Source organism: Heterocephalus glaber, unplaced genomic scaffold (genome assembly GCF_053883595.1).
Source record: "Heterocephalus glaber isolate CG9 unplaced genomic scaffold, H.glaber_assembly_v1.0 deba00000621, whole genome shotgun sequence".
Taxonomy (NCBI): Eukaryota; Metazoa; Chordata; class Mammalia; order Rodentia; family Bathyergidae; genus Heterocephalus; species Heterocephalus glaber.
Genome location: NW_028258153.1, coordinates 27,300,845 through 27,589,202, shown reverse-complemented (window position 1 = coordinate 27,589,202; position 288,358 = coordinate 27,300,845). Strand labels below are relative to the sequence as shown.

The 288,358-nt window shown below is 41.1% G+C and overlaps 4 protein-coding genes and 1 pseudogene across 23 annotated transcripts; 3 read left to right on the top strand and 2 right to left on the bottom strand.

Moving 5' to 3' along the window:
- Positions 1-13,773: 13,773 nt before the first annotated feature.
- On the bottom strand, positions 13,774-19,203 carry Tmem213 (transmembrane protein 213). Of its 2 annotated transcripts, none has more exons than XM_004851247.4 (3): positions 18,630-19,203; positions 15,309-15,377; positions 13,774-14,360 (listed from the first exon to the last, which is right to left on the bottom strand). In XM_004851247.4, the coding sequence occupies exons 1-3, from the start codon at positions 18,715-18,717 to the stop codon at positions 14,191-14,193; spliced, it is 327 nt and encodes a 108-aa protein (XP_004851304.1). In that variant the 5' UTR covers positions 18,718-19,203; the 3' UTR covers positions 13,774-14,190. The 2 variants fall into 2 exon arrangements, with proteins under 2 accessions (XP_004851304.1, XP_004851303.1); XM_004851246.4 differs by having other exon boundaries at positions 15,309-15,380; positions 18,630-19,155.
- On the top strand, positions 17,506-87,435 carry Atp6v0a4 (ATPase H+ transporting V0 subunit a4). Of its 3 annotated transcripts, none has more exons than XM_004851249.4 (21): positions 17,506-17,637; positions 42,607-42,740; positions 44,064-44,142; positions 44,377-44,471; positions 48,696-48,821; positions 49,243-49,337; positions 50,726-50,852; positions 52,818-52,900; positions 53,723-53,816; positions 57,516-57,728; positions 61,766-61,916; positions 62,719-62,858; positions 64,479-64,636; positions 68,719-68,812; positions 72,884-73,002; positions 74,952-75,168; positions 79,318-79,419; positions 82,480-82,590; positions 84,653-84,770; positions 85,823-85,994; positions 87,107-87,435. In XM_004851249.4, the coding sequence occupies exons 2-21, from the start codon at positions 42,624-42,626 to the stop codon at positions 87,198-87,200; spliced, it is 2,505 nt and encodes an 834-aa protein (XP_004851306.1). In that variant the 5' UTR covers positions 17,506-17,637; positions 42,607-42,623; the 3' UTR covers positions 87,201-87,435. The 3 variants fall into 3 exon arrangements, with proteins under 3 accessions (XP_004851306.1, XP_004851305.1, XP_087062033.1); XM_004851248.4 differs by lacking the exon at positions 17,506-17,637 and adding an exon at positions 40,330-40,535; XM_087205907.1 differs by lacking the exons at positions 17,506-17,637; positions 44,064-44,142 and adding an exon at positions 40,331-40,535.
- A 6,491-nt stretch (positions 87,436-93,926) lies between these two features.
- Positions 93,927-151,800, top strand: Svopl (SVOP like). 15 transcript variants are annotated; one of them, XM_021263654.2, is made up of 16 exons: positions 93,935-94,216; positions 94,323-94,414; positions 96,688-96,786; positions 100,551-100,622; positions 102,977-103,101; positions 104,496-104,559; positions 106,633-106,758; positions 107,994-108,122; positions 114,751-114,912; positions 115,376-115,449; positions 117,690-117,895; positions 118,757-118,868; positions 119,847-119,928; positions 130,782-130,871; positions 149,835-149,948; positions 151,660-151,800. In XM_021263654.2, the coding sequence occupies exons 1-16, from the start codon at positions 94,132-94,134 to the stop codon at positions 151,669-151,671; spliced, it is 1,644 nt and encodes a 547-aa protein (XP_021119313.1). In that variant the 5' UTR covers positions 93,935-94,131; the 3' UTR covers positions 151,672-151,800. The 15 variants fall into 15 exon arrangements, with proteins under 15 accessions (XP_021119315.1, XP_021119314.1, XP_021119317.1 ...); XM_021263656.2 differs by lacking the exons at positions 149,835-149,948; positions 151,660-151,800 and adding an exon at positions 131,387-131,935 and having other exon boundaries at positions 93,927-94,216; XM_021263655.2 differs by lacking the exons at positions 149,835-149,948; positions 151,660-151,800 and adding an exon at positions 131,372-131,935 and having other exon boundaries at positions 93,927-94,216.
- Positions 151,801-157,667: 5,867 nt separating this feature from the next.
- Positions 157,668-266,726, bottom strand: Trim24 (tripartite motif containing 24). Of its 3 annotated transcripts, none has more exons than XM_087205904.1 (19): positions 266,231-266,726; positions 231,111-231,229; positions 223,603-223,750; positions 222,230-222,362; positions 211,882-211,998; positions 200,835-200,949; positions 197,752-197,898; positions 184,768-184,885; positions 180,662-180,930; positions 174,684-174,857; positions 171,602-171,775; positions 169,299-169,434; positions 167,423-167,495; positions 165,554-165,722; positions 163,150-163,478; positions 162,018-162,150; positions 161,110-161,184; positions 159,099-159,248; positions 157,668-158,421 (listed from the first exon to the last, which is right to left on the bottom strand). In XM_087205904.1, exons 1-19 carry the CDS (start codon positions 266,595-266,597, stop codon positions 158,212-158,214), a joined length of 3,156 nt encoding a protein of 1,051 aa, XP_087062030.1. In that variant the 5' UTR covers positions 266,598-266,726; the 3' UTR covers positions 157,668-158,211. The 3 variants fall into 3 exon arrangements, with proteins under 3 accessions (XP_087062030.1, XP_087062031.1, XP_087062032.1); XM_087205905.1 differs by having other exon boundaries at positions 180,764-180,930; XM_087205906.1 differs by lacking the exon at positions 266,231-266,726 and adding an exon at positions 229,129-229,248.
- Positions 243,836-244,702, top strand: LOC101699509 (non-histone chromosomal protein HMG-14 pseudogene; annotated as a pseudogene).
- Positions 266,727-288,358: the final 21,632 nt, after the last annotated feature.

Genomic DNA, 288,358 nt, shown 5'->3' with positions numbered 1-288,358 from the left:
GCAGGTGGCGAAACCACTGAGCTAAATGCCTGGCCCAAGCCCCTTTATCATTACATAATGCCCCCCTTCATCCTGATAAATTTCCTTATCCTGCAGTGTGCTTTGTCTGAAACTAGTTTAACTAATTTATACTAATTATTTAAACTATTCCAGCTTTCTTTTGATGAGTGTTAGCATCATTGTCTTAGTTACTTTTCTCACTGCTGTGACAAAATATCTGACACCCAAAGTTAAAGGAGGAAAGGTTTATTTCATCTCACAGTTTATACAGATTTCGGTCCATAGTCAGCTGGCTTCAAGGCAGAGGGGAATTGCAGAGAGAAACAGTCCATGGGAAAGCAGGGCAGGCAGAAGGCAGCAAAGCAGCAAAGTAACAAAGCAGCTGCTTTTTCTGCCCTTTATACAGGCTACCTGCCTTTTGAGTGGTGCCACCCAGACCCGGGATAGGACGCCCTTAAGCCCAGCGTCACGCTCTTAATTGCAGCATCACACATCCTACTCCAGCCACCTTTGGAACTCCCCACCTATGGCCCTATGGCCTCATGAGGCTCTGGGGGACATTTAGACACAAGCCATAACAGTCATGCATCTTTCGCCTTTTAACTTCTCTCTCTCTCTCTCTCTCTCTCTCTCTCTCTCTCTCTCTCTCTCTCTCTCTCTCTCTCTATATATATTTTGGTACCGGGGATTGAACTTGGGTCCTTGCACTTGCGAGGCAGGCGGTGGAGCCACTGAGCTAAATCCCCAGCCCTGTGTCTTTATATTTTAAAGTGGGGTTCCTGAAGACAACATTTTGGGGTCTCCCCCCCACGCCTTCTGACAGTCTCTGATTTTTAATTTATGTAATTAGACTATTCACATTTAAAGTAATCATTTACTTGGTTGGATAAATGTCTATATATTGTTACTGTTTTCCATTTCTTTCTTGTACCAGGGATTGAACTCAGGACCTTGCACCTGCAAGGCAGGCACAGTTCCATTTCTTATCTTTGTTCTTTTTTTGTAGTACTCTATTTTTCTGCCTTCTCTGGTTTATGAGCATTCTGTATCATTCCATTTTGTCCCCTCTTAGAAAATTGATTATACTTCTTTATTTTTTAACAGTTGCCCTAGAATTTAAAGTATATATTTATGACTAATCCAAGTTTACTTGCAAATAACATTGTACTGCTTCACAGGTAGGGTGAGTCTCAGAAGATACAATGGTATTGAATTCACAGTCACATTCCTCCCCATCATTTGTGTTTCCTACAATACTGACTCAAAATAGGTTGTGTAACCTAGATGCTTTGTTACTGAAAATACCGACCTCTGCAGGCCAAAGCTCAAGAGTCAATTAAAAACAAAAACTTGTGGAGTAATAAAATTGAGCTTTGCTAGAATGCTTTAAGAAAAATTGTTAGCCATGTGGGGTGGTGGCACATGCCTGTAATCCCAGCACTCTGGGAAGCGGAGGCAGAAGGATCACAAGTTCAATCCCAGCCTGGATAACTGAGGAACTTACCAAGACCCTGTCTCGAAATTAAAAAAAAAAAAAAAATTAGGGCCGGGTATTTAGCTCAGTGGGTTCACCACCTGCTGCGCAAGCACAAGGACCAGAGCTCAATCCCGGGTACAAAAAAAAAAAAAAAAAATTAAAAAGTCTGGGAATGTATCTCAAAATGCAAAGGCCCTGGGTTTAATCCCCAATAACACACACACACACACACACTCACACACACACTCACACACAAATAATTATTAAAATGTATTGTGATATGGTGCATCCTAATAGTAGTAGAAATGGGTTATATAGCAAAGGTTTAAGATAGTGTACTTGAGTGGTCCCTACAGCTGAGTGTGCACTCACCTCTGATTAAAAACAAAATCTTGAGAAATATAATTGAGTGGGTAACTTGGTTAGAATGATTTTTAAATAGTTGTTAAAATCTATTACAAGTTACATCCTATCTTAGTCACTTTCTGTCTTAATTTTCTCGTTGCTGAGACAAAATACCCAACACCAACAAGTTAAGGGAGGAAAGGTTTATTTACTCATAGTTTGTAGAGGTTTCAGTCCATAATCAGCTGGCTCCAAGGCAGGGTGAATGGCAGACAGGCATTGCAGAAGAGAAGCAGTTCATGGTGGGCAGAAGATAACAAAGCAGGCGAGGGACAACCACAGCTCTTTCTATCCCTGTATCTTACCCAGGTTACTTCACGCGGGTAGCACTCACACTCTTAATCCTAGTGTCCGTGATCCTAGTATTTCACCATGAATCAATCCTAGCATCACACACTCTAGATCCAGCCACCTCTGAAAAAGCCCCACCTATGATATAATCACATGAGGCATTGGGGGGACATCTAGACACAAACCACAACACTTTCCTTGTCACTGAGACACAATACCCAATACTCACAACTCAAAGGAAGAAAGGTTTATTTGAGGTCATGGCTACAGTCCTCTTCTGGCTGGTTTCCAGGCAGGAACAGCATAGCAGACAGGCACAGCAGAGGAAGAGCTGCTCACAGCATGGCAGCCAGGGAGCAGAGAAGGGAGGGCCCGGGAGGGGAGAGACGCCCTTCCAGGTCAGGCCCCTAGGGAGCCCCCTCTAAGCGGGCTCCATCTCCTAACAGCAAATCACTATCACTCCCCCATAATTCCATCACCTTCCAAAAGTTTCGCCTGTGAGTACAGGAGGACACTGGGGGGCAGTCTCAATCCAAACCCTAATAATCATAGTAAAGGTGATAATTGTAAAGTACACAGTAGAAGAACCAGGCATTACATTTGCAGTCACAGCACCTCAGCTTGGATCCACTTTGCTTCTTACTGTGGATATAACCTTGGATAAATTATTTTGACTTCCTCAACTTCCATTGCCATCACGGAGGTTGGTTCTTAGGAGGAAGGCTGAAGAACTTTCCAAAAAGGATTGTGTCTCAGAATGAGATGATTTACTTCCTGAGGTCACAGAGTGTCCCAACAGGTCATTCTCCCTATACGTACATACCTGCGTATACATATACATTTTTTTCTTTTTTGAGGGATGTGTTCGCAGTATGTTGTGCAGGCTGGCCTTGAAGTCTGGGTTTAAGTGATCCCTCCCACCTCAGCCTCTTGAGTAGCTGGGATTATATTTATGCACCATCATACACAGGTTTATTGTGAAGCCATGATTTTTTTTTTTTTTAGACATTTGGAAAGTTAAATTCAAATACAGAAAAAATAATCCCTAAATTGACCATTGAGACAGACCTTAACATTTTGGTGAAATTCCAACCAGGCTTTTTCCTGTGCATTTTATTTTCCCTAGATGGAGGACATAGTACATATATATATATTATATTTTTTTTTTTTTACTGCACTTTCTTTAGCATTGTCATAAGCAATTTTTCATGTCATTAAGGGCACATTTATTTTTAAATTTTTTTTATTTTTGGTACTGGGGATTGAATTTGGGTCCTTTCGCTTGCGAGGCAGGCAGCGGAACCACTGAACTAAATCCCTGGCTCAAGGGCACATTTATATTCCACATTTTATGTGTACATAGATACAGATACAGAAATAGATCTCTATAATAAATATATAGAGATGTATGTAAATATATATATATATATATATATACATATATATGTAGATTTGTAGATATATAGGTCTGTATAACATTCCTCTCTATGGATCTGTCACAATTTAATCATTCCCCTGATGTTAAACACTTGGTTGTTTCTAATTTTTGCTATTATGAAGAATGAGTGCTGAATATCTCTATAACATTTTTTTCAGGTTATTCCTTTAGAATAAATTTCTATGGGTGAAATTACTAAGGCAAATGGTCTGAATAGATTTAAAGGATCTTATTCCATGTTATCAATTATTTTTCAGAAATCCTGGGCAAATAAATACCAATATTGTGTGAGGATATATCTCATTGTCTGTTACAAGCATTTGGACTATATTTATATTTTTAAATGTTTTGTAATTTGATAAAAAGTTTCCATATAGTTTTCATAGCCATCTTGTACAGCTATATAATATTTTTAGTAATATTATTTTTCCATTACCTTGTTTGAAATTTGGATTTCTTTTCCTAGATAATGTTGCATTATCTAGACTAGCAAATTATTAGAAACAGCTATTATTTTTCCAGAAGATCTTCCTGGTTTTTTTTTTTCCTTTGAATTGTTTTTCTTTTGGGAAAATTATCAGAAATTGGTCATAAAATATGGATGTTTTCAAAGTGTACAGATTTTAGGAGGCTCCCTCATAGTGTGCCATTTACTGGGCACTGGACAGCGATAGGTTATCTTTGTTAGGGTGTGCTTAAGTGTGTGTGTGTGTGTGTGTGTGTGTGTGCATGCGTGTGTGTGAGAGAGAGAGGGAGGGAGAGAGAGGGAGAGAGAGAAGAAATGATCCCTTTCAACTCATCTCACTCACTATATTGTCCCAGTATCCAAGGCAGCCTTGCCAATGAGGATTTAGAGAATTCCACACCTAGAAAGGATTGGCTTTTTTCTTTTCTTCTCTGCTTAATCCAAATTGATCAGATGTGACATTAGCCAACACACATTATCTCCTTGCATTTTATGGAAACACACAGATCTGAGTAAAAATAGTTTATGTACATTACGTTAAATATTCAGCTCTGGGCAAAAAAATTTTTTTTAATGTTATCATTCTTAGACCATGACTAAATTCTAATTCACTTTACACGAAAATTCCTCCCATCACACAGATAGTGTCCATGGTGACCACTCTGCCTCCTCCTGCCTTCTCCCCTGGGTTGTCTCAAGGGGATGGCCAGCCTCAGGAAGTTGGGAGGTGAGTGCTTTCTTTGCCCCTATTGGCCCAGGGGCCTTCTTCCAGTGTCTATCTGAGATACATTGGAAAGCTGCCATTTCTGAGTAGAAACTGGAGGTGCAGACAGGAGATTTTGTTTGTCTCACAGGGAATTTAGCTCTTGCAATGGTATATCAAGTTTGAGGAAAGTATTTTAAAATGTTAAAAATAATTTTAAAATTATTTTTTTGAAAACCCCTGCCTACCTAGCATGTACTTTCCAGTGTCTTACAGGGTAAGAATGATCCAAAATATCCTGTTTCTAGACACCAGTTTGGCATGTCACTTGGTGTCACCCAGCCTTGTAACCTGGTCCTATTGTTTATTGCCACTGCTAGGGTGGACTTTCAGAAACAAATGATAGCATTTACTTTTAGGTTCATTCCTGGGAAGAATACCCAGTGGTCTCACGCACAGTTGCAAAAAAGTCAATTGAAGAGTTGTCCTTTTGAGTGCATTTCCTTCCTTTATCTCTCCTCAATTTTGGCAGGGCCCTGGCATATCTGAAGGTGAACAATCTACCTATAGCTATGAATATAGCAACAGGGGGTACATTTTATTTTTTAATTCAACTAAAATGCATGCTCTTGAGGATTTTATTTATGGCCATCTTAAAAGAAATCACGTTAAAAGAAAATGCTAACTCTGATGCACATCAAAAGCAATGCTTTCTCAGATTCAAAGTGAAACTGAATGCAGTAAATCTATCCAGTACCTACTAATGGCCAAGCTGTGCATATCGTTCTTGGCTGAGACATGGACATGACTGGTGTCTGCCCTGAAATGGGGAGCTGGAAGGAAACAAAGAGAAGTCGATTTCAATTGCAGTGGGAAAACTGAGTGAAACCTGTGTGTGTCAGTTTGAAAGGCCGGGTATCCCAGAGGACATTGTGTAAATAATGATTTCTCCTGGACCCCAGCTATACTGCATCTGGTGTTATTTCCCAGGGGAATTCACTCACAGCCCCATGAAGGGGGCATGTAGGATCTTCTTCCCAGCACAGTGTGGAAATGGGGTTGGAGACAATTGTGGGAGTCTGGCTCCCAGAAGATGAAGAAGCGAACCCTGTGATGGAACCTGGTGTGGCAGCTGGGACCTCTGGGTGCTGCACACACAGCAGCCTCTGTAGATCTCAAAAACATTACCACTGGGCGGGGGATAATTGTCAGTGTGAGATGTAAGTTATGTAAACATAAGTATCTGGGCTTATGATAGCTCACATTTTACATGAGCACCTACAGGGACTCATGATTGCCTAGGCAATGGCGGCAGGAGAACCAGGGGACTGAGGACAATAGAGTGAAATGAGGAGACTTTGCAGAGACCAGTGGTGACCAAGGGACATAACTGAGAGTTATGATGAACTATACCCTACAGGGGTCCAGAAAACTGGGGTCGAGCACAGGGTATTAAAAACTTCACGGGGAGAAGGGCTGGGCTGACATTGACAGTATGTTGTACATTTTCCCAAAATAAAAGAGTAAAGTTCTCTTAAAGTGTAAATGAGTGACTTATAATTATCCTAGTAACTGATCTTAATAAGTGATCCTGAGAACAAACTTGATGCACTAATTTAGGCCTTAAAAGTTGGTGTTAGTACATAAGACACACAAGTTATCCTTCTATTAGTATTCTTTCATTGGAGAGTTTAAATTCAAGGGTATTTAGCTTGATGCATAAAATACCACCCTTATCCTGGGTGATAAGAAGACTTTCAGATGTTTTAATTTTTTAGAGCAGCTTTGGGTTCACAGCAAGTTTGGTGAAGCCCAGATAATTCCATACATGCCCTGCCTACCTATGCAGTCTCCTCCCTAATCCTCTTCCCCGCCTGAGTGGGACATTCGTTGCACCAGTGTGGATATGTGACTATCACCTCAAGTCCCTAGTTTACATTAGGGTTCATTCTTCTTGTATCTTCTGTAGGTTTGGACAAGTTTATAATGACGTGTATCCACAGACGATACAGAGTTGTTTCCCTGCCTAAAAATCCTCTCTGCTCTGCCTATTCATCCTTGGAAATCCCTGATCTTTCTACTTTTCCCCACAGATTTGACTTTTCCATAATACCACATACTGGAAAATAAGCCCTGGTTGTTACCTGGCAGCCAGTCCTGCAGAAGATTATGGCTCACTATTCTCTTTCTCAGTGGCTACTCTGTAAGGCAGGTAATGCACGGTGGCTGGGGTCAGGATTTTTGATCTCTAGTTTTCAAGGCTGATTACTTTCTGGTTAGGTCTAATTTTCAGAGAAATGGGGAATTCATTCTCAGTACTTCATATATTGCTTATAACAATACAAAATATGGGAAAGAAGCCACTTGCTTAACCAACGAGAACAGAGATTTTGCTTGTCTTTATAGAATGATTCAGGCTCTTATTCTTTCTCCATAGAAATGGCCATGTCTGTAATAGGAGTATGAGAATTGCACTTTTGGTCTGGTCAGCTCTAGTGGGGAGGAGAAATGGGCTTCCACACACACAGAGGAATCGCCTAGCTCCACATTTGTAGTGTGTGAGGGCAATTGTTACCTGCACTATGGGTCCCTTATTGGTTGTGTATTGGTCTAGCCGTGATCAATTATTGGTTGTAATCAGTTTTGTTGTTGTTGTTTGCTTGTTTAAATGTAGGCTTTATTTTCAGTAGTTTAACAACTATTTACACACAGCTATAATGCAAGTGTGCTTTGGGGAAGACAGGCCTGCAATTGAAAGCATTATATCGTGTGTAGTTTCATTTTTCTTTAGGTTTGCACAGCCCTTTGGACACTGCTATGCTACATGTGCCCAAACACCACGGGTTGCCTAGAAAAGATTCCCAGGTCCCAGGAGGCAGCGCCTTGGCCACTAGGTGTGGTGGCATTTTCCACCCATCTCTGCCACCAGCAGTGACTCCTATACATTCCACATTGCTCTTCCCTCTGCCGTCCATTGGACAGAACTAGAATTGGCCTTCTAGTGGGGCAGTGTCAGGCTGAAGGGAATGAGTATGGGAAGAAATCGAGCTCAGGTACCCCTTGGACAAAGTACTGGTGTGTGTGTGTGTGTGTGTGTGTGTGTGTGCGCGCGCGCGCGCGCGCAGTATAGGCCCAGTAGAGGGAGGGTATTGGAAGAGTTTCCTGCTGCCCCAGTGAAGCAGGAGATTAGAGCATAGCAAGGTGGCTGAGCAAATTGGCCTGTCAATAACGGCGACCCAGGACACATGCACAGAACAGCTTCCAAGCCCTGGTGCCAATCAGAGAAATGCTGTCTTAGTTTTTCTTGCACAAGGTCAAGCAGGTTTTTGATAGGACGGCCTAGATCTGACATGAGCCTGAGGGGATAAAGGATGGCGGTCCTTGGCCTCCTGGCCACTGCTTTTTTTCTCTCTCCACCGGCTCTGTGCTCTAGAGAGCATATTTCTTTTCCAGCTTTAATTGGCCTGCACTTGCTCTGTGGCACAGACTTCTTTCCCCTTCTTTTCTTACCTATACTACAGGTATAACCTGGCTACTTCATTTCCTGTCCAGTTTTCTGTTGAGGACAAGAGCCTGGAAGGGATCCCTGGAAAGAGCACAGCACTTCAGAGGCCCTCTAACCCCAGGGCTTGGATGAGAGGCCCAGATTCCCTGCCCTGCTGCCCCAGCTCTCTCATTGTTTGATGCGTCTGGATGGGCATGGCTCCTTGGTGTGGTGTCCGTGATATTCCCAGCCAGAGGTGGTGTCCTTCAGCCCTAGCTACATTTCTCATCTCTCCTCTTCACCCTTGGCATGCAGCCTTGAGCTCTTAGAGATTGTGTGGTTTTTTCCAAATCTTCTAATGTGAGGGGAGGAACGTGGATGGAATCATTTGTACTGAGAGTCTGTAGTTGCCATAGGCCAAGCTGAAGGCCAGGTCAGGAAGAGTTTGGTTAAGGAGGGAATCTTTGTCACAGTTCTGATGTAGAGGTAAGCACCAGCCACTGGGGAAAGTGTGTGTGTGTGTCTACATCTACCCATGCAGGAAGGAATAGACAGCTTGATTTGGAAGACCAATCCCTGTAAACCAGTGCCAGTCAGGAGTGGTGGGCTGGGGAGGAGGAGAAGCAATGCAGGTTGATGGGCCTAAAATGCAAATAATTAGAGGGCCCTCTTTAAAAAAAAAAATACAGAATCAGGAATATATTACCCACTAGAGGATCTCAAATGGGACCAGGGAGGGGACCCGACATTTGAGCTACTCTTGTTCACAACAGATCTGCTTTGCAGGAGGGGAATGTTTTAGCCATAGCAATAGTAGGAACAGAAGCAGGCAGGCAGGATGGAAAGGGTCTGGCTTGATCAGGAACTGAGATCATTAAGAACTGGGTTTGTGTGGAGAATGTGCCGGAAGAAAAGCAAGAGAAGTGTCCGGGGTCTGATTACAGAGCTGTCAGTCATTCAGTGTATGGATTTCTGATGTGAGGACCATCTGGCAGCAACATCTGTCACTCCATTGATTGCCAGGGTTGATTGGCTGATCTGGCTGGCTGGGCGGGTGTCCCCTCCCTGCCTCACTGGTCCATGTGCGTCCCTCCCGAAGCTGCGTGCTCCGTGGAAGGCAACGACCACCCCCGATAGAGGAGGACCGTTTCCTTGATCAACGGTATAGGACTAGCTGTGCTCACCTGCTAGAACTTGCCAGCAAGCTCTCAATATGGATTTTACTCTTAGCTTGAGGAGCCACAGAAGGATTTTAGGCCCAGAGCAACTTGATCACTGACCTGTGTATTAGAAGAACCCCTCTAAGGGGTTGGGCTGGAGCTAGGGAGGGCGGAAGTGAACCCTGAGTGAAGGAGATCTCTGACATCCTCCTACCACAGGTTGACAAAGACCGTTGGGTTCATACCATATGGATATGTCTGACTTCAAAACAGATGCCAAGAGTCAGAGCAGTTTCTTCAAAAACATCTAGATTATTATTTTTCTAAATTTAAAATTATACTTTCACATATTTTTGTAGAACGAGGCCTTCTATAAACTAAATGTTTGCCCCCCCCCCCCCCCGCGCGCGCACACACACACACACACACACACACACACACTTCACGTTAAATCCTAACACCTGTGATGGTATTTGGTGGCGGGTTCTCCAGGAGGTCATAAGGTCATGAGGGTGGAGCCACCATGAGTGGAATTAGTGCCCTTCTTAAAGAGCCTGGGCAATTCCTTTGTCCTTCCCTCCATGAGAGGACAAGGTGAGAAGCTGTCCGGGAAGAGGACCCTAACTGGAACCTGGCCATGCTGGCACTGTGATCTTAGACTTCCAGTCTTCGCAAGTGTAAGAAATAAGTTTCTGATGTTTATAAGCCTCTGATGTTTATAAGCCTCTCAATCTAGAAGACATAGCTATGGCAATCTCAACTAAGATGAGGCCCAAGCTATCCTAAGACTTGCTTATGATTAATCTTGCCTGGCATATAATATTCTATTTTAACAGAAAAATATACATATGTCTTATTTGTCCTTGGGCTTTATGCATATAAAAAGGAATAGTTTAAAAATGATGATTTTTAAAAGTCAAGTAGGGGCTAGGAATACAGCTCATTTGTGGATCACTTGTCTAGCATGTGCAAGGTCCTGGGTTCAATCCCCAGCACTATAATCAACCAATCAATGCCTGGTAATTGTGCCACACCTTTAAGTCAAATAATTTTTCTATATGTGACATTTTTGTGTGGAAATGCCCTGTAGTGTGTAGATTTTCTGTGTGTGTGTGAGAATATATAGCTGTGCAGAGGAGAGCACTGATGACTTCAGGTAAAAATTTAAAATGAAAATTCCATCCACTGTGAGGTGTGCCCTGGTGCTTTATACCTAGATGCTTTCAGATCCTGTCATATGTTAAGCCACCCTCCTTCACAGTCTTAAAGCAGGGAGCAGTTGTTTGTATCTGGGCTACCCTTCCTCTTGTACAGAGGAAAGAGAAGCAGCTCACAGGATGCCTACCTTTAAAAAGTAAACTATTCTTTATTATTATTTAAATGAGGTCTTGCTCTGCTGCCCAGGCTGGCCTCAAACTCCAAAGCTCCGATAATCCTCCTGCCTCAGCCTCCTGATCAAAGATAATACAACTTTTTTTGGTGGGTTTTTTTGGGCACTACTGAGGGTCAAACTCAGGGCTTTGTACATGTTAGGCAAGTTCTCTACCACTGAGCTACATCTTTAGCCCTTCTTAATCATTATTTTAATTGTATATATCCATGATAATTCAATACTTGTATACAATGTATAATGGTCAAATAGGGCCAGTTAGCACTTCCATTTCCTTAAACTTAAAAAAAAAGGTGAGGTATGGGGATGGTTCAAAAAAAGTTGACTGAAATGTATACTATTGATTACTACAGACTGGGAAGGGTCGAGAGAGGAGGGAAGTTGGATAACAGGCACTTGAACACCACGGAAGGAATAAGTTTTTGCATCTCACAGCATGGTGAGGGGCTTGTAGTTCATGACAACCTATAACAATTTTGTAGAGAACTAGAAGAGAGGAGCTCAACGGCTCGAAACACGAAGTATTGATAAGGGGATAGAAGTGTGAATTACCCTGATTTGGTGAGCACACAGTGTGTAATGTGCTCGAGTGTCACACTGTACCCCATAACTGCTTGCCTTTTGATGTGACATGGCAGGAATTGCACCGACGACACTGCTCAGAGTCAGCATGTTGCTCTAGGCTGAAGGGGACCTCGTAGGGCTCCGGCCCCACCTGCTAAAGCAGCAAGAGGTCTGATCCATTGGAGCCAGGCTGCTCTGTTGGAAGGGCAAGGGCTTCAGTCGACTATGCCCCGCATGCTGTGGTTGACATTTCTCTGGGAGCTTTTCCAACCGACCCTGAAACTGCTGATGTGGCCCGTCTCCTACATTTTCCACTTAGAAAACTGATGCCCAGCAAGGTAAAGTAATATATTTTTTGTTCACATTGCTCCTGATGAATCTTTTCATCTCTGGGAAAATAAACCACTATACATTGTGGAAACTTTCTTTGAATTTCTGAAAAAGTAGACCATGCACTTCTGTGTCCCCAAGAGTTCACTGGGCAGTATGCACATCTTTTACACACAGATCATTCAACACTCAGGACCAATAAATCCACTATTACACTGATTGAACATCTGAGCTTCAGAAGTCATCAGGTTTTTTTGCAGAGTGAATGATGAGTCAGGCAATCCCTTCAGATCCTGTTGTCAGGGAAGTTTACTTAGAGTTTCTGAAAGACAATGGAGCACCTTTAAGTTACTGGCTACTTCCTAGAAAATGTTTCTTCCTATATCAGAGGTCTCTAATTTTTCTTTTCTGTTTCGTGATCTAATATTTCTCTATCTAAATGTTTTCTCTCAGAAGTCTGAGATTGTTTGATGAGGAATCATTTTGTCCCCTCCTGATAAAACCATGATCCCTTCCCTCTCAACCGCACTGGGAGAGTTCTCAGTGATGTGCAAGGGCTGCTCTCCCTGCTAAGTGATGAGACTGCCACTCCCTGAGAGAGCAGTGACCAAACCACCGGATTCTTTAAAGGTTGGCTGTTCCATCTATCTGAGGAAAATGAAGCTTCTGAATGCAGGCTAAGATCATAAATTGTCCAGGACAAGAGCTCATTCATGCATCTGTCCACCTATCTGTCCATGCATCCATCCATCCATTCATCCATCCATCCATTGAGCAAACATGAAGAGCTTACTCTGTCCCAGGAGTGCAGGAGGTGTAGACTGATGGTGAAGAGGCCCATCTACACAGCTGCACCGTAGCAGGCCAGAAGTGTCCATGAGCACCAGCTCCAGGTGACCAGAGGCTGACCATGGAAGGCTCCAGGCTGACCAAGCCTTGGAGATGGACACTGGGGAGTGGTCTTCACTCTTGAGGTGCAGTTGGAAGGTGGCCATCCCCACAAAAGATATGGTAGCAAAGAAGCTGCAGGCATGAGGATGAGCAATGGCCAGGCAATGCCTTCCAGGTGTGCAGGAAGGATGGTTGCACTCAGAGAACTGGGTGCCAGGCTGGGAAGTCATAGTCATCAGGAGCTCCTGGCATAGGCAGTGGGCCAGTGGCAGCACCTGTTCTGCTTGCTGCCCATGAAGGAGGTGGACTGAATAGGAAGATGCCACAGGCAGGGAAAACAGAATGAAATATTCCTGAAAGAGTCCAGGGATATGTTGTAAAGGCCAGAACAAGGGTGCCAGTGGGGAGAAAGGGTGCGGCCAGCCAGCCGTGGGGGACAGGAAGAAAAAGGATGGAGAGCAGGAGAAGGTGGAAGAGGTGTTTCAGGGGCACCTCATGTCTTGAGATGATAGTTACGTCCTTGACTAAGGTCAAAGACAGGAGCCAATGACTTATTTTAAAAATATATTGACCAAACACTAAGTCTTAGGTTTCTCAGCATCTCCCTGGGCACCTAGAAGAAAGCCCTAGGGAAAAAGAGGAGCTGTCCCCTGGGCAATCTCTAGACAATGGAGGTCATGGGGGGTGGGGTGGGCAGAAGCCCTTTGGAGTCAGGTGTGAAGGCAGTGCCTCATTTGGAATCCCTTTTCTTCTTCCATCCCACATTTTTTTGTGGGACTGGGGATTGAAGCCAGGGACTTCAAACTAAGCTACATCTTCAGCACCCCCTGCGTACACACTCTAAAGTCCTTATTTTGAGAAAAGACCTAAATTGCCTAGGCTGTTTTCTGTTTTTGTTTTTGCACTGGGGATCGAACTTGGGACCTTGTGCTTGCAAGGCAGGTGGCAATACCACTGAGCTAAATCCCCCAGCCCTTGCAGTCCTCCTGCCTCAGCCTCCCAAAGTTCTGGGGTTATAAAAGTGTGCCACCATACCTGGCCTGTTCCTACAAGAAACCAGCCTTCTAGGAATGCCTGACTGGAGGGTGTGAATGGAGATTAAAGACAAGACACAGATAATTTTGAAAGAGGGGACAGGGGGCTTTTGCCTCTAGTGGACAAAGAGGCCTAGATGTCTGGCTCATCTTGCTTTTATTCAACTTAGGCAAGGGAGCAAGCAATTAGGTTGATGGAGAATTCATCTGTTTCTCATTATTTGCAAAGTATACCCAAATAAGTCTTTCTCTAAACTAGATCTCAGCTGTTGTTAGCTTCTTCTCTGAAACTTGCTGTTCAGCTTTCTGTTCCCTCCTTTGTGCCCACAGGGAATCCCAGCTGGGCCTCAGTCCAGGGGTTGTAGCTGAGTGGCAGAGCACACGCTTAGCATGTGCAAGGCCCTGGGTTTGATCTCCAGCAGTAAAAAAATGAAGGAGTGAAGGAGTGAGCTGAAGCTTTAGGGGGAAAATGACTTAAACAACAGATGCACTCCTCCTCTGTCCACTATCTGCACAGGGGTGGTGATGGCCATCCTTGGGGCTGCGACTCTTAAGTCTCATGCTCGCAGGTCCTTGGGCTCCTCTGGGGTCAGCTTCATCATCTTGTCCACACAGAGCAAGATGAGGGTGAGAAACCAGAGGCTCCAACCAACAGCGGCTGCAATCCAGCCGTATTCGTCCACACCTGCACGGCAACACCGGGCTGCTTGTGGGCAGAAGTCGACGTCTAGTGGGGAAGGGACAACAAGAAAAGGATTCGTCACACCAGCTCACCAGCTCTGCTTCAGGAAGCAGCAGGAACAAGAACAATGAACAATGAACAATGAACAACGTGAGAGCTGACATTGGAAAACACCTGCTGCGGACCACACACTGCTAAGTGCTTGGCTTATCTCACTGGACATATTTCTCACAAGATGATACGTCTAATTATTATTTGTTTGGTGCTTGGGATTGAAACCAGGTCCTTGAGCATGCCTGGATTTACCACTGAGCTACACTGCCAAGCTCTGATTGGTACAATTATTATTCTTGTTTTATGAGAAGAAACTGAGAATGTAACTTGCCCAAGGTTGCAAGATGGCAGAAGTAGAGCTCACACCCAGGTCTGTGGGAGTCCAGTGGCCTATCCTTAACTAACACATACTATTGCCTATTACACTTCTTTTCTGGCGTCCAGAAGTAAACATATTTGGTCATTCTGTGGGGGCAGGTTAAGGAGGCCCCACTTTAAGCAGAACTTTCTATCGATTAGACGTGTGTGACAGTGGTTGCTTTGTGAATTACTGAGCTCCCTCCCTGAAGATAATTAACTAAAGGATGAACAGAAACGTGCAAAGGATACCAAAACCAAGCTCTTGCCTTGGGCAGTTGGGCTAGTGATTGTTGCCGACGTCCTACTTCTAAATTTCTGCAAGTATTTGAACCTAGGATGCTGACAAGAGGACAGTCATTATAGTCACCAGTGCCAGCGCTCATGAGCCTAGGCTGGGATCAAAGCCAAAAGAGCTTTTTGACCTCATCAAACAGTGCTGGGATGAGCTATCCGGGGCTCAGGAGGCCAAGGCAGGCGGCCTCAGCCATCTGACACTGGTCACCTGACAGCAAGGGCTCTCATGTCCCCTGCCAGCTCCTACACCAGCCCTGGGGCAGAGCAGAGGGCAGGGAAACTTACTGGGGCAGTGCTCCAGGGTCCCTGGGTCTACATGGTGGGTCGTCAAGGTTGAGTTTCTGCTGCTGCTGGCTTCTGAAAGAAAAGACAGGAGACAGTCTCAGGCCGAAGGAAGAGTCCTTTCCAGGCATAGGGTTTGAAATCTTGTTTATAAATTGGTAGTGAGCATTATATAAGTGTTATAGAAGTTCTAATATAGGTATAATGGACTCTTATTCAACAAAGAAAGCTTACTTACTATTAGAAACTAAATGTGTCCCCTCCAAATTCCTATGCTGAAGTTGTAACGCCCTGTAGGTACAGAGATGGCCTATGAAGAGGTGGGTGAGGTTAAAAGGTCATATTGGGGTGTCCCTTATGCAGGACCAATGTCCTCTGAAGAAGCAGACATGAGACAGGGGTGGTGGTGGTGTTATGGGCACAGAGAACAGGCCCAGCGAGGACACTGAGGTCAGCAGAGCCCAAAGAGGAAGCCACAGGAGAAATCAAACCTGTTGACACCTTAATCTTAGACTTCTAGATTCCAAAGCTTTGAGCAAATAGCTTTCCATTGTTAAGGCCCCTAGTCTACGGTGTCTGTTTTGGCCCCTGAACCAGTGAATATGCTCCTCTTTACTTACTGCTATATTCTCATTTGGACACGCTTTATCTTTATTTTTCATTGCTCTTCGGTGACCAAAGGCTTGCTTTGTAGAGCTTTCCAAACACTGTATTTTAGATGCTGCCTGTGCAGATAGATATAGCTAGAAATGACTTTTCTAGCTGGGCGTGGTAGCACACACCTGTAATCTCAGCTCTCAAGAGGCTGAAGTGGAAGATTGTTGCAAGTTTGAGGCCAGCCTGAGCTACATAGTGAATTCAAGACCAGTGTAAAACTACATAATGAGATCCTGTTGCAAAAAAACAAAACAACAAAAAACAGGGTCTTTCTAGTATAAATTGAAACAATCGTTGAAATATCTGGAATGTCTTCTCTTACTATCTTCAATTCCTTTCAAAAAGCTTGAACAAATATTCATAAAACATGACCTTGATTCTTTGTTTCTGATGGTTATAATGTTGTTACCCAGAAGAATAGTTATCAACAAAAATTGAATGCTTATGAGCAAGTCCAGAGATAGCCAGAATATGCAGCACTGAGAATTGTCCCTTGATTCATAAGCGAGGAGGGTGATAAAAAGGAACCTTAGCAAGAATCCAAAAAGTCCGTCAGTTTGGGGAGAGAGGTTGGGTGATGGAGATGACCCTAAGTACCAGAGGAAGAAAAGCCATGTTCCCTCCCATCACTGACAATGAGGTGGATGACCCACAGTGTCTGATATCAATCCCTAGCCATTTGTGCCTATTTAAATTTATTAAAATTAACTTATTTTAAAATTTCTTATTAATACCTATTTGTGACATATAATGATTACATTTATTGTGAGGAGTTGGTACATGTACATAACATATCTTAATTCTTTTTACATCCTCTTAAATTAAAATTCAGTTTCTTAGTCACATTAGCTGCATTTCAAGTGTTCATGGCTGCATGTGGCCAATGGCTGCCATGTTGGAAACATAGCACAGATGTGGAACATTCCTGCCATCAAAGAAAAGTTCTCTTAGCACTAATGCTGGTCCACATAGATCAAAACCAAGAGACTGATTTTTAAGAACATTTCTGGAAATTATACTGCTGCTCATTTTGGTTCCTTGGGAATAAAGAAGGAGGAAGAAGAGGAAGAGGAAGAGGAGTACAACTACTGTGACCATGAAGAAGAGAGAGAATTCTCAGTGCCCCATGGGCTGGCATCAGGATGTGCTTCCTGGAGTGCTTGTGGTCACAGTGGAGGACAAATTGGGAAGAAAGCTATCATTTAGCCAAAGCCAGGAAACTGCTGCCCAGACTAATTTTATGCCACCCAATTTCCAAGCCGCTCTGCTGTCCGGCTTGAGGTATGGTAATTGCCTTGATGCAATCTGGTTGTTACTGTAAATTATTTACAATTAAAGGGCTTAGGGTTTGGTCTTTGTTTTGGAGAAGTTGATATCAACATCTAAATTTTCCTCCTACACCAAATAACTTCTGTGGCCTGACTTTCATCTCCCCTCTACAGCTAGAGTGGCAATGTTTCCCCATCCAGAGCAAGTGAATGGAAAACACCTAGTTAATCAATGCTAGTATTAGGTTAACCCATATGAAATTACCATTTTTATAGGTCAAAAATCATTCCATATGAGCAGTTTTATATGGTTCAAGTGGAACAGCCAGGTGAAAATTCCAGACATCACCTTCCTCCCTGATAAGCAGAGCCAGCTGGGGACTCAGCCCCTGGGGAAGATCCCACAGGTCAGTGTGGTTACTTTTGGCAAAAAATTTATTGAGCCATTTTTACAAGCGAGGTGTTGTAAGGGTAAGCAGAAAAAAATTAAAGTCCCTTGTTTGGGAGGAGGTGAGGCTAGGAAATAAACCAACTTGCTAAAATAATTGCTAACATTCATAGTGTGTTTACTACATACTGTTTTATTGTTCTTTCCAATCAGTCATCTCATTTCCTCTTTGCAAACAAGCCTAGAAGTCACCACTGTTTCTCCTTGGGTTGCAAATGAGGAAACTGGGCACAGAGAGGTGAAGTAATTTGCTCAGGGTTACATAGCAGGTAGTTATGAGAGCCGGGGTGGACTTGGGGGTTGGTGGTTTCGAGGTCCACATCTGCACACTGAGTTCCTTGGCAGCAGCTGTGGGACAGGGTCTGGGATGAGAGTCAGGCAGACTCTGAGGGGGCCTTGGGAGGGGAGGGTGTGTTTGGGCCCCAGGCGGGAGGTGAGAAGATCAAAGCCAGAAGCTGAGGAGGTGCCCTGCTGGGAGGTGCAGGGCCAGCGGGGAGGGCCAGAAGGTGGGGTGAGGTCCTGAGGAGGCTGGAAAGGTGCCGGCAGTGATGGCAGTATTTAGACTTTTTGGCTTAGCAGAGGCAGCCCAGGGGCAGCAGGGACAACGAGCCAGAGTCAGGAGAGGATTGTTGCAGGAGCGTGGGGAAGCCCCGGATCAAATCTATCACTTGACACCAATTTGTAATCTGTAATCTGAACTCTCTCTCTCTCTCTTTCTCCTCTCCCCCCCCCCCCCCAGTCTCGTCCGAGTTGAGTGGAGCATTTGATCCCAGTCTGGGCAAACCTGACACCCCCACCGCTGTTCCCACCCGACTCCCTGCCTAAGCCTTCCCAGAAGAAGGCTCGGTTTCCTCTTCTCTCTGTGCAGGACCAACCCTGCGCGAGGATTCCTCGTCCTCCCCCTGCTACCCTCCCCTTCCCACATGGCCAAGAATAAAGCTCAGGATCTACCTGCGCAGCCTGCCGGGTGGCAGGAGGCGAGGACCAGGGTGAGGAGCAGGGCGGCCTGCGTGGCAGAGGTGAGGAGCCAGGAGCCCATGCCGCGGAGGGAGGCACCAGTCTGGGCCGGCCGTGCAGGTGTGCCGAGCACCTGGTGTCGGGTGTCCGCGGTGCTGTTGAGATGACTCCTATCTTGCAGGAGCTGGAAAACTGCTCTGTGTTGGGGAGAAAAGAGGGGGTGGAGCCAAGGAGAGCTCTCCAGTCACAGCCGCTTGCACCTGGCTAGCAGGGAAAGCCCACCATGCTGGTAGGGAGGAAGGAGGGCGAGTCCTTTCCTTCCGGAGGCAAAATGTGTCCTTGGGGACGAGTTTGCTGCCTCTTCCATGTGCAGGGAGAGCCGATTTTCTGCTCCACTCAGTCCAGTATCCACTGAGAACCTGCTTGTGAGCTGCACTATGTAAAGTCCACCAAACCCTGCCCTTGAAATGCTCTAGCTGCAGGTGCATGGGAGGACCCAGAACAGCATTTTGGGAAGACTTGGGGAGGACAAAGTGCCTTGGGGCGCTTCAGCAGGTGGCTATGCCTGCTGTGAGATGTTTCATGAAGAAAATAGCATTTGAGTTTGGTCAGGGTGGATGAATAGGATTTTGACAGGTGGAGAGAAGAGGGCATTGTGGGTAGCAGGAGGGGGTGGCCAGAAGCCCAGAGGCAAGGTAGTGCTCAGAGGTCCACTGTGATCCCAGTACAAAGAAGCGTAGGTGAGCCCAGGACAGGGAGATGGAGACAGGAATGCAGAATTGGAGAGAGCAGGAGGCTGTGCCAGGCTGGGGAATCTGAGGCAGCCAGGTGCAACAGGGGAGGCTTCGGGAAGATTTTGAGCTGAGCAGTAATTGTATTAGAACTCTGCTTCTGGTCTACAACATCTACTGTGCTGTCCCCTTATCTATGGGGGTATCTTCCAAGCGCCCCGTTGATGCCTGAAACTCTGGGTAGCACTGAATCCTAAAAATACTAGGTTTCCCCCCATGACTACGCATTCTTATAACAAGGCTCGATTTCTAAATTAGTTACAGTGAGAGGTTCACAACATAACTAACAATAAAACAGCAATTATGAGAATAGGCTGTAATAAGCATTATTTAAAACTTTTGGGTTGTTTCTTTCTGGAATTTTCCATTGAATATTTTGGACTGGAGTTGACAACAGGTAACTGAAGGTACAGGAAGTACAACAGTGGGTAAGGGGACCACAGCAGTGTATTGAAGTCTCCACGTGTCCAGAAAGCATCAGCCTAGGCATGTGAGGCTTGCAGTTGCCTGAGATGTGGTCTCTGCCCTTTATGAGAGCATAGTACCGCAGGGGGACTGAGCAGGGGAGAAGGAATTTTGATGCACTATGGCAAGACTGGAGTATGGGTGTCTCCCACAGTTACAGGAATGTAGAAGAGGGAATGATGAGATCTGCCAAGAGGTGCAGGGAAGGAGGCCCAGGGGAAGGGACTTTGGGTTGGGTATTGAAGTCTGTATGTGCAGATGGGAGTTGTTGGGCTTGTCAAGTAGAAAGAGTAGAGCACACAAAGGTGAGAGGGTTGTCTCAACTGGATTGCCTTGGGAGCTGTACAGGGGAGTAGTAAAGCACACCTCTGGGTGGGTCACAGAGGTACAACCCTGGGTGTTCTTTCAGTCCTTGGTCCCTTCCTCTCTGCTACTGTTCCCCTGCTTTGCTTCTGGGGTGCTATGAACTAAGCATCTTTGCTCTGTCACTCCCTTCCACCATGATGTTTTTACTTTGGAGCCAACCAGCCATGGACTAAATTCCCTGAAACCATGAACCAAATTAGACCTCTCCTTCTTTAAGTTGTGGGTGTTGGACATTGTGTCCCAGTTATGGGAAAGCTGACTAATACAAGCCTGGTAAGAGAGTGAGGGATGGATTCCAGCTCATTCAAAGCTATCTGGAAGGACATGCTGGCCACAGGCAAGCCCAGAATAAGGAGGTCCTATGGTAGTATGGCAATAGGCAGAAACATTTTCTTCTGATTTCTCCAAAGGCACAAATTTGGGGTGGCTCTCTGTTCCACGACTTGGGGATGGAGCAGAGGTGCTTTAGGAAGGAGTTTCAGGCAATGCACAAAAGTCCAGTGCAAAGCCTGCCACTAGTTGGACATTCATCACTGGCCAACGAGTTCTGACCAGAATGTTCTCAGCGTTTCCCAGCAAACCCCACAGTGAATTTTGTAGGCCAGACTGATTTATCCACTGCTGTTCCCTCTGGTGCCACCTGGATACCTATAAGACTTTCAAAAGGTCTCTGGAATGTCTGAGACCTGAAAGACATGTTCTTAAATCCAAAATGTGAAGTAGAACAGAAATAGCAAACAGCTGGGCAGCATAAATAGTTATTACACAAGCAAAGATAATTTGTTTCAAATGTTTAAATGCAAACAATACAGGATGGGGTACACTTTAATGTTTGATGTGAGCAGAGCACGTCCCTCTGAAATGATGCCAGCCAGAGAGACATCCCCAGATTCTCAGTGCCTCACCTGGGGCTTCAGTGGAGCCTTGAACAGTGGCCCCAGTGTAAACTGATGGCAGCCTGCCCTGTCCTACCAGGGCAGACTTCTTGGCTAAGGAGTGGCCCTGGAGGGGAAGGATGGGGTCCTGTCCCCTACCCCTTTCTTTCACCATTGTTGTTTGATTTGAGAGTCTGAGATTAGCTGTTAGTGGGACAATTAAGAGATTAAGAGACAAACACTCGATTATCAACAGATGAAAGTACTTCTGTCATCCTAAAGTGGCGTGGGCTTGACTGATACTAATGACTCTTAGCCCTGAAAGAAAGGGCTGCAAAGCCATGGTCTTAGAAAAATGCCAGCATTAGCTGTTTGTAGCAGGTCTACAGTTAAGAGGCCACGGAGCTGGTCCGCTCACCCTGTAACCCTCTCAGAGAGCTGGCACCAAGTTTACTTTGGAGGGTATACCAGGAAGTTGAATCTCTCAAAGCTAAATATTCTGCAGAGACTTTCTCAATTTTTTTTTCTTTTAAGGCTTGAGATAGGTATTTGGCTATACGTAAAAGTTGTTGGGTATGGTTGCAGAGGCCTATAAGCCAGCGCTCTGGGAGGCTGAGGCAGGCAGATCACAGGTTTGAGTCCAGCCTGGACCATCTAGGAGCTTAATGAGATCTGGTCTCCAAAAATAAAAGGGGGTGGGGTGGGTAGAGAATGTTCCTCAGTATAAAGGCCCTGAGTTCAATCCCCAGTACCAGGGAAAAAGAAAAAGTCTAGGCCAATTATGTCTATGGCCAGGCTTCACGGTGGTAGTTGGAGTGGGATGTCCAAGAAGGTGGCATTCTAGGACCCTCCATGAGTCCAGTTTCCTCTGTGTCCCTGATAAAATTTCATCTCAAGAAAAGATGAAGGCAGTGTGCTTCCTGTGCTGAAAGATTAAAACCCAGCATTCTGTGGCTTGGAGTGGCCAGCATCTTTTAGGTTGAAGATGTTTCTTTCTCCTTTGATTCTGATAGGTCCCTCTCTTACCTGTCTATCTCTGGACTTGAACTTGGGGCTTTCATTTCCAGTTAATTCAAAATCCATTCAAAAGAGAACTGTGGCCCAAGTATGACTATGCCTGCTAGCCCCTGGCTTCTATCAGAGATGGGCTTGCTGCTTCTTGCCTTGTGTGGCTTTGTCAGAATATAGTTCCACAAAATCCTGCCAGGCTCTGGTGCTCATGGGCTGGAATGTTAGACCCGGGCCTGGGCAGTGTTTAGCATGTGGAGGAGTTGAGCCTCAGTCACTGCCCTCAGGGAAGGAGCTACAGTTTGGACAGAATGTGCTTATAAGAAATTGGACAACTGCAGATCCAACCTTGATTAGGCCTCAGAGTTGACAACAAAGCCAGCAAGGCCTGGAGCCCACCCTTTGGACTCATGTTTGAACTGTTCCCAGGGTAACTCTTTTGGCTTGTTTAATTCATAATTGCAGTGGAGGGTGTTGGTACTGAGAGAGGGATTAACAAGACTGGAGTCTCCTGGTAGCTAAGGCCATCCTCTGGGGCCCTAGTCCCCGCTCATCTCCTCTGAAGTCTATTTATCATTTCCAAACATGGAGGCTTTCTAGTTGTGTGTGTGTGTGTGTGTGTGTGTGTGTGTGTGTGTGGTGCTGGGCATCACTGCTGACACCCTCAGCCTCTAGTTATCTTTTTGTTTGTTTTGAGCTTAACTGTATTGCCTGCTGTAAACACATTTTGATGATTTCTATTTTTTGCGTTTGTTAAGAACAATCATATGGCCAATATTTATAAATGTTTGGGAGAGCCTGAAAAGAATGTGACATGCGGTTGTGGGTTCGCTGTTCTACATGTGTCCATTAGATCAACAGTGCTAATTGTGTGGCTCAGAATGTCTGTCTCTTTCCTGTTTCATAAATATTTGGCCAGCTCATCTTATTGAATACTGAGACAGATAATTGTGGGTTTCTCTCTTCCCTATAGTTTTGTCAATTTTTGCATTAAATATTTTGAGTGGGCAGTGAGATGTGTACAAATATAGAATTGACACCTTTCTGGTGAATTGAAACTTCCATGAAAAAACGCTTTATAATAGCCCTCCTGACCTCTAGCAATGATTTTTGTTATAAAGTTGCCTTTGTCTGTTACTGCTGTAGCTCTGTCTCCTTTCTTTGCTTTGTTTTTTGTGTTAAATTACCATCATTTTACTTTCAACTTTTCTAAATCATATTATGCTTCAGATGTGTATCTTATTCTTTTTTTTTTTTTGGTACCAGGGATCAAACTCGGGACCTTGCACTTGGGAGGCAGGTGGCAGAACCACTGAGCTAAATCCCCAGCCCCAGATGTGTATCTTATAAAAATATAGTGATGGATTTTTAGAAAGCACAGTCTTATCATCTTTGTCTTTAATTTGAATGGTTTACATTGAATGTTTTACTTACATGTTTATGTTTAAATCTATCATCTTACCAAGTTTTCTCTAGCATTTTCATCTGTCCTATGTTCCCTTTTTCTTGTTACTTTTGGCCTGAGTTTTTGTTATTGCATTTTTTAGACACTATAACATACATGTTGTTTTTTTAAGACAGTTTCACTATGTAGCCCAGGCTGGCCTTGAACTTGTGATCCTCCTGCCTCAACCACCTGAGTGCTGGGATTACAAGTATCTGCCACCCATGCCTAGTTACAACATGCATTCTTGACAAATGAAAATCTAATATTAATTGATATTTTTACCATTTTCACAGAGAATGTAAATATTTCAGAACTTCCGTTGTTTATCCTGATTTTTATACCATTGTCACCATGTATATTAGCTAAACAGCTGTTCCTCTACTTATGAATGGGTTACATTCAATTAAACCCACTGTAAGTTGAAAATATTGTAACTTGAAAATGTATTTAAAGGGGCCAGGGATTTAGCTTAGTGGTGCTACCGCCTGTTTCACAAGCGCAAGGTCCCAAGTTCCATCCCCTGGTACCAAAAAAAAAAAATGTATTTAATACAATTTAACCTACAGAACTTCATAGCATAGTGATGCACTACACTGCAGAGTGTTGGTTTTTTTCTTCTTATGATTGTATGGCTCCCTGCCACTACCCAGTATCTCAAGAGTATTGTATGGCATTGCTACTCCAGGAAAATGTTGAAATTCAAAATCTGAAGAATGGTTTCTATTCATGGCATATTGCTCATAAAGAAAAAGAAAAAACTTAAATCAAACCATTGTAGGTCAGATGTTGATATGCATACTTTTAAGCTCAGTCATTATTATGGTTATTTTCTAAATGAAATTTATTTAAATTTAACCACATATTTACCAGGATATTGCCTCAATTCTTTCTGAATGTCTGGTCTTCCAACTGTGACCATTTCCCTTCTCTGTAAAGAATACCTTCTAGTATTCCCTCAGTCAAGTAATTAGTGTTCTCAGTCTCAATCTAGGTATGATTGTATTCTTCCCTCATGCTTGAAAATCATTTTCATTGACTAAAGAATTTGAGGTTGGAGATATTTTTTCTCTAGTGCTTTGAAAACATCATTCTATTTGATTCCCATTGTTTCTTTTGACAGCAACCTATCTAATTGGTGTTGCCCTATAGATAACTTGTTTCTTTTGCGCTGTTTGTTTTTAAGATTTCTGCCCTGTCTTTGGTTTTCATGCATTTTACTTCTTATCTGTACTCAGATGTGGATTTCTTTTTATTTCTCCTGCTTTGGGTTTTAGGAAATTGAATATGGAGTTGTATGTCTTTCGTAAGTTTTGAAAAGTTCTCAGCCATCAAACACTATCCTTTTCCCATTCTCTTCTTGACTTCTATGATTCCAATTATAGATTTTAGATCTTTCCACCATATCTTCTAATTCTTTATTCTCTATTTTTTTAATTCCTTGTGCTTTATTCTGTATATTTTTTTCCTGGACTATCTTTTTTTGTTTTGTTTTGTTGGTACCAGGGATTGAACTCAGGTCCTTGTGCTTGTGAGGCAGGTGGCGGAACCACTGGGCTAAATCCCCGGTCCTGTCTCACTATCTTTCACTAAATCTCTTAACATCTATGTCTACTCCATGTTGTAACTATTCATCGGGTTCTTAACTTCTGTTAGATAATTTCCATTTAATTCTTTTTAAATACATTTTTGTTCTCTGCCAAATAAATATTCAGTCTCTATTTTTATCTTCATAAACAGAGTGAACATAATTATTTTAAAATCTGTGTCTAATAACTTCGATGTTTGCTACCCTTTCCCTTATCAGTCTGTTTCTATTGTCTGTTATTTGCTAGTTTTCATTCATGCGGTCTTGTTTACTATGTACCTGGTTACTTTTTATTGTGTGAAAAATTGTAATTACACATAATTATTTTTAGAAACAACTTGAGATCTGAGATGATGTTATCTTCCTGTAGACATGATTTTTGTTTTGTTTTGTTTTGTTTGGTTTGGTTCTTTAATCAGGTTCTTCAAATAAAAAAAAAAAATCTTCCACCATATCAGGTACATTTTTTAAAAAGAGTTTTCCACAGGAAAGCAATACACCACAGCTGAGCAGATAGACCACATTTTTCATTTCATTTTCAATTGTTGGGAAAATTTTCAATGTTGGGGAAACTTCTTTTTCACTGAAAAAAAAAATCATGAAGTTTCAAGTTGTATATGGTACATAGACTGCTTGCTGACCTTCTCTGTCCTTGGGTGTGAAGGCCTGTGACAGAGTGTTCAGACCCACACAGGAATGCTCAGGATGAAAGGCCTAGAAACAAAACAGAATAAAAATGCCACAGAATTTCAGTCAGAACCTCAAGATCAGAAAGGGACCTAAGAGGCCATCCAGCTCAATCCTTACCCTGGTTAAGAGTGCTCTTCTAGGAAGAAAGTGGTGAGCCATAGAGTTTGGGATTTTTTGCCAATCCTGTGTTTCCCCAGACTGTTACTTTGCTTCAGCTCAAATGGCCCCAATGACTTGTTTCTCACTGATTTTAAGGCAACCAGTTTCTCTGTGGCATAGCTGTGTTAGCAAAGTTAGCGAGTTACTAGCATCAAACAGGCAAGGACATTTTAAGGTGAAGTTAATGGACAATTAGAGGGGAGGGTGTTTTCAGCTCCATAGCTCCATGACTTGTGATCTAGGCTCCCCACAATTTTCAGTCTTAGAGTTTATGCCACCAGCTCTTTCTGTTGGCACAACAGCATTTGAGGTCAGATTAACTTTTTGTTTAGCAAACAGAGATGTGTGTTCCCAAAGAGTAACTTTAAGCTAAGGTTTTGGGGAAGTAAGGTATATGTTTGTGATCAACACTCAGCCAGTTTTTCTTTCCAGTTTTGTCTGTGTGAAACTGAAAGCGAGCAGATATTGAGTCAAGGATCGTTGGCCCTGACTTCTCAGCATCCAACTTCTCTCCTGTGTAACCTTCTGGCTTCTGTCATTCTCTGCCTCTGCCTCCCTCATCTTCTCTTGTTCAGGTTGTCCACAGTCCCCAGGGGAACATAACCAAACTGTGTTAGGACTTGTTTCCACATGGCTGCTTCTTGTGTGACCTTGGAGAAGTCAGTAACCTTGCAGTGATGTGAGCCAAGCAATATGGTGGGGTTCTCTAGGAGAGTGACCCAAAAGGGAAAATCCAGGGGTGTGTTGCTTCTATCTTTTATAGGAAGACTTTTGTCTGCTGTCCTCAGAATTCACTGATTCCCAGGGCTGGGATTTAGCTCAGTGGTTCCACCGCCTGCCTAGAAAGCTCAAGGTCCCAAATTTGATCCCCGGTACAAAAAAAAAAAAAGAATTCACTGATCCCAGAAGGGTTGTGCCATGTATTTCAGCTAACACAAGGGGTGATACATTCTGTGAGAACCTCCTAGAAAACTACACGCATGAAGCTAGAAGACTCTGAGAGTGTTGAGTTTTGTGTTCTGCTTCCTGATCTGCTACCGATTAACTGCAAGACCTGAGGCAGAGCACGTTACTGTGCTGGGCTTCTGTTTCTCATCTCCAAAGTGAGGGAATTCTAAGTCTTCTTTCAGTGGTACAATTCTATGACTCTGCACTCAATGTGGAAATTAAATAGAGAAAAAAGAGAAATAAGCAGTTCAATTTAATTTTTTAAAATGAGAGTGGAGGTCGAAATTGTGAAAAGGAGCTAGTGTGGTCTGGGGGAGATATTCCTAAGGGAAAGTTGAGAGTCTCCATGCCAAACTCTGGCATGCTTGTCTCTCTGTGATGAGAAGTCATTTTCCTGCTTCTTATTTCAGTTAGTCTGTGATGAGGCAAGCAAAGGAGGAATGAAAGGGGTGTGAGGCAGCTCTGCTGTGGAGAGAAGAGGGGCAGAGAGCAGCCTGTGTGTCAAGGAGGGCTCTGTGAAGATCTGCTAAGGAATGAGGTGGTCATGCATGAGGGGTGGAGGTGGGACGAGGTGGATTGTGGAAGGGAGAGAGGTGTCCATAAGACCCACTGGGATTGTGGTTCGCTTCAGGTCCTGATCTAGAAAAGTAAATAACTGTGAGGGCCAAACTGACATTGGATGGCACCAGTGCATACCCAGTCACATCATGGGGATGTCCCTGGCTAGGAGGAAGTGGGAATTCCATGGCAATGATGGGCCTGGGTCTGGAACGTATCAATTTTAAAAAATGTTTATTAGTACATTTTTGCAGTCTATAATGATTGCATTCACCACTAGAAGTTGGTACATATACTGAATGCATCTGAGTTCTTTTTATGTCCTCTTCCTCACCCTTCCTCCCCAATCCCTCGATCTCTTGATTCCCTTTCCATTTGCAAAAATCTCTCCCCTTGTTTCCAATTATCTGTCTTTTATTTTGCTCTTTAATTTATATACTTTGGGTTTCTCATACAGGAGAAACCATGTGATATTTAAACTTGTGTGTTTGATTTATTTCACTTTTAACGTTGTGGTCTCAAGGCAACATACATCAGTTTGTCCTCTGTGTGCTGATACTTGAACTCAGTGATAATACTAATATCAGTGAATGGTAGTGTGTGTGTGTGCACGTGCGTGCACGCATGTGTAGGGGACAAAGTTGAATGTCATTCTCTCTCTTTTTAGCAACCTGAAAACACTCTTCTGTCTTGAGCTCTTTCTCTCCTTGTGTATGTTGTAAAGGATCACAGATGGTGGGGTCAGTACCTGGCTTAAGTGCATGATAAAATCAAATATTTGAATGAAGATGATCTGGCTGGAATTCAGTTCAGAAAAATTAGATCCTGTTATGGAACAGTTGGATTGCTACTTTCCCAGCTAGATTATTATTTCGGGATCGGATTCCTTGTGAGCCTGTTAGCTTGCTCTCTACTTATCCTTTCTTCATTTTCTAAATTATGATCATCTCCTGTAAATTGATCTTGGTTGTTGTGCAAGATATCTATCTTCTTGATCCTGGCTGGGTACAAGCATCTGAGGGCACACGAGGCCCTCTGTGTACGGGGCTGTGAGTAGAGGGCTCATCTCTTCAGCCGCTCAGCATCCAGTTTATAGAAAGTCCTCAAGGCACATAAATGCCTCACCAGGGACCTCCAAGAGCAAATGTGAAGTGGTTACAGCTGGAAGTGTCCTCTAGTGTTGTCTAGAGAAGAAGAACAATGGTATTAAACACGAAATCTCAAAAACAATGGTTTGGTTTTTCTGAAGATTGACTCAGCTCTATGAAAGTTGTTTCTCTTAAGACCTATGGTACATCTAACTGAAATTTTCTTTCAAAGTACTTATTCAGTTAGGGGTTTTGAGAGTACATGAAAATATACATATATATTTAATTACTAACTGGAGAACTATTTGCTCTTTTAAAATGTCAGTGAAATCAGGCACGGTGGCACAAGCCTGTAATCCCAGCACTCTGGGAGGCTGAGGCAGGAGGACTGCAAATGGGAGCTCAGCCTGATCAACTTAGTGACTTAGCAAGACCCTGTCTCAAAATTTAAAACAAAACAAAACAAACAAACAGTGTGTGTGTAAAAGGATAGGGATGTAACTCAGTGAGAAGGCCCTGGGTTCAATCCCTAGTATGGGAAAAAAATCAATGAGACAAAAAAATAAGAGTGTACTATCTGGCTTTGGGAAAGTCATTTAGCTTCACCATGTCTCATTTTTTTTTTTTTTTTGCAAAAGAGTAAATTGGACTAAATCTTTGTTTCCCACTGGAAACCCTTTTGGGAGCCAAGGCTGTGTCTTGTTTCTTTTCTCCCTTTTCCTCTCTTCTTTCACTCTTGAGATTAGGCTATTTACTTTGTTTTTGGATAAACTAGATTGTGGTTGCTAACATTTTACCTGTCCTAACTTTGCACAAGTCAACAGTGCTGGGAAATGTTGCGTATACAAAACTGACCTCAGTCAGGAGGCTCCAGAGATATTGAAGCTTTGTGTGGTTCATAGGGATTGCCCCAAATGTCCATAACAGATAAGGAAAGCAGAAGTTGTCATTCTCTGGTGTGCTGTGCAACTGGCATTCACTGAATTTTGGGGGTGATGTAGTGTCTCTTCCTATAAAAATAAAGCAAATCCTTCATTTTTCTCTTCACTTCATTTGCTCTTCAGCCACTGTCCTGTTCCATCCTTTCTCTTCACGGCTTGTGGTTTTGAAAGAGTCGTCCACTACTTTTTGTATAGCGAATCCCATCCTTGTCCATATGGCCCATCAGGACAAGTTTTCTTTCACCCAGCAAGGCCAGCAATACCCCTTCATGGTCCTAACTCAGGGATATTTCAACCTGTCAGCCCTAGGTCCCAACTTAAGTACGTAACGATCTCCATCCCTTACCCTTTCACAAGATATCAACCTGGTCCGTTGCACTGATGACATTATGCTACTTGGACCTAGTGTGTAAGAAGTACCCACTACTGCAGACTTATTGATAAGGATCTTTGTATCTGAGAGTGAGAAATAAATCAGACTAAAATTTATGGGCTTCTACCTTAGTGAAATTTCTAGCAGTCTATCAGTATGAGATGTGTTGAGCTATCCCTTCTGATGTAAAGGAAAAGTTTTCAAGTGTTCATATCTGATCCTTCTACAACCAGGAAAGAGGCACAATGCTTAGTGGGCCTTTTTGAATTTGAAAGCAGTGTTCCTCATTTGGAAGTGTTACTCCAGTCTATTACCAAGTGATCCCAAAAGCTGCTGGTTCTGAGTGGGGTCCACACAGGGGAAGATTCTGCAACTGGTCCAGGCTGCTGTCCAGGCTGCTCTGCTGCTTGGTCCATGTGATCCAGCATATCCAGTGGTGGTTGGAGTGCTAGTGACAGACAGGAATGCTGTCTGGAGCCTTTGGCAGGTCCCCATAGGTGAACTGCAGTATAGGCCTTGGCATTATCCACAAGAAAACGGCTTTTCTTTTGAGAAACAGCTCTTGGCCTATTGGCTTTAGTGGAGGCAAAAGCTTAACCATGGTCCATCAAGCTACCATGCGATCAGAGCTGCCCATTGTAAGTTGGGTGTTATGTGACTCACTGACCCAGGAAGTTGGGCCCGTGCAGCAGTTCTCCATCCTCAGATGGAAGTGGTGTATATATGACTGGCCTGAACTCACCCTGAAGGCACAAGTAAGTTCTGTGAGGAAGGGAATCAAATGCCTGCGCTGCTGCCTGCCCTTTCTCAGCCCACACCTGTGGCCTCTTGGGAAGCTCCCTATAATCAGTTGACTTTGACCTGAAAGTGGACAGGTGCTGTGTTACAGCCCCACTCTGGGACATTGAAGGACAATAGTGAAGAAAAATCTCAGCAGGCAGAACCTTGGACAGTGTATCTGGTTAGCGCTTTGCTTGGAAGGAAAAATTGGCCAGATGTGTGTGACTGACTGTGTGCTTTGGCTGGATGGTCCAAAAGTTGGAAGGGATGTGATTTAAAAAATGGTGATGCAGTCATTTGGGGAAGATGTGTATGGATAGACCTCTCTAAATGGGCAAAAAGTGTGATGATATTTCTATCCCATGTGAAGCTCACCAAAGGCTGACCTCAGCACAGGAGGATTTTGATAATCAAATGAGTAGGATGATGTATCTGTGGATACTCGTTAGCCTCTTTCCTTAGTCAGCCCTGTCATTGCTCAACGGGCTTATGAACAAAGTGTCCATGGTGGCAAGGTTGGACATTATGCGTGGGCTCAGCAACACTGACTGCCCTTGCACTTCGGTCAACCTGGGTGTGGGGCTGTTGCTCTGAGCCCAGTCTGCCCACAGCTGAGAGCAACACTGAGCTCCTGATTTGAGATCACTTCCCAGGATTGTCAGCCAGCAACCTGGTGGCAGGCTGATTACACTGGACCACTTCCCTCTTGGAAGGAGCAGCATTTTATCCTTATCAGCATAGATACTTATTCTGGATATGGGTTCACCTTCCCTGCATGCAGTGCTTCTACCAAAACTACAACCCGTGGATTCACAGAATGCCTTATCCACTGTCAGGGTATTCTGTACAGCATTGCTTTGGCTGCTTCTTGCTGTTGTTGTTCCTCTTCCTTTAAAATTTTATTTATTTATTTATTTATGGTGCTGGGGATGAAACCCAGGGCTTCACACATGCTAGGCGAAACACTTTACCATTGAGCCACCTGCCTGGCCCAGTATCACTTCTGATCATGGTGCTCACTTCACAGCAGACAGAGCACTGCAGTGGGCTCATGCCAGCGGAATTCACTGGCCTGATAAAAAGGCAGAGAGGCCTTTTGAAGACTCAGCTCCAGTTCCGGCCAGGTGCCTTGAAGGGCTGAAGCAAGCCCTCCAGTTTTCCCTCCATGGTGCTGTTCCTGCCATAGCCAGGACTTACAGGTTCAGGAGCCAGAGAGGAGGATGGGATTGGTGCTGCTCCTTCTGACTTCTAGTGGTCCCTGACCAAAATTCTTCTCCTTGGTTTTGTGACTTTATGCTCTGGTGGCCTAGAGGTTTTAGTTCCAGAGAGATGAAGGCTTTCTCCTGGAGATACCACAATAATTCCATTGAACTGGAACTTAAGACTGCCACCCTGGTACTTTGGGCTCCTCATGCCTGAGTTAGTAGGTCAAGAAAGGAGTTACAGGAGTGGCTGGGATGGTTGGCCTGAACCACTGAGGGGAAGTTGGACTGCTCTTCCACAGTGGAGGTGTGGAAGGGTCTCTGGAATGCCAGGAATTCATTAGGGCATCCTTGAGTCCTGCCCTGCCCTGTAAGATCTATGGAAAACTGCAACAGCCCAATCTAGGTGGAACTGTGGTGTTCCTTTCTGCCCTCAGGAATGAAGACTGGTTCTTTAACTGCCCCATACAGAACACGACCAGCTGAAGTGCTTGATGAAAGCAAAAGGAGTACAGAGTGGGTAGTAGAAGAGGGCAGTTAGAAATACCAGCTGTGACTGGCGACAGACGCAAACACTGGAATTGTTATGAATATTCTCCTTGTTTTGTTATTTTGTTATCAGTGCATTTGTGTGTATACATACACGTCTACATATATTAAGCAAATATATTTATTTTCTTTCTTATTCCTTTGTCATGTAACATAAGATATCGCCTTGACATAAGTATTGATTTTACATCCTAGTGTTTAAGTTGTGGGCTATGAGGAGAAAGGCAAACACCACTCAAGGAGTTTGCTTCCTAATTTAGGGGAGAATCAGTGCATTTGTAGTTGTATCGCACTGGGCAGAACAATGACCCTGTTGGTGTCATCCCCCACCACACACACACCAGCACTGGGGATTGAACCAGAGTCTCAGACATGCTAAATGTGTGCTCTACCCCTGAGCTGGAGCCGACTGCCTGTTATTATCTTATTTGGAGATTAAGCCTGATTTAATGAGATGTGTATGGGAGTCAAGCCAACTTGGCATGATTAATTTTATCCATCAACTTGACTAGGCTAAAGGATGCCCAGGTAGCTGGTAAAATTCTTCTGGATATGTCTGTAAGGGTATTTCTGGAAGAGATTAACATTTGAGTAGAATGAGTGAAAATAGATGGCCCTTGTCAGGCATGATGGCGCATGCCTGTAATCCCAGCACTTGGGGAGGCTGAGGCAGGAGAATCATGAGTTAAAATCCAGCCTGGGCTTTATTTAAATTATTTATTTATTTATTTAGTGACTTAGTGACTTTAGTGACTTAGCTTTATTTATTAATTTAGTGACTTAGTGAGACCGTCTCAAAACTTGAAAATAAAAATAAGAAGAAGGGTTGGGGATGTAGCTCAGTGCAAAGACCCTGTGTTCAATGTCTAGTGCTACAAAAGAAAGGAGGGAGAGATGGAGGAAGGAGGTAGTGGTGGTCCTCGCCAGTGCTGGAGGGTGTCATCAAATCTGTTGGAGGCCCAAATAGAACAAAAAAGTAGAGGTAGAGGAATCTGCTTCCTATTTAAACTGAGATGTTTCCTTTTCCTGTCCTTGGATGGTAGACAGCTCTCCTGGCTCTGCAGTTTGCAGACAGCTAATCTGGAACTTCTTGTGTGAGCCAGCACCTGTGTGCTCTGTGTGTGTGTGTGTGTGTGTGTGTGTGTGTGTGTGTGTGTCCATACATCCTGTTGGTTTTTTCTCTAGAGAACTCTAATAGATCTGCCAACTATGTATCCTGTTGAATAAAATGTCTCTGTGTCTTGGCGCATTTTCTAATTAAATTGTTTTGAATTACTGATGAAGTTCAAGGACTCTATAAATTCTAGCGATAAGTCCTTTATCGGATATGTGGCTTGCAAATGGTTTTTTCCCCCCAGTCTTCAACTTGTCTTCACATCCTTTTTTGTGTGTGGATGGATGTGTGGTACTGGGGATTGAACTTAGGGCTTTTGCACCGAGCTACATGGTCTTTCACAGCAAACAGGTTTTTTTTTTTTAAATACTAGGGATTGAACCCAGGGGCTCCTGCATGCTAAGCTGGTGCTCTACCACTGAGTTACATCCCTCACACTTTTTGTTTTGAAACAGCATCTCACTAAATTGTCTTGCCTGGCCGTGAACTTGCGATCCTCCAGCCTCAGCCTCCTAAGTAGTTGGAATTACATGTGTGTACCATTGTGCCTGGCTAAAATAATTTTGGGGATGATTGGTGATTGAACCCAGGGCCTCATGCCTGGTAACCAAGTGCTCTTGCACTCAGTTAAATCCCAAGCCCAAAAAGGTTTCTTATCACATATTTTTCTAATTTTTGTGGTGCTTTGGACTGAACCCAGGGCCCCACACTTGCTAGGCAAGCGCCCTTGCACTGAGCTATACTCCAGTGCTCGCTTCAGCAGCACATATACACGGAGCTGTACTCCAACTATAAATTCACTTTTTCTTTTGTGGGTTGTGCTTTATGTGTCACACCTAAGAACCCTTTACCAGGCCCTCTGGTCTGAAATGTTCTACTGTATTTCTTCTAAAAGTTCTATAGTGTTACATTCAAAATGGACCTGTGGGGCCAGGGATTTAGCTCAGTGGTGCCGCTGCCTGCCTCGCAAGCCCAAGGTCCTGAGTTCGATCCCTGGTACCAAAAAAACATAAATAAATAAAATGGACCTGTGATCCACTTAATATTTATTTATTTATGCAGAGTTGGGGATTAAACCCAAAGCCTCCTGCAGGTGAGGCAAGTGCTCTACCACTGACTTACACCCTCAAGCCCTTGAATTAATTTTTGTGTACAATGTGAGGTTTAGATCATGGTTCAAGTTTTGGCCCATAGATGTCCAACTGCTCCATCACCAGCTTCTGGGAAGACTCTCCTTCCTCCCCTTCTGTTATCAAAAACCCGTTGGCTGGACTTGGGTGGAAGCCTCCTCGGTTCTCTGTTCTCTCCCACGCATCTGTGTGTCTGCCTCTCCCTACTCCCACTGTCCTGCTTATGGCTAGTCTTGAAGTTGAGGTGCGTGGCTTCTCCCTTCGCCCTCAGCTGGGGCACTGGCTGAGAGGGGCCGAGAGGTCTCGCTACTGCTCTCTGCAGGACTTTACCCTGCCCTGACGAGGTTGCCTCATGACGGAGGGCCGGGGTGAAAGCTGTCATCAGCCCTCTTCTGAGACCCCCAACAAAGGGGAGGAGGGGCCCTCATCACCAGACAGTGTGTGGGGGTTTGTGCAGGCTCTCTGTCATTTGTGTCATTTGTCATGGTTGGGTGAGGGTGGACGTCAGGACTCCCCGTGGGCTTTATTGGCATGGGATAGGGGCACGGGGCCATCTGTGATGTTTGGCTGTTTTAGAGCAATAATTTCTGGATGTTTTCTTTTTTGCTAGGCTGTCCCTTTCCTGACTCTTGACTAGAGAGGGCAGCTTTCTTTGGGGCTTTTTGGTCAACACACATACTGGCTTCTGCAGGTCTGATCTGGAATATATGAGGCACACAGAGGAGTCTTGAGGACTCCCCCGAGCCATTCCTTGGATCCCTAGAAAGTCTGTCTTCTTCTATCTTCCAGTCTTCTTAGGTTTGCTATCTATATAATACCCTGTTTTGGTTTTGTTTTTGTTTTGTGGTACTAGGGGTCAAACCCAGGGCTGCTCCACCACTGAGCTACACCCCCAGCCCTTTTTATTTCTTTCAACAAAACCTTGCTAAGTTGCCCAGGCTGGCCATGCGTTTGTGATACTCCTGCCTCAGCCTCCTGAGTGGCTGAAATAGTAGGCATGTGCCACCATGCCCAGCTGTCCAGGCTTTAAAATTTTACTTGTTAGGAGGAAAAAGTAATTCTATTCCATCTTTCCAAAAGCAGGAACTAGAGTAATAGGTTTTTAAAATGTGAACTGGGTATTAAAAACGCTTAATTTCCAAGGGCTCCCTAATGCTGTTAGAGTAAAACCTAAATTTCTTAATGGGAAATCAGACCTCACATGGCTTGGCCACTGCCTGCCACTGGACACACCCCACGCACACTCTACCCAGCCCTCTCCACACTGCAGCCACACCAGCCACCTTGCTGCTTCTTGAATGTCCTAGGCCTTGCTGAGTGTCATGGCCTAGATCTACAGTGGCTCTGGAAGCCCCTTGTTGGAAGGTGACTGGATTATGGGGTGTTATAAGTGACTTGCTGTTCAGTGGGGCCTGGTGGGAAGAGTCGGTCACTGGGGTTATGACCTGAAAGCCTGTGTCTCCCTTCCTGGCTCCTCCCTTGGCTCCCTCTCTGCTTCCGAGCCACCATGAAGTGAGCAGCTGTCCTCCGCCGGGCCCCTGTGCCATGCCATCCCATCCTGCTTGGGAACCAACTGACCGGGGATTAAAACTGTGAGCCAAAGTAAACCTCTCCTCCTTTGAGTTGTGAGTGTCGGGGATTATGTCCCAGTGACAAGGAAAGTGATGGAGACCCCAGGTAGAGACAAGATTATGGGACAGTTGTGAGCAAGGACTCTGGTGTCAAAGGACCTGTTGTAAGTGACTGAGGGACTGAGTGCCTCCGCCTCCTCATCTGCTGCAGAAGGCCGAGAGCACTGCCCGTCTCTGCTCACATAGCGTTTGAGAAGGTGAGGAGGATTAACACTTGGAACCTACTTAACTGTGTCACAATATCTCTGAGAGCAATGCGTGCACAGAGCGAGCACTTATAGATAGATTAGCTCTGTGATGGGCTCGTGTCGTGCTCTCTGTCCCTGCTCCTGGAGTGACCTGTCCTCACCTTCTTTCTCCGAGCTGGCTCCTGGTACTCCCAAATGCCCACCTAAGCGCCAGCTGCCGGGGAAGCTTACCCCACACCCTCACCCCACTAGCCGGAGTCATTTCTCTGATGCCTGTCATTCTGCTAGTGCCCCGGTCAGAATCTGCCGGGCTCTGCTGATTGATGGCTGGTTCATTGGATGTCTCCTTCCACCTGGACCTTGGCTTCATGAGGAGCAGAGCCACGTCTCTCATTTGCTGCCCTAGCCTGGGCGTCCAGAGCAGAACTTACGCACAGTAGCTCTCTGTGGTGGCCAAGGGAACCAATGAAAGATGTAAGTCATGTTGCCATTACATGCTTATTACAGTAGCTGTCACTCTGGTTAAATTTTGGCTTTCATCTTTAAACTTTTTCCTTTCTTTCCTCTCCTTCCCTCTCCCTTTATCCGCCCCCCCCCCTCGCCTTTTCTCTCTCTGACAGGGTTTCCTTAAGCTGCTAAGTTGCGGGCCAGGGATTTAGCTCAGTGGTTCCACTGCCTGCCCTGCAAGTGCAAGGACCAGTTCGATCCCCGGTACCAAAAAAAACACAAAAAACCAAAACAACAACAACAAAAAAGCTACTAAGTTGCCCAGACTGGCCTGCCTCAGCTCCCCAGAATGGCAATGTGTCTTTTACTGCAAAAATTTTTTAAAAATGTAAACATTCACAGTATATTTTGATCACACCTAGTCCATAGATAAGTCAGTAATCCTTAAAAAGAAAGGGGGACTGTCACATTAGCCTTGTGTTTCTCTCCAAACACGGTGCCACAGGTGCGCACCACTGTGCCGAGCCTTTTTTTACTTTTGGGGCCAAAGGATAAGCACCTTGCCTTCCAGACAGGTTGTACTAGTTTGTAGTCCTGCCAGACTGACTGTGGTGGTCTTCTGCACTTTTGACTTGAGGCTTTAGGAGGAATAAAGGCCCAAACAAATTTTTCTTGCTGTAACTTTTTTTTAGTTTTTTAATTAGTGTATGTTTGTGACATATGATAATTACATTCATCTTGAGGAACTGGTACATATACATATTGTATCTTAAAATACCCTTTCTCCCTTCTTTGTTGTTTTTTTGGTACCGGGGATTGAACTCAGGTCCTTGTGCTTGTGGGGCAGGCGGCAGCACCACTGAGCTAAATCCCTGGCCCTCCCTCCTGCCTTTGACTAAGTGAGTATCAGTTATCCTATGGTACCTGCCATCGCTCTCCCATGGCCTGCACAGTAAGTGGCAGTTTTGGTTCTGGCTGTGGCTCTTAACTGACCACGAAGAAAGCCTTTTGCCTCTGTCCCTCCTCTGGTCCTGGGCAAGGAGACATTCGGAGATCCTGCTGCACCCAGTGAGGGAGCGGCAGAGAGGTGGGTGGGGACAGGGTAGCACAAGCTGGCCTGGGGCAGGGGGTGGCAGGTGGCATCATCTAATGACCCCTCCTCAGTTTTCAGCTCTCCTCCTGCTCTCCACTGCGTATCCTGAGTTCAGCTCTGGGACTTTGTCCCGATGAGTCCCACTTGGGCAGATCTGCCCTGGTGGGGCAGGTGGGGATAACCCAGCCAGGCCTTTCCCAGGGCCCCTTAGAATAGGCCACCTGTGCAATCAGCGCCCCACCCCCCTCCAGCTGGACTCTGCATCTCAGCTGACCTTTCCCAGACCGCGTGGGTGCCCCTGTTGCCTCCCAAAGTAAAGTTCTGGTTTTCACAGCCTTCGCAGAATGAGCAGTGCCAAGTTGATCATGCACTAGAACCACCCAGGGGACTCATTAAGAAGGCCAATCTCAGACAACATAGAAAACTGGAAACCTGATGAGCTATTTAACATTGAGGAACTATTGCTGAATTTTAAAGGGGTTTATGATTGTGTGAGTGAGTGTATGTGTTGTGTCTAGGAAAGGATCCTTATCTTGTAGAGATCTATGCTGATCTATTTTGATAGAAATAACAATGTATATGTGATTTGCTTCAAAGTAATCAGAGGAGGCTGAAGAGGGAGGGGACCCATGATAAAAAGCTGAACAGCTGTTGAAGTTGAGTGGTGGGATGCTTGTCCTGTTTTCTGTATTCAGGCAGATGCTTAAATTTTTCCATACCAGCTGGGCGGGCATGGTGGGGCACGTATGTAATGCCAGCACTCAAGAGGCTGAAGCAGGGGGATCACTATGAGTTGAAGGCCAGCCTGGGCTACCAAGTGAGTTCGAGGCCAGCCTGAACTATATAGCAAGACCCTGTCTCAAAAAAATTTTTGTTTCTATAACAAAAAGTGAAAAAGCAAAAACACTCCCTAGTCTTCAGGTACGTTTTTCAGGATCCTCAGGCATATGCAAGTGGGGGATTGGCACCCTCGCCTGGAGAAACTGCTCTGGAAAGGTCACTGTGTCAATGCAGGTGGCTGCCGCTGTCACCCCTGAACCCAGAGACTGGGCATCCGATTGGCTTGCTCTCTGCCCTTCGAGGTCTCCACCAAATATGTGATCTGACCAAAAAATACAGCAAATACTTGAATGATTAAAAAAATTGATCACAGTAAAAGACATGTTGCCATTAATCCCCTTCGAACTACTTTCCCTTGCTTCAGTCACACTTATCCATTGTTCTTGCCACTGTTTGCGTCAGTCCTGCAAGTTCTTTTTCATGAGTCTTTAGTTGTGCTGTCGTGGCTGCCTTCATGTCCTGAATGGATTCAAAACATTTACTTTTCACGGTCATTTTAATTTGGGGAAGAGCCAGAAGTCACACAACACCAGATCTGGAGAATGAGGTAGATGAGGACACAGCATCACGTTTTCATGAACCTGTTTTGTATTGGAAGGCACTCAGCAGCAGCATTCACTGTATTTCTGTCTTGTAAAGACACTCACAAAAGAGGACTTCTAGAATTACTTCAGAAGGAGGCAAGGGTGGGATAAGTGTGTTTGAGGCAAGGGGGAGTATTTTGAGGGAGATAAATGACAATGTGTCTTTTACTGTGACAATTTTTTTTACACTTGATCTTAGGCAAAAGGCCGAGAAGCAATATAACAATTTTTTTAAAAATGTAAATATTCACAGTATTTTTGTTTGTTTGGTTTTTTTTTTCTTTTTGCAGTACTGGGGATTGAACTCAGGACCTTGTGCTTGTGAGGCAGGCACGGTGCCACTGAGCTAAATCCCCGGGCCCTATTCACAGTATATTTTGATCACACCTAGTAATCCTCAATAAGAAATGGGTGACCATCACATTTAGTCCTGTCTTTTTCTCCAGGCTACAGAGGAAGTTAAATTTTTGACACTGGGTATTTATAATAATCCATGTGTCTATTTGCCTTTGGAAGCACATTGGAAAATAGTTGTTAATAGGATGGTCAGCTCGATACTTTCTTTTCCCAAACTGCTGGGTAGTGTCATTTCATTCTTACAATTTGAAGGAGTATTTTGGGGTGCTCAGTAAATACATGACAGTGCTGCCTATGAGGGCCTTCTGAGGCTCCTAGAAACCTGTCCCCAGCCCTCAGCTCACCTAGGGGCAGGTCACCCTCACTAGAGAACAAGGCTGTGCTTCCCCCTGGGGACTCAAGGCCACCGAAGAGCAGAGGGTGCAGGTGGAGCTGGGGTTGAGCAGGGCGGGCCTGTGGGGCAAGTTCCTCACCCACGGCAGGCATGTTGATACAACAGAGCCGCCTGGAGAGAAGGAGCAGAGGAGCAGGGGCAGGGGCTGCAGGCTGCGGGAGGCACAGAGGTCTCCTTGTCACCCGGGCCCTGGGCACTCCCAGCTGCAGCCACCAGACTGAAAGCTGCTGCTGGGGGATCACGATCCCAGCAGTGGGCCAACATACACCCACCCAGAGCAGCGTGGAGCAAACTCGGGTAAGAAGTTTCTCTTTGTAGTGAGCTTTGTTTTACAGAAAGCTGTCTCTGCGCTGGGAGCACATGGGCTTACTTATCAGAGGACAGTGTGAAAACTTTGGACTCAGCAGAAATATCTAAGGGCAGAAGTGCAGGACCAGACTTTAATGGGTGCTAGTGGAGCAGAGTCCTAGCTCCAGTGTGGGGAACAGAGACGTTCGTTAGGCAAGAGTAGCGATGACTGATATTCTGGCAGTGGAGAGGTCCCTGACTGGGCAGGTGGCGGTTGGGGAAGGCTTAGCAGGGGAAGAGGGTCCTTACACCATGCTAGAGGGATGATGGTGTGGCTGGGGATGGGAATGGAGAGGAGGAGATTGAGGGTCCAAGCCTCCAAATGCAAGGAAAGCATAAGCAAAAGGCCTGAGGTAGGCACAGGCTCCTGGAGAGCAATGTGAAGAGAGATGGGGCTGGAGAAGACAGGCCAGATCCTCCCAGAAACTGGACCCATGAAAGCCAGGCCCCTGCCCCCACTGCACTGCTGCTCTCACATGGACTTCAGTTTGGTCGCTGAAAGGAGTCTTCCGCTCTGTCCCTAACCCCGGGAGGTGTCCTTCCCTGACATCCGCTCCAGAGGACACTAAAGACAGGCAGTCCCTTTGCCGCTGTCTTTGATGGTCTATTTGGGTGTGGGCAAATGTTTGGGAGTCACAAACCGCCACACAGAGCTCTGCTGCCCGCCCGCCATAGGTGCTGCGGATGATGGATGCTGAGAGAGCCAGGGGGTCAGCGGCTCTTCTCTCCGTGCCGCAGAGAGGCTGTGGCCAGGCATCTGTTAGAGCGGAGCGAGCTGGTGGCCTGTTACCCAGGTTGAGAATCCCTTACCTGCAAGGCTGGGAATGAGTGTCTTGGATTTCAGGTTTTGCAATGTGTGCATCTACCTGTTGAAACACCCTGGGTGCGGGACTCCAGTCTTAGCACGGAATTCACCTGTGTTTCACGCACACCTTCTGCACACGGCCTGAAGGGAATTGGGCTCACATTCCCAGAGCACCTGTGTCATGACTCTGACCTGTCATCCACTTCTGCCACACTTCTCCATGTGTGGCATTGTGTTGCTGCTCAAAAAGTTTCAGATTTTGGAAGTTTGGATTTTAGACTTTTGGGTAAAGGATGTCAGTGACCTCTCTCTGGAGTGTCTTTTTAAGTAATTTTTTAAAGATGGTGGTCAAGGACTTAGCTCAGTGGCACGGCACCTGCCTTGTAAGTGCAAGGTCCTGAGTTCAATCCCCAGTACCAAAAAATAAATAAATAAATAAATAAATAAAGTTGGTGGTCGACACACATGGATAACTAGATGTTGGAACTGTGACTTGCAGGTAGCTGAACAACCTCACAGTGCTTTTGAAAAACATCCTTCTTCCACATGCAGGACAGATTTATTCATCCCTGATCTTGAACAGGGATCTGTTGAATTCCAGTTTATTTAATCCAAGTGGTATAATTATTATTTTTAATCTATAAGAAACACTGGTGTAGGGCCGGGGATTTAGCTCAGTGGTTCTGCTGCCTGCCTTGAAAGCACAAGGTCCCCCCAATTCAATCCCCGGTACCAAAAAAAAAAAAGAAACATTGGTGTGGACCTGTTTTTCCATACATATCCAGGTTTGTCTAGATAAATAGCAGTGGAAATCTTGGGTCATGAATATGAATAATATAAAATTCAATAAATATTGACAAAGTGCTCTCTGAAAAGACTTTAAGGAATTTACACTTCAACTTATAGTGTGTGAATGGGCCTGCTTCCTCAGAGCCTCCACAACCTGAGTGTTTCAATCATATTTTGTTTTCTTTAGTACTGGGATGGAACCCAGGGCCTTTTGCACATCCTTGGCAAGTGCTCTACCACATGCCCAGCTGTTTAATCCTATTTTTAAATCTTCAGCCAAACTGATAGAAGATGGGAAATACTATCCTGTTCTTGTTTATATTCTTTAAATCAGGAGTGATGCTTGTTGGATTTTAATTTTTAACTAAAGACCCAAACAAACCCTAAGTTTATCACCCTAAGTATCCTTTCTTCTCTCTCTTGCAGGCCGAGGCTGGGCCAAGATGGTGTCTGTGTTTCGCAGTGAGGAGATGTGTTTGTCTCAACTCTTTCTCCAGGTGGAGGCCTCGTATTGCTGCGTAGCTGAGCTCGGAGAGCTTGGATTGGTTCAATTCAAAGATGTAGGTGCTACATTCTTTGGAGATAAGAGGAAGGTGGAGGTGGGAGTATTTCACTCTTTCACAACACTTCATTTTGGCAAATAAAACTCATTATGCAGGGAGAGGAGCCTGGAGCTGGAATAGATGGAATTCTGTGGTTCTGGTACTTCCTGCTAGGATTTAGGATGACACTGAGCACATTCATTCCTCAATGTGTTCTTCCTCCCTCCATGCCTGTCTCCTTTGAAGAAATATTTGAAAGCTCTAATGCCACCATTGCATGGGAAATGTCATTGTCCTTTTTCTCCTGTGTAGCATCTTCAAACCCTACATCTAACCAGTGGGCATGCAGATTGCCAAGCCTTTTAAGAAGGACAGACACCTATTTCCTCTGACTAGCCAGATTAGGACAGAACTCCATGGAGTCCACAATTGGCCATAATAGCCCATGCTGAGGTTAAGAGTGGTGTTCTAGGGGTAGACTGTCTTGAGCCTGATATGGTGGTATCAGGGGTACTTAATAGTCTCACCAAGCCCTTAGGGAGTGCAGTTTTAAAAATCAGTCTTTCTTTATCTCCTCGCCAAGGTCAGGATCAAAGCTGAGCTCCTGCAGGAAAGGATCCGTCTTGTTCATTGTGTCCCTAGTTGCTGGCGTGGGAACCAACATGAGGCAGGTCCTCAGTAATATTTATTGGGTTAAGCTGAGGGTCGGCCTTCTGAGGGCTGAATTTTTATTGGTGGCCACAATACTCCATAGAGCTGGGCAGTTTTCAAGGTCCACTCATATTCATGACCCCATGGGAGGATTTTAAGGCCCAATAGTAATTGCAGCTGAAAGTTAGGAAACCAAGCCAGATATGTATCTGAGGCAAGAGAATCACAAATTTGAGGCCAGTCTGGGCAACTTAGTAAGACCCTATCTCAAAGTGTAACAAGGGCCAGGGATGATTTAGTTCAGTGGTAGAATGCTTGCCGGCCACATGCAAGACCCTGGGTTCAATCGCCTGTAGAGAAAAAGAAGGAAGGAAGAAAGGAAGAGAGAAAGAGAGAGAGAGAGAGAGAGAGCGAGCGAGAGAGAGAAGAAAATCCTTAGATATGGGAGGACTTTGTTTCTTCTAGCAGCGGGAGGGCCAGGGCTGAGGCATTTCAGGGACTGAGTTTCCAAATGCCAATATACATTTGCTTGTAACTCACTGCTTGTGCATGGGACTATCTATCCTAAGACAATTCTAGCAGCGTTCTCTAGCGTTAGAAAGACCACGCGACAACCAAAAGAATATGCGGGGGCTGCTGCACCTGACGAGAGCTTTGTGTCCCGCCCCCACTCCCCGTCCGTCCCCCCAGTTAAACGCAAGCGTGAACAGCTTCCAGAGGAGATTCGTGAATGAAGTCCGGAGGTGCGAGTCGCTGGAGAGGATCCTCCGTAAGCCACTTGTCCCTCGCTGTCAGCGTGAACTGGCAAGGATGGAAAGTGTTTGGAGGGCTTCGTGAGCAGATGTGCCCGTTTCTAATGCCTTTCCGGTGGTCCTGGAGGCGGGTCCTGGTCCCCAAGGGCAGTGGAGTCAGGGGGCAGCTGAGAGGTGCCCGTCCTGCCGGACCCTCTGCTACTTAGGGGAACCCGTGGTCACCCTGTGCTCTCTGGGATTCCGTCCCTCAGGTTTTCTAGAAGACGAGATGCAGAATGAGATTACAGTCCAGCTGCCCGAGAAGTACCCACAGACCCCGCTGCCAAGGGACATGATCGCTCTGGAGGTGAGTTCTGCCACGCAAGGTTTCCTTCCCCAGCTCCGGGAGTCACAGAGCCTGGCTCCTTGGGGGCTCTGGGAGCCACTCCGGGATCCTTCACTTGGCTGCTACAGGTGACAAAGCAGGTTCATGTGGCTGTCACTTTTTAGGGTCACCAACCCCAGGAAAATTCCAATGGCAAATGTTAGGGCCACTCCCCGCTGAGCCAGAGGAGAGCTGTGTTCTTTCTCGGAATACCCCCAGGGAGGCTCACTGCACCTGAAGAGTGTTTTTTTGTGTTTTGGTTTTTTTGCTTTTTGGTGGATGTGAATAGGCCGCACGCAAGCAGAATGAGATGTCTTTTAATTATCTCTCTGGTGCAAAGTAGCTGAGGAACCAGCTCTTTTCTATCAACAATTTCTTGCTTTTTTTCATGTTTTGGCATGCTGGGGCTTAAACCTGGGGCCTCGAGCATGCAAAGCGCATGTTCTACCACTAAGTTCCACCCATTGTAACTGGATGTGGTGACACACGACTGTAATCCCAGCACTCGGGGAGGCTGAGGCAGGAGGACTGCAAGTTCAAGTCGGACCTGAGGAATTTAATGAGGCCCTGTCTCAAAATAAAAACTAAAAAGGGCTGGGACGTAGGTCAGTGCAGAGACCCTGGATTCCATCTCTAGTACTGCAAAAGAAAAAACTTGTTCCCTACCTTGGGCAAGGAACCTTAGAAAGAAACAAATGTGGCTGCTCCCCCAGCAGCTTGCCGAGCAGATGGCGGAAGGAAGGAGGAAGGGCCAGGCCATGGGAGGGGAACTCAAAGAGGTAGGCAGACCCTAACCACTGATGGCCCAGGGGTCTCGATAGAAGCTTGGATATTTATCTTCAGAGAAGGAGGAGCTCCCTGAGGGGTGGGGCAGGTAGAGGTGTGAAGCCATCACTTGTATAAATCTTAACACTCTAACCAGAGAGAGGAGAATGCCAACTCTCCCAGAAAATACGGGGAACTTGTCATATCAAAATGTGGATGTTGTGGGAGAGTGCTTATAACCAGCACAAATAGGATCCCCCAGGTCTCCTCCCTGGTCTTCTAATGCCAGTTCTGGAATTCAGCAGCCTCCCTACCCTCTTTGCTTCACTGACCTTAATCCCAGACCTATTCCTGTGGTCTGGGAGACGTCATCCTGGCCCATGTGTTTACTCTTGTTTCTGACGAAGGCACAAGTTTTCTGTGCTTCCCGGTGGCCTTAACCATTCTGATCTCTCTTCTGGCCTGGTGTGGCTTGGTCTTGTCACTCCCTGCCCAAGAATGTACCATGGCTGCCTTTTCATCTGTGTCTGACCCGGCCACTTCCAACTGTGCCAAGCTAATCTAGCTCCCAGTTACCTTTAATAACCACCACTGGTAATCCCAAAGAGCTTTCTTTATGTGGATTGTAGTTATCATATTTATTATATTGGGAACTAAAATGAGAAACAATGTATAACAGATTAATTTGTCTGAAAATAATGTTTCATTAGCATCTGTTGGGGTAGTGAGCCTGTGGCACGTTGCCACAGCAAGCTGTTTATATCATTGAAAGCTCTAAAAGGTTTGCCACCACTGCCTTGTTATCATGGTTAAAATAAAATTTTAAAAAATATCTTCTAAGACAAAAACCTCTATGGAGAAGAGTGATGGTACTTATAAATGTTTTAAATGCTTGGCTTTAATAGAAGAGAGCTGGTTCACATGCCTACTGTCACGTTGGATCTGTTGTGATATGTTATTTCCACTGATGTATATGAAGGTAGTTCAGTGTTACACAGATACACAGTTGGAAAGGGGAGAATATTTGAATAGCTATTCAAAATAACTGTATTCTTCTGTGATATGTTGAAACTTGACAAGCATGGAAATTTTCTTGATTTTGGTCAACAGTAATAAGTACATTTTCAAATTGAAATGGTTCTATTTCCAATAGTAGCTTGAAAAGGCAATTCATCCAGCTGTCTAGTATGAGCGAATTGGTTTAATTCTCTTTTCTGCAAAACCTTCTCCGACTATGCCATGATGCACAGATTCTAAGTTTCAGGATTCCAAATTTATATTATTAGATTTTGTCTGATATCAATAAGCTTTCCTAGGGGGAAGGAGAGCTAACATTTACATGGATATCCTTTTATTGTTTACTTTTTAATCTCTCCAATAAGGGTATCCCTTAGTTGGATTTTGAAAAATCTGGGGGTGATAATCTCTTTTTAAATAGGTGACCTTAATCTGTTTCCATTCATCATAAGTACGGAGTCCCTGGCTGTTTGATTGTCCATTCTCTTTGACTCCCCACCTCTCCTGCATATCTGTGGTTCCCACAAACCCTCCCTGACATCCTTGGCCTGAAAGCTGTAGAGTACAGTTCCATGTAACATTTTGAGACAGCCCTAGTAGATTTTTCTCATTAACATTTCAAGATACATACTTTGTAAATATTTTCTCATAAAATCTGCTCCTAGTTCAGTTGTCACATCTTTGCAGACTGATTTTGCTTTTGTTTTATGGTTTTATTATAAGATGTTTAAGTCCAGATTTGTTTGTAATTACTGTTTACTACAACTAATTCATTGAGTAGAATTCTTATAAAATATGTGCAAGGTATAAAGAATTGTGATCCAGCAAACATCAAGTGCCCATCGCCCTGTGTGAAGTGAAAGAAAACTGGAACAATGATGTTCAAGACCTCATGTGCCCTTTCTTACTTCATGCCCCTTTCGTTCCCCTTAGGATAATCGCAATTCTGAATTTTGGATTTTCCTTTTCCATACTCTTCATAGCTTTAGCAAATAGTCTTTAAAATAACATATGGTTTAGTATTACATGCTTAAAATTTGTGCTTAAGTGGAACCATATTATTTATTCTTCTGTGACTTGCTATTTTCTCTCATTATTTTATTTTTATAGACTCTGTATTACTTCATGTTTCTGAAATTAATTCATTTTAACTTCTGTAAAGTGTTTTTACTGAATGTCATGCACTGTGTCCATTGTATTGTTGATGGACTTTTGGATAAGTAGTCTTGCATTTTTTTTACATTATTTGCTAAATCTCAGTGTTGCACTCACAAGTATAGAGCTGATCTCATCTATTGGGTTTTGAATTTCAATAGCTGTGTTTTTTATTCTCAAGATTTCCAGCAGTTCTCCTTTTTTATCTACCTGTTATTTTAGTTTTTTCCAACTGAAATGGTTCTATTTCCAATAGTAGGACATTGTTAGGACATTGTTGTTTAACCATTTCTTATTTTCCTTTTTAGTGGAAGCAGTATTTCCATTTATCAATTTGTCCATTAACAAAACAAAACAAAACAGTGAAAGGTGTAGCTCAGTGGTAGAGAACTCACCTAACGTGTACAAAAGCATGGCTTTCATCTTCAGCACCATCGAAAGCAACTCCCCCAAAAAACCTTTAAAATTTTTTCAGATTGTTCTGTGAAAGTGATTTCATTGCTGCATGACTGTGTATTCTGATTGTGTCGGTGAGTTCTCATATCGTTAGCTTTCGTCACAAGCCTTACTGGTTTTGAATGTTCACTTTGGAGAGAAAACAATGTTTTGCACTTGTTTCTATCTTCTTGCTGTCTGTGACCTCCGTCCTCCTTTAGCCATGCAGCCTTTTGCTTTAATGCTTGTACTTGGTTATCCAGACCCCCACTAGAACAGATGGTGGGTTTTTTGTTTTTATATTTTTGTATATTTTGTCCATCAGTACAATATGTTTGAGGCAGAAAGAATTTTTAATGTCCAAATTCTTTCTCTGCCCCCACCCCCTAGTAATGAGCATTAAACCAAGGGCTTTCACACTGAGTTACATCCGCAGCCCTTCTTAAAAAAATTATTTTGAGGCAGGGTCTCAATAAGTTAAGTTACTCGGGCTGGGCTCACTCAAATTTGCAACCCTCCTGTTTCAGCCTCTCAGAGTCCTGTGATGACATGTATGTACCACAATTCTTGGCTTCAGTTTTAGGGTTTTTAGTGGGCAGAGAGGCTTTGGGTGTCCCCGTGAAGCTGCCTTCTGACTCCCCACGTAATGATGGAAATCTGGGTGGCGCGTGTCTGGCTTAGCTGGTGTTCTATGAGCGTGGGACTCAGCATCTAGCTATGTTCAGATGCACTGAATGCTCCTTTGGTGTCAGTTATGAATTGTGATTAGCATATCGTATGGTAGGAATGTCATAGCACTTTCTGTCTGGCTTACCTCCTTTTTCTCCTGCATAGACTACTCTAGAAAAACTGGAAGGAGAGTTACAAGAAGCCAACCAGAACCACCAAGCCTTAAAGAAAAGTTTCCTCGAGCTGACAGAACTCAAATACCTCCTGAAGAAAACCCAGGATTTCTTTGAGGTCTTTTGCAGGGAGGGATTTTTCATTAAAGGACCTTTTCTTTGGAATTTTGAAATCTGGCTGATTTGGAATATGAATAAAACATTTGGTTTCTGTGTCATTACCAGGCCATTAGCAGGGGTGAAATAACTGTGGTCCTCTTTGAAGGCAAAAATATTATGGTACTCATTAAAAAGTATGTGGTCAAAATGGCCCCAGCAGAAGGGGAAGTCAGAACAAAGGAGGGTGTTTAGTGTGAGCAGACTCAGGGTTTTGGCAGAGAGACTAGTGAAGCTTTCTGATTTGTAGAGGAGCACTCTGCTTGTGCAACTCTGTTAACTCTGGAAAATTAAAAGGTCATTAAAAACAGGCAAAACCTGGGGTGCGGGGTGCTTTAACTACCCATATGTTTAAATGACAGCAGCGGTGCTTTTGCTTTCAGACAGAAGCTGGTTTAGCTGAAGATTTCTTTATCGAAGACACTTCGGGTCTCCTGGAGTTAAGAGCTGTACCTGCATTCATGGCTGGAAAGCTGGGGTTAGTATAACTCCACGTCCTGGGGTTGTGTGTAGATGAGTCCCTGGGCCTTAGGTTTCTCTGAGTGTTTGGGTGAATGAGTGAATGCACAAACAGCCACTGGAATGGGGACTCTTTCCTATGACTGCAAGACCTCCACTCAGTAGCAGACCTGGTCTGACCTTATTGGGTGTTACAGCGGAGACAGTGAATGGTCCTTTGTGGCTAACGATGATCTCATATCCTTCAGTCTGGAGAGTGCATTGTATACGTTGTGCCCACTTGGGAAAGATGTGGAAGTCATTACTTGGATTTTCTGTCTCTTCCCTGGCTTTGGAATATGGCTGGGATTATATGCTTTTTCCTTGTCTTCAAAATGCTACTTTGATAAAATGCATTTGGAGTTTGAGTTTGTGGGTGGAATTAGAGATGATAGAGCTATCCAGTCGAGTCATCCCCACACAGCAGTGATATGATGTGATCCTCATGAAATTATACAGTGATTCACAATGGTGGGGTTTCATGTCTGAGTGAAACTGATGAATTTTAAAGGATTTCTGAACATGGTGGGCTTGAGATTTCTAATTTTTTGATCGATATTTGAGGGCCTGTTCTTTGAGACCCTAGGCATGGAAATTTGAAGTGTGAAGAAAAAATATTTATCGACAATATTTGATCCAAATAGTACAGTATCAATGTATATTGATAGTATAATATTAGTGGTACAATATCAAAGGTAGTACAGTATCAATGTATATTTAAAGTAACAAACCAATGAAAGTGCTGGGTGTGGTGGCATATGCCTATACTCCCAGCACTCAGGAGGCTGAGGCAGGAGGATCACCACAAGTTCGAGGCCAACCTGAGCTACATAGTGAGTTTAAGGCCAACCTGAACTGCATAGCAAGACCCTGTCTCTAAAAAAAAAAAAAAAAGTCACCATTTTGAAAGCCTTTGGACAAGTTTGGGGCAGCAGTTATCTACGTAACTGGATGATAGACAAATAGATGTGTATATAAATCAGTGTGTGTATTTCCTTCTTAATACATTAATGTTTTTTGGTAAAAAATACAGAGGCCCTTATTAAATATTTGTTCCCATTAGCTACAATGCTATAATGACTGATTGATCACATTGTAAATTGCAATAAATATTTATATATGGTATGAGGATGATTAAGAAAATCTCAAAATACCAAAGAAAACAGAGGGTCCAAAGGGGCTTGGGGGAATTGGGGCCCGGATGTGGGGTGACCTGTGACCCCTGACCCAGAGCGGTGTGCAGACACCTCCTGCTGGTGGAGTGAGGTGGTCCCTCTTCGTGTGGCTGTCCATCTTCTCATCCCAAGGGCCTTCTCCCTGGCCTCCAGGCCCTGGGCCTCAGTAATGGCTCCTCTTCTGAATGCTCAGGTTCATGGCTGGCGTGATAAACCGGGAACGGATGGCTTCCTTCGAGAGGCTGCTGTGGCGGGTTTGCCGAGGAAACATCTACTTGAAGTTCGGTGAAATGGACACCCCCCTGGAGGATCCCGTCACGGTGGGAGGCGCAGGCTGCAGAAAGCTGCTCTGAAATTCCTGGAGTTGCACTCTCTCCAAACATTGCATCACTAGTTTGATGAAGCTAGTATCTATTTTCTTTCTTTCTCCTTTTCTTTCTTTCCAAAATATTTTTGAAAAGTCCATTCAAGGACTGATTCTTGCTGACACCTCAGATTGCTTAATTCCTCCGAGATATGTAGTTGTTTTGTTTCTAGAAACTTAGTTATACTAGTGCCACAGGAGGTAGCAGCTGTGACGTAATCATTAAGCACCAAGAACAGCGTGAGTTAGGTCAGTTCCTCAGCCTCAATGTGCCTGTGGGTGTGGAACTCACCTGGGATCTTGTTTAAAAATGCAAGCTCTGACCTTGTGGGGCTGGGGCAAAACCAGACAGCCTGAGGTTCTTAGAGCCTCCCTGCTGATGCTGAGATGGTCCCACACCTTGAACGAGAAGGATTTTCTGGGTCTCACCTCTGGGATACACATTTGCTGTGGTTAGTTCCGTGGGATATTGCTGCTTCTGCTCTTCCAGTTAGGGTTTCAGTCCCTTTACTCTTTCATTCTAAGAAGCTGGGCTTGCTTCTGAAATGGTCCATACGCTTTTCTAGAGTAGAGGCTAAACAACAAATCTTAAATTTATTTGATTAAAAAACTTCATCAAGCAAATGAAATTTAACATAGGAAGAAAGAACAAAACACAAAAAGTAGTGCTCTGATATCTTTATTTTTAATTCTTTTCTTGTACTTTTTTCTGTAGTCTGGTGGCCATAGTGAAGTATAATTGAATATGGTTATTGTAGGCATGGAAATGATTTTTTCTTCCCTCTTCATTTTAGATAGTATAGGATTCTTCCCTCCATTGCTGTGTATGCTTTATAGAGATTATTTTAAAATTTGACCTTGAGTCATCATTTTTTATAGTCATGTTTTACATGTGGTAGTCATGGGGTAGAGTATTTATAAAGCCAATATCCTGAATAATGAGCAGGGACATTAATGGTCACCCTGTGGATTTCATGAGGTCAGAAGGAACCCTTGGTTCTGGTGGATCAGGAGACCAGATAACCTAAGAAATTAAAAAAAGGACCAGGGTAGTTTCCATGGTGAAGGAATCTTGAGAAATAATGTAAAGCAGGCAGCCCCCCAAGCCCTAAAACACCCCATCCTCCTTCCATGAGCAACTGCCAAAGAGATGACTTATTTTGATGTTATTTTAATGGATCCCTAATATTTCCATTGAGTCGATGGGATATGAACTTTAATTTTTGGACACTTAATTTCCAACTTTTCTCCAGAATATAGACACTATGATGAGTATTTTTATGGATGTAGATTTTTATTTTCTTTTCAGTTAGTTCCGTAATATGAATTCAAGGAAGATAAGATTGCTGGCTGAAAGGGTGTGGGCATTTTCGTGACACTTGATGTGTCCTGACAAACAGCTTTTCCCTAGAGTGGTACTTGACTCCAGTGCCCTGGGTGGAATGTAATGAGTTCATTGGTTTTTTTGTCACTTTTCCAACAGTGAAAAGTTTTAATTTTTCTTTTATCCTCTCAAACTGAGAAAGAGTGAGCAGACACATTGTTTCAGTTCACATTTCTTTGCTTACAGTAAGAGTTGAGCTTTTTCATATATGTTCGTGAAACCTATATTCTCCCTTGTGAATTGGACTTGAAAAATCCAATTTAAGCAGCGTTCTTAAGGGCACACAACAAACAACTCAGTGAGTCAAAAATTAGATACACTTTTATCTTTGTTACCTATCAAACACAAACTTGTCCTGAAACATACCTATCTGGGAGTTAATTCTGGTGAGCAGAGTCAGCTTTTACATTATATTTTCTTTTTTTGTATTTTTCTTTTCACGATCTCATGTCCTAGGTCTAGAGCTGAGAGGTGAATTTAAAGAAGGAGGAAGCTGTTCCTTTAAGGCTTTGTAAAAGATTTGTTCTGATTTTCCAGAAAGAAGAAATTAAAAAGAATATATTCATCATATTTTACCAAGGAGAGCAACTCAGGCAAAAAGTCAAGAAGATCTGTGATGGGTAAGAGAGACAATTAATGGCTCTTTCATCAGGGATTGGTGTGCAGACTGGGTAAAAAGACCTGGAGTGCAAAATATTCTCTTGGGGCCCCTTTTAGGCTATTATTAAGTTATTTTTAAATAACTTTCCCACACTTGATAAGATGTACTAACTCCACAGAGGAATGTAAACATTACGTATTGCAGACGTGTACAAAAAAGAAAAAAAAAAGAAAGTGGATCAAGAGATGGATGGAGGGAGGACAGAGGGAAGGGAAAGGAGATTTAGAAAAAGGAAAATTTTAAAAAGGCATTAAGATGTAGTATTGTGTACATGTACCGTTTCCCCAGAAGGAATGTGAACATTATATGCTACAAATATGTACTCAACAATTGCAACTGATTTTAATCATTGTGAGAATATGAACAGAAAGGACCTCAATAAACAAAATCTGAAGGTAACTAAGTAGACGTGTTAACCATTTCAGTTTATTCCTTAGTGTAGTCCTTATCCTCTGCTAATGAGCAGGCTGTGTGTGGTTAATTGTTTCTCATTTTGCAGAATTGCCTTACATGTAGCCCCTTAGAAGCAGAAATTGCTCCATACTGAGGAACACTAATACATAAATAGGGGGAAAGAGGCGAGTGAAGCCCAGCCTTCTATCCATAGGATCTTGTAGGTTTTAGGGTATGAATGAAGTAAGGGATGTGCTAAAAATCTTCAGGGCTGCTTGGAGGAAGGTATTGGAGGAAAGAGTGGCTGTCTGGCCCAAGTCTCACAGAGCAGGGACAGGACAGCAGGTGCTTTTCAGCAAAAGCCCACCTGTGTCCCCGTTAAACACAGGTTTCGAGCCACTGTCTACCCCTGCCCGGAGCCTGCGGCGGAGCGCAGAGAGATGTTGGCCAGCGTCAATGTGAGGCTGGAAGACCTAGCCACGGTGAGTGAGAGGGTCAGGCCTGTATCTGAGGGGAGTGCAGTTCTGTCCCCAGCCTGTCTGTATGGCTGGCTCGGATGTTCACTGCACTCTGGCTGCAGCTGCAGAAGATGGCACAATTAGAAAGCAGTGTTCAGTAGGGTAATGATTCTGCTTGTCAGTAATCCTTCTCCCAGGTTTAGAACTGACCATGGCCCTCCTCAGCCTGACCATGGCCCTCCTCAGCCTGGGGGCAGCCACCCCAATCAGATCAAGGAGTTCTTTATTGCCTCGGCCTAGACTGAATCTAGGGTCCCACTAAACAGTCAGCTAAGTTGAACAACCGGTTTGGCCTGTTGTGAATTGTTTAAGCTGGCCGAGGAATTCTGTAAAAACAGCAACTCTAGTTTCACCATGCGAACACTTGTACATCCCAAATTCATTTCCACGGTAAGCCCTGCCATTGTCTAGGGTGACACCAAGCACGTCGGTGACCAGAACGCTTGTCAGTCATTGCAGCTTTGTACGTGACCATTGAGGTCACCAGGGCCTCCATCCACCCCGTGATGCACTCTAGACCGCACTGTCCAGCAGAACTTCCGGGGTGGTGGAAGTCTCCCATCACCTGCACTGTGCAGTGCTGCTGCAGTGAGCCTCAGGTGACCACTGAGTGCTTGAAACATGGCTAATGCCACCAAGGAGCTGAATTTTTATTTTTTAAATTGTTTTTCCATTTAGTTTATTGGTATATTTTAGGTACATAATACAGTTACATTTCTCATTGGGATCATGTGCCTTTACGTGATGTATATTTGTTCTTATGTTTCCCCCTTCCCCTGCCTTCCCTTCACCCACTTCACCCCTCCCTATTTACAAAGACTGTTTCCATGTTTTTCCTTTTCTCATATTTTTTCTTTTCCCTTCTTTCCTTTCCCCTTCCCCTCCCATTTTACCTGTTTCTTTAGACATTTTCTTCCTATTTCACAATATCAATTATACATTTTGATTCTTATTTACACTTTTAGTTTTTCACACCAGAGAAACTATTTGGTATTTACAAATGTGTGTCCTATTTATTTCACTTAAGAGTATCACCTCAATGTGCATCCACTTAGCTATTAATGTCTCTAGTTTCTCATTCTTTATGGCTGAGTAGTACTCCATTTTATTTAAAAAAAAAAAAAACACATCTTCTTTATCCAATCTGCAGTTGATGGCCAATTGGGCTGTTTCCAAGTTTTAGCTATTACAAACTGTGCCACTATAAACATGGGTGCACATATATCACTGTGATAGGATTCTTTTAATTCTTTTGGGAAGATACCCAGCAGGGGAATAGCTGGGTCAAATGGGACTTCCAATCCTAGTTGTTTGAAGTATCTCCATACTGATTTCCACAGTGGTTGCACCAGTCTACACTCCCACCAACAATGAAGAAGGGTTCCTTTCTCCCCACAACCCCACCAGCATTTGCTATTGGTTGATTTCATGATAGCAGCCATTCTTTCTGGGGTGAGGTGGAATCTCAAGTGTTGTTTTCATCTGCATCTCTTGAATGACCAGTGATGTTGAACATTTTTTCATATGTTTATTTGCTACTTTTACCTTTTTGTCTGAGAATGTCTGTTCATTTCAGATGCCCATTTTTGAATTAGGTCTTTATATTTGGAGGGTCTGATTTTATTTAGTTCTTGATATATTCTAGATAGTAGTCCTTTGTCTGAGGAGCAGCTGGTAAAAATTTTTTCCCACATTGTAGGTTGTTTCTTAGCTCTGTTGGTGGTTTCTCTTGCAGTGCAGAAGCTTTTTAATAAGATGAGATCCCAATTGTTGATTCTTTGTGCTAGTTCCCATGCTACTGAGGATTTGTTCTATTTTTTGTTTATTTTTAATTAAATTTAAATTTTAGTAGCTGCATGTGGCTGCTACATGGGCTGGCACAATTTTAAGACCTCAATGAGTAGATTTGGAAGTGTGTGTGTGTGTGTGTGTGTGTGTGTATGTGTGTGTGTGTGTGTGTGTGAGAAAACCCTTCGAGGGGACCGGGGATTTAGCTCAGTGGTTCTGGTGCCTGCCTTGCAAGCACAAGGTCCTGAGTTCAATCCCTGGTACCAAAAAAAAAAAAAAAAAAGAAAAAAGAAAAAAGAAAACCCTTCGTAACAGACACTTTTTCCCTCCTAGACATCGTTTCATTTCTTTAATCCTCTCTGTTCCTTCTTTGTCACAGCCAGAACAACTGTGTTTCCCTCAAGCAATTTCCCTTGAAGTGCTTTTCCTCGTATACTCCCGATAGATTTCATGGGGGAAGTGGAAAAGAAATCATGCTATTCATGCTTACATTTAGTGGGAGTTGGGCTGCTGTCGCATCCAGGGATGTCTGGTGGTCCTAGCTCACCAGCTCCCCCAGCAGTGACTTCTCTCTTACTGTCCATCCACTGCCAAGGACGAATATCACAGACCTCTGGGGTCAGGCAATTGAGGGAGCAGCGAGCAGTCCAGGCCAGGCAGTTGTGGTAGATGACTGACTGACTCATACAGGGCCTCTGTCTGCAGATCATTCTCCAAGTTTGGGAAATTCTTGCCCTTTTTCACATTAGTATTCAGTCCAGGGCTGGTAGCAGGTGTTTCTTACATGCAGGGAATGTCAGCTGTTCTTGTAAGGGTAAGCTTTATTTTAAGGTTCATGAAAGTTTTATCTGTGTCAAGCTGGTCTTGTCTTCTGGAAATCCTCAGATCATATTGCATCACATTGCTAAGTGACCCTTCGAGACACATAAGTGTGCCCTGTGTCTGTTATTAATCTTAGAGCCATCGTGTGTCTTTTATAGTATACTACAGTAGCCATGTGGAAAGGTTACTAAAAAACATTACCCTATTTGTTGTATCATCAATGCATGAAAACTAATCCCATGAAAGAAATTTTATGTGCACCAAATCATCCATTACTTCCTTCATTGATTCACTTATCATCCATTGGAAGAATTATATGTGTAAAGCATTTTAATTCATTTCTTAGGGCTGCTGTAACAAATTACCACAAGCCGGGTAGCTTAGAACAATAGAAATTGATTGCCACAGTTCTGGAGGGCAGAAATCCAGAAAGCAAAGCGTCTGCAGGGCCATGTGTCCTCTAAGGACACTGAGGACAGTGTCCCTTGGTTTATCCAGCTTCTGATGGATGTTGGCCCCTGGGTGCTCCTGGGCTTGGAGATGTGTTGCTCTAATCCGTCTCCGTTGTCACACGTTCTTCCCTGTTTGCCTGCATCTCTGAAGGTCATAAGACATCATCATTTGGGGTTAGGACCCACCCTTGTCCTCTGGGACCTCATCTTGGTAATATCCAAGTAGAGTGCAGTCACAAGAATCAGAGTTTAGGGCCAGGGATTTAGCTCAGTGGTGCCGCTGCCTGCCTCACAAGCGCAAGGTCCCAAGTTCGATCCCCAGTACCAAAAAAAAAAAAAAAAAGAATCAGAGTTTAGGACTCTAACAGAATCTTTTGGGGAGTGGGGCATAATTCAACTCATAGGACTAAGTGGAATTTAGAAGCAAAGGAAGATACAGTCCTGGCCAAAGGGTTTTCACCTACTCAGTCCACATGAGCACCTTTTATATCAGAGGAAGGAGCCCAGAAGGGGAAGCCACAATGGCTGATAAGCCTCCATTTTTGCCACCATGTCAAACACATCTGAGAATGTTCCTGTCTTTCTGTGTATTTTTGCCTAGGTCATAACACAAACAGAGTCTCACCGCCAGGGCCTATTGCAGGAAGCAGCTGCCAACTGGCACTCCTGGGTCACCAAAGTGCAGAAGATGAAAGCCATTTACCACATCCTGAACATGTGCAACATTGATGTCACCCAGCAATGTGTCATTGCTGAGATCTGGTTCCCAGTGGCGGACACTGCACGGATCAAGAAGGCCTTAGAGCAAGGGATGGTGAGTAGCAGATAGTGCTGTGGAGGGGGAAGGTGGGTGACACCTGACCTCATCCACGTCCTGTGAGACTCTTGGAAGCTGTCAATTTTCTGAGCTTTGCAGGTGACTTGGTGGTGGAACTGTCTTCTTCATCTTTAATTCTTTTTTGTTGTTGTTGTTACGGGGATTGAACTCGGGGCCTTGCGCTTTCGAGGTAGGTGGCGGAACCACTGAGCTAAATCCCTGCCCCTTCATCTTTAATTCTTAACCCAGTACTAGGGGACATAAAGGAAACTTGTTTGTTTTCAGTATTTGACAAATAGGTAACATTTCTTTGATCTTTGAGTATATATTGAGCACTAATGTGCCAGCCACCCTACTAGTTGTGACTGCAGTTACCATAGTATGGCTAGTAAGTTCCACCTGTTACCTTGTGGAGGTGACAGTGTAGCTGGGGAGGCAAATAACCAAGCACCTATGGTAGGAGCTAAAAGGTTCAGACGGCTCCCTGCATACCAGCAACAGTGCTCAGTGCTGTGCACTGTGATTCTCAGAGCTCTCTGTCTTCATTGTCATGGACGTTCACTGATCTAGGGCCACAGGGGCAGACCATTCCCTGACAGACTTTCTAGAAAGAGAGATGGACAACATGCAAGCCTGGGAGGATGAAGTTTTAGGCAGCAGTGAGCAGTGGTTGGGAAATCAAGGAGGGAATGAAAGGGGAAGAAAAGGTTTATTTTGGCTCACAGTTTCAGAGCTTTCGGTCAGCTGGTTCCTTTGCTGTGGTCTGAGGTAAGGCAGAACATCATGGCAGAAGGTGTGGTGGAGCAAAGGTGCTCCCCTCATTGTGGCTGGGAAGCAGAGCGAAGGGGCTGAATACTTTCTTCAGAGGTGTGCCCTGGTGACCTGCTTCCTCCAGTTAGGCCCCAGTTCCTGTCGCCTTCAACAGGACATTACATTCAAACCATTATTATCGAACCCCCTCTCTGGGCCTCGCCCCCCAACACTACTGCTTTGGGGTCAGGCCCTCAATGTGAGTTTTTGGGGGACACTGCATATTTAAATCATGACAGTCACATATACTTAGAGCCTGGGGAGGACAGCACGTGCCACACAAGGCCAGTGGGGTTACACGGTGGGCTGTCACTTGGGCGCAGAGTCAGTAGGCCTCTGGGAAGTAGGCTTTGCAGTTACAAGAGGGTGCCATGACCTTTGGTTCCTGCTGGAGGGTGTGGTTAGCTTGTTTGAGTGATTTCTTGGGGTTTCAGGGAGATCAACCCCATTAGATGAAGGACTGGGTGGGGTGCAACCCATCTGGCTGATAGGGCTGTTTGGGCGGACAGCCTTTCCTGCGTATGTTCTGAGAGCAGGGGAGTCATGGTGGCTGCTGCCAAAAGAGCCCGTCTGAGCAGGTGGTACCGGAGCAGACATCCCTAAATGCTCCAGAAGATGGGGACAGGTGGAGGAAGAGCTCTCAGGCTGAGTGGTCTGACAGTAAAGGGCTTGTGGTGGGTATGGATGAGGAGGCAGAAGCCATTTTTATTCCTTTTGTACAGGTGAGGAAACTAAAGCACAAAGAGTAAGAGTAACTCAACCAGTGCTGAAGCCAGGAAGCAGGATTTGAGTGTAGGAACTGTTTCTCTTAACCTCCATGCACTACTGTGTCCCTGCAATGTGGATCCTCAACTACTCAGATAGGGCTTTTTCCCGTGTTTTGCTTTTGTGGTACTGAGGTGTGCTGTATCCCTGAGCTACAACCCCAGCACTTTTAAACTTTTTATTTTGAGACAGGATCTTGTTAAGTTGCCCAGGCTGGCCTCAAACTTAAGATCCTTCTGCTCTGGCACCTCCCAGAGTGCTAGGATTACAAGCATGTACCCCTATACTGGCTCAGATGGGGCATTATACGCAGGCACCCCCACAAGCAGGAGGTGCTTCCAGAAAGGGAGAGGTCAGTGAACAGGCAGGTGTAGAGGTGGGGAGCAGGACCTCGCTCCTAGAGGCCAGTGCCTGAGGGAGGCTGAGTCAAGTTCAAAGAATAGAGCAAGCTCAGAAAGAGACTGTGGGGCTGACTCCAAAGGACCTGCTAGCTGTGTAAGGAGTCTGATTTTCATTCCCCACCGGGGAGACATGATCCAGTTTGCATTTTAGAAATACTTCACTACAGTATAAAGATTGCAAGGCCATTGGAAGGATGGGGTCCTAGTGCTGGGGCTAGAAATGAACACAGACCAATCACGAAGGGGTCAGACTTCCTATAGAGGTACTTAGGAGCCTTGGTTTTGTTGTGCTTTTGAGACAAGGTCTCACTATATTTCATAGGGAATATTCCTCAAACTCCTGGACTCAAAGGTGCCTCAGCCTCCTGAGAAGCGGAGACTGTAGGTACACACCACTGTGCCCAGTGTAAAGCTGGTTTTATAGATTCTTCAGTCCTCTGAAGTAACAAAAATGTTCTCCCAGACAGAAGGAAAAGACCCTGTGTGGGTAGGAGATGGGGGAGGAAAGGTGCAAAGGGAGAGCACGTGGCTGTGTAACGGTGTAATCTGGGTCTGTGTCTCACAAAATCAGAGAATGAAGTTGAGGACAAAGAAGGTAAACAGGAGGAAGGTTTATTGAGAGAAATAGCTCCCAATAGTCGGGAGGGGTCCTGAAAGTGGGTTGCCATGGGGGTCTCTATCTAGGAGTTTTTATACCAGAAATTGACCAGGGCTCAGACCACACCAAGTCAAACTAACGTCAACCTGTAGGACTAAAGCCAGCTTACTTGAACCAGAAATAGGCCAATGAAAAGTCTGGGGATGGAGCAAGCGTGTGTCTGCAGGTGTCTCTTGGTCTGTCTACTATCCAAGGTCTCCGTTAAAAGAACAAAGTGAGAAGGAGAAACATTTTCAAGCTAGGTAAGAGCAGAGTTGTCATCTTGCTGTTACGTCACTTGTTACACCCTGGACTTAACTGTCCACCTGGTTCTTGTTGACTGCTGACCACAGGCTCCTGCTCATCTGCTAAGGCCTGGTCGTCCTGGTCTAACTGGGCCCAGTGCCCCCCTGGCTGCCTGTGTCTTCTGCCTGACTTGCGTATCCATAATAGTTGGTGCTGTCATTATTGTCATCAACAATGGACAGTTGTTACTTATGGTAGGCATGATGTCAGCTGCCACAGGGTGTGTACAAAAGAAGAAAGAAAAGAACAAGGAAGCTACAGAAGGAAGTATTAACCACACAGTGATAAGACAATGCAGTAATACAACAGGAAACACCTCCACTTGTGTATGACCTTGAGGCAGTTACTTTACCTCTCTGTGTCTTGGTTGCCTCTGCTCTAAGATGATATTTTCCCAATATCTACCTCACTGTTGGGAGGACTGAAGCTGAGAACCATGGGCACTCATTCAGCTGGTGCTAAATCCTATCAAAATGCTGTTGGGGTTTTAGGTGGCTGGAAGGTTCTCAGGGTGGGGATTGTGGAGAATCATGTAGACCTGGGTAAGTGGAGAAGAGATTTGACTGATTTCTGTGGGGATCAGGATGGGGTGTCGACTGAGTCAGGAGGAGTGACAAGTGTGACAATTCCCAAGTTCCAGGAATCTGGAAGAATGGAAGATCTGTGCCAGGAGCAGAAGGAGAACGTGGCTTTGGGGCAAAGTGATGGATTCACTTTGAGGCTCCTGGATCTTGCGAGATTGGTTAGACATGGGAGTTTGCAAACCCAACTGGGCAACGAGAAAAGAGTTGAGACTTAAGGTCGAGTTAGTGCCATCTGGGAGATGGGATGAATTAGCAGAGTGGTTGAGCTCTTGAATGAGAAGGTGGAGAGAAAGGGGAAAGTGCAGAGTCTACGGGTGAGGTATAAGGCAGGCCAGAGAGGACAGGCTCTGTTCTCTTGAAGGCTCTCTTGAGAGATGAGTTAGGAACCTACTCGGGAAGCCATTGGCTTTTCACAGATGCAGGTCGCCATTCTCAGAGTCAAGAGATGCCCCAAGTTCACGCTCAGATCCAGGTGTTAGCACCATCTGGAGGCTCCCTCCCTTGCATACCTGACACCTGTTCTTTTTGCAGGAACTAAGTGGATCCTCTATGGCCCCCATCATGACCGAAGTGCAATCGAAAACAGCCCCTCCCACATTTAACAGGACCAATAAATTTACGGCTGGCTTCCAGAACATGGTTGATGCATATGGCGTTGGCAACTACCGGGAAATGAACCCAAGTAAGACGGGATGTGTAGTACAATGGGGCAGCTTGAAAGTGGCAGCTGGGGTAAGGTGTACCTCTCAGGGGACTTGTGAAGTGACTCTGTGAAAAATGTGACATTACTAAAATCTTATTTGGTTTTCTGACATCTTGAGTCATCTATATACACCTATTAGTAAAACATTTGTTCTTTGTCCCTACCTGTTCTGCATTAAGCTACAGCCTCACCAGACAGCTGAATTCTGTTTTTCCTTTAATAATACAATCACGGTCATTGCTGGGCATCTTTACGGGCCTGTAGTTATTGTGTGGGAAAGACAAAAGCACACTGGACTTTGGGTCAAAAGATTAGGTATCGAGTGTCCTGTGCTGTGTGATCTCAGTAGTCTGGTTAGTGAAATAGGTAGATCAGATGCCCTTCAGCCTAGCACTGCATGCAAGTCCCAGCTAACTTGTCACCCATGAAGCAAGGCCATGGGTTGAGAATCCTGGGAGTAACTGCTGGTGGAGTGTGCTACATATCAGTGGTGGAGACAGAGATGGTGATGGAAAAACACCGAAGACATTGAGAGATCAAAAACTGGTTTTCAATCCTGTCAAACTTTATGATCTCAGACAAAGAAACTGGGGACTCAGAATCCCTGTTCATGGATGAGCTCATGCGTATGGGAGCCAAACAAGGGTTGGGTGGGGACAGGGAACAATCAGAAAGAACAAAGAACTTGATGCAGAGGCCAATCCAGACGTCTTGGCTGGCTGGGTGGGTAGCACACAGCTTGTGCAGAGGCCTCAGGCTGACGTGGGTGTCACCTTCTCAGCCCCCTACACCATCATCACCTTCCCCTTCCTGTTCGCTGTGATGTTTGGGGACTGCGGTCACGGAGCGGTAATGTTGCTGGGAGCCCTCTGGATGATCCTGAATGAGGAACAATTTCTCTTGCAGAAGAGCAGCAACGAGGTGGGTGCCCAGCTGCCCTCTCACAGAGTTTCCTTAGGCACAGTATTGAAGTGTACGTTTTCCCCATAGGAGGAATGTATGTTTCTGAAAAATAGAGGGCTGGGGATTTAGCTCAGTGGTTCCACCGCCCGCCTCACAAGCGCAAGGACCCAATTTCGATCCCTGGTACCAAAAAAAAAAAAAAAAAAAAAAGAAAAAGAAAAATAGAGATGGAAAGCAAAAAAAGAGCCCAAATTGGTGCCATTTGATCAGTAGTTATTTTGTTGTTTTGTTCAGGCTTGACAAGGCATTGATGTTCCTTCCCTTTATTTTGTCCCTAACCTTTTTTTTCTTCTGATAAAAGCAATACATATTGATTATAAAAGTTTGGAAAACACAGCAACCTAACCATGTAGGTAAAGTCCCAATGTTTTGGATATCTTCCCAATTTTGTATGTGTGAGCTTCACGTAAAAACATAACTTAAAAATTTGCAAAAAAAAGCGCATCAAAGTAGTACATATTATTTCTAGCTTTCTTTTTCATTTTTTACTGAAAATATTATGAATATTTGTTCATGGCCCAGTCCTTTCCCATCGGCCTGGGACCAGGGTTCTTGGGAAACCTAGAGAAATCCCAAATACGATGTTCTCCTCTTGCACCTAGTTCTCATTTTCCACGTGGTGAAGACTGAATTCCCGAGTCTGCATTGGTTAAAGTTTATCAGTGAGTCAAAGTTAATCGTGCTGTGTTCATGGCAACACAGTTGACAAGTGGAAACATGCCTCTAGCCACGCTCTGAATGGTGGTTGCGCCTTTATCACAGGTGGAGTTAATTAGTGGGAGCTCCATGATACCGCAGTGGGCTAATCATAAGCAACATCCGTGGGCAGAATCAACCTGTGACCAATACAGTTTTCAACAAAAAGCCTAACGATGTCGTTTTCTATGGCAAACATTTAAAGTTGCACTGTGCCACTTCAGCAGTTCTTGAAACGAATGACACATTGTGTAGTATTCCAGGAAGGTGCTTTGCTCCTCTTAGCAGATGTAGATACCAGGGACATAGCTCTACAGTCACAAGACCCACAGACCAGAGGTCTGACTTGGTGTAGGTGTGTAGTCTGGAGGCACTTGAGACACAGCCAGCAATGTCCAGGCCTTTCGTTAGCAGGTAGGGCCTTTGGCTTGTGCTCCAGTTTATTCTCTAACAGGGGCTGAGAAAGAAACTGAGATATACATTTATATCTACCTCAGCCCAGGACTTTTATTTTATTTTATTTTTTGGTACTGGGCATCAAACTCAGGACCTTGTGCTTGCAAGATGCCACTGAGCTAAGTCCCCAGGTCAATATTTTTGTTTTTGAGACAACGTTTCACTGTATAGTTCAGGCTGTCCTTGAATTCATGGCAGTCCCCTGCCTCAGCCTCTGAGTGCTGGGGTAACAGGTGTATGCCAGTGTAAGACTTTTGTAATTCGACTCCATAAGCTCGGGGAATCACTGTGTGTGTACTATTCCTCTTTGGATTGTCAATGTCTGCCTTGGCCATGTGGTCCCTCCAAGGGTGCCCACCCCAGGGATACTAGAATTACCCCCTCCCCCCGGCTCTGACATTCCTGCTCTTGTCTCCGTGGGACCAGATCTGGAATACCTTCTTCAATGGGCGCTACCTGATCATGCTTATGGGAATTTTCTCCATCTACACGGGTCTGATCTACAATGACTGCTTCTCCAAGTCTTTCAACATCTTCGGCTCTTCTTGGAGCGTCCAGCCCATGTTCAGAAATGGCACATGGAAGTAAGTGTGCCACCCACCCAGGGGGCCTCTGACTGTGTGGTTAGGAGAGTTTCCACTTGACTCGGCTCAGAGCTGCACTGCAAATCCAGTTCAGTTTTATCTACTGAGCACAAGACTTGGCTCAATTCTCTCACTGTGCTGTACCTGTGATGCATGGAGCTAGTTTTTAAGATTTCAACTCAGTTAAATATATATGAAGTATGATAAAAAATACAGTGAGTTTAAAATTTTTTTTAATTGTTACAGTAAAAGACATATTGTCATTAACCCCCTCAAAATACTCCTTCTTGCTTCTAATACACGTATCTTGTTGGTTTTGTTGCCTTCTGAAGCAGTTCTGGAAATCTTCTTTCGTATCTTTAGTTGAGCTCTAGTGGCTGCCTTGATGTTCTGAATCAATTCAAAACATTTACTTTTCATGGTCATTTTGACTTTGGGGAAGAGCCAGAAGTTGTGTGGTTCCAGATCCAGTGAATGAGTTGGATGAGGACACACCATAATGTTTTTAAGAGCCCGCCTTTCCCTTGATGGCACTCAGCAGCATTCACTGTATTTTTTATCACATTGTGTAAAGATACTCATGAAAGAGGACATCCAGAACTGCTTCAGAAAGTGGCAAGAATGATGGGATAAGTGAGCTCAAACCCAGGGAGGAGTATCTTGAGGGGAATTAATGGCATTGTCTTTTACTGCAATACATTTTAAAAACTTTAAACATTCACCATTTATTTTCATCCCCTCTTGTGCTGTAGAGTGTGTACCATGTATCAGGGACTGTTGTGAAAACTGGTGGAGGAACAGGTGATCTGGGGCTCCTGGAAGCTGGATTCATGGTGAAGAAGGTGGCCTTTGAAACACTTATTTTAGCAGTTAATCAGACGAGCAGTCACAGACTGGAACACAATGCTTGAGGAATGCAGACTTTTATGGTGAGGGAGAAAGATTTTAGAGTTGGAGAGCAAGGTCAGTATGATGAATTGGGAGAGGAGAGGAGGGCCCTGCAGAGTAGGGGATTCTGAGGGCAACAATCGTTGATGACCTTGTAACTCTTCAGGGGTCCTATGCTGTATGTATCCCATGCCTGAGACACCCACAGTACTTTCAGGGCTGAATTGCAAAGCCCCATATCACAAGTGATGATTTCTAATATTTGTCTGCTCAGCCTCTTGGAATCACTATAAATTTCTTGTCTTGTTTTGGAACTTCTGGTTGAATAGATGAACTTCCGGTTGGGCAGATGGGAAGGGAGGGCTGGAGGAGAGAGAGAGAAAGAGGCATGAACACCCTTATATAGCCTCCCTTCCCTCCCTGCCTCTCCCAAGCACAGGGGGATTGTAAAATTTCTATTTGAGGAGATTCAAGGGTTTCACTGAATCTTTGCTCACTGGAATCTGTAGTAAACATAAATGGAGGGAGAGGATAAATAAGCAATCTCATCTAAGGATTTTTCAGTTAGAAAAGTTTCCATCCAGGCTTCCTTTGAACTAGTAGCCTTCTCAAGGACATTTTAGGGGCTGGATGATGGGAGGTCTGTGTAGACTCTGAGGGAAAGGAACAATATGTAGTGTGGGTTGTTAGTTTCTCTGGTAGGCCTAGGTTGCTATAGTAGAGGATGAGACTATTAAAATAATTCAAGAAAAATAAAGAATGAAGTTGAATACAGATGGTTTTATCTGCGTGCGTGCGTGCGTGCCTGCGTGTGTGTGTTTCCTTGAGACAAGGTCTCACTATATAGTCTAGGCTGGCCTTGAACTTGCTATGTAGGGTGGGTTCCAATTTGGTGATCTTCCTGGCTCAGCCTTCTGAGTGCTGGGATTATAGGTGTGCAATGCTATGCCTGGCTTTCTTTTCTCCCTCCCTTCCTTCCCTCCCTCTTTCCCTCTCCCTCCCTCCCTCCCTCTCTCTCTTTCTCTCTCTCTCTGGCTTTGCAATTAATACCCTGAAGAGATGCCTAAAAAGACTCATAAGCATAGAGATGAGCTTTGAAGTGGGTTCATTCTGCATAATTTCTCCAAACTACCAATATGAAATTTCATTTTTCATGGAGTGTGACTGTGAAAGACCAAGTGAACTGGCTTCTTGTCACTCTGCAGTGTGAGTGGCAATGTGGCTCTCTCGTGCATTTGCAAATGACCCCTTCCCTAATTCAAGACCCCTCGGGGAAGGTTGCTGCATCCCAGCCTGAGAGAGACTCAGCCACATGTCCAAGTGTCATCCGTAGTGAAAGCGGAGCCTCATTGTGAGTGAGGCAGAATAAACTTCAGTTCTCGTCACAGCTGAAGGACACAGTAAGGTGGTTTTGGTCACCAGACACAGCCTGGGTCATAGGCCCGTTTTCCTTGGCAATTGACAGTGTGCTTCAGCTGAAGACCAGGAGCCAGGAGCATGCTGTGGTTGCTCAAGTTGGGTTCATTGCCCAAAGCAGGGAAGCAAGGAAGCAGGAAGTGTCACATGGTTGGGGACCATGGAGACTCCAGTAAGAGGATATAAAAGAAACTTATAGAATTTGGCCTGGGTTAGGATGGGGGATGTTTGGTCATTTCTGTGGTTTGGACAATGTCTTTCTTTTGCCTGTGCTCAGGCATGACTGTGGACCTGTCTTGGTTTTTGTCAGGTAAAAGGCCGAAGACCAAGCCCAGACCAGGCCACAACAAGCCTTTATTAGGGGAATAGATCTGCCGGGCTGTCTCTGATCAAAGGAGAGACAAAGGCAATATGGCTGGGACAGGGAGAGTCTTATAGAGACTGGGGTGGGGTTTGTAGGGGCTGAGGTGGGGTTGAGTGAGGTAGTGACTAGGGAATGGAGGAGCCAGTGATGTCAATAGGTGGTAGGAGGTGAGCTAGTATTAGGTCACTCTCTAGGCGGGAACAGGGGCATACTGGGAAGAAGGGTTTGTTCTTTGGTGGGAGCAACCATCTTGGCATGATGTCACACAGGGGAGGGGGCAAGGCACGATAGGAAGAGGGCAGCTACCATACATAATAGCTGCTGAGGTGGTGGGAGACCTATCAGTTTTGTCTTACTCCATCATGGTCACAAGATGGCCTGGTGTGGTGTTGGTGTTTGGTGAACTTGGGGACTTAGGTTCCACAGGACTTGTGGCTTAGCTATGGGTGCCAGGCCAGTTCCCTCCTGTTGGAGATGCCTATTCCCTTTGGTGGACAAAGTATATCTCTGCTAACGGTCTGATGGCGGCAAAGCACTGGCCAGGGGTCTGTGTCCGGGATAGCCCACCAAGGCCAGCTGTCCCCATGTACGTTCAGGGTCTGGGCAGTACCATCTGGCTTCCTGACTCCTGCTGTTCTCCAAGACCCTGGCACCTGCTGCAGAAGGGCAGGTGTGTTTCCCTGATCAGCTGGTCAGGGGTGATCAGCCTTCTGGGCATTATTTCAAATGCTCATTCTTTGTCCCACAAAAGGGAAAGATCATCAACCCTTATAAGAGCGTTGACCCTTAATGTCTGTGTCCCCTTGAGGCTTGTGGAGACAGAGTGAGAAATTCCTTTTCATTGCCAGTCATTCTTCTGGGTGCAGATGGGATACAGATCTAAAAACATTAAAAATGTTTTTTAAGGTGACGATATCAGTGTACAACATCCATCCATCCTTCAGGACTGGAGACTTCCTAGACTATCCCATAAACTTCCGCGTACTTCTGTCACCGCAGGTTTTCTGATACGCTGCAGTTCTCGATCCTTATTCCCTCCCTCCCTTTCTCCCTCCTCCCCTTCCTTTCTTGGTGGTGCTGTGGATGGAACCCCAGGCCTCACACATGCTAGGCAAATGCTCTACCACTGAGCCACCTCCTCACTCCACTGATTTTCTTTACTACCCTCCAATCAGGCCAAGAACTCTTTGGAAACTTGGGTTGTGAAGTGGCTATGGGTCAGAGGGCAATTTCTATAGCCTTGGTGCCCAGGAAAATACTTGGCGTATGGCAGATTCTCGGTGCCTGTGCCTGGAGTCACTCCACTGCTGGGCTTTGACAGCCTGTGAGTTTGTGACCTATGGCACCACCTACTTCCTCACCTCTGGCTGACCATTTTTCTTTGGTTTTGTTTTTTCCCTTTCTCTCTCTGTAGTGCTGAAGTAATGGAAACAACTCCCTTTCTACAGCTGGACCCAGCCCTGCCAGGAGTGTATTCTGGAAATCCATACCCATTCGGGATTGACCCGGTAATGATGTATTCTTGGGTGAAATATTTATGGCATAAAAGGGATTGTTGAGAAGATCTGGGAATGCAGGATGAGGAAGTCCAGAACCTGTCAAGTCAACAACCCTATGTTGAGATAGAATAACTTGTAATGGGGGTTGTTTTGTTATATTTTGTTTTTATAGTGCTGGGGATGAAACCCAGGGCCTTGTATGTGCTAGGCCACATACCCAGCCCCCGTGCTGGAGCTTTTTGTGACACTCAAGAGCTGGAGCCAAGTAAATGCCCTAGTGTACCCTCTACTCAGCCCCTCGGGCATTTTCTGTTCAGCTCCCCAACATCTGCCTCTCTTTCCATCATTTATCCCACGAGTGGTTAATGATTGCTTTTCTTTAAAAAGCCCTTGGTTGTCTGGGAAGTATGCACATTAGCTAAATGGTTAGCATTCTCACCAAGTACCCTTCTTTGGCAATTTCTTGCAGTGGGTGACATTGCCTTCCTAGAGACGGGCAGATTTGCCTTATTTTACGGCATGTAATCAATTCACATTTTGAAGAAAGGTATATGCTTCCTTGTGCGTGTTGTTTGTTGTATCTAGCTCAGCCGACTAGATGGGAGCCAAATGAAAAGAAGATCCTTCCTCACACAGCCTAAAGGCATTAGGAGCTGAAACACAAATTCATTCATGTAAAACCACATGCAGTGCCACCAGGTGGCAGCCTTGTGCTCCGGATGAGTACAGCTGCCTAGACTTGAAGTTGGCAGCGGTAACATTTTTTCTCCGCCATCTGTGGTAGAGAACCTGATACCCGAGTTTTTTTTGTCAGCAGTTAAGAGTGAACAGTACTGCTCCCTAAAAGTGCTTCTCTGGTTTCTCACATCTTGTAGGTCATCAGGTCTTCAGTTTTCCAGAGTTCTCCCTCTGTCTCCCCACACTTATAAAACCAGAACTCACTGCCCAGGACTTGCTTCTACTTGCCACACAGGAGCACTTGCATTCTAAGTTTAATCAAAATTAGTAAAGTCCTTAAAAGTTGGTTTGTAAACTGCAAAGTGCCAGAAACAAAGTGAGCTGTCGTTTTTGGAGACCACAAGGCTTTTTCTTTGGTCAGAGGCAGCGGAAGAGCCTAGAGGAGGGTGTTAGGGGTTGGTGGTTTTTCTTTGCTTTCAATCTCATTGTTTCTGTTCTCCGCTCTTCCTTCACAGCCATAGCTACTTCCTCAACAATCCTGTGGCCCATGTCTGATGCCTCGAGAGAGCGGGGGCAGAATTTTATAAACTGGAGATTTTCGAGTTTCTATTCTGTGTGCAATTTTATCATCTGTTTACAATTTTAAAAAGGAAGAAAAAAATGTCAGGGCAAAAGAGATGTGGGGATGTTGAAAATAACAACTTTTTCCCCCAAGTAACATTTCAAATTTTGGAAATTTCTGCTCTTGGTTGGATTGGGGTATAGCTCGGCGGTGGAGCAATTGCCTAGTATGCATGAAGCCCTGGATTCTATCTCTAGGAAGGATGGAAAAAAAGAAAAAAAATTCTTGTCTCTATCATAAAATAGTATATACAGTAAGTTCCCGACTTATAAATGAGTTCCATTCCGGGAGAATGTTTATAAATTGGATTCTTTCATAAGTCCAACAAAGTCAATCTTACACACCTTTGACACAAATATACAACATGTATTGCTTTGCACTTCCTAGCAGTCCCCTCCACATCATAATTGCTTTTTCTCTTGCTTCCTAACATCCTGGGCTCTAAGCACTGCACTACTGCCCACTGTCACACTGTACAGTGAGCACACAGCAGCATAACTGTGTCAATGTCTGGCTGACACATGAGCTACTTCTATGATTTGTTTGCATCTACTGATGTTGTAATTTGAGGTCTTTCGTATCTGTGAAAGTTCACAGAGCAAATGTTTGTAAGTTGGGGATTTACTGTATATATATATTATTTTTTAAAAATCTATATGTGTGGAATATTATAAATAACAGCAGGCATTGCATGTCTTATGTCTCCTGCCATCCTGTTACTCAGAGATATCAGAATATTTCTGTGCCCATGTCAGGACTCAAGTCATAGATATTAATGAAGGATTTCTTCTTTACATAATATAAATTTCCACAGTGCATTTATTCTGTGTGCAGCATCTATTTATAAATCAAATCACAAAATATTTGGCTTTCATCACAGCTGAGAGGACTTAAAGTGCTTATAAATATTTTATTATAAATGAATATACAGTGAGCAAGAGCTCATGCTGCAGAATCAGACTGCCTGTATTTAAATCTTGGCTTACTTGTTTACCTGCTCTGTGATTTTGAAAAAAATTATCATCTTTGTGTCTGTTTCCTCACCTGTAAAATAGATATAAATAGCAGCCCTAACTCGTAGGATAATTCACCAATGAAATGTAAAACCTTTAGAATAGTCTGGCACATAAACCCAGTAAATGCTCTATCTATAGTAATTGCTTTTATATTATTTCTTTTTAAGTGACTTAATCTGCCTAAGATTGTAAGATGTCTTTATCTGTAGAATGGGAATATTTGCATCTGTTTAATAGAGTTTTATTAGAATTAAGTGAGGTAGATGCATCTAAAGAGTTTAGTTTGTGCTGGGTAACTTGACATTTTTAGTTTATCATCTTTGGCTGGGCCTGCAGTACACTGGTAACTGCCCTCACTGTGCTGAGTGATCTGCAGCAATGGGCCAACCAGGAAGAAAGGGAAGGCAGAGGGCAGAGCCTGGTGCAGCTCCAACAGCAGGACAGACGGTGAGAACAGAGAGGCACCTCTGGTGCTTGGGTACCTGGTCTGGAGTCCCTCCTCCTTCCATCCTAGCAGCCTCTTGCTGGTGTCTGAAGACTAAAAAATGGGTGAGATGTAGTTCCTGACTCTGTGTGTGTGTGTGTGTGTGTGTGTGTGTGTGTGTGCGTGCGCGTGCATACCTGTATGTGCACCTGTGAATGCACACAAGGTGGGTCAAGATGATCACACTGAGGCTGTGCATAGTTGGATGTTGGCCCCTAAAAAAAAAAAGTGACAAATCCTTGAGATGGATGTTGTTTTAGGAGAACGTGAGAAGGCTAATGTGGCTTTGTTATCTCCGAGATACAGCATATCAAACCCTGAGCACATGTCTGGCAGGCATTTGGGATGTGCTTAAAGTTCAAGTTGGGTCAAGAATAGGTGTAAGGACTTGCAGCCATTTACACAGGACTGAGGGAAGGGATCCCCAGAATGGGGAAAAGGAACATTAGTGACTGGGCCCATTAACCAGATTGAGACCTTGAATAGTTGTCCAACCACACTGTTTACAGTGAGTGGTACCCAGGTTCACGAACTTAATTCTTCCCACGATTCTGGTCACAGATCACATTGGTCAAGCACCAACCCCATAAGGTCAGCATTGAACCTAACCATTGAATTTGATTCTGTTCTCATCCAGTTCAGTTTGTGACCAGAATCGTGGAAAGAATTAAGTTCGTGAATTCAGGCACCCCTGTATTTGTTCCATGTGTCAGTTTTGTTTGGGCCGGGCAGTATGCATGTGTCCCCACCCCCAGGAGCCTAGACAGGGATTGTGTTTAAGGGAGGAGCTATATCTTATCCATAGTGCTCATAAAGATTGGCTATGGAATGGCTCCTTGAGAAGGGCCTTGCAAAGTACTTTAGAATGAGAAGCACTCTAGAAATTCAAAGGGAAATGAGGTGTTATTAAAAAGGGATTAGATATATTCTGGGACTAGTGATCTACAAGTCATTATCCAGAAATCTAAGGCAAGTTTGTGATCTCTCCAAAAAGTTTCAGATTATCTTTTCACTAGGGCAGTAGAATATCATGAGCATTCTTCTTGGTTTTCTTCCAGCAACTTCATGGTATTTATTAATCATGCTAGTGGTTGTGACATTTTGGTCATCACAGTTACATGGATAATGGATAATGGATTTGGTCTTATTCCTTTCCTAAGCCTAATACCTGTGCAGTTTCTCCAACAGCTTTCACGGGGAAAGTTGTGCTATAACCCTCGATTCCAGTAGAATTTTTAGACATTTTAAAATTTTTGTTTCTTGTCATGTTTTTTGTCCAGATTTGGAACCTGGCTTCAAACAAACTCACCTTTTTGAATTCCTATAAAATGAAGATGTCAGTTATCCTGGGAATTGTCCAGATGATTTTTGGTGTTGTTCTCAGCCTATTCAATTACATGTAAGTTTCCTGATTCACCCTCAGCTCATTGCTCTGACCACGCAGAAGAGGCAGAGAGGCAGAGAAGCGGACCCACCACTAGGCCTTGGGACGATGCAGGTCCCTTGCTATATGGACCCGACTTCCTATATGTCTTGGCTTGAACTGGGACAAGCTGGTTGGCCAGGTACAGCAGCACCTTTGTTTCTGTTGAGCAGAGTCTGTTCAACGTGAGTGCACCCTGTCTCCCTTCAGAAATATCTGGGGTTCAGCAAGAAGCTGGGAAGCCCACACATCCTGTGTGCCCCCAACCCAGCAGGCTTAGGTTGGGCTATGTCTGCTTTTAGCTCCCATCTGGTGGGCCAGGGGGAACGTGTGATTATGGCCAGGGTGCCTCAGACTCCACGTGGTATCCTTTTTCCTCGGCAGCAGCTCTCTCCCTGTGTCTTGCCTGCAGGCCTGTCTATTCCATTACAGGAAAGCTCCAGAATCTTTTGTGTGCTAAAAGTATAAATGTCTGAAAATAACTTCAGATGTGCCCATTCAGTGTGCCTTTTGCAGACACAGCCACTGACTTCCAGTGCCATTGAAATCACGCCTGCCAGATAGGTGAGGAGTCAGTGGGGGTGACACAGGGTTGGAATCAGAAGCTTAAGTCCTGGTTCCTCTTCCCAATGTGTGTGATCATAGACTCATTGCTTTATATCTCTGACAGTTTTTTGTAGAATAGGAGTGCACAGAACAGGTTAGGTTATTGGTTAATACACAACTCTTGCACCTCAGTGGTTTATGACAAAGACACACAGCCATCATGGGCCCACGGGGGCTCTCCTCCTGTCATCCTTACAAGGGGACCTAGGCTGATAGCCAGTCACTCCCTGGAGCCCTGTCGACTGCCATGGCAGGAGGGTAGCTAGTAATTCACTGACTCTTAAATCGCCCGCCTTGAAGTGCCACAAGTGCCACTTGCCATTTCTGTTCCTCTTTTGTCGGTGAGAGCTGGGCACATGGTGACCTTAACATGAGAGTCCATGGAAGCTCAGTTCTATTTGGAAAACCACAAACAGGAAACAAACAAGCACCTGGTTACCAGTACCTACTGGAAAGTGCTGTGAGTGTGAAATGAAAGGTCACTCTGGAAAGGTCACTGCCCCATGGTGAGTCTGGCTGCTTTCAACTGCAGTCCTGGCTGGTCACCCGCCAGATAACTCTTGCAATGAACAAAAGATACGAGGGCCCTTTCTGCCATCCTCTCTTGGGGCTCCCCTCAGACGTGTATGACCCTATCTTGTAGCAGGAACTGACAAACTTTCTTTGTGGAGAAAGTATGACTCTTTCAGTCTTGGTGGATCATCCAGTCTCAGATGCAACTGCTCTGTGCTGGGACTGTAGCTTGAGATCAGCCACAGATGACACATAAGGCACCATTGTGGCTGTGTTATGCTAGGCCTGTGCATACATCAGCGTTAGAATTTCTTATCATTTTCATGTGTCATGAAATATTCTTTTTCTGCTCCCCCAGCGTTAAAGAATGTAAAAATGACTCAACTTCCAGGCTGTACAGAAACAAGTGATGAGCTCGATTGACCCATGACCAGTCTGCTGGCCGCTATCCAGGGCAGTCTTAGAAGAAAAGCCTCTCAGTTCCTTTACTACAGCCTTTTGCCCTCAAATGTGTTCTTGGGAGTTAAGCTTGCAGGTGAAGCCAGACCACCGGCTCTGCCCATGGGCCTGGCTGTTGCTTCACTGTTAGCGTCTCCATCCTGGATCTCTCTGAGCCTCTTGTACAACCGCACTTCCTCACCTTTCCCTTTTCTTCCCTGTGCAGACTGATGGCTGCATGCTGGGGCAGGCCTGCTGCTTGCCAGCCGCGTTCAAAAAAGGAAGTGAACATTTTGTGCTTTGCGAGCACACTTAAGTACAAATGTTCCTTGGATGTTCTGTCTTGTATGTGCTTTTTCCACCCCCAGATACTTCAGAAAAACTCACAATATCATTCTGCAATTCATCCCTGAGATGATTTTCATCCTGTGCCTATTTGGATACCTGGTTTTCATGATCCTTTTCAAGTGGTGTCACTATGATGCCAGGGTGTCCCGGAGCGCCCCAAGCATTCTCATCCACTTCATCAACATGTTTCTGTTCGACTATGACGACCCTTCCAATGTGCCCCTGTACGAACACCAGGTACTTCCATTCTTCTTTTACCCACTTGACTACATGCTGTCTCGTACCGAGCATTGTGGAGGGTAAGTTTTTGCAAGATGGAGCCATCATAGCACCTGGGGAAGGTTAAGTTCTTTAGAGCTCCAAGGTTCTTATTAAACGAATGCCCAGGCCCTGAGAGCTACAGTGTGGCTTCAGCCCTTCATGTTGGGAATGTTGCTGGGGGGTTGAAAACCTGCTACGAAAAAAGAAAAAATAATTCTCCAAATGGATTGGCTTGAAACTGTAGGATGTTCTAAATAGCACCTTAATATTTAATGATTGTTTATTCTTTTTGTTTTATTTTTATTAGTCCGTTTGCAGTACATTATTATATTTATTTATCAGGAGGAATTGGTACATGTGCATAACACATCACAATTCTTTTTTTTTTCTTCATTCCCTACTCTTCCCCTTCTTCCCTGCTCCTTCCAACCCTTTTTTGGGGGTGGTTAAGACAGGGTCTCACTATGCAGTTCAGGCTGGACTTGAGCTCACTATGTAGCCCAGGCTGGCCTCAGACTCGAGGTGATCCTCTTGCCTCAGCCTCCTGAGTGCTGGGATTATAGGTGTGCACCACCATGCCCGGCTCCTTCCAACTGTTAAAGATCTTTTAGTCAAAAAGCAAACTCTAGCTAATATTCAGAAGAAAGAAAATTAAAATAGAATCAAGAAGAGAAATTCCTCTGTTCACAAAGACGGTGAATTTCTGAAAATCTACGAGTCCTATGGATGGTTTTATTTTTTGTTTTTGTCATTTTCTGCTCTTCTCCCATGCATGATGTACCTGAACATCTGGACTTTAGTACCACTCTTACTTCTCCCACTGTTTGCCACCTCTTTATCAGCTTGACGTAGTTGTCCCTGGGTATCCATGGGGTTGAGTTCTAAAACCTCCCAATCCTCTGTAAACACCAACTGACTGATACTACAACTTCATGACCTATGCACATCCTCCCTAGACTTTAAATCATCTCTAAGTCACTTCTGATGCCTGCTATAGTGGCCAGGCCATAGAAATAGTTGCTATGCTGTTTTGTTTAGGGAAAAAATAACAAAGGAAAATGTCTGTATGTGTTCAGTTAAGATGCAGTTTTCTTTTTTCAAATATTTTTGATCTGTAGATGGTTGAATCTGCAGATGTGGAACTTGTGGATATAGAAAGCCACGGGTTTTTGTTGTTGTTGTTTTGAACAAGTTTCAGTGTCCCATTGGAAAAGGATGTAAAAAGAACTCAGGGAGTAACTCTCTGAGAACACAGATTGGCCTTCTGCCTGACTCCCGGTGGTGAGCCTGATGATGCAACCTGAGAGCAGCTTTCGCTTTCTGCTCTGATTCCTCTGGATCTGCTCTGCGGCCAGCTGCACGATGCCAGGGGGCCCTCGGTGTGAGGTCACTGCCAGGGGTCGCTCCCGCCAGATGTGCTGGTTCACGTCCTGCTCTCCTCTGGCCACACATGTGCTCAGGGGTTTGAGTCCTAGCTGCCTTCTCTGTCCCTGCAGAAGCGTCGAGTAAGAAGTAGAAATGCCTTGTGGCGGGGCTTTTCATAAGGAATAATCTTAGCTAATAATTAGAGAAGAAATACATCCCTGAGAGCCCTTTGGTGGCATCACACCTGGTGATTAAACACAAATGGAGACTTTGAGCCACCCCGAGGCTGCTGGTACCACATGAGTGTGTTCAGAAGCAGCATTTACTCCGTGCCATGGTCTAAACCAAAGTTGATTTGGATTTGCCAAACGAGTCTCTTTTGTGCAGAGGACTCAGATTCACTGCATAGCTCACGTGTTAACTGCTTTCCTAGACACCAAAGCCCTCCTTTATCTGGAAAATGCACTGAGCACTCCACAGCAAGTGGCTTTTCCAATTCCAAAACATGAATGGGAGTTGGCTGACTTCCCCACACCCCAGGATGAAGATGAATGATCCTGGCACAGGTTGAAATTTCCGTAACCTCATTTTGGGGTCATGTGGTTGCAATAGATGATGTCAGTTAATAAAGTCCCTGCCCAACTTGTTTTTGCTGGCTTTGAATATGAAGCAAGGACACACACACACACACACACACGCATGCACGCGTGCACCCCTCGCTAGGTGCTTTGCACATAATCTTGTTATAGAAATGGACAAATGGCAATGATGAAGCTTTGTGGGCAGAGGATAGGAGGGGCAAGTTCAGCTCAGAGTCACATGATCCTCTTTCCCTCTTTTTGAGCATTTAAAATGGAACAAAGTAGAAGATTGAACAGATAAAATGTTCCTCCTATTATCAGGGCAAATCTTGTTACACTGGGGTTATAAATGGTCTCCGGGCATGAGCTGTGAGTGGGTCAGAACAGCTGAAGAGACTCAAAGGCTGGGGAGCCGCTTTTTCCTTTTCCTTCAAGGGCATTTTTAGTTCTTTCAACAGCCCTGACCCAGCCCCTGGGTTCTGCTGAGATGGCAGCTGGAGTCACCCTCAGAAGAGAGAACGGGGGTGTGTGAGAAGAGGTGGGGGTCTAAGCACAGGAAAGAAAGCAGTCAGCAGGGTGATGAGGGGAGCTCTGCCTGGGCCCCAGCAGAGGCCAGGGGCCCCTAGAGGCCGTGTTGCAAAGCCACCTGTGAGAACCCATGCTGAGGTCTAGATGGCTGTCTTGAGCCTATGGCATTAGATGACTGTCCCACACTAAGGAGGGAAGTCAGGTAGGCTTTGGTTTTCTCTCTTGAGAGGGAGAGAGCAAGAAAGCTTAGATAATTTTTTTTTTGGTACTGGGGATTGAACTGCGCTTTTGAGGCAGGCGGCAGAACCACTGAGCTAAATCCCCGGCCCTAGATAATTATTGAGTAGTGGAAATTAAAAGCTGTTGATTGAACAATGTGACTTAAAATGACCTGCGTACTTTTGGTTACTATAGAGTGGCTGACGCAGTCAGAGGATCTGCTATAGTTTTTATCCAGAAACAAGGGTAACTATGCCCATGGAACAAGGGAAGAGCAAAGCTGCATTTATAATGTACCCCATGAGTGCTTCTTGTTCTAATGGTACCAATATGTAATAAGGTCCAACATATAGACCTACACTGGATAGTGGGTATTACAGGGCTGATGTTTCTCTATCTACAATCGGAATATTCCAGATGTGAAGGTGAATGGATTCAGAATGCTTTCAATCTCTCAAAATGCTGCAGAAATGACCTATTTATCATTGTGATCATAGGAAGTGTGATTGAAAAATACGATGAATGTTTAAATAAAATAATTTATTACAGTAAAAGAGACATTGCCATTAACGCTCCCTCATTTTGAACATACTTATCCCATTACTCTTGCCACTTTCTGAAGCAGTTCTGGAAGTCTTCTTCTTTTTTTTTTTTAAAATTCTTTTATTGGTACATTTTAGGTATACAATACATTTACATTTATCATTGAGGTGCTTGTACCTGTACATGATGTATCTTGGTTCTTATTTTTTCTCCATTACCTGCGCGCCCTTCACCCCCTCCACCCTTCCCTATTTACATAGACTTCGTTTCCATTTTTTTCTTTTCTCATAATTTTTCCTTTCCCTTCTTTCCTTTCCCCTTCCCCTCTTGGAAGTCTTCTTTTATGAGTGTCTTTAGTTACACTGTCATGATTGCCTTGATGTCCTGAATTGATTCAACATGTTTAGCTTTCATAGTCATTTTGACTTTGAGGAAGAGTCAGAAGCTGCGTGGTACCAGGTCCCGTGAATAAGGTGGGTGGGGACACATTGCAACGTTTTTATGAGCCCACCTTTCTATTGGATGGAACTTGGCAGTAGCTTCACTCTTTTTTTTTTTTCTTTTTGTACTGGGGATCGAACTTGGGACCTCGAGTGTGTGAGGCAGGTAGTGGAACCACTGAGCTAAATCCTCGGCCCTCACTATATATATATTTTTTATCATACCTTGTCAAGACATGAACGAGGACTTCCAGAACTACTTCAGAGAGTGGCAAGAAGGATAGAATAAGTGTGTTTGAAATGAAAGGGAGCCTTTTGAGGGGGATTAATGGCAATGTCTCTTTTACTGTAATAATTTTTAAATTTAAACACACTATTTTTTTGATCAGCCTTTGTATAAAGTATGGTTTGTGGTTACCTTCAAATGATAGACTCTCTTGGTTTTGCAGCGAGAAGTCCAAACTTTCTTTGTTGTAATGGCCTTGGTTTCTGTGCCATGGATGCTTCTGATTAAGCCATTTATTCTCAGAGCCAAGCATCAGAAATCCCAGGTAAGATCTGGGTTTCAGTTCACCCACTGTGGGTCACAGTGTGGGTTCCTGGAAATGGAGCCTAGGGCTAAGAATAGTGTTGGTCTTCCATGGCCTAAAGGTTGTAGGGAGGTGTTGAGGAGTTGATGGTCAAAGTATGTGACAGTGGCAGTGTGAAGGATGAAAAGATTATTCAGACTTAGTCCAAACACCAAGAGGCTCAGAGGGACTGTCCCAAAGAGAGCACCCAGCCTAAGAGAGTCTCCAAGGAGCAGCCCCAAACCGAGAACTCTTTGGCTTTTATTTAGAATAGCAAAGCAAGAGGACGAAAAGAGAAGAAAAACAGCCTGGGAAGCAGTGTGTCTGGAAAGTGGAAGGACAATGACCAGACCCAAAATACTTCACTAATCTAAACTTTTTGTTGTTTTCCAACTGTGCTGTGCTTAGTACACTATGTGCGAACCCATGTGCTTTTGCTCCGCAGGTTCCTTTACAATTTAACCATTCACTCCTTGGCCGGGTCCCCCATGGTTGACCTGTCTCAAGTGTGACTCTTTCAGTAGAATTACTCCTAGGCCCTTTATTTCCAACATAGCAATATTCATGTTTCCAAACACACTGAATCTTAGGCCCAGAAAACTTTGCTCCGAGTGTATGTGTGTCATCCAGTGGTAGATAATGATATATAAGAGTTTGAACTTGGTTGTTTTATTCTTGAACATAGAAGTATTTTAATATAGCTTTACTTTTTAAATGAATATTAGAAGTTTTTTAGTCAGGCAATGTGGCTTGTGCAGCTAATCCCAGCTACACTGGGGACTGAAGCAGGAGGATCGTGAGTTCAAGGCCAGCCTGGGCAACTTAGTGAGATCCTGTCTCTAAAAAAAATTGGTTTTCTTCAATATTCTAAAGTTGTAAGATTCTATTACATTATGTTTCAGAATGTGTCAGGGAATTCAATAAAATGGTAAATGAATTCAAATAAGTCAGTTCTCATTTATTGGTGATTTTCCTCTTTTACCAGATACCAGTTTCAGCCACTTCCTCCCTTTGTCTAAACTGCTCCTGAGACACAAATGTATGCAGGGAGTGAAGAAGAGTTTAATATCAGCCTGAAGCAAAGAGGATTTAGGAAGATTAACCCCTCCCAGGAGACCCCAGAGTCTAGTTGTGACACACAAATGCTGTTTGAGATTTTTCTTTGCTTTCCCCAGTAGGGCAAAGGATTAAGTAGAGTGAACTGAGATCACATATGTTTTAAAGAGTTGGGAGTATTCTTAGATTAAATTCTACTTTTCTAAAGTCTGTGTTGGTTATTGACCTCAAGTACAGGTAAAGAGAATGATAAAGCAAAGAACGCTTGTTTATTTCCTTAACTGGGAAGAGACCAAGATGGTGAGAGGACACTGGTGCCACCTCCTGAGAGTTCGGAAGGCTGAGTGTAAAGCCTAAGTCCCGCGTGGGTCTTCTGAGTTCTTACGAGGAGCTATGTATTTATTTATCAAGCTAGGTGGCTGGAATGTATTTTGTTTAAGAGTGTCTTGGTTTGATTTATAACTTGTAACTATTTCAACATATGCACATGCATTTTCACTTTTACCCTTGCCCACAGCCCTCCAAAAATTAAGTGCAGATTTGCTAAAGAAACAAAGGTTTTTTAATGCCTAATTTATAATCCTCGTATGAGATCATTCTAGGAAAGACTGGATTCAGGGCATTAAACTTCACAGTGACTTGAAAGAAATACAAATTAAGCATCCCTAATCCAAAATACTCTAGAATCAAACCCTTTTTGAGGTGCTACATGGTATCGCAAGTAGTAAACCCCACACTTGACTTCGTGTGATGAATTGTAGCCAGAATGCAGGTGCAGGCAGCTGGGCGTGGGGGCACACGCCCGTAACTCCGGCACTGCGGGAGGGGGAGGCGCAAGTTCGACCCCAGCCCAGGCGATTCAGCAACTTAGCCAGACCCTGTCTCGAAATAAAAACTTTTTAAAAAGGTTTGGAGATGTAGTTCCACGTGAAGGCTCTCGGTTCAACCCCTAATACCACCCAAAAGAAACAACAACAACCCATTGGTATATTTTAGTGATAAAAATATCATTAAATTACCTGCAGGCTATGTGTGTAAGGTGTATATGGAACGCAAATGAATTTTGTGGTTAGGCTTGGGTTCCACGCACATGCAAATATGCCAAAGTTTGAAAAAACTAAAAATCTTAAGCATATCCAGTCTCAACCATTTCAGATAAGAGATACTCAATCTGTAGTGTACTCAGACTTTGGAGTAAAATCAGCCCAAATTGAATGATGATTGTTCCTACATTATTTTCTTTGAATTTTTTGTTTGTTTGTTGTTTGTTTGGAGACAGGGTCTCACTATGTAGTTCAGGCTGGCCTTGAGCTCACTGTGTAGCCCCAGCTGGCCTCCAACTTGAGGTGACCCTCCTGCCTCAGCCTCCCAAGTAGCTGAGATCACAGATATGGGCCACTATGTCCAGCTGATGTTTTTATTTTAGAAAGTGATTCGTATTAGAAAACTTAATGTCTCTTAGTTAATTTTGCCCATAGAAATCTGGCTGTTTAAGTCACACTGTTCTGTTGAAGGTACAGCTGACCATCTGGGAGAGGATGTGTTTCTTTTAAGCACAGAAAGACACTTTTGTGTATGCGTTGCTTTTCTGTGCATCATTTATCGTTTTCTGGGGTCCCCGATATTCTGGAATCAGGCCACCCGGATTGGTCTTGGACACATTTCTTGACCTTTCTGTGCTAGTTTACTTCTCTCTGTACAGTGATAATTATGCTTACATGGAGTGGTTATTTTGAAGGCTAAATGAGACAACACAGAATTTAGGCCAGTTTCAGATACATAGCTAACAGTTATTTAAAAATAGTGTCTCACTAAGTTGCCAGTGTTCAACTTGCAATTGTCCTGCCTCAGCCCCCGAGAGTCCTGGGATTATAGGCATGCAGCACCACATCCAGCAACAGCTAGCATTTAAGAGACTTTATTTTAGGCAGTATGGTTATAATAATAAGGATGAGTTCAGTGTTCTTTTGTTTGTTCCCTTGGCAGCTGCAGGCATTCACAGTCCAAGCAAATTCCGCAGAGGCTGTTGAAGGCGGCACGTCCGGCCCCTCTCGTTCTGCAGAGACCCACGGAGCTCAGGACGACCATAAAGAGGAGGTATCTGGGACCGGGGCACCCAGGAAGACTTCCCAGTTTGTGCAGATTGTGGAGGATCTGGTCTTCCCAGTCGTTAGGTGTGGGCACCAGCCTGTCCATGTGAACATAGGCACAGGGCTGGGAGGGCTTGGAGCCCCCGCTGGCCTCGGCCCTGGAGCGCCAGTGCTGTGGGAGGTAGGGAAGAGGAAATATCTGAGAGGATTTGGACAGCTCTTTCCCAACCATTCTGAAAGCATTTTTAATATTTTGGCCAAGCACTGCTGTACCTGGAAGAAGAGGTGAGTACCAGCTGCAGAGCTAGTGGTACGGGGGTCCTAGTGTTGCTGAGGCCTCTTGGCTTGAACTGCACCCTTACCAGATAGTTATGTTCAACCTGCTCTATCCCATCCCTGCCCTCAGTGACAGCAGGGCCCATATCTAGCCCGAGATACTGAAGCAAAATATGGATTATTGATTCCCAGCCATCTTCTCCCACATAGGCACACATGGCCACCATAGCTTCTCTGCCCCATGCCCAATAAGTGAATTGGTTCACTTATCTTTTACCCTTATCTGCCTCCCCTGAGAAACCGTAGCTTGTTTTTTCCTCTCCCTGGCCATCCCCTCACTTTCCCAGAGGAAGGCAGCCGGCAGTGTTTCTGTGGGGACTGAAGTCAGCACCAATCCTATGGGAGCTTTTTCCTGAGCTCTATTCCAGTTCCAGAGTAGGGACTGGGTTCCCATGAGGGCCAGAAATAATACATATGGATCCATTTTTGTAGTTATTTAAAGAATCTCAATACAGATTAATAGATGATCAACTAGAATTAGTGAAAAATCTGGACCATGGGAAATCTCCCCAAGATTCCAGGGACAGATTAACCCAAGCTATTGGCTATTGATATGAGCAACTCTGTCTGACTTGCTGGACCCACACAACCTCAGACTCAAGTCCCAGACTGTCCAGGCCAGGCTACCCTATCTGTTCTGCTCATGTCTTTGATATCTGTGCAGTCAGTTTCCACCCGTGCCTCTGTGATCTGGCTGCCCTGTCTAGGCAACCGCAGTCTCCTTCCTACCCCCTGCCAGGCATAGGCATGCAGGGGTCTCTTATCCCAAGGCAAACATAAGCTTGGCCCGGCTTCCTTCTCAAGTGTCTCCCCGACCTCCCTCCTCAGCAAGAGTTACCCAAGTTCAAGTTCAAGGCCACGGTCCTCCAGACTGCAGCCACATCTGCCCACGTACTGGCTGCAGCCACTGCCATTTCAGACCAGCTGGCTACCCATTGGCTGAACCTCTCCAACTCCTTGTGATTTGTAGAGTAACACATAACTCGGGAAATGGCTCTATAATTATACTTTTTGTTAGAATGAAAGGATACAATTCAGAACCAGCCAAAGGTGGAGGTACGCAGGACAGTACCCAGGAGTTGGAGAGTTCCATACCGGAGCTTCTGTGCCTCAAGGGTCCATTCCTGTCCCAGCACCAGTGTGTGACAGGGTGTACTCAGAGCGCCACCAGCCCAGGAGCTCGCCAGACACCAGTGCCCAGTGTTTCTGGGGCCTCATTCTGCAGACAGGACGGTCCATGTCCGTCACTTCTAGCTCCTCTCATCCTTTAAGAATTGCCTCAAGTCCCTCATCACATCTTAACAACAAAACCTGTATCTTATTCATCTTAATGTCATTTTAAAAATACGTTTTGTATGAAAGGAGGGATAAAGGGAAGGTGGAGAATGGGTAGGAAAACAATTGAAATGAATGAATCCTAGCGTTTCACACAGCACGGCAGGGTGACTATAGTTTACAGTAACCTATTATATGTATTTTTAAAGAACTAGAAAAGAAGAGATCAATAGCTCTAAATATAAAGAAATGATAAGGAGATGGAAATGCAAAAGGCCTGATTTCACCAGCACATAATATACACATGTGTTGAAATCTCATACTGTATCCCACAAATATGTACAATTATTACATGTTAATCGAAAATTTAAAAAGTAAAGAAATAGATTTTGATGTTCTCAATACAAAAATAGAAAAAGGAAGTACTTACTGAAACAAAATAAAATGTTTCCTTTCAGTTCAACTTCGGAGATGTCTTTGTCCACCAGGCCATCCACACCATCGAGTACTGCCTGGGCTGCATTTCCAACACGGCCTCCTACCTGCGGCTGTGGGCGCTCAGCCTGGCGCATGCCGGTGAGTGAGCATGGCACCCACTGGCCACAGGCAGGCGCGTCTCCTGGGAAGACAGCCACACTGGCCATGGGGCCCTTCATCAAACTCTAAGCCCTTCCCCCAGGGGCTTTGGTTAGAGGTTAGGGCTTTAATATATGAATCTGGGTCGGAACACACATACTCAGTCCCAGCAAATCATGTTGCTGCATTCTTTTATGTCTTGCTTTTTTGTGTGTGTACGTCATGGTACTTAGATTTAGTCATTGTGTGCCAATAGTTGTAGTTTGCTTACTTTCCCTGGTGAATAATATACTACCATGTGTGAGGTGTGGTAAAAAAAATGAGGAGAATCTTTAAATTTTAAGAATTTATTATAGTCAAAGACATACTGTCATGAACCACCCTCAAAATAATTCCCCTTACTTCAAGCACACTTATCCCATCATTCTTGCCGCTTTCTGAAGCAGGTCTGGAAGTCTTTTTTTAATGAGTGTCTTTAGTTGCACTGTCATGGCTGCTTCCATGTCCTGAATTGATTTAAAACATTTACTCTCATCATCATTTTGACTTTGGGAAAGTGCCAGAAATTGCACAGTGCCAGATCCTGTAAACAAGGTGGATAAAGATGTACTATAATGTTTTGATGAGCCTGCCTTTCTGTTGGATGGCTTTCAATGACAGCATTCACCATAGTTTTGATCACACATCATAAAGACACTCATGAAAGAGGACTTCCAGAACCGCTTCAGAAAGTGGCCAGAGCAATGGGATAAGTGTGTTTAAAGTGAAGGGGAGTAATGGCAATGTGTTTTTACTGTACTACATTTTAAAAAATTTAAGTATTCACCACATACAGTATTTTGATCACACCTCATATTTGTCTGTTTTCCTCTTGATGGATACTCCCCCATTGTGGACAAAGCTGCTGTAGCCATTCTCATGCTCATGCCCCAGGATGCTTGTGCCTGGGTTCTCCATCTCAGAGTAGAACTTCCAATCTAAGATGATGGTCTAAAACTAATCTGCATTTGCAAGCTAGACCCTGAGGTTGAGACTTTGCTTGCATCTTGCAGAGCTGTCTGAAGTCCTCTGGACCATGGTAATGAACATTGGCCTCCGTCTGCAAGGCTGGGGAGGACTCGTTGGGGTCTTCATCATTTTTGCCGTGTTTGCGGTTCTGACGGTGGCCATCCTTCTCATCATGGAGGGCCTGTCTGCCTTCCTCCATGCCCTGAGGCTGCACTGGTGAGCACAGTTGTCCCCAAAAGATGCTGAGTGGTATAGGGAGGGGGCCAGCTGCAGGGCTAGTTGACCAGGCACATAGCCTCACCTGCTGTGTGACATTAGCAATGGATGTGCCTTGCTGGAACCTCTGTTTAGTCCTCTGTTTGCATAATATTAAATGATGTAATAAACTACAATACCCTGGTTGCCCTCTAATAAATACTAGCTTTTGTTTATTCCTCTTTTAAAAATAAAGTTCATTTGCTGTAATAACAGGGTTTAAGTAAGTGGCACCTCCAAGCATAGATAAGGTGACAGATCTGAAACAGGCTCAGTGAAGGTGTGTTACACAAGGCAGGAGTCATATCTTAGAACAAGATACTGAATTCTAATGTGACACTCACAGATGTACCCAGAGACTAGCAGGGGACACTAGGTGGAGGGTGCTCCGCATGCCTGTAAGCCCCTCAGACTGTCCTCAGCTTGTAGTGGCGTTGTCTACCTCCCTTGTGGCCACCACTCAGAGGAAAAGCTGTTATATTAAGCACTGAGGGGAGAGGAGGGTAGCATCCCCCAGCCCCATGGTACCATCTCCCACCATGTCTTTAAGGACGGGAACTCTGTAATGTCATAAAACATGCACGATCAGACATGACATGCACGATCAGATCAGTCATGTTCAGTTATAAAGGTACAGGTCAAGGTAGTGATTGCTTTGCAATAGCCTAGGGTCACAGTTGAGACAGGGTGGCTGTGGAAAGCAGGATAACCATGGGAATGGCTGTCACACTGTGTGCGGGAAGTGTCACGTAATGCTGCACAGGGAGGGCACCTTCACTTGCGATGGAGGCTGGAGAGCTGTGACTTGGGGAGGGGTTGCTGCGTTGTGGCCCTTGAGGCCCAGGCCCAGAAAGAGAGGTGGGAGGGGAAGGGAGAAGGTAAGGTAAGAGGGAGACAGGAGGAGGGCTTGGGAAGTCATCGGGGTTCCCTTGGAAGCCGACAGCCTGGAGAGCATTTCCCAGCCGGCCTTCTGGGCCTTTAGCTTGCTTCCTATAAACCTGCGTCTTGTCTCCTCCTGCCAGCCTCTAACTCGTGTGTTTAATCTCCTTTCCTTGCATGGCTCCAAACACCAGGGTGGAGTTCCAGAACAAGTTCTATGTTGGGGCTGGGTACAAGTTCGCTCCATTCTCCTTCAAGGACATCCTAGAAGGGGCGGCCGAGGAGTAGCTCCAGTCCATGCCTCCGAGCCAGGGTCTGTGCCAGCAGGAGGCCTTGCGTCTTGTTCCCAGTGGAAAGCGCTCAGCGGATGACTGTCCTTGGCCATGCAAGGCAGGAAGCAATGTGGTATTTGGTTGTAAGCCTCAGGGCCTGATAACCATGTCAGAGAGGCACTGCTTTGGCAGTTCCTCTGGACTTCATGGGGGGGTCTTAATTACCAACTAATAAAACGATTGGGAAATGAGGGGGTGTACTAAGCAGAGTCTTCTTGTAATCAAAGTATTATAATCAAGAAAACAAACAAATCAGCCATTCTCTTTTTTCTGTAGGATGCCTTTATTCAAAACCGTCCCATAACATTTAATACTGATAATTATAGGTCAGCAGGGACCAATGGAGTTGCACAAACTAATCCCGGAGAGGGATCAGGGTTACTGTATCCCCTCATTTCCCTCTTCCTCACCTGTCTTGGGCTCAGCATTACCTGCTTGAGAACTTTCTCATGAATTTTTTCTCCAGGTGAGAAAGAACAGGTCAAGTTCTCCACAGGCAGGGAGAGCCACCCTGGCACGGCTCTGCTTAGTGCCCAGTGCTGTGAAATGAAGCATGACAGCCCGATGTGGGTCACATGCACCATGTGCTGAGTAACTGGAGAAGGGGACAGCAAAGGGTGGGCAGGTCTGGGAATGGCCAGCAGGAAGGACGCCACGCAGCCTGGCCCGTGGCCCAGACGGACTTTCTCAGGGAACTTGGCCTGGCCAACTCCCAAGAGCTTGATAAGATTCATGCCGTGGGGGGTTTTGTCTGAATGGCCTTAATCCAGGTGAATAATCATCTCTATGCTAACCATCTCTTAATCCAGGTGAATAATCATCTCTTTGGCAAATAACATTTTTGTAGTGCTTAACAATTGAAGAAGTCCTTTCACGCAGTATTTAGTTCTAGAATTTCATGACCAGTAAATGAAGTTCAAAAAGAACTGATCAGATGGAGTTTACCTTTCTGGTGGGACTGCACTTTTTTTTTTTTTGGTACCGGGGATCGAACTTGGGTCCTTGCGCTTGCACTGCAGGCGGCAAAACCACTGAGCTAAATCGCCGGCCCCGGGACTGTACTTTTTGCCCCCACTTGCCATCCATATGTGGGACTTATAGGCATCTGTGCCAGTGGCATCGCTCATCTCTAAAAGGAAGCTTCTGTGTCACCTGCTGGTCACATCCTGCCTTGGGCTCAGTGGAAGGAACACATCAGGTGCCCAGTATGTGTTCATTCAGGGAAGGGGCACAGAAGAGTGATAGCTGGAGTCTGAAAATGTATGCTTGGGCAACGCTGACACTTTGTCACGTGGACTTGGGCAAGAAATGGAGCCATCTGTCCATTGTCCGCTGGGGATCGTGCTCTCCACCTCGCCGGTTGTAGAGGGGTGCCGTTAGACATTGTTAGGTGTTTCCAGGTGACTCCAGCCACCTGCCCTCTAATTCTAAGCAGCCATGGCTGTAAGGAAGGGTCGCCAGGGCGAGCCTCTCTCTGCCCCTTGCTAGACCTGACCTTTCAGATCCCCTTCCCCCCAACAGCACGTTATTTCCTTCAAGCTGGGCAGCTGAGTCTGCCTCAGGAAGGGATTCATTTCCCTCTTAAAAGGGCTCCGGGGAGGGCTGCTGGGCAGGGGGTGTGCCCTGGTGTCAACCCTGCCCCGGGATGGAAGGCTGTTCCTGAGGCAAGGAGTGAGACCAGGAGCCAGGGTCTCCCTAGGCTGTCCCGGAGCCCGAGAGGCCATCAGTGCTCCAACTTCCACCTGCTACTGGCTGTGGCGAGCTTCCTGTGAACTAAGCACAGGTAGGAAACCCTGTACCATGGTAGAGCTGCGCCTGCCGCTCCTGCTGCGGGTGGGTGGAACGGGACTTGATATTTAGCAGGTGGCTGAAGATAAACGCTGTGTGAACATTTCCTTCTTTTTATTGATGTTGTAAAACACCACACACACACACACACACACACACACACACGCACGCATATTCTTCAGCTTTTAAATGATCTACAGGGGCCCAATTATTTCTAGCTAAAAAATTCAGTACATCAAAATACAGTAAAATAAAATGTCAAACAATGCTTTATAATTTGTATTAATGAAGCTTGAGCTCCATTGGAGCCTTTGAGTTTCAGAGGAATTTCCCCAACCTCCCCATTTCTTCCAGGCTGAGTTTCTCTCCCACTGTAATTTGTAGGAGTTGATAAGGAATGTGAAGAATCTTCTCTCCTGTTATTCACTGTCTCCCTTCTTTCTTTCCTTCCTTCCTGTCTTTCAATCTTCTTTCCTCCAAGGAATTTAGACTGATTTAAGGAATCAAAGAATGGAAGAGATCTCAGCCTTCCTAGTGTTCTGTTTTGTAGGGACAGTGGAGGCCCTTATAGGATTAGCCTTAAAGAGGGCCCCTTTCAAGAGAGAAAGGAGCCGAGCTGGCACCCCGCGGTTGGAAACTTCCTTTTATAAACCTTTGGTGGTTTTCCATTAGGAGCACTTAACATAACAATAACCAATAAAGTAAAGATCTTCCAAAAAGAAAAGTGGAAAAAGAGAAGTGGGATGAGACCACTATCCCATGAAAGCCAACTGTTAGCCACCCTTAATGGTGTCTTAGCTCAGAGCCCCGCTCCATCAGTGGCTGTACCACCTTCTCTCACAACACTTGTGATAAATCACTCGCTTTGCTTTGGTCTTCTCTGACTCCTCTTCCTCTTCCTGCATCCGAGAAAGAGACAAGCCCAGCGACGGTGAATCTGGGGACCTCTAGGCCCCAGACCCACCAGATGGGACAATTTCAGAGTTAAGATTTCAATTTCTCTTTCTCTCTTTCCCTTTGTCTCTGTGTCTCTCTCTGTCTCTCTGTCTCTCTCTCTCTCTGTGTGTCTCTCTCTCACACTCCTCACATCCACCTCTGAAATATTCTATCCTCGTCTCTCTTTATGAAACTTTTGGCTGAAACCTGAGAAGATTTGATGAAAATGCTTTCCGGATAATCTTAACCAACCGTAGATAGAGGGCCCTCTTAGCCGCTTGGAGCACAGGCTCCCTTTACAATCTTCACACGTGCACAGTCAGCCCCGACACCCTACCCACACGCATCCCAATGTGGAGGCCTGAGGAAGACCAGTGTCACCGCGGTAGACACCAGACACGGCTCTGGTGGCGGGGCAAGGGCCACCCTGCTCCTTTGAGTGGAGTTTGAGCAAGTTACAACTCACTTTTCCCCACCCCCGCACCAACGAAGCCTTTGGGAAACTAAAGTCTGAAAGCCCTTCCTTCCTCTAAAGTAGAGTGGTTTTTGCAGAGTAAAGGAATGTGGAACAGCAGTAGCATATTTAGTGGGAAGGACCCATTTTCTCCTGCCCTGCTTGATAAGATGAAATGACTGGTTGAGTGAAGGGCTAGACACCTGCTGGAGAAGTCTTGAGGTCTTCTTCCGAGGGGGAGTGTAGCACAAGGGAAGACGGTTTCCCAACAACTTTAGTTGACACTTGAAATACAGTTGGCCTCTTTTAGAAAACAAGTAACTTTTCCCCACTTTTGGGTAGTTTTTCATTTGTTAGTGGAATATTAGCAGTAAAGACCTTGAGGAGATACATTTCCTTATTTTTGATGCTAGAGATGGGATCCACGACTTCACATGTCCTAGGCAAGTGCTCCAGTGCTGACCCATAGCCCCAGCCCCCTTTCTTCTTTTTCCTCCTTCCCTTGCTTCCTCTCTTCCTCTCTTTTCTTTCCTCTCCGTCTCCACTTGGAGAGACCTGCATTTGCTACTCTGTAGTAATGAACACACTTATTTTGGGTAAGCGATAAATGACTACGGGAAGCCACAGCAATTTCCTTAATTCCTTTGTCCAGGAATGAGAATCAATACTATCATGCACACTTATGATGGGCCCAGTGACATGTTTGAAAAACATCGAGTCATTTAGTCCTCATAACATACATAAGAGAAAGTTTATCAGTTAAAAATTGCTCAAAACTGCCAAGTATCAGAGACCACAAGTAACAGTGGCTTAATCCAGAATGAAGTTTATTTTTGCGCGAGAGACAAACAAGAGACAGAGACAGAGAGATAGAGGCAGAGACTAAGCTGGCTTCCTCCATCTTTCAGACTTTTATTCCATCTGGGCCCCCACCCTATTGGATGGTGCTGGAAATGGGAGCGGGACTCCCCACTCAGTTTGCTGTTCCACATGCCAATCATCTCTGGAAACGCCCTCACGGCCACGCCCGACACACCCAGAAGCTGCCTTCCTAATTTCCTAGCCCTCTCTCAGTTCGATCAGGTTGAAATCAAAGTAAAGCATTGTACCTCCGGGGCTCAGGGCTCCCTGGAGAAGTACTGTCTGTGTCACAGAGCACCCTCCACCTAACCCCACAGCAGCAACACCACCACACCTGCCGACCTGCCTTTCTTCCCAGGAGACTGCAAGTTCCTTCGGGACAGGCACTCTTCATCATGTTTTATTGTCTAATACTTAGAAGTGCTCAACAAGTGCTTGTCAAAAGACCAGTTATCATTTTAGACACTCAACATTTCATCCTGTCTTGAAATCTCTCCATATTTAAAGACATATTTAAATAAAATTTTATACATTGGGATCATTATTTGGATACATATTAGGAGACACTTTTCCATACTCATTTGTCTTTCACTTAAGGGCTTTTAAGTGATGTTCTCTTACAGGAGTAATGCCAGCATGGTGGCTCACACCTGTAATCCTAGTACTTGGGAGGCTAAGGCAGAAGGATCCCTGAGAGTTCAGAGCCAGCCTGGACTACTGTAGTGAATTCAAGACCAGGTGAAACATGTAGCTACATGAAACAAGAGCTACATGTTTGTTTGTTTGTGTCTCAACAAACAAACCAAAACAAAAAGAAACATTGTACCAGTTTACACCTATTCTTGGTTTAATCAGTCTTTAAAATTTTTGCAGATATGATAGAGGAAAATGGTAACACATGAATTTGAAGTCATAGCTGCAGATTAGGTGGAACTTGATTTCATAGGTGTACCAGCCATACATTTATTCTTCTGCATTGGTTTTTCAGGGCTTTACCTCCATAGTTTTCTTCTGACATACAAGAACTTTTACTACACATATATGTTTCCTATTCTGTTTACCTTTCTTTAAATTAAAAAATTATTGAAGTAATAAGCACACGTGGTAATTTCAAACAAATGAATTTATGACAAAAAAGAATCTTCTGCTTTAACTTTCCCAATCCCTAGAGAATTTTTCTTTTAGTTTTCTCAATGATTACCTGTATAATCAAGACAATATAATTATCTTTTATTTCCTGGTTTATCAACTTAAGATAGTATCAAGCCATTACTCACTAAGAAAAGTGCTGATTTCTCCCTTTTGCTCAATATTTTGTAGGCATTCCACTTTTCTTTTATTAAATTTTGTTTGTATGTTTATTTGTTTATTGAACCCAGAGGAGCTCTGCCCCTGAGCTACAACCCAAGGGCTTTGAATTTTATTTTGAGATGGGGCCTCACTAAGTTGCCCAAGCTGGCCTTGAACTTGAGACACTCCTGCCCCAGCCTCCTGAATAGCTTGGGATACAAGTGTGCACCATCATTATGCCTGGCTGGATTCTTGGTTATCTTTGTAATTACTAATAGCACACTTAGACCTCTAGTTCGGAAAGTGTAGTCTCAGTACATCACCCTGTTTTTCTCTTTCATTTGTCTTTTATTTATTCAAGAAATGAAGCTATTTATTCTGTAGAACTTCCCACATTCTAGATTTTCCTTACTGTAACTACATGGGGTAGTTTAACATGTTTCTTCACTCCCTGTGTAAACCAGTGGGTAGTAGCTTGATTGGATTCAGGTTCGATTCTGTTTTCTGAAAACACTTCATAGGGGATGCGTATACTTCCTGTCCATTATGGCTCCTCAAGGGCCACAACCGTCGCCCCCCACCCCACCCTGAGTCTCTCCCCAGTGGCACTGCCTCCGCCACGGGGCAGTAGAGTCCCCATCAGCCATTGCTGATCGTCCTCTAGATCTGTTATCAGGAGCTGGAGAATAGTGACAGTTTAATTTCCTCTGAAATTCAAGAAAACTTTAAGGTAATGGCTTGGTTATTGGTTACCTTGGTGTACAGAGTACACAAGAAAGCCAAAGTGCTTACTACTTATGTTCTCCAAAGGTGACCAGCAAGCCGTTATTTCAGCATAAATATGAACAATCACATTTTAACTTCTGTGACGCATTTGAGCTCTTTGCTGTAATGACAGCAAATATGATGGCATCAAATACATTCTTAATGAGCAGCAATGATGACAGCAATGGCAGGTGCCACCTGCTCACACAAATTGCACATTTCAGCACATGCCAGGTATAGGTGAAGCACTTTCTCTGAACCAACTGAGTCCTTGCAACAACCTAGAAGTTAGATGAAATTACTGTATTGTCTCCATTTTGGAGAGGAGGAAACTGAGGAATACAAAGCACAAACTCAAAGCTACACCTAGTAAGTAGAAGGGAAAGAATTTAAATTTTATTTTATTTTGAGACTGGGTCTCACTATGTAGCCCAGGCTGGCCTCAAACTCATGGCGATCCTCCCGCCTCAGCCTCCTGAGTGCTGGAGTTACAGGTGTGTGCCACCACGCCCGGCTCAATTTTAGTTTGATCAGTACGTGTTGGCAGCATCTTGGGGAATTGCTACGTGTGCGTAACACATCTTCATTTTCTTTTTACTTCCTTCCCCTCCCTCCCTGCATCTCTTGGTCTGGGAAGGAAAGAACTGAAACACTGAAGCCTGGCTCCAGAGAAAATCTGGAGCAAAGTGCCCAGCTCAGAAGGGTTTGTGAGGCTCAGTGATTTAGCAGTAGCTCGCGCTCGGTCACGCGATGTCTGTCCTTCTGTCCTGGCAGCGTGGGGCCCCGGAGTCGCATGGCGTCCAAGCCCACTGAGCCGGTCACCGTCCTCAGCCTGCGCAGGCTGAGCCCCGCGGGCCTGGAGCCGCAGCAGCAGAAAGGTAAGGGCCGGCTCGCCGGTCCTGCTACACCGAGCAGGTGCCCGGGAGGGCTGGGGTCCCCGCATCGCCTTCCACATAGCGGCGCCCCTGTGCCCTCCCTCGTCAGAGCCCAAGACCTTCACGGTGGAGGACGCGGTGGAGACTATCGGCTTCGGGCGCTTCCACATCGCCCTGTTCCTGATCATGGGCAGCACGGGGGTGAGTGCTTCTTGGGGTCCCTGCGTCTCCCCAGCTGGCCTCCTTGCTGAGCACACAGGCACTGGCTTCTGGGGTGTGGAAGGGAGCAGGTGCTGGGTTAGGATCACATGGATGCTGTGTCTCTACACTCTGGAAACTCAAAGCTCACAGTTAAAACGCTGAGGCAGGGGAGGAAGGGGGAACCCCTGGTATTGTTCTGTGTAGGGTCAGACCCAAGGCTTCCCAATTTTGTTTTTTTTGGGGTTTTTTTGAGACAGTCTTGTTACGTAGTTCAGGCTGGCCTTGATCTTGCAGCAATCCTCCTGCCTCAGCTGCCTGAGTCTGGGATTACAGGTGCTCAACACCATGCCTGGCTCTCCAAATATTTCTGCATCCCAGTAACCCAGGACACCTGCTGTCATTTCGGATTCCCGACTCTTACAGGGCACAGGTGGAGGATTGCTGTTTACTGCCACGGGTTGAGTGGGTCCCTCCCAACTGCAGCTGTTGCCAATGTGCTAGTGTGAAGAGGTGGGGCGAGTAGGAAGTGACTGGGTCACGGGGAAGGTGGTGTGGGTTCACTCACTACGCTCCTCCGCTGTAAGTGCACGGCATCCTTTCCCTCCCAGAGGATATAGCCCTTGGCAAGCAGCGAAACCTGCTGGGGCCTCAGTGTAGGACTCGCCAGCTCCAGAACTGTGAGACGTACGTTTCTGGGGTTTTTTAAAAAATGGGGACAAAGCTGCCCCCTAAGCTGGTCTCTTATTCCTGGGCTGAGGTGAGCCTCTTGCCTCAGCCTCTCAAGTAACTGGGACTGCAGGAATGGTTTTCTACTCGTTATAATTTATGGGATGTTAAGTATTTTGTCAGGCAGCACAGTGGACTAAGACATTTCCCATATGCTGTTCACCCCTGCCCAGCTTTGATAACAGCTGTGAAGCTTGTGAAACTACAAACCTTTGATTTCCTCCTCTAGTAGAAGGACTGAGAATGTGTCACAAACCCCAAACTAAGCTGAGCTGAGGGGGTATGCCTGTAGTCCCAGCACTCAGGAAGCTGAGGCAGGAGGATCCCAAGTTTGAGGCCAGCCTAGGGAATTTAGCAATACCGTGTCACAGAACTGTAAAAAGGGCCAGGGGTATAGCCCAGTGGAAAAGTATTTGCCTAGTGTATGTGAGGCCCTGGGTTTGAGCCCCAGAACTGGAAAAACAAACAGGTGCACAGGGATAATGCTTGAAAGGGAGAGGAAACTGTGGGGCAACACAACAGGGGCTTCGGGAGGGAAAGGGGTAAAGATTTCTAACAGGGAAATCAGCAAGTTAACACAGGGGAGCTCTGAGCTCCTGTAAGAGGCACATGGCATGGAGGTGTCTGGGGAGCGCTGGAGTCACAGGAGACAAGAGAGAGGCGGGGCGTGGTGCACACCTATAATCCCAGCACTCCAGAGGCTGAGGCAGGAGGATCACTGTGAGTTCAAGGCCAGCCTGAGCTACGCAGCGAGATTCTGTCTCAAAAAAAGATAAAAAAATAAAAGGGACAGGCGAGAAATGTCATGTGTTTTAGTCCAACTTTTATGATAACCAACAGTACAACTTAGAACGCTTCCCTGCCTATGAATCAAGGTTTCCGGAAGCGCCACAGTTTTAAGGTTCTATATTCAAGGGACAAGGAGGTGTGGCAGGGTAGGGGCTGACTCGGCTCTCTTCCACCTCCAGAAAGTCTCCACAGGAGTGAAATGGTGTGGGCTCTTTGCTCTGCTTTTCTTCAACTCAGGGCCTTCGTGCTGAGCTACATCCCTCACCTTTTAAATTTTTTATTTAATTTTGAGCCAGGGTCTTGCTAAGTTACAATGCCTAAGCCTCTCAGACTGCTGAGATGATTGTTGTGCAGCACCAGGCCTGGCTTGGCTTTCTGTTATTTTTTTGGTACCAGGGGTCAAACTCGGGTCCTTGCGCTTGCACAGCAGGTGGCGAAACCACTGAGCTAAATCCCTGGCCCTGGCTTGGCTCTCTTTCATTGCCTGTTTCAGTTCTTCCCAGCTCACCTGCTGGGAAGGGTTCTTGCCCAGCCCCAGCCCCTGTCTCTCCTACATGCAGAGAACAGAAGTGTTTACTTGGATGCGGTCAGAAGAGCCACTCCTGGTCTTAGGACAGGAAGCCTTGTGGGCTCCATCCTGGGTGACAGTGTGGGCATCCCCTACACCCCGTGGACTGGGACTGAGGAGGGTGACAGGCAGACCTAAGAAGTGCCAATGGGTTGGCACCAGGACGTCGCCTGCTTTTCACTTCTTCAAGGTTGTCGAGGCCATGGAGATCATGTTGATCGCAGTGGTGTCCCCTGCCATCCGCTGTGAGTGGCACCTGGAGAACTGGCAGGTGGCATTGGTGACCACGGTGAGTACTTGCATCCCGTGCCATGTGTGAGAAGCTGGGGGCCCAGCTTCCCTTCCTGTCCCCACAGGGCTGGAGCCAAGGGAGTGCTTACCCCAGGCACAGCGGGCCTGGCCACCCTCGGGGCCTCTCCCTGCCTAAGCAAGAGCCCAGATGGAGGAATCCAACTGGAGAAAGAAGCCCTTGCATCATGAGTTGGTCACGGGCTGGCCACATGACCACACGCTGGGCCACTGCGAGTGAACCAGTCACCCTCTCTGAACAGCATCATTACCTGGTCGTTTTCTCTCAAACACCATCACAAATAGCCTTACAAGCTGCATGCTAAGTTTTACACCAAGTGGAATTAAGCTGCCTGCCATCCTTTCAAAAGTCAGTTATCAGCAGGCTCTGTGTGTGTGTGGAGAGTGAGAGAGAGCAGTAGGAGGTGAAGTTTCTGGAGTGACAGGTCCCTGAAGCACCCTCAGTCTTCACATAGACCCCATCCTGCTGGCCCTGCTCCCCAGCATTGGACCGGTGCACAATAAACCCCCCAAGGAAAAAGTATTTGATGCAAATAATGTGTAGAACACTTTTCACATTGCCATTTTGTTTTATTTGTTTTTTTTGGTACTGGGGATCAAACTTGGGTCCTTGCGCTTGTGCAGCAGGCGGCGAAACCACTGAGCTAAATCCCCGGCCCCACATTGCCATTTTGTACAAAAACTAATTGTGTAAAAGCATTATTGACTTCATAGTCATTGTTTCTCCTTAAATGGATCCAAAAGTACTTTTTGTTTTTTAAGATGGGGTCTCACTGTAGAGCCCAGGCTGGCCTCATACTCAGTGAGCCTCCTGCCTCAGCCTCCTCAATGCTAGGATTACAGGTGTGCACTAGGCCTTGACAGTATACTTTTATCATAGAGCTTAGCTGTCTTTTCTGCACTCTCAGGAGAGGCCCGTGGGACGTGAACATGTTCGGAACCAGCTGTGAGGGCTTCTCCAAGGCCGAGATGGGTTTCCTGAGATTGAGGAGATCCTTGAGGTGGCTGCGGTGGGGCGGTAGCCATGGGACAGCTCAGGGCTGGGACTGTGCTCAGGATTATTTAGAGATCAGCTCCACCATGGAGGTCAGGGAGCTGCAAGGTGGTGAGGAGAAGGGGAGCTGACGTGGATCAAAGCGGGCTTCCAGCAGGCCACGAGGGGGTGGGGAAGGGCGTCAGGCAGAACTTTTTCCCTCCCTGCGGTGCTAGGGATAGAACCAGGACCTGGAGGACCAACTGTGAAGTGTTTTACCACTGAGCTGCACCTGGGACCCCTAGGGATTGGGAAGAGGACAGATTGCCTCCCTGAGGCCAGGTTTCAGTGCCACAGGAGCCCAGCTGTGTTCCTCTGGCCTCTTGGAGGATGGGACGTTTCCACCCCATTTTACACCCAATTGTGGCAACAAATCTGTGTTCCCTTAGCTTGATTTTCTATTAATTTTGTGGCACTGGTTCCCTGTTTTTTTTGGTTGTTGTTGTTCCCTTTTGTTTTTAAACTGTACTGCTTTTAGAAAAGCACTAGAGATAGTAAAATTAACCAGAGGTCATACTTGGGCTTGTAACAAAATGACACTGCTGGGGCCGGGAATTTAGCTCAGTGGCACCACGCCTGCCTTACAAGCGCAATGGTCCCGAGTTTGATACCCAGTACCAAAAAACAAACAAAAATGACACTGCTGTTTTTCATTTTCTTCTATGTAGGACATCGAATTAGTTTACGAAGCATTGCTTGTCAATCCTTTTGTGTTTTGTTTTTTGTAGTATTGGAGATTGAACCCAGGACCTTTGCTCTGAGTTACATCATAACCCTGTTTTTTTTAAAAAAATTCTTTTTAAATTTTGTGGTGGGGTCCCACCAAGTCACTCATAATGGGCTCTAATTTATAATACCTTGGCCTCAGCCTCCCAGAGTGCTGAGATTACAGGCATAAACCACCGCATCAGGTGGCTTTTAGTGTTACTGTATGTGTAATTATAATTGCTTTGCACCCCACCAGGTTTGTAGTATGCATACTTAAGTTTCTGAGAATACTGGAGATCCTAAGGTGACATTCGCGTGGTCATTGTATTACATAGTAGTTTTTAGATTTTGTGATACAATTTTTTATATTATGCTGCATGATACATAGTTACAGCTCACATCTGATTGGTTACATTTTTCTTGTTCCCTAATTTTGCCTGAGAAGTTTCCGTAGTAGCAGCAGTTGGTTGATTTACCTCTTCCAGTGGCTCATAGCCTGGACTTTAGGTAATGACGCTCATGGGAGAGGTGACTATGTCCTGCTCTACCTTGTCATTCCTGGTCCTGGCTGTGAAACCACCTAACTCTGGTTTCTTCCCCTGGGCTCACTGACAGCCACTTGTGAAGCCACGAGGCCACATTTTCACCATCTGTAGGCTTCCGAACCCCAACCTCAACTCCACGTTCTCCGCCTTGGCCCGAGCAGCTGCTCATTGAGTAGCTAAGTGTTATGGGTTAATTACATCCGCTCACCCTGGGAATGAGAGTCACTCAGTGCCAAAGAATCAGCTCCACGTGGTGCTTAAATCAGAAGCACAAGAGTCACGTTTTATACACAAGCACCTGAAGGAAAGCACAGGCTGCTGGTTTTCGGTCTCCACTCTCTCTTCCAAACCGGGTAGCAGAACTGCAGGTTTACAACCTTGTGGGCTAACACAGGTTTTGAATCAAGATTTCTGTCCTGTAGAGCACAGCACAGGGCAAAACCACAGCTTCCATCATTCAAGAACAAGTACAGGAATTTTTTTTTTTGTAGTTTCCTGTGACAAAATGCATCTGAGTCTCATGGAGAAGGGTAGGAGGGGAGGGGGGACAGAGACGGGCTGCCTTTCCCCAAAGGCGCTAGAAACAAAGCTATGTTGTGCTTTGATTATCCTGGGGTGGATGAGGAAGGAGCTGGGGAAGAAAAGGGCCGAGAGTAAAGTGCTGGAGGTGGAAAATCCATAGCCTGAAGGTGCTGACAGCTGCCTTCAGCTCCGAGTAGAGAGGATCTTGGATTTTGTCAGAGGTGGACAAGCTGTTGTGAGAAGAAAGGAAAAGAAGTCGGTTCACCTTAGGGTTTATATTTATTTTGAAGAGTTTATTTGTACTGGGAGTTGAACCCAAGGCTTTTGTACCAAGCTACGTCTCGAGCTCTTTTTCCATTTTATAGTATTTCTAGTCGGGTCTTGTTTACTTGCTAAATTGCCCAAGCTGAATTTGCCATCCTCCTGCCTCAGCCTCCCAGAGTGCTGGGATTACTGGTGTGTGCCACCACATCCTGTGAGCAGAAGTGTTTTTTGTTTTTTTTTTTTAAATAGATGATTTGGTTTGGATGTTTGCGTGGTTTGTTTACACGCATGAGCATAAAAGGAGACTGCTTCTTCTGGCCTCCCTTGCATTGGAATAGAGCACAGCAGGAATGCATGGAGATGTCTGTAATTACAGTGAAAATTCACAGTCATAGCCTGGATCTGCCCAAGGGGTCAGAGGGAGCTCAGTCACCTGCCTGTAGCCCAGTTTCCTCAGGGGACAGTGTCCTGAAGGTGTGGGATTGGCTACAAGATGCAGAATCCTCCATCTTGGAGCCCTGGGTGAACTGGAGTCCTGGGAGGGGTGTAGGGAACCTGTGATTTAGCTCACCCATCTCCTGCATTAGTCGCTTTAAGTAAGACTGATGCACGAGGTCAGGGACCATCCTAGATAACCCTGCTGAGAGCGTCACTTGTCTCCCCTTCCTGCAGATGGTGTTTTTCGGTTACATGGTATCCAGCGTCCTCTTTGGGCTCTTGGCTGACAGATACGGTCGCTGGAAGGTAGGCAGGACGTGAGATTGGGGGCTTTCTTTGATGTGTTCTTTTGTGGCCATCCCCATCTCCTGTCGGCCTCTTCCTGGACACTCCCTAGCAACACCCACCGTAGAAGATGCGGAAGTTCCCTTCTCTGATAGGAGGCTCCTGAATTCCAGGCTTGCCCTGGTTTCTCATCTTTTCCCCAAGGTTTCTGTCTCCACACCTGGCCCCCTTCTGTCTCCTTACGCCCTTGAGGTGTGTGAGTAGTTAAAAGGGCTCAGCATGTGTGGATTGGCAAAGCAGCTCACACTGGTTAAGCTGTGCGGCTGGCTGAAGATTGAAAGTCTTCTGATTCCAAACCCAGGTCTGGTCTCTTGTTTAATTTCTCTTTTTTTGGTATGGGGGATCAAACTCGGGTCCTTGTGCTTGTGGGGCAGGCAGCAGAACCTCTGAGCTAAATCCCCAGGCCTCTTGTTTAATTTCTGATGAAGAAGAGTTCTTCAAACACAAAGAAAGCACAGGGAAAACATAAACAGATTTAGCTATATATATTAAGGTCTATAAAATATCATAGTCCTTTGTTTGTTTTTGTTTTTTTGAGACAGGGTCTCACTATGTAGCACAGGCTGGCCTCAAACTCACTGTGTAGCCCAGGCTGCCCTCAAGCTCACAGTGACCCTCTTGCCTCAGCCTCCTGAGTGCTGGGCTTACAGGTGTGTGCCACCACACCCAGCTAAAATATCAGTCTTATAAGTTAACATGAAATTAGAAGTATCTCAGAAAGGAAAAAAGCATAAAAAGGCATTTTATAGAAGAAGAAATACAACTGATCAAGAAACCTTGAAAACATAATCACAGGAGTTAACAAAAGCAAAATCACATAGCAAGATATTTTTCCATATGAAATTAATATTAAACTTCAAACCCATAAGGCATTTTTCTTAAACAGTCTTCCACTGTTGGCGTGGATGTGTTTGTGCTTTACAGATAGACACCTCGTACTGCTGGTACTGCAGGAGACCAGAAATATGCCTCCCCCAAACATGGCTTTTTGAAATAAAATTATTTTTGTACTAACAGCAATTAAACAGCAAGAGGAAGAAAAACTGTCTCCTCTTGCTTTTCTGCCTAAGACAGGATCCAAGCTCTGCTTTGCTGGAGAAAACTCTGGGCTCTTTGTCTAGTGAAGGCTGCAGAGGAGTCTGCAAACTAACCCTGCTCCACTCATTTTCTCCCCTGTATTACTTTCTCACCTCTGTAAGCCTAAAGCTGCTTTCCTTTGCCGGTGCTTGTCCAAACCTCTGGGTTCCCCGTTGAGTGCTAAGCCACGCCTCTGAGATGCTTCTCATTTCGGTTTCTGGGTGTGTCAATCAGTGCGTTCGGCTTTTGTCTCGTTTACCTGTCTTGTGTTGCAAGGTCCAACTCAACTCAGCACTGAGACTGAGCGAGGACAAGTATTTCTTCCATCAGTATAACTTCTCTGATACAAGCGTGGCAGTATGAATGAAGAATCTTTTTTTTTTGGTACCGGGGATCGAACTCAGGACTGTGTGCTTGCCAGGCAGGCGAGGTACCACTGAGCTAAATCCCCACCCCAATGAAATCTCTTGAAAAGCTCTTCTAACCGGGTCACTTGCCTTGCAGCGATCTAGCTCACTGAGGCTGGCAGAGAGAACATGAAGCATCATCTCTCTGTATTTTCATAGTAAGAAAGCCATGTCAGCCCCTGCGTTCAGTAGTAGGGTTTATAATAGATTGGTTTTATATTACGTGTAGTACAATACATCTTTCTTCTGGAGTATTTTATAACCATGAAAAATTTGCTTTCCTTTACAAGGAAAATAGGATTAAAAATGTTTTAAGAGTATTTTTTCTGGGGCTAGGGATTTAGCTCAGTGGTGCCACACCTGCCTCACAAGCAAAAGGTAATGAGTTTGGTCCCTGGTAATGCAAAAAAAAAAAAAATTGAAAAGTATTTTTTCTGGGTTGCAGAATCAAAGATTTCAATTTTTTATTCTTTCTTATTCTTTACTATGAACTTGTATTATTCTTATAATTAGAGATAAACCAAATACTTTGTTTTCTCCTTCTAATCACTCCAGCGTGGGGAAAGGGGCTTTTGCTTTCTGATGCACAAATCCAGTCCCTGCCACCTGTTACAGCAGACTCACGAGCACCCTGGAGAAGAGCCTGCCCTTGGGGGTACCGCCTTTCAGACAACAGGTTGGCTGGACTGTGCTGATGACTGAGACCAGAGAGCGTCTGGTTTGAGAAGTAAACATCTGGACAGAAAGGAAAAATCACCTGGAGAAGGTGGATTCTCTTCCCTGCCCTAATGAGGGCAGGTGCCCTGAACAAGTTCTCTTTTGTTGCTTCAGATTTTGCTCCTGTCCTTCCTGTGGGGCGCCTACTTCTCCTTGCTGACCTCGTTCTCACCCACATACATCTGGTTTGTCTTTCTGCGGACCATGGTGGGCTGTGGCGTGTCTGGCCATGCACAAGGGTAAAGCCTGCGCCAGAGAATCCCAGGGACAAAAATGTATTGGCCCACAGGTGTTTACATATACAGTGATAATCAGAATCATGGATCAACAGATAGTGATAAACAGGCTTCACTTGAGCTGATTATTTTTGAGCCTTTTTTTTTTTTGGTACCGGGGATCGAACTCTGGTCCTTGGGCTTGAGCAGCAGGGGTCGAAATCACTGAGCTAAATCCCCGGCCCAAGCCTTTTTGTAAAGTGATGGCTTCATAATCTATCAGGAGCCATTTGCCATTGATACACTGCTTGATGGTAAAGCTTACAGAGTGTTAGATTGCATATGTGTTACTTTTCCCCCCTTCTACTTACAAAGGCTAGTTATTATTTTTTAGACCAGCACAATTTTGTTAGAAAAAATACAAAGTTAATATTTAGAGTGTAGTTTGGCCATCAGGAATTGCTATTTAAAGTGGCATCACCCTGTAACTTAAGACTTTACAGGGAGAATTTGCAAAACAGCCTAAAGACAGACTGAAATGGACCTAGTGCCCCTTGCCTGTTTTGTGCCCATGGTTAAGTAGGCTTGGACTTCTTGCATATAGGTGTGACAGTGGTTTCACTAAATATTCTGGTTTGGGGGAGCCTCCAGGAAATTAGGGCTCCTCCGGCTACCACCATGCTCTCCCCAAATCCTGGAGCAAGTTACATTTAAACTATATCAGGAGAAATCGGCACATCTAATTATTGCCTTAATGTGTTGGCAAAAGAATTGTTCTCCTGGAGGGCATAAATTAAGTAGTGCTCTGAGCTTTGGGGCCCTAAGAGAGTAGAATTTTTAAACATCCCAAAAAGGATGTTAAGAACTGGCTCATTGTAGCAATAGAGAAGAGCAATTAGAAAATGGATGGGAAACAATTCCATTCTTCTATTCACAAAATTAATATGAGCTTAATTAGAAATCTATATTTTGACTGGAATTGGAAAAATTATTTACTTTCTCTAGGGTGTATTGTACTTTAATTTTCCAGGTATGGGTTGTTTTTTTTTTTGGTACCTGGGATTGAACTCGGGTCCTTGCGCTTGCGCAGCAGGCGGTGAAATGACTGAGCTAAATCCCCAGCCCCCCCCCCCCCTTTTTTCCCCAGGTATGTTTTTTTAAAAAACGGATTGGGCTGGCAAAAGTTGGCCATTGCTCCTCTTTGGCAAAAGAGATGCAGCTGCTATCTCCTAAGTGGTAGAAGATATAGAATAAGAGATGCAGTTGTTAAGTTTACTTATTGGTCTCTTAAGTGCATATTTGCTGTAACAATTACATTTTTAATTCTTTATGCTTGTGACCAGAAAAATTATGATTGTTTAAAGAAAAGGCATCTGGCTTTATAGAAACAAAATTATTTGTTCCCCTTTCCTGTTTAGGCTAATTATAAAGACTGAATTTCTGCCCACAAAATATCGAGGCTACATGCTCCCTCTGTCTCAGGTAAGGTAAAACTGGAATTCTACCCCGTCTTCTGCAGCTGGTAAGGTATGAGGCACTTGGACTTTCTTCTGGCTTTGGCTAGAGTTCTGCCTATTATTTGGCACCAACTGAAAAGCATTGAAACTGCTTGGGGCTGGGGGTTCAATGGCAAGGTTTCCTGAGGCCAGGACGTGTCAGCAAGCAGTGACATTTGGAGCACAACCCTGACTCCCTCCGTGGCCATGTGAGGAGTGCAGTCTGCTCAGCCCACACACGGAGCTCACCCTCCATCTGCCCCATGCCTGGCAGGCTCCCTGGCTTGTCCCCTCCTTGGTAGTCTTGGTTCCAGGTCTCCTTGGGTCATTAACCCACCCCAGGGTTTTAGCTCTCTGTTCATGGGTGTCCCTTGGCATCTGTGGGGATTGAGTCCGTGACCCAGATGACACGAGAGAGAGAATGCTGAAGTCCCTTCTGTAAGATGGTGTTGTATTTGCACATGACCTGCACACATCCTCTTATCCGCATTAACACGTCTCTGGGAGATTTATAATTCCTAATAAATGCTATGTAAATAGTTATTCTACTGCGTTGTTTAGGGAATAATGACAAAAAAAGCCTGAATGTGTTCAGCTCAGACACAATTTTTTTCCTGAATATTTTTGACATGTGGGTGGTTAAAACCATGGATGTGGAATCCATGGGTGTTGATCCACAGACTCAGAGCACTCATGGATCCCTCTCTTCCCCTCCCATCCCTCCACTCAGTCGCTGATTGCCAGGTCCTGGTAACTCATCACCATGATCCGATTGTCCATCAACGAGCCTTGTGACACTTTTTGCCTCAAAAGTGTGTGCCAAATTAAACATTTTGTCATTTTACTACTGAAACCCTACCCAGTTCCACCTCTCCTTTTACTAGGACTGCCCCGATGGCCTTATTGTGTGTTCACAAAAATTAACCCTATCCCCAAGTCACTCTCCATCATGTTATTTCTTTACAGCCTTTATCACTTTCTGAAATATTTTTTGACAATAGAATCTTTGATGAAATAGTCACTCCTTAATTGGTTCCCTGAAGAGTTATCATAATCAGTATTATGTTGGCATGGTACTGGGATTGAACCCAGGGTCTTGCAAGCGCTCTACCAGTTTGCTATACTCCTAGTCCTTTTTATTTTTTAAATTTGAAACAGGGTCTTACTAAATTGCCCAAGAACTTGCAATCTCCTGCGTCAAGTAGCTGGGATTGCAGGTGTGCACCTGGGTCAAAGAATCTTCTAGCATGTACCCTTCTCTCCATCTTCACGAGGGGAAGAACGGTCAGGCTCATGGTGACAGGTGTTTTAGTTCCTGATCAATGGAACCTGGCTGTAGTGGGCTCCATGTGACTTGCTGATATAAAATTGTCTCCAAGATAGCCAGGTGTGGTGGTGTACACCTGCAATCCGGGTACTCGGGAGGCTGAGGCAGGAGGATTGCCCTGAGTTCAAAGCCAGCCTGAATTACAGAGTGAGACTATCTCAAAAAACAGCAACAACAACAAAGAAAACCCCCAAATCTCTAAGATGTATTTACATGTACAAAAAGCAAAGTATGGATTATTATGTGTACTACAGTGCTGCCTGTGGGAGGCTGGGGGACGAAAATATATCCTATTAGCTTGTTCATGTCCTGAAGAGCTTTAGAAGGACACAGAAGGAATTGGTAATCCTGGTTCCTCCCAAGAGGAGGAACAAGATGCCAGAGAAGTAGGACAAGAGTATGTTCCCAATCTCCTCTGGGTCTTTGTGTGAGGGTCAGTGGTCGTCTGCTTAAAGAGAAGTCATGGTGTGGCATTCCTGTGGTACTGGAGTCTTCAAACTTCAGTGATGTTACTGATGCTCTGGCTAAGTGTCCGGTTTACAGAAATCGGAAGCCACAGAGAATTCGAAGCGACACTCACTTCCTCCAAGTTGGTGGAGGCCGAGTAGGGACAGAACCTGACTGGTTGCTCCTCCAAGTCCCATCTCACCCTTGCACAATGCGCCTGCTGGGCTCCAGAGAGGGGAAACGTGGGGCACCGTGGCAAGGTGCCTGAGTCTCGGCTCTCCCCAGGTTTTCTGGCTCTCTGGCTCGCTGCTCATCATCGGCCTGGCCTCCGTGGTCATCCCCACCATCGGGTGGCGCTGGCTCATCCGCATCGCCTCCATCCCAGGCATCGTCCTCATCCTGGCCTTCAAGGTGGGGAAGTACGGCTCCCTCTGGGCTCTCCTGCAGCTGCCCTGCTTGCCCATGCTCCCACCAGTATCTTTCCCACGTCTGTCTCTCCTTCCTCGGAGAGTTCGCTGCCTTCATCTTTGATCCTGGAAGTTTGGCCCCGTGGGTGCTGACTTCCCTCTGCCTGTTAGCGTGCACCCTTTGGAAGCTCCACGTGCTTGGGCGACCACAGGCCTGCCGGCTTGTTACTCCGTCCCACTGTCTTAGGCGCTGCCCAACTGCGGGGTCACCATCTCCCTGGTTTCTAGCAGGGGTCTGCTCCTTGTTCAGAGACAAGATCGCAGCTCAGCAGAACTGGGCTCTGTTTCCTTTATGTCACCTGCCCTGCAGAATGGAAGCATTTCAGCACTCACTAGGGTTCTTAGTGGGTACCTAGTACTAACCCCAACCCAGGCATCTGAGGTAGCAGGTCTCAGGAAGAACACGCCCAGCTTCAAGCATGTGTCTGCCTTGGAGATTTCTATCTCCAGGCAGCTCAAATTGTTAGCACAGCTCTTGTTGTGACAAAAGACTTTAAACTTTTACCACTGGTCCTACTACTGTTCTTTGGAAAACCAGAGCTCTACCTTCTCACCATGGCATCCTTTTAAATATTGCTGAACAGGTGCACTCCCAATTGCTCCCTCTTATTTGAGTGCAGTTGTCACCTTCAAGTCTTTCCCATGACAGCTGGCCTGGCATCTGTCCCTCTGCTTCTGGACAAGCCTGGTTGGTCAGTGACTTCTCAGCAGGGCACTGTTGCTCAGGGGCACACACAGGCCCCTGATGTTGGAGCCTGTTTCTTCTCCTGACCATGCACTTGTGCAGCAGTAGAGGACATCACTGCTTTCTTGGTGAGACGTATCCCACAGGTGCATGCTCTGGGACTTAACATCAACTACAACCTTAGGACCTTTCTATGGGAGTCGTTTCCAAGCCTAGAACCTGACCTGTAGTTGGTGTATTTCCTTACACCTAAATTGAAGCATTTACATTTCATCCTTTGGTTTTAGTGCCATGTCTCATCTCCCAGAAATCTCCTTCCCTAGGACAGATTTCTGAAGCAGCTTTGAATTCAACAGAATTTCGCTGTCCCATACACCTTTAAGACTCTCTGCTTCATTTCCCACCTTGGGGAGGTCAGACTGTGATGGATGGAGAAAGGGCAGTGCTGCCCCTGGGCTGGCTCACAGGTGATGTTCTTTGTCACATGTGCCCAGTTTATTCCCGAGTCTGCTCGGTTCAATGTCTCCACCGGGAACACTCAGGCCGCCCTGACCACCCTGCAGCACATTGCCAAGATGAACCGCTCTGCCCTGCCGGAGGGGCAGCTGGTGGAGCCCATGCTGGTGAGTTTGGATGGCAGGGCCATCCGTTCCTGTGGAAGCCCAGCGGGGAGGCCACTCTGGGTGGGCGGGCAGGCGGCTCTCTGAGGCAGGGGTGGCTGAAAAGGGCAGATTGGTGCTTAGCTAATTCCACAGTGTGCTGCTGCTGTAACCCCAGAAGTTACCTAATGACACTGTCCTCCTCAATAAAGTAACACTTGCCTTGTGGAGCTAACCCATGAAAGCCCTGGAGATGGGATAGTAGCCCTGTTTTCTTAAACTGGCCTTGTCTTATTTTGATATCGAGGGTATAACCCTTATTACTTGGATTTTTCCTGTCTCTAGTTTGTTACAAATCAGCTTCCTGGAATGTTTGATGAAACCTGCTACTGTCTATTTAGGTCTAACAACCAGGACCGACCAGGGTGGTTGTAAGGTACCTAGAGGTTGGGTGTTGAGCAAGAAGAGTGTTTTTATTTTATTTTTTTATTTTAAAAATTTTTTTAAATTTTAGTTTATTTTTTTGGTACCGAGGCAGGCAGCAGAACCACTGAGCTAAATCCCAGGGCCTGTTTTTAGTTTTTATTTTTATTTTATCAGTACTCGAAATTGAACTCAGGACTCATGCTTGCTAGGCAGGCACAGTGCCACTGAGCTACAGCCCCGGCCCTTGCTTTTGCTTTTGTTTTGGTACTGAGGATCGAACTCAGGCCCTTGCACCTGCCAGGCTGGCGGCGGCACCACTGAGCTATATCCCCGGGCCCCCCCACCTTTTTAAAAAAAAATAGAACATTTTTTGTTGTGCCAAAATATACATAAAACTTACTGTCTTCCACCTTTTTTTTTTTGGTACCAGGCATTGAACTCTGGACCTTGCACTTGCGAGGCAGGTGGCAGCACCACTGAACTAAATCCCCAGCCCTGTCTTCCACATTTTGAAGTCACAGTTTGGTGATGTTAAGTGCATCCTGATTATTATGCAACCATTTCTACTATCAATCACCAGAGCTCTTTTCATGGGATTGAAAGAATTGAAATTCTGTGCCCATTAAACAATTTCCCATCTCCCTTACCCAGTGGGTTTTTTACCCACTCTGTTTTTTGTTTGTATGAAATTGCATTTTCCAAGTGCCTCATGTAAGTGGATATAGCAGTTGTCATTTGTGTCTGGTTTATTTCACTTAGCAAAAGGTTCTCGAGGCTCATCCATGCCACAGCACATGTCAGGTGTTCTGTCCCTCTGGGTGTGTGACACAGGGTGGAAGCAGGGCCCTCAACCTAGGCAAGTGTTCTGCCGCTGAGCTACAGAGGATGTTATCAGTCAATCACTTGGAATCTGAGACTCTCCTGTCCTCAAAATAATGACTTTTGGTGATGTCCCAGGAGGCCTTAAAGAGGGAGGGGAAAGGGAAGTAAAGGGGATCAGCTTGGTACCAGTTTCTTGCAATGCATGAATTTATTATGTGTCACAAACATATACTAATAAAAAAGGGAAAAACGAATGAAGTGAACAAATATTTCAAAAATAAAAAAGTAGACATATTAGCAAAGTCCCCAGTTCGATCCCCGGTACCCCCCCCCCCCCCGCCAAAAAAGTAGACATATTAGGACCAGAGGTGTGGTTTAGTGCCATAGTGCTTGCCTGGCATGTGTGAAGCCTTGGGTTTAATCTCTGCAAAAGAAAAATAATGCCAGGCATGGTGGCTCATACCTGTAATCCTAGCACTTGGGAGGCTGAGGTGAGAGGCTGAGACAGGAGGATTGCCATGAGTTCAAGGCCAGCCTCAATTAGAGTGAAACCCAGTCTCAAAAAAAAAAAAGAAAAAGAAAAGGTCTCCTTGAATTTAATTGTTCCTTATAAATATTTGATACTTGTATTAAATTTTGCCTTTTAAGCTAATAGCTTTTCAGTAAGTGGATGACTTGATTTTGCCCTAAAGGCTTGTCAGTTTACTCTGCATATTTTGAGGCTATCTTGTGTTAGTGTGATTTCCTTGTTTCATTCATGAATTTTTATTACTTGGAGTACTTATCCTTAGATAGTTAGGGGCCTTAAATTCTACTTTCTCTTATTAATATATTGAATGTAGTTTGGGTTTATATTTTGCTTGTGCATTTTTCCAGCCAGACTATTTTCAGCCTTTCTTTACTGATTTGCTTTCAGTATATTTCTTATAGATCTGTAATTGATTTTTCTATTTTTTTTTTTTTGGCTCAGTCTAATGGTCTATGTCTTTTAAAAAGGAGTTTGATCTGTTTATATCTATTGTGCTTAGTGGTATAATCAGACTTCTGTCATCTTTCCTATATCTTTTCTCTTTTCCTATGTTCTGTTAGACTGATTAACTTTGCTTTCTTCCCTTATATTTCTTTTTATTGGCTTGGATTTTATGCATTGTATTTCTTTTATTACAGAGGTGGTCCAAAGTGCTGAAAATGCAGATTTATATAATCTAATGCTATTTGGCACCTCTATTTGCCTTTGGATGATATAAGGACCTTAAATATGACCTTGTAAAATATCACCTTCCAAGTTATTTTTGTCTAGTGTTGTAGTTTTACTTTGTTTTAAAGTTTCCCTAAAGTATTCCTTCCTTTAAGCTAGCATGTTTCCATTTATTAATATTTTTGCTAGCATGTTTTTATTTTTGATTTCTAAACTCAGTTTTAATTGCTACTGATTTCCCTCCTTTCTATTGTGTTAATTTGTTTTTTTCTTAATACTTAAATGTTGGTGGGCTGGGGATTTAGCTCAGTGGTGTTGTGCCTGCCTCAAAAGCGCAAGGTCCTGAGTTTGATCCCTGGTACTGAAAAAAAAAGTGTTAGTTCAATCTGAGTTTTTGAGGTATAAAAAACAAGGTACAAAACTAGCTTTGTCATTTCCAAATGGCTAATCCATTATGCTGATTTCTTTCTTTTTCGAAGGGTCGGGGCACACTGGCAATTGAACCCAGGGTCTTTGCACTGAGCTACATCCCCAGCCTTTTAACAATTTGAAACAAGGTCTTACAGAATTGTTCAGTTGCCCAGGTTGGGCTTGAATTTGTGATCCTCCTGCTTCAGCCTCCCAGTGATGTACAATATGTCTATTGAATAATCCATTCTTTATATATTTGAATCTTCTTTGAATAATCTGTTCTAAGCATAGATGTGTATACTCAAATAGACATGGGAATTTATTATGTGATAAAGACAAAATTTCAAATTGTCGGAAAAGGATAGGTCTATTTTCCAGTAGGACACTGCTTTAGTAATAGTGTTTTCTATTATACTTCTATGTATGGCAGGGTCAGTCCCCCTGATTAATCTCAGGGCTTTGCAAGCTATTTTCTCAGGTCAACTTTTCTAGAACAATTCTGGAATTACTTTAGAGATTCCCTCTCCCTCCCTGCCAGATGTTCTGTGACAGTTTGGGATTTTGTGAACACTGGAGGCTAATGGAAAATCCTTTTTTTTAATAATCTCGTGTATCCTGCCTGCCTATGTGTCCCTTTTCATGTTTCTCAGGAGCACTTTTCTCCCCGTAGTTCTAGGGCGTGAAGCCCAGGCAGCTGGGATTAGAGCTGGTGCTGCTGTGCCGGGCTTGCTCTCAGCATTCCCAACGACTTCCATCAGTCCTCTCGTACTTCTCATATGTCCTATTTCTACCCTTTTACTTTTTATTAACGTCGGTTCGTGTTACAAAAGGGAAGGCGGGCTTGTGTTGGTCAGGTCTTGGTCACTTTCACTCCTGTCACCACCTCTCCCTTTCCTCCCCTCTCCTGATTTCCTTCCTCCTCTTCAAAAGTCTCCCTTCTGGTTTCCTTTTATCGTTTATTTTATTTCATTTTCATTTGTTTTTTCATATAAGTGAAAACACACAGTATTTAATTTTCTGAGGCTGGCAAACTTCATGGGTGGTTTCTTGTTCCATCCATTTTTCTGCCAATGGCATGGTCCCTTCCTCCTGGCAGAGTAATAGTGTGCTGTGTATGTAGCCCACCTTTTCCTTGTCTGTTCCTCTCTTGCCGGGCTTCTGGGTTGTTTCCACAACTTGGCTATGGTGAATTGTGCTGCTATAAACATTGGCATGCGGGGAATAACAATAACACGCCACCATTAATCTTCTGGGAAGGTGCCTCAGAGCGGTAAAGCTGGATCCAGTGATGTTTCTATGTTTAGGTTTTTGAATAATCTTCACATTGATTTCTACAGTGGCCATGCTAATTTGCATTTCCACCAACAGTAGCAGTATAGAAAGGTTCCTTTTCATCCTGCGTTCTTGCCAGAATTCACTGTTTCAGGTATTTTTTTTTTTTCCCTTTGAGACAAAGTTTTGCTATGTAGTCCAGGCTGGCTTAGAACTCGTGGTGATCCTCCTGCTTCAGCCTCCTGAGTGCTGGGATTACAGGTGTATGGCATCACACCCAGCATTTATATATTCTTGATGAGGGCCATTCTGTTGGGGGTGAGAGGACATCTTTAGTTTTGATTTACATTTTTCTGAGCATTTTTCCATATACTTTTCAGCCAGCTGAACAACTTCTTTTGAGAAGTATCTATTCAGTTCATTTGCCCATTTTTTATTGAATTCTTTGTTTTGGGGGGTGTGAGGGCTGCTGCCAAAGTATGCCAATTGAGAAGGGATAGGCAAGGCCTCCCCAGGAGGCACCTGGAGAAGGGTCCGTTTAATTCATGTAGTCCTTTTCGAGTGAGTTAGTTCCCCATAAGAACAACACACACGGAGACAATCAGCAGCATGGGGCAGCATCAGAGCAGAATCAGAGCAGGGCTGGAGCTGCAGCTCCAGAGCGCCCCAGCTGTGTGTCTTTATTCCTTCAGCAGAACAGCAGAACAGCTACATAGCAAACACAGCTACTAAAAGGTTACAGTGTTGTTTAGTTCACAGAAGTTATAGTGTCTTACCTGCTTACCAGGACTCGGAGAGACAAAATACCTGCTGCACGACCTTGGCCATACCGTGCATGCGTGGTTATGCATGTTAAGTCATTCTGAAATAACTGTGGCCTGTTACATGCATGTCCCTGAGTGCAGAGTTGTGTCCTCTGATGCCCTCAGACACCCAGGCTTTGAGTATAGGCAGAAGTGGTACCCCTATAAGGGGTTAATTTTTTTTGGAGTTCTTTATAGATTCTAGATATTAGCCCTCTATCAGAAGCATAGCTAGCAAGTTGGGCATGGTGACACAGGCCTATAATCCCAGCACTCAAGAGGCTGAGGCAGGAGGATCTCTGTAAGGCCAGCTTGGGCTACACAGTGAGTTCAAGATCTGAACTACAAAGCGAGACCCTGTCTCAAAAGAGTCAGATGGGTTTAGGTATTCAGGGTGTGTTTTGGTATCTTCAGTTCTATTCCATTGGTCTGCATTTCTGTCTTTGTGCCTGTTCCATGTTGTTTCTGTCACTCGGGCTTTATTGTATAGTATGAAGTGTGGTTTGTGATCTCTCCAGTATTTTTTTTTTTGAGGGGGGTGTTATGATTGTTTTATCTGTTCTAGGTCTTTTCTGATTCCATACGAAATTCTGGATTTTTTTTCCAATTCGATGAATAATGTTGATATTTTACTAGAGAGTGCATTGAATCTGTAGATCACTTTTGGTAACTGACCATTTTCACAACATTAGCTCTTCTGACCTATGAACAAGGGGGTGATTTGGGGGGAGTTACTTTTTTTTAGTTCTTTCCATTTTCTAACATCTACAATTTCTTCAGTGTTCTATAATTTTCACTGTAGAGTTCTTTCACTTCCTTGATTAGTTTGATTCCTAGTTATTTCATTTTTTTAAAAAAGCTATTGCGTATTTAAAAAAACTTTCATAAATGGATTTTTACAAATTTCCTTCTTTGTTTGTTTTTTGAGATGGTCTCACTATGTAGTCCAGGCTGGCCTCAAACTTGGTGGAGATCCTCCTGCCTCAGTCTCCAGAGTGCAGGGATTATAGACATGCACCACCGCAGCTGGCCAAATTTCCATTTTCTGTCTGGCTCACTCTTTATTTTCTGTGCTGTGTGGCTCATCTTTGCACAGATGTTTCTCATGGTCTGGTTAGTGAGCTGAGCATTGCGTGTGAAAGAATGGGCTCAAAGCAGCCCAGATGCATGGACTGGAGGCTCTGGGCAGCGTCATGGTGGAGGTAACAGGGGGCTGCCTGAGCCACCTTCCTGGGGGTGTGGGGAGGGATTAATTAATGAGCTCCAGGAGCTGAGTTCAGAAGCCACTGCTGCAAGAGATCTCGAAGTTGCCTTGGGCTTTATTGTGACAATGACATCCTGGACAGCTCGGGTCACTCCTAGTCTCTCTGGGCAGCCTGTGACCCCAGGTATTTTTATGAGAAGGGTAGTTGGCTTTCAAGTGAGAATCTTCCAGAGCGTTGTGAGCTTTCCACCACCACACAATCTTAGGTTACCCATCCTTGTCTGTCTGTCTGTCTGTCTGTCTGTCTATCTATCTATCTGTACTGAGCAGGCGCCGACATAGACCCAGAAGTGTTCCTAGCTTCTCCTTTAGAGATAGAGAAGTTGGTACTCTATCTCCTCTTCAAATTCATTATTTTCATATAGGCCATAGAGTCTTCTTTTAACATAAAATTTTTCCTTTTATTATTAACTTAAATGAATTTCTCATCTGTTTTACAAGTCTCCCTTTTTATAGCTCCTCTCTCCCGCCTCACCCCTGTGCAGCAATAGTGGAAGGAGTGGAAATGGTCAAATCTTAAGTCCAGTGAGTTCTGCCTTGGCCAATGACCCTAAAACGCCAAAGACTAAGTGGCGGAGAGGAATGTGTGGAGCAAAGCTATGCGCGGTGTTTGGCCAGGTGTGTCATGGAAACGGAGTGATTATCTCCTTCTGTCATATTACCTTACGTGTTCTTGTTTTGTTTGCTTGCTTGCTTGCTTTTTAGGTTTTGGAGACAGTGTCTGGATATGTAGTTCTGGCTGCCCTTGAATTTGTAGGGATTCTCCTGCCTTGGCCACCCAAGTGCTGGGATTATAGATATATGGTACCATCCCTAGCTTTCTTTTTCCTTTGATGACACAGGACCGAACCCAGGACCTTTGCACTGAGCTGCTTATTTTTTCAAAGAGCATCCTGCTGAGTTGCTCAGGCTGTGCTCAAACTTGCTATCCTCCTGCCTCGGCTTCCCAGGGTGCTAAGATGACAGGCATGTGCCACCACACCTGGATTATTGTTGTTTACTATGATCTAAAATATTGCAAAAATATTTGCCTATCTTTAACCTGCTAAATGTATTGTCTCCTCCACTTTTTTTACCCCAGGAAAAAAGGGGAAGATTTGCAGACCTACTGGATGCTAAATATTTACGGACTACGCTACAGATCTGGGTTATATGGTGAGAATACAATTATTTCAAAAACAGCTTTAAATACAGTAATACCTCAGTTCATGAATGCTTCTGTTTGCAAACAGTTTGGTTCACAAACAAAAGTAGTCAGCAAAATTTTGCTTCTGTTTGCAAACTGCATTGGGTAACGAGCACAATCATGACCATCTTCTCCACACAAACACAAACAGTCATCTTCCCCAAATTGTAAAACAAAGCAAGTTTGTAAACTGAGGCACCACTATATGCAGGTTTTAGAGGGCACTTACTTAAGTATATTAGTGTCCCTTTATTTGTGGCTTTGCTTCCTATGATTTCTGTTACCCGTAGTCCACCATGGTCTGAAATATTAATATTTGTCTCGACTCATTAGAAAGACATTACATAACTTGTATTATAGTGTGTTGTTTTAATTTTCTCTCTTACCATTAGCTGTTAATCTCCTGCTGTGCCTAATTTATATATTAAACTTCATCATTGGCATGTATAGGAAAAACCCTCCCATATATGTAGGGCAATGGTGGCGAACCTATGGTACACATGCCAGAGTGGGCTGTTTGTATCATTGAAGGCTCTAAAAGGTTCACCGTCACTGATGTAGGGTTTGGTACTCTGCGGTTTCAGGCATCCCTTGTGTGGGGGGGTCTTGGAGCTTTTTCCCTGTGGGTAAGGGGCCAGGGGCTCTTGTAGATCCACCCTCAATACTACTGGGGGAAAATGCAAGACAGATTCCAAACATTCCCTCCAGCAACATCTTATCTTTCTACTAACACCATCCCAGCAGCAATAGAAATAAGTAAAGTTTTAAGAAAGAAAACCAGATTCTCTACAACCAATGCCTCATTGTTTCTTGTGAGCCTATGTGTGTACTACTCCTGCCCTTTTGCAGCTTGGTTTTTTTCCTTCACCCCATGGCAAAAACCAATCCTTTGAGGTCCCCAATGACAAACTCAGTGGGCAGCCTCTTGCAGTCCTCTCTGCTTCCTGACTCTACAGTCTTGAGCTTGAGTAAACAAGGACTTCCTAAGCAGGACTAAAAGAATGCTCAGAATAAGGGACAAGGTTGATGACTTTACTATATCAGATTAGCAACTCTGTATCATGAGAAACCTAAAAGGTAAGCTGCCAAGTGGGAGGAGAAATTTGGAGATATATTATTTGGAAATATGCATATATCTTAGTTACTTTTCTTATTACTGGGACAAAATACCTGACACTCATAAATTAAAGAAGGAAAGGTTTATTTTAGCTCATGGTTTGTAGATGTTTTATCCATAGTCAGCTGGCTTCAAGGCAGGGTAGCATGGCAGAGAGCCATCACAGAGGAGAAACAGTCTATGGCAGGGTATGCATGAAGCAGCAGCCTTCCTTTCCTTTTTATCCCATCCAGGCTACAAGCCTATTGGATAGTGCCACTCATACCCAGCGTGGGGCTTCCATTTCCACATCCAGAACTCTGCTAAACTAACCAGTGGACTAATCCAGTATCACACACCCTTAATCTAGTATCAAACACTCATGATCTAACCACTCCCCAAAAGCCCCATCTATGAGCCCATGAGGCTTTGGGGGGAACATTTAGAGACAAGCCATAACAGCATATTATATATGTATTTTTATTTATATATAATATATATGATATGTGTAATTTTTCAACAAGATAAAGCTAGATAACCCAGTGGGAAACTAGGCAACAGACTTGAATAGGCATATCACCAAAAATGTACATTAGATTAAAATGTCAAGGACCAGGAATTTAGCTCAGTGGCATCGCACCTGCCTTGCAAGGTCCTGAGTTCCATCCCCAGTACCAAAAAAAAAAAAAAAAAGATAAAAATATTAAAACATGCTCAACCTAAAGTCACCAGGGAAATGCAGATTAAAACCAGTAAGATAGCAGCCCACCACGATGGCTACAGTGAAAAGGACTGGCTGTACCTAGTGCTGGGAGGGATGTAAAGGAGCTGAAACTGGATACACAGTGGGCGCGGTACACTGGGTTACCTGCACGCGTGTCTAAGGGACCAGCAATCCCGCTGCTAAGTGAACCCGACAGCAATGTATGCATGTGTTTTCCCAAAGGCACTGACACACTGGATGGTACCGGAAGCCCAGCTTTCTGGGCCCTCTGCCTTTTCTGTCCTGTGCCTTCTGCTTGAAATGCCCTCTCCTTCTTTCCTCTGCTGCTTGTTTCTCTTTCATTCTTCAGGGCTAGTGCAAGCTTTGCTGTGATATTCTCTCACGTCTAGGCTGGGAATCTCTTTTGCCTATTACGGGGTCATCCTGGCGAGCGCCGAGCTGCTGGAGCGGGACCTGGTGTGTGGGGCAAAGTCAGAGTCACAGGCAGCGGTGCCCAGCGAGGACTCAGAAGGGAGCCAGAGCCCCTGCTACTGCCACCTGTTTGCCCCCTCTGACTACCGGACCATGATCATCAGCACCATTGGGGAGATTGCTCGTACGTATCTGTGTGTGTCAGGGACCTCTCTGGATTTTTTTGGGGGGTGGTGGCTTGTGTGCATCTCGAGTCTCAGGAGACAGGGGTGAGCCTGGGACATGGCTTCTGCCTAGTGGAACTGCACAAGGCCCTAAATTCTTCCAGTATGTCTTGAGTTTGGGTTAGTGTGGGGAAGAGGGCCCTGAAGGACCAAAGCTTTGGATCACTGTATTACATCAGTTCTAAGCTACACACACACACTCTTTAACCTCTCTGAAACGTGAATATCTTGTTAGATTTCTGTCCCTTCCTTCCCTCCCCTCTTCTTTTCTCCCCTCCATCCCTCCCTTCCTTCTTCCTTCCTTCCCTCTCTTCCTTCCTTCCTTCCTTCCTTCCTAATCTTGGTAAGTTTCCCAGGCTGGACTCAAACTTTGCTATTCTCCTGCCTCAGCCTCTCAGTGCTGGGACATAGGAACACACCATTTGGATTTCAATTGGCAGCATTATTTCTGTTTTACCTGACACAAAATGATGGTACTTAAAAAATCAATGGCATCTGGAATTCAGTGAGAAACAGTACAAAGTATTTAATGTGTAGGCCTAGAAACCCAGCCATTTACCATAGACTCCATGATGCAGTGAGCTCCCTGCATGTAAAATGTCCTTATGAACCAGGGCTTGGCATTCCTGGACCCATGTGGGGAGAACAGATGGAAGGAGCTGTGAGTTTAGTGATAATGTAGCTGAGTTGTGGAAGGAATATCAGAGAAGTCTGGATGAGGCTGCTGCTTTCTGAAGTGACGAGGATGAGTCCATGCCAGAGTTGGTAAAGGCTGTTGTGTTCTGAGACTGCAGAAATCGCCCTTGCTGTTTGCCTTCTAGTGAACCCTTTAAACATCCTGGGCATCAATTTCCTTGGAAGACGGCTGAGCCTTTCTGTCACCATGGGATGCACGGCTTTATTTTTCCTTCTCCTCAATATCTGTACATCCAGGTATTTATTTTTTTCCCTTGGTTGTTTGAGAACATTTCATGCAGTGGTTTTCAAATAGTTTCTCCAGACCCCAGGTGTTGAGTCCTCTGGGTGAGTAGAGAATGGGCTGCTTGTTTGACCGGAAGGCTCGTGCCTGGTACCTGCAGGTCCACTTCCTCTTCCCATGGGCCCTGCCCACTTCAGCTACCATGGGCTATGGGCCCCATGTTGGAGTACTCACTTTACCCACCAAAATATTTAGGAACTCTATGCAAAGCTCCCTAGAGAACTGGAGAACAATCCTAATTACCAAATTATCTGGATGAATGCCAAGATAGTTTAGATACCTATCTGTGATGTGGAAATCATTTCACTTATAATTTGTAATCCTAGAGTGGTCACCCACAGATTCAATCAACTGAAGATCAAAGATATTTTTTTAAAAAGCAATTTGCAAGGTGGGTGTGGCGGTGCACACCTGTAATCCCAGCACCTTGGGAGGCTGAGGCAGCAGGACCGAAAGTTTGAGCCCAGCCTAGGCAATTTAAGAAGAACTTGTCTCAAAATAAAACATTAAAAAGGCCTAGGATGTAGCGCAGTAGTGAAGGCCCTGGGTTCATTCCCCAGTATCCAAAAAAGAAAGGGTTTTTGCATCAGTATTGAGCAGGTACAACAGACTTTTCCCTTTCTTGTTACTCCCTAAATAACATCAGTGTAACAACCATTCACATAGCATTTCTTTGGATTAGGTACCGTATGTCATCTAAAGATGCTATGCAAATACAGCACCATTTTATAGAAGGGACTCTCCCCCTATGGGTTTTGGTGCCCATGGGGTGGGGTCCTGAAAACAATCATTGGCAGCCGCAGAGCCAGCTGCAAGCTCTCTGTTGTTCAAGGCCTCGCACCTCTAGGGGCCGCAACAGCACACTTCCGGGAATGGCTTTGGGATCCCTCGGTTAGGCCGCTTAACATTTCCCTCTGCTCCCTGCCCTCCAGCGCCGGCCTCATCGGCTTCCTCTTCACGCTGAGAGCCCTGGTGGCTGCGAACTTCAACACCATCTACATCTACACAGCAGAGGTGAGTGTGGGGAGGGTTTGCGTGGGGGGCGCAAGGTGAGCTGCTCAGAGGGGCTTTCTAACCCCGGACGGCGCGTCCCTGACTTGGGTAACGTTCTGATGATTCCCTTCCAACACCCGCTCAAATGAAGCTTGTCTGGGGTGGATTTTCCTCTCTCCCGTTCAGTCTGTTGAAAGCCAGGCTCAGAGGAAAGGCGGGACCTTCCCCCTTTCTCACTAAGGCCCGTGTCTGCGAAAGCAGAACCTGCCCTGCACGGGCGCCACAGAATGAGAGCAGCAGGGGGTAGCAGGAGAATCCCCTTCTCTTCTTGAAACCGGAAGGTGCTGTTCTCTTCTCCTCCTTGCTCCCACCTTTTGTGGTACTGGGAATTAAATGCAGGGCCTTCACGTTGAGCTATAATCCTAGCCTATTATCATTATAATTCTTATTATTGGGCTGGGGATTTAGCTCAGTGGTTCTGCCGCCTGCCTTGCAACCGCAAGGACCCGAGTTCGATCCCAGTACCAAAAAAAAAAAAAAAAAAACTTATTATTTTGAGACATTGTCTTGTTAAATTACCCAGGCTGGGCGAAACTTGTGGTCTTCCTGCCTCAGCCTCCCAGAGTGTTAGGATTGCAGGCATATGCCACCATGCCCAACTCACCTTTATTTTTTTTGGAAGATGGTTTTCCTCTGTTATTTGCTGCGTAGTTTAAATTTGAATATAATTGTGATTCACTCTAATTGTAATTTAATTTAATGTAATTTATTGAATTAATAAGTCTACTCTAGGGCTGGAGTCGGTGCCGCGCCTGGCTTGCAAGCACAAGGTCCTGAGTTCCTTCCTCAGTACCAAAAAAAAGTCTGCTCTATGTAAGGCACTGCCTGAGGTAGCTGAAAGATGTCTTCATAAGCTCCCACCATAAAAAGCTACTATTTCCAGAAATTAAACAATATTTGAATAGGAAACTGGCCGGGATTTGAAGTGGTCTTGTCATTTGCTGAGCTGGAGAGGAAGGCACTAGGGGGACTGATAGAACTATGTTTGTTCTCATCTCAGTCGTTCCCAGGAAAGATCTGACCTGTTCAAGCCACAGAGAGAAATACTCTCCTTTCCTTCCACACAGACAAAAGTAGGAAATTAGAAGATATTTGAACTACGTGTAGTACTTCGTTTCATTCCACTGACATCTAAAATTAGTTTTTGAATTTATGAACCAAAAAAAAAAAATCTGTATAACATAGTATGTTTCTAGACTTGTATTTGTAGTATTTGATTAAACATATATTTTGAAATATGCTCATTTTGAGGGTCATTTCTAAGGTTTTTTTTTTTTGGTACTGGGGATTGAATTCGGGACCTTGTGCTTGTGAGGCAGGCAGTGGAACCACTGAGCTAAATCCCCAGCCCATTTCTAAGTGTTTTTAATACCTATTGTTAAAACCTAAAGATGTGGACCTAAAATGATAGTCTATCATTGTTTGGTTCCGAATGACTGAGAACCTGAACAAAAGACTATTGATATAATAGCAAAAGAGAGAACATCTCCCTGTATCTGGATCCATGATTTTCAGTCATATCCAGCAGTCTCATTTTTCAGAAAATAAAGCAGCTAAATACAATGGCACATGCCTATAATCCCAGCTACCTGGGAGGCTGGGGCAGGAGAATGCAACATTAGAGGCCAGTCTGGGCAACTTAGTGAGACTCTTGTCTCAAAACAAAATTTAAGGGCCGGGGATTTAGCTCAGTGATTCCACCGCCTGCCTTGCAAGTGCAAGGACCTGAGTTTGATCCCTGGTACCAAAGGAAAAAAAAAAATTGAAAGGCTGAGGGCATAGCCTAGTGATAGAGCCCTTGCATACCATGCTCAGCACCCTGGATTCAACCCCCAGCAACACAAAAATGTCCCCCAGAAAGACACTCCATCCCCAGACTTTCTCCTGTAAATATAGAGGCAGAAAAGCATTTTGCTCTTGCCTTTGACAGGTGGTAGCCAGTAAGATGTGGCATATATGTGTGGTTCTATTTCTAGATTCTCTGTTTTATTCCAATGATTTTTATGTCTTTCCTTGTACCAACACTGCCTTGATTACTGTAGCTTTAGAGGAACTCTTAAAATTAGGTAGTAAATGTCTTCCAACACTTTTTTATTCTTTTTACTTTTCTAGGTCCTCTGTGCTCCTACATAACTTTTCAATTTCAATATCCAATTCTTCATTTATAGCGAGTATACATACACCTGAATTTTTAAATTTATATATATATTTATTGGTACATTTTAGGTATAAAATACATTTACATTTATCATTGGGTGTTTGCACCAGAACATGATGTATCTTAGTTCTTATTTTTTCTCCCATTACCTGTGCACCCTTCACCCCCTCCACCCTTCCCTATTTACACAGAGTTTGATTTCATTTTTTTCTTTCTCATAATTTTTCCTTTCCCTTCTTCCCTTTCCCCTTCCCCTCCCACCATCCCCAAAACCCTTGGACCTTTTCTTATTTCACATTATCAATTATTCATTTTAATCCTTATTTACACTTTCAATTTCTCACACGAGAGAAACTATTCGGTATTTACACATGTGTGTCCTACTTATTTCACTTAAGAGTATGGCCTCAATATGCATCCATTTAGCTATAAATGTCTCTAGTTTCTCATTCTTTATGGCTGAGTAGTACTCCATTTTATAAAAAAAACACATCTTTATCCAGTTTCAAGTTGATGGGCAACTTGGGCTGTTTCCAAACTTTAGCTATTACAGGCCATGCTGCAATCAACATAGGTGCGCGTATTTCGCTGTGATATGATTCTTTTAATTCTGTGGGGAAGATTCCCAGTAGGGGAATAGCTGGGTCAAATGGGCCCTGTAGTCCTAGTTCTTTGAGGTATCTCCACACTGATTTCCACAGTGGTTGCACCAATCTACATTCCCACCAACAATGGAGAAGGGGCCCTTTCTCTCCACACCCCCGCCAGCATTTGTTATTGGTTGATTTCTTAATAGCAGCCATTCTTTGTGGGGTGAGGTGGAATCTCAGTGTTGTTTTCATCTGCATCTCTCAAATGACCAGTGATGATGAACATTTTTTCATGTATTTAATTGCTGTTTTTACTTCTTTGTCTGAGAAATGTCTGTTCATTTCAGATGCCCATTTTTGAAATTTGGGGGGTCTGATTTTTTTCAGTTCTTTATATATTCTCCATAGTAGACCTTTGTCTGAGCTACAGCTGCTAAAATTTTCTTCCCATATTGTAGGTTGTCACTTAGCTCTGTTGGTAGTTTCTCTTGCAGTGCAGAAGCTTTTTAAAAAGATGAGATCCCAGTTGTTGATTCTTTGTGCTAGCTCCCAAGCTACTGAAGATTTGTTCATAAAGTCTTTTCCTACGCCAATGTCATCAAGAGTTCTACCTAACTTATCTTCCAGCAAGTTTAGTGTTCCTGACTTAATTTTTAGATCTTTAATCTACTTCAATCTTAGTTTAGTGTGCAGTAATAGGTATGGGTCTAGTTTTAATCTCTGACAGGTTGAAATCCAGTTTTTCCAAAAACCATTTATTAAATAAGCTATCTTTCCTCCAATGAGGGTGGTTGGCTCTTTTTTCAAAGATGAGGTGGCTGAGTATGTCTGGAGTTGTTTCTGCATCTTCTAATCTATTCCACTGAATTTTGGGTCTGTTTCTTTGCCAGTACCATGCTGTTTTTATCACAGTAGATTTGTAGTATAGTTTCAAGTTGGGGATTGTGATACCCCCAGCCATGTCTCTGTTGCCTAGAATTGCTTTGGCTATTCTAGGTTTATTCTGCTTCCAAATGAATTTTTGGATTGTCTTCTCTAGTTCTGTGAAGTATATTGTTGGAATTTCTATTGGCATTGCATTGAATCTATATAGTAGTTTTGGAAGTATGGCCATTTTCACTATATTGGTTCTTCCTACCCAGGAACAAGGGATATCTTTCCTTTTTCTTATATCCTCTTTGATCTCCTTTCTCAGAGTGCTGTAGTTTTCAGTGTAGAGGTCTTTTGCTTCCTTTGCTAGGTTGATTCCTAGATATTTCATTTTTTTAGATGCTATTGTAAAAGGATCTATTTCCCGAATTTCTCTCTCAATGGGTCTGCTATTTGCATATAAGAAGGCTATTGTTTTTTGAGTGTTGACCTTGTATCCAGCTACTCTTCTCAATCTGTCAATTAGGTCTAGAAGACTTTTGACTGAGTTTTTTGGGTCTTCTATGTAAAGTATCATATCATCAGCAAATAATGACAGTTTAACTTCTTCCTTTCCTATCTTTATTCCTTTTATTTCTTTCTCTTGTCTAATTGCTATGGCTAATGTTTCCAGAATGATATTGAATAGGAGTGGTGATAGTGGGCATCCTTGTCTTGCTCCTGATTTTAGCATGAAAGTTTTCAGTTTTTGACCAATTAGTATGATGTTGGCTGTTGGTTTTTCATAGATAGCCTTAATCAGGTTGAGATAAAGGCCTTCTATTCCAATTTTCTGTAGCATTTTTATCATGAATGGGAGTTGGATTTTTTCAAATGCTTTTTCTGCATCTATTGAGATGATCATGTGGTTTTTGCCCTTGGCTCTATTAATATAGTATATTACATTTATTGATTTAAGGATGTTGAACCATCCTTGCATCCCTGGGATAAATCCGACTTGGTCAGGGTGTATGATCTTCTTGATGACACTCTATATTCTGTTTGCCAGTATCTTGTTGAGGATTTTTGCATCTGTGTTCATTAGGGAGATTGGTCTGTAGTTCTCTTTTTGGGTTGGGTCTTTCCCTGGTTTTGGAATCAAAGTAACACTTGCTTCCAGGAATGAATTTGGTAGCCTTGCTTGCCTTTCAATTTCCTTGATGAGTTTAAAGAGTAATGGGGATAGTTCTTCTTTAAATGTCTTGTAGAATTCAGCAGTGAAGCCATCAGGACCTGGGCTTTTCTTTGTTGGACATTTGTTATTACGTTTTCAATTTCACTCATTATAATTGGGGTGTTTAGAATTTCTATATCTTCTTCATTTAATTTGGCAATGCGTATGTATCTAGGAATCTGTGTATTTCTTCTGTGTTTTCCATTTTATTAGAGTACACGTTCTCAAAGTAGATATTGATGATTCTCTGGATTTCTGCTGGATTTGTTGTGGCTTCACCTTTTTCATTCTTAATTGCATGGATTTGAGCCTTTTCTTTCCTTTTTTTGATAAGGTTGGCTAAAGTTTTATTGATTTTATTCTTTCAAAAAACCAACTCTTTGATTCATTGATTTTTTTTGGATCATTTTCTTAGTCTCCATTGCATTGATTTCTGCTCGGATCTTTATTATTTCCTTTCTTGTATGGGCTTTGGGTTTGTTATGGTCTTGTTTTTCTAGGAGCTTGAGGTTCTGCATTAAGTTATTTAACTGAGTTCTCTTTGTTGTCCCAATATGGGCATGCAGTGCTATGAATTTCCCGCATAGAACTGCTTTCATTGTGTCCTACAGGTTCCTGTATGTGGTACTGGCATTATCATTTACTTGTAGAAACTGTCTAATTTCTTCTTTAATTTCCTCTGTCACCCATTGGTTGTTCAGGAGGGTGTTGATCAATTTCCATGTGTTTGTGGGAGTTTTGCAGTTTATGATATTGATCTCCAATTATATTGCACTATGGTCTGATAATATACAGGGGATAACTTTGATTCTTTTACATTTACTTAGATATGTCCTATGAGCTAGCCTGTGATCTATTTTGGAGAATGACCCATGTGCAGCTGAAAAGAATGTGTATTCTGATTTTGTGGGGTGGAATACTCTGTAAACATGTATTAAGTCCATTTGTTCAATAGCTTGGTTCAGTTCTAGAATTTCATTGTTAATTTTTTTTCTAGATGATCTTTCTATTTGTGATACAGGGGTGTTGAGGTCCCCCACTACAGTTGTATTAGTGCCTAGTTGGTTTTTCATGTCCATTAATATTTGTTTTGTATAGTTGGGTACATTCGTATTTGGTGCATATATATTTAGGATTGTCATCTCTTCCTCTCGGATTGTTCCTTTCACAAGGATGTAGTGACCATCTTTGTCTCTCTTAGTTTTGGTTTGAAATCTACTTTGTCTGCAAATAAGATTGCTACACCTGCTTTTTTCTGGGTTCCTGTTGCGTGGAGAAATGTTTTTCCATCTTTTTACTTTCAGTCTATGGATTTCCTTTTGAGTTAGGTGTGTTTCTTGTATACAGCATATTGCTGGGTTTTCCTTCTTAATCCATTCTGTCAGTCTATTTCTTTTGATTAGTGAATTGAGGCCATTAACACTGATAGTTATAATTGACAGATATTGACTCATCCTTGTCATGATGTTTTACTTTTGTTGGCTCTTTTATTTCTTATTTCCCTCCCTTTCACTTTAGTGTTTTACCTTGTGTGGTGCCTTCTCTCTGCTGGGCCTCATGGAGTTGTGACCTTCATTGTCTTTTTCTAGGATATTGCTTAAAATTGTTTGGAGTGCTGGTTTGGTGTTCACAAAATTTCTCAGGTGTTCTTTGTCATGGAAGTATCTAATTTCCCCATCAATTTTGAGAGATAATTTTGCTGGATACAACAGTCTAGGTTGGAAGTTATTTTCTTTTAGAGCTTGAAATACTTCACTTCCGGCTCTCCTTGATTTGAGGGTTTGTGTTGAGAAATCTGCCATGATTCTGATGGGCTTTCCTTTGTAGGTGATTTGTTTCTTTTCTCTAATTGGCTGTAGAATTTTGTTCTTTTGTTGGGTTTCTGGGATCTTGACTATTATATGTCTAGGTGTAGATTTTTTTTGGTCATGGCTGGTTGGAGTTCTATATGCCTCACTTATCTGTACATCCAATTGTCTACCTCTGTCTGGGAAGTTTTCTACTATTACTTCTGTGAACAGTTTTTTTATGTCAGTTATACTTTCTCCTGGTTTTTGGGGACTCCTATCAGTCTTATGTTATTTTTCTTTGCATCATCTAGCAACTGTTGGATTGATTTCTCATAGTCCCTTACTATCTTTAAGAAATCTCTGTTTTCATGGTCCTTAACTGCAATCCTGTCTTCTATATCTGGTATTCTGTCTTCAGATTCTCTGTCTGCTCTGCATGCTTTCAATGGAGTTTTTAATCTGCTGAATATCTGTTTGAGTCTGTTTCATGGATTCCATTTTTCTCTTATGTTGGGCAATCATGGTTCCCATTTCTTTCTTATGCTGGGCATTCATGGCTTCCAGCATGTTTCTGATCTCATGTATTTTCTTATCTGTTTCTGCTCTAGAGCGTCTAATCATGTCTTTCACTCTGCTCATCATGTCTGTATTTATCTGGGAGATTATTTCTGTTTTGAAATTTTCTAGAGCCTTATGCATCTGCTTTGTTACTTGCTGTGCTATCAGTTCAGGGTGTCCAAGTGGTTGCTTATCAGACTTTTCCACCTCATTTCCCCCAGAATTTCCTTTTTGTGGCATGGAAGCCTGCATTTGTGCCTTGCTTAAGTGTCTTCTCATTTTTGTTTTTGGTACTGTCCTTGGTTTAATTCCTGGGTTATTTCACAATTGCTTAATGTAGGTAGCTTTGTTGTTTGTGTTTAAAACCCTTGTGGAATGATTGCTTTTCAGAGGTGTCTTCCAGATATAGCTTGTGTTTGGGTTTTGAGACTCTAATGACTCTGAAGCTATTTTATTTTTCTTATACCAGGAAGGAAAACTAATTAGATCAATCACAACATGTTAGCCCAAATGATGTAGTCAGCAATACCATAGCATCAAGCACAGCTTAGAAAATGACAGTTTGTGGTAGTTATTAATCTATCACTTTTAACTATGTGAGTTAAAACTGAGGACCAACCCAACATAAGTTTATAATGAATAAACTCTTCAATATAGCATCTTTCCCCTTCGGGCTAGGGAGTTAAAAGGAGTTGGGGAGGGACAGGTAGAAAGAACAGGTAAGATTAGTAGTGAGGCCAGAAGACACAGAAAGATCACACAAACTCTAAGAAGTTATTAAAGGCAAGAGAAAAAGGCAGAATGAAAGAACAAAGATGTGAATAGAATCATCTAACAGCAACAGGGAGGCTAGATACTGAATTTACTTTCCTTTAAACCTAATGATAATCAAGAGAAGGAAAAAGAGAAGAAAAAACAATAAGGAGAAATCCAAATTCAGTGCAGAAAGGAACAAATGGGGAGATGAGGAGCAATGTGGGACAGTGAGAGAATGAGTGTGAGAGAGAAAAGATGAAAGAAAAGAAAAGCAAAACTTTGAAGAGTAGAAAAAAAGTAAAAATTAAGAATTAAAAATAAGAGAAAAAAATTTTTTTTTCTTTTTTGCAAATAGCAATAGAAATTATGGGCCTCCTTCAGGGTATGTCTCTGCTGTCACAGTAGGCAACATAGGAATCCCTGTGCATATATGTGTCAATGAGTCTCAGCAAGACAGCAGCAGACCAAGTACAGTGGACTGATGTGCCTTTATTGTAGAGATTCTCTTTACTTTTCTGCTGAGCTTCAGTTTTCATTGAGGAGCCTGAGAGGCCCTCCTTCTGTTACTAATTTCTGCTCTATATTGTGGCACTCAGGACAAGGGTCTTTAATCTCCTGTGCCTCATGGCGTGGGCGTGGCCGGGGACTGCTTCAAGGTGCTTGTCTCTACTGGCCAGTCACAGCTTAGAGAGCCTACACCTGAATTTTTATATTTACCTTGTGTTTTCTAATCCTGCTAAATTCAAATACAAGTTCTAGGGGGTCCTAGAGATTTCTTAGTATTTTCTCTGTAGACAGTCATTTCATCTACATATACTTCTACCTTGCCAATCCTATGCTATTTGTTTCTTTTTATTGCCAGACTATTTTGGTTTGGGCCTATGTTTTGAAGTTTAATGGACAGATGAAGAGTAGACATATCTTCCCTTGTTCCTCACCTTAGGGAGAAAACATTGTATCTTTTCCATTCATATAAGGTGGGGTTTTTTTGGTTTTGTTTTGTTTTTTGGTTTTTTTTTTTTTCATATAAGGCATTTTTGCTGGAAGTATGGAGTACATGTCTTTGATCTGTTGAGAAGGTTCTGTTCTATTTCTAGTCTCCTGATAGCTTTTACCATGAACAGCTGTAGAATTTAGTCCAATACTTTTTCTCCAACTAGTGACAGGATCATATGGCTTTTTCCTTTCCTCTGTTAAAATGATGACTTTTGGGGGTGGATCTTCCAATGCTGAACCAACACTGCCATTTATAATAAAACCACTTTCTACATACTGCCAGATCTGACTTCTAATAGTTTGTTTTGTTGAATTTCTATCTACGTTCATACTTTTTTCTTCTATTATCTTTATCCAGTTTTAGTATTAGCACAATCTTGATTTCCTAAAATGAGAAGTGTTCCTTCTTTTTTTCTGGTTTAAATGTTTGATATAATTAATCAGTTAAAATGTATATGAGCCTGTTGTCATATAGGTAGGTTTTCAAGCTAGGAATATACTTTCTTTAAAAGGTGCTATTCAAATTTTATATTTCTTCCAGAGTCAGTTTCATTAATTTATCTTCCAAGATACTTCATAGAAGTTGTCAAATTCATTTCAAAAAAGATTTTTTTTTTTGGGTACTGGAGATCAAACTTGGTTCCTTGCGCTTCCGCAAAAAAAGATTTTTGTAACATGCTTTCTACATCCTTTTCTATGTTCTGTATGTTTTCATATTGCAATTTAAAAATGTATAATTAATATTGTATAATAGGAAGAAAAGGTCTAAAGGAGTAGGGAAAGTGGGAGGGGTAGAGGAAAGGAAAGAAGGGAAAAGAAAAAATATGAGAATAGGAAAAAAAATGGAAACAAAGTCTCTGTAAATAGGGAAGGAAGAAGGAATGAAGGGAGGGCAGGGGAATGGGGAAAAAATAAGAACCAAGATATGTCACATAAAGGTACAAGTTCCCAATGATGAATGTAATTGTATTTTATACCTAAAATGTACCAATAAACTTAATGGAAAAAAAAAAAAGATGTGGCCTACTGAAGGGCTACATGCTTTGCTTTAGTAAATAAATAAAAATGATTTCATCAATATTATGTGGCAGTTTTTAAAAGTTCCCAAAATTTGAGACACCATTTTTCTATACAAGATATTCTCCCTATAATTTTATTTAATGCTTGCTGACTTGTTTTTCCTGCCAGTTCCTATAAGAATTCAAAGTTAAGTCAGGTGTGGTAAAGCGCATGCCTATAATCCCAGTGCTTGGGAGGCTGAGGCACATGGAACACTGAGTTCAAGACCAGCCTGAACTATATAGCGAAACCCTATCTAAAAAAAAAAAAAAAAAAAAAAAAATCCCAGAATCAATGAAGTACAGATTAATGCTGTTTTACTCTAAATGTAAAAAAGAAATTGTGGAAAGAAAGTAGAGTATCTGCAATCTTTGGCAACAGTTGAGACCACTGCGTTTGATGAGAACATGGTGAGTGTGGCAGGTCTCTGGCCCTCCGGTTAGTTCTTCTCACTGCAGCTGTATTAAAGATTTTGTTGGATCATTATTTCTAGGGAAGCATTTTCTTCCCATGCAGAAGAATCATTTTTATTCATTTATACCTCTACGAGGGGACTTTGCTGTCTGATTCCAGAGTTTATCTTTTTAAAATTTAGAAAATTCAATTAAACATACACTTCGGGATGATGGTAACTTTAAGTATACTTTCTAAAGTGTTTATTTTTGGCTGATATTTATTGTTATAAAAACTCCAAGTTGGGGACCAGGGGAGATTAGGGCTGCTGTGATCTAAAGTCCATTTGGTTCTCTGAACTACTGGAGCCTGGCCTGGGGAGGGAGGGTGAGGCCAAGGAGGGACAGTGACTGGTTCTGTGCCTCTCCCAGGTCTATCCCACCACGATGCGTGCCCTGGGAATGGGGACCAGTGGCTCCCTGTGCCGCATCGGGGCCATGGTGGCGCCATTCATATCCCAGGTAGGTGGAGGGTGTCTTCAGGGGTGCGCCCAAGGGTGGTGGGGAAAGGGGACCAACCCCAAAAGATTAAAGGCACAACCCAGTATTCCTGCTCGCTTTTGAGTTTTCCAAAGGCACCACTGCCCCACTCTTCAGCACTTTTGCATAGAGAAACAGGTTGCTTTGGTGCACCGGGCTTCCGACCAGTCAATGGTGCAGAGGGTTAGCTCTTTGGGATTTGCTCAGCTGGGTATTGTTGGAAGAACATGTAAAAGGAAGGGATAGCATGAGGAGCTGGAGCAGGTGACTGACTGTAGGCTTGAATCTGAGTTAGATCTGTGGCTGGAAATCTGTTGGGTTGATTGTCTACACTCGCAATGGAAAAAGAGCCCGGAAGTGCAGGGAGGTGGTGTTGGGCCAGGGGACTGTTATGCACAGGCACACTGGGTGCAGGATGGGCTGAGATGCAGGGTGACAGGAAGGAAGCTTCAGGAGAGCAAACAGGAAGATTTGACCCACAGGTCTTCGCTCTACAGAGGGTGATGTGGCCTGTCCCTCTGCACTGCAACAGGAAACAGAAATCCACTTGGTCAGGCTGCTGCAGGAAAGGCAAGACTGAGGCTGGGTCCTGAGATGATTCGGTGCCCCTCCTGTCTTCCTGGAGCCTGTCTGAGCATGCAGGCCCTGCTCCTCTCTCCCGGGTGGGATGATGAGTGTCTCCTCGATGATGCATGAGCTGCACTTGCTTGGCTGTGTGCAGGCCATTCTCACAAATCCCCACACCTGCCCTAGCTCTGCCCCTCAGAAGACACTGATCGCTTCTCTGGGTCCCTAGCCAGGGTCTCCTGTTGGCCCAGGTCTGGTCATTTGTCTCTGCTTGAGCTGCATCAGTATGGACAAGAGCCAGGGTTGTGAGCCACCACAGCTAGGAGGTGACATTTTCAGAGGAAGGGTCTTGGTGAGGAGACTTCTTATAATTTAACATAGGGATTTTGTGACCACCAGGTATTTAAAGAGGTTTAACTCTCTTGGGAGTGTTTTCCCTACTTATCTTAAAGAAAAATGGGGGCTGCTTTTGTCTTATGCTTTTGCTTTTCAAAATTCCTTCATGTCTATTTTATCATTTTCAGAAAAGAGCCCATTGGTGAAAGGATTAAAATATTGACTTCCCCTGGATGAGCAGACCAAGGCGTGGTTAATATCTCCAGCTTTCATTAGGAATTGAGTCTCTGGGTTCTCAGTCTTCTGGTGGGTTTGTAGGGCAGGAGAGAACCCAACTGGACCAACTGGATGCTCTGCTTAGCATCCTGGGGCTGGTATGGGTTTCCTCTTTCTTGTTCCCTAAGACAGCTATTAAATCAGCTAAAGGAAAATGTTTACAAGTGACCAGTGATATATTTGTACACTTGAATGACTACAGTTATAAGTTTAATACAGATGCACCTCTAGAAATGAATGTTCGGAGCTGTTTAGCTGTCAGAAACTAACTGTAACAGAAATAATGGTAGCTTTAAGTATGTAGTTCAAGAAAACCAAAAAGCATTTTGCTACAAAATTAAAGACTAGTCAGGCCTCTGCCGATAGGCCAGGGACTGACTGAATCCTCCCACCCTTGGAAACTTCTAGAAACCAGGCAGTTCTAGAAACCAGGTGTCTTAGTTCAAGCTGCTCTAATAAAATATCAGAGCCTTATAAATAATAGAAATTTGTTTCTCACAGTTCTAGAGCTCAGGTGCCCACAGTGGGTGGTTCTGGTAAGGTCCTCTTCCTGGCTGGTAGATGGCTGCTTCCTCACTGAAGCTTTATATTTGGAAAGTGGAAGAAATAGCTCCTCTGGGGCACAAATCCCATTCAGGAGGGCTTACCCTCAAGACTTAGTTACCTCCTCAAAGCCCCACTTCTAAATATGATAGCCTCACACTAAGGATCAGGATTTCAACACATGAATTTTGGAGGGACACACTTAGCCCATGACACCAGGCATCCCTCATCCTCAGTTCAGTGACATATGGCACTGGTTCCTCCTGCAGATAGCTGAGTCCTCCTGGCACATGCCTGTCATCTAGGTTTGCAGTACAGGCCCCTTGTAGCCCAAGGTTGTGTGGCTGTGGTGAATATGGGGTTGGGGTCTGGCTCCCCTGCGGCTGGACTCAACAAATGAGTCTGCCATCCAGAAAGAGGACTGAAGAGCATTCCAAGTCCTTGAAAAGCTTCTCAGAGGGGTGTCAGTGGAGACATCCATTCATAAGATCCAGCGAACGTTGTAAACATCTTACTTGCCTGACTGACTTCCGTCACCGGTGGCATGGCAGTTGTCCCCAGTCTCCTCCCTTCAACCTTATTACTCTGCCAAGTACAGCAGAACCAGCTCTTTTATGGCTCCTCCTACAGCATTCTCTGAAATCTTTTCTCTTGAGCAGCTCTGTGCTGTAACTGAAATCATTCAGCCTGAGATGTTTATTTGGTAGGATTCAGAAGGAAGCAGGGTAAACAGAGGATCTTTGTTAGAGAAAGAGATTCCTTCATTTCAGAACCTATTTTGATGACTCAGGAAATTTTTATTTCTGGAGTAATTTCTACCAATTTTAGAGAACTTCTAGTTTGTTAGAACCCCCCTGAACAAGACTCAATTAGCTATAATGTGTATTAAATAAAATAGAATTAAAAGTTAAATCATCCCAGGGGCTGAGGATGTAGTTCAGTGGTAGAGCACTTGTCTAGTTGTACACAAGGCCCTGGGCTCAATCCCCAGCACTGCCCCCCCCCCCCCACAAAAAAACCAAATCAACTGAAAATTCAATATCTACATTGCATTTAAAAAAGATCACCCTTGTTGTTGTAGAGATAGAGACTTAGAAGGCATTGTCCTCATATTAGTCTATTTTTCACTAATGTACCAAAATAACCAGGGCTGGGTACTTCAATATAAAGAAAAGAGGTTTATTTTGTTCACATTTTGGAGGTCAAAAGTCCAAGACTGGGAGTCCCCATGACATCCAGGCAGGAGGCAGAGGCAGAGAACACGTCAAACAGGAAATTTCTCACAGTCCCTTCTGAGGGCACACCTGCAGGTCACCTCAGGACCATGGGCCCCACCATGGTCACCCAAGGACCAAGCTGTGAGTGAATGAGCCCTTGGGGACAAGCTCAAACCACAGCAGCCCCAGCTCTGTTCATGGCAGTAAATAAGTGAAACAGGATCCCAGTGGTGTGTGCAGCTGGCTTGTGCTAGCTTGTGGAAGTTGATGGTTCAATTTTCAGGAAAATCTGCAAGCTATTTAATGTCACATTGCAGTTTGAAATTAGCCACAGGGCTAGGATGTACATCATGGAAGTTGGGAAATGCTGTATGGCAGGATTTGGGGGTTCGAGGGAACCTGTTGTTGAATATTTGGCTGTACAACACTATAGTGTCCTGCCCTCAAGAAACTTACTTTGAAGTTGGGTTCTTTGCAAATATGCAAAGAATTTAAGATAGTTTCAGGTTGTGGTTTGTGCTTTGGAAATAACTTATTCATGGGGGGGGGTGACAGGTTTTCTGGGTGAGTCCTCTCTGAGGTGACATGGAGTTGAGACCTAAAATATGAGAAGTTGTCAGTGGTGTAGAGGGAAATACAGACTTTCAAGTAGGATGACAACTGCTACAAGGGCCAGAGGGCCAGACACTGGCGTATTCCAGGAATAGGAAACTCCATGGCAACCAAGCCGAGGGACACGCAGGGAGAGAATGTGCCTCTCAGGCCCAGTGAGGGCTTTAGATTTTCTCTCAGGAACAATGGGCAATAGGTTAAGGGTTTTAAGCGACAACTTAAGGGATATGATTAGTGTTCCATTTTAAACAGGTCACCCTGTTTGCTGTAGAAACAGTGAATTAGAGGGAATCAAAGGTGAAACACCCTTCTAACAAGATTGGAAAAGCAGAGTTCAGAATCCCAGAGAACACTTCTTCTCATAGCATGGAGATAGAGGAAGAGATGGTAAATCTGATTGCATAATATTCTGCTGAGCCATGATTTTGTTGTCCGGTCAAGTGCCTAGCCTTTCTGTGAAGTACGGAAACCAGTAAGTCCACAAATAAGATGCTGCAGAAACTCCCTAGGTTAACTGAAATCAAAACTCCGTGCATTCAAAATGTTTGTAAAGGAAGTTGGCTAAATAACAAATTTATGGAAAAACTTGCTTGTCAAAGATAAGCCAGGTACTCATTAAAGTGGTAAGGGTGAGTTTTAATTAGTAATAATGAATTAGTAATAACTTAGTGCAATAGGCTAAAATCCAGTGTGAACCAAATACTTGCATGGACACAGACAAATAGGTCTATGAAAGGGAACGTGTGGGTGGGAGGGGAGGGAAGGGCAGAGACTTGAGTCAGGGAAATTAAAAAATCACATTTGGCAAAGGGGTGTTGGTCCCCACAAGTCACCTGGGCTCACTCACTGCTGCTGTGGGAATTGGGGGCACCCCTCCCCAGAGGCAGGGACACGGGCCCTGTCTGTAGGTGTTGGCTGGAAGAAGTAGCCACTTTGTTAGCCGGGAGTTTTGCCTGTTGGGCATTTATAGGGAGCTCCCGTCATCCAAGGCAACTGCCTTGAGCTGTTAGAAACTGTGCTTTTGTTCAAATCTTTAGACCAAGGCTGAGGCCTATTTGGGAAGAGGGCTCAGAGGAGCCTCCCTAGGATCCAATCAAGGAGAGGAGTTTTGTCAGTGTTAAGTGTGATGCTCAAATATGTTTGTGTTTAAAATATTTTAAGTCATGTATTTGAGGTGTGGCCCATGCCTGTAATCCAGCATATAAGAGGCTGAGGCATGAGGATCACCAAGAGTTCAAGGCCAGCCTGAGCTACGTAGTGAGTTCAAGGCTGGCCTGAACTATATAGCAAGACCCTGTCTCAAAACACACGCATGTGTACCTGTGCACACAAACACAAGATACTCAAAGGCAATTTTGACATCAATTTTTTCATTTCGTGCAGAAAATACAAAATGACAAAGTTAAAGTTTTGGAGTTTTTTTTTTTTTTTTTTTTTTTTTGGTACCAGGGATCAAACTCAGGACCTTGCACTTGCAGGGCAGGTGGCGGAACCACTGAGCTAAATCCCCAGCCCAGACAAAGTGAAAGTTTTACTAAGATTTTGATGAAGTTCTTTTAATGTGTATCTACATGAGTATAACTATACATATACATTTTACCCAAATATGATAATTCATCTACTTTTTTGGCACTCAATATGTTGCAGACATTTTTCATGTCCACAAATATAAAAGGTCCTGTTTAATGTTGAAAAATATTTGAGAGAGAGATCTAAAAGTTACTCTTCAGAGCAGGTGTCACAGCGCACACCTGTAATCCCAGCACTGGGGAGGCTGAAGCAGGAGGATCACTGTGAGTTTGAGGCCAGCCTGAACTACATAGCGAGACCTTGTCTCAAAAAGCAAAAAAAAAAAGTTACTCTTTGGTGACTTAATTCTCTATTTAGTATTTTTGTGCTTGTATCTTTTTGAGACAGGATCTCAATATGCAGCTCAGGCTGGCCTTGAACTCAACAATATAGTTCAGGCTGGCCTCGAATGCAGTAACCCTCCTGCCTTAGCCTCACTTTACAGGCAAGTACATCATCTCCTTAGGACACATTCCTAGACATAGGTCTGGTGGTCAGGGTTCGCTTTCTGCCATTCTGTGCTCCCATCCCGCTTGTCTTTGCCAGTCTCACTGGCAATAAATAACAGCTCTTTGTTACTCTAATTAGTTTCTTTTATTCAGGAATAAAATTCAATGTTTTCATGTTTATTTCACCTTTGTTTTAGCTTTCCTACCTAAGTACTTGCCCATTTTTCAATTCTTTGTTTTTTTTAGGGCGTTTGCACTGAGCTACATCCCCAACTCCCTACCCATTTTATTAAAAAAAATTTTTTATTTTTTGTACTGGGGATTGAACTCAGGACCTTGTGATTTTGAGGCAGGCGGCAGAACCACTGAGCTAAATCCCCGGCCCTCTACTGTTTCTATAATTTGGGGAATTCTGACTGCTCCGTGTTAGCCCCTTATCTTCCTGTACTTAGGTGTATCGATCACTTTTGAGTTTAAGGACCACCTACATGATCACAACTCTGAACTCTAGATCCATTGAATTCCTTCCAACACTGCCACTTGGGTGTCTCAGAAGCACCTGAAGTCCAGCATGCCTGAAATTCAATTTCTGATGTTTCTCTCAAACCCACTCCTTTCCCAGTTACCACTGGTAAATGACATCCTGGTTCCTCCCGGGAGTCACCCCTCTCCTTTCTCTCTTCAGGCTCAACCCCCAAACCCTGTGGATTTAACCTAACACAACATGCATCATCATTCACCTCAGCACTTTTTCTGCCACTAGAAGCACCCCGGTTCAAACTACCATCATTCTTTCCTGGACTGCTACCACGGCATACTAACCAGTCACGGCCTGCATATTCTCATCCTCATCATCTCATTCTCCTGCAGATCTATGTATTATTCTTGTGTAAATAACCTTTTATCTCCTCCCTTCTCATGAAGACCAAAATCCTCAACATGGTTTACAGGGCTTTACCAGTGAGATGCTGTGGCTGCTGTAACAAAATCCCAGACTGTGTGGCTCACAGATATATATTATTCAGAGGCTGGCAGTCTAAGATCAGGGAGGCAGGAGGGTCGGGCTCTGGTGGAGCTTCTCTTTTCGCTTGTTGGTGATCCCTTCTCACTGTGCCTCACATGGTGGAGAGCAAGCTTTGGTGTCTCCTCTTACACTGGCACTGATCTCATCATGGTGGACTGGTCATCATGACATCCAACCCTCATTACTGCACTTCCCAGAGGCCCATTCTCACACCATAACATGGGGCTTAGGGCTTCAACATCTGAATTTGGGTGGGGTTGGTTCGAGGCACCTGTGGACCAAGATCTATGTAGTTTGCTAACTTCTGTATTCCTGGATCCTACAAAGTGCTGGACATATAGTGAACATTTTGAATAGATGTTTCTGTTTTTGTATATAGAAATCTAATTTTAAAAAATATTAGTTCACAAATAGTTTATTGAAATATCTTATTGAGTTTGGGTCCTTGGAAAAGCAGAGGTCAAACTGGAATAATTACATATATAAAGATTGGAAACTCTTGGCAAGGTGAGTGGAAGAGGAAGCAGCGGCAGGCAGAGAGCCCTTGGCCATCGTGCCAGTGAAGGCTGCCACTTAAACCTTACTTTTCTAGCAAACCACTGAGTTCAACTTGCCAGGATTTTAATCTATACTTTTTTTTTTGGTACTGGGGATCAAACTCGGATCTTTGCGCTTGCACAGCAGGCGGCGAAACCACTGAGCTAAATCCCCAGCCCTAATCTACACTTTTTAAATCAATACTCACACATGAAATGGTGATTTTTGTTTATGTTCACTTCTAGAACTGTTTTCAAGTTAGTTTCATTAAAAAAGACATGGGGAGGCTTCTTTTACTGGATTATGTTCCTTGGACATGAGAGGGAAAGGGAAGGTGAGTGAATCCTGTTTTCACTGTGGAGAATGTACTGTATTTCTTTAGCCATTCTCATGAGATCTTTCCTTGGGTTTTTTCTGAGTAAATGTCAGGGAATTTTTTATTGGCTACTCTGTTCAAATTTACTAGCGATTATCTGTGGGAAGCATTCTTTTAATCTTTTTACTTCCTTTGTTAGTGATGGTTTCATTTTTTTGTTTTGGTTTTCTAGAGACAGGGTCTTACATAGTCTGGGCTGTGCTTGAACTTGCTATGTAGCCCACGTGGCCTGGAGCTCAATGTCCTCCAGCCTCAGCCTCCAGAGTGCTTGGATTAGATTTGCATTCCACACTGATATTTCACTATTAATTTCTTAATTTTTTCACTTTTGCTTATAGGTGGGCTTTAGTTCTCTAAAGTACTTCTTTATCAACTGGACCTGTTTTTTTCCTAACATTTTTTGGGAAGACGTTCTGTTGCAGTAATTTAAGATTAGCTTTTTAAACTTTGAACTAGTAGTTCACTGTTTCTCATTTTATATTAACAAGATTTATAATCATTACAAATTTTTTTCTGAATATAAATATACTAGTTGTAAAATTTCAAATACAGAAATATATAATTAAGAAAGGAAAAAATTTTCCAGTAATTGTCATCAGATAACCAGTTAGTAGTTTTGAGCATATTTTTCCTGGTGCTTTTCAATGCATATGTTGTGTCTGAGTACCAGTAACATTTGTATATGTAGGTTTATGTTTGTATATATGTATGTATAGACTTTACTGTATGCATATAGCTGTATATCAGAAATATCTTCATATCTACATTTTATGGTCACCACAGAGGGAGATAGACCTTGCCCTTGAATGTGATTTGAATCTTGAGACAGGTGATGCCCTGTCCTTCCCAGAGGGTATGAAAGAGGCTTCTTAAATAATTGCGGTCTCCAGAGAGCAGAGAAGTCCTCTCAAGCAGGTCGGAAAGATTAGGCAAAACCCGGGAAATGGCCTGGAGCTCACTACGAAGCAAACACCAAGCAGTGTCAGACTCCACCTTACCCTATTATCTCCACCTGTGTGATTAACGATGTAACTGTGTAAACATGCACACCTCTATTAGGTACATATTGCCACTGGAAATGCTCTTCTCATAACACTATGTCAATATGAGATCAAACTCATTCTTTAGGGGCATAGGTTTCCGTTGCATGGATGTGCCATGATTCAACAGTCATTGCCTCAGTAATGAGTAAATTTTTGTTTACTTCTCTCCACTGTTCACAAGCAATGGGATGCTGAAGGCCTGCACAACACAGCTAGCAACATGTAACACTATTTAAATCTTTTAATATGGTCATTGAGCTCTTATGTTCTAGACACTGCTGCGTTGTGTCTAGATTCTTTAAAGTTATATCTTAATGGAGTTTAAAAAAGGGACAAACAATTTTCTAGCTATGGGAAAGCTAGAAAATAGGAAAAGATACTGTATTGATATGGCGAAGAAAGGAATAGGAAACACATGGGAGATATAGTAAGGGAGACTCTAGACTATGTCTGAGAAGCCAAATTTTGTAGGAAAAGTCTGTTGGGTAATTTTTGGGTGAAAAAGTGTTTAAAGCCAACTGATTGTAGCCACAAGGAGAGGCCATCTCTCACCACTTAAAATAGCTATTCTCAAAAAAGCAAACAGCTGGGGGTTCTATCCCCAGTACCACATTTTTGTGAAACTTTTTATATTTATACTCATTATGTGATATCCTCATTTTTTTGGGTAGGCTAAGGAACTTATGTACTGTTTTGTATAATGACCGCATCAGTCCATACTCCCAACCAGTGTGTAAAGGTTGCTTTTTTTGTCTACATCAACATCTTTTCCCCCAGTGTTGGGGACTGAAACCAGGGCTTTGTACCTGCCAGGCAAGTATTGTACAACTGAGCCACACACCCAGCCCTCTGCTGTTTTGAGAATAGCTATCCTAACTGGTGAGAAATGGCCACTCCTTGTGGTTTGGTTTTGCATTCAAAGTTAGTGATGATGAGCACTCTTGGCCATTTGTATGTGCTCAATGAAAAAGGTCTTTAACATGCCTGAATGTATTCCCAAACAAGTTTCTCGGTTTCTCTTCATTATCAAAGGGAGAGCAAGCTTTTAAAACTTTATCAGTCTGGTAGATAGTAAAATACATCTTATCTTCACTTGGACTTTGTTCATTATTAGTAAAGCTGAGAATCTTTCACTATCCACCTTTTGTAAAATTGCTTATGTGATTTGCTATTTTCCCAGAGGCTATTTAGGCGTTATTGCACAACAGATATGTTTTTTTGCCTTCTGGTTTTACTAGCAAGTTTTAAGTATATATATAGTTATAAATATATACTGGGTGTATATAATCAACTTACTGGTTTTTCCACTTAAGACGTGTCATGCTTGAATGGTGCAATTACCCATTTGTTCATTTGTGAAACATTGAAAGTCCAAAGGCTTTTTTTTTTGTACCAGGGATCGAGCTCAGTACCTTGCACTTTCCAGGCAGGCAGCAGCACCACTGAGCTAAATCCCTGGCCCCAAAGGCTTTTTAGACGAAACATTCTTTGATCTAGTCACAGTGTATTTACCTATCAAGACTGAGGTGAGACACCGAATCACCCCGCTGCAGGCAGGCAGGTCTGCCCACGCCCTACCGAGGTCACCAGTCTCGCGGAACACGCCGAATCACCCCGCTGCAGACAGGCCAGCCACCTGGTTCCACACTACAAAGATGCAGAGGACACCGGACCAATAGACCACGTTACTGAGTCCCGCTGCTCCTGGCCCAGAGGTAGGGGCTTCTGAGCCGCCGTCCCACCTCTCCTGGTCCAGAGGAAGGGGCTTCCTGGCCACCATCCCTCCCGCTGCTCCCAGCCCACAGGAAAGGGCTTTTGGGTCACCATCTCTCCTGCTGCTCCCAGCCCGTCTCACTTCTCCCAGATCAGAGGAAATCCGAGCGGGCGCCACCCCCACCCCCACCACCCCGCAGTTAAAATGAGAAAAGGTGTAAATAAGTCTCAAAACCAGACTTCCAGATCACCTACAGCAACCCCAGGGGGAAATGAGATGGAACACTCTGATACTCAACTACCTGGACCCACTGAACTGGCAACAAAAGGGGATCTGGAAAAAATGAAATCAGAAATAATTTCTCACATAAGAGGAGAAATTGTGCCCCTAGTGCAAGAAATGATTAATAAATCTAGAGAGGAGCTCAGGAACATGATGGAATCCCAACAGAAGAAACAAATGGAATCCATAAAATAGATGCAAATAGATTTCCAGGACATGAAAAACTCCATTGAAAGTCTACACAGAAGAATAAGACAATGAGAGGACAGAATTTCAGATATAGAAGATAAGATTGCAATTAGTGACCAGGAAAAGAAAAATTGCTTCAAAATTATAAGGGAACATGAGAAATCAATCCAGCAGCTGCTAGATGATGCAAAGAAGAATAACATAAGACTGATTGGGCTCAATGAAGAAACAGGAGAGAGCGGAGATAACATAAAAAAATCTCTTCACAGAAATAATGGCAGAAAACTTCCCTAGCAGAGGAAAAGAGCTTGACATACAGATAAGTGAGGCATATAGGACTCCAAATAGCCTTGATCAAAAAAAATCTACACATAAGCATATTGTTATTACAATTGTTAAGATTACAGAAACTCAACAGAAGAACAAAGTTCTACAAGCAGAAAAAGGAACAAATCACATACAAAGGAAAGTGCATCAGAATCACAGCAGACTTCTCAACACAAGCCATCAAGGCAAGAAGAGCTTGGAGTGACATATTCCAAGCCCTAAAAGAAAACAGCCTCCAACCCAGATTGATGTACCCTGCAAAATTATCTTTCAAAATTGATGGAGAAATAAGACACTTTGATGACAAAGAGCACCTTAGGAACTTTGTGAATACCAAACCAGCACTCCAAAGAATTTTACACAATATCCTAGGAACAGACACTGAGGATCACAACCCCAGGAAGCAAAGCAGAATGAACCCATCTGGCATGACAAGAAATTAAATGGAAAGGGGGAGAACCCAACAAAAAAAGTCATGGCAATGACAAGTCAGTATGTTTCAGTTATAACCATCAATGTTAATGGTCTCAATTCACCAATCAAAAGAAATAGCCTGGCAGAATGGGTCAAGAAGCAAAATCCAACAATATGCTGCATACAAGAAACACAATTCAAAAAGAAACAGACTGAAAGTTAAAGGGTGGAAAACAATACTCCATGCAACAGGAACCTGAAAAAAAGCAGGAGTAGCTATCCTCTTTGCAGATCAAGTAGATTTCAAACCACTGATTAAGAGAGACAAAGAAGGACATTACATCCTTGTAAAGGGAAGAATCCAAGAGGAAGAGATGACAATCATAAATATCTATGCACCAAACACTAGTGTGCCCAACTATATAAAACAAATACTAATGGACATGAAAAGTCATATATGCACTAATACAATTGTAGTGGGGGACCTCAACACCCCACTGTCACAAATAGATCAACTAGACAAAAAATAAGTAATACTAGAACTCAATCGAACTCTTGAACAAATAAACTTAACAGATGTTTACAGAGTCTTCCACCAAACAAAATCAGAATACACATTCTTCTCAGCTGCACATGGGTCATTCTCCAAAACAGACCACATACTCACACATACTCACACATACTTAAAGTAAGTGCAAAGGAATTGAAGTTATCCCCTGTATATTATCAGACCATAGTGGGATGAAATTGGAGATCTATAGCAAAAGAAACTGGAACAATTTCATAAACACGTGGAAATTGAACAACACACTTCTGAATAACCAAAGGGTCACAGAGGAAATTAAGAAATCAGACAGTTCCTTCAATTAAATGATAAGGACAATACAACATATCAGAATCTATGGGACACAAAGCAGTCTTACGAGGGAAATTCATAGCAATGAATATGCATATTAGGAAAACAGAATGAGCCCAATTAAACAACCTGATGCTGCACCTCAAGCTTCTAGAAAAAGAGCAGGACAACCCCAAAGCTCATACAAGGGAGAAAATTATAAAGATCAGAGGAGAAATCAATGCAATGGAGACTAAGAGAATGATACAAAAAAATCAATGAAGCCAAGAGTTGGTTCTTCAAAAGAATCAACAAAATTGACAAACCTTTAGCCAACCTTGTCAGAAAAAGGAAAGAAAAGGCCCAAATCCATGCAATTAGGAATGAAAAGGGTGAAATGACAACAGACCCAGCAGAAATCCAGAGGATCATCAATACCTACTTCCAGAACCTATATGCCAATAAGATGGACAACACAGAAGAAATGGACAGATTCCTAGATACATATGAATTACCAAAGTTGAATGAAGACCTAAAAATTCTGAACAACCCAATATCAACCAATGAAATTGAAAATGTAATTAAAAACTTATCAACTAAGAAAAGCCCAGGCCCTGATGGCTTCACTGCTGAATTCTACAAGACATTTAGAGAGGGACTGCTGCCACTACTGTTTAAACTCTTCAATGAAATTGAAAGGGAAGCAATACTCCCAAATTCATTCATGGAAGCAAGCATCACCTTGATCCCCAAAGCAGAGAAAGACTCAACTGAAAAAGAGAACTATAGGCCAATCTCACTAATGAACATAGATGCAAAACTCCTTAATAAGATACTGGCAAACAGAATGCAGAAGATCATCAAGAAGATCATACACCCTGATCAAGTGGGATTCATCCCAGGGATGCAGGGATGGTTCAATATATGCAAATCAATCAATGTAATACACTATATCAATAGAGCCAAGGACAAAAACCATATGATTATCTCCATAGACACAGAAAAAGCATTTGACAAAATCTAACATGCATTTATGATAAAAACCCTACAAAAAATTGGAATAGATGGTCTCTACCTCAAACTGATAAAAGCCATCTATGAAAAACCAACAGCCAATATCATACTAAATGGTCAAAAACTGAAATCCTTCACACTAAAATCAGGAAAAAGACAAGGATGTCCACTATCACCACTCTTGTTCAATATAGTTCTGGAAACAGCCATGGCAATTAGACAAGAGAAAGAAATAAAAGGAATAAAGATAGGAAATGAAGAAGTCAAATTGTCATTCTTTGCAGATGACATGATGCTCTATATAGAAGACCCCAAGAACTCCACCAAAAGTCTTCTAGACTTAATAACCAAATTCAGTCAAGTAGCTGGTTACAAGGTCAACACACAAAAATCAATAGCTTTCCTCTATACCAATGACAGACTCACTGAGAGAGAAATAGGGCAAATAATTCCTTTCACAATAGCATCCAAAAACCTGAAATACCTAGGAATCATCCTAAGAAAAGAAATCAAAGACCTCTTCTCTGAAAACTATGGCACTCTGAAAAGAGAGATTGAAGAGGATATCAGAAAATGGACAGACATCCCCTGCTCCTGGGTAGGAAGGATTAATATAGTGAAAATGGCCATACTTCCAAAACTGCTATATAGATTTAATGCAATTCCAATTGAGATCCCAGCAGCATACTTCATGGACCTTGAGAAAACAATCCAAAAATTCATTTGGAACAAGAAGAGACCCAGAATAGCAAAAGCAATTCTAGGTAACAGAGACATGGCAGGGGGTATCACAATCCCCAACCTGCAACTATACTACAAAGCTACTGTGATAAAAAGAGCATGGTACTGGCAAAGAAACAGACCTGAGGACCAGTGGAACAGATTAGAAGATGTAGAAACAATGCCAGACACACTCAGCCATCTCATCTTCGACAAAGGAGCCAAACACCCTCACTGGAGGAAAGATAGCTTCTTTAATAAATGGTGCTGGAAAAATTGGGCTTCAACTTGCCAAAGATTAAGACTAGACCTGTATCTCTCACCATGCACTAAACTAAAATCAAAATGGATTAAAGATCTAAATATTAAAATAGAAACTCTGAACCAGTTGGAACAGAGGTTAGGTAGAACCCTTGAAGACATCAGTGTAGGAAAAGATTTTGTGAACAAAACCTCAGTTGCCCGTGAACTAGCACAAACAACAAATGGGATCTCTTCTTATTAAAAGGATTCTGCACAGCAAGAGAAACCACCAGCAGTGTGAAGAGACAACCCACAATGTGGGAAAAAATCTTCACCTTTTCCTCAGACAAAGGTCTATCTCGAATCTATAAAGAAATTAAAAAGATCAGACCTCCCAAATTTAAAGACCCAATTCAAAAATGGGCATCTGAAATGAACAGACATTTCTCAGACAAAGAAGTAGAAATAGCAAATACATGAAAAAATGTTCAACATCACTGGTCATTTGAGAGATGCAAATGAAAACAATGCTGAGATTCCACTTCAGAAAGAATGGCTGCTATCATGAAATCAACCAATAACCAATGCTGGCAGGGCTGTGGGGAAAGAGGAACCCTGCTCCACTGCTGGTGGGAGTGTAGACTGGTGCAACCACTGTGGAAATCAGTATGGAGATACCTCAAAGAACTAGGACTGGAAGTCCCATTTGACCCTGCTATTCCACTGCTGGGGATCTTCCCCAAAGAATTAAAAGAATCATACCACAGTGATATATGTGCACCCATGTTCATAGCACAGTTTGTAATAGCTAAAACTTGGAAACAGCCCAAATGCCCATCAACTGGAGATTGGATAAAGAAAATGTGGGGTTTTTTAATAAAATGGAGTACTACGCCATAAAAAATGAGAAATTAAATTATAGCTAAATGGATGCACATTGAGGCAATGCTCTTAAGTGAAATAAATAGGACCCACATGAATAAATACCGAATAGTTTCTCTGGTGTGAGAAACTGAAAGTGTAAATAAGGACTAAATGTATAATAGATAATGTGAAACAGGAAGAAAAGGGGCAAAGGGGAAGGAAGTGGGAGGGCTAGGGGAAAGGATAGAAGGGAATGGGATTAATATGAGAAAATGGAAAAATGGGAATAAAATCTTTGTACACAGGAATGGAGGGGTTGAAGGGAGGGCTGGGCAAGGGTGAAAAATAAGAACCAAGAAAGACTATGTAAAGGTGCAAATTTCCAATGATGAATGTCATTGTATTGTATACCTAAAATGTACCAATGATTAGAATGAATAATTGATAATGTAATAGGAAGAAAAGGTCCAAAGGGGTAGGGGTAGTGGGAGGGGCAGGGGAAAGGAAAAATGATGAGAAATGGAAAAAATGGAAATAAAGTCTTTGTAAATAGGGAAGGGTGGAGGGCATGAAGGGAGGGCTAGGAATGGGGAAAAAATAACCAAGATGCATTATGTAAAGGTACAATTCCCAATGAGAAATGTAATTGTGTTGTATACCTACAATGTACCAATAAAAGAATTTAATAATAAAAGACTGAGGTAAGCATCTAGCTTTCAAAAGCAGCAAAGCTGATTTTCTAGCTGATTTTTCTCAGGCTATTTATTGCCTTTTGTTGGCCTTCCCTCAGCTGACTTAGTATGTCCCTATCATAATATAACCAAATTTCCATAGAGAATGTGGATATATTTTTGTGACTTACTGTTTTATTAATCTACTCTGGCACCAACATTACAATAAGGACTTGTAAATTTGTGTTAAATGATTCTTATAAAATGATTAAGGTAATAAAACCCCCCTAGACTTCCCCACCCCATGATTTTCGGGTTTCCTCATATTTCTTATGTTTTTTTTCCATATCAACCTTAGAATCAATTGTATTCTCAAATTGATTCCAAAAGTCCTACTAGGATTTTGATTTCCATTAGAATTAATTACTTTGGTGAGAATTATATTTTTGCAAGACTCAATTTTTTTTTGGTACCAGGGATCGAACTCAGGATCTCATGCTTCCCAGGCAGGCGCTGTGACACTGAGTTAAATCCCTGGCCCTAAAACTCAGAAGTAAAAATATTATAATTTTGATTTTTGTACACATTTCTACTTCTTCCTAAGTATCTTATTCTTGTTCCTGTTATCTGTGTCTCACAAATTTAATGTTTCTATTCCAATGTATTTAAAAATATTTTCTTGAGACTTGACCTGTAGCTTTAGAAATGTTTGAATATTTTGCTGTTAACTTGCTGTTTCGAGACAGCATTTTAGCTAGAAAACATTCTATGATTTCAATTGTTTTGAACAACTGAGTTTAATTTTATGGCCCTCAATATGGTTTAATTTGGTGAATGTTCCACGAGCACTGGAAAAGATGTATTTTGATGATGGGTGAACTGTTCTGCAAATGTCAATTATATCCTATTTGCTGATACTGCTGATGGTGTCAGAAAGTTCTTCTCTGACTTGCTGTCTAGTAGTTCCATTAGAGAGTTGAGGATATTAGTTTCCAACTATATGTGGACTTGCTCTTTTCAGTTCTAGGTGAGTGAACTTTGGAGTTTTAGTTTGAGGATTGCTGTCTTCTTGGTTGACTGACCCTTTAGTCATCATATAATGACAGCATTACATGATGACTAAAGGGTCAATCAGTCATCCCTGGTCTGAGCTACTTTTTTTAAATGAAGACCTCTTTCATTTTGATAGTGAAATCTGGAGTGGTCCCTGCAAACATTCATTCTGTCAAAACTCCCAGGTGATTTATTATTCTGAGACAGGGTCTCACTGTTGTAGTACATACTGCTTCCTGCCTCAGCCTCCGAGCACTAAAATGACGGTGTATGCTACCATATCTGGCTTTTTTTGTGGTTCTGGAGATTAAACCCAGGTGTTGTGCATTGTAAGCATGGTTTCTATCATTAAGTTACACTGTCAACTGATGTTTACAGCCAGGTATTACTTAAAAGTCCTACTTGCAAACAACAGAAATTGAGTTTGGTAACTCAGGCAGGATTTATTGGACAATATTCAGTAATAAGATAACTGACTACTAGACTTGGTATGGAGTGGAGCCGGGTATCCCAGGAAAGCCAAAAATAGGCAGTTACCATCTCTGGGTGGTAGAAGAGTTATGTGACCCAAACTCAAGCATCAGGGTCTCAAGCCACCTAGGACTTTTGGGTTTTTTTGGTTTGTTTTTTTCAGTTTTGAAGAATCACTTTATTTTTTAAAATAAATTTTATTTTGAAACTGGTGAAGATTGTGAAGATGAGCATTCATTCTTGTGGTTGGGAATTCTGGGGTCCAATTGCAGAGAAGGCAGCGGCAGCAATCTAGGTCTACATTCTATTTTTGGCATGATTTGATCATAATTCAACTGGCTGGCCTCTCTTGGTTTCTATCCTTTTTCTAAGCCTAGTTTCCCAAATTTCTGTCAACATACAAAACAAACTCTGGTTTAGGGAAAGTTATATTTTGGGAGACAAATCAGAATAGTATCTATCATTTGCTAGGTCAACTACAAATAATTAGTGAAGTTAGTATTACAGGTTCTGCTTGAGTAAGTGGATTTACCATTTTAGAAGGCAGTTGGCTCCCCAAATGGGTGTTTTTAGGGAATCTAAATGGCAGTAATGCTAACCTGGTTGTCAAGCATCTGTATGCGAATCTGGGTAATAATTACTGAGACAAGTCACTTAGTGTAGGCTCCTCTGCAAAGTAAGGGGTTGGATCAGACCAGATAGTTTCTGCTTCCTTCCAAATTGCAATATTCTGACTCTAGAGAGCCGTGGTGTCCCTAAATCACTTCAGAGTTAACTGCTTTTTAAGATAAGTTGACAGGGCTGGGTATTTAGCTCAGTGGCACCACACCTGCCTAAGTGCAAGGTCCTGAGCTCTATCCCCAGTACCAAAAAATGACAGAAGCCAGGCTTAGTGGTGCATGACTGCAATCCCAGTACTCAGGAGGCTGAGGCGAGTTTGAGGCCAGCTTGAACTACATAGTGAGGAGACCCTGTCTCAAAGAACCAAAGACTAATTGACAACTACCAAGTGCCTATTTGCCAAGCTTGGACACAGTCCTGGAGAAAGTGAAGTATTAGCTATTCTCAGAGTAAAAATATCTGGGCCAAAAGATGTAGATAGGTTGAAAGAAACCCATTATTACTGTGGAAAAATGAATACCAAATAGGAAGCCCCAAGTGTCACACAGTGAAAAACAAGATACATTAGTAATCTTTCCAGATTCTGGAATGACATCTCTTCCAAACAACTTGTTTCATCCCATCAGAACTGAAGGCAGGCAACGGACTGGCAGAGGTGAGCCACCAGGTGAGGCTAGATATTAAACAAGGGAACTGGCATTAAGGGGTAGAAAAACAGGTGATCTCTAGTTTCTGCTAGGTACTGAAATTTGTTCTAGAGATACCTGGCAGGTAGGTACAGAGAAGTCTAAACTGGCCAGTGCATACTAATGGCAGTCACACAGGATTCGTACATCAGTTTGCCCCAAGTAAATCAATGTCAGGAATTCATACCTTATAGAACTGGGATTTGCAAAGTGAATCCTTACTGTTTGATACAAAAGATCCATAGAGGTGTTCGGGACACAATGAATTGAGTCATTCTCCTGTGACCTATAGGTTCTTATGAGCGCATCAATCTTGGGAGCACTGTGTCTTTTCTCATCTGTCTGTGTTGTGGGCGCCATTTCTGCATTTACTCTTCCCATCGAGACCAAAGGACGGGCTCTACAGGTAAGTGGTATGGGAACCTCTTAAGGGCTCTCAACTAACATTCTTTCTTTTAAGCAGACATAACACTTAGCGGGTTACAAAAGAAAAACTAGGTCTCTGGTCTTTCTTGCATATATTACCTATGAGGAACAGAGGTCTAATAGCTTCACATGTTTTCCTATCAAAGTTGTAGCTTTACTAACAGGGACCAAGATGAATGGCAGTTTTTGAGGCTCCAGCTCTTTACTCTTCCCACTTTCCTATCAGGACTTAAGCATTGCTCTTAGGGTCACTCAGACTTTGGTCCATCCTCTGTTCCCCCAGTAACTTTGGTAAGAGTGGAGTCAAAGGCTTCAGTGTGACACCAGCTGCTATCCATTATAGCAGTTACAGACTGGTCACATAAACACTGCCCCAAAAGCATTCACTATGGCAAAAGTGAGAGAGAAGGCCGTCCTAGTCCTCTGCCCTTATAATTGGATTTAGAACAGCTATCTTAATAATATTTTCCTGCCTTAAAGCTTATGGTTGGAACACAACAGTAGGTGACTGGGGAAGAATAACTCAGGTAAATAGTTGATTCTGGGCTGTTGCCCTGTCTCCTCTATCCTACTAGTAAGCTATAGACAATTTTCTTGAGACAGATGTTTTGTCACACAAGAAAAGCACTATTGAGTGCTTGCTTCGGCGGCACATATACTAAAATTAGAAAAGCACTATTGCATAGGAAAAAAAAAACCCCAGGTGGCTTAAACAGGTCTCTACTTTTTCTCTTGCTTGTTTAATCACACTTTAGGTGAGCTGTCATGTAATTATCGACTTAGGGCTTTTAGTTCCTTTCTTTAGAAGGTGACCCATCGTTGGAATGCGCTTTAAGTCAGACACTGAATTGACTCATTGAAGATTAAAAGGGCGTGTACCATATCTTTTATATAAATGAATAAAATAGGACACAAGGAAGTTGAATAATTTGTAAAAGGAATGCTGGTATGTAAAAGGTGTTCAGTCTTATTCTAGTTTTCTATCTCTTTCCAATTTTCCACAGTGTTTTAAGTACAGAATTATAAGTAGCAATACATACAAGAAATGGGGCTTACAGATTTCTAATTCAAGTCCTATTTACTTCTACAGGACTAGTTCCATTTCATTGACTGGGGCTTGGTTTTAAAGCTTAACATGTAGGTTCAATACGTAACTATGAACACACTCAACACGTACAACTCAGTGTTGAGCACGAACAATATACAGCAAGTCCCCAACTTATGAATGAGTTCTGTTCTGGGAGAACTATTTCTAAGATGGATTTGTTCATAAGCCAACAAACTGAACCTTATACAGTATAAAAGTTCACAACTTTAATGTTCATAAGTCATGGACTTACTGTAAAATAAGAACATGTCAAAGTTTTAACTCCAACAACACATAGTACTCTAGTTATTTGACTGGACAAATTAACTTGGTCACTATTTTAAATGTAATGTCAATTCTAAGAAAAGTGATCGTTTTGGTGAGCTCCTAAAAACTTTTGTGTATTTATAATGTGAATTTTTCTAAATCTCTGTATTAGACTAGAATAACTAAATTATAAAACTACAATTGCATTTGCAGGTACACAGAAGTGCTGAATCTTAATTTCTCAAATTTTATTAAGGAACCTTTTGTTTCTAGTGTTAGGTTAGTATGAACACTTTTAAAAGTCTTCTACTGATCTATTACTTTTTTTTCCCCCCAGCAAATTAAATGAAGACCTGTAAAGCTGGATCAGAGGAGAAAAATGAATTTTATCTTCATGGAGCTGTAGCACAATTATTAAAACTTGATTGTATTTCTCTAGGCTACATGGCAGTTAATAAACTTATGTATTTAAAAAGAATCAAGGTGCACATGGGAATACAGCTGGGTATCTGTTAACATACTGTCACTCAAGGGGGAAGATCAATATAAACTTTTGTAAGATACACTTTAAGGTTGGAGAGGTACATAAATGGATACTGCTAGAAGAAGATGGCTTTTCTTTCATGAGACCAATGAGTAACTATTAAATCTTAGACAAAACATATACCGGTATTCACCCATGAGATTTGTAGCTTAGAACAAGGCTGCTATTAATAACTCTTTCAAACTAGAACAGCCATTCAGTTCAAATTAAAATTATTAAATTTCAGAATTTAAATATGCTAAAGAATTTAAATGCTGAAATTAGTACATCTTATATAATTACCAAGAAGATGTGAATAAACTGTTTCCAATACATACCCTATTTTTACTCTAAAATCCTTACTGGAAGGGGATTTCTGATTATCATACGTGAAAAAATTAAAGAATGCAGCAAGCCAAGGCTTCCGCTCTGTATACATGACAACACAGCTTGCACGCTGTATCCTATCTGGATAGGCATGCTGAGGAAAGACATTTTATTTCTCATTGCTGTTCAATGTAGAGGCCTGCTGAAGTTAGGGACATCAAGGTTGACTCACCCTTCTTTTACAATGAAAATCTAATTGAGCTACAATCCAATGAAGTGTTCCATCAGTGAACCATGTGTAGAAGTTTATACCTCTGCTTAGATCCAAATCCTCCATGCTTAAGTCCATCATACAATGGTAATTTGCATATAACTTAGCCATATCTTCCTATATGGATGTTTAATCTCTACTACTTATAATTTGAATTATATGTAGGATTTGACATATTTTTCCCAAATATTTCCGGTCAGTCGAATCTATGCAAGTTCTTGTGGATATACAGGGACAACTGCATTTTAAGCTTTGTGAATTTTATACGGGCTCTGTCACAAGTCTAAAACATTCTTAACTTTCAGGCACAAAAGCAATCTGAATTTGTCTAAGAGGAAAACCATTTTTAAGTCTAGTTATAAAATTTTAAGCCAAATTATATTTGATGCAAAGATGTTGTGGCTACACTTGTAGAGTTAGCCAAACAACCCACCACAAACCATAAATGTAAATCCCAAAGCTGAAGCTTGCAGTTATTTATAATTAAAATCAAAGGCTACCACTGATCAAAGACCAGTCAACCAGTGGTTGGATTTCAGAACTCAGTATGTGAATCTCCAGGCCCAAGGAACTGTAAATGCTGCCCAGCACTGTCGCTTCTGATATGACACTACATTAATTATAGCAAACTACAATCAGAATTTTAATTCAACACCAAATTTGACAAACTCCTGATAACTCATGTGGGTTGCTTAGTAAACTTACCAGTATTAGTCATTAGTAGAAATGGAAGTCAACAAATTTAAGTCACTTACCTGTAAGAGCGTTTCTAGATTGTTTTTTCTAGAGCATCAAAAGATAATACTGGTTGAGGTATTAAAAAGTAATATATCTGGTTTCTCTATAATCACATTTTGCTTTATATAATAGGATAGAGGTTGAATCTGTCTGAATCTATTTTATACATATATAGAAAAGAATCTTAAGGCTCTCTAAAGCACTGTCTATAACAGCAAAAATTCCTTCTGTAGTATGAATGCCAAACCCCTTATTTTGGGCTGCTTCCAATACATTCTCAATGAATCTCTAAACAGATTAGATATTAGCAACACTGTCAAAGTATGGTCCCTGTAACAGCCTGGTTTTCTGAGGAAAATGTCACTTCTCCAGCTAGTACCTTCTCATCCCAAGAGTAAGGAGTGCTTACCTCTGGTTGATCTCTATAGTCTGTCCTTACCCAAAGCAAGGACGACTGGGCTTTAGTCACTGGTAATGGAAAGATTCCTGGGTTTTCTGGCTCTCTTGTTTTCAGATTAAAGACATTATTACAGTGGCAAAGAATTCACAATCCCAAGTTTCCTGACACATGGTAGAGGATAGTAGAATAGTCAAGAGAAAGTGGATCAAGATGAAATTTTGGTATGTTTTACTTGTACTTACCATGGACATGTTTTTAGGACTTGATTGTTCTATTTTAAAACTAATTTTAGGGCTAGGAATGTAGCTCAGCAGCACAGCACCTGTTTGGCAAGTGGGAGGCCCTGAGTATAATTCCCAGTACCCCTCTCCCCCAAATTGTAGAATAAAAGGTTGTCCCCACCAAATTAAGATCTATTAAATATCCAATAATGATTTTTAAAAATTGTAGTTATAATTTCCGAGTATCAAAACTCCAGGGCCGGGGATTTAGCTCAGTGGTTCCATTGCCTGCCTCGCAGGCACAAGGTCCCAAGTTCGATCCCCCGTACCAAAAAAAACACCCCAAAACAAAAACTTTCCAAACCTTAAACGCGTATTTAACACAGATAAACTTTCCAAGTGACTTGTAAATCTCTCCACTCCCTGCCTTCCTCTTCCTTTCCACAGTGAGATCCAGTCAAGCAGAATTTCCCATGGCAAAGTTGGTTCTCTTACCTTCGGGGGTAAAATATCAATTGAAATTATATATCACTCTTTCCTTCCTATTTTCCCTTTTTTTTAAAAAAAAAACAAACTTAAGGTTGATGAAATACATGGGTTAGAATAAGTGTTTCCCCATTTGCTATTTATAGATTAGTAGCTTGACTTTACACATATTGATTCTACAGCAACACACAAAGGAAGAAAAGAGGGAAGACTCCAGATAAAATTCTACTGAAATATTCATTAATTTTTCCATTAATCTGTTGTGGTAAAGTATTCACAGTAAAAATTCATCAAAGTTAATTTTTATTAAAATCAAAGCACCAGTCTGCTCCCAAAAAATTTTAAAAGAAAATCCCAAATGCAACGACTATTGCCTCAGACATCCTTCACAGTCAGCAAAACCTTCATGGAGAAATCTGTGATCTGACTGGTGGGTTACCACCCAGGAACATGAATCACCTGCATGTGAATTATGACTTAGTAAATTCCCATCCAAGTTGAAGTTACAATAAAATGTTTGTAAAGTTGTCAACTGTTAATTTACATGGCATTATAAAATAATTTTAAAAATATGTACATGGTTATTTAAAAGGAGCTCAGTAAGAAATTAATGATTGGACTCAAGGTCATGTCCATAATTTTAACAGCCAATCAGATCACTTGATTTCCCTCATAACGATTACAGGTTAAAAAAAAAAAAAGAAACCAAGGACATCTTCAATTTAAACCTAAAAAACTTTCATTCACATGCAGCAACTTTTGAGAATCAAGTTAATTTGGATTAGACCTTAGCAAAAGTTGTTTTCTTTCACCATCTCTTCAACAAAGTCAAATTTAAAAGTGTAAGCAGTGTAATAGCAGAGGACTTTGAAATGCAAATTTATAAATGGAGAAATTGGTTGTATACTCACCCTTTTGACTGTGGAGTTAACCTCTGAAAGCATTCTTAAGTTATACTACATCTACACTATGTGTGGTAGGTAGTAAAACCTAAGGCTCAGTCTTTAACTTGGAAAAGAAAGTAAAACTACCATGGAAGAGGATGGTACTGCATTTTATTTTTGTTCTAGTCCTTTCATTACTACCTCTCTGGGTAGGATAAGCAGGGCCTGTTAATTTAAAGGACAAAAGGGTCACATTGCCAGCTGCAGATGTAAAGATATTTTGCATGTAATATATGATATATCAGTAGATTTATAGTTCTGCCATAGCCATCTACTAAGTCAATGACTGTGTCCTTGGGCTTTCTTACCAGCAAAGATCAGATGCTTCGCATGTTGGAAAGCTGTTCTTTAGTTGGCATTGAGAAAATCCTAGCTCTGGTACGGTCTAGCTCATTCACACCCACCCCCTCACCTGCAAGATGTGGTCATATTCAGCAACAGGGTCCTATGGCTATGATACTAGGCTCTTGGTTCCACACGCAGAATGAAGGCTCCTGAGTTTTTGGTAGAGGTAAACACTGGAATGTTACTAAGTTTAGGTCTAGATTCCCTGAATCACACTGAACTCCTCTCCTGGAGGGACTCTCAGAATGAATGTGGGGTACAAAGAAGATCTTTTTAAAGCTTCTATTAAAATAGAATTTAAGGACTGTTTAGTGGCAATCCTCCTGGGCACATGGTTACTTGTTAACAGTCACACACAGAAGAGCTGAGACCGTAATAAAAGGGCTATCTGGAGAAACTCAAAATGTTTGCTTTTAATATGATAATTTACATTACTATGTATAATGACAAAAGATGGTTCTCAACTGCCTTTCCCTCAGCTAAAGATGGTTTTGGCAAAACAGAAACACTGTTTTAAAAAGGTAATATGGTGGGGCCAGGGATTTAGCTCAGTGGCACTGAGCCTACCTCACAAGCTCAAGGTCCTGAGTTTGATCCCAGTACCAAAAAAAAAGGGGGGGGGGTAATATGGCTTATGGTTATGAATATAATCATGACAGTTTGGGATACATTAGTATAAATTCTGGTTCAGATATATTTAGGAATTTGGGCCAGGCATTTAGGTCAGTGGTGCTCAGTGCCTGCCTGGCAAGCGCAAGATCCTGAGTTCCATTCCTGGTAGAAAACAACCCCAAAAACCAAAAAAACCAAAAAAAAAAACCAAACCCACAAGATATATTTAGGAAATTATAATTAACTTATTAGCAAAGCTCCCCAGCTGCTATGCTAAAAATGCTCAACCAAAACAACTAAAAGGTGTATGTACTGGTATCAAAATTTGTTCAAATAGTCTTTGGAAAATAAATGTCAAATGCATTTCAAAACAACACAACAAATATTACTATGGACTATGTATTTGGAAAAGTGATTACAACTTTTTTTTAAAAACAATACACAACTGACATATGGACAAATCCTAAGTCTATATAGAAAATGGAAAGGTATTGCTAGTAAGTTATTTTCTGCTTATATTTTATCTTTAGTAAAATGTTAAAATCCACTGAATTATCTACAGAATATTTTCAAATTGTCCACTTTAAGAAATAATGGCATGAGGATAAAAGCAAGTCCTCTGCATTTAACTCATGGGAGACAGTACACCCCAAGAATTCTTCAATTCAATTGTATTTTATTTTGTCATCCTAAAGAGAAAGCTTTCCTCCAATCAAACATTAATTGTAGTGTTTTATTAAGAAATGTTTACTTTGGAAAACTAAAAATATTCGTGTGTATTTGTAAAATGTTGGATTAGTGTATGGCACAGTAATTCTCTTCTATCTTAACCTAATTTTCTTCTTTGACAGGTCATCTGATCCTAAAATAATCAATGAACAATAGCTGGATCTGCCCATTAAGAATATACCTGTCCTCAGAAAATGGATTTTTGTATATCTACCACTGAAAATGAAATTCCCAATTCAGATCAAAGATGAAATATGAGTTTCTGATTCTTTAAAAGCCAATCAACCAACCAGGAAGTAGATGCTTCAAGAAAAAAATGTTCACTAATAATTTTCCCCAACTGCCTGTTCCAAATCCTACAACACATTTTCATTAGAAATTATAAAGACATATAACAACCACAAAATTAGTCCCTTTTAGGGGAACTTATATTTAGTGCCCAACAGGGCATACGTTGAAGAAATCTCACATTAAATACAGTGCACCTGCTGTATTTCAAAACTGGGTAGTTCCACTAAAAGCCATACTCCAAAGCCCTGTTTATTAGAGGACTATCTACAAAGTTAAAAAAAACAACAACCACAACAAACAACACACAGACACACATCAAAATCAAACATGTGCTCACTTCCTTCTGTCACAGGAAGAAGCTAAAGAAAATCTAGATCTAGTAATGTATGAAACATGGCCTTAAAAACCAGCTATACCAAACACCTCTATAGAGAAGATAAAAACAAAAACAAAAAGCATTTGTTTTCCTGATTTTTCTTTAATACCGTTGCCACCTCTCATAATATACTATTAAGAACCTTCTTAATGGCATCTAATCTATCCTTTTATCAGACCATTTGGTATCCCCCTCAAACCTAGGTCTATGGCTGGGTGATAATTAATGGGTAGTGGCATTAATTTTCTAACAACGGATTAACGCATACATTCAAACCACTTAACTTTTCAACTTAAGAGTTCATACAAAGTCTATTTCCTTTCTATAGTAGCTATCACTCCAGATTGTGGTTCTGAATCCAAGAAGTGGGAAGAACGTCTTTTTGTTATTGATGCTTCTTTCTCCTTTTCTTCTACCATCCTTTTTCCCTCCCCTCCTTCATTTTCTTTCTTCCATTCATTTCCTTCCTTTCCTCTTTTTCATTCTTTTTAATAAGAGGTTAAAAGAAATAGATTAAAGAAATAGTCTAGTAAACATCAAAAACAGCTCACAAATTCTTCTTTATAATGATGTTAAATTACTGACAAACAAAAAATCTCCAACAGACATACGCCAATGGTGCTGCTTTATTTAAGCAACTGGCGCTCCTCGATGCTTTTGAGGCGCTTCTTCCGGGGCTGTACAAAGTCATCATCTGAATCATCACTAAATTTATTATCTTCTGATTCATTCCTGAATTCTACTTTAGGAAATCTTTTTTCTGGATAAAGGTTCTTTAGAAGTTCTTCAAAATAGCTTTCAAGTTTTATACCAGCATTGGCTACTTCTGAATCAGGCTGTTGGACAAAAATAAAAAGAATGAAAAAATAAAGACCAACATTTTAGACAGTTAATAATAGAAGTAATCTCTCAAACTTCTGTTCGTTATTGAGTCTTGAGATTAGGTCAATGGACTGAAGGTAAATGAAAGACTCTGACTTCTCTACATCGTTCAAAAAGTGGTAATGGTATGACTGGGTTATTGAAGATAAATCAATGAGATCCCTAAAAGTATTTTTAGAACAAAGTAAATGAAATGTGGTATTCTAGAATGAACCATTAACCAAAGGTTAATGATTAGATGATTAAGAGATGAGCCAATTTTAAATGAGAACCTTCTGGATTATCCTATTCCAAAATGCACAACAAAAAGACAACTCTGGAAGTCCATATTTTAAGAAATAAAGGTGAGAATGAAGAAAAAAAAAAGCTGAGAATGACAAAAACTTCTAGACCACAAGAATATTTTCTAAATTATTATCGTTATTAGTTATAATTTGTAATTTATTTCCACTACCCATATAATAAACCTTTGAATATAAATGTGGATAAAGTCTTCCTAATTCCCTCTCTCCTACCCTGATGGACCTAAAACACAGACATTTAGTCCCCACAGACATCTCGGTTTCCTTATCTGTTGACAGCGTGTTTCGTATATGATTACTTTCACACAGTGGCTGCCCTCCCACCTTACCTCATTAAATTCAGCACAGTTCTGAAAGATCAATCTGAAATCAGCCACAAAATCTTCAGGCTTTGTGTATAAGGAAGAATCTTCTTGCAGTCTTTTCTTTATGGTTGATAAGTCCATTGGATTTTTAATTATTTTGTAATAATCAGGCACCTTTCAAAACAAATGAGATGTTATAATACAACAACCGAATCCTACCCAGTCCTAAATACCTTCTGTAAGAAGTAATAGGAAAATTAAGATTGTTCTTACAGCATTTTTGCATTTTATCACTGGTAAGAAAAACTGTTTGGCAACATTTACAAAGTGCCTACTGAAGTTCACATAGTGGTGTTTCATGTCACTTTTTTCAAAAGTTTTTATGAATCATTTTAAATTAAAAGCCATGTCTTCATTTATTCTTTAACTTTATTTTCCATCTTTGAGTATTAAATAAAAAGCAATTATTAGAAAAAAGTATTATTTCTAGTATTATCTGACATTTCTTGCATGAATTACAGCAAGTGGTGAAGAAGGGCTTGATCACCAGTTCTACCACTCAACAGCAAGATCCTGGGTAAGTTTTTTAACATCGCTGAAAGTTTCCTCATATTCCAAATAGGAATAATCCTGGCAACCTCATAGGATTTAAATACACACACACATATATTATACATTTAATAAAAGATGACACATAAAGAAAACAAAGGATATTTTCCTGTTACTGTTGTTATTAATACAAATATAGCTGTAAGCCAAGATCATAAAATCATTAATTTTGAGTTAAGTTTTTAAGTGTGTACTGGCATTACAAGCTTGTTTTATTTAACTTGTTTTTAAAGAATAGGAAAGGGCCAGGGATGTAGCTCAGCGGTGCCTCCTGCCTGGGAAGGGCAAGGCCCTGAGTTCGATCCCTGAGGTGGTGGTGGTGGGGAGAAATTTATTGAAAGATAGTGTCTAAGAGGGAGAGATGGGGTGGTGAAGTGGTGGAGTGCGTTGGTCCTTGGTTTGTTTTTTTGAGACAGGGTCTCACTATGTATTCCAGGCTGGCTTTGAACTCGTGGAGATCCTCCTGCCTCAGCCTCCTGAGCACTGGGATTAGGTGTGCCCCATCACACCAGCCTATTTGACTTTATTCTGCCTTTTCTGGGTATGAAAGTCCCTTTACCCTGGAATTATTTATTTCCTTTCTCTACTTTTTCTCAAGAAAAAAATTTGATGGTTATCAGCTGAATTTATATATTTACCAAGTTACTTTTCTTCTAGCCTTGCATTAATTTTTAAAATTTAATAAACTGTAAGGACAAATTTACTGAATTTTTAAAGAAATTTCACACATGGGACCGGGGATTTAGCTCAGTGGTTTCGCTGCCCCAAAAAGAAATTTCAGACATCACAGAATAGGAAGAGAACATATTTTGGGTAGTGGTCCCTTTCCACGAATATAAGATTAGGTTGCATCAAACTCTCACTATGAACCTTTTTTTTGGTACCGGGGATTGAACTTGGGTCCTTGCGCTTGCACAGCAAGCTACAAAACCACTGAGCTAAATCCCCGGCCCAGTATGAACCTTTTTGAAGGCAATGGTTAGCATAGGAACATATATCCCTTCCTCAGCTTACTTTCTATTGTTAAAGTCCACTTATTACTGGAAGTCTAGACCTATACATTAAAATAAGTACAGAAAATATGTGGGAAGCTTCTAAGTCAGGGCGTTTTTTCCCAGTAGCTTAAGATATATACCTACACCTTCTGAGATACAAACATGGAAAACATATTCAAATAGCAGGTTAATTAGGTAAGGTGAGAAAAATACCAGACAAATGAATAGAAGCTTGCAATCAATTTGTTAATGTCAAAACATAACTATTTGGGATCAGTGCATTCCATATGAATTAATAAACTTTAAGATCTGGATTAGCTATTAACAAGTATTGAAAATGGTATAGAAATTAGACACATAAACAAAATTTCCAAAAAAGAAATGTCCACATCTCACTATGTCAACATGTACAAAATGACATTAATACTTACAATTAGAGGAACAGGGTCTTGAAAAGCCAGGCTCATTTCATGGCAGTAAAGAAATAAAAGTAGGCGTTCACACTTCTAAGGGAGAAAAACCCACAATGGAAGTCATTGCTTATTTTCAGTGAGAATTCCATGGGTCTCAAAGTACAAGAATTAAAACTAGACGAATATAATAAGGAAGATACTAAATCTTGGAATTTTGCTTTCCTTCTATGTGGTATTTGAGAAAGTCCTTCTAACTAACTGAACCAAGAACAATATCATTAGAAACTCATTTGAAGCTCTTTACAGTCACTTTCCACTTCAGACTGGGTGCTGTAGTAACAGCTAGGAAAGAAGACCACATCCAGTTAAGAGATGTATGGGGACTCTTCCTTGGCTCCCCTCTGCATGCAGATGGCCTGTTGTGCGCTCTGCTACTTCTCTTGGATAGGTTATCCCAGTGGGCACTGTGTCTAGACCTGGCACTGTTTGTGGCCTTCTTGCCTGACATTTTCATACTGTTTTCTATTTAACAAACTAACCCTGCATCTTTAAATATTAGTTGGATATGAATAAACCTAGTCCAGAAGAGTGGAAAGAGAAGCCCAGATCACTGGGGCCACTTCTAAACAAATTACGTGGAAGAAAACATGTAATAGAGATGAAACAAGGTAAGACTTTTACTCAAGGCAGACTAAATTTAAAAGCTCAGGTTGCATCCTGTGCAAGTACTTTAAGCATCTATAACACACACACACACACACACTCTGCCATGCTTCCCGGGTAAATTTAAAAACACTATAATTTGCTGTTATCTAAGTTTCCAGGTCTATTTTAAAAACTCCTTTAAAAAAAATCAATACAAAATTTAATGTATCTAATCAAAACAATTGCCTACCACTCTAGGGTACAAATGTCCAAAGACTTACCCTTTTATCTATTGGTGTTAATTTAACAAGACCTTCAGTTTTCTTTTTTTCCAAATTGTGAGTGGGAGCATCACAATCATACTCAACTTCTGGTTTAGATAAATCTCGGCAGAAAGTACAAATCCACTCTCCACTGTTGAGATAATGTATTTTTGAGTTTGTAATGAATTCTCCCCCTTCACCACTTCCCCTTCTCACGCCCTCCATGCTATCTAGGATACAGATTTACTGGGCATGAATTTTAATCACTAAATATTTACCATATACCTACTAGGTTCAAAGCATCTGCTGGGAGAACAAACAGTGAGAACTGATTGATTGATTGCACCGGGGACTGAATTCAGGGACCTTACATGGAGCTAAATCTCCATCCCTTCTTATTTTGAGGGAGGGTCTTGCTACGTTGCTTGGCTGCCCAGGTTTGGCTCAAAGTTTCAATCCTCCTTTCCTGCCTCAACTTTCCAGAGTGCTGGGATTACACGTGTGAGCCAAGGCCTAAGTGTTAATATCAAAATCTAGTCAAGGAGGTATGAAATATTTATGTATTAATAAATTATTAATTTTATATGTATTATATATATTAATCTTAAACATACACATTAACTTAAGAGGCCTTTTGCTTGTTTTTTTTTTGTTTGTTTGTTTTTGTACCAGGGATCGAACTCGGGACCTTGCACTTGCAAGGCAGGCGGGGAAACCACTGAGCTAAATCCCTAGCCCCTGGTTTTGTTTTTTAAATTCTCCTAACAGACTAGGTTCCCCTGACTCCCATGTTGGGATTGAAGCCAGGGTCTTGCATATGTCAGGCAAGCACTCTGCCACTGAGCTACATTCTCAGCCTAGACAGTTTTTTGCAAAAAAGCTTAGGAAGAGGGAACCCTAGATGATTATTAGGGACTTTACAGTGCTGTATGCATTTGTGGAATTTTATTTACAGTTTTTACAAAGATTTTAGATTATAGAGATCATCAAAGTTCACTGTTATTATTTTTAACTTTTTTTTTTTGCAAAGCTGGAAATTGAATCTAGGGCTTTTCATATGCTTGCTAAATCTACTTCCACTGAGCGAACCAAGCCACCCCTGCTCGATGATTTACAGCAAAAGAATGTGGAAAGGCAAGTAGTATCTTACCTTGGAAAATTTGTCAACGTGGGCACATGACAAGAGAGGTGGAAAACTTTTGGACACTTCTCACAGCACAGCAGTTCTCCTCCATTTTGACAAACTGCACACCAGTCCTCGTTGGGGTCATCCTCTTTCCTTGTCTCCCCAACATGAACGGGTGACTTCTGGGAGGCATTGGGCCACTCCGACTTCCCATTGGAGGGATTCTCCTGGTGAAGTCCAGGCTGATCCCCAGTGCTATCAGGGGCATCCGATCTTACAACAGTCTCCTCAGAAGCAGAGCTCTGACTGCTATTTAAGAGCAGGGAAGTAAGTATGCTTCTTGGATAGTTGGTCTGCAGTAAGAAAGAAAACAATGTGTGTGCATATGTGTGCATATGTTTTCAAATTGGTTTTTTTTTACTACTGCAATGTTAGACTACAAAGGGCTCTCCCATGGCCCCCTTGTACTCTGAACAAGTGAGAACTGCACTTGAATCTCTAATGGCACAGGAGACTGGAGCTCTACTGAATCTGTCAACACAGGCGATGGGCAGGAAGGGTGTGGATAATACAGGAAAACCCTGGGGTCTGCTCATGTCTACAAAAACTAGAGAATGGGTAGCAGTGTGGAAGTTAGACACATAAACTATAAATATGTATGTATTGCAGCTATAAATTCAAATTACACCTAAGACAGATATTATATTTCCAAGATGAATCTAAATTGTGGTGGATACTAGGATAGTGAAAAATTTTTATCAATAACAAAAACTATACCCACTGAACATTTAAAAAAAAATTTCCAAGTAATAAATGTAGACATTAAAAGCACTCATTCCCTAGAGGCAACTATTTTCTTTTTCTTTTTTTTTTTTGGTACCAAGGATTGAACTCAGGTCCCTGTGCTTGCACAGCAGGCAGCGAAACCACTGAGCTAAATCCTGGGCCTTGGCAACTATTTTCAAAGTTGGCATTTTCTTCTGCTATTTACTTTCGCATTTCCTTTTTTTTTTAAACAAAAAAGTCAAGAGCTGGGGATTTAGTTCAGTGGTTCTGGCACCTGCCGCACAAGAGCAAGGTCCTGAGTTCGATCCCCAGTACCAAAAAATAAATAAAAAATAAATAAACAAAAAAGTCAAATCATTTATTAGAGAAAATGGAACTATGAATTTTCACCTTATATGTTTGGTCCTCACTGCATCCCTGAACAAAACAATCCTAAGCATTTCAGCAAACAAACCTCAAAATAAGACTAATAAGGTAGAATCTGGACAACCTATGCACCTACAATCTATGTATCCACAGAATCCTGAGTATCACACTCAGTCAATGAAAAGGTCAATTCTGACCATGTTTACAGTATTCCACAAAAAAAAAAACATCTAGAAAGGCAAATAAGCATGGCATACTTACATGAGATTCTTTTTACTTGGTGATTATATATTTTAAAAACAGTAGTTTCCTTTTCAACAAATCCCATGTTGAGTGCAAGATGCTTTGTAACTGTGCAGCATCTAAACTACACAAAAAATCAGGTGCCAAGTAAAGGTAGTCTTTACTTCAAGGAAAAGGATTGAATATAGAGATATAGGAGCAATCCTTTTTTATTTATTTTGTTGAGATGAGGGGCTTGTTATGTTGCCCAGGCTGGCCTTGCCTCAGTTTCCTGAATAGCTGGGATTACAGACACATATAACTGTGCCTAGCTTACTTTCATATTTCTATAGAAAATGCCAGTAGTGTAATTTCTTGGATTTTCAATTTTAAACACTATATATATATATATATATATATATAAACTCTCTCTCTCTCTCTCTATATATATATGAAATTTTCCTATGGAAGATCCAGAGATTAGGCTTTTGCATTCTGACTCTCCAAACCCTTCTTGCACTCACATGTCAGTACCCATCCATTCTCTACATGTAGTTTGCATTAACCGTTAACTTTTTAGTTGGTAGGAGCCAGCATAACTGTTTATGGCTACCATCTATGCCAGCTGACCTGAATCTGTACTGGCCAGGTATTCAGAAAAATCATAATTTTTTAATTAAATGTTTGTTTAGGTTATATCCTGATATGTAAATTTTAGTTATATGTGTATTTGGATGTTTGTTTCATCATCCGACTATGTAAATAATGTCCAATACAGAATCACAAAATGTACTAAAACTGTATTTCCTTTGTGGAGCATTTTGCTTATTTTTCTAGGTACCCATCTCCATGACAATCTCCACCAGGTTATAAAATGATTTATTTTTGTATATATAAAATGATTTTTAACACTGTCGAAATGTTCTTTTCTGCTCAGCTACTTCCCTGAGGAGTCTGCTTTTCTACTGTAGAATGTTCTATAAGAGCTGCTATCCTGGGGACTACCCTCTTCTTACCCCCAATCAGGAATGGTATTGCATGAACTGATAATTACATTTTGAGGCCTAGATTCTTCATCTGATTCTTGTTTCACTATAACAACGGGAAAATCATAATTTTCAGGTGGTCCACTGTTTTCTTGTTTTATTCGGATTGGCTCCAACATGACTACTGGGACTTTGTGTGTAGAATCAGCTCCTGTTGGTTTGCTGGAAGAACCAGAGCTGTAAAAGAGGGGGGAAAAAAAAAATCTAAAAATACTACACCAAAAATCTCACAACAAAGTATAGTATTAACACTCTGAAATAATGCTGTATCATCTCAAAATAACTACATTACATCAGCAATAAGTGATGCATAACTAAAATATGACTACTATATGCACAAGTTTCATTTTTGATAAAAAAAATACTTCACAATGTAACCTATATAGTTACATTATACATCTGGCAAGGTAAATAAATCTGAATTAAAATAAAATAAAACTGGCTTCAATATTCTGAGATTCCATAACTGGGCAATTAAGGTTTGGTATCAGGGCTGGGGATGTAGCTCAGTGGCACTGTGCCTTCCTTGCAAGTGCAAGGTCAATCCCTGGTACCAGAGGAAAAACATGTTGGTATCTTAGAACTTCCATTATTTTTAGGTTTTAATATTTCCTTCTCTGGTCATGACAAAAACTTGAAGCTCACATAAAAATTTGTTCTTGGCCAGGGATTTAGCTCAGTGGTTCCGCTGCCTGCCTTGCAAGCGCAAGGACCCAAGTTCGATCCCTGGTACCAAAAAAAAAAAAAATTGTTGTTAAAGTATAAAAACAACTAGGAAATCATTAGTTGGTCTTCTGCTACTTACACAAGGGGTGGTGCAAAAGCCTCGTATAGAGAGCCACTATGTTCTCATGGGATTACAGGCCAACCTGTGCCCTCAGAGAGGCTTCTTTCATTTGACTAAGAAAGGAGGAACTGTGGTCACTATCTAGGAGCAATTCTCAAGCATAATGAGAAGAGCAGAGCAGAGTGGTAGCCAAGAATCTCGACAACTATAAATTTATTTCAAGTAGAATTAATGTCTGATCATTAGAAAAATCAGACATCACTGCAATAGTTAAAAAGGGTATCTCTTCCCTAAATTGGTACTTCTATATAGCTGTGTTATACCTACTTTTTTCCTTGCTATTACGCTAATGTAAAACATATTCTTATTTTCAACATATAGACAAAAGTTTTTAATTTTAAAGATAAATTTGTACTTTAATCCTTTCACTAGCTTATTAAAGTAAAATATAATTATGATTAAAATTTCAATAAAAAATTTAAAATAATGGGAAGTTATTCAAAGTGCATTGAATATAAAACATTTGGAGCACTAGCAAGAGAATCTAGTTTATGTACAGTTGGCCCCTGTATCTGTGGAGTCAATCAACTGTGGATGGAAAATACCTGATTTAAAAATTGTGGTTGAACTGGGCCAGGGATTTAGCTCAGTGGTGCCGCCACTTGCCTCGCAAGTGCAAGGTCCCGAGTTCGATGCCTGGTACCGTCCACACTCCCCCAAAATTGTGTCTGAGTTAGACTGTTTTGGGGGAGGGGGTAATTATTCCCTAAACAATACAACAACTAGGGCTAGGGATTTAGCTCAGTGGTTCTGGCGCCTGCCGCACAAGCACCAAGTCCCGAGTTCGATCCCTGGTACCAAAAAAAAAAAGAATAACAACTGATACAACATTTATTTGTATTAGGTATTATAAGTAATCTAAAGCTGATTTAAAGGCTTATGGGGAGACATGTAGGTCATATTCAAATACACCATTTTCTAACAGCGACTGGAGCATCTAGATTTTAATAACCTCAGGAGGTTCCTGAGACCAATTTCTCATGGATACTGAGGAGTGACTGTACTAGAGAACACGATTAATGTTGTTTACCTTCCCCGGCTCCCAACGCTGGAGGCACTAGGTGAACGTATTGGGGGATGGACACTAGTCATAGTAACAGGTCCTAAAAAGGGGGAAATCATACATATTAATAAGAATTAATAATTATGGATAAGTCCTATTGAATGTGCTCACTTAGCACTACTCTGAAACTGGAAATATACAATGAGATTCTATGGAACAGTAGGTAGTTGCCAACGTTCAGGCATGATCTGTATGCCCAGAGCAGCAGGGCTTTCAACCTTAATGCCACGGACTTCGGGCAAGGTTCTTTGCTACGTGGGAACATCTGTGGATTACAGGATGTTTAGGGGCATTCCTGGCCTATGCCAGTTAACAAACTTGCCAGTAGCATCTATTACAACTTCTAACTTGGAGTTCAACAATCACTGTGCTAGAGTAGCCAGGGTAGTATCTCAGTGAGGACCCTAGTCCCAGTGAAAACTACACAGGGCAATAACAAATAAAAATTAGGAGTTCAAAAAAAGAAAATCACCATCAGGAGAAACAAAATGAGATCAATTCATAGAAGACAATGAAAGTCACACCAAGAAGTTCAGACTTGAGGCAATAAACAAATGGGGGTCTGAATGGCTGCCATGGAAATGAAGAGCCCATGTGCTGGTGGTGGATTATTGGGCACTCTGTGTGGTGTCTGGGGCATTTAGTGGTGGACGAATGTCAACTTTAGGAATATTGTTAAAATGGCTTCCAGAAATGCTCTGGCCATGTTACGTCTTACCAGTTAAATGTGAAGGCAGCTCTCTCGTTATATTTTCATTAATGAGTACTGTCACGAAATAATGGGTAGTTTGGTGATTAGAAATTATATATGATTTTGATTTTTCTTGTAACTAGCAGTGAGAGTAAACTTTTTTGGGTTTAATCTGTTTTATTGGGTATACATATTTCCCCTTTAGGGCAACAGCCATTTACCATGTGGTCTGGCAATATAAAGTACATTCCTTATTTATATAAACTCGCCAGGTGATAAAACAATTTCTCTGCTGCATTTTTTCCAAAGTGTATGTTTAAAATAGTTGTCTAAGTGAAATAAATCAGACACAGAAGGTTAAATATTGGACAGTTTCTCTTATATGAGAAACCCAGAGTATAAATAATTTAAAGAGCGAAATAAAAGCCAGTAATAAACAGGGTGGTAGACCTTTTGCAGATGAGAAGGCAATCTAGGGACAAAGGAAGAGGAGAGGAAGGAGAGGGGAAAGAGAAACAAAAAGGACTAAGATGTAAAATGTGTATGTATCAACTCCCCATAATGAAAACATTATGCATTGCAACATGTACTAACAAAAAATTAAAATAAAAATGAAAAGATTAAAAAAAGGGGGGGGGGAAGGTGTTCCCAATTAAATTATCTAACTGCCTTACATTATGCTTGTATCACTGAGTAAAAGACTTAAATTCTTTTTTTTTTTTTTGGTTCCAAACACCTATTACTGTATGTCATTGTCTCCAATAGTAGTATTAGAGTGTATCTCACAGGAAATGAACAGGTACACTAATCATTCTTAAACATAAACACCAAACAAACCACCGAAAGACTGATCTATGTTTGATCATTAATAAATTTTAACTCTAGACAAATTACACCCTAAAAGAACACCATAAACAACTTTTTAGTAAGAATGTAATACTTATTTTCTCCTAGGAATGCTATAATCCCTATAAAATCTGTTGAAATTAAGGAATGAGTTTATTTCCTTCTTTGGAAGTACTGCATACTAATTTTAAATATACCAAAAGCTCAGACACATCTTACTCATGCAATAGAAGGTGAAGGAGAGGGACTTCAGTCATTTCTAGAGTAAAAGCCAGACATTTGCAACATCAGAAGAGGGAGCCTGACCTGCGAGCCCTGGAGAGGGCACTGATGAGTTTGGTGACTGCACGGTTCTATTGGAGGGCGGTCTGGGCTGGCCATGATCTGTGCTGGTATCTTTCCTCCCAATGTTGTCCAGCATAATAGTACTTGAACAATCAATCTTAGAAGAAAGCAAATTATTTCAAGGCAAACTTCTTTTGCAACGTAAAAGTTTATAAGAAAACTCAATAAGAATTACTGACAAATAGTAAGATATATAAATAACACATGAGAGGGGCCGGGGATTTAGCTCAGTGGTTTCGCCACCTGCTGTGCAAGCGCAAGGACCTGAGTTCGATCCCCGGTACCAAAAAACAAACAAACAAAAAAGCATCAGAAATTCTAATAGATATTTCTCATAAACAATCTCGAATAAAAATGTTCACTCTTTTAACATTACACATTCTTAGTTAAATATACTAAGAACATACTATTTCAGAAGTGAATAGTTGGAAAAAAGGAGTATATGTCATTCACAAATTTTTAAAAAATTTTTCTTAATTCATTTAACACATTAGGTAGTTGCATTAAAAAGAAGCAAACTTGGAAAGAGAAAAGTAGTACAGTTGTCCACTGTTGCAAATCTCTTTTATGTCTGCTTTAAGAGCAATCAATTGGCTTTTTTCTCCATCTGCTTCTGCACTGAATCTGTTGTGATTTGCGGCTTCATTGGCACAATATGAAGAACACCTGGCTTCACCCAGACAGAAGGCTGGCTTTGAGGGCTCTCAAAGGGCTGTAAGCCACTCAAGTCCTTGACCCGCATTTTTAGATTACTATTTAGTGAAGGCAAGGGGTTGGAGTCTTAATGCAATGGATATACAAATAACACTGATTTCTAATTCACTGCCAGGCTATGTACTGATTTCCAATTAAGAGTTTATTGCTTTAAATGCAACTATTGTTTCATGCCTAAATTTACCAAATTCATATGAATGTTTTTGTGATTAAAGTCCAGTTTAATTCTCTAACACAGATCCAGTCTTCTCAATCAGGGTTCTATGGTCCTACAGTCCAACGGCATAGACTGAACATAATTAATTATTTCTTGTTTGTGTACCTAGAATAGTGGTACTGGTAATTATGAAACATCCTTAGGAAGACTGAGAAAATAGTCACTGTGCCTCAGATAGAGTATCAGTTAAGACAAGCTGATAGACAAAGGGTCACTGGTACGGGGAATGCAGAGGAAAAGGTAGGAGAATTTATTTTCTTGTGGGTCTTCTTTCATTTGGGGAAAATGAGAGGAGTATACACGATCATTTACATTTTAATATTCTTTGGATTACCTTGGCCAACACTTTCAGGTAGTGCAAAGACCAGAATGAATGGATGTTAGATCTTAACTTAAGGAACGTTTAAACGTGTTTTCTATGTAGCATCTATGCATGAAAAAAATACATGTACTCTACCCATTTAGAGTACATAAAATTATAAAAAACTAAAATAACTGTAATAAGATGAACAATGTAACTATTAGAAAGTCACAATTGATCTCAACTTGAAAAACAAGCTAAATAATGAAAATTAAAACATTTCTTTCACAATGACAGGTGATTCTTTCCAAGTACAGCTGTACAAAATATTTCTGACAAGTTTTTTTAATATTTGGTCTTATTCATAACAATGAGACTAGAATAAGAAAAGGGTAAATAAGGATTCAACTTATATCTGTCTACATGATGTATTTTCTGCCTCTGGGAAGATGTTCAAAAAGTCATATGGACAAAGTTAAGAGCTTGGAAAATGAATATACTATTTAATTTAAATATAAAAAAATAAAGAGGTAATTTGCACTGATCAGGACAATCTAGGAGAAAATGTTTGGATTTCTACTACTGAATATATCGCATCTTCATCTCGTCTGATGTCTTATCATCCATCTCTAATTTTTGTTTTTTGGTACTGGGGATCGAACTTGGGTCCTTGCGCTTGCAAGGCAGGCGGCGGAACCACTGAGCTAAATCCCTGATCCTCTAATTTTAATCTATTACATTCCAGCCATTTGACTTCTATGACCCCTGGTCTTACTGCCCTCCTTTCCCAGCTTTGATTCTATGATCCACCATCTTACTTATTTAAAAATCCTTCTAACTCCAGACCCCAGAAAGACATTCTGTTGTATTTCCAAGTAATCATAACTTTAATTTTTACTGTTATAATATTTCTAAAGAAACAAATTACCAAAAAAACAACCTGTAATGAAACAAACCCAGCCCTTTTACCAGATCCAAATTAATTGACAATTTCCAAAACAGGCTGGAAGTATAAATTTTGTGTATACTTACATCAGGAAGAGAAGGAAGATTGTAAGAACCGCCCACTGGTGCGCTCAGATCAATCATAGGTGAACCAAAAGCCTTTCCATCATATCCTGCTGCACTCGTGATGGTGGGGCTGGAAGGAGTAGAGGATGAGCTGCTGGCAGTTGTGGCGGCAGCCTGTCCGCTGCTGATCTGCCACTGCAAGAACAAGATGGAAGAAAACAGGTTGTCGGTCAACTACTCTTTCAGACATCAAATGAAGTAAAAGACCCATTCTGCTGTCTGAAGTCAATTGTGTTTTCAGTGAAAAGAAAGGGGAGAATGATAGGTATCAAAAAAATAAAAAAAGCACCCAGTTTTACTGGAAGACAACTGTTAGTGTGTATCAAAAAACCATAGTACCCAGTCTTGGAACGATAAACACACATAAGCAATGCAACACAAACAAGGTACAGGTGGAGGTTTGATAGCACATATTTTCTTTTACCCCTACCTGAAATAGCTGGAAGTCATAGATCAGGCCTTTCAGGTTTTTATACTTTTTTCATTTTAAATATATGAAAAGCCCTGCTATACCTGAGGAAAGTCATGTCATTCATATTAGCAGCTGAGATAAACATATAAACTAAGATAATGCTGGCACACTAAAATATACAGAAATCAAGCATGCTACTGCCTGCAGTTTACTTCAAAAGCTCTCAGCCAGGCATGGTGGTACAAGCCAATATCCCATCACTGTGCAAGGCTGACACAGGAGGAGCACAAGTTTAAGCCCAGACTGAACAACTTAAGGAGAACCTAACTCAACATGAAAAATACAGGGCTGGGGATTTAGCTTAGTGGTTCTGGCACCTGCCTCCCAAGCACAAGGTCCAGAGTTCGATCCTTGGTACCAAAAGAAAAATATAGGGCCAGGGATTTAGCTCAGTAGTTCCACTACCTGCCTTGCAAGTGCAAGGTCCTGAGTTTGATCCCCAGTACAAAAAAAAAAAAAAAAAAAAAAAAAAAAATATATATATATATATATATATATATATATATATATAAAGGACAGGCCTTGGGTTCAATCTCCAATATCGTAAAACCAAATAAAATAAAAATGGCTTGATAAGCATCTAGACAGATAATATGAGATAAGGCAAGTAGAACAAAATGCCCTGTAAAATTCTTTCAACTTTTGTTATGTTTGAAATTTTTCGTAATAAAATATCGGGGGGAAAGGAAAGCAACTGAAAGCTTCCCTATGACTATGAAAGGGGAAAATGCCCCAGCACAGTCATTTATATATGGATGGTACTACAGAGCAGATAATGTCTCAAAAGTTTTAATTTTGAAAAGTTTAATTTATATGTTCTACTAATAAAAACTACACATAGAATCACATGAAGGTACGGGTATGAATGTCATCTTTACCATCCCCTACCCCTCATAGGCTATCCTCCATCCAACTTCTCTCCCAAGAATAATCAATTAGATAGTGGCCATCTTTCCTGGTTTTTCCTGTGTATGTTTGATTAAAACATACATAAACAATACCACATATAATTCTGTAACATTTTTCTCACATGAATACACTTAGATCATATACTTTTCTTAATATATGCAGTATTTCTATTGTATGAGTACGCCACAATTTGTTAAATTAAAACAAGTTTCTCACTGTATTTTCTCCTGGATGATAAGTTCATTTATTCATTCATGTTTAGATTTTGGGTCAGAAAACATTTAAAAAAATATAAAGAATATCTACTCAGTAAAACATAATAAATAGTCAACTGTGGTGGCACACGCCTATGATCCCAGCACTTAGGAGGCTAAAGCAGGAATATCACTGCAAGTTTGAGGCCAGCATGGACTATATAGTAAGTTCAAGGCCAGCTTGAACTGCATAGAGAGATCCTGTCTCAAAAACAACAACAGGGCTGGGGATTTAGCTCAGTGTTTCTGTCGCTAGCAAGGACCAGAGTTCGATCCCTGGTACCTAAAAAACCAAAAACCAAAAAACAGTAACAACAAAAATACCTAAAATAAATGAGGAAGAAGGACAGTTAAGCACGATTTAAAATGAATAAACCTGCCCACCTCCACAAAATTATTAGGAAAATTAAAAAGTTAAGGCCCAACTATAGTTTGGTTCCTTTATATCTTATCCTAATTACAAAACCAATTAATTTAATATTATTCAAGAAAATTTGGTAATTATATAGCAAAGCCAAACATCAAACACACAAACACATAGCCACACAGAGCATGAATATTTTTAAATAAAACTTTCAAATGATCTGATTAAAATGAATAAGATTATGAGATACCATCATCATCTTTGTGTGTATACATAGGAAGCTTGTCCTTAGCAAAAAAAAATTAAATCAAAATTAGTCCAAAAGGCTTCTAACTTTCTTTTTTTTCTTTTCTCTTTTTTAATTTTCTCAGTACCAGGGATCAAACTCAGGACCTCGTATTTGGGAGGCAGGTGCAGTGCCACTGAGCTAACTCCTGGGCTAGTCCAAAATCCTTCTGCTGGAAAGACTGTTCAGAGGTGCATTTGAGAAGACAAAGCACTGAGATGGTTTTTGTTTTAAGATAAAGCAATTCTACAGATATCTTTTCCTGAAGACATAGAGAACATAGTAAACTATCAGATTTAATATGTAACCTTTAATACTATGCTTCATTGGATACATACGCACTCTATATGGAAACTGTGCCACAATTAAATTTCTTTCCAAAAAAATCTCTTCAAAATACTCTTTGTGGAATATAACTTGGATTTATAAAAATACTTTTGTTTTAGGAAATACAATGTGCTTGTCTAAAAGTTATACACATTACTATTATAAAATTTAATACCAAGCACTCATTCATTATACTGGGCCTTTGTTGCTGCAGAAGTAGCTTAATTTCTCTTGTTGATTACAAAGCACAGAGTCTCAGCTTTGTTTTCATAGATAAGTCTGTAATAAACTTTGAAATTCAGTCATTAAAAAAAAAAGTAAAGCAAGCTTGCTCTTGCTTTTCCATAGCCTGCTGCTTAATCTATAAATTTAATGTGATTTAAAGAAAAAGATAAGCAGAAACAGAATAAGCAACTGAAGTAGAAATATACCTGTTTGATGGCTTGTTGAGCCAAGAAAGCCATCTGTAGTGGGTTGGGCTTTATTGCTTGCCGTGGCATATTCTGGTTTGGTGGATATCTCAGTTGTTGAGGATGAGGAGGAAGAACTGGTCCATTGGGTTTAGGGCTGTGATTTTGAAAGTTTATCAAACGCGGAGGGGGTTGCTAGAACAAGGAAATTAAACCATGTCAGTAACAATTACCTCCATTAAGACGTTTAAAGGGTCTTATAAAAGGGAATGAGGGGCGGGGATGGGCTGACATCTACCTACAATTAAATGATTTTGTTTGTTTTTTTGGTACTGGGGACTGAACCCAGGACCATGCACTAAGCTATATCCCCAGCCCCTTTTTCATTTTAAGACAGCATCTTGCTAAATTACTAGGTTGCCCAGACTGGGCTCAAACTTGTGATCCTTTTACCTCAGCCTCCCAGGGTGCTGGGATTTTAAGTGTGTAGCATCACGCCAGCTTTGTGTAATCAATTTTAAAATAATTTTATTAGGATAGAATCTTGGGAGAGAGGTTACCTACTAGGTTTGTAGGCTGGACATAGGCTATGTTGGGAAGTTAGACAAATGTGGTTTTGGTATCCTTCTAAATCCTTCATGATTTATAAAGAACGCCTCTTCAAACCTCTTAAAGTGACAGAGTAACTGCTAACATTTATTGATGAATTATTACCTGCCAGGTATTGCTTTTAGTGCTTCATATATATATTCACTCTTTTAATCTTAAGAACAATCCTATGAGGTAGGGATTATATTTATTTTACATATAAGGAAATTAAAAGTACAGAGAATTCAAATAGCTTGCCCAAGATTAACAGACAGTAAGGGATAGAGCTGGGATTTGAAGAGTCTAGCTCCAAGGTCTGTATTCTTAACAAATCATCAATAATGAAAATGGATGATATTACATTTTAATTTTTTTTTTTTTGGTACCGGGGATTAAACTCAGGACCTTGCGTTTGCAAGGCAGACACAGCACCACTGAGCTAAATCCCTGGGCCAATATTATATTTTAAAAATCAACGAGTTTGGGCCAGAGATTTAGCTCAGTGGCGCTGTGCCTGCCTTACAAGCGCAAGTTCCTGAGTTTGATCTCCGGTATCCACCCGCCCCTCCAAAAAACAAGTTTTAGCCAGGCATACTAGTGCAAACCTATAATCCTAGCGCTGTGGCATGATGAAGCAGGAAGACTGAAAGTTTGGGCCCACCCTGCCTCAAAATTCAAAACAGCTGGGGACGTTGCTTAGTACAAAGGCCTTGGGTTCAATGAGGGGGCCCACCACAAGTCTCAGATCTTATTGATCTCTACCATTATGACAGTATTTTACATATATTTCATCACTAAGCCTTGTGCAGTAGATATTTTCCCCTCTATTTGCAAATCAGAAAACTAATTAGAAAGATTAAACACTTAGATAATTTGGAAAAAGTCACACAGGTAGTAAAAGTGAGCATGAAGGCCTTCACCAAATCTAATCTACCCTATCATTACCAAAACATGTTCTGATGTGTTTTTTTTTTTTTTTTTTTTTTTTTTAGCTGTTAAACACTGACTAGCTGGGCGTGGTGGTGAAGGCCTGTAGAGGCTGAGGCAGGAGGATCACTAGGAGTGCCAGACCAGCCTAGGCTACATAGTGAGTTCAAAGCCAACCTGAACTACATAGCAAGACCCTATCTCAAACAACAAAACAAAAAATCCAATAAAACAACAAAAACACTGATGAATTACATCTTAGAGGATAAGTCTCAATAAATGCCAGTCCTGTAGACTGAGACTAGAGTTCTAGAAAAATAGTAATTTTATATACTTCTTTCTTTCTTTCTGATCATCCAATTACCTCTATAATTGGAAATTTACTGTAATATATATTATATTTACTGTAATATTCTTTTGTGTAGGTATACAACTTCTCAGTTTCACATTCCCAGGGGGAAACATAAATGGAGGTAAGGTGGAAGTACCATCATCTCACACTCTGACACTGTAAAGGCAGACAGCTGTGGACTATAGTATACGCTCTCTTTATTTCTTTTTCCTTCTCACGTTTGTGGAATTTACTCTCCTGTCCTGGGTTAACTGCTTTCCTCCTTTATAAATCTGTTTGTGCTGAGTTTACCCTCGTTCAAGAATAGTCAGCAATTAGAGGCCTAGTGAAAGACAGATTTAGCTACTGTTCTGGGACCAAACTCTACTGTAAAATTTTGCACAAGAGTAGAAAAGTATTAGAAAAACAATAGAACTTTATTGCTGGGCACAGTGGTGAACATCTGTAATTCCCACTACTCTGGGACAAAGGTAGGAGGATTGGAAGTTTGAGCCTAACCTAGGTAACTTAGTGAGACTCTGCATCAAAATAAGGGGTGGGGAAGTAGCTCCGTGTGAAGGTCCTGGGTTCAATGCCCAGAACCGTAAAAAAAAAAAACCTAAAAGCTTCCAGATTTTACAGAAACATATGCCTGAAGCCATAGCAATTCTTTTTGATTTTTCTAGAAAAGTTTTGTTGACTAAGTTTGATCCCTGGTACCAAAAAAAAAAAAAAAAAAGTTTTGTTGACTAGAGGGTTCTACATCATAGAAACAGAAACAAAAACTAAGGCAATTATAATAGAAATAGTGGAAAACTAAATTTATCCAAAGGATTAATTTTTTAAGTGGGAAACCACTCCCAAATGGTCTTTAAGGGAGAATAAAGCTGGTCTATGTAAAGTTTTTGCCACCTAGTCTTCCCTTCTCCCAGCCTGATGTTCCTAGTATGATTCAACAGCGAATGGCAAGATGCCTGAGCACTGTGCTATGTCATGTAAGAGATCAGTGGGACCAGATAGCAACCCTGGCATCGAGGAACTCATAGGTGACACCCCTAACTCCCACCGTTATAGGTCATTGGATTCGTTGGTGGGAATGCTGTGGCACAGGAAGCAACTTCAAAAAAGTAGAAACCTGTTATGATCTTAAAAGAAATAGCAATACTAGTGATATTTTGGTCAAATAAATGGAATTTAAATTTTAAGATTCAGTGGTGGATTGAGAATAACACTTAAGAATAGATGCCAGGTATGGTGTGATCCCAGGAGGGACTGTACTGGGCAGTATAGAAGCTCATGTAGAAGGATCGCCAAGTTTGAGCCCAGCGTGGGCAACTTACTGAGATCCTGTCTCAGAAGAATACATACAAAAAAAGACTGAAGATGTAGATGTAGCTCAGTGTGAAGTCCTTGGGTTCAATTCCCAGGACTGAGGGGGAGAAAAAAAAAAAAAAAAAAAAAAACCAGAGAGAGAGAGAGAGAGAGAGAGAGAGAGAGAGAATGATAATTGGAGTTTAACCAAACAGACATAATCACAGTGAGAACTACTCCTGTGAACTGTGTATAAATAAATGAGACAGTGTTCTCTAACAAGCAGATATGTCCACTGGAATTTAAGGGAGTGTACTGTATGCATTAAATAAATATAGGATCAAACCTGCAGCAATCAGTCATATAACTGCTCAAGTAGGGAACTACTGTGTAAGTCATTTTTGGGAGCAGTCCTTTCAACAACTGTATGGTATTATTTGCACACTCGCACAAAGCAAGAGGCACACAGACATCTCTTTCAAAAAGATGGTTCCCCATACACACATATAAGCAAATTGGAAGAAAACCAAGAAAACTGGGGGACAAGGCAGTGTACAAGTTGATAGAAAAGGGCATACTAATGGGTGAAAAACACAGAAGTGGGTATTTGGAAGACAGCTGATAAAGAGATGAGCGTGCAAAAGAAGATGTGGGCGCGCAGAGTAGACTGAAAAGGGACCATGTGTGAGGAAAGGACTACAAGTTGTGAAGGAAAATAATGTTATATAAAAGCTGTACAGTGCATAAGTTACACCATAGGGTCCTGGGGACTGAATATAAGATCAAAAACAAATCTGTCTGCTAAAGGGTCAAGGTTCTCTTCTGTTTTGTTCCTGTTTATATGAATAATTCTTTTCACACAGTATCTATTAAATATCTCAGTTCCTTACTACTCGGTGAAAAGGAAATTAACTGAAATATGGAGTCATCATTTTTGTGGTTAAACTATTAAATAAAAATCACAGCATCTCACTTAAGATTTTTAATACATGCATTCAAAAATATTTTCTCTATCCTTTTTGCATTTAGCTTAAAAAATGTTATTAACACTCTATTCTGTTTGTAATGTCACAATTTTAAAAATTTCAACTCTACCAGGTATGCTCCTGGTATCTTTTTGTTGTTCTTTTTTTTTTGGTACCAGGGATCGAACTTGGGACTTTGTGCTTGCGCGGCAGACGCCAGAACCATTGAGCTAAATCCCCAGCCCTGCTCCTGGTATCTTAAGCATACTATTCTCTCCCAATGGATGACTCACCAAAGATCTTTCAAATTTCTTGCTACTTTCTTCCTGTTGAAACTTGAATTGAAACAAAGTTTTAAACAGGCCTGCTATTATTTCCCTGAATTTCAAGTGCTTTCTTAGTCAAATAACTAGAAACTCATAAACTACAAATACTTCACCTCAGGACTCTATAGAAATATCTAAACAACATCATATATATCTGGGAATATAGATTAGAGTAATTCGTGAGCTTAGCATGTGCAAGGCCTTGGGTTTCAGCCTAGCACCATGAAATAAAAGAACTGGCTCTGCATATACCCACAACTTTTACTGAGGGTTGTAGAGTCCGACAAAAATCATGTGTTACAGAAAATGTTATACCATTTAGCTGGGCATGGTGGCATACATCTATAATCCCAGCTACTGAAGAGGCTGAGACAGGATACCAAGTTTAAGCCCAGTCTGACCCTGGGTTTAAAATAATAAATAAAAATAAAATAATAAAAATAAGATAAAATAATAAAAAAAATAAAATAATAAAAAGGGGCTGTAAGCTCGGCATTCTCTAGGTTTAATTTTTAGCACTTGGGAGGGAGGGGTGATGCCATTTTATATGAAGAATCGTATCATATACTCCTCTTAGTACTAGAAAAATACTTACATAAAATTTTTTTTGTTTTCATTTTTTGAAACGGTCTCGATATGTAAACCCAGGCTGGCCCTGGCTAGCCTCGAACTCACCGTGATCCTCCTGCCTCAGCCTACTGAGAGCTGGGATTATAGTTGTGTGCCACCACACCTGACACTAGGATAAAGAAATTCTGAGCAAAGGTTTGTTCTTGAGTATAACAAGAATTCTTAGCTTAGCTCTACATACTTTGTTTTACGAAACTCTATTCTGTTTCATTTGTGTTATTTACCTAAATCATGTCAAATTCTTTGCAGAAACAGGAAGAATATAAATTAAGAGAAGTATTTGAAAATAATAATTTATATGAATTAGACTTCCAAAACTTTACTGAAACATTTATTAATCTAAGTATGTCCACATCTAAACAGAACTTTATGATTTAATAAAAGTATATGCCTTTTAGCTTCAAAAATTGGATTGAAAATTAACAGAATACTTGATATCTAGTAAAATTAAGAAACATGGATAGAGTATTTGTTCAGGAAAAAAATATGAAAGTGTTAATATTCTAATGAGCCGTGATCTATTTCATACTTCATTTTGCCTCGTTTCTAAGATGCAGTGTTACTGCATCCCCACAGAGCAGATTCTTAAAGTACTTGTTATTCTGAAGCACAAATACAGGAATTACAGCTATACTACCTTTACCATCAATCACAGGTGCATGGGTTATTTGGAAATACATTTATACCCTTGGTATAATATGAAGATGATCAGTAGATGAAAGTAGACAAAACAACTAAATAAACCATTAAATCTCTTTTTAAGTAAAGCTAAAATCTAGGTGTTAAATTCAGGGATCCTTAATGTGGTAAATTTTTATAAATTCCTATATTAAAGGATTCTGGGTGTCTTAGTTATTTTAAGAGCTGCTGAACACAATACCACAATTATCTAAGTTAGGACAGGCCTGCTTCCAAATTTACCTGATGAGAGATGGAAGGCTGCTGGATGGGCCCCTGCATCCTAGGGTTTGGTAAACCCACAGGTGCTGGCCTCCGTTGCACCTGTTGCCTCTGAGCCATTACCTGTTGCTGCATATGCTGGAGTCGTAATTGAGCTAGGCTGATCTGGGTTGGAAACTTGGATAACTGGTTTGAAGATAAACCACCTGGTGGTTGTGAATTCTGTTCCACGACAGGATTCTGCTTAGGCATTTGCGGCTGGCTCTCTTTATCCTCAATTACTAAAGAACCTAATGAAAGAGAAAAGAGTAATTACCAAATACTGTATTGTTTGGGTATTTTCGGCAAATTTCAACTACAGTGGGCCCTCGAGTTACGACAGGCCTGACATACAAACAACTTGGATTACAACCTGAATGTTAGTTTTAACTTAGAACAAAGTCTTGAGTTAAAACCCAACCCAAATGCTGGCTGCTTTTGTTTCCAGATAGTCTCAGATACAGATTTAACCCTTAAAGAGTTCTGTAAAGAACATTACAACAGCCTTTCCTGTGTGGGGTTGAGAAATCTTTGACTTAGGTCTAAGGATGTTGAGATCTGCCTGGAAGAAAGTGTGGCCTAAAATTATACAAGAGATTTTGAAGGCTCTGTAGAGGAGCCTGACCAACTTGAGTTACAACCACACCTTATGAAATGAGTTTGTAAGTCAAGGGTCCGCTGTTCTGAGGAAAGTTTTGGTCTTTAGCACTTCTTTAAAGTCTTGAAAATAAAGGATGCTGTGGTGGATTGACTAATGGTCAACTTGTAACACCCAGCTGAACTGAATCAGCATGGTCTGGGTGTGGAGGATCCATCTGAAAACTGTTACCAATAGCCATAAAAAAGAGAATTGGAGGGGAAGATCTTGGCCTGTTGATTTGCTAGAACCTTGTTGCGTATGGTTTTCCTGATGCAAACTAGGCTGTTCTCATCGGAGGAGGAGCTCAGGGCCTCGCTGCTGCTGGGAATGGCTGCTGTTTTCATCAGGGGAGCTCTGATCTTCACAATGAGCATCATTTTCTGGCTCCAATGTGGATCCCTCAGCTTGATGGCACAAATCCTTTATCTCACCAGCGTAGATTTTCTGGCTTCCACCACTGGTTTTTGGGCCTTCCAGGTGCAGATTCTCAATAGACAAGCATGAGACACTGTCGTGGACTCTAGGCCACTGGCTGGACTCGAGGAGGACATTGCCTTGGACTCTAGGCCTTCAGCTGGACTTGGTAAACTGCTGGGATCTAGGCCCTCAGTTGAATCCTTTGGGCTTCTAGTGTGCTGTTAATCTCTTGCACTTCTTTGCATTTGACTCTTTGGGTAATTATCATAAAATAACTTTATAAGTTATGTGTCCCGTATTTAATGTATTCCCTTGCTCAATCTTTCTGACTAGAAACAGATGCCAAAGAACTTTTGTTTATGTAGGTTTTACTAATCAAAATTTGCCATATGAGAAATTTTAAATGAGTACTTTAAAAGAAGTTGCTAATTCACTGAAAAGTAACAAGCCACATTAACACATTTTTAAAAGAATAAACTGGTCTAAATTGCTTATACATTTTTTTCTTTACATTTTACATTTGTTCTAAATTATTTTACATTTAAAAAATCTAAATGGCTTCATAACTTAGTCTTGTCTGTTTCTGCATTATCTACCATACTATACTGTTTAGGTGAAAATATATGAAAAAAATCTTGTCTTATACAGATATAGTCTTTCTTTTTTTTTTAGGGGGGTACCAGGGATTGAACTTGGGTCCTTGCGCTTGCGAAGTAGGCGGCGGAACCACTGAGCTAAATCCCCAGCCCTAGTATTTCTGATTCTTTCAATTTTTTTTTTTTTTTTTGGCACTGGGGATCGAACTCAGGACCTCGTGCTTGTGAGGCAGGTGGTAGAACCACTGAGCTAAATCCCCAGCCCTGATTCTTTAATATTAACAATTTGCAGTCTCACATTTCTTTTACACTTTATAATGCATTACTATAGTAATTCTCTGACAAAGATGTTGGCTGGCTTGCAACTATAGTGTTAAGCATTTAAAGGTGTCTTTGATCTGATGCAAGCATTATGTCTTCAGTAGAAGAGACTCAAATTTACTAATGAGCACACTCATTCTTTAAAAACAGCTATCATTCACTACTCACTGTGTGTTTAGTGGTGTGACAGGTATATGTATTGCATATATGTAAAACAAAATTAAATGGTAAAGGACCTAATGTTTAGAGATTGAAGACCTAGCCCAAAGTCATTAACCAATATTCATCTAGATCATCAGTACTTTTTCCTTAGCACTGTTCTATAAAATGTTTCTCAGGAGCCATAAAAAAACAAGTCTGGGAAACTTGTCTCCATCTTGGAAGACTTACAATATACATCTCATTGTAAACAAATATACCAAGCTGTAAATGACAGCTCTTCTAAGTGCTACAGGAAAAGATATTGTGTTAAACTTTACTATACCAGAATTTTGCCTCATGTAACAAGGAGATCCCGTTTTTTCTCTACAGACTGAACTAAAAAAAAAAAAAAGCCCATTTATGTATATATAGTTTTAAAGTAATTCTTAAATTCCTATAATGATGTTTTAAGCACATACATCTCTACATATGACTACTTGTGTGGATTTGTAACTTATGATAGGTTCTCAGTATACAAGAATATGTAATAGTAGGGCATGGAAAGAAGAGTTGCTTTTATATACATGATTTCTATTTGTAAAGCTGTTTCTTTCCAGTAAAGTAGGTGAAAGTGTATATGATTCCAGTTGCCTACTATGTTAACAGTATGCAAATGGCCACATATACTTCTATAAAGGGCATGAAGAGGTTTCTACTACCTCTGCTTCAATGATTGTTTTTTTTCTCTTCTCTTGAATGGATGAGACTGTGTAAGCCCGTTTCTTCCTTTTCCTAGTTTGTTCCTAGAATACTTGACTCACTCTCTCCAGCCTTTTTTCACCTTTTCCAACTCAGAGTTTAGGACAGGGGATGAGAATATCTTTGATGATTCTGATACAAAGTAAATGAAGATTAAAAAAAAACCTGTCATCAAAGGCAATAGTGGCTGCTAAGCAAAGTGGATAAAAATTCTTAAAATTCTGTCTGTGTAGTTTCCATGGGAGACACTAAAAAAGAAAGCAAAAAGACTATTTTTATTCAGCTAACAGGGTAACAAGAAAGCTAAAGCAGTAACTTTCTGCTGAACTGCTTGCAAAGACACTCCAGCTCTTAACTTTACCAAATGATGGTCTTTCTGTGAAACATCAAGGAGCTCTACTACTTAAGATTTGGGTCCATGGGCCAGGGATTTAGCTCAGTGGTTCCACTGCTTGCCTCGCAAGCACAAGGACCTGAGTTCGATCCCCGGTACAAAAAAAAAAGGGGGGGGGGGTCCTTTTGTGCTCGCTTCAGCAGTATATATACTAAAATTGGAAGATTTGGGTCCTTTTCTGTATATATGTTATACTTCAATTGGGTAAATCAATCAATTCTCTCTCCCTCTGTCTTGACAAATCAAGAGAGAAAAGTCTTCTCCACACAAGATAAAACAATTGAACCATTAGGTACCTGACAAATGAATGTAAAGGAAAGTAAGCCAAGAAAAGTATAAAAAATGGTATTTTAACAGAAAACACTCTATCAAAAATCCTGTTTAAATGACAGTCAGGATGAAATCTGATAAATCTAGCACTAACAATATAAACAGGATTCTATGGGCAGAAAAAAACTCCTAAACTTACATCTTGATATACTGTAGGTCAATACAAAGGACAGTTTTGTGTTTTTTTGGTGCCGGGGATAGAACATGGGTCCTTGAGCTTGTGAGGCAGGGGGCAGAACCACTGAGCTAAATCCCTGGCCCTAAAGGACAGTTTTATATCATCCCATATGTACATGTGTATAGTCATGCATGTGTGTTACCATATATAAATATTAATGACAACAGGAGAAATGACATGTCCTTAAAACAAGATAATGTAAACACTTGGGGGTGGAAGGGCCTACCTTTTCAATGGCCTGTCATGACGACTGAATTGAAGTACCACAAACAAACCATAAAAACATATATATATATATATATATAGGCCTACCTAAGTTGATAATATTTTGGGCCCAGAAACTAGGATCACAGTGAAATTGGATGATGTTATTGGTCACTGGGGAAGCATCACACCTTGCACGAAGGAGGTGCCGTAACCGGTATGTAATCTAGAAGAAAGCATAGAGGGAACTGAATATCAGTAACTTTACTAAGCAAACCTATAAACAGTCTCTGGTATGTATGTTAAAACAAAATAAACAATTATATATAGGGTATAAAAATACAAAATATTCTTTTCAAAATAAGTTATACTTTTGCTCTAACTCTAACCCATTTTCTCACACCCTACACATTCTATCTCTCAATAAATCTTGTTGGCTCTCCATTTAAGATCTATGGATAATGTGACTCTAATCTTACAAGGTCTTTGACCAATGCTAGCTACCACTCCGGAAAAGCTCTGTAATAAAGTGAAGGTCTAACTGGTCTCCCATATTTCTTCCCTGCTCTTCAGTCTCTATGCTGGGTTCTCAACACAGTAGCTAGAGTGGCTAAGGTAAAATGTAATTCATATCATGCCACCCCTGTACTGAAACCCCTCCATGTTTCCCATCTTGTTCAGACTGAAGTCCTCATAGTGAAGTACAAGGCTTGTGCTATCTGCCCTGAACGACTTCTCAGACCTAGCTTGCTACTGTACTTCATTGACCCAGCCTTCAGGCCTCCTTGCAGACCACATCATAAAAGCTCCCACCCCAATCTTGGCATTTGGTCTGTGCTCTGGCAAAAACCGTCTCCTTGAACATATACATGTCTTACTTCACTTCTTTAGCTGTCTGTCAAAATCACCCACTTCATACAGTCTCTCCCCTACCTGAAAATGCATCCCTCATACCAACACTCCCAGATTCCCCCTCCAATTTACTTTTCTCAGAACTTATCAGTATGTAACAATCTATGCATTTTAGTGTTTTCTATCTCTCTGCACTAAAATGCACTTGCTTGAGGGCAAAGATTTTTTCTGTTCCTTCAATACTCAGAATGTTGCCTGCTACATGGCAGCATTCAATAAGTAATTGTTGAGTAAGTAAATTTGCTTCAACTGCAGCATTATCTCAATCAACTATAATAAATTCTGGCTAAAAATAATTCATTTGGGGATGATGGAGACTGTGTGGCACAGCACTCAATACCATATGCCTTTCCCCAAGGCTCTCTCCCTCTCTTCCTTTCTGCCATCCACTAACAATCCTGACTGTAAGTAAAGCTGATAATATATTAACCAAAGGAATTACTCTAAGAACTTTCATTTGTAAATAGCCACATGATTTTATCAGTTTCTACAATTTAGTCATTTATTATGTGTAAAATTTTTATTTTAATTGACAGAAATAGTATGCATTTATAATGTAAAATAATTTCAAAATATGTATATTATGGAATAGCCACATTAAGCTAATTAACATGTGCATTACCTCACATACTTATATTTGGGTAAGAACATTTAAAATCTGCTCTTAGTGGGGCTGGAGATTTAGCTCTGTGGTTCTGTCGACTGCCTTGCAAGCGCAAGGTTCCAAGTTCGATCCCCAGTACCAAAAAAAACAAACAAACAAACAAACAAACAAAAACCCAAAAAGTGCTCTTTGCAATTTTTAAGAATACATTGTACTTAACTATAGTTGATTATGTTATACAATAAACTGATTTCCTCTTGAAGTTATTCCTAACTGAAATTTATATCCTTAGATCACATCTCCCCCAGGCACTCTTTACCCCTTAACCACCATTCTATTCTCTGCTTCTATGAATTCAATTTTTTACGTATGCATGAGATTATGCAGTATCTGTTTTTCTGTGCCAGCTGACTTCACCTAGCACAATGCTCTCCAGGTTTGTCACACTGCCACAACTGACAGGATACTATGGTCTGCGGTCCCCACCAAAACTGCTGAGATATTAGGAGTTGGCAACTTGGGGAGGTGATTACTCCACTCATGGATTAATGGCTCACCTCAAGAGCAGGTCTGTAAAGAGAACCAGTGTGGCTGTCTCTCACCTAGTGATGCCCTTTGCTGCCCTGAACACTACAGTAGAGTCCTCACCAACAACAAAGACCTCACCAACTCAGCCTCTTAAACGTTGGACTCCCCTAGTCTGCAGAACCACAAGCCAAACAAACCTTTTATTCTTTGTGAATTCTCAATCTGGTATTGAGTTATACCCAGAAAGGGAACTAACACACAGGATTTCCTTCCTTGTAAAGGCTGAATAATACTGCACTGTGGCTATACACTTTCCTTTATCCATTTCCTTTTAATGTGGCATATACATTTCCTTATCCATTAACCTGTTGGCAGATACTAGAGTTGGTTCCAAATCTTGATTATTATGAATAGCACTGCCATAAACATGGGAATGCAGGTATCTCTATGACCCACTAATTCCATTTCCTTTAGATCTATATACCCAGTAGTGGGATTGCTGGAGCATATGTCAGTTCTATTTTTAATTTTTTGAGGACATTTATATGGCTTTCAGTAATGCCTATGCTAATTTACATTCTCACCAACAATGTCCAAGGATTTCCTGTTCTCCACATCTCCAACACTTTTCTTCATCTTTTTGATTATAGCCTTTTAATATTTTTAATAATTTCAAATTGTAGATAAATGGCTAAAACACCCATATTCCCTCGATTCAGATTCCCCAATTGTATTACCTTTATTCCAAAGTCCACACAACTGCTCCTACACATATCACAGGTTATTACTAACCTGTTTAGGTTTGCCTAAACCTTTTAAGGAGAGCATACATGAAGTCCTATCTTCCATAAACACTCCAGTATGAATACTCTATAGCAAAGATCTTCTAACATAATCAGTACATTCAAATTCAGAAAACAACTGTTACTATACACTATCATCCAAAGATGTTGGTCAAATGCTACCTATCCCAGTACTGTCTCTGCTCTGTCATGCTATTAAGGAATAAAAGCTGCAGTCAGTTGCCATATCTTAGTTTCCCCAGTCTTTTTCTTCCTTCCTGTCTTTGATGGGCTTTAAAGATTTTAGAACTTACAATTCTGTAGGATACCTTTCAAAGGGGTTGATACTTCCTCCTGATAAGACTTAGGTGAAAGCACTCTTTGTCAAGAACACCCCACAGATGATGTGTCAGGGAACACAGGATGTCAACTTGTCCTGCCACACGCGATTTTGCTGCCTAATCCTCCACCTAAGTCACCTATTCCCTCTTGTAACTGATTATTATTTTGTGAAGAGGTATTCCAAGACTATGTCAGAATCTGCTGTTCCTCCCAGACTACCTCTATGACAGTGGCCAAATAAGCTTCTATTAGCCCATTCACATTCACTGCTTCACATCTTGTCATCAACCTCTACCTCCACTGATTTATTGCTTACTGATGTATATTCCTATTTACTCAAAGCATTATAATCCACTATTACACCACCATTTCTTCATCCTTAAATTTGTTACTTACATGGCTAGCAGGTTGGATCCTGGACCCTCTGAAATGTCCCTGAGATTTTCTAAGGATTTCCCTAGTTTCTGATGTACAGAGACATTCTGGAAGCCTGTGGTCCCAGCTACTCAGATCCCACCTCCAAAAATAAATAATTAAATAAAAAGTTCTGGGCAAAACTCATACTTTCCCTTCCTTTCCTCGGTGTTTTGAGATGTTATCTGGAAGGATACTGGGCTCACTGTTATTGGGGTGTAGCACACAAACACACAGATGTACACATATATATCTACAACTATTTCTACATCTATCAGCATATATATATATATATATATATACACACACACACACACATGAAATAAAACTTTCATACTTATGCCTCCAATTCCAATCTAACACACCTTAGTGCCTTTTCTAGCCTTGCTTCTAAGTAAGTTATTCGGAAACTTGGTTGCCATTACTATCAATGCATTTATCTATTACTTAATCCATTTATTATTTGACCAACATAATCAAAGCTCAAAGGATACTGTCCCTTTTTGCCACCCTTCTGTTGGCCCTCAGCGCTTCACATCTCTGGCTGCTGGCCTACTGCTTGTGCAGCCCCCAATCCTCTTCACTACTCTGGGTCCTCAGTCACTGTGCTGATGCCTCTTTTTACTCTGGAAAAATGCTGCCTAGTCTATATTCTTTTTTAAAATTATTTTTCTTCCCTCAAATCCACTAATTTAGTACTTTGTATCTCATGTTTCTGCTGTGTGGAAATGAAATAATGTCAAGATTTCTTGCTTAGAAAAAATAATTAGTGTGAGTACTTTTTAAGAAGGAAATTAGCTTTAGTTAAAAAGAACAATGAGGCAAATCACTTGGACGTAAATACTTCTTTGCCCTTGAGGTTCTATATATTTTTTTGAGGTTCTATGTTTTATATACTTTCTTTTTTTGATAAGATTTTATTTATAACTCAGACACCAAGTACCTATTTTCTTAATTAAGTTGTAGCAGGTCTAAAAGTAGTACCAAAGATGGTTCCTTATTTCATATAGTGAAACAAAATTTTATTGTTTATTTTATTGCCATTCAATATACAGATAAAGAGTTCTGTTGCTGCCAAATTGGTTTATCACCCATCTAAAATGTAAACCATTATACTTCACAAACCTCCTAACACATGGTTAGATAATTTTGAGTGCCATAAAGCCTGGCTACTATAGAAAATAAATAATGGTTCATTACATCTGTGTGCTAGCTGGGTGTAAGGGGCCGCTGTGAGAAGTATCAAAGCCCAGGTGTTTAAGGCCTCCTGAGCACATGACTCCAACGTTAGTGCAGGCACCCAACAAGGCTTACTTATGTAACCATAAATCAACCACACATGTGCAGTATGACCTAGCAAGGACACACAGCTGTTGTTTCTCAGTAATGACAGTATGTTTGATAATGGCCAGGGGTGAAGGAGTAAAGACAAGCACCTCTGCCTCTCCTGCTCTTTTGCTGCTGTTTTGTTGATTGGCTCCACATCCTTTCTTTATCCTATGGGGAACTCACCCAGGACAAATGCACAGACCTGCCCTGGTGCCCCTCAGCAGGCTCAGCCCTGCCACTGGGCCTAATTGCATACACTTATAATGCCAGCACTCTGTGTCTGAGGTAGGAGGAGGGAAAGGTTGAACCCAGCCTGGGCAACTGTGAGAACATGTCTTAAATTTTAAAAAGGGTTAGGAATGCCGATCCTAAAAGGCGGCATGAAGGAAAGTTCCTTGACATTGACCTTCCTTAGCAATGATTTTTTTTTTTTGTTATTGCATCAAAACCTCAGGCAAGGAAAGGCAAAAATAAACAAGACTACCTAGAGATTAAAATGTTTCAGCACATCAAAGGAAATAAGTAAAAGGCAGCCTAAAATTGAAAGAAAATATTTGTGAACCAAATGTTTGATAAGAGTTAATACTGAAGATATATAAGGAACCCATACAACTCAACAGCAAAAACCAAGTAGCCTGATTAAAAATATAGGTAAAATATCTGAATGGATATTTTCCCAAGACAACAGATATATGAAAAGGAGCTCAACATTACCAATCAGCAAAGAATCACAAACTCACAATGAGGTAACACCTCACATTTGGTACAAGTGGCAATAAAGGTGAGAGAGGTGGTAAGTGAGAACAGGGAAAAAAAAGAACCTGTACAGTTTGGGAAATGTAAATTTGCAGAATCATTATAGAAAACATTATGGAAACAGCCATTATGGAAAAAAATTCAAAGTGGAACCACCATGTGACCCAGCAACTCCTTTGCTTGGTATATTCCCAAAGGAAATAAAAACACCTGGTAAAGATACTTGATCTTATGTGTTGACTGAAGCATTATTCATAATAGCCAAGATTAAAAAAAAAACAACTGAAATATCTACTGATGGAAGAATAAGGAAACTGTGACCTCTATACATATTAATCTCACATGTAATGAAATATTATTTAGTCTTCCAAAAGGAAATCCTATCATTTGTGACAACATGGAACATATGCTAATCCTGGAAGATATTATGCTAAGTGAAATTAGCCAGACACAAAAAAGAATAGAGTGGACCCTCAAGTTACAACCAGCATGACATGTGAACAACTTTGGTTTATTAGGTGAATGAAGATTCATCTGTCTCTTGTTATCTATAGTGTGTACCAAGGTAAACATCCAGACCTCATTTGTACTCACAACCAACTTGAGTTACAACCAGTTCTCAGGAATCAATCGAGTTCCTAAATCAAGGGTCCACAGAATGCTAAATGATCTCACATGGACTTTTGGGGGTGGGGGTGAGGGTGGGGGGTAAATACAAAGCAACAAAGTAGAATGGTGGCTACTGGGATGAGGGGGTAATAATGCAGAGAAGTAGATCAAGGGTAACAAACTCCCAGTTAGAGGGGATTATTGCAGATAGGTAAGTTAACTAGATATCTTGTAGGCAGTTAGACAGGGCCAGCCCAGGAAGAGCCAACACAGAGGACAGTCAAGGAGCCAACATGGAGGACAATTAAGACACATCCACTGAAGGGCAGCAATGTAAAAAGAGAGAAACTACCACATCCACATGCTTCCCATAAAGATGAATAGCAGTGATTGATATTCTAAATAGGTGTCAATCACCTGGGTGGGGGACAAAGGTCTTCCAAGAAAGATCCCTGACCCACCCCTTTCCATCAGAAAATCCTTGAGCTCAGCCAGTCCCAGCACCCACGAGGAAGCGCCCAGCCTCCATCCCAGGCTCCTAGGGCAGTGAAGCTGAGCCGGTACCAGCACCCGGAAGGAAGCTCCCCCGCTGCCATCCCAAGCTCCTAGGGCAGAGAAGGTGAGCAGCGTGGGCTCCAGAAGCACACTCTCCCCGCCCCGCCCCCCCCAACATGGAAATAAGACACATAAATAAGCCTCAAAAACAGACTTCCAGATCACCTACAGCAACCCCAAAGGGAAATGAGATGGAACAATCTGATACTCAACCACCTGGACTCTCTGAACTGGCAACAAAAGAGGATCTGGGAAAAATGATGTCAGAAATAATTACTCAGATAACAGCAAAGATTTTGCTCATGGTGCAAGACATGATTAATAAATCTAGAGAGGACACAGATAAAAAAATAGACTATCTGAGGAACATGATGGAATCCCAACACAGGAAACAAATGGAATCCATAAAACAGATACAAACAGATTTCCAAGAGATTAAAAACTTCATCAAAAGTCTGCACAGCGGAATGAACCAATGTGAGGATAGAATTTTATATATAAAAGATAAGATTGCAATTAGTGAGGAGGAAAAGAAAAATTGCTTTAAAATTGTAAGGGAACATGAGAAATCAATCCAGCAGCTGCTAGATGATGCAAAGAAGAATAACACAAGACTGATTGGAGTCAATGAAGAAAGAGAAGAGAGTGCAGATGACATAAAAAAACTCTTCACAGAAGTGATGGCAGAAAACTTCCCAAGCAGGGGAAAAGAACTTGACATACAGGTAAGTGAGGCATATAGGACTCCAGCTAGCCTTAATAAAAAAAAATCTACACATAGGCATATAATAGGATTCCAGAAATCCAACAGAAGAATAAATTTCTCCAAGCAGTGAGAGAAAAGAAACAAATCACATACAAAGGAAAGCCCATCAGAATCACAGCAGACTTCTCAATGCAAACTCTCAAGGCAAAGAAGAGCTTGGAGTGATGTATTTCAAGCCCTAAAGGAAAACAGCCTCCAACCCAGATTGATGTACCCTGCAAAACTATCTTGCAAAATTGATGGAGAAATAAGATACTTTCATGATAAAGAGCACCTCAGCAACTTCATGAATACCAAACCAGCACTCCACAAAATTTTAGACAATACCCTAGGAAAAGACAATGAGGATCACGACCCCAGGAAACCCAGCAGAATGAATCCATTGGGCGTGACAAATTAAACGCAAAGGGGGAGAATCCAACAAAAAGAAAAGGTCATGACAAGGCTTTTCAAACTTTTGACTTCATCTCCCTAATGAGTGTATAATTCAATCTTACTATTGTACTGATTAGTATTTTTGATTCTAGAATTGCACAACATTCCTTGTGCTATACTGGCTATTTATCATCTTTTTATGTCTACATTTTAATTGGGTTGTCTATTAATGAGCTCTAAGAATTCTTTATATATTCTGGTCATAGGTTATATGCATTGTAAATATGGTCTGTTTAAGGACTACTTTTCATTTTAATGATGTCATTTAAAATTCTAAATTTTGATGGAATCTCATTTATCAATTCTTTTTCTTTTATACATCATGTCTTTTGTATCCTAAGTAGTTCTTGCCTACCCTGAATTCATAAATATTTTCCCTTATAATTTCTTCTTAAAGTTTTATACTTTTAGGCTTTCTTATTTAGGTTCATAGATCCCTTCAAGTTATTTTCATGTATGGAAAAAAAGGGTTGAGGTTAATTTTTTATATATGGATACCAGGTGTTCTAGTGCCGTTTGCTGAAGACACTATCTCTTCCTTGGCTCTTGAATCGAGTTTATATTCTATAAAATGCTAATGTTAAATAATCTTTCAAAACTCAGTGGACCATATATGTGTGGTTCTATTTCTAGATTCTGTTTTATTCCAATGATCTATATGTCTTTCCTTACACCAACACTGCCTTTATTACTGTAGCTTTAGAAGAAGTCTTAAAATTGCGTGCTAAACATCTTCCAACACTGTTTTTGTTTTTGGCTTTTCTGGGTCCTTTGTACTCCTACATAACTTTTAAATTTCAATATCCAGTTCCTCATTTATAACAAGTATACACAGACCTGAATTTTTATATATACCTTGTGTTTTCTAATCCTGCTAAATTCAAGTCCAAGTTCTAGGGGCTCCTAGAGATTTCTTAGTATTTTCTCTGTAGATGATCATTTCATCTACATATAAAGATTTTGCTTCTGTCGTGCCAATCCTATCCTAGTTGTGTCATTTTATTGCCAGACTATTTTGGTTTAGACCTATGTTTCAAAGTCTAATGGACAGATGAAGAGTAGGCATATATGCCCTTGTTCCCCACCTTAGGCAGAAAGCATTGTATCATCTCCATTCATAGAAGGAGTTTTGTTGGAAGTATGGAGTGCATGTCTTTGATCTGTTGAGAAGGTTCTGTTCTACTTCTACTCTCCTGATAGCTTTTACCATGAACAGCTGTAAAATTTAGTCCAATACTTTTTCTCCAACTAGTGACAGGATCATATGGCTTTCTCTTTTCCTCTGTTAAAATGATGACTTTTGGGGGTGGATCTTCCAATGCTGAACCAACACTGCCATCCCTATAATAAAACCACTTTCTACATCCTGCCAGATCTGACTTCTAAGAGTTTGTTTTGTTAAACAAATTTCTATCTATCTTCATACTTTTTCTTCTACTATCTTTATCCAGTTTTAGGATTAGCACAAGGTTGATTTCCTAAAATGAGGGGAGAAGTGTTCCTTCTTTTTTCTGCTTTAAATGTTTGATATAATTTATCAGTTAAAAGGTTTATGAGCCTGCTGTTGTCATATAGGTAGGTTTTCAAGCTAGGAATATACTTTCTTTAATAGGTGCTATTCAAATTTTATATTTCCTCCAGAGTTAGTTTCATTAATTTGTCTTCTAAGTTACTTCTTAGAAGTTGTCAAATTTATTTCAAAAAAGAATTTTGTAATATGCTTTCTATATCCTTTTAAATTCTTTAAAATCTGTGGTAATGTCTCCTAGATCTTAATATTGTAATTTAAAAAATGTATAACTGATATTGTGTAACAGGAAGAAAAGGTCTAAAAGAGCAGGGGAATTGGGAGGGGTAGGGGAAGGGAAAAAAGGGAAAGGAAAAAATATGAGAAGAGGAAAAAAATGGAAACAAGGTCTTTGCAAATAGGGAGGGGTGGGGGGGGGTGAAGGGAGGGCAAGAGAAGGGGAAAAAAATGAGAGCCAAGAGACTCATGTAATGGTACAAGATCCCAATGATGAATGTAACTGTACTGTATACCTAAAATGTACCAATAAAGTTAATGGGGGAAAAAAAGAAAGAAAATCCTTGCTCATTCCTTGTACACTTGCTATGTGACTTATTTCCCCATTGGATCCCTATTTAATCAATATTACCTAAGCAACTATACTTGTCATAATCTTATAAGTTGTTCAGTTTTGTCCACCTTGTGATTTCTCATTGGATCAATATTACCTAAGCAACTGTACTTGCAGTCTTACTAGTTGATTATAGTTTTATCCCACCTTGAACCCACCTCACCATGAGGCTGTGTCTTATAAAACACCTTTGAGAAGTTGGGTGAGTGGGTAACCCACTTTCCCATCCTCCTTCTGTCTCTTTAGACAGAAACTTTCTTTCTCTCAGTAAGTTTTTCCTACTCTTAATCTCCATTGTTCCTAGAATTCATCCTTCAATTTTACAGAACACGCAAGTTTAGGATACCTAGCAGGTTTGGGAGTTACATCTCTTCCCCATATATCAGGATGAGTAAATCTAGAGATCTAAGGTACAGCATGAGCACTATGTTCATTGAATGTTAATATTCACAACTGAATGTTAATTTGCTTCACTGTGGTAATTTTACTATGTATATCAAAACAATGTTTTATTCCTTAAATATATACAATAAAATTTTGAAGAGTTGTCAGCTAAGCTTGAAATTTAAGACCTGCAGGTACTTTTTAGTTTTTAAAAAACGATAGGTCTCCCACTACCTCAGCAGCTATTATGTGTAGTAGCTGCCCTCTTCCTATCGTGCCTTGCCCTGTGTGACATCATGCCAAGATGGTTGCTCCCACCAAAGAACAAACCCTTCTTCCCAGCATGCCTCTGCTCCCGCCTAGAGAGTAACCTAATACTTGATCATCTCCTACCAGCTAGTGATGTCACCGGCTCCTCCATTCCCTAGTCACTACTTCATTCAACCCCACCTCAGCCTCTACAAACCCCACCCCAGTCTCTATAAAAGACTCTCCCTGCCCTGGCCATATTGCCTTTGTCTCTCCTTTGATCAGAGACAGCCCGACAGATCTATTCCCCTAATAAAGGCTTGCTGTGGCCTGGTCTGGTCTTGGTCTTCAACCTTTTACTGACAAAAAGCATATAAAATCCATCATTTAAAGGATAGCATAAGTAAATATGGGTACATTTATAAGCATAAGAATTGTGGAGAACAGAGTGATTCTTAATCTTTCTAAATATTTGAAAATAACCACAAACCTGAGCTCTGTGTGTGTGTTTGGTATTAGTGACTGAACCCTGGGCCATCTACCACTGAGCTATATCCCCATCCCTTTTTTAAAAAAGAAGGAAAAACAAGTTTCCCCAACCTAAGCAATTAGACCTTAGACTTCTCCCTCCTCATGGCTGTTGTTCTTGCTCTATTACAAATAAAAGTAGTAACTTTATCCCTGTAAGGTTTTACAACCTCCTATTCTCATAAAATCCTGTTTTTACCTGACAAAGGACACCACGATATGCTAAATTACAAAAAAAAAAAACGGTCACAACTTGACTAACTGGCTCTGTTTTGCTTCTGTCCGCATGTTTGACACTGTTAGGGAAACCAATCAATCTCCTCTGCAATATATAAAAAACTAGAGCTCTTCCTTTGTTCTGGGCTCAGCCTTTGGACACATTTTCCCTATGTGCAACTGCTCATTTTCCTCTATGTGTAATACAAGAACTATCTCCATCATTTCCAGAGACTGATCCTGTTGCAATTTTTATTTTTCCCACACTATAATCACAAATGAAATTATAAAACAGAAAAAATTGATAAGGAAGTTAATTGAATACTTAACTGATTTTATGAATTTGTCTTATATACACACATAAAAATATTCATTATGGGTCAAGTTGGAAAAATAAAATGGTTAGTTCTCTCAAATTTTCTTTTTTGATTTTCAGAAAAATATAAGTTACAGAGAAAAGGAGGTACACATTAATGTTTTTCCATAGACAAAGCAGTCAAGAACAAAAGACTCAGGATTGAAATTCTATCACTGGTAATTTTGAAAGGAAAAAAATCATAAAACTTGAATATAATTCATGATTAGGAGTAATTTTAGAAATAGTCACAAATTCATATCTGAACAGCCACTCAGTATTTGAGCCTGCTTTATAAAATCCTTTCCAGACATTCATTTCCAGGGGTGGGATGCAGCTCGCTGGTATAGCACTTGACTAGCATGCTAGAAGCCCTGGGTTCAAATCCCCAGTACTTGACAAAGCAAAAAAACCAAAACCCAACAAAAAACTGACATAGGAACTTTCTGCCACTTCATTCCAAAAAATAGACTAGATGACAAAAAACTGATTTGGATAACACTTCACGATATGTCTCTGTGCTTTTTGTACCAAGGATCAAGTCAAGACAAATAAACAGTTTTAAAAATTCCTACTTGGCTTTAGTTTATTAAAAATTCAACAATCTCCCTTGACTAAGAAAGTCTACACCAGGGTGCATGTTGGAAACACACAGCCTGGCCCCATGCAACATTCCTAGGTGACTCACATGCAATGACCATTCACTCAGATTATGGCCAAAATAATTCACCAATGGAAAATGCTTAGAATTAGACTGTGGAACCTACAGGTGAGCAGTAAACGTTTACTATCATTATTTATTATTATTTGTATTACGTTCAATTGCCATGAAGACAGTGAGTAAATAGAAATGACAACAGATTAAAATTGAAAGTATACCAAAAACATGCCAGAGTTAAACATTTTTGATCAATTTAAACTAGCAATAGGTAAAAAGCATTCAAGCATAAATAGACTAATGTGCATTTCTGAACTTGGTTTTTTGTTTTGTTTTGCAGACAGGATCTGGTGGCATTACCAGGTTGTCCTTGAACTCCTGAGTGCAAGCAATATCTGCCCCACGCTGCCAAACAGTCGGGACTGCAGGCACATAATATTTCGTGTAGCTCATTTCTGAATTTTAAGCATTCCAATGACTATTGTTTTGCTGTGCATTTTTATACAATGTTAAATACCACAGTGTATCTTACCAGTCGTTTGCTATAAAGTAATGCTGTACTGCTGCCACTGGAAACTGCCCATTTAGAAAAATGCATGACATGTTCCAGCTGTTTAGAAAGCCCAGCCACTTCCTGCTGCTGTTGCATAAGTTTCATGCGATGATCTTTTGCAAGGCTCTAAAGGGAAGGTAAAATTTCAAAATTAACCTCTGCACTTAACATTCATTTCAATGGTCATATTCAGGTATACAAATTGGAATAATCACCCTTTCAATGGACTCAATTAACAGCAATTGAAAATGTTCTTAATGTTTTCTCCCTTATTAAAAAGGATCATTTTCACCTAACAACAAAAAACTACATTTCAAATGTTGCTTCCCATCCCTTCAAACCAATAGCCTTCCAGTCTGTTTTTACTATTCTGGGCTTTCAGTCTCTTGTTTATGCATCTTGCCAAATACAAATCAGGACAAAAGCAATGGGTTTGGTGGCTCACTCCTGTAATCCTTCCATTCTATTCTGGGAGGCTGAGGCAGGAGGATATAGAAAGTCCAGCCCATCTATGGCAACTTATGGAGACCTAGCCTCAACATTAAAAATGGGATGGGGATGTAGTACAATGAGGGGGACTTGAGTTCAATCCTCAGTACAGAGGGTACAAGGGGGGGGGGCACAAAAGAATGGATTACCTATGAAATTTAACATTCACAAATAAAATAGACCTACTGTCCAGAAATCTGGTGAAGTTATCACTCACATGACTTAAACATCTATAATTTCAACTTTCAGGGATCCTAGTCTCAATTGTAACTAGCTTGTGCCCAGAAACACACTGTGTGGTAAATAACTTATTATTTGGTCTGTATCCAAAAACAACCCAATGACATTATTTCTGCCTACTGAAAATTATCATGGGAGTCAACAGATATAATGAATAATTGTGTTAATGCACTCTCAGAAAAGCAACCAAAAATTTCTTCCTTGACCTGGCAGTGAAAGGGGAAGAGAAAGGAACTTTCTGCTGGCTCAGACAAATTAGAAAACTAAAATTGCTACACCCCAACATGGACTTACAGTCTCAATAAAGGGTGAACTTAGATACCTGCTCTGGTCAGTTCCAAATCTGGATATCATGACAGCTAAACTGAATGACAATTTAAGAGATTGTTAACAATAAATGGCTTTTTGTATTTAAGTTCAAAGGGAAAATAATTTACGTAGTAGGGAATTTATGCCTTCTGTGATGAAAACAGAAATTTGTTGACTTTGGGAGGAAGTTTCAATTTGAAAAACATAAGCCCTAGTGCCTTGCTCTTTTATGGTAACAATTATTTGGGCGTTAGCAAACAAAACTGATTATACATACTTGCCTTAAAAAATCTGTACCAGAAGAATAGATATGAGAACTAGATATCTGAAAGGTACATATATAAAGTCAAAGTTGATTAAAAATAATATTGATAATGAGATTTACTTTTAAGGTTCAACAGTTTGGTTATCTTTATTTTTTTACCCTTTAAAAAAAAAGTTCTTCGGGCCGGGGATTTAAAAATGCTCAGTGGTTCCGGCACCTGCCTTGCAAGCACAAAGTCCAGAGTTCAATCCCTGGTACCAAAAAAAAAAAAAAAAGTTCTTCAAGTGATTCTGACGTACAATAAAGTTTGGAAACATCGTCACAGAGTATATGAATCACTAATCTCTGAGAAAACAAAAGTGAAACTTGTAAAGCAGAGCTTTGTTCAACTTACATGTGTTTTTCTTTTTTAACTGCAGAAGCTTGAAAAACAAAGTTAACTATAAATGGAGTCTAATTTCCTTTCCCCAAAGTATTTCCTCCTAAATATCTGTTTTCAAAAGAAGTTTTTTACTGGGGGCGGGGTACCAGGGATCAAACTCAGGACCTTGTGTTTTCGAGGCAGGCACAGTGCCACTGAGCTAACCCCAGCCCCCAAAGAACAAGAGATTTTAATCTTTGTTTCCTGTATGGCTGATAGACTATGTGAACAATTATGATTTCCCACAAGGGACAGAACATTCTGACAGGCACCTTCAGGAGGCTAACTAAGGTATTTCTGTAAGTCTTATTTTTCCTCAATTCTTCAATACTTGGATTATTTTGTTTTCTTCTCATTCTAAATTGCTTCACAACCATGAATTCTTTCCGCATCAATATACCAAAAAAACACCCACGGTCATTACAAAAATATTTGTAAATTTTAACATACTATATAGAAATTGCAACCTTATTTGAAGTCAAACATGGACTTTAGGCGTTGTCCTTCATGTGTTTAAAAAAGGTGATGAAGATAGCAATGTTTTTTGTTCCCCTGCTGTTAGAAACAACTGTTCTAAATTAACTGCCTTCAACACTGTTCCCTATGTGGTACTTTAAAGATGAAAATTATGGGGCTGGGGATTTAGCTCAGTGGTTCTGCTGCCTGCCTTGCAAGCGCAGGGACCTGAGTTCAATCCCCGGTACCAAAAAAATAAAATTAAATTAAAAAAAAAAGATGAAGATTATAAAATGTTGAGGGCAGGACCTACATTGTTTTACCTAATTTCTCACAAGGTTAAATGTACAATCATGCATTGCTTAATAGTGTGATACACATTACAAGAACTGTGTAATTAAGCAATTTCATCATGGTGTCAATACCAGAGCTAAAACGGCTATGATGTCACTACACAATTCAATCTTACGGGACCACTGTTACACATGTAATACATTGAAAATCATCAATCACTATGTGGTGCACAATTGTACGTATTTGAGAACTAAATATAATTAACAGTGTATCTTTCTAGAAAATTTCACTTAAATCTACCCCTTTGCAATACAAAGGTGTCATTTCAATGAATCTCTACAACGACTCATCTCTCAACATTTGCAGATCTAAAAGCAAAGCTTTGTATTTTGTTCTATGAAACAAACAATGGGGAGTAAGACATCCAGAGAACATTATGAAGCTATAAATATGTAGAATCTGGCAAAGGAAAACTCAAGAATGGAGAAAAATATTAAGTGAATTCTTTCTGCAAGACTTCAAGGTGACACATTAGAAAATATTATGATGAATCAGGACAGAACTACTGCCTCTTGAAAAGTAACTCACCTCTAGCTGATGCAGCAGAGCTTTTCCTTTTTTATTTATTTCTACCATCAACGTAAAGATAGCAACTTTAATATCTTGTTCCACTTGCTTTTGATTTTGGTTTACTTCAATTATTCTGAAAGTTAAATGAAGGGAAGAAAAATATCTAAAAATTGGATGCACATTTTTTCTTGCAATATTTAAAACTGATATTTTAATGTCTAAATTAGATCAAAATGTTCTCAGATCTCTCAATATTTGTTTCAGAGTCCTTCCCTTTACACTGACTCTCTCAAAAAGAGAATGAACACAGTAGAAGAAAACATGGTTGGGCTGGGGATTTAGCTCAGTGGTTCTGCCACCTGCCTTGCAAGCGCAAGGTCCCGAGTTTGATCCCCGGTACCAAAAAAAAAAAAAAAAGAAAAAGAAAACATGGTTGTGGAAGATTATGGTGACACCCAGAATACAGTATACTTAAATGGATAGGCTGGAGAGTGTACTAAACCAGGATTTATAGAAAAGATAAAGAAACTATGATTCTGAACAAGTTTTGCTGTATTCACTGCAACTAAGAGGCAGAAAAGAGTACACATGATAATTTTGATTTTAGGGATGTGGACTGGTATACTGTTCAAGGAAATTTAATACACAGGATAGTCTTTTCAACAAACGGTGTTGAAAGAATGGACATACAGATATTAACATTAAACCTTGGGCTGGGGATGCACCTGGGTGGCAGGGGGCTTGGCTAGCATGCACACATGTGGCCGTGGTTACCGAACCAGCACCAGCTGGGGGGAAAAAGTGAACCTGAACCCACAGCTCATATCACATATACAATGGAAGAATAAGAAAACAGGGTAATCTTTTATTTAAAATTATATCATAATTCCTACTTTTTGCCACTAGATGGTACAAATGCCTTCATTTATCTCTCCTCATTCATTCATTACTCAAAATCAAAAATCTTAAAATGCATCAATACTGTATTTGGCAAAATATACTATTCTGATTAGTATACGGTAATGGAAATCATATTTGATAAACAAAGTTGTTATGTGAAAGCAAACAAAAAGGACAGGGAAAAAAATTTTTTAAAAGGAAAGGGAACTGATAAAGAACTAAAAGACACAATACAATAATAGTAATGTTGATACACAATGCAATGTATAATAATGATGTCAATACAATATATAATAATGACTTACACAATGAATAATAGTTATATAATAATACTAAGACATGAATGAGAAGTGAAGATCACATTTAAGAATCTCTTCTAAGGAAATCAGGAAATATAGGGAGTTACCTAAAAAACCCCCACAAAATCCCAAATTATCAAACTCCACCTATGTTCCAAATGTTCAGAGTAACTTTTTTTTTTTTTTTAATGCCAGGTATTGAACTTGGGACCTTGTGCTTGCGAGGCAGGCTGTGGAACCACTGAGCTAAATCCCTGGCCCCTGTTCAGAGTAAGAGATTATGATGACTGGTCTTAAAAAAGATGAATCAAGATGGATAGAACTTTCCCAATGAACAAAATTCAAAACCCTTGCAAGGCCTCTTTTGTTCTGGCTCTATTAAGCATTCCTTGACCTATTTAGCCAGTGGCATGTGACTTTTGAATGCAAAACAAAAAAAGAACAGGGACACAGGAGTTCATAGGTATCAAGGTGGTAATGAAATTTCCCCGTATACTCCAAATGGGATAAGAAAGAGGTTAGACAAGACGTTCTCCTCCAAAGTTAGTGGTTTACTTCCTAGTCACCGAATTCTGAGATGTGCACCTTTGCACGTCTAAGTTTCTTCTTTGAAAGCCAACAGACCTAACAAGTCATGTCTAGAAACTACACATTGTATCAGGCAATGAATAAAAGGTATGTGAAATAGTTTAACAATCTCTGGTCTCCTCTGGTCCTAAAATGTCCACCTCTTTTCACTTAAAAGATCAAAGCCCAGGAGAAGAATCTCAAATTTCAGCAAACCTAAAACAGCAATCAAATTGGGTGGTGGTAGCATATGTTAATAAACCCAGCACTCTGAGAGGCTGAGGCAGTAGGATCATAAGTTCAAACCCTGCCCGAGCAACTCTGGTAATGAAGTGAGGCCCTGTCTCATAATAAAAAATAAATAAGGGAGCTGGGGATTTAGTTCAGTGGTGCTGCTACCTGCCTCACAAGTACCAATCTCCAATACCAAAAAATAAAAAAAAAACAAAAAATAAATAAGGGCTGGGATGTATCTCAGTGCAAAGTACTGGTTTCAACCCCCACTACTGGTGTGTATGTGGGGGAATCAAATATTTAATTACTTTACAATACTGGCAAAATGGTTGTGTTTAAATACTGGCATTTTTTTGAAATGGGAAAACACAAGATAATTAAAAATTATCAATGCCTACCAGATAAATGAGCTATTACTATTGTTTATTATAACCCTTTTAAAATTTCAGGGCTCAAAAAAATACTTTCTAACCCAAAGTTTCTAGAAAAGTTTTATCAACCATGTTTTATTAGTCATTGGATAGCTCACTACTTAACAATGAATCAAGAAAAATGTTCTCTAACAAAAATGAGTACACATTTGAGAACCAGACTTCCAGATCACCTACATCAACCCCAAAGGGAAACGAAATGGAACACTCTGATACTCAACCACCTGGACTCCCTGAACTAGCAACCAAAGAGGATCAGGAAAAAATAAAATCAGAAATAATTTTTCACATAACAACAAAGATTGTGCCCATAGTGCAAGACATGATTAATAAATCTACAGTGGATACAGATAAAAAAATAGAGCTGAGGAACATGATGGAATGCCAATATAGGAAAAAAATTGAATCCATAAAACACATGCAAACAGATTTCCAGGAGATTAAAAACTCCACTGAAAGTCTATGCAGCAGAATGAGCCAATGTGTAGACAGAATTTCAGATATAGAAGATAAGATCGCCCTTAGCGACCAGGAAAAGAAAACACGCTTCAAAATTTAAGGGACCACAAGATATCAATTCAGCAGCTGCTAGATGATGTAAAGAAAAATAACATAAGACTGATTGGAGTCAATGAAGAAACAGGAGAGTGGAGATGACATAAAAATACTGTTTACAAAAGTGATGGCAGAAAACTTCCCAAGCAGGGAAAAATAATTTGACATACAGATAAGTAAGGCATATAGGACTCCAACTAGCCTTGATCAAAAAAAATCTACACATAGGCATATAATTGTTAAGATTTCAGAAACCCAAAGGAAGAACAAAATTCTACAAGTAGTTAGAGAAAAGAAACAAGTCACATACAAAGGAAAACCTATCAAAATCACAGCAGAGTTCTCAGAGGAAACCCTCAAGGCAAGAAGAGCTTGCATTGATGTGTTCCAAGCCCTAAAGGAAAACAACCTCCAACCCAGATTGACGTACCCTGCAAAACTCATTCAAAATTGATGGTGAAATAATACACTTTCTTACCATAGGAACTTCATGAATACCAAAGCAGCACTCCAAAAATTTTAGACAAAATCCTAGGAAAAGACAATGAGGATCACAACCCCAGGCAGCCCAGCAGAATGAATCAACCAGGCACGACAAGAAATTAAAAGCAAAAGGGGAGGATCAAACAAAAACAAAAAGTCATGACAATCATAACTCCATACGTATCAGTTATAACCATCAATGTTAATGGTCTCAATTCACCAATAAAAAGGAATAGACTGGCAGAATGGGAAGAAGCAAGATCCAACAATAAGCTGCATGCAAGAAACACACTTAATTCAAAAAGAAACTCATAGACTGAAAGTTAAAGGGTGGAAAATATACTCCATGTGACAGGAACCCGAAAAAAAACAGGAGTAGCTATCCTCTTTGCAGACCAAGTGGATTTCAAATCCACACTGATTAAGAGAGACAAAGAAGGACACTCTATCCTTGTAAAGGGAACAATCCAAGAGGAAGACATGACAATCATAAATATCTATGCACCAAACACTAGTGCAGCCAACTATATAAAACAAATACTAATGGACATGAAAAACCATATAAGCACTAACACAATAGTAGTGGGGGACCTCAATACCCGACTGTCACAAATAGATAGATCAACTAGACAAAAAACAAGCAATGAAATACTAGAACTCAATCAAACTCTTGAATATATGAAATTAACAGATGTTTACAGAGTGTTCCTCCCCACAAAATCAGAATACACATTCTTTTCGGCTGCACACAGGTAATTCTCCAAAATAGACCACATTCTTGCTCATAGAACATGTTTAAGTAAGTGCAAAGGAAATGAAGATATCCCCTGTATATTTCAGACCATAGTGTGATGAAATTGGAGATCAACAGCAAAAGAAACTGCAAAAACTTCATAAACACATGGAAATTGAACACCACATTTCTGAATAAGCAATGGGTCACAGAAGAAATTAAAGAAGAAATCAAACAGTTCCTTCAAATAAATGACAATGACAATGCAACACATCGGAATCTACGGGACACAATGAAAGCAGTCTTACCAGGGAAATTCATAGCACTGAATACTCATATTAGGAAAACAGAGTAAGCCCAATTAAACAACCTCATGCTGAACCTCAAGCTTCTAGAACGAGAGGAGAAGGACAAACCCAAAGCTAATACAAGGGAGGAAATTATAAAGATCAGAGCAGGATCCCTAGCTCCTAGGGCAGAGGTGAGCAGCGTGGGCGCTGCAAGCACCCCCCCCGCCGACCGGGGAAATGAGAAGACACGTAAACAAGCCTCAAAAACAGACTTCCAGATCACCTACAGCAACCCCAAAGGGAAACGAGATAGAACAATCTGATACTCAACCACCTGGACTCTCTGAACTGGCAACAAAAGAGGATCTGGGAAAAATGAAATCAGAAATAATTACTCAGATAACAGCAAAGATTTTGCTCATGGTGCAAGACATGATTAATAAATCTAGAGAGGACACAGATAAAAAAATAGAGAATCTGAGGAACATGATGGAATCCCAACATAGGAAACAAATGGAATCCATAAAACAGATAAAAGCAGCTTTCCAAGAGATTAAAAACTCCACTGAAAGTCTGTGCAGCAGAATGAACCAATGTGAGGATAGAATTTCACATATAGAGGATAAGATTGTAATTAGTGAGGAGGAAAAGAAAAATTGCTTTAGAATTATAAGGGAACATGAGAAATCAATCCAGCAACTGCTAGATGATGCAAAGAAGAATAACATAAGACTGATTGGAGTCAATGAAGAAAGAGGAGAGAGAGCAGATGACATAAAAAAACTCTTCACAGAAGTGATGGCAGAAAACTTCCCAAGGAGGGGAAAAGAACTTGACATACAGATAAGTGAGGCATATAGGACTCCAGCTAGCCTTAATCAAAAAAAAATCTACACATAGACATATAATAATTAGGATTCCAGAAATCCAACAGAAGAATAAAATTCTCCAAGCAGTGAGAGAAAAGAAACAAATCACATACAAAGGAAAGCCCATCAGAATCACAGCAGACTTCTCAATGCAAACCCTTAAGGCAAGAAGAGCTTGGAGTGATGTATTTCAAGCCCTAAAGGAAAACAGCCTCCAACCCAGATTAATGTACCCTGCAAAACTATCTTGCAAAATTGATGGAGAAATAAGATACTTTCATGATAAAGAGCACCTCAGCAACTTCATGAATACCAAACCGGCACTCCACAAAATTTTAGACAATACCCTAGGAAAAGACAATGAGGATCACTACCCCAGGAAACCCAGCAGAATGAATCCATTGGGCGTGACAAATTAAACGCAAAGGGGGAGAATCCAACAAAAAGAAAAGGTCATGACAAGGCTTTTCAAACTTTTGACTTCATCTCCCTAATGAGTGTATAATTCAATCTTACTATTGTACTGATTAGTATTTTTGATTCTAGAACGGCACAACATTCCTTGTGCTATACTGGCTATTTATCATCTTATGTCTACATTTTAATTGGGTTGTCTATTAATGAGCTCTAAGAATTTTTTATATGTTCTGGTCATAGGTTATATGTATTGTAAATATAGTCTATTTACTTTTCATTTTAATGATGTCATTTAAAATTCTAAATTTTGATGGAATGTCATTTATAAATTTTTTCTTTTATACCTTATGTTTTTTGTATCCTAGGTAGTTCTTGCCTACCCTGAATTCACAAATATTTTCCCTTATAATTTCTTCTTAAAGTTTTATACTTTTAGGCTTTCTTATTTAGGTTCATAGATCCCTTCAAGTTATTTTCATGTATGGAAAAAAAGGGTTGAGGTTAATTTTTTATATATGGATACCAGGTGTTCTAGTGCCGTTTGCTGAAAACACTATCTCTTCCTTGGCTCTTGAATCGAGTTTATATTCTATAAAATGCTAATGTTAAATAATCTTTCAAAACTCAGTGGACCATATATGTGTGGTTCTATTTCTAGATTCTGTTTTATTCCAATGATCTATATGTCTTTCCTTACACCAACGCTGCCTTGATTACTGTAGCTTTAGAAGAAGTCTTAAAATTGGGTGCTAAACATCTTCCAACACTGTTTTTGTTTTTGGCTTTTCTGGGTCCTTTGTACTCCTACATAACTTTTAAATTTCAATATCCAGTTCTTCATTTATAACAAGTATACACAGACCTGAATTTTTATATATACCTTGTGTTTTCTAATCCTGCTAAATTCAAGTCCAAGTTCTAGGGGCTCCTAGAGATTTCCTAGTATTTTCTCTGTAGATGATCATTTCATCTACATATAAAGATTTTGCTTCTGCCGTGCCAATCCTATCCTAGTTGTGTCATTTTATTGCCAGACTATTTTGGTTTAGACCTATGTTTCAAAGTCTAATGGACAGATGAAGAGTAGGCATATATGCCCTTGTTCCCCACCTAAGGCAGAAAGCATTGTATCGTCTCCATTCATAGAAGGAGTTTTGTTGGAAGTATGGAGTACATGTCTTTGATCTGTTGAGAAGGTTCTGTTCTACTTCTACTCTCCTGATAGCTTTTACCGTGAACAGCAGTAAAATTTAGTCCAATACTTTTTCTCCAACTAGTGACAGGATCATATGGCTTTCTCTTTTCCTCTGTTAAAATGATGACTTTTGGGGGTGGATCTTCCAATGCTGAACCAACACTGTCATCCCTATAATAAAACCACTTTCTACATCCTGCCAGATCTGACTTCTAAGAGTTTGTTTTGTTAAACAAATTTCTATCTATCTTCATACTTTTTCTTCTACTATCTTTATCCAGTTTTAGGATTAGCACAAGGTTGATTTCCTAAAATGAGGGGAGAAGTGTTCCTTCTTTTTTCTGCTTTAAATGTTTGATATAATTTATCAGTTAAAAGGTTTATGAGCCTGCTGTTGTCATATAGGTAGGTTTCCAAGCTAGGAATATACTTTCTTTAATAGGTGCTATTCAAATTTTCTATTTCCTCCAGAGTTAGTTTCATTAATTTGTCTTCTAAGTTACTTCTTAGAAGTTGTCAAATTTATTTCAAAAAAGACTTTTGAAATATGCTTTCTATATCCTTTTAAATTCTTTAAAATCTGTGGTAATGTCTCCTAGATCTTAATATTGTAATTTAAAAAATGTATAACTGATATTGTGTAACAGGAAGAAAAGGTCTAAAAGAGCAGGGGAATTGGGAGGGGTAGGGGAAGGGAAAAAAGGGAAAGGAAAAAATATGAGAAGAGGAAAAAAATGGAAACAAGGTCTGTGCAAATATGGAAGGGTGGAGGGGGTGAAGGCAGGGCAAGAGAATGGGAAAAAAAATAAGAACCAAGAGACTCATGTAATGGTACAAGATCCCAATGATGAATGTAACTGTATTGTATACCTAAAATGTACCAATAAAGTTAATGGGAAAAAAAAGAAAGATCAGGGCAGAAATCAATCCAATGGAGACTAAACAAATGATACAAAAACATCAATGAAGCCAAGAGTTGGTTTTTATAAGAATAAAAAAAATTGACAAACCCTTAGCCAACCTTATCAGAAAAAGGAAAGGAAAGGCCCAAATCCATGCAATTAGGAATGAAAAGGGTGAAATTACAACAGACCCAGCAGAAATCCTGTGAAGCATCAATACGTACTTCCAGAACTAATATGCCAATAAGATGGAAAACACAGAAGAAATGGACAGATTCCTAGATAATTATGAATTACCAAAGTTGAATGAAGACCTAAAAATTCTAAACAACCCAATATCAATCAAGGACATTGAAAACATAATTAAAAACTTACCAACTGAGAAAAGCCTGGGTCCTGATGGCTTCACTGCCGAATTCTACAAACATTTAGAGAGGAACTACTGCCACTATTGTTTTAAACTCTTCAACGAAATTGAAAAGGAAGCAATACTCCGAAACTCATTCCTGGAAGCAAACATCAACTTCATCCCCAAAGCAGAGAAAGACCCAACTGAAAAAGAGAACTGTAGGCCAATCTCACTAATGAACATAGATGCAAAATCCTTAATAAGGTACTGGGGCAAACAGAATGCAGAACATCATCAAGAAGATCATACACCCTGACCAAGTGGGATTCATCCCAGGGATGCAGCGATGGTTCAATATACGCAAATCAATCAATGTAATACACTATATCAATAGAGCCAGGGACAAAAACCACATGATCATCTAAAAAGATGCAGAAAAAGCATTTGACAAAATTCAACATGCATTTATGATAAAAACCCTACAAAAAATTGGAATACATGGTCTCTATCTCAATCTGATAAAAGCCATCTATGAAAATCCAACAGCCAGTATCATACTAAATGGTCAAAAACTGAAATCTTTTACACTAAAAAAAGGAACAAGAAAAAGATGTCCGCTATCACCACTCCTGTTCAATACAGTTTTGGAAACATCAGCCAAAGCAATTAGACAAGAGAAAGAAATACAAGGAATAAAGATAGGTAATGAAGAAGTCAAATTGTCATTCTTTGCAGATGCCATGATACTTTACATAGAAGACCCCAAGAACTCCACCAAAAGTCTTCTAGACTTAAGAACCAAAGTCATTAAAGTAGCTGGATACAAGGTCAACACACAAAAATCAATAGCTTTCCTCTACATGAACAACAGACTCACTGAGACACAAATAGGGCAAACAATTCCTTTCACAATAGCATCCAAAAACCTGAAATACCTAGGAATCAACGTAACAAAAGAAATCAAAGATCTCCTCTCTGAAAACTATAGCACTTTGAGGAAAGATATTTAAGGAGATATCAGAAAACGGAAAGACATCCCTTGCTCCTGGGTAGGAAGGATCAACATAGTGAAAATGGCTATATTTCCAAAACTGCTATATAGATTCAATGCAATCCCAACTGAAATCCCAGCGGCATATGTCACAGACCTTCAGAAAACAATCCAAAAATTCATTTGGAACAAGAAGAGACCCAGAATAGCAAAAGCAATTCTAGGTAACAGAGACATGGCAGGGGGTATTACAACCCCCAACTTGAAACCATACGACAAAGCTACTGTGATAAAAACAGCATGGCACTGGCAAAGAAAGAGACCTGAAGACCAGTGGAACAGATTAGAAGATGCAGAAACAACTCCAGACACACTCAGACACCTCATCTTTGACAAAGGATTCAAACACCCTCGCTGGAGGAAAGATAGTCTCTTTAATAAATGGTGCTGGAGAAATTGGCTTTCAACTTTCCAAAGACTAAAACTAGACCTATATCTCTCACCATGCACTAAACTAAAATCAAAATGCATTAAAGATCTAAATATAAAAACAGAAACACTGAACCGCCTGGAACAGAGGTTAGGTAGAACTGAAGACATTGGGGTAGGCAAAGACTTTATGAACAAAACCTCAGTAGCTCGTGAACTAGCACAAACAATCTACAAGTAGGATCTCTTTTTACTAAAAAATTTCTTCACAGCAAGAGAAACAACCAGCAGTGTGAAGAGACAACCCACAATGTGGGAAAAAATTTTCACCAGCGGTCCTTCAGACAAAGGTCTACTATCTTGAATCTATAAAGAACTTAAAAAAATAAGACCTCCCTAATTCAAAGATCCAATCCAAAAATGGGCATCTGAAATGAACAGACATTTCTCACACTAAGAAATAGACATGGCAAATAAACATATGAAAAAATGTTCAACATCACTAGTCATTCGAGAGATGCAAATGAAAACAATGCTGAGATTCCACCTCACTCCAGAAAGAATGGCTGCTATCATGAAATCAACCAACAACAAATGCTGGCGGGGCTGTGGGGAAAGAGGAACACTGCTCCACTTCTGGTGGGAGTGTAGACTGGTGCAACCACTGCGGAAAACAGTATGGAGATACCTCAAAGAACTAGGACTGGAAGCTCCATTTGACCCAGCTATTCTCCTGCTGGGTGTTTTCCCCAAAGAATTAAAAGAATCATCCCACAGTGATATATGTGCACCCATGTTCATAGCAGCGCAGTTTGTAATAGCTAAAACTTGGAAACAGCCCAAATGCCCATCAACTGGAGACTGGATAAAGAAAATGTGGTTTTTTTAATAAAATGGAGTACTGCTCAGCTATCAAAAACGAGAAATTAGAGACATTTATTGCTAAATGGATGCACATTGAGGCCATACTCTTAAGTGAAATAAACAGGACAGACATGTGTAAATACCAAATAGTTTCTCTAGTGTGAGAAACTGAAAGTATAAATAAGGACTAAAAGGTATAATAGATAATGTGAAATAGGAAGAAAGGTGACAAACGGGAGGGGGAAGTGGGAGGGGTAAGGGAAAGGAAAGAAGGGAATGGAATTGCTATGAGAAAATGAGAAAATGGAAACAAAATCCTTGTAAATAGGGAGGCTAGAGGGGTTGAAGAGAGGGGAGGGGAAGGGGGAAAAAATAAGAACCAAGAGAGTACGTAAAGGTGCATATCTCCAATGATGAATGTCATTATATTGTACACCTAAAATGTACCAATAAAAGGATATATAAAAAAAAATAAACTCGTACCCCCCCCCAAAATGAGTACACATTACACATATTATATAAAACGATTTGTTGTATTACCATAAATGCTAATTTACCTGTTTTGGATCTGATTTCCTGTATATTTTATATATTTCGTTTTTTCCATCAGTTTGGTGATTAGTGTATCTATGATCACTTTCTGATTCTGAAAAGCCTCTTCTATAAACTGGTACCTAAAGAAAGAAATAAAGTTTTATATAAATCCGTATAAAATGAGGGAAAATCCAAATGTTAAAGACTATCAAAAAGAGACTACAAAAATGTAAATAATAATCTTTTAAAATACCCAATATACACTAGAATATAGGTTTTCCCTGTCTCTCAATTATTAGTCAAGAAAGGGGTCTAAAAGGACTAACATCCAAAATATACAAATAACTTCAGGGCTGGGGATTTAGCTCAGCGACGCCGCACCTGCCTCGAAAGAGCAAGGTCCAGAGTTCAATCCCTGGTACCGAACAAAAATAAAACAAGTAACTTTAAAAAATCAGAACCCCCCAAATTTAAAGATCCAATACAACACTGGGCATCTGAAATGAAAAGACACTTTTGATAAAGAAGTATAAACAGCAACTATATGAAAAAATGTTCAGCATCACTGGCATTTGAGAAATGCAAGTTAAAACAAGACAGATTCCATCTCACCCCAGAAAGAATAGCTATCATCAAGAAATCAACCAATAACAAATGCTGGCAAGGCTGTGGGGAAAAAGGAATGATTCTGCACTGTTGTTGGGGGTATAAGTTGGTACAACCACTATGGAAATCAGTGTGGAGATTCCTCAAAAACCTAAAACTAGAGGTTCCACTTGATCCAGCTGTGCCCCTTTCTATATTATCTTCCCGAAAGAAAAGAATCATAACACAGTGATATATACACACTTATGTTCAGAGTAGCACTGTTTCTAACAGCTAAATCTTAGAAACAGTTCATATGCTGATCAACAAAGGAAAGGATAAAGAAAATGTGGTATTTATATACAATGGACTACTACTCTACCATAAATAAGGATAAACTTGAGTCTTTTTAAAGTAAATGGATGCACCTTGAGACTATGTTAAGTGAAATAAATCAGATACACAAGGTTAAATATCACATTGTCTTTTTTGAGAAACCAAAAAGGTAAATGAGCAAAACGGAGGATAGATACTGGAAAGTACAAAGAACATGTTCAAATGGGAAGGGGAATGAGGGTGGGGAAGGAAGAGATTTAAAAAAAAAAAAAGAAAAAGAATAAATGGAAACAGCTTTTGTAAATATGGAGGGGAAGTAGGGTTGAAGGGAAGGGAAGGGAAGGGAATGTGGGAAAAAAAAGAAGCATTAAGACATTATGCATAAGTATAAATTCCCTATGATGAATATTATTATTATGAATGGCAAATATGTACTAATTTTTAAAATGATCCTAAGCCAGACCTAGTGGCACATGCCCATAATCCTAGCACTTGGGCAGCTGAGGCAGGAGCATTACCCAGTTCAAAGCCAGCCTGCAGTACATAGTGAGACCCTGTCTCAAAAAGACAACAAGAAAAGGAAGTGTATAGATATTATTGATGGACACTTGCAATTACTTCAGAAGTTTAAGAAAGACACGACTATCACTTGGTTTTGATAGGCTTATCTGGCAGCTTTAGAGGCTTATTTGCCAGCTTATCTGTCAAAAAGTAGTCTAAGATATATTTACAGATTTATTAACTATTTTACAGTTTCAAAAGTATGAAAGTTTACTGCAAATAAACACTTTAAAGATCACTTTTAAACAATAGGTATATTTGCAGAAGACACAAACATATGAGTCCATAATAAACTGAGGAGGCGGGTGGAGTAAGAACATGATGTACTATGTGATCAAGCTTCACACAACTCTTGTACAGCACGGAAATATTTATTAACTTGGAAATGAAGACCATCTACTTTAGCAAACTATGCAATATAATGCAAAAGCTCTTAGAAGATAGGCAATGATGTAGACTATATAGTTGTATTTATATTTTTAATAAAATATATACAGTATTTCTAAATATATTTTACATGATGTGAATTTAAATGTGTAAATGAATTAAGTCAGTACTATAAATAATGTTGCCAGTTATAAAAAAAGGAATACCCAATATTTCTATTAGATTTCTTTGGTACATAATCACATCGCCTACTATAATGACATTTAAAAATTCTTTCTGGGCTGTGCTCAGTGGTTTCAGTGCCTGCCTTGCAAGCACAAGGTCCTGAGTTTGATCCCCGGTACCAAAAGAAAAAAAAAATTCTTTCTAAATCTTTTAAACATTTTTCTTTATTACCCTGGGACTTTAGTATGATATACTGTTAAAAGAGATGATCGAAATGGTTATCCTATGTTGTTCTTAATCTCAATATACACTTTCAATATTCCATTAATTATGATGTTTTCTAGATATTTTAATAGATAATCAGATACAGGAAATTCCCTTTTACTCGTAGGTTGCTAAGAGTTTGTCATTAATATATGTTTAGTTTTTATTGAATGTTTTTGCCTTCCTCTACTGAGATGGTTAAGTAATTTTTCCTTTATTCTTCTAATATGATACCATGAATTACTTTGGGATACTAAATGAATTTTATATTCTTAAAATAAGGCCAACTTGGTTGTGATTAACTGAAAAATGATAATACTACTGGGTTTAGTTTCCTATTTCTTAGAATTTTTACATTCACTTGATGGATGAGACTGGCCTGTAATTTTTCATTTCTATTCCTTACCAGCTTTTGGTATAAAGCTTATGCTGGCTTTATAAAAGAACTCAGAATTCATTCTTTTACTATTCCCCAGACAAGTCTATGAAAGAAAAGTATTAAATTTACATGAACTATTTTCTATATTCATTAGTGAAGTCATTTGGATCTGTAGTTCTGTGTGGAAAAGCTTTAAACTGTAGATTTACATTAAAGGACTAGTTTGATTTCCTATTTTATATTTGTTTCAATTTTATAACAATTTTCTCATTTCTTGTAAAACCTTTCAAATAACTGATACCCTTTCTATCTTTTTCAATTTCTTTAGGATATGTACTAAGGCCTTTCACATTTGCATTGTTTATGTAGGCAGATGGTCTCATTTTTTTTTTTGGTATCAGGATCAAACTCGGGACCTTGAGCTTGCAAGACAGGTGGCGGAAAAACTGAGCTAAATCCCTGCCCCAGAAAAAATCAATCAATCAATCAATCAATCAATCCCCGGCCTTGCAAATGTTCTCTTAATGACTCAAAGAGATCTGACCATTTCATTTGGTAACCACTCAATTTTTGGCTTTGACTATTTCTGCACCTGTCTTTATTGTGTGCCTTTTAAAACCTACTTTGAGTTTATCTGCTGCTTTCCTAACTTGAGATAAGTGTTTCGTGGACTAACTTTTTATACTTACTATGTAATATATATATTTAAACATAATATATTTTTGGGCTGGGGGTGTTTGCTCTAATCATGGCTTCAGTTATAAACCTCAAGCTTTCACTGATACATATTTTCACCACCATTCAGATAAAAATATTTCTAACAGCCATTAGAATTTCTTTGATTTAATTAATTTATTTTAACTTTATTTTAAAATAATTTTGAAGTGAAATTTGCAAAAGTACTGGCCTCACACAAACCTTTATATAGATCAAAGTTTTTCAAATTTTGTCTGCTCATATCTTTGTAACCACTTAGGAATTCAGTGTGCATTTCCTCAAAATAAGGGAGTCTCTTACTAAAACACAGCACACTTGCTAATTTCAAGTAAACTGGCATTGATACAATATTGCATCTAACCCACAGACCATATTACTATGCCATCTGTCTCAATAATGTCTTTCATACCTACATCAGTGCACTTAGTTTTCATATGAGCTTCATTTCTTTACTTCTAAACATGATTTTTCTGGTAACTAATGTTTTCTAGATTAACTATTGGGATTATACAGTTATCTTGTAGGATTTCAATCCTTTGAAATTTGAGATTTTGCTTGACACAATCTAATTAGCCAATTAAAATTTTTTCTCTGAATGGTTGCGAAGAATGTGTATTACTGCATATAATGTTCCATAGTCTCCATAAAGTCACTTGTTAATTCTTGTTATTTTAATCTTACTGATCTATGTTATTAATTTTCAGTCTATTTGTTTTATCAATTAAAGATTGAAATTTCCCACTCTGGATTTATTAATTTGAATTTTTTTATGTAAGTTTATGGTGCATATAAATATAGCACTAAGATCTTTTAGATTGAGCGGCTTATGAAGTTTCCACCTTTAAAGTATCCGCTAAAAAAAAAAATTATCTGCTATATCAACTTGTCTTTGGTTTATCTTTGTACGACACATCTTTTCCCATTAATCTTTTTATATACCCAAGATTTTGAAGTTTCTCATAAAAAGCAAACGGATGCAGTGGTGTGCCGTGTCCCACCTGTAGTCCCAGCTACTCAGCAGGCTGAGGCAGGAGGAATGCTGGAGCCCAGGAGAGTTCAAGGCCAGCTGGGGCAACATAGCGAAAAATGTTCTTGGAAACAAAACAAAACAAAACAAAACAAAATAAAATAAAAAGCAAATAGCAGATTTTTTTATTTTGTTTCTTATCTAATCTGAAACTGCCTTATAGTTTTGGACATTTTGTTAGTTTATATTTAGTATAACTGTGAATGTATTTGTACATCCACAAATTACCAAGATTTTTTCTTTTTTTTTTTTTGGTTTTTTGAGACAGGGTCTTGCAATGTAGTTCAGGCTGCTCTTGAACTTGCAGAGATCCTCCTGCCTAGGATTATAGGTGTTTTTAAATCTTACCTGTTGTTCTTTGTTAATTTGCTTTCCTTTTCTGGCTTAGTTTTGACTGATTATTCCATACTTTTCTCTTGTCCTTTTTTTTCCTCCTCTCCTATCTTGATAGGCATATGCATTTTTACTATTCTTTGACTACTGTAGGTATTACAAAGTTCACATCTTATCATCATCTAACATTTTTATTTTCTCTTCTGCCTAAAGTATGTATGGACCTTATACACGTGTACATACTACACAGCAAGACACTACACTGTTTCCTAAATCAAAAGTCATCTACTCATATGTAGTATTTTGGTTATTTCTTCATGCATCTCCTACCTAAAGGGTTTACCAGAAATAGTCTCTTTGTCTGAAAATGTCTTTCATTCACTCTCATTTTTAAAGAATATGCTCATTGGGTATAGAATTTTAGGCCTGTGGTTATTGTTTCCGTACTTTAAAAATCCTGCTTTTGCGCCGGGGATTTATTAGCTTGGTGTTTCTGCTGCCCGCCTCAAAAGCGCAAGGTCCCAAATTCAATCCCTGATATTACCAAAAAAAAAAAAATCCTACTTTCATAATTACCCTGCTGGGGGTTGTAGGACCTTCTTGAATATGCACTAGATGTCTTTCATCCCTATTTGAAGCTGGCTGCCATTACATCATCTTGTCAAATACTGTCATTCCTAATCTCTTTTCTTTTTTTTCTTCGTCTTCAGTTACATCCATGTTAGAACTTTATATTTCTTGCCTATCGCTCCTACTTTTTAACCTTCTGTTTACTGTGCTTCATTCCGGATACTTTCGTAATTGTCTTTTGGCTCATCAATTCATATTTCCTGCTATATCAAAAATCTGTTCAACATTTTATTAAATTTTAATTTTGGTCACTGTGATTTCAGTTCTATCCTTTCCATGCAGTATAGTTTTCAGTTCTTCACCCAAATCTTCCACTTTGCCTTATATCATGGTAACTGTAAGACAGTACTTCTTACACTGTTGAATCTGCTAGGTTTTGCTTGCATTGTCTCCTTTCCCGCCATGCCTGATTATTTCTGTGTGCTGGATTCTGTTGGTTTTCTTCCTCCTGGGAGGATTTACATTTGATTTTACAGGGTATTTTGAAGGAATAGCAATATGGTTTCATTATAACATAATTTTAGGTGCTAAGCTTTAATTTTTTTTTTCTCATTAAGTTTATTAGTACATTTTCAGTATAAAATAGTTACATTCATCATTGGGATCTTGTACCTTTACATGAGTATCTTGGTTCTTATATTTTTCCCTTCCCTTTGCCCTCCCTTCACCCCCTCCACCCTTCCCTATTTGCAAAGACCTTTTTTCCATTTTTTTCCTCTTCTCATATTTTTTCCTTTCCCTTTTTTCCCTTCCCCTACCCCTCCCAATTCCCCTGCTCTTTTAGACCTTTTCTTCCTGTTACACAATATCAGTTATACATTTTTTAAATTACAATATTAAGATCTAGGAGACATTACCACAGATTTTACAGAATTTAAAAGGATATAGAAAGCATATTTCAAAAATCTTTTTTGAAATAAATTTGACAACTTCTAAGAAGTAACTTAGAAGACAAATTAATGAAACTAACTCTGGAGGAAATAGAAAATTTGAATAGCACCTATTAAAGAAAGTATATTCCTAGCTTGGAAACCTACCTATATGACAACAGCAGGCTCATAAACCTTTTAACTGATAAATTATATCAAACAATTAAAGCAGAAAAAAGAAGGAACACTTCTCCCCTCATTTTAGGAAATCAACCTTGTGCTAATCCTAAAACTGGATAAAGATAATAGAAGAAAAAAGTATGAAGATAGATAGAAATTTGTTTAACAAAACAAACTCTTAGAAGTCAGATCTGGCAGTATGCAGAACATGGTTTTGTTATAGGGATGACAGTGTTGGTTCAGCATTGGAAGATCCACCCCAAAAGTCTATGACCCTGTCACTAGTTGGAGAAAAAGTATTGGACTAAATTCTACAGCTGTTCACGGTAAAAGCTATCAGGAGACTAGAAGTAGAACAGAAACTTCTCAACAGATCAAAGACATGTACTCCATACTTCCAGCGAAAATGCCTTATATAAATGGAGAAGATACAATGCTTTCTCCTTAAGGTGGGGAATAAGGGCATATATGCCTACTCTTCATCTGTCCATTAGACTTTGAAACATAGGTCTAAACCAAAATAGTCTGGCAATAAAATGACACAACTAGGATAGGATTGGCACGACAGAAGCAAAATCTTTATGTGTAGATGAAATGATCATCTACAGAGAAAATACTAAGAAATCTCTAGGAGCCCCTAGAACTTGGACTTGAATTTAGCAGGATTAGAAAACACAAGGTGTATATAAAAATTCAGGTCTGTGTATACTTGCTATAAATGAAGAACTGTATATTGAAATTTAGAAGTTATGTAGGAGTACAAAGGACCCAGAAAAGCCAAAAGCAAAAACAAAAACAGTGTTGGAAGACGTTTAGCACCCAATTTTAAGACTTCTTCTAAAGCTACAGTAATCAAGGCAGCGTTGGTATAAGGAAAGACATATAGATCATTGGAATAAAACACAGAATCTAGAAATAGAACCACACATATATGGTCCACTGAGTTTTGAAAGATTATTTAACATTAGCATTTTATAGAATATAAGCTCTATTCGAGAGCCAAGGAAGAGATAGTGTCTTCAGCAAACGGCACTAGAACACCTGGTATCCATATATAAAAAATTAACCTCAACCCTTTTTTTCCATACATGAAAATAACTTGAAGGGATCTATGAACCTAAATAAGAAAGCCTAAAAGTATAAAACTTTAAGAAGAAATTATAAGGGAAAATATTTGTGAATTCAGGGTAGGCAAGAACTACCTAGGATACAAAAAACATGAGGTATAAAAGAAAAAGAATTGATAAATGAGATTCCATCAAAATTTAGAATTTTAAATGACATCATTAAAATGAAAAGTAAACAGACCATATTTACAATACATATAACCTATGACCAGAACATATAAAAAATTCTTAGAGCTCACTAATAGACAACCCAATTAAAATGTAGACATAAGAAGATGATAGCCAGTATAGTACAAGGAATGGTGTGCAACTCTAGAATCAGAAAAATACTAATCAGTACAATAATACTGAATTATACACTCATTAGGGAGATGAAGTCAAAACTTTGAAAAGCCTTGTCATGACTTTTTCTTTTTGTCGGATTCTCCCCCTTTGCCTTTAATTTGTCACACCCAATGGATTCATTCTGCTGGGTTTCCTGGGGTTGTGATCCTCATTGTCTTTTCCTAGGGTATTGTCTAAAATTTTGTGGAGTGCCGGTTTGGTATTCATGAAGTTCCTGAGGTGCTCTTTATCATGAAAGTATCTTATTTCTCCATCAGTTCTGAAAGATAGTTTTGCAGGGTACATCAATCTGGGTTGGATGCTGTTTTCCTTTAGGCCTTGAAATACATCACTCCAAGCTCTTCTTGCCTTGAGGGTTTGCATTGAGAAGTCTGCTGTGATTCTGATGGGCTTTCCTTTGTACGTGATTTGTTTCTTTTCTCTCACTGCTTGGACAATTTTATACTTCTGCTGGATTTCTGTAATCCTAACTATTATATGCCTATGTGTAGATTTTTTTTGATTAAGGCTAGCTGGAGTCCTATAGGCCTCACTTATCTGTATGTCAAGTTCTTTTCCCCTCCTTGGGAAGTTTTCTGCCATCACTTCTGTGAAGAGTTTTTTTATGTCATCTGCACTCTCTTCTCTTTCTTCATTGACTCCAATCAGTCTTATGTTATTCTTCTTTGCATCGTCTAGGAGCTGCTGGATTGATTTCTCATGTTCCCTTACAATTTTAAAGCAATTTTTCTTTTCCTCCTCACTAATTGCAATCTTATCTTCTATATGTGAAATTCTATTACATTGGTTCCTTCTGCTGCGCAGACTTTCGATGGAGTTTTTAATCTCTTGGAAAGCTGTTTTTATCTGTTTTATGGATTCCATTTGTTTCCTATGTTGGGATTCCATCATGTTCCTCAGATTCTCTATTTTTTTACCTGTGTCCTCTCTAGATTTATTAATCATGTCTTGCACCATAGCAAAATCTTTGTTGTTTATCTGGGTAATTATTTCTGATTTCATTTTTCCTAGATCCTCTTTTGTTGCCAGTTCAGAGAGTCCAGGTGGTTGAGTATCAGATTGTTCCATCTCATTTCCCTTTGGGGTTGCTGTAGGTGATCCAGAAGTCTGTTTTTGAAGTTTGTTTACGTGTCTTCTCATTTCCCCGGGGGGTGGGTGGGGGGGTTGCTTCCGGCGCCCACGCTGCTCACCTTCTCTGCCCTAGGAGCTTGGGATGGCAGCGGGGGAGCTTCCTTCCGGGTTCTGGGACCAGCTCAGCTTCTCTGCCCTAGGAGCTTGGGATGGCAGCGGGGGAGCTTCCTTCCAGGTTTTGGGACCGGCTAAGCTTCTGTGTCCTAGGAGCCTGGGATGGAGGCGGGGAGCTTCCTTCCGGGTGCTGGGGCCAGCTGAGCTTCTCCGACCCTAAGCTTTAATTTTTATGAGGAACTTACAGTCTTTCAGGGTTCCAACTCAAGGCAAAAGGAAGCCTTTATGTCTCATGAACACTTTAGTCAAAACCCTGACTTCTCAGCCCTGTAAGTGTATGAAAATGGTCTTGCGGCTGGGAGTATATACCTTAGTGCTTAAGTGCTTAACCAGCATGTGTGAGACCCAGGGACTGATCACTAACCCCAAGAAGGAAAAAATAAGAAAGAAAAACAAATGCTTCAAAAAGGATATAAGCCACCACCCTGGTCTACATTCCAACCTAATCCTGACCCAGGAATTCTTTATTACTTTGTTAGCTCTAAAATTTCTTATGCAGATGATTTCTGAATTTTGTCTGGCTTTTCTATTGGTCCTCTTTGGAATGCTTGGTCCAAATTATCCAGTCTGCCATTACTGGGAGCATAGAACATTGTAAGTAATTATGTGTATCAATTAATAAAAATCTTAAGGTTTAGATCAGTGCCTGCTAACTCAACTGTGGAAGTCAAATGGAGACTGTAATCAACTGGGAAAGACATGACTCATTTTAAAGGCCACTAAGTTCATTTCAACCAGATGCTGACATGAAAGCGTACAACAGCCATGTTCTGGAAAAAAGCTAGAAATGTGCATTTTTTAAAAAAACTTAAAATCTTATTTTATAACACTAGCAACCAATTCCATATTTTGTAAAATAGCATGTTAGTCAATGTTTCTCAACTCGGAGTGACTGCTCCACAGGACATCTGGCAATATCTAAAGACATTTGAAAGTCATTTTTTAATTCTAACTACGGAGGAATGTGAGAGTACTACTGGCACTGAGCTGGAAAGAAATGGAGGATGCTGCTAACCACCGTACAATGCACAACAGCCCCCCAAACAATTATCTAGCCCAAAAGGTCAACTATGCTAAAGTTGAGAAATCTTGCTACAAGCCAACATGCTACTGGGCAAACAAAACTTATTTGCAGACAGCCATTTGGCTGGGTGGCAGTAGTCCTCTAGTTTTCCTGACACCACATTGTAAATCTATATACATAATGGAAGACACTGGTACCTATGCTCTTTGTGTTCTAGCAGTTGACAGTCCCGACATGTCAATTTGTCACACGTCTCACAATAAAGCTTCAACTGCTCCTTTTTATGAAAAGGACAAAACACTGGTCGCTGACTAGTCACACCAACTGCCTCTGCAGAAACAATAGGAGGGAGGCAAAGAGATAAAATTAATACAATTATATACTAAATGATTATTCGATTTGATGTTTGCATTCAAATCCACTAACAGAAAAGTACTAGTTTCATCTACAGCCTAACTCCAGTAAGTATTTTTGGGGGGGTATCAGGGATCAAACTCATGACCTTGGGCTTGCAAGGCAGGCACAATGCCACTGAGCTAACTCCCCGGCCTTCCACTGAGTATTAAAGATATTACAGTACTAAATATTTCCAGAATTTCATAAGAAAGAGTAAATGAGCTTTTCACTTTTACATATATTTTACCAAAATTTTTTTCAAAATCTATGAATTTAATATTAAAAGCAATGTAATAGGGCCAGGCATGTAGCTCAGTGGCAGCATAACTGCCTGGCAAGCACAAGGTCCTGAGTTCAATTGCCGGTACCAGAAAAAATAAAATAAAAGCAATAATGAAAACCCAAAAATGTAAATTTCATGTAATTTTTTAAAAAAAGCTTCTTTGGTTATCTATATAACAAGCAAATATCTCAAAGGAGGTTTTCAATAAGAGTAGCAGAAGGAAGAGAGTTATAAAACATTTTGGCCCTTTCCTTGTCTCTTTACAGAGAAAAGAAGTAAAAGACAGGAAGAAAACATAACTTTTAAAAAATTTGCTCTATGGTTACAACAAATTAAGACATTAGAAGAGTTGGAAGGTAAATAAAACAAAGGTAGAAGGATTCTATACCTAATTCATGTTGACCAATATTGTAAGCAAATTCCAATTGTAATGCTGACTTCTTTATATTAAAAAAGTACATTTAGGGGCCAGAGATTTAGCTCAGCGGCACTGCGCCTGCCTCACAAGTGCAAGGTCTTGAGTTTGATCCCCAGTACCAAAAAAAAAAAGTACATTTAATGTTTACTATTGTTCAAAATTAGTCAATATAGTAAAGTACAAAACGCAGGGCCGGGGATTTAGCTTAGTGGTTCTGCTGTCTGCCTCGAAAGCGCAAGGTCCCGAGTTCAATCCCCGGTACCAAAAAGAAAAGAAAATCAGCCAGGTGTGGTGGTGCATGCCTGTAATCCCAACACTCGGGAGGCTGAGGCAGGAGGATGGCTGCAAGTTAGAGGCCAGCCTGGGCTTCATAGTGAGTTCAAGGACAGCTTGAACTACATGGCGAGACCCTGTCTCAAAAATGAAAATTCAATGACAGAAGTAAAAAGGACACGCGAGAATGGATTTATTACCTGGAGATACTTCCTCCTTTTGTCTGACAGTGTGGTCTTTTGTAAACTTCACCCTCTGATGAGCTCTAATGCATGTCTTACAAAGCCATTCAACACACTCTACACAAAACCCATTAGCTTCTGCATTGTCTTCACAGCTTGTGCATACCTAACAATTTAAAAAAGAAAACCACGACAGGTAAATTTTTGAGAAAAATGAAAAGCTTGTCACATCACTAGTCAATAGTGTTTGTAAATTTAAGCTGACATTACGTGGTAAACTATATGCACATGAACGGAAACAAGTATTAGGTACATTTTCTCGTTAGATCAATATACTAATTATTCCAGGCACTGTGCTAGGTGTTGATGCTATAATAATCAGAAAAAGCAAATAATTCTTGCCCTTATGATACTTACAGTCTCACAGATGGAGAACAGGTTCAAATCCCAGTTCCCCCACTGGCTAAATGAGTGGTCTTAGGCAGTTTTGTCATCTTTACAATGACAGCAGCAGGGCCGGGGATTTAGCTCAGTGGTATCCTGCCTGCCTCACAGGTGCAAGGTCCTGAGCTCAATCCCCGCTACCACAAAAAAACAAAACAACTAAAAAAACCCGATAACAGCACAGATTTTTCTGAGTAGTTGTAAAGATTCAATAGGTGGCAAATACACATTATTGGAAAAAATCACACTAATATGAAACTACTGAGAAAGGAGATTTTTGAGAAGTTGTAAGAGCATGATGGATAAACTGCTGTCAATGTAGTAGGGTTGGAAGGCAGGGAAAGCAAGCGGAGAGATTACCCAGGGAAAGCTGTTCCTAAAAACATCATCTTAGTAACCAAGATATGAAAGCTGAGCTAACAAACTACAAGATGAAAAGCCTTCTAGGCAGAAAGAAAAGCTGCAAGCAAGGAGAACAATGAAGAGTTAAAAGAACTCAAAAGAGGAAGTCAGGTGTGGTGGCACAAGCCTGTGATCCCAGCACGCTGAGAAGCAGAGGCAGGAGGATTGCTTTGAGTTCAAGGCCAGCCTGGGCTACATAGTGAGACCCTGTCTCAAGAAACCAAAAAACTGAAAGGAAACAAGTGTGACAGAAGTGCCGAGAGCAAGGAGGAAACTAGCAGAAGGAGCTGGTGGCAAGGCAAGCAGGGACCACATGGAGCAGGGTCCCAGACAGTGGTGATCCCTTTTTGTAGAAGTCTATTGAAAGCTTTTAAGAAAGAAAATAGCATGGCCAGATTTGCATTTTAAAATCACTTTTGTTACAATGTAGAGAGCAAGACAAACTAGGTTTTCCAGGGGCTTTGGTGAGGGTTGATGGAAGTGCAGATGAGAAGAGAATGAGTTTGGGGAGATGCAGGAAACAAAGCTCCTTTAGATGATGTACTGGGTATGGGCGGTAAGAGACAGCACCTATATTTCAATCTGCAGTTACTACGTAGAGGTGGCATATTACAGTTACTATTCTTAAGTAATTCTTGCTACCCTCTGGATTGGTTTTTTTGTTTTTTACTTTTTGAGACAGGGTCTCACTTTGTAGTGCAGACTGGCCTCAAACTTATAGCAATCCTCCTGCCTCAGTCTCCTGAGTGCTGGGATTTTAGGCATGCACCAGCACACCTGGCTAGTTTTGTTACCTTATTTGTGTCTGGGAAGAAAAACATTTTCTTTTCATTCAGAGATTGCCAAGTTCTGGTTACTTGGATAACAGGTCTATAAACAAAACCCAACATTTCTCAGATTTAATTATCTTCAACCTTTCTAATACTGTTTGATACTGCTGATGTCTGCGTCCTAGAAATCATATGGATTCTTCACTAATTTCTAATCCTCACCTCCCTGAATGTCTCTCTGGATCCTATCTACCACTCCCCTTCTTCTGATTCTAGAGATTTCTGTTGGATCTGGGAATTGACCTGATTTCCTTCCTTAGGCTTACCTATTCCCTATATAAGGATGTCACCTAAAATCTAATCTCCACAGCCGCCTACAAAAGGAATGAAGAATGTCCATATATGCTGCTCTAGTAATAAAGCAAAACTAGAAAATGAAAAGCAGGAAGTGTACGTAAATACTACTGTGTATTTAAGAAAGATGAGATGAAGGCTATTTAAAATTATGTGTAATGTTAACAATATAGGAATAAACCATAAAAGCAATTTTCCTATAAGGTGGGGAGGAAATAAGGTAGATGGGTAGATAAGACAGGGATAGAAGTTCTGTGAATATGCCCTATTTCACAGATTTTATTTTAGGAGTACCTGAATGCTTTACATGTAGTTGTACAAATATAAATTTCAAAAATTAAAATTCTAGGCTGAGGATGTAGCTCAGTCCTACATTCATCTTGGAGAACTGATACATATACATGTTCCATCTTAATCATTTTTCACTTTCATCATGCTCCCTTCTAACCCCTTTTCCACTTCCACAAAGTCTACCTCCCCATTTCTTATCATCCCTTTTTTATTTGGCTCTTATTTTGGGTTTCTCATGTAAAAGAGTATATGTGAGGCCCTGGGTCCAGGTCCTCAATACCAACAAACAAAAACTTTAAATTCCTAAATTTAAAAAAAAAATGGGGGGGCCGGGGATTTACCTCAGTGGTTCCGGCACCTGCCGCACAAGTGCAAGGTCCCGAGTTCAATCCCTGGTACCAAAAAAAAAAAAAAAGAAAGAAAGAAAAAAAAATGGGGGCTGGTGGTTTAACCACACACATGCAAAAAAAAAAAAAAAAAAAAAAATTGTTATACGGGATTTTAAAACATTATACTTTCATTGAATACTTCCAGTACATGCATGAAGCAACTGCTGTCTTTCTTGCTATTTTCTTAGGAATGCTCTACAATTTCCTCTCAGCCTCAACTACACTATTCCATACCCTCTTATTCTGCAAGCCATACTTATGCTTTATAAGCTGGTTTCACTTTAGCTCCTAATAATGAGTGGTGCTGGAAGGAAACTACAATCCCAGAGGAAGCGGAAACCTGATTCCTGCAGTCAGCTTTCTGCTTATGATTTCTGTGTGCACCACACCAGACAATGCTGCCTCATCCCCACAGCAGCAGTTCCTTCCTATGGCAAGCTAGCTGTGGTTTGCAATGTTTCCAGTATTTGTATAACCAGTTTTATTGCAACCCACTTCCCACCAGCACCAAGGTGTCAGAGGCCTGGGTCCCAAGCTAAACACTCAGACTCTGGTACCAGCCAGGCTGCACCATCCTCCTCATGTTTGAGGTGAAGTTCCACAAGGACTTTCCTTTAAGTGTGCAGCATTTGGGCCTCCCACAATTGGTACCTGTGGCACTTTTAACAATTTTCATGGGCCGGGGATTTAGCTCAGTGGTTCTGACACCTGAGCAAGCGCAAGGTCCTGAGTTCGATCCCGGTACCAAAAAAAAAAAAAAGAATTTTCTTCTAAGCTAAATAAATCAAGACACCAAAGGCTAAATATCACATGGTTTCTCTTATATGAAAAACTCAAAACATAAATAATTTAAAGAACCAAATAAAAGAGGGAGGATAGGAAACAGGGAGGTGAACTTGGGAAGAGATTGGAAGGGGAGGTGGGAAAGGTGCGAGAGGTGAGAGCAAGAAGCAAAATGATTAAGATATGTCATGTACATGTATTAATTCCCCAAAATCAATGTAATTTTTATGTATCACAAACATATACTAATAAAAAAGTTGTTTTTATCTTTTCAGAAAACAACTTTAGGAAGGGGAGAGATCAGAGTTACAGGCTGGAATCTGGAAAAAATCCATATATAGACTGTGTTTATAACTATAGGAAGAGATGTAGATAGAGACTAGGCTGGAGCTCATCAGTGTGTTGGGAAGGAAGAGTCCCTGAGATCAAAGGAGAGAAGGCTGTGTTTCCAGAAGAAGCACATACAACTATGTACAGTACACAGTACTCGATAGTGTGATAAATGACTGCTACTGTTTTAGGTACTTATCGTAACATGCTGTGCTTTTCATCTTTTAGAGCCTAACTCTACTTATATAAAAGAGTTTACTGTAAAACAGTGTGCTGCTATGCCAGTGGTAGCCTCAGGTATCTCGTGTTTAACTGCGTATTTGGATAATATCAAGGGGTCATCACAGATGATTAACATATACCTCCGCAGTCTGCACTTAGAAGTTGGCACTCTGTGGGGTACTTTGCAATACACACAGGTGAAATTGCCTAATATCATATTTCTCAGATTATATTTCTATCATGTGTCACATGATTGTATTGAAATTTAAATTTTAAAAAATTGGCCTATGTGGAGTCTACTAGCTAATTAGAATTTTTTTTCCAGACCACTATTTGTTCAATATTAGTTTTGAAGGGCCAGGGATTTAGCTCAGTGGTTTTGCTGCCTGCTGTGCAAGCTCAAGGACATGAGTTCAATCCCTCATACCAAAAAAAACCAAAAAAACCAGTTTTGAAAATCTTTCTAAAACAAATCACATCCTTTGATGTCTTGTTAATGCTTGAGATGTTTTTTTAAATTATATGGAAAAATGTTTAAGTATTTTTCAGTTTTGCTTTGGTTGAGTTGTATTATATTTGAATATTATTATACTTTTTCCCTTGCATTGCTTTTCTTTGAATAATTTTAATTTTTGTATATGTTTAGTGAACGATAGTTATACATTTAAAAAAACAGTAAACAACTTTATATCTAGTTAACAAATTTTAAGAATTAAAATAGTACCTTTCTGCTTCAAGAGTAACATCATAAAAAAAAAAAAAAGAGTAACATCACATAACCTACAATATATTATGCATATTGATTTGTCCTGGAGAATACTGTTGCCCATGCCATTAAGAACAAAGATTTCAGCCGGGGATTTAGCTCAATGGTGCTGCCACCTGCCTCTCAAGCACAAAGTCCTGAGTTTGATCTCCAGTACTAAACAAAAACAACAAAGATTTCCAGTATAGAAGAGATCCAAATGTAAATCAAGAAAGTAAAACCCCTAATTCTAAATTTGACTGAGGAGTGGGGTGGGGATGTAGCTCAGTGGCACCACACTTGCCTGGCAAGCACAAGTCCTGAGTTTGATCCCCAATACTGTGCGCACACACACACACATACACATATAAACTCTCTTGTGGGGGGCACAAGCCTGTAATCTCAGCACTCAGGAGGCTGAGTCAGGAGGATTGCCAGGAGTTCAAGGATAGCCTAGGCTACATAGTGAGTTCAAGGTCAGCCTGAACTACCAGGAAGATCTTGTCTCAAAACAAAACAAAAAAATTGACTCGAGGAAAGAAGCCAACCCAATGGTAATAAGAACATAGTACCCATGTGGTGGTCTCCAAAACCAATTTGGAGCCAGACATAGTGGCACACCCCTGTAATTCCAGCACTTGGAAGGCTGAGGCAGGAGGATTGCTGTGAGTTTGAGGGCTACCTGGGCGACATAGTGAGACCCTGTCTCAAAACAAAAAACCAAAAAAAACAAAAAAGCAAAACCAATTTTGGGGAGTGTGCTAGGACTGAACTCAGGACCTTGTGTATGCTGAACATATATACTGTACTATACCCCGGACCAGTTTCCATTCTTCAAAGCTGGTGTCATAACAATTGGAAAGAATGTTTATCCTCTGTAGTAAGCCCTGTTTTGGCTTTTGATGAAAGTTCACATTAGGGAAAACCATGAGTACTGGTGAAACAAAACAAAGAATTTTAATTAGTAATGACAATGTTAATTTATAAAGCGAACCCTAAATTCCTGTAGTTCAAGAAACAAAAAGCACAGAAATTTGCTTTGTAGCCAGGCATGGTAGCACACGCCTGTGATCCCAGCACTGGGGAGGCGGGGGCTGAGGCTGAGGCTGAGGCTGAGGCAGGGGGAGCACCATGAGCTCGAGGCCAAACTGGGCAACACAGTGAGTCCAAGGCCAGGCTGAACTACACAGCCAAACCTTGTCTTCAAAAATAAAGTAAATAAAGGGCCGGGAATTTAGCTCAGTGGTACCACTGCCTGCCTCACAAGTGAAAGGTCCCAAGTTCGATCCCCAGTACCAAAAAAGAAAAAGCCTTGTATACTTCAACAATTTCTGATAAATATAGCAAATGATCATTTTTCCCTAACCAGATTTAGTTCCTTCTTTCGTCTTCTGTTCTAAATTAAAGAAACTGCCTACAGCACAGCGGTGGTGAACCTTTTAGAGCTTTCAATGATAACAGCCCACGGGCCATAGGTTCACCACCAGTGGGCTATAGGTAACATCAATGAATCGAAACTCACAAGGGGACCAATACACTAGAGTCATCACATGCTGTAATATTCTTCTCAGCCTGGCTAACCCCTGCTAGAGTGCCACAGCTTATCTTTAGGGATCTGACATCTTAATTTAAGAGGCCAAGAAAAATGTTCTATATGTGGGTTACAGAAGTAGGGAGGAAAAGAAAGATTCCATTGAATCTCATCCAACACTTTAGCTAGCTGGGTGTGGTGGCACATGCCTATAATCCCAGCATAAGAGAGGCTGAGGCAGGAGGATCATCACCAGTTGGAGGCCAGCTTGGGCTACATAGTGAGTTGGAGGTCAGCCTGAACTACGTAGAGACCCTATCTCAAAAAACAAAACAACATCAACAAAAGTAATACCATGTATCAGTGGCACCAGGCCTACCTTGCAAGCACAAGGTCCTGAGTTTGATCCCAGGTACCAAAAAAACAAAGAAAACAACCCACCAACAACAAAAGTAATACCATGTAGAAAAGAATGCTTAGTTAAAAATGTAAAAACCTAGCCAGGTATGTTGGTGTATGCCTGTAATCCCAGCACTGGATGCTGACGTAGGGGGATCACTGGGAGTTTGAAGCCAGCCTGGTCTATGCATTGAGTTCAAGGCCAGCCTGCACTACAAAGAGAGACCTTGTCTCAAAAGACCAAAACCAAAACCAACCAAAACAAAAAAGTAGAAACTGGGCTGGGGATTTAGCTCAGTGGTTCCGGTGCCTGCCTATCAAGCGCAAGGTCCCGAGTTTGATCCCTGGTACCAAAGAAAAAAAGTAGAAAGCCTACTGATCAAGAAACCCTACTGAGGGCTGGGGATTTAGCTCAGTGGTTTCGCCGCCTGCTGCACAAGCACAAGGACCCAAGTTCAATCCCTGGTATCAAAAAAAAAAAAAAAAAAAGAAACCCTATTGATCAAGATATAATGGATTTCACATTTATCATTAAATAATTTATCAGCAAAATATAAAAATGAAAAAGACAGAAATAAAAATCTAAATGACAGTGCACAGCAGCAAGTAAAAGAAATGGAATAATAACATCAAATAATGTCTTTCTCTGGAGGGCATGAAGACAGCAGGGCTGCAATGAGGAACTTCTGTCCTGACCCTGTTTTATTTCTTAAGCTGAACTAATCACTGCTATTTTTAAAGCTATTACATGACTTCATAGATGAACAGTCTGAAGTTTGGCTGCTTTCATAGTTGAGCTCTCCAGTATTTTAGGTTGTCTCATCAACAGCGGGAAAGAAAGGCTCAAAAAGTATATACACACTTACCTGATTAGACTTTTCCACTGTACTGCTGGGAACCTCAGTAGTGTCCTTCACAAAAAAATTATCTATGATGTGTCTCTCAGCACATTCTTGGCTGCAAATCGGGCATCGAATGACTCCAACTGGGAAAGACAAAGTGACATTCTATATTGAGTACTAAACCAAAACATGTCATGTCAACTCTGAGTTCTTTCTTAGCATCCACTCTTTATAATGCTTTCAAAATCCATAAGCTAGTTAGCTATACATATGATTCTACTTCTATATCACAGTTACAAAATAGTGCATAGCCCCTCATAATTTTAAGTGACATGCCCTCTCACCAAATAAACAGTCCCTCATGGCCACTCTTTCACTACTCGGTAACTTCTCTAGCAGTGCTTCTTAAACACGCATATACAGAACCACAGAAATATTTTAAAAGAACAAGAAACTGGTTTTCTTTAAACCTACAAAATCAGGATTTCTGAAAGTAGAGCACAGACATCATGGATATAAAATCTCCACAGGATATTACAGAACACTATTCTCTGTTTTCCTTTAACAAATAAAAAATGGTGTTCCTTTGAAAACAAAACAAGAAACAATTCTCTTCCATAGTGCTTGGTAAGACAGTAATAATTATAAACAAATTAAAGATTGAATACAAATTTGAAAACTGTACTAGGGTTCTCAGATACATTTTTAAAATGAAATGCAAGCCAGGCATGGTGGTGCATGCCTATAATCCCAGTATTTGGGAAGCTGAGGCAGAAGGATTGCTGCGAGTTTGAGGCTTGCATGGGCTACATGGTGAGTTCAAAACCAGCCTCAAATACATAGTGAGACTACACAGTGTTTCAAAAAATCAAAAAGAGCGGGTGTGGTGGCAGAGGCCTACAATCCCAGCACTCTAGGTTGAGGCAGGAGGATCTCTGCAAGATCAAGGCCAGCCTGAATTACACAGGAGACTCTGTCTCAAAAATAAAAAAAAAAAAAGAAATGCATAAGAACAAACACAAAGTAATCCAAAAGCCAACTTTATATATACACATATTCAAGTTAGAAACAAAATTTCAATTTAAAGAATTCCATTTGGGGCTGGGTGTGTTGTTCAGTGCTGGAGTGCTGGCCTAGGATGTGGAGGCCACAGGTTCAACCCAGGGACTGCAAACAACAATCCACTTTCCAATAGCAATAAACATATTCTATGCACATATTAAAAGAGATGTGTAAAGGTCATTACTGAGAAAAATGTTAATTAAAACATTTAAAAGTATCTAAATAATGAAGAGATCACGTTCATTATGGTAAAGATGCCAACTCTCTCCGAGCACATCTACAGATTCGAAGGAGTTCTGCTAGCAAACCCAATAGGGATTTTAGTGGAATTTTATGAGCCAGAAAGACATGCCCACTAAACAAGGAGACTTATGACAAAACTACAATAATTACAATGATGTGGTATTTGTAAAAATAAACAGAAATAGAATTAAATACACCTATCAGAAACAGACCTAGATATATACGCTCAACAGACAACACTAAAAATCAACAGGAAAATAAATGAACTTTTTGGGACACTTGAACTAAACTAGGATGAAGTTAGAACCTTACTTTACGTGGACCCAAAAGTAATTAGTGTGGGCAGATTAAGAACTTTACAACATTTGCTGTAGTTTGGATGTTGAATGCCCCCAATGGCCCAAAGTAGCACCACTGAGAAATGGCAGAAGCTTCAGGAGAGGCCAATGGGGTAGGTCCTTAGGCCCCTGGGGTTGGGCTCCAGGGAAAGTACTTTGTGACCACCAGCTTCCTTCTCCCCATTCCCTCTGCCTCACAGTCCTACCATGACTCAATGCCTCACCACAAGCTCAAAGTAATGGGCCCAACTGATTACCCATTGAAAGCTCCAAAAATGTAATTCAAAATTATTCTTTTGTCTTTATAAATTGATTGTTTTTAGGCATTTTGTTATACTAATGGAAAGTTGAGTAAAGCAACATCCACAAAGAAATATAGAATAATATCTTTGTGACCTTGGAGTAGGAATAAACTTATAAACCAAAAGAACTAAAAGCAAGATTGCTGGGCATTTGGTTCAGGGGCACCCTGCCTGCCTTGCAAGTACAAGGTCCTAAGTTTGATTCCTGGTACCAGAAAAAATAAAAATAAAAATAAATAAATGAAAAAGATCAGTATATTCAACTTTGTACAGAACTACAAGTAGCCAAATATTACTGTTTAAAGTGAGAAGACAAGCCCTAAACTGGAAGATATGTTCAACACATATGAACATTTACAGCATTGTTTCTTGGTTATTTATCCCTAAACAATACAGTAAACAACCATATACTGCATATTAGGTATTACAAATACAGGCATGATTTAAGTATATGGGAGGATACCCATACATTACATGAAAATTCTACATAAGAGACTTGAGGATCTCTGGGTTTTGGTGCTATAACCAATCTCCACAGATCCTGAGGGATAAATGTAGCTACACTAATCAGAAATGTTGGTTACAGATGAAGGGGCACACATATACAGAAGTTGAATAAAACAAAACAGAAAACCAGACACAAAGCCATACAAGTTGGAACTGGTTGACAGAACCACAAAAGCCATCTTTATCCTGACCCTAACTCTAATAGATAATGTGAAATAAGAAGAAAAGGTCCAAAGGGCAAGGGGAAGTAGAAAAGGGTTAGGGTTAGGGTTACAGTACTAAATACCACCTAAAGAAATCAAAGCTGACTTAAATTCTTGGAGATGTGTATGTACTGAGTTCACAGAGGGAAAACTCAGCACAGTAAAGATGTCAGTTCTCCAGAAATTCATCGATAGGCATATATATTCCTATCAAAATCACAGCAATACTTTTTGTGTTTACATACAAGTATACCCAAAGATTTTATATAGGAAGGAAAAGGTATTAGAATAGTGAAATTAATTCTGAAAAAAGTGAGAAGAATCACTATATCCAATTTTTAGACCCATACGTACAGTAATTAAGACCAAGGGGTCCTAGAGGAAGGGAAGATACATAAACAAATGGACTAGAACAACGGACCCAGAATTAAGTCGTTTTGATCAATTGTACTGGAATTGGTTATACATAGGCAAAAACAAATGAAAAAATGAACTTGTACTTTATACTTTTACTTAAATATAAACTTTATACTTTTATATAAATTTAACTCAAAGTGAGTTGAATTTAAATATAAATCACAAAATTTATAAAACCTTAAGAAAAATCTTAATGACTTAGGACTTGATCTAGAATTCTTAAATACGATACAAAAACCACACCTGCCTTGCAAGCACAAGGTCCTGAGTTTGATCTCTGGTACCAAAGGAGGGAGGGACTAAGGAGGCATCAGTATAGTTATTAGAACAGCTGAAATAAAAATGGTGACAACATCAAACAGAGAAACTGGCTTTCTCACACATTGTCAATGGGAATGTAAAATGGTAGCCACTCTGGAACACAGTCTGTTTCTTTAATAACTAAATATGAATTTATAATATATTTTAACTCAGCAATCTCATTCAAGGACATCCTAGAGAAAAAAAACTGAAATCCACACAAAAACCTAAAACTAAGGTAACAGTTAAATAAACTGGTACACCCATACCATGAAATTTAGCAACAAAAAGCATCACTTAATAACAGAATAAATTGGATGAAGCCAAAAAGCCACTTTCAAAGGGTCATTTATGAATGAAATAACTTACAAAATATTCTCAAAATGAGATTATATAGAGAACATAGTAGTGGGGCTAGGGAAGAAGGAAGAGGGCAGGTGTGACTATAAAGGAGTAGCATGAAGGAGAGTTGCTTTGTGGTGATGGAACTCTGTTCTGTATCCTGACCTTAATGGTTTTGTGAAGCACTAAAGTTCTCTGAAGAAACAGTAGTAATGACACTGCAGACTATCTGATCTCAGTTTAGTATAACACTATGGAGACAAAGAACATTGCAAGCCTACAGCCAAAATCATCTTTGGGCTGTTAGGCCTTTTAGAAAATTAGCCATTTTACTTTTAAGCTTTGTTATGTGGCCTAATATTCTCCTATTAGGTAAACCTCTCAGAATATATTGTTGAGCTTAGTAAATGTTTGCTGCAGTCTGATGAGAAGTAGACCACTAGGGCCCACCAACCCTAAAACTAAGAAAGTTGTAACACCTGAAACTTACAGAAAAAATGCCCTCACTTTGCTACCAAATGCTTCCCATCAATTTATTCTTTGAATGTACAGACTTTATTCTTCTGTATGAAAGTTCACATAACCTCTATCCCTTCAGATAGCATGATTTGAGATAACTTGAACATGTTCTCGATCTTTGGTCACTCACCTTTGACCCAGAATAAATGATTTACTTCCTTTAAAGCAGAGTAGTCAACAGTGGTTACATGAATCTACACATATGATGTGGCATGGCTATAGGCACTATTGTAACAATATCAATTTCCTGGTTTTGGTATCATATTATAGTTATGTAAGGCGTAGCACTGGGTAAAATGGGGTGCACAGGACCTGTCTGCAACTTTCCATGAATCTATGATTATTCCAAAAATAAAATGTTTTAAAAACCCTAAATGAACTCATTTGTTCTTAGTGTTCTCTTAATGTACACTACTTTATCCTTATGATACAGATGAGCAAGCAAATCAGAGCGTAGTTAACTTGGCCAAAGACACATTAGTGGAGCTAACCACTGTCCAGGTCCTGTCTACTTAGTGCACTTTATAAAAGTATCTTAGAAAAAGATCATCATAGGTTATACCATTAGTTCACAGATTTAAAAAGAATTCCATTTGTGTTTGGCTGTGAATTTGACCTAATTTAATTTAAACACAAGTATAGTAATACTATCCCAGCAGTCCTTTCTTACCCATAAAGTTAGTGGGAAATGTAATTTCTATCCTTCCAGTTCCAAGCACTTGTGATTTCTTTACACAAATCAGTAGAGAACAGCACCTAGAACATGTCTTTCAAAAAAAATAGACCAATTAAAAGCTTAGTAAGAAAAAAAATAATTTTCCAATAAGGGCGGACCTTTTGACCTTAACCACTGACCACTGTGTGTTAATGGTCATGGTTACTTTTATATGTTATTAAGTTATGTTGAAATTTTAGGGCCAAAGATTTAGTTCAGTGGTTTTGCCCCTGCTGCGCATGCGCAAGGACCAGAGTTCGATCCTCAGTACCAAAAAAATAAAAAATAAAAAATAAAATATAACTTCAAGTTTGTTTTCAAATGTCACCTTTGATGAAGCTTACACCCTCCACCACCTTCCTGTAGGCCTCATCTTATGCTGGTCTAATTATTTACTCCTTGGCATTCATTATCCTCTTACTTGATGTACTTATGACTGTCTGGCTATACCAAATAGAACATAAAATGCCACGGGACAGGGATTTTTTTTTAATCTATTCAAGTCACTTATATTGTAAAACACCTAGAAATGTGTCTAGGATACAGTGCTCAATGAGTTATTTGTGGACAAATGAAGTTCCTTAGCAACACTCATACTCTGTGAGCCACAATTCCACCGTAGAGAAACCTGTACTTCAGCATCAAGACACATGTGTAACTACAGGATGTACTATGAATGAATACAACTTAAGATAATGAGGAGCTGGCTGGGACAGTACAATCTCTATTTCCGGACCCTTAGAAACAGGATGTTCTTCAATGCTTTAGCCCAGCGACTCATGCTGCCCCTGGGTTCCAGGCTGCTTACTGGGGTCTTCACTTGCAGTACACAGACAAGATTTCATCACCTCTGGGCAGCTTTCCTAAACCTTATGGGAATGGTTTACAATGAATCATCAGCTGACACTTGATACCTATCTGCATCATAACTGGTTATGAGTGTTCTGTCTCACTGAACTTAGGTGAGTAGTAAAAATGCAGTGGTGGGCTGAAATAGTGACCAGCATAATAAACCTGTTTCACAATATGAAATCTAAAGGACTTTATAGTATCAGACAAAGTAAACTTCAGAATACAGACTCTTAACAGAACACTGAATAATGATGAAGGGGACAATTCTTCAAGATGACAAAATCCTAAATAAACCTGTATCTAGTTAACAGCACTTCACAAAAAAATAACAAACAAAATGATGCAGGTATGGCTGGGGACGTAGCTCAGTGGCACCATACCTGCCTGGCAAACAAGGTCCTGAGTTCAATCCCTAGCACTGCAAAAAAAAAAAAGAGGGGGATGGGAATTTAGCTCAGCGGTTCCGCTGCCTGGCCAGCAAGCACAAGGACCCGAGTTTGATCCCCGGTACCCTCCCCCAAAAAAGGAAGGAAAATCTAAACTATAGGAAAGATTACAACTCTCCACCCAATAATCAATAGAATAGTCCACAGAAAATCACTAAGGGTATAGAAATCAGCTAAGGATATAGAAGAGTTAAATGAAAGTATCAACTACATCAACTAACACTTTAAGAATGCTCAATGTCACTAGAATGTACGTCCTCTTAGTGTGCATGAAACAGTACCCAAGGTACAACATATACTGAGAAACATTTTTAGAAACATAAAAATGAGTACTACAAAGTGAGTTCAAGCATACCCTGGACTACAGTGAGACCTTGTCAAAATAAAAAGATGTTCTATAGGGCTAGGGATTTAGCTCAGTGGTTCCACTGCCTGTCCCGAAAATGCAAGGACCTGAGTTCGATTCCCAGTACAAAAAAAAAAAGATGTTCTATAACCAAAGTGAGAAAATCTCCACGTATCTGAAAGTTAAACAATTTACTTTCATATGACTCATGTTGTTAGGAATAGTTTTAGCTGGGCATGGTAGCATATGCTTGTAACTCCAGCACATTGGAGGTGGAGGTAAGAGGACCATTAGTTTGAGGCCAGCCTAGGCTACAGAGTGAGATCCTGTTTCAATCCTAGCCCCCTCAAAAATAGCAAGTTCAGCTGGGCGTGGTGGCACATGCCTGTAATCCCAGCACTCAGGAGGCTGAGGCTGGACGATTGTCACAAGTTGGAGGCCAGCATGAACTACAAAGGGAGACCCTGACTCAAAAAAAACCAAAAAAAAGAGAAGTCAATGAACAGGAAAATGGAAAAACAAAGGAAAAACTAAATCAATGAAACCAAAGCTGGCTCTAGAAAAAAGTCACAAACATTAGTAGCCAAGAAAAATTAACAAAATCAGAGAAATAGAGACCATTTCTTAGTTCCTATGAAACACTAAAGGTGTCCATTCTTACCACTCTTATTCAAAGGTGTTACAGTGAGTACAAAAAGGCAAGAGATGTAATGAAAACTGGGAAAGAAGTAAAACTGTATATTCATAAAGACAGTAAGGGAGTATTAGGAACTTGATTAAATGGCTGAATCCCCCCAAAACAGATATAGTAACCAAAACCCCTAAGCAAAAAAAAGAAACTTGGATAGCTCTATACCAATTAAAGAAATGAAATTTGTCCCAGCATGCAAGCCTGGGCTACACAGCCAAGTTCAAAGTCATCTTGAACTACACAGAAAAAAGAAAAAAAGTGATGTGTAACTTAAAACTTGCATGCAAACAAAAATCTAGACTAGAAGGGCTCCATTGGTGAATACTAGTAAACATTTAAAGGAGATAAAACCAATTCTAAATTGGGAAGGGATGTAACTCAGTGGTGGCGCATTTGTCTAACTTGTGTGATGCCCTGTGTTCAACACCTAGACACACACACACACACACACACACACACACACACAAACGAACACTTCCCACCTTATTTTATGAGGCCAGTATTATTATCCTGAGACTAATATTAATACAATCATTACAAGGGAAGAAAATTAGAAATCTATATAACTCATAAACAAAGGTTAAAAAAATATTAGAAATCCAAGTACAAAAAATATATATATAAAGAACAATACATCATGATCAAGTGGAGTTTATTCCAGAAATGTAAGGTTAGTTGAACAAGATAAAGGAAAAAGCCAAATATGATCATCTCAGCAGACGTAGCGAAAAAAATCTTAGATAATCTATGATTAACTTTCAGCAAGCTAGGAATAGAAAGACCTTGTAAGGTGGAAGAAACCCTATCTCTGAAAAATCTATAGCTAATAACACTTGATGAAACACTGAAGGGTGTCCACTCCTTACCAATCCTATTCAAAGCTGGATTTTTTTTCTTTTTCAGTGAGTACAAAAAGGCAAGAGATGCAGCAATGAAAACAGCAGGGTAAGGAAGAAGTAAAACTGTATTCACAGCTAATGTGATTATGTAGAAAGTTGTAAAGTATACACCACACACATAAAATGGATAATTTAAACCAAATGTGAAAAAAATATGTTCAACAACTGTAGAGTAAAACCACCAAAAACTAAAGCAGATCAAGTCTAAAATGTTCCTGGATTTGAAGACAATATAGTTGTTAAGTTTCTTCTTCCTAAATTGAGCTACAGACAACGTAATGCCAATTAAAATCCGATAAAGTGAGTGAGAAACAGAGTGTGGCCTACTTCCCCAGCGTCCTCCAGGTCCTCCAGCCGATGGCAGTGGGTGACCTGGGGGACCTGAGGATGGGCCACGCCTCTGCCCTGCAGCCTCTTGCGTTCCTTGCTGTGACTGCCTACTGGCAGAGCCCAGGCTTTGAAGAACAAGTGAACCGCTCCCCCACTCCACATCCATGACCTGATGGCGGCAGTGGCCTCGGAGCCAGAACCCCTCAGACCGAAGTCTCCGGGTCCAGCCTTGCTGGCCTAGGCAAAGCCCCCTCCAGCAGTCGAGGATGTGGTGCCTTGCAGGGGCTACAGCGAGGCGTGGTGAGAAGAATGGTGGCCTGTGGAATGCAGCAGAATGCTGTTATATCAAGGGCAGGAGAAGGTGGGTCCGAAAGCTCCGCCACTTCTGGCCATAGAACTGCACAGATGCGGGTCCTGAGGTGATTGCTCTGTTCCAGTTGTGGAGGAGACCACACCTCCTTGCCATGAGGATGAATAAAGGCCTCACCCACCCTGGAAAGTGAGGGAGCTCAGGCGGAGGATGGGTGGAAAGGCTCCTGGGCCATGGACAGTTGCCAAAGAAAGACACTTAAAAGTAACATTCCGCATTTGGCTAATTGGAAATGCCTACCACCTCTTGGGAAGATTTACTGGCCATTTTCAGAAGGCCTGTGTATATAATATGAAAAAGCTGCTCTCAACACTCCCCCAACTTTTAAAAGAAAACTTGCTGCCTGTGGACAATATAGATGTAAAGAAGTTGCCAATGTGTGATAAAGTAGTTGGAAAAACCACATGTCTTGGAAAAGCCCATTTATTTTAAAAAATGACAGAAAAGAAATGTTTTCTGAAAGTGACTTTGAAATGAAGTTGGGTAGACCACCTGGAGAAGCGACACTCGGGGTGATTCTTGTCTGCATTTGTTCTGTGAGTTAAGAGGACTTGGAGAAGACAGAAGAATGTCCAGTACCAGACTGGTTACATGTAGAAGACGTTGTTTGTATTTAATCATTGTTTTGTGTGTGTATTTTAGTCCTCATTAATATATATATAATTGACAATGCTCTAAGTACTTTATTGAACCATCTGGTCTTTTGAGATAATTCTCAAGTGCCTGATACATGTTAAAAAGTAGTAGTAGTCGGCCGGGGATTTAGCTCAGTGGTTCCGCCGCTTGCCTCAGAAGCACAAGGACCAGAGTTTGATCCCTGGTTTAAAAAAAAAAAAAAAAGTAGTAGTACTAAAGCAACACATTTTGTAAATTTCTTTTTGTTAGAACTCTCATGAAGTGTTATTTTGGCGGGGGGAGTAGGCAAACCCCCTCTTGAGTAGTACACATTATGCAATGGTTCTCAGAAGAGAAGGAAATGCAGAGCGCTGTGCTAGTGCACTTATAGCAAGGCAAGTTACTATTGTCCCTTATGTCTGTGCATTTTTACTTTGCTGTGTATGTAGGTATGTAAAGGACAAATGAGACCTTATACAAACAACATCTAGTCTTGCTAGATGTTAAAGAGGTTGCCAGTTTTGATAAAGGTAGAGTTAGTAAGCTAACACATTTTGTACATTTTGTATAAAAATTCCAGGAAAGATTGTCTTCTGAAAATTTGAGCATTTTAGCCCACTGGGCTAGTGGAGAAAGGAAGGGTTCTAGACTAAAATGCTCACATTTTCAAGACACTTTCAACTATTGCTACATGTATGCAGTTTAATCAAGACTGCTGTGTACATATAATGGACAAATTGAGTCCTTACTTGAAACATCTAGTCTTATCTAGATGTTTAGAAGTGTCCAATGTGTGTTAAATGTAGAGGTAGTAAAACATCACTTTGTATGGGGCTGGGGATTTAGCTCAGTGTTTTTGCTGCCTCCTGCGCAAGCGCAAGGACCCGAGTTTGACCCCCAGTACCAAACATAAATAAATAAATAAATAAATAAAATCACTTGTAAATATCTTTTTGCTAAAGTTCATATGAAATGTTGATGGGAATAGAGTAGTTAAACCACCTCTTGAGTAGTATGGTACTGTCTGTACTCGTTCAGTGGTTTGGAGGAGTAGGAGAGAAGCAATTGCAAAGGTATTATGTTAATGCATTTGTACTTGGACATTTTGAGACATAATTTTTCTGTATGTTTTGTGGGTTTTGTTTTGCTGTGTATAGTGTATATAAGACAAGTCCAAATTTTGCAACATCTAGTCCCTAAATATAACAGAAGTTGCCAGTGTATGACAAAGTAGTAAAGTTAGCACATTTTGTACACCTATGTTGAAGTACACAAAAAAGCATGTACTCTGTAAATGAATTTTGGATTCAACTATCTCTAACATCACATATTCTTGTACTTGTCCACTGGGTTGAAGGCAGAGAGAAAAGTGAGCCCAAAATTGTCATATGTACAAGATACCTCAGATTAAAACCATTACTATATGTGCAATTTTATCAGTGCTGTACAATAGCAGACAATTTCTTATATGAAAAATCCAGATATGTAGAAGTGCTTGATACATTTAAAAGTAGTAGAAGAATAACACTTTGTAAATAGCTTTTATAAATGAATACGAAATACTATCTTTGCAAACAGAATGGTTAAACCACCTCTGAAAAAAATAAATAAAATCCAAGAAAGCTTTTTGCAAAAACTGACAAACTTTCTAAAGTTTATATGAAACCACTGCTGTCTGTGCCTCTTTCCTGCACTGTGCACTTGTCTCAGTCACAGTTTTCTTACGCCCACAAGCTAACCACAGACTAAATGAGTAAATAGCGAACATCACTTTGAAGAGGATGGAAGACCCAATGATGAGCCAGCAAAATACTAAGACTGCCAACATGGGCCAGGGGTTTAACTCAGTGGCACCACACCTGCCTTGCAAGCACAAGGTCCTGAGCATACTGAGAAAAAAAAAAAAAAAGACTGTCAACAAAAAGAAAGCTGCATTTTAAAAAGGAAAACACAAACAAGGCTTGATGGCACACACCTGTAATCCCAGCACTCAGGAAGCTGAGACAGAAAGAAGGATCATCATGAATTCCAGGACAGGGCCGGGGATTTAGCTTAGTGTTTCCACCGCCTGCCTCGCAAGCGCAAGGTCCCGAGTTCAATCCCCGGTACCAGAAAAAAAGAAAAAAAACAAAAGACCCAAAAAACAAAATGAATGAGATGAATTCCCAGACAGTGTGGGTTACACAGTGAGTTCAATGACAGCCTGAACTAGTGAGACTGTCTCAAATAACCAAAAAAGACAAGAAAATACTAACAGTCCTACTTAAACCAGCAAAAACAACACATTTTTTGGTCATAAAGTCACAGAAATAAGACATGATTATTTTAAAAATATTTCTATTGAGGAATTATTCATTTTAATTTTGAGTTTTATTAAACAATGAGTGCTTAACAGGAAAAAAATCACTAAAATAAAGTACTACATTTTTGTTTTGTTTTGTTTTTTTGGTACCAGGGATTGAACTCAGGTCCTTGCACTTGCGTAGCAGGTGGCAAAACCACTAAGCTAAATTCTCCACCCAGTACTACATTTTTTAATATTTACTGTTTACAAAAAAAGCATCAGAACTTTCAACACCTAATGTTTTGGTGTACAAAGTTTGAAAAAGAACAGAAATAAATTCCTATATGAACTATAATAAAAATATGAACAGTATTCTACCAAAAAAACCAAAAAACCCACTTTACTTCATTATCACATCTAAGGCAGTCTTCACACATGACAACAGCACATTCCATACACACATATTGCTTATACTGATAGCTCATATGTTTTGCTTTTCTGGCCTTTTTGTAGCACATATGTGACATCTTGCTGGTCTTGCTGTTTTGTCAGTTTGTTATTATATTATATGATGTACAGTTAACAGAAACATAAAATATCAATAAAATAAAATGTATATATATTGCACATTAAGAATAAATATCAACATTTTCACATTAGCTGTGTATTTGCTTACAAAAGCTAAAAGATAACAGAAGTAAATTCCTACATAAACTAAAATGAATATGCCAACAGCACTCTACAAAAAGATCCTTACCTCAATTATCATACCTAAATAAGAAAATAAGTTATCAATAAAATATCAAATATACGAGTACTTGGAATAAACATCAACATTTTCAAGCACAAGTGTGTCCTTAGGAAACCTAAAAGAGGGCTGGGGATTTTGTTCAGTGGTTCTGGCGCCTGCCGTGCAAGCACCAAGTCCTGAGTTCAATCCCCGGTACCAAAAAAAAAAAAAGAACAACAAAAGAAACCTAAAAGAGCTCTGGTGGCGGGAGGAGTGGCAGCAGCCGAGCAGCGTAGGTCTGCAAGGCTCCCATGCACCGCGGCCCACAGCTTCCGCACGCACATCCCACGAACACCTGGCGACGCCAAGATGCCCAAGAGGAAGGTCAGCTCCACTGAAGGGGTGGCGAAGGTGGAGCCCAAGAGGAGATCGGAGAGGCTGTCAGCTAAACCTGCTCCGGCGAAAGAGGAAACGAAGCCAAAAAAAGACAGCGGGAAAGGATAAATCTTCCGACAAAAAAGTGCAAGCAAAGAGAAAAGGGGACCAAAAGGAAAACAGGCTGAAGTGGCTAATCAAGAACCTAAGGAAGATCTATCTACCGAAAACAGGGAAACTAAAAATGAGGAGAGCGCAGCCTCTGATGAAATGGAAGAGAAAGAAGCCAAGTCTGACTAAGCACACCGCGTCTTATCAATGTTCCCTGTCTCCCTTCTTGTACAATCCAGAGGAATATTTTTATCAACTATTTTGTAAATGCAAGTTTTTTAGTAGCTCTAGAAACATTTTTAAAAAGGAGGGAATCCCACCTCATCGCATTTTTTAAGTGTAAATGATTTTTTTTAGAGGTGAAATCATTTGCTGGTTGTTTATTTTTTGGTACAACCAGAAAACAGTGGGATATTGAATTATGGCAGGCTTTGACTGTCCTGGGTGTCAGCTTAACATTCCATAGGTGGGGGTTAGTTTTATATCCTGCAATATAAAGCATACTAAATAGTAATTTGGAGTCACAGTCATGCATTTAATGTCTTGGATATTTTAAATGACTTCCATTCCCATGTTTTTGGTGGAATTGTTTCCTAAAGAAAACTACTTCCTGATCGTTGCCCTGTCAGAATTGTGTGTGCTCTGTAACATCTTTTTTGGTCATGCTAGTCCAGTCTGCCTAATTTTGCTAATGTGCTGTGAAAGATCGAAAATTTGAGTATGTAGTGTATATGACAAGAAATTGTGAATTGATGAGACTTAAGTGACACTTCATCAGCATTCAAAGATACTGGTAGTTAATCCTCTGATGGAAAATTTGCCTCCAAATTTGAAGCTGGAAAGTCACTGGAATAACTGAAAAAGAAACAATACATAGTTTTTTAGATTTTCGGTATGTGTGTTAAAAATTGTGTACAGGGCCGGGGATTTAGCTCAGTGGTTTCACTGCCTGCTGCGCAAATGCAAGGACCCGAGTTCAATCCCCAGTACCAAAAAAAAAAAAATTGTGTACAAAGTGAAGTGTCTGTACTGATCCTCAACAAAACCAATAAAATCTCAAATGTGGAAAAAAAAAAAAAGAAACCTAAAAGACATCAGAAATAAAAACCCAAACTACAATAAAAATGCCCATAGCACTCTACAAATAAAATCTCACTTCAATTATCACAGCTAAATAAGATGTCAATAAAATACATAATAAGTGCTTAGGATAGACATCAACATTTTCACATCAGCTGTGTACTTGCTTACAAAACCTAAAAGCTAACTCAGAAATAACCTATGTGAGGTGCAACCCACTTTCCAGTCCCACTTCTGTCTCTCTTAGAAGATCTTTCTCTCAATAAATTTTCCTACTCTTAAAAAAAAAAATAACCTATGTGAACTACAATGAAATTACCAATACAGGGCTGGGGATTTAGCTCAGTGGCTCTGTTGCCTGCCTTGCAAGCCCAAGGTCCTGAGTTCAATCCCTGGTACTGAAAGAAAAAAAAAAAAGCAGCTATAAAGGAGATAAGTCCTAACAGTAAGCTCGAAATTACCAATGTAATTCTACAACAAAAATTATCTTTGTGCCAGGCGTTGCTGCACACCTGTAACCCCAGCACTCAGGAGGCTGTAGCAGGAGGATTGCCACGAGTTTGATGCCAGCCTGAACTACACAGTGAGTTCAAAGCCAGCCTGAACTACAAAGTGAGACCCTGCCTCAAAACCAAACAAAAACCTTTGCTTCAATTGTCACACCCAAGGAAGTCTTCACACATAACTGCATGTTCTGTGCACATGTCTCACTTACACTGATAGCACACATACTTAGCTTTCCTTTCCTATATGGCAAGTGATTTTTGTCACCTCTCATCTTCCTGTTTTGTTAGGCACTTCCTACTATGCTGTACAATGTGCACTTAGCAGGGAAATCAGAAATCAATAAAATAAAACATCAAATGTATAATGAGTGCTCAGAATAGACATCAACATTTTCCTATCAGCTGTTTATTTGCTTACAAAACCTAAAAGATAACATCAGAAATAAAAACCTATGTGAACTATAATGAAAATACCAATAGAATTCAACAAAAATAGTCTTTGCTTCAACTGTCACACCTGTTCCATACCCAAGTATCGCTTACACTGATAGCACATATGTTTTGTTTTCCTGTCCTTTCTTGTAGGGCACAGTTGAAATCTTTTTGGTTTTCCTGATGTTGAAGTAGGTGTTTGGGATGCCCTGCCTGTCTGTTCACCTGTCTCAACAGTGTGCTCCACAATTTTTTTGGCATAGTTCCCTGGGCAGAAACATTCTGTTTCTCCTCTGCTGCAAACTATCTCTCATGAGTTCCGGTCCCAATCCTCTAAGAAAATTTCTCCATGGTACTTTGCACTTGTTATTTTCTTTGTAAACTATCAACCTATGCTACACATTTAGGATCAAGTGAAACACAACCATTGGCCAATGCTTTGTTTCAAATGACATCATAGTTGCTGCATAACTCATCAACAACACCTACTCCACGTTTGGTTTTGTTGTAGAAAGTTTCCATCTCAGGCTTCCATTTTGTTGAGGTTTCCCTATCAATACTTCCATCGTGGTGCAATGTTGACATCAACAGAATCAGTTTGTTTTTCTTTGCCATATATGGGGTCAATATAAATCTTTATGAAATCCAAAGATTGGACTATACAATTCTGTTTTGAAATTGTAACATTTTATTTGGAATTTCTGGTTTGTTCTTGCATAAAGGTCATGCGCTGGGCAACTTTCACTCTGTTGGCAAATGGAAAATCAATTAGAAACTGGTAAACCAACTGTCAAATGTCACATTCCAGTTAATTTGGGAGATGGGAGCAACAAATCTGTTCACATCATTCGATTGATTACTATATGAATAAGGATCTGATGGCTGAGTTTCAGGATAAATTTCTGAATTGAAAGCATAAGTCTTTGCATCAACAAGGGCATACATTTTTATGCCAATTTGACCCATTGCTTTCACAGTCCTGTGATTACTATGAGAATTCCCTGCTAAGTACAGCAGATCTATGAATGCTTTCAGTTCAATTACCGAAGTGTCACAATGAATACATTTTTGAATATGGCTACTGGTACATACACAACATTTTACTTGTATTTCAGCCTTTATGTATTTCACAGCATCTTGTAGCATTTTGTGTTACAATTTTCAACACTGAATGGCAGTGCTGGCATTCTATCCAATATGTTTTACCCCTGGGAAGACACTTACTGTATTTTTGGACCTAGTTCTAACACTGTTCTTTTTTTTTTTATTCAGGGTCTTGCTCTGTAATCCAGGCTGGCCTTGAACTCACCATATATCCCAGGCTGGGCTCAAAATCATGGTGCTCCTCCCGCCTCGGCCTCCCAAGTGCTGGGATTACAGGCATGAACCACTACCACATCTTGTTCCATTTGGTTGTGTGACCATTTTGCAACACTTCAACTAGTCAAATATGTATTCATATAGCTGTGTTCATCATCTGAACCAAGGAAGTGTGCATCAATTGATTCCTGGTCCATTTCAAAGTCACATGAACTTTGGCTAACATGGCCAATGTCAGAGTCATCATCATCATCATCATACCCACAGCACTCTTCTGTTATGAAAACATTTATTTTACCATAATGGATCATCTTAATCATCCATGCATGAGTAATCTGATGATTCACTTTTGACCTCCCCCAAAACTTGCAAATCTGGTTTTTCATTCACCATTGTATTGAATGGGGCTACTTCTACCAGAAAAATCAAAAGAAAACTTTTTAAAAAACAAATCCTGGAGTGTGTGGGTGTATTATACCCTTTGTGATGCTCAGGTAAAGATATGTAAAACCTGTTCGAGGGAGCATCACGTGGGTGTAAATTCTCATTTGACACTTTTGCACACACCTAGCAGTTCATCATACAATTAGGTAAACACAAAAACTGCTTCCTGTATCCCTCAGGGAAAGGTACTGAGACATACAGCCGGGAACTATTACACTATAGTAAAACTTTACAGTAGAAAGGTAAGGAATGTGTTTGTGACACCCAGTGTTATGTTCCTATTAAATTACAAGTTCATTGCAACAGGTGACTCACACTCTCCAAACCAACCTTATGTAATATGTGGTGACTGGCTATCCAACAATGCCACAAAACCTTCAAAACTACTTCACCACATGGAGACCAAGCATTCTGCAGTAAATGACAAGACTTTTGAATTTTTTGAGAAAAAACATGAACACAAAGAATGGAAGCAATTATTGAAGGTCATCCTTTCATCAAATGTGTCTGGCCTGAAAGGATCATTCTTGGGGGGCAACTGCACTGCTAAAGCTGGGAAGTCCTTTCCTGTAGGTGAAGGTTGCTCCTGCCCACTGCTGAGGACATCTGTCATGAAATTTTAGATGCTGCAGTTCAAAAGGCAGGATATGTTCCTTTTGGCAGCACCAAAACTAGACAAACTGATAAAATAGCAGAGGACACTGAGGTACAATTGTCAGAGAAGCCTAATGAGTCACTGTGGCCTACAATCCAGGTGCTGAGTCTATTGATGACAACAAGGCAAGTGCTTGTTTTTGTGTGGTATATTTTTCAGAATGCACAAGAAGAAATGTTATCTGCATTTTTGTTGCTAACCAGTATTGTGGCTGCAGAATTATTCTAGTCTACAAATGAATACACAGGTAGAAAACTGAATTGGTCCCTTTGTGTTGGTATATGTACAGAATAGCTGCCATGACTAGACATTTTCTGGTTTTACCACCTGGGTCAAAGAGGTCATTGTGAGTCTACATGCTGTGTCACCCACAGAGAAATGCTGCCTAGTTGGAAAAGTCACTGAACTTAATGCTTTGCATGATGTGATCAAAATTATCGACCACATGCTCTAAACTCACACCTATTTGTTCAGGTCTGTAAGGAGATGGAGGCAGAACACATGTATCTTCACTTACACACAGAAGTGAGATAGATGGCTTTCTAAAGGTAAATCACTGACTGGAGTTTTTTTAGTTCTGAGAGTCACTTCAAAGATTGTAGAAAAACAGTTACCACTGGCAGCAATCAGTGACACAGAATGTGTCTTATTTGCTTACGTGTGTGACACATTCAACTTACTCACTGAACTCAATCTGTCATCTCACAGGAGAATGACAACTGTGTTCAAGTTGGGAGATAAGGTGACTGAATTCAAAGCCAAACTGAAATTATGGGGCAATAGGTCGATGTTGGTATTTTTTAAAAGATATTTTTATTAGTACATGTTTGCAATACATAATGATTACATTTATAGTGAGGACTTTGTACATGTACATGACATATCTAATGTTTTGTATCCTCCCTTCCCATCCCTCCCTATTCCCTCCAACTCTTGTTCCCCTTCCCATATGCAAAAGCTCTATTGCCCTTATTTTTTCATCCCTTTTCCTTTTCCCTTCTCTTCCTTCCATGTCTTGTTCTTCCCATTTGAAATGAGCTCCCCATTTCCCATATTTGATTGTGCTCTTTATTATATTTTGGGCTTCTCATATAAGAGAAACCATGCAGTATTTAAACTCGCACATCTGACTTATTTCACTTAACACTGGTCTCAAGCTTCATCCATTCACCTAAAAATGACTCAAACTTATCTTTAACAGCAGAGTACTGCTCCACTGTGTGTTAATACATTTCCTTTATTCATCTGTTGAAAGGCATATAGGCTGTTTTCAAGATTTAGCTGCAATAGACATGAGGAAGCCAAGTATCCCTTTACTATGATGACTGTTAACTCTTTCAGGAAGATACCTAGAAAGAGAATAGCTGAGTGAAATGGAATTTCTATTATTAGGGTTTTTTTTTTGTTTTTGTTTTGTGATACTGGGGATTGGAACTTGGGGCCTTGCACTTTTGAGGCAGGCGGCAGAACCACTGAGCTAAATCCCCAGCCCTATTGTTAGTTTTTTGAGGCATCTCTATACTGATCTCCACAGTGGTTGTACTAGTTTACATTCCTACCAACAATGTAGAAGGGTTTCATTTCCCTCTCACCACAACCTAGGCAGCATTTGTCATTTATTTCTTGATGACAGCCATTATTTCTGGAATAAGATGATATCTCAGGGTTGTTTTAGTATGCATTTTTTCTAGTGGCCAGCAACGACGAACATTTTTTCATGTATTGTTGGCCAGCTGTACTTCTGAGTAGATATTCATTTTGGTTACCCATTTTTTGACTGGGTCTTTTATGGGGGGAGTAATATTTTTGAGTTCCTTATTTGTCTCCTATCAGAGGGAAGGCTGGCAAAAAAAAAATCTCCCATTCTGTAGGTTGCCTCTTCATTCTGTTGCTTGTTTCCTTTGCTGTACACCTAAGCTTTTTAATTTAGTATGATCCCATTTGTTGAGTTCTGGTATCATTTCTTGTGCCACTGGGGTTCTGTTCAGAAAGTCCTTGCCTACACCTACATCATTAAGTTTTACATATTTTATCTTCCAGCAGATTGTTTTTAACATTTAGATCTTTGACCCATTTTGATTTCAGTTTAGTACATGGTGAGATGTGGGTCTAGACTCAATCTTCTGCAGATGGACATCCAATTTTCCCAGTAGCATTTAGTAAAGCGAGGCTATCTTTCCTCCTATATATGTTTTTGGCCTCTTTGTCAAAGATCAAATAGCTGAATGTGCCTGGGGTTGTTTCTGCATCCTCCATTTTTTTCTATTGATCCTCAAGTTCGTTTTGGGGCATGCATCATGCTATTTTTATCACTGTAGCTTTGTGATATAACTTCAGATCTGGGATTGTGATGCCTACTTTGCTATTGTTAACCAAAATCGCTTTTGCTATTCTGGGTCTCTTCTGGTTCCCTGTGAGTTTTTGGATTGTTTTTGCTAGACCTGTGAGAAATGCTGTTCATATTTTGATTGTGATTGGGTTAAATCATTTATCAGTTTTGGAAATATAGCCATTTTCCACTATGTTGGTTCTGCCTATCCAGGAACATTTAGCTCAGTGCATTGGAGAAAGGACAGCCTTTTCAATAACAGTGCTGGGAAAAGTGAGTACCTACATGTGAAATTAACTTGGATCTATACTTCATAAAAAAAATTAATTCAAAATGGATCATAGACCTAAATATAAAACTTAAGACTATGAAACTTCAACAAGACAACAGAGAAGTTATGTATTAAAAGATTTGTTAGATATGACAGAAAAGATAAATTGAGGGCCGGGGATTTAGCTCAGTAGTGCGACCGCCTGCCTTGAAAGCACAAGGTCTAGAGTTGGATCCCGGGTACTAAAAAAAGATAAATTATACTTCATCAAAATAAGACACTGGAGTTCCATGGAGAAACAAACAAGGGTAGCACAGAAAAGGTACAAGATGAAGAAACTCTTGTTTTGCCAGAAAGAGTTCTTCAAAATGGAGGCATGTCAAAGGACACAAAACAACCTAAAGGAGTTTCTACTGTCCAAATTAAGACAATCTGATTATGGTTTTGCAATACAACATTAATAACTGATAAAGGCAAGAATCATCATCATCCTCAATAGATGTCATTGGAGTCCTCTGGTAACAATATTCACACAGACCCCAAATCTCCTATGGGGTTACTAATTAACTACACAAGGGGCTAACCAATAACTGTTACAATGCAGAAACTTGGCAGTAAGACATAAAATAAGTGATCAAAGTCAACACTGAGAATAATGAGAAACGCATGATGACTTTCGGCCATATTAATTTTAGTTTACTTTCAAGGCACCAAAAAGCCATCTGTATTTACATCTCCTTCTTATCTTCTCCCCTGTTCACAGTAGAGAAACATTATCTTCCCCTGTCCAAAGTCACCAATCCATCCTCTGGTGCCATGGACCATTTCCTCCAGGCCTTCTCAGAAGCCTCAAACACTCTGCCTCTTCTTTTGTATTCTCAATAATTCACCTGAGTACAGTAGATCCTTTCCACTTCGAAAATGCTACTGGAGCTCTAATGATTTCTAAAACAAGAAATCCTCAACTCCCTATTTCTCCCCTCAGATATTGCCTTATCCCCTTGTTATGGTCTGTTTAGATGTCCTTCCAAAGCCTCATGCATCATAGGTGGGGCTTTCAGAGGTGCTGGATCTAGAGTGTTTGATGTTGAGATTAGGGTGTGTAATTACTAAATCAGTCCACTAATTGGTTTGGCAGAGTTCCTGAGTGTAGATAATGGAAAGGCCCATCTGGGTGTGAGTGCTATCTACCCTAAGGGTGTACAGCCTGGATAGAATATAAGGGACAGAAAGAGGGCTGCTATGGTCACTTGCTGCTTGCTTCCTTGCTACTTCACTGCTTTGCTGCCATGCCACCCTGCCTTGGAGCCAGCCAAAAATGAACTCAAACCTCTACAAGCCTGAGTTTTATAACATCACATTTTCCTAGTTTTCTCCAACTTTTTCTCTACCTCTTTTGTGGGTTCTTCCTAATACAGCACAGTAGACACTATCCTAGGTGATTTCCTCACTTTGTTAACCAGCATAAAAGAAGAGAGCAGAAGAATAAGACCAAAAAGCAAGGGCCGGGGCCAAGGATTTAGCTCAGTGATTCTGCCGCCTGCCTCGCAAGAACAAGGTCCCGAGTTCAATCTCAGGTATCAAAAAAAAAGAAGGAAGAGCCAGAGACATGGGAGAACTTAATACCAAAACATGGCTGGAAAACTGGGCAGAAAAGTTTAGTGAGAGAGCCGGGAATTTAGCTCAGTGGTTCCGGCACCTGCCTCGCAAGCGCCAAGGTCCTGAGTTCAATCCCTGGCAACCCCCCACCCCTCCAAAAAGAGATTAGTGAGAACAAGTTAAGTCACAGGGCAAACAAGTAAGGTCTAGAAGATCAAGCACAGGAAGAAACATTAAGTGAACATGCACCAATACAAAGGCACACACACTCTAGGAATCTTGGGTACAAAAGGCTCTCTTCCTGTTATGCTTCATGCTGTATATGTGCAATTAAGGCATGCCAAGCAAAATATTTCACCCATCATCAAAGTAAAATAAAGATCCTCTGGTAGTTATTTCTCATCACTATAGATGACATTTTTCTTTACAATTTGTTGTAATATAGTAAGAATACTTACGAACTGTTGGAAGAAAGTTTTCTGAGAAATAGGTAGTTTTACAATTTCATATGAGGATATGAGGGGCTGGAAATGAAGTTCAGTGGAACTTCATAGAACAGTTGCCTGGCATATGCAAGGCCCAGGTTCAATCCCCAGCACCACTCAAAAAAATAAACAGATTTGAAAAGACTATGTCAAAACAAAACCACCCACACAACAAAACACGGAGGCAATTCAAATGATTCTATGTCACTTTAAACACAAATATTTAAGTACACACTCCACATATATTATATATACTTACACTACCTATACTATAGTACTAGTACATCTGGTACATAATATATAAACATAAGGCACTTTTACAGAATAAAATCAAAACGAAATGCATACTTTTAAATGGAATGTTAATTGTGATCAAAGATACAAAATATTCAATGCATAGTTCATGATAAAGGATATCAATCAATTTCAATTGTCTTGTTAATTTTAGACCATCTCATCTTAGATCTGGTTAGATAATTACTAATGTTAACCTTGCAGTAAGATTGATAAGGGCCTGTAAAATGCAGGCTCTGCCACTCTCATGCTTCCAAATGAATACTATCTTTATCACAGCTGCAAGTAAGACTTCAAAGACTGAAATAATTCAAGGCTGGTGGAAAATTACAACTCCACCAACTCCATACAGTTGATAAAATGGACAGCAATGTTTGTACCTCTCTATAGAACAACATCTCCTTGCCACCAAATTTCATATTCCAGTTCCAAGAATGACAGTATATACCCATTTACACAACACTGGGAAGTTATCAAATGAGCAGCCTTGGAGGGATGGGGATTTAGCTCAGTGGTTCTGCCACTTGCCCAAGCGCAAGGTCCCGAGTTCAATCCCCTGTACCAAAACAACAACAACAACAACAACAAAAATTTCACTCAAATGAGCAGCCTTGGTTTCTCTGGGCTGTCTTTCGTATTATTCAAAACTGGTGGGGGGCCAGGCCATGAGCACCCAACCATGACTATAAGCTTACATAGAATTACAGCATCTGTATGCCATTAACTGGGATTTGGGACCATTTTCTACAACTATTATACATGTGTCCTAAAAGCTGTAACTTAAGGATTTCCCAGGGTGCTGAAACTGAGGGGCTTTTGTAAGCAGCATCCAAATGGGACTTCCCTGGGAATTGAGATTAGAAATTTTATGCCAGAGGCCTGCTAATAGACTGCTATAATCTTCAGTCTTTTCACAGTTCTTTTAGTTAGAAACATAAGATCCATAAACCTACCTATCAAGCACATGTAAGTTACATATTGCAATTTTTGAGATGGGGGTCCCTATTGTTTAAATAGGATCTGCAGTACAGAAATGCCATTATCTTCATGGCAGCAGTTTGGTAGGGTATACAAGGGCCGGGGACTTAGCTCAGTGGTTCTGCCACCTGCCTCGAAAATTCAAGGTCACAAGTTTGATCCCCGGTACCCCACCCCCAAAAATGTAAGGTATACAGTAAAAGGGTATACAGTACAAGGCACTGCCTGACTTGGGGAAAATGGGTGTCAAAACAGTTCACAATCCACTTCCTAAGGCATTTAGAGGTTGGTGCTACATATTTCGAAAAGGCATTTTCCAACCCACACAAAGCTACTACTGTATGGGCTTGTGGCCCCCTGGACTCCTACTCTCGGGATATTTCTCATAGTATATACATAGCCATTTGACATGCTTATCCATTTAACTGTTACAATCTACATTAAGATCTTACAGGTTAATATCTGAAAAGAAATTCCAATATTTTCCCTCATCTCAATGGATTATAGTGTATATTTAATGCAGCAGGAAAATTTGAGAAAGGAGTCAAGGTTCAGTAAGAGGTTTGAGATTATGCATCTAGATGATAGTTTAATTTGGTGCAGTCTCTAAGAAAAATTGAAAAAGTGAAATCTAGAGATCTAAGAACCAAAGGTGGCAAATTACTTGTATTTGGGTATATAAAAATTTTAAAGACACAATACAATTGAAAAACAGTCCTAGGGGCTAGGGATTTAGCTCAGTGGTTCTGCCACCTGCCTCGCAAGCACAAGGTCCCAAGTTTGATCCCCAGTACCAAAAAAACAAAACAAAACAAAAAAACAGTCCTCTGACATCAACTTCCCACTTGGACACAGTAACTAGTATTGAGACACTTTCTTTCCTCCCATGAACTGCCACTGAGAAAGCTAAACTGTAAGTGGGAAAAACAGTTCTTCAAGGGTAACTTTTTAAGCACTATACAATAGACAGGGCATTAGTGTTACTTCTATGAAAAGGGAAATTCAGGTGAGCCCCCCAAATGTCTTTATGGTCTAAGTGGGGACTATTTTCTGACTATGATCAGGTAGTTACAGCCAAAGCAAAACACAGCTAAGGAGCAAGTAAGAATTTGGCGTGTGAACCAGACAGATAGGGGAAAGCAGCGGGGAAGGAAACTAAAGAGAAAGAGTGCCAGTAGTCTATGTAGGTTTGCCAAGTCCTTGGCCGAAAGCTCCCCAGTATGTGCAGATCAGGACTATGGGAAGTTACCCAAGGAGCAGCTGCTGGAGCAAAGATACTGGAGGCCAACGACGAACAAAGAGCAAACAAAAAGATGGTGGTCTTCACCTAACCATACCAATTACTTAAAATGTAAGAGGATTCCACAATTAAAAGCAAAAATTGACAGCCTGGATGAAAAGGCAAGACAACAAGATAAGCTATTTACAAGACACATTTAAATATGTAGGTTAAAAGGAAAAGCATAGAAAAATATACTATTCAAACAAATGGATAAGAAAACTGGCATAGCTACTTCAGTATCAAACAAAGACTTGATGACAAAGCAGTATGAGACAAAGGGCATCTCATAATACACAGCGAGACTTACTGATCAATTGATCAGTAAGACAAAGCCTCAAAATAGAGCAAAAACTAGCTGAATAAATAACTGACAATCATGATTCAAACTGTTAACATTCTTCTTTCCACTACTGGCAGAAGTCGACCTCAAAAAATACACATACGTAGGCTGGGTATAGTGGTGCACACCTGTGATCTCAGCACTTGGAAGGTTAAGGGAGGAGAATTGCTCTGAGTTCAAGGCAAGCCTGACCTACACAGTGAGATCTTGTCTCCAAAAGTTAAAAAAAAAAACCCTCATCTATGTATCTATGTATCTATCTATCTATCTATCTATCTATCTATCTATCTGTACAATTCTATGACATTTACAGGACAGTAACTGAGAACTTAAAAGTCTTTTCAAATGCACATAGAAAAGTCACTAAAACAGACAATATGCTAGTTCACAAAATGTCTCAATAAATGCTCAAAAAGTCTTATAGAGTATGTTTTTCTGGCTATAATGGAATAAGCTATCTAGAAAAATCATCCATATACTTATAAATTAATGTATTTCTAAGCAACCGGCACATAAGCCACAGAAGAAATCACAAGAAAAGTTTAAAATTATTTTTAATGGAGTATTAATGAAGATACAACACAAAATTTGTTTTGGGCAACAAACACAAATGATTAGAGGAAAACAAAGTACATTTAAAACACAAACAGGGCTGGGGATTTAGCTTGGCGCCATGTCTGTCTTGCAAGCACAAGGTCCTGAATTCAATCCCTGGTGTGTGTGTGTGGGGCATGACAGAAACAATAAAAACACCACCAAAAGTTAGTTGATAAGTGTCTAGTAACAGTAACTAAGAAAAAAAGAAACGTGAATTACAAATAAAGCAAAAACAGATTTCACTCAGGTCTTAAAGATAGTAAAAGGATGATGGAATATTGTGAGCAAATTTATGTCAATAAATTTAACAATTAGATGAACAATAAATGATTTCCTCCAACTAATCTACCAAAATGGATTTGAGAATAGAAAATTAAGAGCCCTGTATTAAGGACCGGGATTTAGCTCAGTGGTTCTCCCACCTGCCTTGCAATTGCAAGGTCCCGAGTTTCATCCCTGGTACCAAAAAGAAAAAAAAAAAGAGCCCTGTATTAAGGTATGAATTCCTAATCAAAAACCTTAACGGAGACCCGGGAATTTAGCTCAGTGGTTTCGCTGCTTGCTGTGCAAGCGCAAGGACCTGAGTTTGATCCCCAGTACCAAAAAAAAAACCCCCAAAAACCCCTTCCCAGACCAGGGATTTAGCTCAGTGGCACTATGGCTGCCTCACAAGAGCAAGGTCCTGTATTGGATCCCTGGTACCAGGAAAAAAAAAAAAGAAAACAAACCTTCCCACAAAGAAAATACAGGTAGCTTCGCTGGTTATTTCTGTCAAAGAGTTTCATAAAAACTCTTTCAGAAAATAGAGATGGAGAAAATACTCTATATTGTGTGGCCAATGTACCTTCATACCAAAATCAGAAAAAGATTCAAGTATACTATATAACCAATATTCCTCACACATAAAAGAAAATTCTTAAAATATTATCAAATCAAACCTGGAAGTATGCAAAAAGGATAATACAGCTGGGCATAGTGGCTATGCTTGAAATTCCAGCATTCTCAAAGGCTAAAGTAAGAGTTGCAAGTCTCAGTCTGGCTGGGCAACTTAATGAGAACCTGTCTCAAAACAAAAACATTTTCAAAGAGGAGTGGAGTCGGGGGTTGAGGAATGCAACTTAGTGTGAGGGCCCTCAGTTTAATCTCCAGTAGCGCGCAAAAAAAAAAAAAAAAAAAACCACAACACACAAACACACACACACACCATACATACCAAGACCTAGTGAAGTATGCACGTCGAGAATGCAAGACTGGTTCAACATCTGAAGATCAATGTACTTTATACATTAACAGGAAAGAAAAAAGACAAAACTTATATGATCATTTCACAAAGCATTTAACAAAATTCATCAATCATGATAAAAATTCTCAGCCTACCAGTAACAGGGGACTTCATTTTGATAATGAGTATCTACAAAAAATTAAACCTCATGCAGTGGCAGTCACCCATAAATCCAGATCCTCAGCAAGTTGAGGTAGGAGGATTGTGCATTCAAGGCCAGCCTGGACAACATAAACAGACTGCATCCCAAAAACAAAACAAAAGCTGGGGATTTAGTTCAGTGGTTCTGTGGTGTGCCTTGCAAGCGCAAGGACCCGAGTTCAATCCCTGGTACCAAAAAACAAAAACAAAAACAAAAAATTGAGCTGACCTGGGGATATAGCTCAGTAGTAGGGAGGGGTCTTGCTTAGCCTGTGTGAAGCCCTGCATTTGGTCCCCAGCACTGAGGAAAAAGGAAAAAAAACTGCGAAAAGTATATTAACAAAACTTAAGTGCTTACATACTAATGATGAATAATTAAATGTTTTCCTCCAAAATCAGAAATAAGGCAAGGACAGCTCTCATTTAATACTGAAATCCAACTTCTAGTCAATATTTTAGTGGAGGTGCTAGATAGTGCAATAAGTTAAAGCCATTTCCCTATAGTCTACATAGAAAATTGTAAGGAAAAGCAACTATTAGGTTTAATAATTGAATTCAGCAACATACGACATAAACTGTTGCATTTAGTAATTGGATTTAGCAAGATAATGAGATACAATCAATAATGGCATTTCAATATACTAACAACAATCGGAAATAAAATTTTTTAAATACCATTTCCAAATCATTAAACATTATAAAATACTTTAAAATAAACTTAAAAATTGTGCAAACTGCTACAATGAAAATCATAAGACAGTGCAGACAGAAATTAAAGATCTAGAGATAAAACATTTTCACTGAAGGGAAAAGAGAATATTGTTTAGATCATCATCCCCAAATTAGTATCCAGATTCAATACAATCCAATCTATGCAGAAATTAAAACAATGATTCTAGGGACAGGGATTTAGCTCAGTGGTATTGCGCCTACCTGGCAGGTGCAAAGTCCTCAGTTTGATCCCCAGTACAAAAAAAAAGGTGAGCAATAAAATAATGATTCTAAAATTTAGGAAAAAAATGCAAATGATTTCAAAGAGCAAAAAAATAAAATTGTCCAATTTCAAATTTCATTTAAAAAAAGCTACAGTATTCCAAACATGTATATCCCCAGCACCACTCTGGAGGAACTACAGGAAATGTAAAACAGTACACCAGTGTTAACATATATTTACCTCTGAAACAAGAAATTCCAATTCTAAGTATTTACCCAAAGAAATGAAAACATGCACACAAAGACTCGTCTCTAAGCATCTATACATTAGTCTTTACCTATATATAGGGGATATCTTCCAATCTAACCCAGTGGCTGCCCAAAACCAAGAACAGTACTGAATTATTGGTAGTATTTCTTATAATACCCATCTATGATACATTTTAAATTTATAAATTAGGCACAATAACCAATAATGAAATAAAACAATTGCAATATACTAAAATAAGTTATGTGAATTTTGTCTCTCTCAAAATCTTATTGTACCATTCTCACCCTTGTGATATAAGATGGTACAATGCCCATATCACAAGACGAAGTGACATGAATAATGTACGCATTACAATGTAGCATTAGGCTACTACTACTTAAAGGTTAAATACAAGTCCTGTGATACAAGGACAGCCAATCTGTTAACTAAGAGGGATACTAAGTGACTAATGGGTGGGTGGCATTATATAGCATATATGCAGGACAAAAGGATGATTCATATCCTTGGCAGTATGGAACCACATTTCTCCATGCTACTCCGAACAGCACATAATTTTAAACATCAATTCATATTAATATTTTCAGATTGCAGTTGAGTGAAATCACCCATAATGGAGAACAACTGTCCAAACTTCCATCAACAGGCAAATGGATAAACAAATTGTCTAGAACCGACACAGAAATACAGCTCTATCTTAAATACAGTACTATTAATTCTTTGCATTAAATCTTGTAGTCATAAGATGATTTATACTGCTCTGCCAAAAACAAAACAAAACAAAACAAAACTCAAAAGTTGGCTCACAGAGTATGTTGCAGACTGCCACTTAATACAAACAAGTCTGGAAGGATGCTGGAGGTGCAGCTCAGTGGTAGAGCACTATAGCATGCATGGAGGCTGGGTTCAATTTTCAGCCTTGCAGAAGTCAGTCTTGGGGAACCGATGAATTCTTATATTTTACTCTCCCTTAACAAATGTCATTTGCTTTTAAAAGAATGTTCTCATCAGTATTCCTTAAAAATGGCTCTAAAGGGCCGGGGATTTAACTCAGTGGTTCCACCACCTGCTTCGCAAGCGCAAGGACCAGAGTTAGATCCCTGGCACCAAAAAAACAAACAAAAAACCCTCCAAAAAACAGCTCTAAAGCCAGGTGTGCATGGTGGCACACCTGTAATTCCAACAGTCCAGAGACTGAAGAAGGAGGATCACGGCAAGTTTAAGGCCAGCATGAACTGTATATATTGCAAGATCACGTCTGGGAACTATAACAAGAAACAAAAACACACTCTTAAGAGCTTGTTACACTGGTTGACTAGTATGTCACCCCCACAGGATACGGCACAATGAATGTTAAAATATTTCCAAAAGATGGGTTTGTTCTTAACTCCTCAATTTCTAAACTTTCACCTCTATTCTCGGTAGAGGTCACACTTGATTAAGTCTCAACTGAGGCAGTCATCCAACTTTACCTTATGGTTATTAAAGATTTTAGACAAATGTTCTCAATGGAGGCTAGATGGCTAACAATTGTTTCTAAGCACTAACAAGTTAAACCTTCTCTGTTGTTTTATTTTCTTTACATTAATAATGTTGATTTTCTTAGGAAAAGTATTAGGAAGGTTTTTTTTTATGAATTCCATTTAGGATAGCAAAGGGGGTGCCAAGAGTACTTTATAAAAAGGGAAACAGTCTGAGGGTATATAAAACTACCATTATACAGGACCGGGGATTTAGCTCAGTGGCACCCCGACTGCCTCCCAAGCACAAGGTCCTGAGTTCGATCCGAGGTACCAAAACAAAGCAAAACAAAGAAACAAAAAACTAGCATTACAAGTCTTGAGTTTTGACCTAATTTTCTAAAGAATTCTCTTATGGTCAACTGTATTTTAAAATTCTTGCAGTCAGAGTGGGTGTCAACTCGATGGGCTTTGGGAACCACCCAGGGGTATTAGCTGTTGCGTCACTGTGGGTCACACAGAGGAGGGACCTTTGGGGTCCATATCTAGTCCCTCACCCCTTTTTCTGTTACCCTCTTCTGCTTCCTGGCTGCCATGAAACCTGCTGTCATGTTTCTGCCTTAGAGCCGATGAGCAGTGCTCGCTTCAGCAGCACATATACTTAAAGCTGATAGCACAGACTGAATCTCCTGAAACTCTGAGCCAAATTAAACCTCTCCTCCTTTAAAGTCAGTTATTATATTCCAACAAAAAAGGAATACAGGAATGTAGCACTCCTTGAGTTAAAGAAATAGGGCTTAATACTGTATTTTACTACTCTAGAATCACAAAACTATGCCAGATTAGATAAAATCTAGCTATCTAGAAGGGGGGTGCAGATATCTACATTCTTAACAAGTACAAGAAATGATTCTAGTAGTGCTAAAATTTAAAAACTTTTACTGAGTTTAAAAAGGAGTATAAACTGCTAAAAATCCATTTTGTTTGGCTTACGGTATATATATGTGTGTGTGTATATACATATGTGTATATATATATATTTTTTTAATTACTTGCCAAATCTAATAATTAAGAAACTTAATACAAAAATCCAGGCTTCAGAGTTATTACTAAAACAAGATCCTACACACTGGTGTACCCACACAGAACAGTTGGCTGGACATAAGCAGTATCGGCCCTCCCTTTCACTCCTGGTCAGTCCCCATTGTTCTACCCTCAGATGCCTGATTCTCCATCTCTACCTGCTTACCCTTATGGATGCTGTGTGAAACATACTGCCTACATGTACCACTTCCTTAGAAGAATAAAAAAAGAATGGCAGCGACTATCAAGTGAATCAGTGAACCATTTAGTTAGGAAATGTATTGTTTAAACTTCTGCTTCAGCTAGTATTAAAATAAGTATGCAAGAGAGCTGGGGATTTGGCTCAGTGGGTCTGCACCTGCCTGGCAAGTGCAAGGTCTTTAGTTCGATCCCCAGTACTGCAAAAACAAAAAAACAACAACAAAATAAGTACGCAAGAGATGAAGGGAGAAAATAGTCAAATCAAGACAAGACTCAGGATAGTTTTTAATTTATTAAAAATACCTCCAGCTGGGTGTGGTGGCACACACCTGTGATCCCAGCACTTGGGAGGCTAAGGCAGAAGTATCACCAGGAGTTCAAGGACAGTGGGGACTATATAGTGAGACCCTGGCTCAAAATACCAAATAGGGCCAGGGATTTAGCTCAGTGGCACTGCGCCTGCCTTGCAAGCACAAGGTCCTGAGTTCGATTCCTAGTACCAAAAAAAAACCCCAAAGGTTAAAAAAATAAAAATAACCCCAAACTTTTGGTAGAGGTGCATTTTTAAGGGTTTTTTTTTTGGTTTTTTTTTGTGTATGTGACAAGTCTTGCAGTGTAGCTCAGGCTGGTCTAAACTCATGGTGACTGTCTTGCCTCAGCCTCCCAAGTGCTTAAGTGTAATTTCTGAAAGCCTTTCTCTTTCTTGATATGAAAATAAAAAGACTACCTTCTAATTTAAATTTCCTTTAATTCTTTGGGGGCTTTTTGTTGTTGTTTTTGAGACAGAGTATCCCTATGTAGTTTAGGGAGTCCTTGAACTCATTATGTAGTCCACAGCAATCCAAGTGCTGGGACTACAGGTGTGCGCCACCACGACCGGCCTTTAATTCTTGATTTTAAGACACACACACACACACACACACACACACACACACACACACAAATTCAGAGACTGCAATTACACAAAAGTTTGGAACTCCAAATGTTGTGAGAAAGTGAGACAGCTCAGGGTTACAGCCAAGTGTTACAGCTCTGTGTTACAGCTCCAGGGAAAGTCACTCGAAGAGGTGGAGAAAAACTGAGCTTTATTAAACTGGCTGGCTTACAAGAGTTTTAGCACTCTGAATTCTAAGCCCAAAATCATAGCAACCTTATATAGAGATCTATGGGGTAGGGGGATGAGCACACCTACCAGGTGAGCATGCTCATTGAAGTGGATGGCCAGAGTTAACAGTACATTCTTGAAACTTTAGGTAGAAACATGGGCAGCAGGTAGTTACATTGTATGAACAGAACACTTTGATACATTGGACAGGAACATAGTACAGCACAACTAGTTATAGTTTTCTTCTTTTTTGGGGGGGTACACGGGCTCGAACTCAGGACCTTGTCCTTGCTACATTTCTTGAACAGAACATTTTATGGCAAAAACATGGAGGGAGGGGGCGGAAAAGGCAAAGGCCTGCCTTGTTGCACATTATTTCCTTATCACAAACTCATCTCAGAGCTTTTATGATCGATCCATGTTTCTGTTCATTCAGATCCAAATGTCATGGTTAGGTACATAATCTTATTTCTAGAATTACACAAAATTAAAATCTTAATAGGTCACCAGTCTGATTTATAATATTAATAGTGGGGGGCCGAGGATTTAGCTCAGTGGCATCATGCCTGGCTCACAAGCTCAAGGTCCTGAGTTCGATCCCTGGTACCAAAATATATATATATCTATATTGATATAGATATATAGTGGGCCCTGTGGAATGGGCTTCTATAGATTGAACCGATTGCAGGTGGAAAATATTGAGGGCGGAAATTATTACTTGTGCTGAACATGCAGACTTTTTTATTATTCCTTCAACAATTAAACTATTTAATAGCATTTACCTCTCTCTGGCTGTTGTCGAGACAGTGTCTCACTTTGTAGTTCAGCCTGGCCTTTAACTACGTAGTCCTGGCTGGCCTTAAACTTGTGCTAATCCTCCTGCCTCAACCTCTCACATGCTGAGATTAGAGAGCATGACTTAAAGTTTAAGGGAGGTTGTGCATAGTATTTATGAATGAATGAATGAATGAATGAGATCTCACTATGTAGTTCAGGCTGGCCTCAAACTAGCAGGGATTATCCTGCCTAGGTCTACAGGCATGCAGTGCATAGGTTTTATACAAATACAGATATTAGGTCATTCTATAAGACTTTAAGCATCCAGATTTTGCTAACTGTGGAGATCTTGGGATCAAACCACAGCAGACACCAAGGGGACACTTGTGTAAAAACACACACACATACACACACACAACCTTAAAATGTATTTAGGAATTAATAACTTCTCGCAGTAAGTAGTGGTACAAGCCTGTAATCCCAGCTGCTTTGGAGGCCTAGACAATTTAGCTGCTAATCTGTCTCAAAACAAAAAATTAAAAGGGCTGGGAAATTTTTTTTTTAAACGGCTGAGGCTGCAGCTCAAACGACTGGGGCTGGAGTGTGTGCTTATTGGGTGCCTCGCCTGGAGTTTAATTTCCACCCCCCCCCCAATTTAAGAACTAAGGTTTAGGCTGGGGGTGCAGTTCAGTGGTAGAGCATTGCTTGGTTGTAAACCCTGGCTTTAATCCCCAACACTACACACGTGTAAAAGAAGGTTTAAGTTTCACTTTTGTACTAATTTTCCAACAGGTGGGTCACTAAACAGCAAGCTAATGCAAAAGGTCTGAGATTTTACCCTACTTGCAAGCTAACAAAGTAGCCTACCAGTTTCAGGAATGGTAACAGACAGTGAGACTATGAACTGGGTGGCATGCCTGTAACTCCGAGTTCAAGTCCAGACTGGACTACATAGTGAGACCCTGTCTCAAAAAAAAAAGGGGGGAGGGTACAGAGAAACGAAACGAGAAGTTTGCCACTTAAAGCAATAACATAAGCCAAAGCATCAAGAGTACTGCACTGCTTCCCAGGGCCCACAGGACAAAGTAAAAAAAGCTGCTCACGGCTGTGCAGGCAGTGTTACACAGAGGAATCCTGAGCTTGGGGAATCCTAATGTTTTTATGGTGGGCAATAAGCATGTCTACGCTTTGGCTCCAGAGGGAGACATAATCTTTATTATACTGGACAGTATAGGCGCCTGCCCTTTGCTGTGGTGGAAGCCTTTCTTCCAAAGCTGTTCCTCATACAACATTCTTGACAAAACAGAAACAAAGAGCAGGCAGTATCTCTCTGGCAAATGAGAGGCCTATTGAAAGGCGTCTCCCACAACGAAGACTGCTCCTAAAATATAGTTAAATAGATGCCTCTAAGGCCACAATCTATTTAAAATATCAACTTTATACATGCTATGACCTAATATAATTATTTAGTGTACTACCCACTTAATTCATTCTCTCTAAAAAGTATATATTAAAAATTAACGAGTTTCCACTTTCTATTTCTTAAAAGGACGTGCTCAAATATATGCATTAAACATTTTTAAAAACTCAAGCGTTCTCCTAGACACAATTGCTATGCTGACTTTAACTAACTTTTAATGTTTCAAACTTGTTAACGTTACCAATGAGAACAACCTGTCAAAAAGTCTCATTATCCAGTAACAACACAAAAGAGCACTGTTAACTTTCAACCGCTGCCTACAAAATACAAGCAAGCAGGGAATACAAGCACTTGCGAATCACTTTGTTCTATTTCTTTCAACCCTTTATCGTCTCAAATTAAAAGCCTTAAAAAGAAGCAAACAAACAACAACAACAAAAATCACCGTCTCTCAATTCCTTTGTCCCCAGCAGAGGGGGAGAAGAGGACTGGAAACTCATTAAGGCAAAGCCCCCAAAACACGCGATAGGAAACAGACGGCGTCCAATCTGCAATCAATCATGAAGCAAAGTCTCCATCGCTCATCTCCGCGGCTCCTTCCCCAGCTCAGCCCAAAGGAGCACCGCGGGCACGGACGGGAGGGTCGTCCGGATTTGGACGGGGCAGAGCGCAGGCAGCGGACCGCAGCGGAGTCCGCGGGCGCGTGAAGTTGCCTGGCGCGGCGCAGGTACCCCTCCATGTCCCCGTCCCTGTCCCCGCTGGCGACTCGGCCGCGACTCGGAGCCTCCCGCCCCTCCCCCGCGCAAGCCCCGGGCGGCGGCGGAAACACAGGCGTGGGTCCCCTCGCGGCTCCGGCCCCGCTCACCTTGCGCGGCGAAGGGCGAGGAGCCACCGACCGGCGAGCCGGGAGCCAACAGCGGCGGCGCGGAGTCGGCCGCGCCGAGCATGGGCGCCGGCAGCATGAGGTAGCGGTGCGGCGCGGGCAGGCAGCGCTGGCAGAAGGAGTGCAGACAGGGCAGCAGCTTGGGTGCGCGGCTCTGGATGTTCTGGTGGCACACGGCGCAAGTGTCCAACAGGTTGAGCCGGGACGCCTCGCCGCCGCGCTCCGAGTCGGGGCCCTGCCGGCTCTCGGCCTCGTTCTCCCCGCTCGGCGCCGCCACCGCCGCCGCCGCCGCCGAGGGCCCCCCGGCGGCCGCCGCCGGAGCCGCCGCTTTCTCCACAGCCACCTCCATTGTCCTGGCCCGCGCCGCCGCCCCCCGCGACCTCCGCCGCCGCCGCCTCCTCCTCAGAGGCCGCGCAGCGGACGAGCAAGCGAGGAGCAAAGCAGAGCCGCGCGGAAGAAGCCTCCTGTGGCCCGGGGACCCGCCTCCCGGGTGGCGCGGCCGGAAGCAGGGACTCTGTCAGCGGCGACAGTTCCCGCACCGCGCAGGACGCGCCCGGGCCGCTTCGCCAACCGCCGCGGCGCTCGCTGAATCCGCCCTGCGCGCGCTCGCCTCCCCGCCTTTCCCGCAGGCCCCGCCCCATAATCCCCGCCCCCACCCTCCCTCGCCCAGCAACCGCTGCGGCGGCCGGGAGCGCACCGCCCAATAGCCGCGGCGCCTGTCCGGGGGCGGGGCGTCCCGAAGTCCGTGAGGACCGGACGGCCCCGGCGGGAGGCGGGAAGGAAGGAGGTGCCGGCTCAGCCCCGCCTCTCCGGCCGCCTAGAACCGCGGCCTCTGATTGGGCCTTTGTGTGTGTTGCGGTCTTCTGAGAAGATAAAGAATTCATTTGTTAACGACCCGACACCTAATTGGGCCGCTAGGCATAGCCCCTCCCATGGGGCGGGGCTCCACCTTGCTACTCAACGCCGTTAATTAACTGTTCTAAAAACTCTGGTTTTTCTATTACAGACCGGGTCCTGTCAGAGCAGAAAATTTGGTGGGTGTGTCCATGGGGGACCGGGTGGAGCAATCAGGGACTTTTTGTGTGAGAGATGCTATGGAGACCTGAATGCATTCATTTTCTTGCTGAATGAGTGAATGTGAAGAATAAGGAGGAAAGACTCTTGCAAGTTGGAAATTTTTAAAGAATTTCCCCAATGAACACAGGCTGGCCTTGAACTCATTATGTAGCTCAGGCTGTCATCGAAATTAACTTTTAAATTATTTTTTCCCTCCAAGTCATTAAACCCAAGAGGTGCCAAGCTACATTCCAAGACCCCTTTAAAAAAGATTTTTTTTTAAAAAAAGTTTCTACCTCGGTACCCCCGCCCCCCCCAAAAAAGTTTTGGGCCGGGGATTTAACTCAGTGGTTTCGCCACCTGCTGTGCAAGCACAAGGACCCGAGTTCGATCCCTGGTACCAAAAAAAAAAAAAAAGTTTTTAATTTTCCCAGGCTGGCCTCGAACCTGCCATCCTGCCTCAGCCTCCACAGTACCTAGGATTACAGACAAGTGCAGTCTAGCTCAGTTGAAATTAATTTTTTTTTTTTTTGGTACTGGGGATTGAACTCGGGACCTTGTGCTTGTGAGGCAGGCGCCAGAAGCACTGAGCTAAACCCCCGGCCCCTGAAATTAATTTTTAAAGGAAGCTTTTTTTTTTAATGGATAAAAGTAGTTGATTGTTCCAAGGAATTAATATATAAAGGTCTGCAAGTGAAGCCAGGTGTGGTGTGGCGGTACAAGGCTGTATAGTGCCAGCACTCTGGAGATTGAGGCAGAAGGATCTTTGCTAGCTTGGGCCACATAAGTAGTTTAAGGCCAGCCTGAACTACACAGAAAGACCCTGTCTCAAAAACAAAAAAAACAAAACAAAAACTAGCAAACAAAAAAGAAAAATAAACCTGTCTATTTTTGTTCTGGTGGCATTTGCTTGTAATCCCAGCACTCTGGGAAAGCAGAAGGATTGAAGACTCAAACCCGGCCTGGGCAGTTTAGTGATTTAGCAAGACCTTGTCACAAAATAAAAGAAAAAAAAAGAATAAAAAAGAAGGGCTAGAGATGTTCCTCAGTGCAAAGGTCCCTGGTTTAATTCCTGTGATCAAAAATAAATAGATGGGGCTGGGAATTTAGCTCAGTGGCACCGCGCCTGCCTTACAAGTGCAAGGTCCTGAGTTCGATCCCCGGTACCAAAAAAGAAAGAAAGAAAATAATAGATGAAGCTGGTGATGTAACTCAGAGGTGCAGCGCCTACCTGGCAAGCTTGAGGGCCTAAGTTCAATTCCTGGTACCAAAAAAGAAGGAAAAAAAAATGTATGGAGAGAGAGAGAGAGAGAGAGAGAGAGAGAGAGAGAGAGAGAGACTGAGAGCAATGAATCTCAATACTGATGTCCTAACAGTTGCTAAATTCAGTGTTCTTTTCCACTGCTTTCTTCCCTTTACACTGATTACAGAAATTACACATATTTTCAATACAAAAGTGGGCAAGCTTTACAAGAACTGGAAGAACAGAAAAGGGGTCTGCAAGGGGCCGAGGATTTAGCTCAGTGGTTCTGCCACCTGCCTCGCAAGCGCAAGGTCCCAAGTTTGATCCCCAGTACCAAAAAAAAAAGGTGAGGGGTGGTCTACACATGAGTAAGAAAACATATGTGCCATTGTTTTAATTACATGTGAGATGCTAGCAGAAGGTAAAAGGGAGTGGAGAGGGTTCTGAAAGGCTTCCTAACACTGAGATAATCCTGGAAGAATAAATAGAATGGCACCCGGGGGAGGGCCAACGCCAGGCAGCCTTACTTGAGATCTTAACTTTCTTCTCCTGCCAGGAGGCCCAGGACCTCCTGTGTCCATTTAACCTCTGGGGGGCTGGAGACTGAATTACATGGGTGCTGCACCCTACATGATTGACCGTCAATAAAAAACCTGGACATGGCCAGGGGTGGTGGCACCTGCCTGTGGTTCCAGCACTCAGGGGACTGCAAGATCATGAATTCAAGGCCATCCTGAACTACAGAGAGATCTTGTTAAATAAGTAAATCTTGGACAGGGCCAGGGATTTAGCTCAGTGGTTTCGCCGCCTGCTGTGCAAGCACGAGGACCTGAGTTCAATCCCCGGTACCAAAAAAACCCCAAAACAAAACAAAAAAAATAAATCCTGGACACCAAGACTTGGAGGAATTTTCCTGGTTGTTCCCATGTCTTCTTACACATTATTACTGGTAAGAGAATAGAGTAGTATTTGTGGGGCTCCCATAGGAGGGGCAGCCAGCTGGAAGATTGCTCCTGCATAGTCCTGGACTTTGCCTCTGTGCCTTTTCTCTTTGTAGATTCTAATCTGCATCCTTTTGCTGTAATAAATGGGACCTGGGGTGACAGCAGCGTTTTCTGAACCATGTGTCCTTCCAGCAGCTCACTGAAACAGGGTGATCTTGGAGATCACAAGACCCAGGGGATGTGATCTCCTCCACAGGCTATAAGTCTTTGAGACGAGGACCCATCTCTTGTCCTCTGTATTCCTTTAGCATCTCCCAAATTTCACGGAGGTCAAAAATCTAGAATTTGCTTATAATTCCTTTTGTCTTCTCATCGTCCATGCCATTCTAAGTATTCACTTCAATCTGATCTCTCCAGGAGTAGTGTGCCCTTACGAGCGAGGCAGAAGATTCAGGACAGATAATGACAGGTGATTATTCCTTTTCCGCATTTCCTCCCCACCCCAATCTTTGTTTTTTTGTTTTGTTTTGTTTTTGGTACCAGGGATTGAACTGTGGTCCTTGTGTTTGCAAGGCAGGCGGCAGAACCACTGAGCTAAATTCCCGGCCCCCAATCTTTCTTCTTTTCTTTTCCAAGGTAAATAATGTTTTCAGAACATTATGTGTGGAGGAAAAGAAGTAACCAGAGTGACAGGATAAGCAGGGTGGGAGTAGGAACATTGTCCTGCTGTCTAAGGATGAAGGGGTAGAGTGGCTGTGGGCACGTATTGACTCCTGAGATTGGTCAGCATAGGTCAGTCCACTCATTCTACAGACATCCTCATAGCAGCTTGATTCAAGGCCCTGGAGAACTGTTCTGGGACTACGAGGGCAAAGAATCCATATATTGAAATTTTCTGTCTGCCTCACAGATGCATGTTTTATTGAGTTTATTGTGAAGGTAGGCAGGAATAAGAAGAGAAAAAAGTGACCAAAACCCCAATAGATCAAAAACCAGTAAGAGGCACAAGGGAAAAGAGCAAGAACAAGAAAGACAATATGAAGCAAATGAAAGAAAACAAGTGGAATAAAAGGAATAATGGTTGTAGATAACAAGAGGACAGGGCTGGGGATTTAACTCAGTGGCACTGCGCCTGCCTCAAAAGTGCAAGGTCCTGAGTTCCATCCCTGGTACTGCAAAAAAAAGAGGACAACAGGAAAAACAGAGCAACTGGTTGCTGGCTGGCAGGAAGCTGAGGACCAGGGCAGTCTGTAAGGAAGGGTAGAGAAATTAAGGGCCAGGGAGTGAACAATAGAAAGGACTCAAAACTAATGAAATAGTTATTCATGAGAAATTTCTAAACAAAACATCTGAGTACAAATCAGAGTACATCTGAATTGCAGAAGCAATTTCTACATTTTTTCTTTAAATGTTCCTGGACATTGAACCAGAGCCTTTACACTGAGCTACATCAAACAACCATGTCTGGCAATTTCTACTTTTCTAGAGATAGTTCACAGCCAGATATGGTGGTCCATGCTTGTAATCCCAGCACTCTGGGATGCTGAGGCAGGAGGATTGAAAGTTTTAACTCAGTCTGGGCAATTTAGTGAGTTAGATGGGGGTTGCTCAGAGCTTCATGTCCTTTCTCAGGGTCCCTTTGCTCCTCTTAGGAGCTTAGGTCCCCTTAGGACCTCTTGGCTCCTGCTTGTGTTCCTCAACCTTAAAGTTCCTGCAAACACAGTCAGCATTTTGATGGAGGAATGTGTTACACAGGCGCGATTCATTGCATCATAGGCCAGGATGAGTAAACTGCTTTCTAGCCCCTTTTCCTTCCACAGAGATGAGGGTGAGGGAGAAAGTTGCAACTCTTGTTGTGCCTCCATCTTTCTAGTGACCAGAAGTCCTCCCGTGAGTCACCTTCATTAGCATAACCAGGTGTGACTGAAGGGGGTTTAAAATGAATAACAAAAGATAGTCTGGACTCTCATCACTAAGGAAATTCCAAGGATTTTATAGAAGGTCCTGTGGCAGCAACCAGGGTCAACTTCCAAAGAATGGAACAAAAGATGCTCCGAGCACTCTATCACTTTGGAAATCACAAGGGGGGCAGAGACCAAACATACATATTTCTTCTGGTGTCGCAACCCAAGTCCAACTGGGTGGGAGTCCTCAAAGGAGGAAGACCAAGGAAAGGTCACAGAGGCACAGAAGGAACAGCCAGGGATCTGCAAGGCTGGAAGAGAGACCTCCAGGAAGAGAATCTGCCAAAATGTTGGTTGTTTTCAGCCTCCAGAAGTGTGAAACATAAATTTCTGGTCTTGTTTGTTTGTTTGTTTGCTTTTTGAGACAGGATTCGTTGTGTATTCTAGGCTGGCCTTGAACTCACAGTGAACCTCCTGCCTCAGCCACTGACTGTGGGATTACTTACAGGCATGCACCACCACACCTGGCTGGAGGGAAGGCAGTTTGAATCAAGTATCACAAAAGTTGAGCATTCACTTCCACTGAGAGTACTGTTACAAAGCCACACCTAGCTTTGAGGTAAATTGGAAAATGTCCTCCTTAGCAGTGTAGTCCCTGTGCCCTTCTAAAACTCAGCAGGAAGAACAATTCTATTACCAGAAGGCCAAGGTAAAATTGGATGGGGACAATAGGGGCAGAAGCTAGGATTGCAGGACTTGGTTGTGGACAACTCTACCCAGCTCTTCCTCTTTTCTTCATGGTAACCATGGTGACAGTTTATTGTACATACATCTAGATTCTTTCTCTGAGCTTATGTATTCATATATCTATGTGCATTTAAGACTTGAGATTTGACTCCTCCCCCACAAACATACTGTTTTGTTAATTAATTTATCAATTCCTGAATACTATTTTAACTTTTGTATCTTTAAGATATATATTGCAGACTAGGCATGGTGGTATTATAGATAGGTAAGTTAATTAGATATCTTGTTGGCAGGTAGACAGGGCCTCCTTTAAAGTGCCAGCCCTCCAGGAGCCAACACCGGAAGGAACCAACACGGAGAACAATTGAGGCACATTCACTGGTTAGCATTATAAAAAGGAAAAGAAGTACTACTTCCCTTAGAGATAGATAGCAGTGATTGATATTCTAAATGGGAAATTCCTTTTATGTGACTTGTCTTCCCATTTGATCCCCACTTAATCAATAGTACCTGGGCAATTACTTGTAATCTTATTGGTTGGTCATGGTTTTGTCCCACCTCATGCCCAGCTTGTAAATTTCCATTGCCATGTGGCTTTGCTGTATAAAACATCTTTGAAAAGTAGGGTGGGTGGGCAACCCACTTTCTGGTCCCCCTTCTCTGTCTCTTAGACAGAAGCATTCTTTCTCTCAATAAATTTTTCCTACTCTTAATCTCTGTTGTTCCTAGAATTCATTCTTTGATTTTAGAGAACATGAACTCGATTTTCAGATATCTACTAGGTTTGGGAGTTACATCTCTTTCCCTATATCATTTTGGAGATCTTCCACTGAGATTACGGGTCAGAGATAAGAGTTTGCTTTTGTTCCATAGGTTCTAACATTGGTCTTTTTGCTTCATAGAATGTAACTTTTTGTTTCATAGGCTCTGGCAATTCGTTTCATAGATTCTGGTTTCTGTTTCATAAATTCTGGCCTTTGTTTTGGCTTTTGTTTCAACAGTGTCTTAATTTTAAGTTGTGTGTTTTAAATGTTTGCACATTTCTTGTTTTTCTTATGCATTGTCTTTTGTTAAAATTACATTTTATTCTTGTTTTGTATGTGTTGCATTTGGACTTAGCTGCTTAAAACTGTTGTAAAATGGGTCTCATAAAATCATCTCAGATAAAGGCAGTAAAGGCTTTTATCTGTCCCTTATAGAATGCCAAACAGTTGTTACTCTGCCAGCTAATAATTGCCTTTAGGGCAGCTGCCACTCTCAAAGCAGAGGACAGGTTTCTCTAGTTGCTCTCTGGTGAATCCCCACTCCCATTGACACTAATGGCAGGTGGAATAATGTTGACCTGATAGGCAATTGGGTTCCTTTTGGAGACAGATCTCTGATTGCCTGGAACTAGCAGAAACTGAGGTGATGACTGAGGGGTCATGGCCAGGACTACCCTCTGGTGGATACCCAAAGGTCCCTCAGAAGAAACTAGCTCCTGACAGCCCGTCCGGGTAATCAGCAGAAAATCTCCGCATCTTGTCCCTATCTGGACACCTCAGTGAGGTGAAAGGGGAACTCTGTCAGTGATCATCAGATATCCTCTGTCTCAGAGTGATCTGAAATGATGTTGTCAGAGCCCTTTCTCAAGCCTCCATTAAGAGTTGAGCTGCAGGTTTGGACTGTTTTCTCTACTACTAGTAAGACCTCTAGACAAATGTACAAAACAAATCTTTGATAGATTAAAAATACCTGAACCTTTTCTCCCACCTAGGCATGGTCTTCATCATTTATGTGTGTAGGGGACAAAAATTTCTGATAGTTTATGGGCCTTGGAACGTTGACTGTGGACTTATAAAATGCTCTATGGTAATTTTGGGGGATGTTTAACCAGCTTTAGCTTTATTTGGGGTTTTTCTCTCTGCTAGTGAGTTAAAAACTCCACTTAAACTTTTCTCCAACTTGTTGGGAGTTCATTTGAAAATCCCTTGTAGTGAGACTGGTCCTCCTTCCAGAAAGTCAAACTAAGGCAACTTGCAACAACTGTTTTGTCTTACACTAGGGAAAATAGCAATCAGTAACTTGCATTTGTGTTTTTACTCATTGACTAGAATATGGGACTATCTTAGCCAGCCTTTCTCTTCATTCATGCATGGATAGGGAGTCAATAAGAATGCCTTTACTGTGTAGTTTGTGGCTGCTAGGAGGACCTAGGAGTTTCAAATATTTAGTGAATTTAAAATGGACCTTAAAGGAGTAGCCTTGTATTGCTGCTAATAAAAGTTGCCTAAATGACTGGACAGACAACAGAAATTTCTCAGAGCTTTCTCTGCCCTAGGGCCCAGGGCAGAATCCCTGACTTACCATCTCTGGAGGTGATCTCTTTTGCCCTAATTTGACTGTTGACTTATTTTCCTCACTCTTTCAAGGAACTACATAGCAGTGGTTTAAATCTCTTAGTTTGCTAGCAATACTTCTCTAAACATGATTGTTATGGCTGAAGTCAATTGTAACTTGTGCTTTAAGAGTACCGTCTGGAGAAAGAATCTGAGTTACCTGAGGAAGATAAGATTGCACTCTGGTAAAGGGTTGATAGTCCAGTCCAGTTTTATTTTCTGGTTCTCTCTCCAGACAGTAGCTACCTACCCTAGAGTGGTATAAACCTTGGGGTATGCCCTGGGGATTCCCTAGGGGGCACAGGAATCAAGCAGAAACTTATGGGACGCCGTATTTGTTCTCTTGTTTCAGATTAGGAACTCCGTATCTGAACCTCTTACTCCTTAGTAATATATTAAGGAGCAATTTAGTATTTCTCTACACCTGCATGTGGTGTGCCTCCCTCCTAAAGCCAAGTACACAGAGGAAAGTACTATGATGCTATCTCACAATTAGAATTATACTGTAAAAGAGAGAAAATGGTCAAAATCATCTTATGTTGAGATTTTCTTTATACTAAGAAGTAACTCTTGTTTGTGTTCAAATATAAATGTGGGCCATAGAAAAATGAGAGACACTTCACCCTTAAAGCATTCAGTACCTCTAAGCCTGAGGCTACTCCTCACCCTTTAGAACCTGAGAAGAAAGTTTCCAAGACACTTATTAAGCCTTGAACACCAGGTGCTGAGGGTGGAATTTCTAGGCCAGCCATAAATAATCTCCATGAGGCTATATCCATCCTTAGCTAAGTTGTTCAAGTCCCTCAAAGACATCTCTGGACCGGGGATTTAGCTCAGTGGTTCAGGTGCCTGCCTCCCAAGCGCAAGGTCCCGAGTTGATCCCCAGTACCAAACAAAAAAACAAACAAAACAAACAAAGACAACATCTCTTGCAGGAAGTACATGGCAAATATGGGACTACCTGTGTTCATATGTCTTTTTCTCTCAGTGATCTAAGACAGATTAATGAGACCTAAAAAAGTTTTCAGATGACCCTGATGAGTACATTGAGATCTTTAGAGGACTTATTCAGACCTATGGACTAGATTAGAAAGATGTAATGTTGCTCTTAAATCAAACATTGATTTCTAATGAGAGACAAGTAGTATTACAAGCTGCTACTACATGTAGAGAGAAATATTAACTTAATTTTGGAAGCTCAAAAGACAGGCAGCCAGAGAAGCAACTGGTTCCTACTGGGACACAGGCAGTTCCTATGCAAGACCCCCACTGGCCTGCCAATCAGATAGGAGATTAAGTAGAAGACATTTTCAGGCATGTATTCTTGAAGGTCTAAGAAACATGAGAACTAAGTCCTTCAATTATTTTAAATTGTTAACTATCAAGAAAAATAGGACATCCCTACATCCTGATTTGATAAAAGGAAATACTATAGTTTTTTCCAAGTCACAGTCTGCAGTATATAGATGGTGTGCTGTTATGTGTCCCCCCAGAAGAGCTTTGTAGCCAAGACATCTGCTCTGCTGAATTTTCTAACAGACAGGGGTTATAATATTTCTAGATCTAAGGCACAACTTTGCAGCCTTGAGGTAAAATATTTTGGCCTTATTATATCTAAGGCAACCCAAAGACTTGGGGAAGAAAGAATTAAACCAATTCTTTCCTTTCCAGAGCCCAAGACTCTAAAACAGCTAAGGAGATTCCTGGAAATTACAGGCTTTTGTGGCCTTCAGATAGCAGGATATAGTGAGATTGTGTGACCCCTCTATTAGCTTATAGAAAAGCCCAAGAGACAGACACCTGGGGACCACATTCCCAGACTGTACTCTAGAAGCTCAAATAAGCACTTCTAAGTGCCTACCTACAGGGCACCATTTTAGTTTGTATGTTAATAATGAGACATGGCTTTGGGAGTGTTTCTACAACAGCAACAGTGCTGGAATTACAGGTGTATGCCAACATACCCAGCGTGATAAAGAAAGTGAAATTATGTATTTCTAAATGGGAAATACATGGAGGACCTGACACAAACAGTCTAAACAAGCATACCCTATGCAACTGAATATGCCTAACAAAAAGTAGGGATTGCAGGTGACACATAGATGCTAGTGATTGCTAAAAAAAAATTAACTTACCATATTTCCCTGAAAATAAGACCTAAAGCTTATGATGATTTTTCAGGATGCAAGTAAATAAGCCCTATCCCCAAAATAAGCCCCAGTTAACATCATCAGCTAGATGGATGCTTTTAGCACATCTGTTGCAACACATAACAGGTGTATATTGAAATGTAAAATAATAATATATAATAAAATATAAATATGTCAGGAGAGTGAGAAAATCACTAAACACTGGGACAAAGACAAAGTTAAAACTGAAAGGAGTTTATTCACACTTGTGGACTCTACCCTCTAAAAGGAGCGAAACCCAGAAGCAGGGGACAGCACAGCTTTTATAGGTATGTCAAACAAAGAAGTTCAGGGAGAGGTCAACATGTTTTTCCACCAGCTGCAAAGTATCTTTCACAACCCAGGTTTTTTCAACCCTCCTATCTTGTCAAGATAGGACATTCTGTGGCTACAGGGTTTGGTGGTTACAGAGAGGCACCAGGCACCATCTGTTCCCAGGGAGCAATAAAGCATATCTACAGAAGCAGAGTGAGCAGTTAGAAGGGCGGTTACAAAAATATATCTTTAGGAGAATTCCAGCACTCTGCAAGGGGAGGAGTATGAGGGGAGTTCATTCACAGGCCAAGGTGATGTTACTTAGGTTCACTTTTGGTCTCACAAATATATTATTGACATTAACACTTAAAATAAATGATAATATAAATTATAATTGATTATTTGTAAATACCTAAGCGGGTGCCTTTGGACAAGAGGTAAATGTCTATGTAAATGGATGAATTTGAGATTTATTGCCAAATGACCAGTCAGAACACAGACAAAGCATAAATAATGTGCACGCTTGATAATGAATAGACATGGTTTTGTCTAATATGAATCTTTATAATTTAATACATAGTGTGTTGTAACAGATGTACTTAATGCATCGGTATGGAATGAAACGTTTTCTGAATTTTAAGGCCTGCAATTTTTTGTTGCTTTTGTGTAGACTGTCATTCTTAGGTGTCATCCTTTTTGGTGCCACCTGTCTCCTAAGTCTGCAGTTAACACATGATTTAAGTGACTTTGTGAAGCCTGGCCTGAAAGAGGTTGTGCCTTGGTTCCCGAGTTCAGTTTCTTCCTCATTCTTTGTCCTTGAAGTCAGAAGCTACCTTAAAAGGATTAATTTTTAAATAAAGTTCAATGAGGCCTTCATCCTATCTTTTCCCTACCTATGGGCCCCCCTGTCCTTACATCTGTAAGGTCAGCAGGCAATTGACACCAACAAGTTTCAGCTTGTGCACTGAGAACCAAAGGACAGGGGCACAACTTTCACGTCAAATGCATCAGGTTTGACTCAAATTTGATTAGTTTCAAACATTAATACCTGGAGGCCTGAAGGTAGGAAAAAGATAGGACGAAGGCCTCTGTGAGTGAGCTTTGTTAGAAGTTAATGGAGAGATTTACCAAGGGCAGTGGTCTCTGCCTCTGCAGGTTAGGCTCAAGCAATCAGAAAGACAAAGACAAGGAAACTAAGCTCAGGAAGGTCCCAGGTAGCATGGTCAACATAAACCCCTTTACTTAATCCTTAAACCTAACCACCTGTCCCCACCCCCCACCCCCAATAATCCTATCTTCCACCAAACCACAGGAGAGGCCATATGACCAGAAGAAATCCAAGGAGAGGACCAAAGACAGCCAGGGAGCAAATCATTTCAGGGCCTACATGGGACAAGGATCTCAACAAAACTAGCCACAGACCAGAATCCATGAGTATTTCCCTTTCAAATACTTCCTACTTGTCCAGAGTAGTAGTCTCCCCTGCCCCCCTTTCCCTCACCTTCAGATAAACCATCTCCTTTTATTTTAAACTACTTCTGTAGTTCTTTTACCAATGCTGAGTTTAGAACACCTGGGAGCTGCATGTTCTAGCAGAGCTGTAGCATGGTGAGGCATGGCGTGGTGTGGTGTTTACCCCTCCCCAGATGTTACATCGATATATCCATATATATCTATATAGCTCAATAATGCTTGAATAGATTAGAAAAGTAAACTATGTGTGGTATGTCTGGAAGGATGAAAAAATAATACTACACCTGTCATTGGGTTGTGGATTCCTTTGAAGGTAACAGAATTTTCTACTCTGCTTCAAAGAGTTCTATCCTGAGAATGGAAAATAGGAATACAGGAACATAGAATATGTGATGCAATGAAACCAAATTATACTTTGAGCTTTGAGGAATTTGGTGTCTGGACTCCATGTTATATTGTGCTAGAGCTGGCTAGGAAGAGCCAAATGCTAAGTTTTCGAGATGCTTGAAAATTGCTTATTAAACTGTTGATCACTTAATATTGGCTGTGTTGAGAATGAGGTAGGATAGAAGAAATAAATCTAGGTAGAAAGGAGACAAGGAAGTTGAAGTTTTAAAAATTGTACTTTAATGGACCGGGGATTTAGCTCAGTGGTTCCGGCACCTGCCTTGCAAGCGCAAGGTCCCGAGTTTGATCCCCGGTACCAAAAAAAAACCCAACAAACAAACAAACAAAAAATTGTACTTTAAAGAAAAACTAGGGGCCAGGGATTTAGCTCTGTGGCACCAAGCCTCCCTCGTAAGTGCAAGGTCCTGAGTTGGATCCCTGGTACCAAAAAAAGAAAAAGAAAAACTTTAGCTTTGAAGTACAAGCCCAGTTTGTTTACTTTTTTTTTTCCTTCTGCCAAAACAACAAACCTGGGCAACTCCCTTCCAGCTGCAAACAGGTCTGCCCATTCCCTTTTGCTTGCAAATGGTCCTCTTTCACCCATAAATGGACCACCCTTTTGGGATTTCCCATGGGAATAGAACATTATCCTACTAGGGATGGGTCACCCTCTCCCGCCCACTAAAACTAAGACTGAGACCAAGACTATAGATTATTGAATTGTACAGATTTCCACCTCCAAAACCATCTAAGAGCCCCAGTTCCCAGCTGTATGGTGCCTCATTTCTCTGAGCACCCACACTCTGCTCTGGAATGTGTCCCATATCTACCTCTAATAAATCCTTCTCATGCCTCTATTACTGAGGTGTCCTGAAAGGGACCTGCATACTTATGTTAAAGGGGTGGGTTAAATTCCTTGTTTCAGCCTCAGGGACCCTCAGACCCAGCCTGTGACTGGAATACTTACACCATGAAAATCAGAAGACACACAAAGGAATGTTACCCACAGTGAGCCAAGTGCTAAACATCACTAACTGCAGGTAGAGGAGACAGTCCTCACTGTACACTGACTTTCCTCAAGTAGTTTATGAGCACCTCCAGAACACTGACACCCCTTCACTGTCAGAAGTTTTCACTTTGGACAATAAATACTTGGCTACTTCAGTTCAAGGACACTCCTTGTAACAAGAGAAGAGCTGGCTGGCCTGTTCAGTCCACCTGGGAGCCAGGATCTGGGACTCCCAACATAAGATCTCTTTTTGTTTTTGTTTTGAGACAGGGTCTTGATATGCAGTTCTGGCTGGCCTTGAACTCACTATGTAGCCCAGGCTGGCCTTGAATTTGGAGCAATCCTCCTGCTTTAGCCTCCCAAGTGCTGGGATTACAAGGATAGGCCACCACGCTTGGCACTCAACATGAGATCTTTTTTTTTTTTTGGTACTGGGGATCCAACTCAGAACCTTGCACTTTCGAGGCAGGCAGCAGCACCAGTGAGCTAAATCCCCAGCCCTCAACATAAGATCTTAACTGGAATTGGACCTGCAGAATGTGAGAAACTTCATAGACAGCTATCTTTCTAACAATTTTAATTCATTCCCTAAAACACTGATGTTATTTGAAAGTTTAGAAATATATTTTTCATTAACTTTAAGGGAAAACATTAGTCCATTTTCTGTGGTGAATATAACACAATACTGTAGACTAGGTAAATTTGAAAGAAAAGAGGTTTATTGATCCCTCAGTTGGGAGGTTCAAGGCTTACAGGGGTAATGACCTTGCTGGCAGAGTCCCAAGGCCAAGGAGGGTCCAGGAGTGTGTGTGTTCATAGCTGACCTCTCTTCCTCTTCTTGTAAAGCCCCGGGATTCAATCATGAGAGCTCCCCCAATGAGTTTACCTAATCCCTGACACTTCCTCAAGCCCCACCTTTAAACACTACAGTCAGGTTAAGTTTCCACCCTTGCAATATATCACAATGGGCATAAAAAAATTTTGTTTTGAGTGCTGGAGATTGAACCCAGAGCCTCACAGATACTAGGCAAGTGTTCTACCACTGAACTGTATCCCCTGCCCTTTAGAGATCAAATTTCAACTGGCAGAGCCTTGGGGAGACATTCCAACCAGCCATATCCAAATCTTACCAGTAGCCATAATTTAAATCCCAACCTAACATCCATACTGTTTTTGCAGAAAAATACAACTAAATAATTCAAATTTGTATAAGTAATAAAATATTGAAAGTAAATAAACATGATTTGTGAATAGAGTGAAATATGAAAGGTAAGTGTACTTCCCTAAGGATGAATTAATGACTTGGGGTGGGGGATAAGGGACTCTGAGCAAGGTGGCAGACAGTTTATTTTCAGTCACATGTTCAAGATCAGGGCCACTTGTTAATGTCTTCTCTCTTATGACTGATGCAAGAATCAGCTTCTTTTGAGGAAATGATTAATTTATCACAGTATAATATGACTGATTCAGACTTTTTCTTCATCTTCTCATAATTTGCAAAAATTCTGTACCCAATATGGCAAACCCTTCTTTAAAGACATTTAATATATTATAACCTTGTTCATTGTTCATTGTCTTTATCACATTCATCTTGTTTCAATGATGTGTGTATGTGTTTTCTGTTCTTTTTTCTTTTTCTGCACCATTTTTTTAAACCTTTTTGAAGCTCCTATCTTGCACTCAAACTGTTCTTAAAAACAAAGCAATTACACAAAAACTCTTTAGGACAAAATGAAAGCTAAACATTGGCCGGGGATTTAGCTCAGTGGTTTCTCCGCCTGCTGCGCAAGCTCAAGAACCTGAGTTTGATCTCAGGTACCAAAAAAAAAAAAAAGAAAGCTAAACACAAGAGCACTTCAAAATAGATTGAAAACTCTGTCCCACTTAGTGCACAGAAAAAACAGACAAAGCAAAAACCAAACGTAGGGCACAATTCCAATGTATCCCACGTGATAGTGTTTAACAAGAAACTGTTTTGTTATCTGCACTGCTGAGTCTGTCTGAGACTGTAATGTCCAAATAATCTGTCTGTCTGTCTATCTGTCTCTCTCTCTGTCTCTCCTGTACTGGGGTTGAAACCAGGACCTTCACACTGAGCTCCACCCCCCTCCCTTTTTATTTTTTTCATTTTGAGACACAATCTAGCTAATTTTCTCAGGCTGGGCTTGAACTTGTGATGACCCTTCTGTCTCAGCCTCCCAGAGGATTTTAGGCATAAGCTTTTGCACCCAGCCAAAATATCACTTCTTATACTGATAGGAAATAGTGTAACAAACATATTGGCCTTAGTCTCACAACAAACAGGATAGCTTCTTGCTCTTACAAACCACAAGAGGATTGAGCCCTCATTGTATTTCCTTAGTATTCTGACATCACCCTAAAATGCATACTCCTTCCCTTAACACACTTCCTTGACTTCTGGCCTGAGCCACAGAAGTATGTACTCTAACTGCTTTAGAGTAACAGAGTGTAAGCCCCCAGTCCTTCTAATATCATTAGCATTGCAGTTCCGATGGCCCTGATTGGCTTTGGCTGCCATGCTCGTTTCAGCTATACTCATAAAAGTTCAAATCTCCCCCTCTAGATGCAAGGGTGGAGACTCAATTAATTGGACAGAGTTCCATTAGGTGTCACCCCAGATTCAAGACTCAGGAAAAGTCCCCATAAAACCACAAAACCTCTTTATCCTTGGCCCATGCCCACTCTGTGGAGTGTACTTTCCTTTTAGTACATCTGCCTTTCTTACTAGTTCTGTGTGTCCTGCTCAGTTCTTTGTTTGGGATACAAACAGCCTGGATATCAGGTGAGATAAAGATGCCTGTCCAGTATCAATGGGATATTATTTAGTATATTTTCAAGTGAAGAGATCACTATGCCTATTTGAAAATTATCAGAAAAGTAGTATTTGGATTGCTATTGTGAGACCAAAGTAACTCCATTTTGCTTATGTGAGACCAGAATGACTCCATTTTGCCCAAAATGGAGTAGTCTCCTTTGTCCTCTCACATTAATGATTAAAATGTGCTTGATCTAGGACAAAAGACACAATCTGTAACTCAAGATTCCTAAGTTTATTACTCAGCCATCTGTTTGCCCTAGAAACAAATGTCCTGGGCCCACTATCTATAGGACAATCTGTTAATGTGCTGACTATCCACACAGGGTGGTCGTGACCATTAGTCAGGATGTCTGCTGACCATCAGTACGTGACAGTGGGCCACTAACCTTTGTCCCCATTTTCCTTGTAAAAACCTATACGTAATCACCCCTTACCCCTGATGAGTTCGCCCAATCAAAAATGTACACTTCATGCATGTTAAGCGCTGACCAATCATTGTAATTGCTAAGTGGAAAATCTCCAAACCTTGCTGTAACCTGTATAAAACCCCCGCTAATTTGGAACTCGGGGCTCTCAATCTCAATCCGCTGTGTCGGTGACAATTGAGAGTCCCTGCTTAAGCTTAAATAAACGACCCTCATGTGCTTACATCGGAAACGGCCTCCTGGTGTTCTTTGGGACTTCACAATCTGGGCACTACACTATGATTAAAAGTTGTTCAGCAGGGCCTGGGATTTAGCTCAGTAGTGCCAATGCCTGCCTTGGAAGGACAAGGTTTGATCTCTGGCACAAAAAAGAAAAAAAGTTGTTCATCAAGCCAAGCATTGCAGCATATGCCTGTAATCCCAGCAGTCAGGAGGCTGAGGCAGGAGGATTGCCATGTGTTTGAGGCTAGCCTGGGCTACGTAGTAAGTTCAAGGCCAGCCTGAACTAGAAAGGGAGCTCCTGTCTCAAAAACAAATAATAAAATAAAATAAAATGGACTGGTAATGTAGCTCAGTGTGAAGATTTTGGGTTCAATTCCCAGGAGCAAAAATCAATCAATCCAAGGGCCAGGGATGTAGCTCAGTGGCACAGCTCCTGCCTGGTAAGTGTGAGGCCTTGAGTTCCATTCCTGGTACAAAAAAAAAAAAAAAAAAAATCCATCAATCCATTGGACCAAACCAGTGCACAGCTTTATGATTATGTGAGTTTCTTTTTTTTTTAAGAGAAAAAAAGGAATGTTTCCTCTTTTTTTCTTTTTTGTTATTAGCATATATTTTCTTTTTTTTTCTTTCTTTGTACCAGGGATCAAACTCAGGACCTTGTACTTACAAGGCAGGCAAGGTGCCACTGAGCTAAATCCCTGGCCCTGTTAGTACATGTTTGCAGTACCTAATGATTACATTTATCTTGGATCATTGGTACATATACATAATACATTTTAATTCTTTTTTTTCATCCCCTATCCCTCCTCTTTCTCACTGCTTGTTCCAACTCTTGGTCCCCTTCTCATTTGCTGTTGTGCCAAGTGAGCCAATAAATCACCAAACACTGGGACCAATGACAAAGTTAAACTGAAAGGAATTTATTCACGCATGTGGACTCCTCTACCTAAGTGAAGTGAAGCCCTGAGTTCAGGAACAGCACAGTTTTTATAGGGTGTTATAACAGCATAGCTTTTATAGGTGTTATTTAAAGAAGAGAAGTTCAAGGGGAGGTTAACATGTTTTTGACTAGTTGCAAAATATTTTTCACCACTCAGCTATCTTGCTGCCTTGTCAGGTTAGGGCAATTCATGGGAAAGGGAGGCTCTAGGCACCATCCCTTTCTGAGAAGTGATGAAGCAAGTTTACAGAAGCAGAACAAGCAGTTACAAAAATGCACTCTGTAAGAGGAGGGGTATGAGGGAAGTTCATCTTCATGCCAAGATGGCGTTTCTTAGGTTCATCTTGGTCTCACATTTGCAAAAGCTCTATTTCTATTATTTTATGCCTTCAATTCTTTTTTTTCCCATCCCCTTAGCCTCCCTTTCTGCACCCCACCTTTCATGTCTTGTTCTCTCATTCATTAGAAAAAGATCTCCCTGTGCTGGGGATGTAGCTCAGCGGTGCCACACCTGCCTGGGAAGCACAAGGTCTTGAGTTTGATCCCCAGTACTGAAGAAAAAAAAAAATCTCCCTACTTTTTTTTAATTTATCTTTTTTTTTTTTTGTACCAGGGATCGAACTCAGGTCCTTGAGTTTGCGAGGCAGGTGGCGGAACCACTGAGCTAAGTCCCTGGCCCTTTAATTTATCTTTTATTTTGCTCTTTATGTATTTTTTTAGTTTCTTATATAAGAAAAATCATGTGATATTTAAGTTTATGTGTCTGACTTATTTAATATTATGGTCTCAAGTTGCATTCATTTACCTATAAATACCTGAAGTTTATTTTTCTGGCAGAATAGTAGTCCATTGTGTATAAATACCACATTTTCTTTATCCATTCATCTGTTGATAGATGTATGAGTTGATGAGTTGTTTTCAAGATCACTATTATAAATTGTGCTGCTGTAAACATAGGTATGCAGGTATGCAGGTATCCCTGTAATATGATGACTTCATCTCTCTTGGGAAGATACTTAGGAAAGGAATAGCTGGGGAAAAATGCAATTTCTATGGATTTTTTTTTTTCTTGAGACAGGGTCTTGCTATGTAGCTCAGGCTGGCCTTGAATTCACTATGGAGCCCAGGGTGACCTCCAACTCACAACAATCCTCCTGCCTCAGCCTCCCAAGTGTTGGGATTACAAGCGTGCACCAGCACATCTGGCTTTTTGAGTCTTGTAAGTAAAGGATCATATGATTATTATGGCTTATATCTAGATGTCACCCCAAAGCCTCATGGGGTCATAGGTAGGGCTTTTCAGAGGTGTCTAGATTTAGGGTATGTGATACTGGGATTAAGGGTGTGTGATTACTAAATTAGTCAACTTATTGGTTTGGCATAGTTCTGGGTGTGGATAATGGGAAGGCCCACCCTGGGTGTGATAACACTTACCCAAAGATGAGTAGCCTGGAAGGGATAAAAGGGAGAGGCAGTCTGCTGCTCCTTCTTTGCTACTTCACTGCTTTGTGGCTACCATGAACTGTTTCTGCTCTGTGATGCCCATCTGCCATGCTACCCTGCCTTCGAACCAGCCAACTATGAACTGAAACTGTGAGGTACAATAAACATTTCCTCCTTTAACTTAGGGCATCAGGTATTTTATATCACTGTCGGAAATTGTAGAATTCAGCTATCTAGTTGTAAGAATTGATCACAAGAAGTTTGTTAACTAAGAAAATTAAGTCGTTTCTGGGAAATTCCACAAGTCTGTTTGTTAAAAGAATGCCAGAAAACTTTAAGAGACCTTGTGAAAATTTCATGGGAGAAAAACAGGTTTTCCTAGTTTTCTTATTTACCATTTCCTGGGATCAGAGAACTACAACCCAATGACTCTACGGGTGGTGAGAGAGATATGACTCACTATGCACATCTGTGATGTTGGTGGTGAGCCGGTGGGCCTGATTTTGGCTGAAATCGTCCTGCTTTCTTGGTACTATCTGATAAGAAGAGGGCTGCAGTGTGCTCTTTGATATACGGGATTGGTGAAGGGAAACAGGGGACTTGTGAATTCGCCTGTAGCTTTTATGAGTCACTTAAAGTCACTGGTTATCATCAGAGGTTAAAATCAGAAAGACAATAGCCAGAATAACTAAGCTACTTTCCTACATGTATAAAAGCCTTGCTTCTTCCCTTTGTGATTGTCAAATAGTGCCAGAGGAATTAAACTGCTGTTCGTCTCCCAGGCTGTCTCCTTTTCTTTCTTTAAAAGTCGGTGCTTTCCGGGGTCTCAGGTCTCCTTCTAGAGAGACCACTGACATATCACCAAGAAAAGTACTAACACAATGAATTCATCCTTTCCTATGCATATCATTTTTGTTTCTTTCTTTTGCCTGATTGGTCTGGATAATGTTTTGTGGGCTATGTTTAATGGGAGTGGTGATAGTGGATATCCTTGACTTTTTTTTTGAGAGAGGGTCTTGTTTTGTAGTTCAGGCTGGCCTTGAACCCACTATGTAGACCAGGTGGGCCTCAGATTTGTGACAATCCTCCAGCCTCAGCCTCTTGAGTGCTGGGGTTAGAGGGGGGTGCCACCATGCCTGGCCCAGGACATTCTTGTCTTGTTCCTGATTTTAGAGGGAAAGCTTTCAGTGTTTCCCCATTTAATATGATATTGGCAGTAGGTTTGTCGTAAGTGGCTTTTACCATATTTTAATAATTTCCTTATATACCTATTTTCTTTAGGGTTTTTATCATGAATGGATGTTGCATTCTAACAAAGGCTTTTTCTATGTGTATTGAGAGGAACAAGTGATTTGGTCCTTGCTTCTGTATATGTGATAAGTTACATTTATTGATTTGTATATGTTGAACCATCCTTGCATCCCTGGGATGAAGCTAGTTGGTCATGGTGTATAATCTTTTTGATGATTCATTGTATTTTGTTTGCCAATATTTTTTTGAGAATTTTTGCACCTATGTTCATTAGAGAGATTGGGGTTACATGTATTTCTAATCTCTATCCTGAAAAGTAATTTCATAGGAACAGTGTCTGTGTATGTTTAGTGGTATAATCATAGTAAAGTGTTGTCTATGTTAAATTGAAATTTTAGAGACCAGGAGCTCTTTGAAATAAAAAGATTTATTAAATTATAATGCATGTTAATCAGAAGAAAGCAACAAGAGCCAGAACAAATCCTGTAAGTCACTAGCAGCAAGGCTAGGCAGCAGTTGGAAAAATATCTGCTGGGTCTAAATGATGAGTATTTTATAATAAATATGGGCAGAAGAAAGCACAAATTGTTCACATTGGGACTACGTTGGCTTTAGTGAATGGTGGTGGAACAAGATGAATAAGGGAAGTTGGGATAGGAAAATTGTAAGGAGAAGTACTTGTTTAATTGTTTGGGTTTGTAAGCAAAATGGAATGATGCAGGATGATCCTCTTCCACATTTTTTTTTTCTTTTCTTCCCTTGTTTTTGTTTTTTTGGTTTTTTAAAATTGGAGACTGAACCCAAGACATTTGCACTGAGCTACATCATTTACCCTTTTAAATTTATTTATATTTTTTAGTTTTTTAGGTTTTTTTTGCTTATGGAGATCAAACTTGAGACCTTCTGCTTGTGAGGCAGGCAGCAGAACCACTGAGCTAAATCCCTGGCCCATTCTTTTTTTTTTTTTTGAGATAGAATATTGTTATGCAATCCAGGCTGGCCTTGAACTCTTTATGTTACCCAGACTGGCCTGAAACTCATGGTGATCCTCCTGCCTCAACCTCCCCAATACTAGCATTATAGGACTGCACCACCATACCCAGCCCTTTTAAAAATTTTTATTTTGAGAAAGGGTCCTGCTAAATTGCTCAGGGTAGACTTGAATTTACTATCCTTCTGCCTCAGCCTCAGTAGGGCTGGGATCCCAGGTGTGCACCACCATGCTCCCCTTCCACCTGGCATTTCAAGTAAAAAATGTCAATGTATGTTTAGGTGTGTGGAGCAGTTTCTTTCTTCTTTTGCTTCATTTGGCTTTCTTGGCCCAAAGCTGTTAGCTGAGTACCTTCTCTCACCTCTGTTCTTCTCCATCTTCTGACCTGTAACGATATATAGGACATCTAGAAAT

What these genes read in the sequence shown, in the direction of transcription:
- Atp6v0a4 (XM_004851249.4), top strand. Translation starts at nt 42,624, where the DNA reads ATGGTGTCTGTGTTTCGCAGTGAGGAGATGTGTTTGTCTCAACTCTTT. An exon ending in GGGACATGATCGCTCTGGAG is followed by an intron (nt 44,472 to 48,695) that starts GTGAGTTCTGCC and finishes TCTCCTGCATAG; the next exon opens with ACTACTCTAGAAAAACTGGA. An exon ending in CCAAGCATCAGAAATCCCAG is followed by an intron (nt 79,420 to 82,479) that starts GTAAGATCTGGG and finishes TTCCCTTGGCAG; the next exon opens with CTGCAGGCATTCACAGTCCA.
- Trim24 (XM_087205904.1), bottom strand. Translation starts at nt 266,597, where the DNA reads ATGGAGGTGGCTGTGGAGAAAGCGGCGGCTCCGGCGGCGGCCGCCGGG. An exon ending in AAAGGAGGAAGTATCTCCAG is followed by an intron (nt 222,363 to 223,602) that starts GTAATAAATCCA and finishes TTGTTTCTGCAG; the next exon opens with AGGCAGTTGGTGTGACTAGT. An exon ending in ATCTTCCTTCTCTTCCTGAT is followed by an intron (nt 169,435 to 171,601) that starts GTAAGTATACAC and finishes CTTTCTTCTAAG; the next exon opens with ATTGATTGTTCAAGTACTAT.
- Tmem213 (XM_004851246.4), bottom strand. Translation starts at nt 18,717, where the DNA reads ATGGGCTCCTGGCTCCTCACCTCTGCCACGCAGGCCGCCCTGCTCCTC. An exon ending in CCACCCGGCAGGCTGCGCAG is followed by an intron (nt 15,381 to 18,629) that starts GTAGATCCTGAG and finishes CTTTTCTTTCAG; the next exon opens with AAGCCAGCAGCAGCAGAAAC. An exon ending in GACCCTGGAGCACTGCCCCA is followed by an intron (nt 14,361 to 15,308) that starts GTAAGTTTCCCT and finishes CTTCCCCACTAG; the next exon opens with ACGTCGACTTCTGCCCACAA.
- Svopl (XM_021263654.2), top strand. Translation starts at nt 94,132, where the DNA reads ATGGCGTCCAAGCCCACTGAGCCGGTCACCGTCCTCAGCCTGCGCAGG. An exon ending in CTACAGATCTGGGTTATATG is followed by an intron (nt 115,450 to 117,689) that starts GTGAGAATACAA and finishes TCTCACGTCTAG; the next exon opens with GCTGGGAATCTCTTTTGCCT. An exon ending in TGGCGCCATTCATATCCCAG is followed by an intron (nt 130,872 to 149,834) that starts GTAGGTGGAGGG and finishes TGTGACCTATAG; the next exon opens with GTTCTTATGAGCGCATCAAT.